The sequence below is a fragment of the Rhinoderma darwinii genome, chromosome 1, assembly GCF_050947455.1.
Source record: "Rhinoderma darwinii isolate aRhiDar2 chromosome 1, aRhiDar2.hap1, whole genome shotgun sequence".
Taxonomy (NCBI): domain Eukaryota; kingdom Metazoa; phylum Chordata; class Amphibia; order Anura; family Rhinodermatidae; genus Rhinoderma; species Rhinoderma darwinii.
In genome coordinates, this window is record NC_134687.1 from 31232519 (window position 1) to 31520876 (window position 288358).

The 288358-nt window shown below is 43.8% G+C and overlaps 2 protein-coding genes across 8 annotated transcripts; one reads left to right on the forward strand and one right to left on the reverse strand.

Moving 5' to 3' along the window:
• Window positions 1–3189: 3189 nt before the first annotated feature.
• On the reverse strand, window positions 3190–222791 carry POLN (DNA polymerase nu). 6 transcript variants are annotated; one of them, XM_075857041.1, is made up of 29 exons: window positions 222620–222791; window positions 215385–215499; window positions 214996–215110; window positions 195047–195153; window positions 193604–193646; window positions 192816–192967; window positions 191136–191188; window positions 157862–158293; window positions 151509–151672; window positions 147594–147697; window positions 146069–146211; window positions 142428–142496; window positions 137645–137705; window positions 133005–133069; window positions 132734–132817; window positions 118644–118736; window positions 96079–96135; window positions 92626–92679; window positions 91309–91374; window positions 87254–87311; window positions 82981–83058; window positions 70755–70869; window positions 54644–54726; window positions 50962–51090; window positions 28210–28320; window positions 26057–26135; window positions 22621–22688; window positions 5397–5452; window positions 3190–3482 (listed from the first exon to the last, which is right to left on the reverse strand). In XM_075857041.1, exons 4-29 carry the CDS (start codon window positions 195144–195146, stop codon window positions 3414–3416), a joined length of 2586 nt encoding a protein of 861 aa, XP_075713156.1. In that variant the 5' UTR covers window positions 195147–195153; window positions 214996–215110; window positions 215385–215499; window positions 222620–222791; the 3' UTR covers window positions 3190–3413. The 6 variants fall into 6 exon arrangements, with proteins under 6 accessions (XP_075713156.1, XP_075713147.1, XP_075713165.1 ...); XM_075857032.1 differs by lacking the exon at window positions 222620–222791 and adding an exon at window positions 222264–222444; XM_075857050.1 differs by lacking the exon at window positions 215385–215499.
• HAUS3 (HAUS augmin like complex subunit 3) lies at window positions 222671–231892 on the forward strand. 2 transcript variants are annotated; one of them, XM_075857090.1, is made up of 5 exons: window positions 222671–222781; window positions 225300–226233; window positions 227287–227726; window positions 229029–229254; window positions 230769–231892. In XM_075857090.1, exons 2-5 carry the CDS (start codon window positions 225319–225321, stop codon window positions 231000–231002), a joined length of 1815 nt encoding a protein of 604 aa, XP_075713205.1. In that variant the 5' UTR covers window positions 222671–222781; window positions 225300–225318; the 3' UTR covers window positions 231003–231892. The 2 variants fall into 2 exon arrangements, with proteins under 2 accessions (XP_075713205.1, XP_075713212.1); XM_075857097.1 differs by lacking the exon at window positions 222671–222781 and adding an exon at window positions 222790–222849.
• Window positions 231893–288358: the final 56466 nt, after the last annotated feature.

Consider the following 288358-nt stretch of genomic DNA (forward strand, 5'->3'; position numbering starts at 1 on the left):
ATTCACGTAGGGGTGTAGTGAGCATGTTAACCCCGCAGGTGTTTTGAAGAAATTTGTGTGCACTCGATGTTGCAGAGTGAAAATGGGATTTTTTCCATAGATATGCCAGTATGTGGTGCCCAGCTTGTGCCACCATAACAAGACAGCTCTCTAATTATTATGCAGTGTTTCCCGGGTTTAGAATCACCCTACATGGGGCACTAATCTTTTGCCTGGACATTCGAAAAAGTACCATGCGAAATTGAGGCCTAATTTTACGACATATAAAGTATTGGTTCACAATTGCAGAGTTCTGATGTGAAGTAATAAAAGAAACCCTCGGTGAAGTGACCCCATTTTGGAAACTGCACCCCTCAATCCATTTATTAAGGGGTGTAGTGAGCATTTTCACCCCAAAGGCCTTTTCCATAAATGAATGCGCTGTGTAAGGTGCATGCCCAGCTTATGCCACTGGAGAGACACACCCCAAAAATTGTTAAAAGGGTTTTTCCGGGTTTGGCGGTGCCCTATATGTGGAAGTAAACTGCTGGTTGGGCACGCTGTAGGGCTCAGATGGGTGGGAGCGCAATTTGGGGCATATGTAACCTGGGCAAAGTACATCAGGGGCATAGTCAGGGGGTATAATAATGGGGTAAACAATAAAATAATCCATAGATGTGTGTTACGCTATGGTCAATCCTTCCTGCACACGCCAGTGTCGCACTGATAAATGTCCTTCCTTATCTGCCTTGTGGTCCAAACTCTGCCCCTTTGCGGTTTGTGGAATTTTGCTGGGAAGTGTTGTCCTGGTATAATACTTGCGCCCTCACTTCCAGCAGATATGTTTGGGTCCAATCCTTCCTGGTTCCCTAATTTTAGGGCCCCGATAAGTCGCCTCTTGAAACAGACAAAATGTTCTCCTCTGATTAACAACTGCATATTTTTATTTCCTGACTTATTGGAGCCTTAACTAATTTTATTTTTTCATAGACGTTGTGGTATGAGGGCTGTTTTTTTGCAGGACGAGCTGTAGTTATTATTGGTACCGCTAATACATTGCACTACCTATGTAGTGCAATGTATTAGATCTGTCAGTCATTCACTGACAGCAAGCCGATTAGGCTTTGCCTCCGGGTGGGGCCTAATCGGCTTCCGTAATGGCAGACAGGAGGCCATTGTTAGGTGTCCTGTTGCCATAGTAGCAGTCGGCAGCCGTGCGATTGCAGGGCACAGCTGCCTTTCTGCTAACAACCACAAAGATGCAGCGATCGCATCCGATCGCTGCATCTGAGGGGTTAATGGCAGGGATCGGAGCTAGCTCCGGTTCCTGCCATTACAGGTGGATGTCCGTTGTAACATACAGCTGATATCCACCGCTGATGATGCTGGCTCAGCTCCTGAGCCGGCGCCATCTTGCCAGCGGCTACGGAAGCCTTTCAGGCTCCGCCGCCGGGTGGGTCCTGGAAGACTTCCGTGCTAGGCAGACCAGGAAGCCAGTGTTAGGCCTCCGGTTGCGATTGCAGCCACCGGAACCCCTGTAATTTCATTGCAGGTGTTCCGATTAGCTGCAAACACCTTAAATGCAGTGATCGCTTTTGACCGCTGCTTTTAAGGGGTTAATGGCGGGGATCTAAGCTAACTTCGGTCCCCGCCATTACAGCAGGATGTCAGCTGTAAGATACAGCTGACATCCGGGGATGATGGCACTGACTCAGCTTCTGAGCCGGTGCCATGAATTTGTCGTAAGTATACGATATTTTGCGGGAAGCACTGGCTTTCCATGACGTATACTTATGACAAATGTCGGGAAGGGGTTAATGTGGGAATGCCAACATAACTCTTGTGAGACTATCCCAGGGAGTCTCCCAGCACTGTCAGATGTGATGCAATCCTAAAAGGTATCTACATTTTCAAAAAACTTTTGACATGTCATTGTGACATGTCAGAAGTTTTGAGCGGTGGGGGTCCGTGCACCAAGACCCCCACCGATCGCTAAAACGAAGCAGCAGAAGTGCTCGGGTGAAGTGCTTCGATTCTGATTCTTGGAAACTGAGCAAGTGTACGGACTCATAGACTTTCTATTGAGCCCGTACACCACTTGCTCGGCTTTCCGAGAAAAGCCAATCAGAAATGAAACAGCACATCACTCACCTGAGCACTTCTGGTGCTTCATTTTAGCGATCGGTGGAGGGGTCTCGTAGCCCCACCGAACAAAACTTCTGACATGTCACTATGACATGTCAAAGGTTTTTTGAAAGTTTAGTTAACCCTCTATTGCATTTCAATAAGCTGTGAGATCGCACCATGTACTTTGCAGTCCATTGCTGGGTAAAAGTTGCTGCATAGCTCACAACCTTTTATACACCAGACCAAGGCCGGCCATTAGATATGTATAACCTGTGTGGTTCCACAGGGCGCATTGGTTGTGCGTGTTGAAGTGGGCATCACAGAAATCCTGTCACCTAAGGATGACGATCACTATAAATCTGATTATTAATTGTACAGCAGTATGATTTACATATTGTCTATCCCTGTTATTACATGACTATATATATGAAGCTGTTAGTTGGTCGCTGTATATTGGTATTATTAGAGCACGGTATGGTGGTATTTAATTATTTACTTTATGGCGCTTATAATGAGGCACTGTACACAATATGCAAACTGATATTTAATGCAAACATAAGAATTAACAACTTTATCACGGCTTATTATAGGCAGTAATGTATCTATAATCACACTGGTGAAGGATCTGAATAATATATTTCATGGGTGATAATAGACAGTGATGTAAATAGATGTTAAACAGGCCACATTTAAATTGAACTTTTGTTCAGTAACCATTACAATTTAGAAATAAAACTTGCAGCTCCCTTCTGGGTACCGTGTCTAAAAGAAGTACAATAAGGGTATGTGCACACACACTAATTACGTCCGTAATTGACGGACGTATTTCGGCCGCAAGTCCCGGACCGAACTCAGTGCAGGGAGCCGGGCTCCTAGCATCATAGTTATGTACGATGCTAGGAGTCCCTGCCTCTCCGTGGAACTACTGTCCCGTACTGAAAACACGATTACAGTACGGGACAGTTGTCCTGCAGCGAGGCAGGGACTCCTAGCATCGTACATAACTATGATGCTAGGAGCCCGGCTCCCTGCACTGAGTTCGGTCCGGAACTTGCGGCCGAAATACGTCCGTATATTACGGACGTAATTAGTGTGTGTGCACATACCCTAAACCAGTATGAAGAGGCTTTTGTCCCACTGCAGTTGACCAGGGCTACAGCCTGAATGATGTAAAAAACAAATTTACATGCCGGCTATTAGGTGCTGATGAAAGATCCAGCCGAGCAATTGCGAAGTGCTTCACAAAATAATCAGTGCTTGGCGGGTAAGAATACGGTTACCAAATAACAGTCGCGCAGGCCGTTGATCTACTTCACTCGCAGTTCAGTCATGCAGCCCCAGGATTTTCCGGAAGTTAATGATACTTTTAAAGGGACCTAGAGAGACATGGTTTTATGGAGATTCACCCTTACAAAGTGCAATTACAATAATTTAATCAATTAAAGGGGTTTCCCACAATCCACAGTTATCACCTATACACAGAATAGCTGATAATTGACTGATCGCTGGGACCCCCACTACTGGGACCCCACCGAATGCGAGAACGCAAGTTTCTCCTCAGTTATCAATAGGTGATAATTGTCGAATCTGGGAATACCCCTTTAGATCTCAGACATTTAAATTCAGACATTTTGTTATATAATCGAAGTAACTGATTTAATATGAAATTGTGAAAATGATAATAAATACATATACTGTATAATGTGCGCTATGTAAATAGTTCAAAAGAGTATTTTTCCCAAATATATTATTTTTTAAAGCCACTGTCCAGTCTCCCCCTTAGGCCTCATGCACACGACCGTAGTGTTTTTCTGGTCCGCAAATTCCAGGACCGTGTTCCGTGAAATGTCCTCTGCAGTTCATCCGTATGTAATCCGCAGTTCATCCGTATGTAATCCGCAAAATGCGGATAAAAAAAAAAACCCTAGGTAAAACAGGATGACGACAGAACTCATTCCCGGTCGTCGCCTAGCAACACTTCCGCAAACTGCGGTTGACACACGGAGGTGTACCCGCATTTTCCACGGGCCCATTGACTTCTATGGGCATGTCCGCATCGAATTTGCGGGCCGTAATAAGACATGTCCTGAGTTTCTGCGGCACGGATTTGCGGACATGCGGAGACCCGTGAAAACACAGATAGTGTGTATGGGCCCATAGAAATGAATGGATCCGCAATTCTCCCGTGGATTTGCGGGGGAATTGCGGACGCAAAAACACGTTCGTGTGCATGGGGCCTAACTGAGACTCATCTCTCTCAGTATTTAGCCAATGTTTACCTTTTTCTCACTGGTTGTTTAGTCATCTGTACTTTATGATTATGCTGCTCTTGCTATAATAGAAATCTACTCTCCATGCACTGACTTCCTGGGAAACTTGTGGTAGACTTACAACAGTCAATCGGAAGAGTGGGGAGGCAGCGGCAGCCTAAACCAATGATGAGACAGGAGGTGTGTCTCAGACTACCTGTAGGTGCAGTAGCCAAGCTGTAGTCACAGATTACTGATCTACTCTAATGAAGCTGAAACAAAGAACAAACCAAGCAGCAAAAGCATATAGTGAGTCACAGTAAAATCGCAGGATTACCGCAACACAACCTCAATGTTTCCCTATGAGAAACAAGGCTGCGGACTGTGTTGGATTTATTGCAGTGATAGCAATTCGAGAATCATTGTGATGTGATAATGCTGTGATTTTACTGTGACTCGTGCACATCCACATGTCGCCGTGTAACCCTAGCTTTATAGCTGCATTGCTTGGCAGGTTAGTCATTTAGGAATCTAGGAAGAATAGGGGTCACCTGTTGATATGATCTGGGAAACCTTACCTTCCAACATTTGAAAATGGAAAATAGGAACTTCCTTCCCCCTTCCAGAGTAGGACAATAGCAGAAGTTATAAGCCACATACAAACTACGGCAAATATCCAAAAAGTCTCAAAGGTGCCCCCTTTTGTGCATGTCCGTGGTGCCTGCAATACATGCCCCCTTTCGTGACTGCCCAAGGTTGCCAGCTTTATTTAGCACCCCAAGTACCCCTCTTAGTGTATGCCATAATAGTGCTCAGTCTTCCATTTGGTTTTTGGTTTTTCTTTTGAATTGAGCAAATCTTTGGAAATTCTGGACTTAACCCCCAAAATCAATACAATGGGAGGGTCTGGGTGACTCTGATTTTTGCTCTTTTCCTTCTTTTGCAGCACTGTTCTGTATAAACAGAGTCATTCTCCAGTGCAGGAAACTCCATATCATACAATGTCAACTTCAATGCTCAACCTTCTAGTAATTAATTTACCTGTAATTGAACACCATCGGCATGTTGTAAGGATTCCATGACGTATTTAACAAGTTCTAGAAACATATGGAAAAAGACATCTATTATACTGTGCAATAAATATTAACACAAAAAGGATTTCCTATGTGACTGACTGGGGGCCCAAACGTTGTGCTAGGAAAGCACCGTGCCACTTTGTCTCCTGTTGGCTCTACTCAGATTTTTCCAGGTTTATTATAGTCAATGACCAACCATACAGCCCTCCTGAAAAAGCAGAGAAGAGCTGACAAAAAACAAAGTGATACAGCACTTTCCTAGCATTGGCAGGAGACGATCTGGTTAAAGTTCCCCCTTGCTTGATTGGACTATAAGGCTATGTTCACACGCTTAACAAAAAACGTCTGAAAATAGGGAGCTGTTTTCAAGGAAAACAGCTCTTGATTTTCAGACGTTTTTTGAGCAACTCGCGTTTTTCGCTGCATTTTTTACGGAAGTTTTTGGAGCCGTTTTCAATAGAGTCTATGAGAAAACGGCTCCAAAAACGTCCCAAGAAGTGTCCTGCACTTCTTTCGACGAGCCGTCATTTTACACGCCGTATTTTGACAGCGACGCGTAAAATGACAGCTCGTCTGCACAGAACATCGTAAGACCCATTGCAAGCAATGGGCAGAGGCTTGCCGATGTATTGGAGCCGTCTTTTCAGGCGTAATTCGAGGCGTAAGACGCCTCCATTACGTCTGAAAAGAGGTCGTGTGCACATACCCTAAAAGGATCCACTTTGGACAATTGTCAGCAGGGTCCTTAAGTATAAGTGGATCACAAAGTGTCCCCCTGCTGTGACCTCCAGTCATGAACTGTAATGTGTGGCGAAATCTAGAAGTTACATAGTTACATAGTTCGTACGGTTGAAAAAAGACACATGTCCATCATGTTCAACCAAGGGATGGGAAAAGGGAAGGGAAAAATTTCTACATATAGGAGCTGATATTTTTCTGTTCTAGGAATTTATCTAAGCCTTTTTTAACCCCTTCAAGACACAGCCTGTTTTGGCCTTCAGGACACAGCCAATTTTTTCAAATCTGACATGTTTCACTTTATGTGGTAACTCCGGAATGCTTTTACCTATCCAAGCGATTCTGAGATTGTTTTCTCGTGACACATTGGACTTTATGTTACTGGTAAAATTTGCTCGATACATTAAGTATTTAATTGTGAAAAACACCAACATTTTGTGAAAAATTGCAAAAATTTGCATTTTTCTAAATTTATATGTATCAGCTTGTAAGACAGATGGTAATACCACACAAAATTGTTGCTAATTAACATCACCCATATGTCTACTTTAGATTGGCATCGTTTTTTGAACATCCTTTTATTTTTCTATGACATCACAAGGCTTAGAACTTTAGCAGCAATTTCTCACATTTTCAAGAAAATTTCAAAAGGCTATTTTTACAGGGGCCAGTTCAGTTGTGAAGTGGATTTTAAGGCCTTATATATTAGAAACCCTCGATAAGTCACCCCATTTTAAAAACTTCACCCCTCAAAGTATTCAAAACAGCATTTAGAAAGTTTCTTAACCCTTTAGATGTTTCACAGGAATTAAGGCAAAGTAGATGTGAAATGTTCAAATTTCTTTTTTTTTTTTTGCAGAAATTCATTTTTCATCTATTTTTTGTAACACAGAAAGTTTTACCAGAGAAACGCAACTCAATATCTATTGCCCAAATTCTGCACTTTTTATAAATACCCCACATGTGGCCCTAGTGCACTTATTGACTGAAGCACAGGCCTCAGAAACAAAGGAGCACCTAGAAGATTTTGGGGCCTCCTTTTTATTAGAAAATATTTTAGGCTCCATGTCGGGTTTGAAAGGCTCTTGCGGCACCAAAACAGTGGAAATCCCCCAAAAGTGACACCATTTTGGAAACTGTACCCCTTGAGGAAATGATCTAGGGGTATAGTGAGCATTTTGACCCTGCAGGTTTTTTGCAGAAATTATTGGAAGTAGGCCGTGAAAATGAAAATCTACATTCTTTCAAAGAAAATGTAGGTTTAGCTAATTTTTTCTAATTTCCACAAGGACTAAAAGGAGAAAATGCACCACTACATTTGTAAAGCAATTTCTCCCGAGTAAAACAATACCCCGCATGTGGTCATAAACGGCTTTTTGGACACACGGCGGAGCTTAGAAGGGAAAGAGCGCCGTTTGGCTTTTGGAGATCAAATTTAGCAGGAATGGTTTGCGGAGACCACGTCGCATTTGCAAAGCCCCTAAGGGACCAAAACAGTGAAAACACCAAAAAAGTTACTCCATTTAGGAAACTACACCCCTTGAAGAATCCATCTAGGGGTGTAGTGAGCATTTTGAACCCACAGGGGTTTCATAGATTTTATTAGAAAATCCTTTTTTTCCCAATAAGACATAGCTTTAGCTCAACATTTTTCATTTTCTCAACAAATAAAGGAATAAAAGAACCCCAACATTTGTAAAGCAACTTCTCTGGAGTACAGCAATACCCCATTTGTGGTCATAAACTGCTGTTTGGGCATACGGCAAGGATCAGAAGAGAAGGAGTGGCGTTTGGCTTTTGGAGCACAGATTTTGCTGGATTGGTTTCTTGACACCATATCACTTTTGCAAAGCTCCTAAGGTGTCAGTACAGTGGAAACTCCCCAAAAGTGACTCGATTCACAAAACTACACCCCTAGCGGTATTCATCTAGGGGTGTAGTGAGCATTTTGACCCCACAGGTGTTTCATAGATTTTATTAGAATTGGGCAGTGAAAATAAAAAAAATCCTTTTTCTTCAATAAGACGTAGTTTTAGCTGAAAATGTTTCATATTCTCAACAAATAAATGTAAAAGAGCACCCCAACACTTGTAAAGCAACTTCTCCTGTGTACGGCAATACGACATATGTGGTCATAAACTGCTGTTTAGGCACAGAGTAGGGCACAGAAGGGAAGGAGCGCCATTTGGCTTTTGGAGTACAGATTTTGCTGGATTGGTTTCTGGGCCCTATGTCGCATTTGCAAAGTCCCTGTGGGACCAAAACAGTGGATCCCCCCAGAAGTGACCCCATTTTGGAAACTACACCCCTCAAGGTATTCACCTAGGGGTGTAGTGAGCATATTAACCCCACAGGTGATTAGCAGAAATTGGTGTGCACGTGATGTTGCAGAGTGAAAATGGTTTTTCAATAGATATGCCAATATGTGGCGCCCAGCTTGTGCCACTGGAAACACACACCCCAAAAATTGTTAAAAGGGTTCTCCCGGGTATGGCGATGCCATATATGTGGAAGTAAACTGCTGTTTGGGCACACTGTAGGGTTCAGAAGGGAGGTAGCGCCATTTGGCTTTTGGAGCGTGGATTTTGCTTGTAGTAGTTTTGTTTGGAGTCTTACTGGTGTTTCCGTTTATAATGTGGGGGCACATGTAAGGCGGGCGGAGTATATAAGGGGCATAGTCAGGTGGTATAGTGGGGTAAAAAAAAACAATAAAATAATCCATAGATGTGTGTTACGCTGTGACACAATCCTTTCTGCACAGGCCAGTGTCGCACTGATATATGGCGTCCTTTATTATCCCCCTTTTGATCCACACTCCGCGCCTTTGAAGTTTGGGGAATTTTGCTGGGAAAGTGTTGTCCTGGTATAATACGGGCGCCCTCACTTCCAGCAGATATGTTTGGGCCCTCCCCTTCCTGGATCCCTAATTTTAGGGGCCTTGATAATTCGCCACTTGAAACAGAAGAAATGTTCCCCTCGGGCCGGCACAACTGCATATTTTTTTTTCATGGCTTATTGGTGCCTTGACTAATTTTATTTTTTCATAGACGTAGCGGTATGAGGGCTGTTTTTTTTTGTGTGACGAGCTGTAGTTTTTATTGGTACCATTTTGGGGTACATGCGACTTTTTGATCACTTGTTATCCTTTTTTTTTGGGAGGCAAGGTGACCAAAAAACAGCAATTCTGGCATATTTTTTTAGTTCTTTTTATACAGCATTCACCATGCGTTATAAATTACATGTTAGCTTTATTCTGCGGGTCAGTCCGATTCCGGTGATACCTAATTTATAGCACTTTTTATGTTTTACAACTTTTTGCACAATAAAATAACCTTTGTAAAGCGAATGTATTTTTTCTGTCGCCATGTTGTGAGAGCCATAACGGTTTTAATTTTTTCGTTGACGGAGCTGTATGAGGGCTTATTTTTAGCGAGACGAGTTATAGTTTTTATAGGTACAATTTTTGGATACATGCGACTTTTTGATCACTTTTTATTTCAATTTTTGGAAGACAAAGTGACCAAAAAATAGCAATTATGTCAGTATTTTTTAGTTATTTTTTTTACGCGTTCACTGCGCGGAATAAATAACATAATATTTTTATAGTTCAGGTCGTTACGGTCGCAGCGATACCAAATATGTATGGCTTTATTATTTTTTTCAATAATAAATGACTTGATAAGGGAAAAAGGGCGATTGTGTTTTGTGTTATTATTTGAAACTTTTATTGTATTTTTTACAACTTTTATTTTTACTTTTTTTACACTTTTTTTTTACACTTTTCTTTAGTCCCACTAGGGGACTTGAAGGTCCAACTGTTTGTTTGATGTTCTAATACATTGCACTACCTATGTAATGCAATGTAATAGAACTGTCAGTTGTTCACAGACAGCAAGCCGATCAGGCTCCGCCTCTGGGCGGGGCCTAATCAGCTTACGTAATGGCAGACAGGAGTCCATTGTTAGGGCTCCTGTTGCCATGGTAGCAGTCGCCAGCCTTGCCATCGCGTGGCAAGGCTGCCGATTTGCTACAAACCTCTAGGATGCAGCAATCACAATGGATCACTGCATCGAAGGGGTTAATGCCAGGAATCGGAGCTAGCTCCATTTCCTGGCAATAGATCGGGGTGTCCGCTGTAACATACAGCGGACACCCACTGCTGATGACGCCGGCTCAGCTTCTGAGCCGGAAGCTGAGCCGGCGCCATCTTGCCGATGGTACCGGAAGCCTCCTGGGCCCCGCCGACGACGGGGCATAGGAGGATTCCGTTGCTGGCGGACCGGGAGGTAAGCATTAGCCCTCCGATCGCCTTTGCAGCCACCGGCAACCCAGCGATCACGTTGCTGGGGTGCCGATGGCTATAAACTCCACACATGCTGTAATCTCTATTGAACGCAGCATGTGAGGGGTTAATCGGTCGGATCGGAGGCTAGCTCCGGTCCTGGCCGATACCTCAGGGTGCCAGCTGTAACATACAGCTGTCACCCGGCGGTGAGGTCGCTGGCTCAGCTTCTGCGGGAAGGGGTTAAAGCCATCGACTGTCCCTGCTGTGACCAGCTCCTGCGGTGACTATTCCATAGATTCACAGTTCTCACAATAAGGCTATGTTGACACTGAGTTTTTTGACAAGTCTTTGACGCGGAAACCGCACCGCAAAACTCGTCAAAAACGGCCCGAAAATGCCTCCCATTGATTTCAATGGGAGGCGGAGGCGTCTTTTTCCCGCGAGCGGTAAAACCGCTCGCGGGAGAAAGAAGGGACATGCCCTATCTTCGGGTGTTTACGCCTCTGACCTCCCATTGACATCAATGGGAAGCAGAGAAAGCATATTTCTCTGCGTTTTATGCCCGCCGCGCTCAATGGCCGCGGGCAAAAAATGCCGCGAAAATCGGCTTGCAGGGAGAGGAAAATCAGCCTCAAACTTGCAAACGGAATTTTGAGGCAGAATTTCTGCCTGCAAAAAACTCAGTGTGAACCCAGCCTAAAGAAGGATTGTCGCCTCTGCAGGTTGAACCTTTTTTTCTCCAGACGGAGGGAGTACCCCCTTGTTTTTTTAGGGGGTTTTACATGGAACAGGATTTCACCATATTTTTTTGTATGTGCCATTCATATATTTATATAAATTAATCATGTCCTCCCTTAGTCGTCTCTTTTCAAGGCTAAATAGGTTTAATTCTTTTAATCTTTCCTCATAACTTAGATTCTCCATGCCCCTAATTAGCTTCGTTGCTCTTCTTTGTATTTTTTCTAACTCCTATGAACTGGAGCCCAGAACTGAACTGCATATTCTAGATGAGGCCTCACTAATGCTTTGTAAAGTGGCAATATTACATCCCTGTCCCGCGAGTCCATGCCTCTTAATACACGACAATATCCTGCTGGCCTTTGAAGCAGCTGATTGACATTGCATGCTGTTATTTAGTTTATGATTTACAAGTACACCCAGATACTTCTCAACAAGTGACTCCCCCAGTGTAACTCCCCCTAGGACATATGATGCAGGCAAGTTGTTGGTACCCAGATGCATAACTTTACATTTATCTACATTAAACCTCATTTGCCAAGTGGACGCCCAAACACATAGTTTGTTTAAATCCGCTTGCAATTCACAAACATCTTTCATGGACTGAACTATATTACATAGCTTGGTGTCATCTGCAAAAATAGAAATAGTGCTATTAATCCCATCCTCTATATCATTAATAAATAAGTTGAATAATAGTGGTCCCAGCACTGAACCCTGGGGTCACCACTTATAACTGGGGACAATTCAGAGTAGGAATCATTGACCCCAACACTCTGGATACGGTCCTTGAGCCAATTCTCAATCCAATTACAAACTATATTTTCTAAACCTATAGTCCTTAATTTACCCATTAGACGTCTATGAGGGACAGTGTCAAATGCCTTTGCAAAGTCCAAAAACACTATATCCACAGCGGCCCCTCTGTCTGGGCTTCTGCTCAGCTTTTCATAAAAACAAATCAGGTTGGTTTGACAACTTCTGTCCTTAGTAAAACCGTGCTGGCTGTCACTTATAATACTATTTATTGTCACATAATTCTGTATATAGTCCCTTACTGGTCTATAATTACCCGGGGAAGACCTAGAGCCCTTTTTGAAAATAGGCACCACATTTGCCCTGCGCCAGTTCCCTGGCACTATACCAGTCACTAGAGAATCTCTAAATATTATGAAGAGGGGGACAGAAATAACTGAACTAAGCTCTTTAAGAACTCTAGGGTGTAACCCATCTGGTCCCGGGGCCTTGTGCACATTTATTTTATTTTATTTAGATTGGACCATATCTACATTCAGCCAATTCAGTATATCAACTGATGTATTAACAGCACGGGCACCGGCTACATCAGGTGCTCGTTCTTCAGTTGTATATACAGAGCTAAAGAACCCATTTAGTAAATCTGCCTTCTCTATTTCCCCTGTGACCAATTCCCCATTACCACTATCTAGGAGTCCTACATGTTCAGACCCTTTGCTTTTTTTATACTTATTTATTTGTTTTACTATACTTGGCCTCCCGCCTTTCATTTTGTAATTTTGATAATTTTATTACCTTTTTACAAATTTTATTAAGCTCTTTATAATTTACAAAGGCTACAGCTGTACCCTCAGATTTGTATTTTTCAAATGCCCTTTTTTTGTCATGTATTGCCCTTTTTACAGAAGGTGTAAGCCATGTGGGGTTTAATTTTAGTCGTTTATACTTGTTACCTATAGGAATAAATTTTGCACTATAATTACCCAAAGTAGATTTGAAAATCTCCCATTTATCATTTGTACCATTATTTAACATTAGTTCTTCCCAGTCTATATCTTGAATTGCAGCCCTCATCCTGGGGAAATTGGCTTTCTTAAAATGAAGTGTTTTTGCCCTCCCAGCCTCTGTTTGTTTTTTACAGTATAGGTAAAATGTAACTATATTGTGATCACTGTTAGGGCAGATTTACACGAACGTGACCTATATTAGTCTATGGGGCCGTGCAGACAGTCCGTGATTTTTGCGCAGCGTGAGTCCGCTGCATAAAACTCACGACATGTCCTATATTTCTGCGTTTTTCGCGCATCACGCACCCATTGAAGTCACGAGCACCACACGGAAGCACGCATGATTCGCTCAACAGCAGTAAAACTATGAATGTAAACAGAAAAGCACCACGTGCTTTTCTGTTTACAAACATACAAACAGAGTGTCATAATGATGGTGGCTGCGTGAAAAGCACGAAGCCACGCATCATACGCAGCTGACACACAGAGCTGTTAAGTGCCTTTTGTGCGCGCGCGCAAAACGCCACAATTTTTGCGCGTGCAAAACGCACACGCTCATGTGAATCCGGCCTTACCGAGGTTTTCACGAACATTGACGTTCCCAACAAGCTCTGCATTATTAGAAATGACCAGATCCAACAGAGCTTCACCTCTAGTCGGGTCTTCCACAAACTGACCCATAAAATTTTCCTGCAACAGGTTGAGGAAATGTCTCCCCTTTGCAGTTGAAGCCGAACCATGACACCAATTAATATCCCGGTAATTAAAATCTCCCATTATCACTGCTGTACCCGCCTGTGCAGCCCGCTCCATCTGTTTATATAGCTGAACTTCTATCTCCTCAGTTATATTGGGAATCTATAGATTACACCAAAAGTAATTTTTTCAGTGTTTACCTCCCTTTGTAATTCCACCCACAAAGTTTCAACCTCCTCACAATCTTCACCCACTATTCTGTCTTTCACACTCGCCTTCATATCACTTCTCACATACAGACATACACCACCGCCTTTATATCACCTCTCACATACAGACATACACCACAGCCTTCTTATCACTTCTCACATACAGACATACACCACCGCCTCCATATCACTTCTCACATACAGACATACACCACCACCTTTCCTATTTGTCCTGTCTTTCCGAAAAAGTGTAAAACCCTGTAGATTTACAGCCCAGTAATTTGAAGAGTCTAGCCATGTTTCAGCAACACCAACTATATGTAATGACAGGGATAGGGAAACAGACAAGTGAGCCCTAATCTACCCGCCACTCAGTCCCTGCCTACTTGCAACGACCCGCCCTAGGCGACGGGGTACAACTGGGCGACGGTCCCTACACTCAATAAGTGCACGACAGACAACAGACAAGGAAACACAGAACAAAGGGAAACGGGGCAGTTGCCCACGGCAACACCGTGAGCAACAAGAGAGTAAACGAGCCGAGTCAAACCAGGAGAGTACGAGGTGCCAAACGTAGAGCAGGAGAGTAGTGAACAAGCCGAGTCAAACTAGGAGTGTACGAGGTACCAAACGCAGAGCAGAAGAGTAGTCAGTAAGCCAGGGTCAATACGAAGCAGGGACAAGTAGTTCAAGGAGCTGCAGCAGGGCCAGGAAACCAACAGAGAAGAATCACAAGCAAGGAGGAACAGGAAAGGCAGGTATAAATAGACAGAGGGCGGGAGCTAGCTCCGTCTGGCCAGGCTGTGATAGGCTCTCCCACTCCTAAGCCTGCCATCCTGAGTGGTGGAAGATGGAGTCAGTCTCACAGACATAGAAGCAGGTGCAGACTGATTACCTATGGGCGTGGATACAGAAGCTGTGCCTGGCAGATCCTTAACACTATATCTATATTTTCTTCCAGTACCAAGGCCTCCAGCTCCCCCATTTTGCTTGCTAGACTTCTGGCATTTGTGAACATACACTTTAACTTGCCTTTAAATGTTTCACTTTCAGTATCAGAAATGTGATTATTTAACATTATTTGGGCATTTTTATTTTCATTGCTGTTTTGTAACGAAAGGATCTCCTTATCTTGTTGTCTAGCCCTCTCCCCACAGTCTGTTTCTCCCCCCACCAATATAGTCTGACCCCTCTCTAAAATAACTACCCCTTTATTTTCTACATTGGCCTCCCACCTCAGCCCTAGTTTAAATACTCAGCCACCCCAGCTGCAATTCTCTCCCCCAGCACAGTGGACCCCTTTCCAGTTAGGTGCAAATCATCTGCAGTATACAGTTTGTACCCCAATGAAAAGTCAGACCAGTGCTCTAGGAACCCAAAGCCTTCTCCTCTACACCAAGACTTCAGCCATGCATTTAATTCCCTGAGCTCCCACTGTCTTCCCTGTGATGCGCATGGCACAGGCAGTATTCCTGAGAGTACTACCTTGGAGGTCCTTCCCTTCAGCTTGTAGCCCAGTTCTTTAAAATTATTCTTAAGGCTCCTCCACCTACTATTTATTCTGTCGTTGGTACCTACATGGACCACGACTGCTGGATCATCACCAGCCCCTCCCAGTAATTTATCCACCCGTTCCACCACATGCAAGTAAATGTTGAATTTCCCTGCAGCGCCACTACAGGGGAGATTAAGCATTACACATTTCCCAATCAAATCAGAACAGGTCCTCCACAGCGAAAGATGCCATGTGCCGTATACCAGCGATATGCCACCAATGACTGATCATAAAGCACCTTTAATACCCATTGAATGTTAATTTTCAGCTATGCATATTAGTAATGGTAAGAAAAGTTATCCAATGTGTTAAGCTGATTGCACAGGTGAATTTCCCACGATTTGACATTTTGATATTTTTCGCCGTGACATTGGTCACTAGAGTACAACATATCTGCAATGATGGAAATATCTTGACCTGCCTAGGTAGAGTCGTGCGTTAACCTTAGATCATCCTATCCCCCCACCCCCATTTTAGTAAAGACACGTGACACCGAGGTTGGATGTGAAATGGCCACAGCAGCCGTTTATTAATTTCACAGTTTTATAAAAACAATTTAAATCCGAAACATTCGGATAACTAGTTAGGAATCCGCCATAGAATTCCTCCTAATAATTCACATGACCCAACATGGGTCAGAATCGTAAATAACAATTTAACGTTAACATTAACCCGAGCAGAGGAAGTCCTTGAAGCCCCTTCAGATGTTCCTTTTTAAGAACACACCGAATTAGCCATCTGCAAACCACCAATTACCTCCAGCCGTAAACCAGCTCGGAAGCACCGTTCACCTCTGCAGATGGCTCCAACCACTAGAAGTCCACTTCAAGGGGATAACACCCGATGAAGCCCTCAAGTGATATACCGACCACCAGAAGTCCACTTCAAGGGGATAACACCCGATGAAGCCCTCAAGTGATATACCGACCACTAGAAGTCCACTTCAAAGGGATAACACCCGATGAAGCCTTCAAGTGATATACCTTCTACCAGAAGACCACTTCAAAGGGATACCACCCGATGAAGTCTTCAACCATGTACCTTTTTTGGGGGACGCATACCCCCGATGCGACCCCCCCACCATTTTGTACTGACTGGCCTCAAGGACTCCCCCCGCCAGCTGCCATGACAACAGAACCTACTCCGGAAAAAAGAAAAACATGTTAAATAAGCACACAAATAAAACACAACGCTCATAGACGGACGTACATAAGACCTAAGGAGTAACAAAACCAAGGGCGGGAGGGTGGGAGCTTACTGTTCTTGTGTTACTCCTCCCGCTGCTTCCGGCTCAATGCCGAGAAACAGCGGGAAGCGCAGAACAGCCCCCCCCGTCCCCCTTAACTCCTCCCCGTCCCTCCTCCAGCTCCTACCAACTCTCCCTCACCTAAGTAACCCTTTCCCTACCAGGACGGTCATGTCGGCCTCCCTTAATCCCTGCGGGCTGCGTCCAGCCTCTTCTTGACCTGCCTAGGTAGAGTCGTGCGTTAACCTTAGATCATCCTATCCCCCCACCCCCATTTTAGTAAAGACACGTGACACCGAGGTTGGATGTGAAATGGCCACAGCAGCCGTTTATTAATTTCACAGTTTTATAAAAACAATTTAAATCCGAAACATTCGGATAACTAGTTAGGAATCCGCCATAGAATTCCTCCTAATAATTCACATGACCCAACATGGGTCAGAATCGTAAATAACAATTTAACGTTAACATTAACCCGAGCAGAGGAAGTCCTTGAAGCCCCTTCAGATGTTCCTTTTTAAGAACACACCGAATTAGCCATCTGCAAACCACCAATTACCTCCAGCCGTAAACCAGCTCGGAAGCACCGTTCACCTCTGCAGATGGCTCCAACCACTAGAAGTCCACTTCAAGGGGATAACACCCGATGAAGCCCTCAAGTGATATACCGACCACCAGAAGTCCACTTCAAGGGGATAACACCCGATGAAGCCCTCAAGTGATATACCGACCACTAGAAGTCCACTTCAAAGGGATAACACCCGATGAAGCCTTCAAGTGATATACCTTCTACCAGAAGACCACTTCAAAGGGATACCACCCGATGAAGTCTTCAACCATGTACCTTTTTTGGGGGACGCATACCCCCGATGCGACCCCCCCACCATTTTGTACTGACTGGCCTCAAGGACTCCCCCCGCCACAGCGAAACAGGCCTTGACCACCTTAAGCCTGTGAGTTCCTCCACACCACCACCGCCCTTTCTATTCCTTCTGCTATCGCCAAGCTCCAAAGATCAATGCCAACCTCGGTCAGATGAACCCCGTCACTCCTCCAGAAATTCCCCACTCCTGACTCCAAATCCCTATGCCTCACGCAAATGCCCCCGTTTTTTGCCACAAAACGGGACACCGCCCGATTAACTTTAATGCGAGCCTTATTGACTCTCTCCACAGATCTAGCTAACCGCCAATGCTTTCTTGGGACTATGTCCGACCACACTATCACCAACTTGGGATAAGATACCCACAAACACAACATATCATGTTTGATATCCCGCACCAACTCACGAAAGGGGCGGACTCCTAAGTCATTCCCACCCACGTGCAACACTAAGACCTCCGGAACCCTATCAAGCCGAGCATATGTCTGGAATTCCGCCAACACCCTGCTCCACGACATACCTCTAAAACCCAGCCAATGCACAACCGCATCCTGTCGCGGAATGCGCAACTGGCGACCATTCGGGCGGACGTCCGCCCTCAAAGCCCCCCAGTGCACGTAAGAATGACCCACCAACCACACCAAACACGGAGGCGAATCTGAAACGGAAAAAACAATTAGGCACCACCATATAACATTTGTATAGCGTTAACAGCAAAATTCATAACATATGGGGGCGGACATAGGACTTAAACCTGTTGGACTCCCAACGACCATTACGCCTCACCCCCTCATCATCCAACCCCCAGCGCCCCGCTTCTGTTGCTGCGCCAATCCTGAAGGAATGAGATGAATATGAGCCTGCCGCGACACCAACCACCATCAAACATTTTTTAAATACAGCTCCAAACTGAAACCTGGACAAAAACGACCCGTCCACCTGACGTAACAAAGGCAAATCTGGAGACCCCCTGTTTGGCGTAAAACCCCGCATGCACTCTACTGGGCACATAACCGACCCCGGGGCGCAACCCCTTCAAAGCCTGCGATACCAGAAATTCCTTCGATACATCCTGAAAGCCCCGCAACTTAAACCCAAACGCCACCGCAGATATGAACCGGTTCACCTTCGCCACTGACAACCCCGCCTCCCAGGCGTCCCCTAACCAGTACAAAAGTGCCACCAACCTGTCTCTATCCGTATTGACGTCACCCAACTCTCTTACCCACTCCTCCCACTGCCTCCAACAAGCAGCATAAGCACTCCACGTCGTGCGCGCCAAAGACCTTTGTACCAATTGTTCTACGGGACCGAGACCAGATCCCAAAGATGCTCCGGACAAGCCAAACCGAGACGTTCCGCTCCCGGTGCCAATTGCCGAAACCGGTCCCACTGCGAGCGAGAAAGAGCATCAGCGATACAATTCCGTACACCCGGGACATGCACCGCCACCACCCACGCGTTCAACGACAAACACACCAACACTAAATGTCGCAACAATTGAACTACCGGAGGAGAGGACGCCGTGATGTTATTAATGGCAAGCACCACCCCCATGTTGTCGCAGTAAAAACGGACCTTCTTATCCCTGAGCCTGTCCCCCCAAATGGTAGCCGCCACCACGATGGGAAACAGCTCGAGCAGGGCCAGATTCCGCGTGAGTCCACTGGACACCCAGCTAGCCGGCCATTGACCTGCGCACCACGGACCTCCCCCGTAAGCTCCAAAACCACCCGCCCCAGCCGCATCCGTGAAAATATTCAAATCACTCGTATCCTGCGCTGGGGCCATCCATAGCGAGCGACCATTGTACTGGCCCAAGAAGTCATCCCAAACCTGAAGATCAGCTCGGTGCTCCTCCTTGAGCCGCACAAAATGATGCGGCGCACGCACTCCCGCCGTTGCCGCCGCCAACCTCCTACCAAACCCCCTCCCCATCGGCATAATCCGGCAGGCGAAATTCAACTTCCCCAGCAGCGACTGAAGCTCCCTCAGCGCCATTTTCTTCATTCTACAAGCCCGTCGAACCTCCAGCCTCAACGCACCCAACTTATCCGCCGGGAGACGACACTCCATTGCCACCGAGTCTATTTCGATGCCCAAAAAACAAATCGTCGCTACCGGGCCCTCCGTTTTTTCCGGCGCCAAAGGAATCCCAAACTCCCTCGCCACCTTCTGTAGAGCATGAAGCAAATTACCGCAAACCGGCGAACCCCCCGGGCCAACGCACAAAAAATCATCCAAGTAATGGATCAACGAATCGACCCCGGATACTCCCCTCGTTACCCACTCCACGAAGCTACTAAACGCCTCGAAGTATGCACAAGAAAGGGAACACCCCATCGGAAGGCACCGATCCACGTAAAAAGCCCCATTCCAAAAACAACCCAACAGCCGTTGGCTTTCTGGATGGACCGGCAACAACCTGAACGCCGCCTCGATGTCAGTTTTTGCCAGCAGCGCCCCAGGACCCGCAGCCCGCACTAACCCCACCGCCTTATCGAATGAGGTATAAACTACGGAGCACAACTCGTGATCAATCCCGTCATTTACCGACGAACCCTTGGGATACGATAAATGTTGAATCAAACGAAATTTTCCGGGCTCGCGTTTAGGGACAATACCCAAAGGGGACACAACTAAATCTTTTACCGGCGACTCAACAAACGGCCCCGACATGCGGCCCAACGAAACTTCTTTTAACGACTTTTCCGACACGACTTTTGCATGCAAGTAAGCCGATTTTAAATTCCTCCGCGTAACCGGAACCTCATAAGGAGGCGGAGGAATAACAAAACCAACACAAAACCCTTCATAAAGCAACTTAACCGCCGCCCATACCCGGATACTCATTTAGATAAGGGGCCATCTCTTCCACCCTCACCGGCGACACCCCCTTGACCAGCCGCGTGCTGGTTACCTGACCTCTTTTTTCGCAGACATTTTTCCGCCCCGTGTGATGCACCATTACACTCGGAACACACGTGCTTGAACTTGCACGTGGCCCCGAACTTGCACTGACCTTCATTAAATTGCCAGCAAAACCCCGCCTTTCCCCCGCCGCTTTGTCCAACCTGACTAGACTGGCCTCCCTGGCCGGCGCTCCCGGGAAAGGACTGCCTAACCGGGGCCGTAACCCGTAACCAGAGAGCAATATCCTTCTGGTCCCACCGAATCGCCGGCCGAACCGCCTTCCGCTGACGGAATTGCTCATCGTATCGCAGCCACGCTTGCCCCCCATACGCCCTATGAGCCTCCCCAATAGCATCAAAATAACAAAACAACGCCGAACAATTTTCCGGCGCCTTTTCCCCTATCACACTAGCCAATATGGCGAACGCCTGCGACCAATTAACGAACGTCTGCGGGATAAGCCTATACCGCCGCCGTTCCTCCTCGTCCTTTTTACTCTCATCCCGCTTGCTCTTATCCAAATTAAATTTAGCGAGCGGCAAGAGAGAAAAAATTTCAACATACTCGTCCTTCCAGATCCGCTCGCGCACCTCCTGCTTTAAATGCGCCCCCAACGGACCTTCAAAACAAACGTACACCTCCCCCCGAGCACGATCATCAATACGCACTCGATCGCCGTCCTTCTGCGCCTCGGTCTGTACCGACACCGCGACCGCCTCTCTAACCGCCGCCACCGGACGCGCCTGTAACGATCCCACGTCCCTGGGGCCTTCCCAAACTACCGCAGGGGACACTTCCGCTACTACCGGCGCCGCGGCCCTGTCCAGGCGCCCCACCAGCTCCCGTAAGCAACCCACTAAGTCTGCCAAACCCACTCCGTCGCGTCCGCCCACGCCACTACCGGCCCCCGATGCAATGCTAGCAGCCCCCCCGCCGACACCTGACATAAAAATCGCTGGATAAGACAATGATGGAGTTATACACTCACCGGGCTGCACAGGCGCTGTGTTCCCGTCAGCCGGACCATCCTGACCTCGACGATACGCGTCCAGTTCACCTTCCTCCAATTCTTCTCTCGCCGACGACTGTCCATCCCAACGACATCTTCGGAACGGGGATGAGGACGCGCTGACCGATGGGCCGGCAACCTGCCGCCTGACCGCCGGGACCCAGACTTCCGACCGGACCTGTTGCCTCGACGTCGCCGCAGATCTAGGCGTCCGTCTAGACGATCCTGACGAAGCCTGCCCCCTGGCCGGAACATCACCATGCGGGGCGGCCGTACCTTGTACTCCACATCTTCCATCCGATGGGGGAGGGGTGACAGGGAGCCCAGCCTGCGACTCCCTGCTTACCGCCGGACCCCGTCGCGGCCTGGGATTCCTGCCAGGACGCAGGGCCTGGGAAGGGGCGGTCCTCCCAGCTGCCTGGCCTGCAGCGTCCGGGATCGGGCTCCCCCTGCGACGCCGTGTCCGCGGGACTGCCTCCGGGCTGAGGCGCTCTGGAGGTCGGGACCGCCGAGAGGGACGGGTCGACCCGGCCTGCGTCGCCGTCACCCCTGGCAACGCTCTCTGCCCGCCCAGCGCAGGAGCGGTTGTTGCCGACTCCCCCCCCGCCGCCATAGCCATGCTCGTGAGGGGGCCGGGGGAGGGGAGCCTGTCCTTTGCAACAGACCCCGAACGCCGTGCCCGACGTGGCGAAACGGCGTCCGGGATCCTCGTTATGGCAACCACGGTCTCCTCTAGCCATCCGGGACCGTGGTGCACAGCAGCGGCACGCAGCCGCTCCAACATTAAGGCCTCTGCCATCACTAAAAGCACGGGCAACGGGGGAGCTTACTGTTCTTGTGTTACTCCTCCCGCTGCTTCCGGCTCAATGCCGAGAAACAGCGGGAAGCGCAGAACAGCCCCCCCGTCCCCCTTAACTCCTCCCCGTCCCTCCTCCAGCTCCTACCAACTCTCCCTCACCTAAGTAACCCTTTCCCTACCAGGACGGTCATGTCGGCCTCCCTTAATCCCTGCGGGCTGCGTCCAGCCTCTTCTTTCTATGTGTAACACTGTTCCAATTATTGCAAAAATGTTTTATGTGCAGTGCTTAATCTGTACCTTACTTATATTTAGCATGTTTCCCTCATTGTACATGGTGGTATACGGTTGATTTTACCTGCAAATTCTTGTAGCTGGGAATCCTCAACTTCAAACAACAATTCATCATGAATCTGTGCAATAAGCCTGTAAGAAACTGATCATGTGTCAGTGGGATTATTCTTCAAAGTGTAACATCTTAAAGGGGTTTTCCCATAATCGATATTCATCACCTACCCACAGGATAAATGATAAATATATAAATCGGTGGGGGTCCACCTGCTGGGACCCACACCGATCTGGAGAGCGGGCTTACTTGGCCGTCCCTGTGCACCTCATATGAATGGAGCGGTACAGCGCATGCTCGGCCACCACTCCATTTATTTTCTATGGCGCTATATGTGTGGATATTTGTATGTAAATTTTCTAGTGAAGGTACTTAAGGCCCTTTCACACAGTTGACTGTGCTATTGTTTCCGCTAAAAAAAAAGGAAACCTTACAGAACGGGCACAAATGGAAACCAATTGCAATGGAAGCATTACCATTGAAATCAATGGTAATGCAAATGGAAGCTATGGTTTCCATTTGGCTATCAGTTCATCGGTTCCTCCAATGCAAGGTCGAACGGAACCCATGAACGGAAGCCCGACACTGATGTGAGCAGGCCCTAAATATAAATCCTTGAGTCATCCTCTTCTGTCAAGTTGTTACACAAAATCTGGCTGGAAAGGTGGGTCAGAACAAATATGGCCGCCATTACATTTCTACCAAGCAAATGTCACCCAACTGCCTAGTTATGTTGGGACACTTCCTGTCAACCCTCTCTCTACATAACATTTAGGACTCTAGGAAAGCTGGGTGACAATATCGTAAAGGCAATGTCCACCTTCACGATTAATTTTTCCTATTGTTCCAATGCATCTAAAATGAAAAGTTGAAGCAATTTTGCAAATACTCTTGACTACTGTTGTGTCTACAGCTTCTATGCTGACCTATGCATCTCCATAGCAACAGACTACAAACAAACCCTGTGCAGTCTGATTCATACTACTTTTTATTGATGTTGCTTTTATAGCTTCAATATATTCCACAGCGCTGTATAGAAGTTGTATGTTTTTTGGCACGTTGGAGAAGACCGGAGTACCCGGAGGAAACCCACACAAACACTGGGAGAACATACAAACTTAATGCAGATGTTGTACTTGGTCTAATTTGAATACAGGGCTACATTGCAAGGCAATATTGCTAACCACTGAGCCACTGTGCTGCCCATCCCTTCCTTCCACTCATCCGCTACTTCTTGTTAATATACTATTGGTTAGGTTACCAAAAAGTAGGTGACAGATGGAAGAGAGTATTGCTGCAAGATCAGACTATACTAGTCTGTTAGGTCTGCATAGGAGCTGTAGATACAAAAGGTTAGGACATTTTAATCAAGACTATTTGCAAAGTTGATTCATTTTTAATTTTAGATGCATTAGGACAATATACATAAAACTGGCTACTAAGGTGAACATGCCCTTTAAGGTTGGGTTCCCACAGTGCACATTTGCTGCAGATTTTGCATGCGGTTTTTTAAGCCAAAACCAGGAACAGAACCCAAACAGAAGAAATATATAAAGAAAGGTCTTATAGGTCTGCTCTGCTGGATCCAATTCTGATCTTGATGTACAAAATGCAGGCAAAATCAGCAGAAAATCTGCACTGTGGGAACCCAGCCTAAGGGTATGTGCACACACACTAATTACGTCCGTAATTGACGGACGTATTTCGGCCGCAAGTCCCGGACCGAACACAGTGCAGGGAGCCGGGCTCCTAGCATCATACTTATGTACGATGCTAGGAGTCCCTGCCTCGCTGCAGGACAACTGTCCCGTACTGTAATCATGTTTTCAGTACGGGACAGTTGTCCTGCAGCGAGGCAGGGACTCCTAGCATCGTACATAACTATGATGCTAGGAGCCCGGCTCCCTGCACTGTGTTCGGTCCGGGACTTGCGGCCGAAATACGTCCGTCAATTACGGACGTAATTAGTGTGTGTGCACTTACCCTAAGGGGGGATTCACACGAGCGTGTATTCGGTCCGTGCGGGCCGCGTGGTTTTCACGCGGCACGCATGGACCAATACAAGTCTATGGGGCAGTACAGACAGTCCGTGCTTTTTGCGCAGCGTTTGTCTGCTGCGCAAAAAGCGCGACAGGTTCAATAACTCTGCGTATTTCGCGCATCACGCACCCATTGGAAGTCAATGGGTGCGTGAAAATCACGCGCACCACACGGAAGCACTTCCGTGGGACGAGCGTGATTCGCGCAACAGCAGTGAAAAGGATGAATGAAAACCGAAAAGCACCACGTGCTTTTCTGTTTCCGAACATCCAAACGGAGTGTCTTTGCGATGAGCGAAGCCGGACAAGCGTACCGAACTTCACCGGGTTCGGCCAAACTCGTTTTGGCCGATCCCGGCAAAAAAATTATCGGTACGCGACGTCAGGAGATAGTCACTGTCCATGGTGCTGAAAGAGTTAAACTGTTTCAGCACCATGGACAGTGACTTGCGATCCCAAAATACATTAACCTGTAAAAAAAAACGAAGTTCTAACTTACCGATTACTCCTGTCTCCTTCCTGCAGTCCGACCTCCCGGGATGACACTTCAGTTCAAGTGACAGCTCCAGCCAATCACAGGCCAAGCACAGGCTGCAGCCAATCACAGGCTGCAGCGGTCACTTGGACTGCTGCGTCATCCAGGGAGGTGGGGCCCGATGTCAAGAGAGGCGCGTCACCAAGGACGCGTCACCAAGGACGCGTCACCAAGGCAACGGCCGGGAAGTTCTCGGTAAGTAGGAACTTTATCTTTTTTTTTTACAGGTTTTTCGCTGTTGTGTTCGGCATTCACTGTCGAGGGTGCTGAAAGATTTAGCTCTTTCAGCACCTTGGACAGTGACGGGCGTTGACAAGCCTCATCTCTATGATGCCGGCTGCGCGAAAATCACGCAGCCGCGCATCATACACGGATGACACACGCAGCTGTCAAATGGTTTTTGCGCTCGCAAAACGCTGCGTTGTTTGCGCGCGCAAAAACGCAACGTTCGTGTGAATCTGCCCTAAGAGTGCTATAATTTTGGTTGTTACCCAAATTTCCCAGTATCAGATATAACTACGAAACAATGGAGCGGATTTGGTACTAACTTCACAGAAGAGAAAGTATATTTGCTAGTACTTTTTATAATCGGAATTTATTATTTTGATATAAAACAGAGCATGGGATGTCGGTAATGTATTTCTGCCTCAATTAAAATAAATGACCAACCTTTTTTCACACAGGATGACGTGTTGTTATTTTATTAAACACTCATAAAAGTGCTCATGTACTCCTAAAACTCTTCTCCCTATTGTGTAAATGACTTGCAATAGTCAAGGGTACAGAATTCAATAGCTAACAAGAAATAATAAAATTGTAAAAAAAAAAGTCAAATATGGTAAACTAATTAGCATTTATATAAACGTCTACTAACCTTGCCGTTAAATAAAAAGACGATGCGACTGACGCAGAAATTTTAATCATTGCCAGTTTGCACAAGTCAGCAGCAGACCCTAGAAAATAAAGTCATATAAAACATGATTCAGAAGAATACATTAAAACCAAATGCAGAAATGATTAGACTCAGAAATACAATTGTGATTCCACCACATAATCCACTACCTTCAGGTTTCCATTTTCTACCTCGTAATATGTAAGTAAAGCAAACTCATTGTATCATAAAAAGTTATGTAACTTTCTAACATACTTTGGGGGTATTTTTTACTAAGAGTGGCATTTCATACGCCAGTCTTAGAATGAAGCCCACAGGAGTAAGATGCAGAAAAGCGCGTGCCTCTTACTAAATTTGTTGCATCTTCTACTGTCTGTGCGCCAGAGAAGAAAATCTACACCAACTACTAGCTGGTTCACGCCAAAAAAAACACATTTTAACCACAACTTGTGAACCCAGCCTAGAGCCCCCTCTTACACGGGCAGATGATCGGTCGAATGAGCCTTTGAACGAACGCTCATCCATGTAAACATCTTTTATGCGGCTCAATAAATAATTTGTTGGCAGCACATCCCCTCGTGTAGGCAGGGGATGTGCTACCAACAAGACGCAAACTGTAGGCGGATGAATGATCGGATTAACGACTGTTCGTTTGATGATGATCGGCATGCTATTATTGTGGATCGGCACTGGTTATCCTCAGAAAGTCTGCCCATGCAAAAGGACCATTAGGGCGCGTTAAGACGTGGCGCCCAATTTCTGCATGTGTTAGGGTGCTTCCAGACGTAGCAGATTTGCTGCAGGTTTTACCCTATGCATTGCAATGAGTGAAATCCGCTATGGAAATCTGTTGCTTCTTTAAAAATCCGCAGCATGCTTTGCTTTCGGTGTGCATTCTTGCTTTTTCCACGCTACATGTGGCCCATCCACTTTGACTGTACAGTAAATTGTTGTGGATTTGCGTTGCGTAATCGCACCACAAATCCACCATATCTGGATGCTCCCTAACTCTACTAAACATATTATCTCATGCCCAAGCGGCGGGAAAAAAAAAGCAGCGTAAACGTTAATAAATTGACCTGCGGTGTGGAATTTAATTCCAATTTATGATGCGTTTTTGTTGATTTTCCGTTGTGGGTTTTCCCCATTAAATTGAATGGGGATGCAAACCCTGCAACAGAAAGCGAAGTTTTGTGACATTTGCGGTGTATTCGCAGCGATTATGCCGCAAAAATCGCAACTACGGAAAATTAAAAAAAAAACATACTTACCTAGAACGCCCTCCTCCTTCCTGCAGTCCAACCTCCTGGGATGACGTTACATACCATGTGACCGCTGCTGCAGCCAATCACAGGCTGCAGCGGTCACATGGGCTGCAGCGTCATACAGGGAGGCCGGACCGGACTGCGATGGGGGGACACATCGCCATAACAACAAACTACGTAAGTGTCAGCGGTTTATAACGCTGCCTTCCGCAGCGGAAATTCAGTCAGAAAAAACGCACTATAATGTGGTGCGCTTTTCGGACAGAATATACTGCGGGTTCCAGGTCGGATACGCTGTGTGGTTTATACGCAGCATATCCGTCAGGTGGGAACATGGCCTTATGATGCCTGTAACATCTTAAAGTAGCATTGCAATCAACAGGCCTTAGGCAAGGACCACACACGCAGTTTTTGGCTCCGTTTTTTTGAGCCAAATATAGAAGGGGACACCAAAGAATGGAAATGCATCAGTCTTTTCTATACACCTTTTCTATCCTTAATATCCACTTCTGGCTTTGGTTAACAAAACTGTCTGTGTGATTTTACCCTTGTTCACATCCGTCTGTTCACATCCGCGTCCGGCTTTCCATTGTTCTGCTACGTCAGAGAAGCGGAACAACGAAAATACTGCAAGCGCCGGTTCTGTTGAGCGACGGAGACCATCGGCGGCTGACAGAACCCATTGACTTTAATGGGTTCTGTCAGGTTTCCGCCGCAGTGTCTGTGGTTTTATAAAAAACAATAGCGCACTATTGTGTCCGGTATTTTCGGCTGGATATGCGATGGATGCCCCTAATAGTGCCTCCAATACAGATGTGAACAGCACTTATGACATTGCTTCTGCTGTACTAAGTGATCACTTGTATTTACCTTGGATGACAAAATTGACAGCTTGCCTTTCTGCCTGGGCCCTCAGACCATAGTTCCTTGAATGGATATGGGGGAGAGGCCTCTTGCGTCCCATAAGTGAGATCACAAATCCTATAGAACAGAACAATAATAAAAACACTTTAACAGAAGAAACATAAAGTGAGCAACGTATATAAGTGAAACCTATATAAAGCTGATAATATCAGTCACATGTATGTGGGTTGTTTTGTTGTTGCAGGTTTTCCATTTTTGGTCCACATTTAGAAACACTGATAGGTGAATTTGATTTCCAATGAACTGGTCCTAGTTGGTGTTTAACATTAAAAATTAGATTGTGTGTCCAAAAAGTGACAGGGACTAATGACAGTCTATATACCGTGCTGCGGAATATGTTGGCGCAATATATGGCAAAAAATTTTTTCAATGTTTCTAGAGGTTCTCAGAACTGGAGAAATTTGAGATTTGTGATCAGGGCGGAAGGGATTGCCTGGATTTCCTGTCCTTAAAGGAACAGTGTCATCACAAATTTTTTTTTTATATGTTAAAGATGTTAGTGCTTTATTAAAAACGTTTATATTTATTTGTGTGTTTGTGTTTTACTTTTTCTTATTTTTACACTTTTTCTTCCCTATGGGGGCTGCCATTTTTTGTTCCATTTCTGTATGTGTCGATTAACGACACATACAGACATGGAATACGGCAGCCACAGTCCCATAGGGACTGCGAACGGCTCCCGTCCCATTCACTTGTGTGTACGGCGTCTGTGTGGGAACTGCGCATGCGCCGCTCCCACACAGTCCAATTTGAAATTGGCGCCATCTGGCGCCATTTTCCTGTGGACCGGAAGTCGCGGCCGGACAGTAATATTACTACTTCCGGTCGCGGCTTCCGGACTTGTGCACTTGGACCAGCGGCAGCAGACGGAGCGGACGGGCCGGAGGGAGCCGCGGCGGCAGGAGCAGGTAAGAGATTTCAATGTATGTTCCGTGTTTGTGTGTGTTTACTACTGTATGTAAACCTACTACACTGTGTGTTAGCTCAAAAAATGGCGACACACAGTGTAGGAGGTTACACCGTTCAAACCCCTCGTTTATCCCGGCACTAGCCAGGATAAAGGAGGGGGGGATGCTGAGAGCTCACTAGAGCGAGGGCTTTTCACCAAATTTTGCAATGCTGCAATTTTGGGAATAGCTCCATCTAGTGACCAGAAATGGGAAATATTATAAATTAGAATTTATTTATAATATTACCTGACTCGTGAAAAAAATAAAAAAAATTTTAACAATGTTTAATCACCCACACACTAAATGTTTAATTAAAAAAAAAACAACATGTTTTTCTGGCAACACATTCCCTTTAATATCATTGAGGAACACTTTCCCATGCCTGTTCTTAACGCTGGTTTTATACAGGCAGATTTTCTGGCCAGGTCTGAGCACCAATCAACAATAAAAGCATGTCAATCGGTGCTTGTTACCCCTATTTGCATGGTGCAAGGATCGAGAGTATGGGGACGAACAAGTCTGCTCAAAAGGGCCTTAAATCCCATAAGCAGTAAGCACCAACATCAGAAAAGAAAAGGATCTGCCGAAGTGTTATGGAGCACTTCTTATACCTGCAACCAATCATTTTCTGTCCCCCCACAATGCAAAATTGAAAGCATTCCTATTGTTATATTTGTAATTTGCTTACTTCAATGGTACATGTAAATTTAAACAATTTTGCAATATATCTTACATGGGGAAAGTGGCATCTTCATCACCTTTCTGCGGCCTGTAGTTCCCTTTTCTCTGCCTGCAGCCTATCTGTTAATGTTTAGAAACCTGCTAAGTCACCAAAAAATCCATCTGGTCTAAAAAAGTAAATACTAGACAGGGAGGAGGGGGATGCAGCTGCAGTTTATCTGTACATTTTTGGAAATCCTCTCAATGGTAACTACTATACAAGGAGGAGGAAGAGAGGGATGGAGCATTAGCTTCTCTCTCTCTGTGTCCGTGAGACTACATGTCATGAGAGGGAGAGCAGAAAACTGGATACATCTGATTGGCACAGCACAACCTCAAAGTCACAGAAGTTCAACCAACCATCGCAAAAAAATTCAATATGCTCATGCTTGTTGTCACGTTACGGTAAACCAAATGTCGTTGTGTAGCCCTAGCCTATGTTCTAGAAATGAATGAAGAGCTAGAACATCTTGCTAACAATCAGGCCATAATGGTACACACGTAGCCCATCTAGAGCGGTAAGCCGCCCAGTACTCACTATAGCAGCGCTACATACGCATTATATTTTGCACCGATCCAGTCCCCAGCACGGCTCAGTGCCCGACGAAGGTCTTATCGACCGAAACGTCGACGTCGCACATGTAGCCTCTGGCATCCATCCAATAAAGATATATATTTTTGTAACACAAGCAAGGTACACACGTAGCGGCCCCTGTCCCCAGTGCTGTTTTTACACAAATTGGTGCGGTTTTCAAATGCTTGTAATGTCCGCACGTTCACCTGCAAAAACTACGTGGACATTCAAATTATTTAAAAAATGCACCAATTAGTGGTAAAACCACATTGTTGCCGCAGTTAGCGGCCATGTATCGGCCCCTGTCCAGCTCAGGTGGCCGCTATATGTGTCTGTACCCTAAGGGTAAGTTCACTCGTAGCATATGTACGGATTTCGTTGCGGAAAATCCGCAGCATAAAACAGTAGCAGCAAAGATGAGATTTGAACACATCTCAACCTACGTGCGTTGTAAATAATGAGCTCAGAATTGACCTGCAGTGCGGTTTTTAAATCTGCAGCATGTCAATTGTATTTGCGTAATCGCTGCTTTGTTTGTTGCGGGTTTTCCCCATTGAGTTCAATGGGGAGGTAAAAACCGCATCAAATAGAAGATGTTGAGATTTTTTCCGCAAAAAAGCAGCGATTCCGCCGGAAAGATCGCAACTCAGAACAAAAAACAAAAATCTTATACTTACCCAGAATTCTGTGCTTCTTGCTCCTGGGATGATGTTTCATCCCATGTGACAGATGCAGCCAATCACAGGACGGCAGAGGGACACGTTGCCATGGCTATGTAAGTATGAAATTATATTTTTTAATGTGCAGTTTTCTGCAGCAGATATTATGGCCGAAAAACTGCACCACAATTTGGTGCAGTTTTTTGGCCGGAATTCCCTGCGGCGCCCAGGGCAGTTACTCTGTGTGTGTATCCGCCATGTGTGAACATAGCCTAACGGTATGAACACAGCGTTTTTGTCAAGCAGAAAAATGTTGCCTCAAAATTTCTTCAGGATTTTTGAGGCAGAATTTGAAATGCAAGCGTTTTTTGACGCGTTTTTTAAGGTGGTTACCGTATTTTTATTATTAAGCAAATGCAAAAATTGTGGGCGGTTTTTAATAAAAAAAACACGTCAGAAAACACTCAAAATGAATGGCACTTTTATTTCTGCCTCCTATTGATTTCAATGGAGGTTTAGCGGCGGAAACCACTGCAAGATTGGACATGACGCCTTTTTTTTTCTGCGAGCAGACAAAAAACGCCTGGGAAAAGCAACTTTACATCCCATTGAAATCAATAGAGGGAAATTTGGGGCATTTTTTTCATTGTTCCCAAATTGGTTTCTGTGTTAAAATCAGCGCCAAAAACTGCAGTGTGAACTGGGCCTTAGGCATCATTTACACAAGCGTAATATACGCGCGTGCGACGCGCGTGCTTTTTACGCGTGTTGTAAGCACCTATATTAGTTTATGGGGCCGTGCAGACAATGCGTGAATTTTGCGCAGCGCGAGTGCGTTGCGTAAAACTCACGACATGTCCTTTCTTTGTGCGCTGTTCGCGCATCACGCACCCATTGAAGTCAATGGGTGCGTGAAAACCACGCATGCCGCACGGAAGCACTTCCGTGCGAACTGCGTGATTCGCGCAACAGCTGTCAAACTCTGAATGTAAACAGAAAAGCACCACGTTGCATTTCTTTTTACAAACATCCAAACGGAGGGTCATAATGAAGGCGGCTGCGCGAAAAACTCTCAGCCGCGCATCATACACTGATGACACACGCAGCTGTTAAGTGCCTTTTGCGCACGCAAAACGCCGTGTTTTTTGCGTGCGCAAAACGCACACGCTCGTGTAAATCAGGCCTTAGACAGATTTTTCATTCTAATTGTTTTTATTATAATTATCACTTCATTTTCAATGGTTTTATACTTTGTGTGTGTTGATGAGTTTATGAGTTATTTGCTCCTTTATGTTTATAAAGGGAAAAGCCACAACAAATCATCGGCAACACTGTGAATATTTTCATACACCGGCCATCTGAGAACAACAAATATAAACTTTGAGTTATAAGTATAAACAAGCATTTTGAGGAGTTCCTGTTATTGCCTTCCACTTTTTATTTTAGTCCTGTTTTACACTCCTGTGGCTTCCACAGAAAGCTATTTTTTATGTCGCAGCCTACATTTTCTTGTAAATAGCTGCGCGTTTTCTAGAAGTTCAAGTTTGGTTATATTTTCCATTAAAATCATTCACCTTCTGATAATTTGTTTTTATAAAAAATTAAGTAAAAATATTATATTAAAATACTGTCATTATAAAGCGTGAAATTTATTTCAGACTATTTATTATAAATCTGATACCAATTTACAGTGGGTAAGCATGAATATGTGACAGGTAATTGTGACCTATTACATTTATTGTTACATGTAATCTAATGGACTGTAGAAAGCTAAAAGCTGATTTTAAGGTAGCAGCGGGCCAACTTACCGACTGGGCCTTCGTGCAGCTGCATAGGTTACACATATACATGATATCTCGACCATTGTCAGGCAGCACATCCCTAGCAACCAGTTTCAGACTTGTTATGTGTTTGTTGACCATTGACCACCAATTTGTTTTTCTTTTTATCTAAACAGGTCCAAAACACTGTGCTAATATCTTTATATTCTAAATTTTTCTGATATAGAGCTCCATATCCCCTACATAGACATAGATTATAACATTCTTTCTGCTTGCATTCACCCCTAGAGGGAGATTAGTAGCTTACTGTATACAGTTTATACATTGAACTAATTACAAACACAGTATGCAGTAAGCTCCTAAGCTCCCTCTAGTGGTGAATGCAGGCAGACAGAATTTTATCAATTAAAAGGGTTATCTAGTCTTAAGCAAGCTTAGTCACTGTATAAAAATTTTTTATGAAACTTTCTAAAATACTTTGTGTTTCAATTACAGATTTTCGAGATATTTGTTTGCAGTCAGTGAATTAGAACAGTCTTTATACTCAGAGGCAGCAATTTAATTTATACCTAGTCCTGCTCTTAGCTGAGAAATGGGTACAATTGTATACACTCTAGGCAATGCTATATGAGCTAAATATATCATCAGCAGCTGCACAAATCTCACTTTGCTACAATGTATCAGTCTGGAGTCCAGGCTGTTTAGCTCAGAGCATTGTCTAGACTGGATACAATTGTACCCACTTCTCTGCTGATATCGGGACTATCTATGTATGGTTTTCCTCTGGATGTACATAAGACTGTCCTCATTCACAAATATTTAGAAAATAAGGAGGAATTGTAGCACAAAGTATATTAGAAAGTTGTAGAACTTTTAACGTATATAGTTATTTCGCTTTATTTATATAAAATCGGAAAACCCCTTTTAACTCTATGCTTATGAAGGGGATTTTCTCCTGCTCCCTAAAGAACTTGGGACAACTTATTGTGTTACTGTAATGATAGGGGTAGGGAAACGGACAAGTGAGCCCTAATCTACCCGCCACTCTGTCCCTGCCTACTTGCAACGACCCGCCCTAGGCGACGGGGTACAACTGGGCGGCGGTCCCTACGCTCAGTAAGTGCACGAGACAAACATACAAGGGAATATAAAGCAAAGGGAAAGGGGCAGTTGCCCACAGCAACACCGTGAGCAACAGAGTGGTGAACAAGCCAAGTTAAACCAGGAGAGCACGAGGTACCAAACGCAGAGCAGAAGAGTAGTCCGAAAGCCAGGGTCAGTATGGAGCAGGATCAAATAGTTAGGAGCTGTAGCTGGGCCAGGAAACCACACGGAAAGAATCACAAGCAAGGAGGAACAGGAAAGGAGGGTATAAATAGACAGAGGGCGGGAGCTAGCTGAGTCTGGCCAGGCTGCGATAGGCTCTCCCACTCCTAAGCCTGCCAGCCTGAGTGGTGGAAGCTGGAGTCAGTCTCAGAGAGATAGACTCAGGTGAAGACTGATTACCTATGGAAGTTAACCCCGAAGCTGTGCCTGGCAGATCCTTTACAGTTACCTTCTCATCAGCCTTTGAGATCTTCAGGAAGGCAGAACTTGACTACGCATGACTAAGGCCTTATTCAGACAGCTATGTTTGGTCCATGATATACAGACTGTGTGTTGGCTGTATTTCCCGTACAGACCACAGTTCAGGGATTAGTTATTTATGATGCTAGGAGTCCCTGTCTCCCTGCGGGAATACTATCCCATATTGAAAACATGATTACAGTACAGGACAGTATTTCCGCGAGAGGCAGGTACTCCTAACATCATAGATAACTAAACCATGAACTGTGGTCGGTCCGGGAAATACAGACGACACACAGTCCATGTATCACGGACCGAACACCGCCATCTGAATAAGGCCTAAGAGGGAAGTATATATCATGTGGATGCTTGAGAATGTATATGTTTTATATGTAGATACTATTTTTTCTGAGTTTAAAGTGTTTCCATAGCAACCAGGTAGTTCATTGGAAAATGAAAGCTTGAATGTGGTTGCTATGGAAAACACTGACACAGGGACACTTGGCAGCATATAGTTCAGGACTAAGGGGCTTTTGGTCTGAGCAAAAAAAATCTTTTAATGTACATTCTAAGACATTAATCTCATTGCTAAAAACTCTGCAATTAAATGTACTGATTTTCACTAACTTATAGACTATTTGTACTATTAGGTAAAATTATTTGAAACAGACTAAAAGTCTTTAAAATTAGATTTTTTTATATGTGCATCAGTAATTTTTGAGGTTTCTCTCTCACATTTTGTTCTATACCATGTAATCTATGTCCAACTGTGCCATATTAAAGGGGTTTTCCAATGAAAAACATATATGGCATATTAGTGGCTATGCCATAAATATTTTATGTGTGGGGTCTGACCACTGGGATCCCCACAGATCACCAAAAGGGGGGGGTGCCCAGCACCCAATTCCCAGCAGAAAAGTTGTGACAAATGCACAATCATTTAGAGTCTTTGGGAGAAACAGAAATAGTCGAGCATGCTTAGGCCCTGTTCACACAGAGTTTTTTGAAGGCAGCAAAATCTGCCTCAAAATTCCATCAGGAATTTTAAGGCAGATTTTGACCTGCCTGCACTCTCTTTGCTGCGTTTTTCGCCCGCAGTTATTGAGCGCTGCGGGAAAAAAATGCTGCGAAAACCGCTTTCTCTGCCTTCCTTTGATGTCAATGGGAGGTCAGAGACGGAAACGCTGAAGAAAGGGCATGTCGCTTCTTTTTCCCGCGATCGGTTTATAGTGCTCGCGGGAAATAAATGCCTCCACCTCCCATTGAAATCAATGGGAGGCAATTTCGGGCGTTTTTTGGTGCTGTTTCCGCGTCAAAAACAGCACCAATGTACTCCATGTAAACAGGGCCTTACTCAGCTGTTTCCATATCTTCCATATACATTAATGGAAGTGACTACAGATGCACATCCACCACCCTGACAGGAGTGTAGGATCGGGTACCCCCCGTTCTGATTAGTCCGGGATATCAGTGGTCATGTGGTAACGCGGGCGCCGAGTCGCGGTGGGCGGGGCTCTCTGAGCTGAAGTTGGTATTCGCGCCCTTTGGTCACGGTGGCGCAATTACTCTCTCCCGCGCCTCGGGCCGCAGAACCAGTGAAATAAGTGGTGCTTGTAGGATACACTGTTCTCTGTCCCCTGGGATGTTATGTGGTGTACCCCGAAATAAGGATGTTCCAGGAGACAGGGTTCAATAAACTTTCACAGTAGTTTTACTGGGCACAATATGCTTGGTGGTTACTTTTGTTACAGAGGCAATGTCTTTAAGTAGTATAAACATATCACAGGGTATTGCAAATGGTGGTACCTTCTTCACCTCCCTGACTCTGTCTGTAATTCCTCCAAGTGTGCTGTGAGGTCTGCTCCTCTTTCTTCTCTATACTGTGCTGGAAGGTGCGCTGCTGACTGTCCCAATCCAGTTGCACTATCACAGAGGAATGGTGTCCCTTGGGGATTCTAGGCTGTGTGCAAGCTCCTTGCTTTGCTCTAGGCACTCTCAGTAGTGTCCAAGCTCCCTGTCTGGCTTCTGTGCCACATGCAATACACACTGACCTGCACTCCTTTCACTTCCACATGGCTGTTGCTGATCCTCTCACAGAATTCCTCTCAGTTCCACATGTCTGCTGCAGCATCTCACTGAATCCAACTACAGACACTGACTTGTCTGCTTTCCTCTGCCTGCACGATGCTGCACGCTGCTGCACACTTCTCCTCACTTCTGCACTGCTCTGCTTCACACACTGCACTGGGTGAGGTTTGTTCCTGTGTCCCCAGCTAGCTACACCCCTCCCCTCTCTCTGGAGAATACATCTTAAAGGTGAAGCAGCCCATTTATGTTTCTGCCGAGTCATATAGGGAAGTGAATTCAGTACCAACCATGATTACATAATAAAGCACATTAAAACCTGCATACTAAAGCAACAGTACAATGACCGTAAATAAACAGCAATTTTCCTGGGTATCACATTCGTCCCCGGTAAAATCAGGGTCGTCCCCGACACTGTCTCTCCTGCAACAAAAACGGGATAAAAATATGCAATATAACATATTCACATATTAAAGGTAAACTTTGCATCATAACGGCAAATGTCCATAGTGCATTCCTGAAAGGCAAAAATATTAAGGCAATACTGTAAAACTAGTGTCACTCTCAATATATCCAGCAACAACGTCCATATGGCAAGACATCTTCTGGCGCCATTTGCAAGGCGCATGGTACAGCCGACAATCCTTGCGATGCACTTCAATAGACTCAATAGAGATGTGGCGCAACGTGCGCAACATGGGTTTCAAAATAAAGTTCAGGACAGTCTCTGTGTCTCAAAAATCAAATCAAGGCTGCATGAGCCAACTGGGGGGTCAAATGTAACTATAGGGCTCCATAGAAATAGTCTGCAGTATAGACATGTCTATTCAGTCACAGTATCGTTCAGGCATTTTACCTTTGGTGGCTCTCTCCGACCTTCTAGGAGGATCACAAGTAGTAGGGGGCTGAGAGTCAATAAGTTCACAGTAGCTCGGAACAACTTGTGGGTGGGACTCAATCGGCACACTTTGGCTAGGGACAACTTGTGGGACACCTAGTTGCATCCAAGGACCGAAAGGCCAGTCAAACGGGAACATATTACCTGCAGTTTCCATGGGTAACTCTAGTCTTCCCTCAGAGGGTGTCTCATCTGGAATGGTTTCCTCTCTAGAGTCCTTCAACAGGCAAAGTTTCAGCTGATTACGGTGTACCACCTTGGTACTCTCTACGTTTTCTTTTCCAATCTCGTAGATTTCTATTTCTGGATGAGGAATGGCTTTCTCAGTGTACGGCCTTGGTTCCCAATAGTCATCTAGCTTGCTGGTTCTGTGGTTCTTCTTTAACCAGACTCGATCCCCAACTTTCAAAGGTTCAGCATTGGCATTGGAATTATAGTCCTCTTCTTGTCTCTGACGTACGACTTTCATCCGGTTCTCAACCATTTCATTGGCTTCATTCAGGCGACGCTGATGCTCTGCTACCCAGTCTGTTCGTGGTAGTGGATTGATGGTATCGCTGACTTGAACTTCCATAGCTATATCAGACGGTAGTTTGCCTTGACGACCAAACATCAGGAAGTATGGAGTGTATCCGGTGGAACAATGGACTGTATTGTTGTACAAATAAGTTAGCTCTGGAAGAAGAATGGGCCAATCTGCTCTTCGATGAGTAGGCACAGTTTTCAGCATTTCTATCAGTGTCTTGTTCATTCTTTCGCAGAGTCCATTGCATTGTGGATGGTACGCAGTTGTTCGTAACTTCTTACAGCCATAGAGGGTGCAGAACTCTTGAAACAATTGTGACTCAAACGCAGACCCTTGGTCCGTCAAAATCTGTTTGGGATATCCATACGGTAGAACAAAGGTTTTCCAGAAGACTTCAGCTGTGGTCTTGGCTGTCAAATCCTTCACGGGCATTGCTACAACAAACTTTGTGTAATGGTCAATGATGGTCAGAGCATGGGTAAACCCAGTTCTGCTTGGCTCCAGCTTCACATGGTCAAGTGCAACTAATTCCAGCGGCTTATGACTCACAATAGGATGTAGTGGCGCTTTCTGGCCAGGTTGCTCTCTTCGGCTCACTGCACATGAAGTACATTCTCGACACCATTTTTCAATGTCCTCTCTCATTCCAATCCAGAAGAACCGTCTTCTTATAGTGGCTTCAGTCTTTTGACACCCAAAATGACCAGACTTGTCATGGTAAGCTTCGAGGACTATGCTGGCGTCCTGCCGGGGCACCACAATCTGATTCACACGTTCATAAGTGATTGGATCTAGAGTGCGTCTGTATAGCTGACCCTTTCCCATGAATAGCCGTCTTCTCTGCCTTAACAGTTTGACCAACTCTGGATCGGCACTGATACGCTGACTCCTGCTGAGTTTTCTTCCAGATTCAAGAAGGGTTTTTAAACTTTCCAAGACTCTGCTTTCTTTCTGGACCTGAGCCCAATGTACTTTCTCTGTTTGTAGATTAAGAGGCACATGTGTAGATGGGGGCGGGGGTTCCTCTTCTTGTTGTCATGGCATTTTGGTTGGCAAATTGTGCATAGAAAGGAGGCATTTCCACCTCTTCCCAATTCTTCTCATCTCTGTCCACTTCTTCTACTGTAGGCAGCCGGGACAGTGCATGTGCATTCGCATTCGATTTTCCTGTTCTGTATTTGATAGTAAATTTGAAGTTGGCTAGTCGGGATGCCCATCTTTGCTCCAAAGCTCCCAGCCGAGCTGTGTTTAAATGAGCCAGGGGGTTGTTGTCGGTAAAGACTACAAATGAAGTTGCAGTAAGGTAGTCCCGGAACTTCTCAGTAATGGCCCACACGAGTGCAAGGAATTCCAACTTAAACGAGCTGTAGTTATCATAGTTTCTTTCTGTACTTCTAAGGGCTCGACTTCCATAAGCTATCACCCTTTCTTTCTCATCCTGTACTTGGGAAAGCACAGCACCCAATTCTTTCTTGCTGGCATCTGTGTACAAATGGAAAGGACGGCTGTAGTCTGGGTAAGCCAACACGGGGGTTTCAATTAGCATCTGTTTGAGTTTATTAAAGGAGGCCTCTTGAGCTTCAGAACAGAGTATCGGCACATTCTTCTGTAGCTTACGATTGGGTTGGCCTCGTAACAATTCCTGTAGGGGTGCTGCAATTTGGGCAAAGTTCTTTATAAATCGGCGGTACCCGCAAATCCAAGGAAACTTCTTACCTCCTGAATGGTGGTAGGGGTCGGCCAATCTTTCACTGCAGCCACTTTGTCTGGATCTGGGATGACTCCTTCAGCGCTGACAACATGTCCCAGGTAATGCACCTTCAGCAAATGGCACTTTGACAGCTTGACTTTTAAACCGTACTTGATGAGGACATCCAACACTTCTCCCAGGTGCTTCAAATGCTCTTCATATGTCTTAGAGTAAACAATGACGTCATCTAGATACAAGAGGACCGTTTCAAAATTCTTATGGCCTAAACAGTACTCCATCAGTCTTTGAAATGTTCCTGGGGCATTGCACAGCCCAAATGGCATACTGTTGAATTCGAACAAGCCCATTGATGTGGTAAAAGCTGTCTTTTCTCGATCTTCAGGGGCCATTGGTACTTGCCAGTATCCACTTGTCAGGTCCAATGTGGAAAAGAATGCGGCTGATCCTGGCGCTGTCAGTGACTCTTCGATTCTTGGTAAAGGATAGGCATCCTTGTGGGTGATATTATTTAGCTTCCTATAATCAACACAGAAGCGAATGTTGCCGTCTTTCTTTCTAACCAACACCAGGGGTGCAGCCCAGGGACTGTGACTATCCCGTATGACATTTGAATCTTTCATTTCTTGAATCAACTTCTTCACTGGTTGGTATAGAGACGGAGGTACTGGACGGTATCTTTCCCTTATTGGTGGGTGTGAACTAGTTGGGATGGTATGCTGGATGACATCTACTCTTCCAAAGTCTATAGGGTGCTTGCTGAATGCTTGGTGATGTTCTTTGGCAATTTTCAGGGCTCCATCTTTCCATTCATCTGGAGTGTCTTTGTCGCCAATATGTATTTCTTCCCACCATGGAGTATCAGGGATTTTATCAGGACAGACTTCTGTTTGGGTGGTATGTTGCGTGGCGGTGACCTCTAGGTTCAAGACGTCTTGAAAGGTAATTCTTGATAGCTTGGCAACTGACTGGCATCGCCATAATCTAACAACTTGATCGCTGACATTTATCAGACGTATGGGTACTCTACCCTGGGTGACAGTTACTAGGCTACGTGCCGCAATCACAGACTCATTCCCTTCCACCAATACTGGTTCCATGAAGGCTTCATAATTTTGACCACGCAGTCCCATTCGTTCCCTGCACCATATCATAGTCTCTGTACCTGGTTGCAGCAATATTGGTCGTCTGTCACTCACTCGGACCTTGCAAATTTCTCCATCTGGGTTGGCAAATTTCTGGTGTCCATGCAACAAGCGGAGAGTTTGCTGGATTACTCTTCTTTCTGACAATGGGGCTAAGCCCAGATCCTTCTTCAGGGCCACCATAAGTTCTTCAAAACAGTTCTGCAGCACATTCATGCCTAGGACCACTGGGGGAAATTCATCATCATGAACGTCAACCACTATCAGGCCTTGTTGTGGGAGTTCGGTCTGTCCAACTCTGACTGTTGGCTCCCAATATCCTTGATGGGGAATGATCTGTCCATTACTGGCTATAACATTAATCCATGTTTGTGGAGGTTTCAATAGCTGATCTAGCTTCCAATGCCGTTCATAATGTGACACTTGTATTGTTGTCATCTGCGAACCGGTATCTAGCAATGCTGCAAACGGGATTCCATCTATCTGGATAGTGACCACAGGACAGTGCCCAATGTATCGGGGAATCCACTCTGACTGATCTGGATCTATGCGCTCTCCTCCCGAGAGTTGGTCCTTGGCCTGGGGGAGATTCACATTTAAATGCTGGCATTCTCGCTCAATGTGACCACTTTTCCTACACCGCCTGCAAATGGGTCTTCCTTGGGAATCAAACTGGTCAGTGGGCCTTCTCCCAAAATTTCTATAACTTTCTCCACCAGGGCTGTAATGTTGCCTACCTCTCGGAGACCAGCGATCTTCATCTTGTCGGCGTTGCTATTTAAATTCTTTCAGCTCCTGGCACATTTCTGTCAGACCTTTAGCCAGTTCTGCAACCTGCACTTACAACTCCTTTGCCACATCCTGCACCTGTGTCTGAGCACACTGCGTGACAATTTTGTTGATGCCAGACATTGGCGCTGCACCGCTGGGGTTCTGTTCGGGGCGGGTTTGGACTGGGTTGGACTCTGATTCGGTCCCTAGGACTCTGATGGCCATCTCTTTAAAGTCTAGGAACGAGCTGTCAGGGTTCTGCAGTGCTAAGATTCTCAATTGCGTCTTTGTAGCTTCTTTCCTTGCTCCTTCAACGAATTGATCCCTCAGGGTTCTGTCTGTATTCAGCACTTCATGGGGATCCACTTGTTTAATAGCATGCAACGCTTCCTGCAAACTGAGGGCAAAATTACGTAACGACTCACCAGGCTGTTGCTTCGTGCCAAAGAACTGCATCTTTAGTTCAGAGATAGTCCGGGTATCAAAGGCAGTGCTCAGCCGCTCAAAAATCCGTTCCACTGTCCATTTTTCAGTGTGAGGCCAGGTCTTCACCTCCCTCAAGGCTGCTCCTCCTAACTGACCGATCAGCATTTCCACTTTTTGCTCTACGGTAACCGGGTACAGCCAAAACATTGCTTGCATCTTCTCCTTGAAGTCTCTCAGGCTGTTTGCATCTCCATTATAGCTGGGGAGCCAGGGCGCTCCAAAATAATACGGCATCGTTATTGGCATTGCGTGCGCTGTGCTTGGGGTCCCACTGCTGCCAGGCAGTTCATGATCTCCCTCCATCGACATCTTATCAGAGACCTTCCGGTCGTGCTGTCTTTACTTAACAACAGTCTGTCCCTGCAGACAATACGCAGCAAGAAAACAGTGCAGTCATCCACTTACTTTCACACACACAGAGCGATCTCACAGTCCTGCGCTCTCCAAGCGAATCGCGGCTTCCTTCACAAGATGGCTGCCGCAGGACCTCCTGTTTAAGGTCACACCTCGTGCAACATCCTGTTCGTGACGCCAATTTGTGGTAACGCGGGCGCCGAGTCGCGGTGGGCGGGGCTCTCTGAGCTGAAGTTGGTATTCGCGCCCTTTGGTCACGGTGGCACTTTCTCTCTCCCGCGCGTCGGGCCGCAGAACCAGTGAAATAAGTGGTGCTTGTAGGATACACTGTTCTCTGTCCCCTGGGATGTTATGTGGTGTACCCCGAAATAAGGATGTTCCAGGAGACAGGGTTCAATAAACTTTCACAGTAGTTTTACTGGGCACAATATGCTTGGTGGTTACTTTTGTTAGAGGCAATGTCTTTAAGTAGTATAAACATATCACAGGGTATTGCAAATGGTGGTTCCTGCTTCACCTCCCTGACTCTGTCTGTAAATCCTCCAAGTGTGCTGTGAGGTCTGCTCCTCTTTCTTCTCTATACTGTGCTGGAAGGTGTGCTGCTGACTGTCCCAATCCAGTTGCACTATCACAGAGGAATGGTGTCCCTTGGGGATTCTAGGCTGTGTGCAAGCTCCTTGCTTTGCTCTAGGCACTCTCAGTAGTGTCCAAGCTCCCTGTCTGACTTCTGTGCCACATGCAATACACACTGACCTGCACTCCTTTCACTTCCACATGGCTGTTGCTGATCCTCTCACAGAATTCCTCTCAGTTCCACATGTCTGCTGCAGCATCTCACTGAATCCAACTACAGACACTGACTTGTCTGCTTTCCTCTGCCTGCACACTGCTGCACACTTCTCCTCACTTCTGCACTGCTCTGCTTCACACACTGCACTGGGTGAGGTTTGTTCCTGTGTCCCCAGCTAGCTACACCCCTCCCCTCTCTCTGGAGAATACATCTTAATGGTGAAGCAGCCCATTTATGTTTCTGCTGAGTCATATAGGGAAGTGAATTCAGTACCAACCATGATTACATAATAAAGCACATTAAAACCTGCATACTAAAGCAACAGTACAATGACAGTAAATAAACAGCAATTTTCCTGGGTATCACAGTCAGACCCTCCTTGGTCACCCGCATTCATGACCTAATCAATCAATGTGACAAAAAAGTCTTTAATAAGTAAACCCTATCAAACGCAAAATGCTTTAATGGTATTAATTGTTGTACTATATGTAGTAACGAAGCTTAACTTTCCCTTTTTCTGGGGTTGTCTAGAACATTTGATATTTGTACATTGCATGCTGCATCATTTTTCTCAATGTGATAAGTTCTCTCTATGAAGAATGTATAGGAATGATGAGTAACACAATAGATCTGTAGAGGTACAGTATAATATTTATAGTGTTTCAGATAAAGATGAGGCCTACTGTGCATTTATATGGATTAAAACTCATTTAGTCTTTTACTGGGATTTACTGAAATCAATTATGCCCCTTAAAGGGAACCTTTCACCTCCCCATACATGTGCAGCTGAGTGCAGCATGCAATGGGGAGGGCTGCACAAACCCTGGGGCACTTTACATTTTTTTCTCCCTCCGTTATTTAGATATCGGAGGCGTTATATTTGGCGCCCGATATTTAAATAACCCGCTGAACAGTCAACGGGGCGTGTACTGGCAAGGGGGCGGGTTACTATGGCTGTGACACTGTCCAATCAGATATGGACAGTGCCACAGCAAGAGCAAGCATAGAAAGTGCACGCTCTCTCTCTTCAGCTTTGAAGATCAGTCTTTTCACCCGAACTGGCAAGGGGGTGTGTCACTGCTACGGACAGTGTAAGAGCTGTGGAGAGGGGATCGCGCGCTCTCATCTCTTCAGCTCTTGCGAGAGATCAGTCTTGTACTTTGTCTGGCGAACTGACAAGGGGGCGTGTCACTGCTACGGACAGTGTAAGCGCTCCCCAGCTCTAGCAGTGACACGCCCCCTTGCCAGTTCGGCAGACAATACAAGACTGATCTCTCGCAAGAGCTGAAGAGGTGAGAGCGCGCGCTCTCCTCTCCACAGCTCTTACACTGTCCGTAGCAGTGACACGCCCCCTTGCCAGTTTGGGTGAAAAGACTGATCTTCAAAGCTGAAGAGAGAGAGCGTGCACATTCTCTGCTCGCTCTTGCTGTGGCAATGTCCATATCTGATTGGACAGTGCCACAGCCATAGTGAGGCCCCATGCACACAAACGTAAAAACGCCTGTAATTACTGTAATAGACTTCTATTGGCCACGAGTACCTTCCCGTTTGCCCGGGCCGTTGAAAAATATGGAACATGTCCTATTTCAGGCCGTAATTACGGCACGGGCAGGCCCATAAAAGTCTATGGGGCTCCCGTAATTACGCATGGCTACGTGTGTGCACCCGTAATTACGGGAGCGTTGTTAGGCGACGTTAGGGGATAGTCACTGTCCAGGGTGCTGAAAGAGTAACTCTTTCAGCACCCGGGACAGTGACTACCACTGGAGTTAATAGTATTAAAAGTTAACTTACCCAGAACTCCCTGCTTCTTCCTCCAGTCCGGTCTCCCGGGATGACATTTCATCCCATGTGACTGCTGCAGCCAATCACAGGCCAATCACAGGCTGCAGCAATCACATGGACTGTCGCGTCATCCAGAGAGGTCGGACTGGATGTCAAAAGAGGGACGCGTCACCAAGACAATGGCCAGGGTACGTATGAGCTTCTCTTACATTCAATTGCTGCGGAAACTCTGCCCGAAAGGGCTGCTCCTTCTCTGTATCCAGCACTGATAGAGAGAAGGGGCTGCCGATTAGTGCAGAGAAAACGGAAATACTGGTAACAACGGACCCGTATTTACGGGCATGGGTCCGTAAATACTGGTGGAATACGGGTCGAATACGTGTGACAAAGGACCCGTATTTACGGGAGGAAAAAAATACGTTCGTGTGCATTTGGCCTAACACGCCCATTTGCCAGTACATGCCCCGTTGACTGTTCAGGGGGTTATTTAAATATCAGGCGCTAAATATAACGGCACCGATATCTAAATAACGGAGGGAGGTAGAAAAAAATGTAAAGTGCCCCAGGGTTTCTTCAGCCCTCCCCATTACATGCTGCACATGTATGGGGAGGTGAAAGGTTCTCTTTAACATAGCGGCCTTGTCATTCCTTTCTAATGCTGTAAATCTTTCTTTAAAAAAAAAGTGACATAATTGCAGCTGACCCGTGAAAGTCTTGTCACAAGCATGGTCATACTATCTGAGATGCTGAGTAGGTGGGTGGTTTCTTGTTACATTATAACCATTACATACATTTTATTAGTAGTGATGATATGTCCTATTAGGGTACTGATAGGTAATAAGGGGGAGGCTTACAATAAGGACCCCTACTAATATCCTAAACCAAGTGCATCATGGATCTCAAACACATAGGACAAAGGCTTTCCATTAGAACAGTATATATCCTGAATGGTTACCCTGTAGTGCTTCAGTAAATAAGAATATACCTACACCGTGTTCCAAATTATTATGCACATTGGATTTAAGTGTCATAAACATTTAATTATTCATTTTTCAATTAAACTCATGGATGGTATTGTGTCTTAGGGCTCTTTGGATCATTGTAATCAATCTCAGACACCTGTGATAATTAGTTTGCCAGGATCGCCCAATCAAAGGAAAACTACTTAAGAAGGACGTTCCACATTATTAAGAAGGCCACAGGTTTCAAGCAATATGGGAAAGAAAAAGGATCTCTCTGCTGCCGAAAAGCGTGAAATAGTGCAATACCTTTGACAAGGTATGAAAACATTGGATATTTCAAGAAAACTTAAGCGTGATCATCTTACTGTAAAAAGATTTGTGGCTGATTCAGAGCATAGACAGGTTCGTTCAGATAAAGACATAATGAGGAAGGTTTCTGCCAAATTAATAGGATTAGGAGAGCAGCTGCTAAAATGCCATTGCAAAGCAGAAAACAGGTATTTGAAGCCGCTGGTGCCTCTGGAGTCCCGCGAACCTCAAGGTGTAGGATCCTCCAGAGGTTTGCAAGTGTGAATAAAGCTATTATTCGGCCACCCCTAAACAATGCTCACAAGCAGAAACGGTTGCAGTGGGCTCAGAAATACATGAAGACTAATTTTCAAACCGCGTTGTTTACTGATGAGTGCCGTGCAACCCTGGATGGTCCAGATGAATGGAGTAGTGGAAGGTTGGTGAATGGCCACCATGTCCCAACGATGCTGCGACGTCAGCAAGGAGGTGGCGGAGTCAAGTTTTGGGCTGGTCTCATGGGGAGAGAGCCGGTAGGCCCCTTTAGGGTCCCTGACGGTGTGAAAATGACCTCTGCAAAGTACGTAGAGTTTATGACTGACCCCTTTCTTCCGTGGTACAAAAAGAAGAACCGTGCCTTCCGTAGCAAAATTATCTTCATGCATGACAATGCACCATCTCATGCTGCAAAGAATACCTCTGTGTCATTGGCTGCTATGGGCATAAAAGGAGAGAAACTCATGGTGTGGCCCCCATGTTCCCCTGACCTCAAACCTATTGAGAACCTTTGGAGCATCCTCAAGCAAAATATATATGAGGGTGGGAGGCAGTCCCATCAAAACAGAAGCTCTGGGAGGTTATTCTGACATCCTGCAAAGATATTCAAGCAGAAACTGTCCAAATACTCACAAATTCAATGGATGCAAGAATTGTGAAGGTGATATCAGAGAAGTGGTCCTAGGTTAACATGTAACTTGGCCTGCTAAGTTTTTTTTTGATTGAAAGAGCTTTTGATTTCTGTAAATATGACCTCCTGATGCTGCAAATTCAACAAATTACCATTTTAGTTCTCTTTACAACCTTTAAAATGTTTTGATCTCTGTTGTGCATAATAATGTGAAACCGTGCATTTTGAGTTTTTTACTTCTAAAAAAAAATCTGTTATCATTAGGAGATTTGTTCAATAAAATTTGCATTATACTCCAACGGTTGATGGCTTGAAGATTATACTGACTGTCATTTGCATCGACTATTTAGGAATATCAGAAAAAAAAAACATTTGCATAATAATTTGGAACGCGGTGTATGTACTGAGTATCCCTAAGGCTGGGTTCACACGACCTATTTTCAGGCGTAAACGAGGCGTATTATGCCTCGTTTTACGCCTGAAAATAGGGCTACAATACGTCGGCAAACATCTGCCCATTCATTTGAATGGGTTTGCCGATGTATTGTGCAGACGACCTGTAATTTACGCGTCGTCGTTTGACAGCTGTCAAACGACGACGCGTAAATGGACTGCCTCGGCAAAGAAGTGCAGGGCACTTCTTTGCCACGTAATTTGAGCTGTTCTTCATTGAACTCAATGAAGCACAGCTCAAGATTTACGAGCGTCTCAGACGGCTCGCAAAATGTGAGGAGGAGCATTTACGTGTGAAACGAGGCAGCTGCTAACAGTCTGTCTTTTCACACGTAAATGCCTCTCATCGTGTGAACATACCCTAAGGCTGAGTTTTTTGCAGGCAGAAAATTCTGCCTCAAAATTCCGTTTGGAATTTTGAGGCAGATTCTCATCTGCCTGCACGCCGTTTGCCGCGTTTTTCGCTGCGTTTTTCGCTCACACTCAGAGTGCCACGGGCAAAATCGCCGCGAAATACGCTTTCTCTGCCTCCCATTGATGTCAATGGGAGGTCAGAGGCGTAAACGCCTGAAGATAGGGCATGTCGCTTCTTTTTACCGCGAGTGTCCGCCTCCCATTAAAATAAATGGGAGGCATTTTCGGACGTTTTGTGGCGCGTTTTCCGATGCGGTTTCCGCATCAAAAAACATGTATAAAAACTCAGTGTGAACAGGGCCTTAGGGTATGTTCACACGCAAACTCAAAGACGTCTGAAAATACGGAGCTGTTTTCAAGGCAAAACAGCTCCTGATTTTCAGACTTTTTTTAAGCCACTCGCGATTTTCTCAGCGTTTTTCGCTGCATTTTTTACGTCCGTTTTTGGAGCTGTTTTCAATAGAGTTTATGAAAACAGCTCCAAAAACGTCCCAAGAAGTGACCTGCACGCGCAAAAAATGACCCTTTGGAACAGAAATAGGCCGTGTGAACATACCCTTAAAGTTTATTGCTTGAGTTACTCCAGCAAGCTCATCCCATGATCATATTATTTCCAGGGGTGTCCACAAAGTTAGCCCCACTTGTACAATCCCTTTAATCCCAGACAATCCCTGCTATTGTAAGTCCTTGTTCACACAGTGTAGGTTTGGTGTGTTTTTTTCATGTATATTTTTAAGCCAAATACAAGAGTGGATCCAAAGGAGTATACAGGTAAATACTTATTCATCTCCTCTTTTTAAATCCAACACTAATTTTTGCTTTAAAGGGGACCTTTACCATGAAATAATAATTCTGGAGCATCTTATCTTAGAACTCTACATTGTACCGTTCCTCTGTTATTCCTCCTAGAAATGTATGAATAAATTGTCAATCGAGTGTTACCTTTCCCCTTGTCAGAGGGTGTGTCCCTGCACAGTACAATTCGGTTAGCACCGATTGGACAGTGTCAGAGTGTGTATGAACACGCCCAACTGGCAACACCCATTTTCAATTATACAGAAAGGAAAAATACAATCAAACTGCTCTGGCTCACAGGCCAGGATAGAATACAAGTTCAAAACAGGATACCCATAAAAAGGAATCCAATAGTAGCATCCGCAGCTAACCCAATAAACTGTGCAATGAAGTATGATATCCGTAAAACTTGCCAATTCATTTTGTTTATATTTTTAATATATCTTTATAGGAGTCGGAGCTCCATTTTTCTCATACAGTGCTCCAAATCCCCTGCATAAAACATAAAATTTTGGCTATAAGCAGCCGCCACTAGAGGGAGCTGACTGCATACTGAGTTATTATTGAGTTTCATTTAACCCGTTAATGGGCGCCCACAGGTGATTTTACGGCGGCCACTAACGGGCTTAATTCTGATGCAGTAGCCTTTTTACGGCGCTGTATCAGCCGGGAGCAGTTAAATCTCCCCGCTCACAGCTACTAGAGGTAGCTGAGGGATGGGAGCATACCTGATCGAACAGGCGAGATCTTTATCAGTATTGATCTCACCCGTTTAACCCCTCAGATGCAACGCTCAATAAGCCCCTAGTTCTGCCTCTAGTTAATGCCTGCTAGGTCATGCAAGAGGCATGGCCTAGCAGATGCCTGTCTGTTTTACACGGACAGACCGTAATACACTGCAATACAGAAGTATTACACTGTATTATAAAAGTTTAATAAAGGTAATAATAAATAAATAAGTGGAAAAATAATGAAAAACCCACTTTTTCCCGTTACAAAATACTTTATTATTAAATAAATAAATAAATAAAAGGTAAAACAGTTACACATATTTGGTATCGCCACATCGGTAACGACCCCAACTATAAAGTTATTATGTTATTTAACCCGCTCGGTGAACGGCGTAAAAAAATAAAATAAAAAACAATGCAAGAATTGTTGTTTTCTGTGAATCCTACATGGTACCAATAAAAACTACAAGTCGTCCCGCAAAAAAAAGCCCTCATACAGCTGCATCGGCGGAAAAATAAAAAAGTTATGGCCCTTCAAATATGGAGAAACAAAAACAACAAATTTTGAAAAAAAAAAAAGTGTTTTTTACTGTGTAAAAGTTGTAAAACATACTAAATCTATTTAAATTTGGTATCGTTGCAATCGTAACAACCCGCTGAATAAAGTTATTGTGTTATTTATACCACAAGGTAAACGGTGTAAATTTAGGACGCAAAAAAGTGTGGCAAAATTGTTGGTTTTTTTTTTTCTATCCCCCCCCCTAAAAAAATAATAAAAGTTAATCAATAAATTATATGTACCCCAAAATGGTGCTAATTAAAAATACAACTTGTCCCGCAAAAAAACAAGACCTTATACAGCTATGTCGACGCAAAAATAAAAAGTTTCAGCTCTTTGAATGCGATGATGGAAAAAAGTAAAAAATAGCTTTGTCATTAAGGCCTAAAATAGGCTGGTCACTAAAGAGTTATAAACAGTATGCAGTAAGCTCCTAAGCTCCCTCTAGTGGTGGCTGCAGGCAGCCAGAATTTTATCTTTTAAATGTCTGTACGCATTCCCAATCTGAGCACATGTGCCATGTGACCAAACTCTGTCCTACATGTAGCTGGGGTCCCCATGTTCTCAGCTAGGGACCATATTACAAGTATATAACTGTATTAAATTATGCTGGCTATACACATAAGACGATGGATCCGACAGCTAACTTTCCCAACTCTCTTCAGAAATATTCACACTTGCATCAGCAAAATATGCATGTTTATTTCAAAAGAGAGAGAGGGGAAAATGCCACTGCCAGAGATGTCTTATCTCAGGTGAACAAAGAGTTGCCAAGACACAATGTACAGTACCTTTACTGAGACATTCTTGTATAACCTTCTGTGTAAACTCCGACACCCTGTACTTTTGCAGAAAGCATTCCATAAATGTATTAGCTTCAGCTGGTGTTGTACCTAGACACTCAGCCAGACGCTCCTTTCCTGTAGCATAAATACAATTAAACAAAAAAATTATATAGATAGATATATATATAGATAGGTATGAGAGAGATGGAGATGCATCTTAAGAGTTAAACAGCCGTTTGGAGTTAGCTCCGATCCCAGCCGTTGCAGCAGGGTGTCAGCTGTATGTTACCGTCGACACCTGCTGCTGATCGCACGGACTCAGCTCCATAGCCTGTGCAATCCCTGCTTCTTACTGTAGTTTGCATTGAGCACCACCTGCCAGCGGCGTAAATGTACGTCGCTTGGCGGGAAGGGGTAGAAGAGGAGCGGTTAGCTCTCCTGACATGTCTGTTTTAATAAATTCTTGCATTCCCATGAAAAAAAAACACCATTGGAGCACCCTTTCTTAGAACTCTGCATTGTGCTGTTCCTTTATTTTTCCTACTGGAAATGTATGTACAGTCAAAATCAATATTGATAGAAAAACTCTTGTATGCACCCTGAACCTGCAGCCATGCATAATAACCCGTAAGAGAACAGGAAGGAGCTAAAGAGAAACAAAGGATAAGAGGGGACAGAAAGGAAAAGGTGAAGGAGAGAGAACTGACCTGACGTAATGAGCCTAGGGATTATGCTCAAGAGGCCATGATGGTCCTGTACTCCACAGAGGATTGAAACCGAATCCAAACACGCCATGTTTTAAGAAAGTTGGCGTGGGATCCTCTCATTGATGCCGTGAGGTCCTTCATTCTCATAATAATAGGGTGTGTCCTTATATAGTCTAACAATATCAGCACTGAATTGAACAGTGTCAGAGTGCTTATGGACACGTCCCATTGAAAAGGGGATTGGTAACACCCAGTTGTCAATTTAGTTATACTTTTCCAGGTGGATTAACAGAGAAACAGCACAATAAAAAGTTCTAGGAAAAGGTGCTCCAGAATTGTTGTTTCATGTGGAATACAAGGATTTACTAAGGATATGTTCACACGGCCTATTTTCGGCCGTTTTTTAGGCCGTAAACGCCCGAAAAACGGCCGAAAAATCGGAAGCAGAACGCCTCCAAATATCTGCCGATTGATTTCAATGGGAAAACGGCGTTCTGTATCGGAGTGTTTTTCGCTGCGTTTTTTTACGCATAAAAAAACGGCCGTGAAAAAGAAGTGCAGGACACTTCTTGGGACGTTTTTGGAGCTCCAAAAACGGCCTTAAAAAACGCAGCGAAAATCGCGAGTGGCACAAAAAAACGTCTGAAGTTAAGGAGCGGTTTTCTCTTGAAAACAGCTCAGTATTTTGAGACGTTTTTGACTCTGCGTGTGAACATACCCTCAGGTAAGGAGCTCCATGATACAGCTGTCTAGAGACAGCTGCATCACCGAGCTTCAGAGCGGTCTCCGGTCAGGTGATCGCTGTGACAGCCTGTCACAGCGATCACCAGTTGCATCTTCTCCTCTCTGGCAGACTGCTGGAGAGGGAGAAGAATAATGTAATGAAAAAATAAAATAAAAAATACACACACTTTTTTTTTTTTCAATAAAAGTTTTCTCTATAAATACATTTGTCTATCTGCTACACGGCGACTTTGGCAAGGCACGACACAGGTCGACCAGCCAAAGATCGCTATGTCCCGTAGCCTACATTGCATGTAATAAAAGTCAATGCAGTTGTGTTGCAACGCGCAGGTTGCCACAACATGACAGTTGCAAGAAATCCAAACTGTCATGTCGCAGTTACTTGCAGGTCGCAACGCAACCACATGGACTTTCATTACTTGCGGTGTAGGCTATGGGACTTTTTCTGTCTCCCAGCCACCTGGGGAAAAACAACAATTTCAGCTGTATATTGGTGCTGATTCCGACGCGGGTGACGTGGTCACCTAGAAGTCTATGGGGCCGGGTAATACACGGCCATCATTTAAATAAGTTCCGAGTGACACCCGTGTCTTCCGTCGCTCACTCTCTTTCATCCTCCTCTCCACAGTGCGAAGTGCATGTGTGGAGGAGGAGAAGGGTATTTTTTTTGCTCCCTGTAGGAGCGGAATCCCCATTCCCCGGCCACAGCTTCGGCAACACTGTGGCTAGGGATTGGGGATTCCGCTCCAGGAGAAGTCCCTGACTTCACTGTCCATATATGGATACAGTGACGTCAGGGACTTCTGAAGCGGAATCCCCAGCGCTGTGGCCAGAGATTATGCTCCAGGAGAAGTCCCTGCCTTCACTGTCCATATATGGACACAGTGACGTCAGGGACTTCTGAAGCGGAATCCCCACTGCTGTGGCCGGGGATTCCGATCCAGGAGAGTCCCTCACTTCACTGTCCATATTTGGACAGTGAAGTGAGGGACTTTTCCTGGAGCTGGCCCCTACAGGAAGGTAGGGGGGGTGCCATCTATGAGGGGGTGACTATGTACAAGAAGGCTGTGTAGCACTACCTACCGGGGGGCTGTGTGGCATTACCTAGAGGGGGCCGTGTGGCATTACCTACAGGGGCTGTGTGGCATTACCTACAGGGGGCTGTGTGGCATTACCTACAGGGGCTGTGTGGCATTACCTACAGGGGGCTGTGTGGCATTACCTTCAGGGGACTATGTGGCACTACCTACGGGGGCTGTGGGGCATTACCTACAAGGGGGGCCGGGAGAGATGCAAAATGGCCGGGAAAAATGCCAGTTTTTATCGGCCGACACTCGGACTCTGTCGTGTGAGTAGGGCCTTAGCCATCAATATCTGATCGGTGGTGGCCCGTCTCCCCGCAGCCCCGCCGATCAGCTGTTTTGAAGAGGCCGCGATGCTCGTACCATCGTCGCTTCCCCTTCATTTCCTTTACTGCTCACACTGTGAATCGCGGACACACTTGTAGCGGCGGATCACAGTATTACAGTATACATTTGAATGGTAGAAGGCTGTAATACTGTGAACCGCCGCTACAAGTTTGTCCGCGATTCACAGTGTGAGCAGTAAAGGAAATGAAGGGGAAGCAGCGCTCGTATAAGCACTGTGGCCCCTTCAAAACAGCCGATCGACGGGGGTGCCGGGTGTCGGTCCCTGACTGATCAGATATTGATCCTGATATAGGCCATCAGTTTTTGTGGACTGGAAACGCCACAATATCTGTAATGGTCGTATGGTGTCAGTGAACCAGCTTTAGAAATTTTTTCTCTAAAAGCCAGTTTGCGCACCATTAATTGTAAGCGCCACCTTGTGCCCAGCGTGTAAGAAATGCACATATATTTGGTATCGTTGAAGTCGGTAGAAGTTGCCAAATATGTATTCAGGTGTGTTTACCCAGTGGCATGCACCAGATGTAAAAAGAAAATCACCTAAAATCACACATTCACATTTTTTTCAACTTTATTTTCCATTTTTCCTTCCATATTTAAAAAAAAAGTAAAATATATCTATTTTTTTTTTTTACACAATATGGAAGTCCAATATGTTCTGAGAAAAACAAGACCAAATACATGTAGGTTGGAAAAATAATACAACAAGAATTTGCTTTTAAATTGGCACATGGCTAAAACTTAAAAATGGGCCTGGTCAGGAAGGGGGGTAAAGCTCCTGGTCAGGAAGTGGTTAAGGACTGTTTATACCTATTCCATAGATGACAGAGTACACTACTCGTTTTGCTTGTTCTCGATCAGCTTGTGTTATATTTTCATACTCTATATCCTTCCTGTGTAAAGAAAAATAAATGATCACTTACAATATAGGCAAAAAGGTAAAAGTTTGGAGACACCAAATTATGTTACAGGCATAACATATAATAAAGAAATACATAAATAAATAAATAAATAAATAAATGCTCCAACCATTACAATAATAATTAAAAGATAATGCCTGTACTATATAGTGACAGATTAGTACAAGAGCATGGATGTCACCATGTACGTAACTGTACGTGATGAGGGTTAAGGGGAAGTATGGAGCGAGCTCACGGGCTGAGCTCGCTCCATACACAGCGGGTGCTGGCTGTTACACGCAGCCGACATCTCCCTACAATGAGCGGAATCAAAGTTCACTTTGATTCCGCCCGTTTAACACCTTAAATGTTGCGATCAATCACGACCGCGGCATTTAATGTGTTAGAATCAGGGGGCGCCCCCTCAAACACTCGATCGCGCCCCCAGCCTGGGGGCCAAACAAAAGCCCCCAGGTCTGCCATCTTTGTACACCTTTGAAGCTCTGCCTCAGGCAGGGCTTCAAAGCATACTTTCAGAATCACTATATACTGCAACACATTAGTATTGCAGTATATCATGCAAGCGATCCAACGATCGTTGCTTCAAGTCTCCTAGGGGGACTAATAAAAGAAGTAAAAAACAGTTAAATAAAGATTTTTGTTATGTTCCAAAAACTATAAAGTATTAAAAGTTCAAAAAAAAAACTTTCACATTTTTCCCCTAAATCAATGTTAAAAAAATAAAAGTTAACATAACTGCTATCGCAGCATCCGTAAAAGTCCGAACTATCACAATATAGCGTTGTTTAACCCGCTCGGTGAATGCTGTAAAAAATATATCTATAAAACACGCAAATTGCTGTTTTTTGGTCACCCTAGCGCTCCAAAAAAATGAAATAGAAAATTATCAAAAAGTCGCATATACCCCAAAATGGAATCAGTAAAAACTACAGCTCGCCCCGCAAGACTTAAGCCCTCACATCGCTAAATTGATGGAAAAATAAAAAAGTTATGGCTCTCAGAATACGCCGACATTTTTTTAAAAGTGGTAAAACATAAAACAAAACATATAAATTTGGTATCACCGTTATCATATCAACCTGTAGAATAAGGTGAATATGTCGTTTTTACCGCCTGATGGACGCCGTAAAAACAAAACCCCCCAAAATATGACGTAATCGCTGTTTTTTGCCCATTTCACCCCACAAATATTTTTTTTTCAGCTTCCCAGTACATTATGCAGTACAATAAATGGTGCCTTGTAAAACTACAACTTGTCCCGCAAAAAAACAGGCCTCATATGGCTATATAGACGGAAAAATAAAAAAATTATAGCTTTTGAAAGGTGGGGAGAAAAAAACAAAAGTGAAAATTTAAAAAAGGGCTGCGTCCTGAAGGGGTTAAGAAGAGAAGAGCTGTTCCTGTACTAATGGCTGCACAGATATACTAGGGATCAAATATAGCGAAACATAGCGGCCAAAACAGGATCAGATCATATTAGGGGAAGACAAGGAAACCTTTACAAAATGTTTTTACATAATTTTACTTAATATTAGCAGCAAACAATGAGTAAAGATCCATAAAGCTCCGTTTACATCTGCGTTTTGGCTTCCATTTATGGAACTGTGGCGTGATGTTTTCCATTGTTTTCATGGTAAGAATAGTGATGCATGCTGCGCTATTCTTGCTGTCAAATGTGAAGGAACTGCTGACCGAAGGTCCGAACTTAGCTAATGTTCAGGAGCCTCATTCACAGTAGCACATGCCATAGCAAATCATTCAGATTTCAGTTTCACCCTTACCCTATACCTCCAATACCAACCCTGCTTATAATCCCAAGACAATACTATGTTCGCATAGTCTACCGGCCTAGTAATACCAATAACGCTGCTGAACTGTTCCAACCTGTAGATATAATAGCCGTTTTGGGGTGGCACTTAAAATATGCTACCATTTGGGATTGATTTGTTGGGGGCCATTTCTGGCGTAATTCTCTCCAGAGCTCAGCAGGCAAGAGTTCTGTCAGATAAAATCAAGCTATGATTGATTTCTTCTATAAGGGAAGATGTATGACATTCTGTGACAATGCTGGGAATCAGGGAACTCAGGCAATTGGGGACCCAGAACCTGTGAAAAATGAGGCAACCCTGGGTACGTTGTCATTTGTTCATTCTTAAAAGGAATATATCACCTATGTTTTCTCTTCATAATTAAAACCAGATAGTGAAACATAATCTCTTTTTCTGCTCTGTTTTTTTTTACAATGGTAGATTTAAATTTTTTGTACATGATTATGGGGGAATCATTTTGCCTGAGCTGCTGTTAACAGCATTTACAAATATGCTTTACAGCAATCACATGGACCATAGAAGTCAGTGAACAGGAGGGGACTCATTGTCTTCTATGGGAAAGTTTTCTAGGCATGCTCTGTGACCTGTGCAGAGGTCATTGTGCGGGGAGGGGGAGGAGGGGAGCTGTGTCCATCACCTATTGTCACTGGTTGATCCTGTGTAATCTATATAGAGGTGTTACCTGTCAGTGTAATCCTGCCTGTGATGATAATGAGATAACTGCAAAATGTTAGGATTATTTCTGTCTCTGGTGATAATGAGATGACGTCTGAGAAGTGATCTTTACAGAACAGGAAGGATGAGTCTATTGTGAATGGTGGGTCCTGTGTTATCTATATAGAGGTGTTACCTGTCGGTGTAATCCTACCTGTGATGATAATGAGATGACTGCTGAGAAGTGATATCTACAGAACAGGAAAGGTCAGTCTACTATGAATGGTGGATCCTGTGTTATCTATATATAGGTGTTACCTGTCGGTGTAATCCTGCCTGTGATGATAATGAGATGTCTGCTGAGAAGTGATCTCTATAGAACAGGAAAGGTCAGTCTATTATAAATGGTGGATCCTGTGTTATCTATACATAGGTGTTACCTGTCACTGTTATCCTGCCTGTGATGATAATGAGATGACTGCTGAGAAGTGATCTCTACAGAACAGGAAGGATCAGTCTATTATGATTGGTGGATCCTGTGTTATCTATATAGAGATGTTACCTGTCGGTGTAATCCTGCCTGTGATGATAATGAGATGACTGCTGAGAAGTGATATCTACAGAACAGGAAAGGTCAGTCTACTATGAATGGTGGATCCTGTGTTATCTATATAGAGGTGTTACCTGTCGGTGTAATCCTGCCTGTGATGATAATGAGATGACTGCTGAGAAGTGATATCTACAGAACAGGAAAGGTCAGTCTACTATGAATGGTGGATCCTGTGTTATCTATATAGGTGTTACCTGTCAGTCTAATCCTGCCTGTGATAATGAGATGTCTGCTGAGAAGTGATCTCTATAGAACAGGAAAGGTCAGTCTATTATAAATGGTGGATCCTGTGTTATCTATACATAGGTGTTACCTGTCACTGTTATCCTGCCTGTGATGATAATGAGATGACTGCTGAGAAGTGATCTCTACAGAACAGGAAGGATCAGTCTATTATGATTGGTGGATCCTGTGTTATCTATATAGAGGTGTTACCTGTCGGCGTAATCCTGCCTGTGATGATAATGAGATGTCTGCTGAGAAGTGATCTCTATAGAACAGGAAAGGTCAGTCTATTATAAATGGTGGATCCTGTGTTATCTATACATAGGAGCCTGATCAGCTTGCTGTCAGTGAACAACTGACAGTTCTAATACATTGCACTACATAGGTAGTGCAATGTATTAGAACATCAAACAAACAGTTGGACCTTCAAGTCCCCTAGTGGGACTAAAGAAAAGTGTAAAAAAAAGTGTAAAAAAAGTAAAAATAAAAGTTGTAAAAAATACAATAAAAGTTTCAAATAATAACACAAAACACAATCGCCTTTTTTCCCTTATCAAGCCATTTATTATTGAAAAAAATAATAAAGCCATACATATTTGGTATCGCTGCGACCGTTACGACCTTAACTATAAAAATATTATGTTATTTATTCCACACAGTGAACGCCGTAAAAAAAAATAACTAAAAAAATACTGACATAATTGCTATTTTTTGGTCACTCTGTCTTCCAAAAATTGAAATAAAAAGTGATCAAAAAGTCGCATGTACCTAAAAATGGTACCTATAAAAACTATAACTCGTCTCGCTAAAAACAAGCCCTCATACAGCTCCGTCAACAAAAAATTTAAAACCTTTATGGCTCTCACAACTTGGCGACAGAAAAAATCCATTCTCTTTACAAAAGTTATTTTATTGTGCAAAAAGTTGTAAAACATAAAAAGTGCTATAAATTAGGTATCACCGGAATCGGACTGACCCGCAGAATAAAGCTAACATGTAATTTATAATTCGTGGTGAACGCTGTATAAAAGAACTAAAAAAATATGCCAGAATTGCTGTTTTTTGGTCACCTTGCCTCCCAAAAAAAAAAGGATAACAAGTGATCAAAAAGTCGCATGTACCCCAAAATGGTACAATAGGGAACCAGGAAGGGGAGGGCCCAAACATATCTGCTGGAAGCGAGGGTGCCCGTATTATACCAGGACAACACGTCCCATCAAAATTCCCCAAACTTCAAAGGTGCGAAGTGCGGACCAAAAGGGGAATAAGTAAAGACCATTTATTATTTCGACACCGGCCTGTGCAGAAAGGATTGTGTCACCGCATAACACACATCTATGGATTATTTTATTGTTTTTTTTTACCCCATTATTATACCACCTGACTATGCCCCTTATATACTCCGCCCGCCTTACATGTAACCCCACGTTATAAACTGAAACACCAGTAAGACTCAAAACAAAACTACTACAAGCAAAATCCACGCTCCAAAAGCCAAATGGCGCTACCTCCCTTCTGAACCCTACAGTGTGCCCAAACAGCAGTTTACTTCCACATATATGGCATCGGCATACCCGGGAGAACCCTTTTAACAATTTTTGGGGTGTGTCTCCAGTGGCACAAGCTGGGCGCCACATATTGGCATATCTATTGAAAAACCATTTTCACTCTGCAACATCGAGTGCACACCAATTTCTGCCAATCACCTGTGGGGTTAATATGCTCACTACACCCCTAGGTGAATACCTTGAGGGGTGTAGTTTCCAAAATGGGGTCACTTCTGGGGGGTTTCCACTGTTTTGGTCCCACAGGGACTTTGCAAATGCGACATAGCGACCAGAAACCAATCCAGCAAAATCTGTACTCCAAAAGCCAAATGGCGCTACTTCCCTTCTGAGCCCTACTCTGTGCCCAAACAGCAGTTTATGACCACATATGTGGCATTGCCGTACACAGGAGAAGTTGCTTTACAAGTGTTGGGGTGCTTTTTTTCATTTATGTGTTGAGAATATGAAACATTTTCAGCTAAAACTACATCTTATTGAAGAAAAAGGATTTTTTTATTTTCACTGCCCAATTCTAATAAAATCTATGAAACACCTGTGGGGTCAAAATGCTCACTACACCCCTAGATGAATTCCTCAAGGGGTGTAGTTTAGTGAATCGGTCACTTTTGGGGAGTTTCCACTGTACTGGTACCTTAGGAGCTTTGCAAAAGTGACATGGTGTCAAGAAACCAATCCAGCAAAATCTGTGCTCCAAAAGCCAAATGGCACTCCTTCTCTTCTGATCCTTGCCGTATGCCCAAAAAGCAGTTTATGACCACAAATGGGGTATTGCCGTACTCCAGAGAAGTTGCTTTACAAATTTTGGGGTTCTTTTATTCCTTTATTTGTTGAGAAAATGAAAAATTTTGAGCTAAAGCTACGTCTTATTGGAAAAAAGGATTTTTTTTATCTTCACTGCCCAATTCTAATAAAATCTATGAAACCCCTGTGGGTTCAAAATGCTCACTACACCCCTAGATGGATTCTTCAAGGGGTGTAGTTTCCTAAATGGAGTCACTTTTTTGGTGTTTTCACTGTTTTGGTCCCTTAGGGGCTTTGCAAATGCGACATGGTCTCCGCAAACCATTCCTGCTAAATTTGAGCTCCAAAAGCCAAATGGCGCTCTTTCCCTTCTAAGCTCCGCCGTGTGTCCAAACAGCCGTTTATGACCACATGTGGGGTATTGTTTTACTCGGGAGAAATTGCTTTAGAAAAGTAGTGGTGCATTTTCTCCTTTTAGTCCTTGTGGAAATTAGAAAAAATTAGCTAAACCTACATTTTCTTTGAAAGAATGTAGATTTTCATTTTCACGGCCTACTTCTAATAATTTCTGCAAAAAACCTGCGGGGTCATAATGCTCACTATACCCCTAGATAATTTCCTCAAGGGGTATATTCTCCAAAATGGGGTCACTTTTGGGGGGTTTCCACTGTTTTGGTGCCGCAAAAGCCTTTCAAACCCGACATGGAGCCTAAAATATTTTCTAATAAAAAGGAGGCCCCAAAATCATCTAGTGCTCCTATGCTTCTGAGGTCTGTGCTTCAGTCAATAAGTGCACTAGGGCCACATGTGGGGTATTTCTAAAAACTGCAGAATCTGGGCAATAGATATTGAGTTGCGTTTCTCTGGTAAAACTTTCTGTGTTATAGAAAAAATAGATGAAAAATTAATTTCTGCAAAAAAAAAAAGAAATTTGAACATTTCACATCTACTTTGCCTTAATTCCTGTGAAACATCTAAAGGATTAAGAAACTTTCTAAATGCTGTTTTGAATACTTTGAGGGGTGAAGTTTTTAAAATGGGGTGACTTATCGAGGGTTTCTAATATATAAGGCCCTAAAATCCACTTCACAACTGAACTGGCCCCTGTAAAAATAGCCTTTTGAATTTTTTTTTTAAATGTGAGAAATTGCTGCTAAAGTTCTAAGCCTTGTAATGTCCTAGAAAAATAAAAGGATGTTCAAAAAATGATGCCAATCTAAAGTAGACATATGGGTGATGTTAATTAGCAACAATTTTGTATGGTATTACTATCTGTCTTACAAGCAGATACATATAAATTTAGAAAAATGTTGGTGTTTTTCACAATTAAATACTTAATGTATTGATCAAATTTTGCCAGTAACATAAAGTCCAATGTGTCACGAGAAAACAATCTCAGAATCGCTTGGATAGGTAAAAGCATTACGAAGTTATTACCACATAAAGGGAAACATGTCAGATTTGAAAAAATTGGCTGTGTCCTGAAGGCCAAAACAGGCTGTGTCTTGAAGGGGTTAATATAGAAAATCACATACAAAAAAACAAAAAACACCAGAAATCCTAAAAAAATAAGTAAAGTAAAAACGTAATTTCAAGAATAGGTGATTTTTGTTGACACATTCCCTTTAAGACATTATTTCCACCAATACTGGGTGGTCCCAAAAGACACCCTGAAGGGATGCATACGTTCAATAAAAATGTTCCTTATACTCAGAGAATGTGAATGTAAGTTTCTCCTTGCTGATTTATAATCTCTTGATCAGAAAAGCTACAATTCACCACGCTCTAGGAATCAAACATGGCCATAGATGACTTAATTACACATCAGAGTTTGACATTTCTTTGTCTGTTTGCCCTGATTTCTTACTTGTGCAGTTATCCACAATTTCCTGCTTGACATATCATGCTGACTTGGTAGGGAGCTAAAAACATTACATCCAGCTAGATTCTTTGATCTCTGCAGAAGTGTTGAGGTGCAGGAGAGACACCCCCCCCCCCCCCCTTCCTCCCCAAAAATCTGTTGTAAAACTCTGATACATGTAATGCTATAGGCCAAATAAAGTGCAGGGGTCCAAGTAATATTTCCTTGTTTGTAAATTCACATCTTGAAAAATAGATGGACGCCGCATGAGAAAGCTCTTTACAGGAGAAAACACCATCTGTTTTTTGAGGGTTCTTTTTTTTATTTTGCTCCTGTGTTATTCTATCCCTACAGATAGTTGTTTTCATGATGATAGAATTAGGATAAAGGAAAATTAAAGGAAAAATATGAGATGATACTTGAGCCTTCCAATGATGGATACAAAATGACACTCTTACAGTCTAGTACATCTAGTATATCATTGTTGGCACCCTAAAAACAAAACAATTAAGGTGAAGGTTCGCTTTTGGGCAAATTCAGAAAAAAAATGAAAATTATTGAGTTGAATTTACAGAAGTTTTTAGTAAGCACCTGAGCTCCCCCTAGTGGTGGAATTTTATCTTTTAATTCTGTGTCTATGCAGCGGATTTGCAGAACTGTTTAAACAAATGGCTGCCATGAAGATATATAAAAAAAATGAATCAGCACAAAATTTTGAACCTTTTTGTTATTACAGGGTGGAATTCTTTTTTTGATAGAAGGGTCCCCCGATGATTAGTAGATCACAGGTTGTTCTGCTACTGGATCTCCCAGCTTTCAGCTGTAATCTGTGGGGGATTCTGGCAGCAAGTGTTACATTTCACTACAGGGCTACCATGGGGGAAATCAAGCATTACTCTGTTCCCATTTAAATCAATGGGCTGAACATTTAATGCACAGACGCCCCAGGTGCTCCAGACCAAGAGACACTCTTTGTAGCGGCTCTCTTCTCTGGCTAGATGAGGGTACTGAACAGAGGACCCCCTCTATTAAGTCAGAATGACCTAATTAGATATTTGAAAATGGGTTTTCTAAACCAGGCATTCCCTTTAAAGCAGTGGTTTGCTATGTTAAAACTACAACACCCAGAGTGTACTGACAGCCTACTACGCACCGTTCCACCAGTAGTACACATAAAGTAATACTACCGGTAAAAGGGATGGGTCTGAGGCACCTGGGAGGCAGCGGCTGCTACAAAACCATCCCCCATTGCTTTGGCTATAATAAAAACCAATGCTAGTCAGTACTATTTTGGAGAATTGGCTGCTGCAGGGATGTATCTTAAAGTATAGTGCAAATACTAAGATGGTAGCCTCTCTACACCCATATTAGCCCCCATTGCTCATTCCAGGAAACCCAGGAGACCCACAATGAATACAGAAATGTGTCCTAGGAGTGATATATATTCATCAGGACCATGGACAAGGCATATTCTACTGTAGTTGAATATAAACATAATAGTAAAACTGAGGCCATTTATGGAGGAAATAACTGTAGTACAGAGGTGACAAATGTCCTCCTGTACGTGCAAGGTATAAGGAGAACACATTTATATGCATGAATATTTTTTTTAATGTTAAAAATGCATGACCTAAGTCACGAGTGCCGCCCAGTGAATGTCCCATCAAGTCAATGGGGCCAGCTGCAGTTCCCTGCACGGCTGGGTGCGCCGCTGTGGAGGGAAAACATAAAAAGGGACGCAGCGCTAAATCAGTGCTTCAGCCCCAATATTCGCAGAATCGGTATGAATACCGGAGTTCAGAAGCCCACTGATGATAATAACCCTTAGGGTATGTTCACACGCTAAACTAAAAACGGCTACATACGGAGCTATTTTCAAGGGAAAATAGCCTTTGATTTTCAGCCGTTTTTTAAAGCATCAAGTGTTTTTTTATGCGTTTTTACGGACGTTTTTGGAGCTGTTTTTCTATTGAGACAATGAAAAACGGCTCCGAAAACGTCTCAAGAAGTGACATGCACTTCTTTTTACAAGGCTTTTTTTACGTGCAATTTTAAATTTTTACAGGCACGTAAAAAAAACGCCCCGTCGGAATTAAACGCCGTTTTTCCCATTGAAATCAATGGGCAGCCTCCGTATTTTCAGCCATTTTTCAGGGTGTTTATGGACCGAAAAACTGCTGAATATAAGCAGTGTGAACATACCCTGAAAAGTGGTCTGAGATCAACAAAAAAAAGGGGTCTTACATTTTTTGGCAGAAATTGTGCGGCTCTTATCCATGGTTTGTGTTTGCTATTGCAGCTCAGCCCCATTACAAAGAATGCTGCAATACCACACACAGTCCATGGACAAAGGTGCCACTGTTTCTGGAATAAAATTTATTTTTTTTCTACTCTAATATAACCCATTAACATGCTCAGCAATATCACAGTCTTGATATATTACATTCTAGATGACATATTCCTAAATAAAAAAAATTCCAGAGCTCTGCTAAGACTGTTTGTGCTTCCTAGACTTAGAAAATCTACGTTCAGACATGAACAATATGTTTGTTCTTTGGTGATAGTAATTAAAATTGGAATGCAGCTAACAGTCATCACTATGTGGCCAGCAAAAGGATTGTACAGATTGGTTGCATGAGAATTTTTTTTATTTTCTTTGTAGTTTAGTAATATGTGATATTTCTTGGGGAGACCGGCGAGAGAATCACAAGATAAACATTATATATATATAATAAAAATTTAAAAAAATGAAGAGGCAGCACTCCAAGGAAAGTGGTGAAAAAAAGTGGTGTGTTTATTCAGCCCAGGCAGGCAACGTTTCGATCCGTTGCCTGCCTGGGGTGAATAAACACACCACTTTTTTTCACCAATTTCCTTGGAGTGCTGCCTCTTCATTTTTTTTGCTGCTTTACCCTTTTTCTCATTATACATATATATATATATATTTATTATGTAATCAGCATTACACCTCACGTGCCTGACAAGCGCTCTCACATTTAGCTGTCCTGCTGATAGCGAGGTTTGGGTTATTAGTCCCTTAGCAACTAAAATGTTACAATTGCTCCACCGCCATACAAAATCATAATTGAGCCTTTATTGTAAGTGCTCTCTCCAAACCTTAGTCCATGTTTCAGCAGTTCTGCACCTACGGCTGCGAGGTTCATGCTCAGGGATAGGATATAAGGGTGACCTGTAAATATGCGTATATGGGAATCAATAGTAAAGTATGCATGCGGCTTTATCATCAGAGACATTTATGACATATCCAGAGGATATGTCATAAATGTCAGATAGATGTGGGTCCCACCTATGGGACCCGCACCTATCTCTAGAACGAGGCCCCCTAAACGCCGTTCTACCGCTCTGTGTTGTGGCTGAATCGCGTGATTTCCGACCATACATTACGGAAACCGTAGCTTGCTGAGCTACACGGTTTCCGTAACTTCCATAGGAATGAATGTCAGTTACGGGAGGAGCGTAGCATGCGAACTACACTGTTTCCGTTATTCATGGTCGGAAATCACACTCTTCAGCCACAACACACAGCGGTAGAATGGCGTTTAGGCGGACCCGTTCTGGAGATAGGTGCGGGTCCCAGAGGTGGGACCCACATCTATCTGACATTTATGGCATATCCTGTGGAAATTTCATAAATGTCTCTGATGGGAAAACCCTGTTAACTGTCTTTTGAAACAAATGGTATAAATGTGGGGTCCGTGAGTTGGGACATTGACTGATTGCTAGCTCGTATGCTCGTCTTGATCCCATTACTCCCTTCGTTAAAGGATTTTTCTCTCTACAGACACTTAAGGCATAATAATTGGATATGTATAATGGGTGGGACAGTGACTTCACCCATCCATATAGTGCCATAAATGTCTAGAGAGGGGAAAAATCTCTGTAAGTGGAAAGGGCAGGAAGTTTGTGGTGACTACTTCATGCTTATGCTAAAGGAAATATTGAAAATCTGTACCATACGGTGCTGTGATGTCCCCTGATTCAAAATTCACGTTGTGACTGGGCTATGGGAGGTATACAGTGAAGGAAATAAGTATTTGATCCCTTGCTGATTTTGTAAGTTTGCCCACTGTCAAAGACATGAACAGTCTAGAATTTTTAGGCTAGGTTAATTTTACCAGTGAGAGATAGATTATATAAAAAAAAAACAACAGAAAATAACATTGTCAAAATTATATATATTTATCTGCATTGTGCACAGAGAAATAAGTATTTGATCCCTTTGGCAAACAAGCCTTAATAATTGGTGGCAAAACCCTTGTTGGCAAGCACAGCAGTCAGACGTTTTTTTGTAGTTGATGATGAGGTTTGCACACGTTAGATGGAATTTTGGCCCACTCCTCTTTGCAGATCATCTGTAAATCATTACGATTTCGAGGCTGTCGCTTGGCAACTCGGATCTTCAGCTCCCTAGATAAGTTTTCGATGGAATTAAGGTCTGGAGACTGGCTAGGCCGCTACATGACCTTAATGTGCTTCTTTTTGAGCCACTCCTTTGTTGCTTTGGCTGTATGTTTCGGGTCATTGTCGTGCTAGAAGACCCAGCCACGAGCCATTTTTAATGTCCTGGTGGAGGGAAGGAGGTTGTCACTCAGGATTTGACGGTACATGGCTCCATCCATTCTCCCATTGATGCGGTGAAGTAGTCCTGTGCCCTTAGCAGAGAAACACCCCCAAAACATGATGTTTCCACCTCCATGCTTGACAGTAGGGACGGTGTTCTTTGGGTCATAGGCAGCATTTCTCTTCCTCCAAACACGGCGAGTTGAGTTAATGCCAAAGAGCTCAATTTTAGTCTCATCTGACCACAGCACCTTCTCCCAAAAACTCTCAGAATCATCCAGATGTTCATTTGCAAACTTCAGATGGGCCTGTACATGTGCCTTCTTGAGCAGGGGGACCTTGCGGGCACTGCAGGATTTTAATCCATTACGGCGTAATGTGTTACCAATGGTTTTCTTGGTGACTGTGGTCCCAGCTGCCTTGAGATCATTAACAAGTTCCCCCCGTGTAGTTTTCGGCTGAGCTCTCACCTTCCTCAGGATCATGGATACCCCACGAGGTTTGCATGGAGCCCCAGATCGATGTCGATTGACAGTCATTTTGTATGTCTTCATTTTTCTTACTATTGCACCAACAGTTGTCTCCTTCTCACCCAGCGTCTTACTTATGGTTTTGTAGCCCATTCCAGCCTTGTGCAGGTCTATGATCTTGTCCTTGACATCCTTAGAAAGCTCTTTGGTCTTGCCCATGTTGTAGAGGTTAGAGTCAGACTGATTAATTGAGTCTGTGGACAGGAGTCTTTTATACAGGTGACCATTTAAGAGCTGTCTTTAATGCAGGCACCAAGTTGATTTGGAGCATGTAACTGGTCTGGAGGAGGCTGAACTCTTAAGGGTATGTTCACACGCTAGCAGGCTTTTACGGCTGAAATGACAGACTGTTTTCAGGAGAAAACAGCTGCCTCGTTTCAGCCATAAAAGCTCCTCCTCGTATTATGCGAGGCGTCTGTGACGCTTGTAAATCTTGAGCTGCTCTTCATTGAGTTCAATGAAGAATGGCTCAAATGACGTTGCAAAAAAGTGCCCTGCACTTCTTTGCCGAGGCAGTCAATTTACGCGTCGTCGTTTGACAGCTGTCAAACGACGACGTGTAAATTACAGGTCGTCTGCACAATACGTCGGCAAACCCATTCAAATGAATGGGCAGATGTTTGCCGACGTATTGTATAATACGCCTCGTTTACGTCTGAAAATAGGTCGTGTGAACCCAGCCTCATGGTTGGTAGGGGATCAAATACTTATTTCTCTGTGCACAATGCAAATAAATATATATAATTTTGACAATGTGATTTTATTTATTTTTTTATTTTATATAATCTATCTCTCACTGGTAAAATTAACCTAGCCTAAAAATTCTAGACTGTTCATGTCTTTGACAGTGGGTAAACTTACAAAATCAGCAAGGGATCAAATACTTATTTCCTTCACTGTACATACTGTGCTACTATAGCAATTTGAATGGTGATATGTTTTTGTTTATTGCACTTATACTTTACTAGATTGATATATTTTATTAGACTCAATGTTATATTGGTGGTATAGGGTTTACTGATGAATTTGCACTTGCACTTAAAGAGGCTCTGTCACCAGATTGTGCAACCCCTATCTGCTATTGCAGCAGATCGGCGCTGCAATGTAGATTACAGTAACGTTTTTATTTTTAAAAAACGAGCATTTTTGGGCAAGTTATGACCATTTTCGTATTTATGCAAATGAGGCTTGTAAAAGTACAACTGGGCGTGTTGAAAAGTAAAAGTACAACTGGGCGTGTATTATGTGCGTACATCGGGGCGTGTTTACTACTTTTACTAGCTGGGCTTTCTGAAGAGAAGTATCATCCACTTCTCTTCAGAACGCCCAGCTTCTGGCAGTGCAGATCTGTGACGTCACTGACAGGTCCTGCATCGTGTCGGCACCAGAGGCTACAGTTGATTCTGCATCAGCGTTTGCAGGTAAGTAGCTACATCGACTTACCTGCAAACGCCGATGCTGCTGCAGAATCATCTGTAGCCTCTGGTGCCGATGTGTCCTCGCTCGTCTGACACGATGCAGGACCTGTGAGTGACGACACAGCGTGATCTCTCGAGAACACGCTGTGTCTGCACTGCCAGAAGCTGGGTGGTAACGAAGAGAAGTGGATGATGCTTCTCGTCAGAACACCCAGCTAGTAAAAGAAGTAAAAACGCCCCGATGTACGCACATAATACACGCCCAGTTGTAATTTTACTTTTCAACACGACCACTTGTACTTTTGCAAGCCTCATTTGCATAAATACAAAAATGGTCATAACTTGGCCAAAAATGCTCATTTAAAAAAATAAAAACGTTACTGTAATCTACATTGCAGCGCCGATCTGCTGCAATAGCAGATAGGGCTTGCAAAATCTGGTGACAGAGCCTCTTTAAGTAGAGAAATAACATAACGTGTTATATTTCCTCTGTGTTGTAAGAATATTTCATTATGAATTGGTTCATGTTTTATTGTAAGTAATTGGTTTATTTATGTTGCGGAATGAAGATTAATTTTTTTATTGATTATTGTAGGATTTATAGATTTAGGTAGAAAGGCCATAGAGGCTCTAATTTTCAATTGTGATTAAGTGTAGTCTTAAATTGCTGTATACGAATGTGCAAAGTGCACTTGTGAAGCTCCGTATTGTACCGTACAGTTACGTCAAATGTCCGGAAGGGGTTAATAAGTTTAAGGCGGCAATTTTCGGCTTTTTTCCCTGGATAGTATGGGCGTTAAAGGGGAGGTCCAACAAAAAGAAAAAGTATTTATTACTTTGCTTTTGTGAAATAAACGTTCTAATATACTTTATTTTTCAAACCTGCACGGATTGCGGGTTTTCAGTCCACGTTGCGTGGACCCGGAAGTTCGGAGCTGCCATTCTTGTGGTGACGCACACCACAGGCTCCGGGGAGAAGGAGCTTCCCCCTCCTCTCTGTGTGTCGACGACGCGGATTTAGGGGCTGGCTGCTCGACTCAATTCATCAGCTAAGCCGGCCCCCTTCTCGGTCTCTGGATCAGCCATGACGGTGGAGAGGCTGACTTCGCTGATGAATTTGCGCCAGTCAGCCCCTTCAGATACGTGATCTTTGCTTGCTGTCAGTGATTGGAAATGTTTTTGATTACATCCAGAGGCTGTAAATCCATACAGACCTAGTCCTGTTCACAGAGCTTAGGGTATGTGCACACGATAACTGCAATTACGTCTGAAATTACGAAGCGGTTTTCAGGAGAACGTAATTGCATGTACTTGTGTTTTGCGGGGCTTCTTTTACGTACGTAATTTGGAGCTGTTCTTCATTGGAGTCAATGAAAAACTGCTCCAATTAGGTCCCAAGAAGTGTCCTGCACTTCTTTTGACGAGGCTGTATTTTTACGCGCCGTCTTTTGACAGCGACGCGTAAAATGACAGGTCGTCGGCACAGTACATCGGCAAACCCATTGAAAGCAATGGGCAGATGTTTGCCGACGTATTGGAGCCGTTTTTTCAGATGTAATTCGAGGCATAAAACGCCTCTATTAGGTCTGAAAATAGGTCGTGTGAACCCAGCCTTAGAGTTTGTTATAATGTATCAGTCTAGGCAATCGCTGTGATCTGAATGCATCAGCAGCACAAATCTCTTTTTTTGTATCTGCCTGGAGAGCAGAGGATTATCTAGACTGGATATAATTGTAGCAAAAAATTGCTGTGACAAATATTATGTCTCTACAGGTTTTCAGTCTCCTCATGTATATAAGAATGTTTCTATTCAATAACGGCAAGCAGATGTCTTGAAAACGGCAGAGAAGTTAAAAAAAACTAAAAACTTTATATTTCTCATTATACAATGATAAAAGCTAGGTATTGGTTGTTTTAAGATGTTGCAATTTGCTTTTCGCAAATTTTAGCAAAAGGAGTGTGAGTTTGTGTATCTTATACTTACCACTGGGAAGCAAGGTTTGTAAATACATCAGTTCTTTCTGTTTCATGAAACAATTTTAAAAGTGCTGGATCTGCAGAAAAGTGAGCGAGTAAACGAAGTTCTATTTGTGAGAAATCTGAAAAGAAAAAAGCTTTACATAGAATAAAATAATCAAAGAAATGTGTCGAAAAAAGCACATAATTAGAACTGAGCCTCTGGTGCTAGCACTTTAAGGGTATGTTCACACACCCTATTTACGGACGTAATTCGGGCGTTTTAGCCCCGAATTACGTCCGAAAATGCGGCTCCAAGGCGTCGGCAAACATCTGCCCATTCATTTGAATGGGCTTTACAATGTTCTGTGCCGACGGTCATTTTTTTTATGCGCCGCTGTCAAATGACGGCGCGTAAAAATGACGCCCGCGTCAAAGAAGTGCATGTCACTTCTTCAGATGTAAATGGAGCCGTTTTCCATGGACTCCATGGAAAAACAGCTCCAATTACGTCCGTAATGGATGCAGCGAAAGACGCCTGCAAATGCCATTACGTCTGAAATGACAGAGCTGTTTTCGCCTGAAAACAGCACCGTAATTTCAGCCGTAACGGAGGCTGCCGTGTGAACATACCCTTATAGTACAGGCACCATTTGGCTCATGTTTTTAGATTCATCCACCTTTGGACACCATTTTACAGGATATATAAATATATAAACATATAATCCTTGTAGGGCTTCACATAATCCACATACTCGTCTATGCAATAGAGACAGTTCATCACGTCCACGCTCAATGTTGTCATCAGTCGTGGACGGCGTCCGGCTTTTTCTTCATGGCTGACACTTGTGCGAATTTCCTAGAACATCTCTATCCATTCATACACACTTCTTCATGACAAAACACTTTCTCCATACTGTGCACAAAGTCTTCAATAAATATCGGCACCAGACACACCCTCAGATCACAAAAAACGAATCACTGCATGCTGCTCTGCTTTAGGGCAAATCACAAGTGGGGCAGCCATTGTTTGTCGCACTGCAGTCACAAATAAACAGCCGTAACGCGTTCACACCTGCACAGCAGTGACTGGGGAGATAGCGACCTCGTTTGGAAAGAGCTGATAAGACAGTGCGGCCAACTGAAGTTTTAATATAACCTGAGTGTGAATAATTTTTGACTCACCCCCATATATATATATATATATATATATATATATATATAATGAAACTACATAAAATGTGAGTAACTTTGTAAATATTGTATTACTTATTTTGTACCGAACTAAACTTACTGTCTGTATTAGGGTAAGTTCACATGTTGAGTAAATAAATATATATATCAGTGTATTTCACAAAGGGATTGGATCTATGGAACAATGGAGAATGTATGAGAAACACGCCTATGGAAGACACCGCTCCTGGAATGCAAGAGGAGTGTACAGATGGACTTACAGCTGAGGAGCCAATGGGGCTTAAGCATGTCCCACCTTCCTACAGAGAAGATTTCTTTGTGTTTCTTTGTTCAATAAAAAAGTTCAGTTCACTTCCTACTTGACTGAGGGAGGATCTATACCAACTTGTCTTGTGGTATATTTTCTCCACGCATGCCCTCAGATTCCAACTTACGGAGGTGGTTATTCGGTGTGAGATAACAGGGAGAAGGAAGTTTGCCCTGACAATTGGCGCCCAGCGTGTGGCTGCACTCGAGGGGATCTCGGAATCCGGACAACCGACAATCACAGGATGCAACAGACGACCCAGGACTGCCCACTGAAGGAGCCTGATCACCTCCACAATAACACGGTAAGTCAGTTGATTTTATAAATCTTCGTCTTATCTGTTAGTGGACGGTCTTGTGGGAATCTGTAGAACCCTGGTCGATTGCCTGGAGTATCTCAGGCGACAGAGGCGACATCCCCGCTGTGTGGTCACGAACCCGTAAGAAATTAGTCGCGCCCGACTAACCATCCTCTGGGTAATTAGGGACTAGATAGAAAATATAACCTGTCTTATACAGGGACACGATAAGACGTGTGAAAAGTTCTGGGTAATATATCGGCCAGACCAAGAGAGTTGCAGTCCGAAAATTGTTACTAGATAAAGATTGTTATATTTCAGCGAGATGTAATACATTGCAGACTGGGAGATTGTAATATTTCGTCGAGACCTAGAGTTGCAGACTGCGAAATTGTAATATTTACGGCTAGACCTAGAGAGTTGTAGACCGAAAATTGTTATATAAATTACGTGAAGGATATAGAAGGTTAGAATGGATGGTTTACGGTCCATATTCAAATCATCAGGATCACCCATACCCGGACGGTCCTATTCGTATGATTTGGTGAAGCGAAGGGAAGGGAAGCAGTATGTAAGTAAAATGAAGAAATTGATGGAAGTGTGCGGAATCCATAGGGGAGGGTGGCTGCAAGCCGGAGATTGGGCAAAAGGTATTCGGGAGAACAATGGGAAGTTGGAAGATAGTAAGTTGATGGAAAGTGCTTTAGCACGGCAGCGAACAGCCATAGCTGTCAGCAAAGAGGGATTTGCAGAAGAGGAAGTTAGGAATAAGAAAGGTATTATATTATGTTATATGTATTATACACCACAGGACCAGCCGCCGCCTTATAATGGCAGCCGTCCCTCATGTTGGGTGTGTCCTTATTGTGGCCAGCAAAACCCCCTTACAATTGAACAATGTGTTTCCTGTGGGAGAGGCCGCCCCTCACCCCCTGATGAGGTCACGTCCGGCTCAACCAAATCAGCCTTCCCAAGCCCATCCCCAAGCCCAACCCCTTCCGCACCCACAGACACGCCCAGTACACCCGGAACTGACATCAGTACGTCACAGGAAGTTCCCACCCCCGGCGGCCATCTTACTACTCCACAGGAAGCTACCATAGAGCCACCATTACCACTATACCCAGTTCTTACACCGGAAGGTGCCTATTATGTCCCGAAAGATTTTTGTGCCCCTTTTCCCTATTGTCCCAGCCATGACTGGGCGCTTCCCGTCCATAGATGACTTTCTTAATAGCTCGGCCTTTCAACGCGAAATGGAAAAGAGAAGGAGTCAGCTTGAACCGGATGAAGACACTGAATCCCAGCATGAGTTACATGCTGTGAAAGAGGAACGTACGCTCCCCCTCCCGGTCAGTCAGATCCCGGGCCGTGTCACATTTAACATACCGGAGTCCCCACCAGTGGAGGAGAGGGATACTTTCTCTGATGCGGGACACCCGCAGTACTGGGAACCGTTAGCGAAACGACTGGTGTGGCCTACTGACACTTTGCTGATGGCAGGAATGGGCGATATTGTCACCCATCAAGTGGATGCAATTGTCAACCCAGCTAATAGTAAGCTCCGCCATATGCGAGGGGTGGCCAGAGCAATAGTACACGCCGGAGGTGTCGGAATCCAACGTGACAGCGATCTCATAGTTCAGGAACAGGGCCCACTTAGAGTGGCAGATCTGGTAACCACGGGCCCAGGAAATCTCCCCTGCACCCTGATAGTACATGCAGTAGTCCCTGTGTATGAGGCCAAGAATCATGAGCACTGTGTTCAGCAGCTTCAGACAACTGTCCACAGGATTCTGGATTCGCCAATCATAAACGCCTCACAACCATAGCACTCCCAGCTATTAGTGCAGGCATTTTCAGTTTCCCACCTCAAGCATGCGCACAGGCAATTGTTCAGGCCATACGGCATCACCCAGTAGTGCCGTCTCTGGAGGAAATCAGATTAATTAGCAATGATGATGTTACTGTCCAAGCACTGAAGCAGGCTGTGCAGAACATGTCCAAGCAAGTTATCCCCTCACCTTTACTTAAGGAGACCTTCCCTGAAGACCCGGATGAACGGCTACCTGGCCTACCCCGCCCACCGGTCTACCCACCCCCTCCTACAGCCTTACCTCTAGTTCCCATATCCACACCCACCGTGGTACTCCCCGATGCGGCACTGCCTCGGGAGATCGGGATTACCACAGCCGCTTCCTCTGCCATCCCCGGCTCTCCTCCAGTCCCTGACCCACCTACGACCACGTCCTAAGGTGACGCACCCAACAAATATGTGGCCTTCAATCCGACGCAAGTGAACCAGATTGTGAGCCAACTCCCGGACCCGGACAAGAATCCTATGCCGTTCTACAGGAGACTCAGACAAATTCAACAGACATACTCAGCAGCATGGAAGGATTTGCAACTCATCACTAGCATCAAGGCGGGGGACAGTTTCTGGCCCATAATCCAGTCTGCCTTAGATGATACACAAGTACCAAATCAGGTAACATGAATCAGGAGATGTGTTTTGCCGCCAAATGCAAGGGTGGGCCAGGGATAGGTTAACGGAATCTTCCACGAGTATTTCAGACTGCACCCAAAACACCACGGAATCAGTGGAGAAGTTCTATGCCCGGATACAATCCCTTTTTCCAAGACCAGGGGTTTTATGTTAAAGTCAAAATGCTACAGGTGTTGTTAGTAACCTCCTTTGTTAATGGTCTCAAGGACCATATCAAGAAGAAGTTGGTGGAGGGAAGGCCGGAATATTGAAAAAGAAAAAAGAAAAAATGATCCAGGAATATAGCTAGGCACTCTTGGGTTGGATAAAATTCAACATAATATTTTATTTTTGAATCCAGATAATACCGGCAATATTAATTTATACAACAACAATTTAAAACAAAGAAAAATAATATTTTTCTCCTGGCCAGGAAAAGAGACATATGATAGCACCTCTATGCATCTATAATATCACCTCATGAGTATGCAACATATCATATATGCATAGAACAAGTTTGAGAAGATAACAATTTTCAAAGCAAAATCGCTGGGTTGTGTTCACACTTGCGGTTTTCAACCATATATGTTGTTTTTATCACAGAGTGGCCAGAGTTCCTATATGGAGTAGTTGGTAATGGTGTTTTGAAGAAATTCTTTTTATAAAAAATGTAAATCTCAAAATAGGAAGATAGCCCCGTGTGTTAAGGGGATATAATTTGCAGCATATTTTTTTCCCCTCTCATAAGCGGATCCTTGATTTTTATATAAATCTTATGGTGATAGGTAGTCCCTTCACAGACCTTTAAGGTCAATATGTAAGATATAAATCTTGTGGTGATAGGTAGTCTTTTCACAAACCTTTGGGGTCAATATGTAGCCCTCGTAATCTTGAGCTTTAAAGAGGCTCTGTCACCAGATTTTGCAACCCCTATCTGCTATTGCAGCAGATAGGCGCTGCAATGGAGATTACAGTAACGTTTTTATTTTTAAAAAACGAGCATTTTTGGCCAAGTTATGACCATTTTTGTAGTTATGCAAATGAGGCTTGCAAAAGTCCAAGTGGGTGTGTTTAACAGTAAAAGTCCAAGTGGGCGTGTATTATGTGCGTACATCGGGGCATGTTTACTACTTGTACTAGCTGGGCGCTCAGACGAGAAGTATCATCCACTTCTCTTCAGAACGCCCAGCTTCTGCCAGATCACGCTGTGACGTCACTCACAGGTCCTGCATCGTGTTAGACGAGCGAGGACACATCGGCACCAGAGGCTTCAGTTGATTCTGCAGCAGCATCGGCGTTAGCAGGTAAGTCGATGTAGCTACTTACCTGCAAACGCTGATGCTTTCCTAAGCCTATACACCAATATAACATTAGACCACACAGTATGCGAGTCCTGGAAAAAGGAATACCCCATAGTCACCACGACACCCAAACAAGTCCATGGACTTACCATTTACAACTACACATGTTACACCAATACAGAAGGGAATGGCCGGTTCCTAGGGAACTTTCCGGAAGGGTACTGTTCAAAGTACAGCTCATTAAATGCATCTATCACTCAGAATCAGGTGCAGTTTTTGGGCGATATATACTGGATATGTGGGGATATGAAAATCAGAACCAGACTTGAGAGGCAATGGAAAGGAGAGTGTGGATTGGCTAAAGCAATTATGCCTTTCCACATTCTTGGCGAAGGTTCAGATGAAGAACCAATAAAAGGATCTTACCACCGCAGAAAGAGGGAAGCATCCCCAAGGGGAAGCTTCGATCCACATGTGTATATAGATATGATTGGTGTCCCGAGGGGGGTGCCGGACGAGTTCAAGGCCAGAGATCAGGTGAAGGCAGGATTTGAGTCTCTTATCCCAATTATTACCGTTAATAAAAATGTAGACTGGATTAATTATATATATATTACAACCAGCAGCGGTTTGTAAATTATACCCGAGATGCTTTACAAGGGTTAGCCGACCAACTAGGGCCCACCTCAAGTATGACATTCCAGAATAGAATGGCTCTTGATATGATATTGGCTGAAAAAGGTGGGGTATGCCGAATGATAGGGACAACCTGTTGTACGTACATCCCCGACAACACCGGGCCCAAAGGAAAAGTCACAATGGCCATACATAAGTTGGAGAGCTTATCTCAGGAGTTGAAAAGGAACTCAGGTATTACCAACCCATGGGACCAGTATTTTTCATGGATGACTGGATGACAGAAAATATTAGCACAAATAGGAGTAGTGATAGTGGTCTTTTTAATACAATTCTCTGTCCTTGTGTGCTGCGTTTTCCCTTGTATCAGGAAAATGATAACGAAAGCTGTAGAACAGACTATGCCCACTATGTTTACACAAATAGACGAGCTGACACCGACAGTCCCTTTAACCCCTTCCCGACATTTGACATGTATGTTACAGCCGACACTTCAGAGTAACTAGCGGCATCGCGCTCGAGCGCGATCCCGCTAGTTTAACTAGTTAAATGCCGTGGTCAATACCAACCGCAGCATTTAAATCCTCAGAAAGAGGGGGGCGACCCCCTCTAACAGCTCATCGCGCCCCCTGTAACGCAATCGCGGGGGGGCGATGGTTGCTATGGCTGCCTGAGGGCTTAATGAACGCCCCCAGGTCCGCCATCTTTGTACACCTATTAAGCCCTGGCAGGGCTTAATAGATGACTGTCAGAATCACGATCTACTGCAATACATTAGTATTGCAGTATATCGTGCAAGCTATCCAACGATTGCTGGTTGAAGTCCCCTAGGGGGACTAATAAAAAAAGTAAAAATTAGTTAAATAAAGGTTTTTTTTGTGTAAAAAAAATAAAAAAATGTAAAAGTTCAAAAAACCCCCCTTTTGCCATTTTCCCCCTAGAGCATATTTAAAAAATAAATAAATAAACATAATTGGTATCGCCGCATCCGTAAAAGTCTGAACTATTACAATATATCATTATTTAACCCGTACGGTGAACGCCGTAAAAAAAAAAAATTGTAAATGCCAGAATGTCTATTTTTTGGTCACCTAATCTCCCGCAAAAATTTTAATAAAAAGCGATCAAACCATCGCATTTACACAAAAATGGTATTATTAAAAACTACAGCTTATCCCGCAAAAAATAAGCCCTCATACCACTTAATCGACAGAAAAATAAAAAAGTTATGGCTCTCAGAATTTGGCGACACAAAATAAATTTTCTTTTTTACACTGAGGTTTTTACTTGTAAAAGAAGTAAAATATAGAAAAAACTATATATATTTGGTATCGCCGTAATCGTATTGACCCGCAAAATAAAGTTAACATGTTGTTTTAATTGAACAGTGAATTCCGTAAAAACCGCGGATGAAAAACCATGGAGGAATCGCAGTTTTTTTTCATTTTCTACCCCACAAATAATATTTTTCCTGTTGTACATTATACGGCAAAATAAATTGTGCTACGAAAAACTACAATTCGTCCCGCAAAAATCAAGCCCTCATAGTACTATATCGACGGAAAAATAAAGACGCTATGTCTTCTGGAATGTGGGGAGGCAAAAACGAAAATCTGAAAAAGGGCTGCGGCGGGAAGGGGTTAAAGACAACCATCCTGTATACTGAGGAGAATAGGGAAAGTTAGGACCACTCCGAAACCTTGGAAGTCCAGGTACAAAGTGGGGTTACTCATAAGGAGTAGCTCGTCTCAAGCTGGTGAAGAAATCCAAAATCCCTACCCGCCTGGTTCGAGTGGTCAGTGGTAGGTTGATAGGCAAGACTCAGGGATAGAGTAATAATAGGGGGGATTGTCAGGGATCATTACCATGTATATTGTTTGCAAAAATATTATCCTTACATATACAGTATATATATATATATATATATATATATATATATATATATATATATATATATATATATCAGTGTATTTCACAAAGAGATTGGATCTATGGAACAATGGAGAGTGTATGAGAAACACGCCTATGGAAGACGCCGCCCCTGAAATGCAAGTGGAGTGTACAGATGGACTTACAGCTGTGGAGCCAATGGGGCTTAAGCATGTCCCACCTTCCTACAGAGAAGATTTCTTTGTGTTTCTTTGTTCAATAAGTTCAGTTCACTTCCTACTTGACTGAGGGAGGATCTATACCAACTTGTCTCGTGGTATATTTTCTCTACGCATGCCCTCAGATTCCAACTTACGGAGGTGGTTATTCGGTGTGAGATAACAGGGAGAAGGAAGTTTGCCCTGACAGATGAGATAAAACAAATCTCATCCACACGCTGCGTACATACTGAGCGGAAAAAACGCTCAGAAATTGACCTGCGGTGCGGAATTTTACTCCGCAGCATGTCAATTGTATTTGCGTAAACACTGATTATTTGTTGCAGGTTTTCCCCATTGAATTCAATGGGGAGGTAAAACCCACAACAAATAGCAGTTGTTGCATTTTTTGCAGCGGGTTCGCAGCGATTCCACTGCATAAAAAGCAACTCAGAAAAAAAATCTTATACTTACCCAGGAGTCTGTGTCTTTTCATCTAGGCCGGACTCCAGAGATGATGTTTCATCCCATGTGACCGCTGCAGCCAATCACAGGCTGTAGTGGCGGTCACATGGGATGAAACATCATGCCAGGAGGCCAGCCTGGATGACGTCAGAGGGCTGGCCTCCTGGGATGATGCTTCATCCTATGTGACCGCCACTGCAGCCAATCACAGGCTGCAGTTGTCTCCTGGGATGAAACGTCATCCCAGGTGGCCGGCCTGCTAGCCATGTGCTGCAGTTTTCCGCAGCGGAAATTCCAGGCGAAAAAATGTACCACGGTATGGTGCGGTTTTTCGCCCGGAATTCCCGACGGCACACAGGGCGGATACGCTGCGTGCATTTACGCAGCGTATAGGCCCCGTATGAATTTAGCCTTATACTCCAGAGCTGCATTCACAATTCTGCAGGCCCCAGAGTGGGATCTCCCAGCTCACTCTGGTGATTCGCAATGACAATCAAGCTGTCAAAGCTGCTCTGGACTATAATATCGGCCACAACTGAGCATCAGTACAAGATAAAATGGATTTGCAAAGTAACACAACTGTGTATGTAAATAATATTCCATAAAAACTGTAAAATATTGTTAACCTATGAGCATACGCTTTACAGGGTATGTCCACCATTAAGGGCGGTTCACACTTCTCGCTGAGTTTGATGCGGAAACCGTGTCCGAATCAGCGCCAAAAAACCACCCAAATCGCCTCCCATTGATTTCAATGGGAGGCAGAGGCATTTTTTTCCCAGGCGGCTTTTGGCCGCTCGTGGAAAAAAAAAGCGGCATGTTCTTTCTTTATGCGGTTTCTGTCTCTGACCTCCCATTGAAATCAATGGAAAGCATGAAAAATCTGCGGGGCTTGTTTCTGAGCGTTTTTTGCAGCATTCTTTGCCCGCGGTGCTTGCATTTACCCTTTCACGCACCACGACGTGCCATTACGTCCTAGTGCGGGGGTGATGTATGGCGCGTGCTTACGCGCTGAGCGTGCTCCATATACTGTGGGTGTCAGCTGTGTATTACAGCTGATACCCGGGCCTAACAGGCAGGAACAGCGATAGCGCTGTTCCTGACTGGTTAACCCCTCAAATGCTTCGGTCAATCGCCACAGCAGCATCTGAGACATTAAAAAGAGGGGGTGGCCCCCTGTGACAGCTCATCGGCGCCCCCACAACGCAAATGTGGGGTGCCGATGGTTGTCATGGCAGCCCAGGGGCCTAATGAAGGCCCCCAGGACTGCCTTCACCCTGCCTCTGTAAAACCCTGCCTGTAGAATCAATAGCAGTTCAAAATCTGCCTCAAAATTAAAAGCTGAAAGCTAGATTCACACACAGTGTTTTGCTGCCTTTTTGTGTGGTTTTGTGGCATTTTTAATGGCATTTTTTTTTTAAAGTGTTTTTAGTGCAGCTAGATGTTACATTAAAGTCTATAGTAAAATATAAAATCCACTACGTACAACTGCATTTTGTTTTGTGGCGTTTTTGGGGCAATTTTGTGGTCAGTGGCTTTTTTCCCAAACGCAGCTTACTCTGGGTATAGCGCTTTTCAGTAGTTTTTTTCCCATAGGCTTCAGTATAGGAATTTAAAAAAAACGTTACCAAAAACACAACTAAAAATGCCTATATAATCTACGCAAAAAAGCTGAGTACCTTTGCAGATACATTGTATTACTTAACTTGTACTGATCCCAAGTTACAGCCTGTATTATACAGTCCCTACATCAGAATACAAAGGCCTTTGCACAGGGTGCATCATTCCAGGAGGTGGAAGGGGGTGCTGCGCTGACTCCCTTCCCCTGCTTTCCGCCCGGGCGCTTCTTCACTCAGTAGCATCGCTACCGTTGTAGCAGCGGCTGCTATCGACGACACCGGGCATGAGTACGCCTGCGCCAGGCCGCCCATGTGCGGCTGCAGATTCTACAGCGATAGCGACGGCACTATAGCAGAGCAGGGATGTATCTCCCTGCTCTGCTATCTACTAGCGCCACTGTAGCTCCCTGAAGGAGCGGAATCACCGGAATCACTCATGAGAGTGCGCTTTTAGTATAAAATAGCGAGTAGCCTACCAAGCTATGTTCAGTGTTGGGAGGAACTATACAGGAGAGGTGATGCTGCAAGGAGGGGAACATTGGAAAAGCTGAATGGAAGTGGAGAAAGAGAGAGAGAGACCGACTGCTTTTGAGCTGGAGCTGAGGAGCCTGTGTTGGACTGGTGAGGACAGTACTACTCAGTATTACATCATTGGGCCGGGGCCGGGGTGGCGACAGGTCCTGAAGAGTGGGCAGGGGTGGTGTGTGAGGGCCCAATGTACGGATAACTGGACAGGGCGGTAAAGGGTATGTAGAATAAACGTGGACCAAGACAGTCAGTGAGCGGTGCACCGGCAGTGGCCAGCAGTAGTGCAAGACTAGAGGGAAAGTCGGTCCATGTGGAGACTTATAGGGCCTATTTATAAAGCAGCCAGCAGCCACCAGCTCAAGGGGCACTAGGCCCGATGTACCCAGTAGCAGGTCACCACCTGCTCCTTCTTGTACACGCTATAAATTTGTATGAAAATCTCAAAATCAGTGCGACGGGGGACCGGAATGTATATTAGCAGTGTATACACATACTGCAGTGAGTACACTGCTAATAATTTTTGGTCCCCACATAACCCCTTTAAAAAGTGCACTGAAAAATATTTCAGAAGCCCATAATTTTGTTTCTCTTTTGCAGAAAAGGATTTATTAATGGATCCTATTTTTCTCTAGACTTAATAATGTGCCATGCCATATAAAATACTGGTGTCTTCTTATGGGGCAGATGGGCTTTTGGGTCAGGGTCCAGGTGTGACTGCTACCTCTACAGCTCCAATAAAGTAGCTACGTCGCTGCCATATTCTACATTAAAAAGCAGATACAGACGTCATATACAAGTACAGACTGTATCCTTGAGAAACTGTGTAAGGCACCTCACAACTATGGTGACTGCAATCTAACAAAGTGCGAGTAAATATTTACATACATGTCACCACTGCCATCCAGTATTACAGCAGGATCAGCAGGGTGGTTGTTATCACTGGAGGAGCATTGTGGGATGTACAGGCATAGGCCTCCCTCTAGTGGCCATTGATATGTAATGCAGAATAACACTACGACATTAACAAATAATCTGACCTATAGTTGTAGTTCTCTGTATCTTGTAAGTACGACAAATAATCATCCTATAAAACATTGAATCTCAAACGATTGTTATCTGCACTGAATTGATTTATTAAGATTCCCTCATATCCAATATATGGGAGAATTTCCCTATTGCAATCTCCAAGACTTCTCTCGTGCTGCACCAATAGGTACACAAACTTGATAAAAGTCTGTATTTCCCTCAAATATATTGTTTGGTAGAACAAATAAAATGTAATGAACAAAAATGTAATGTTTTGTCATTTCTATATAGTATACCGTGTAACTTACCTGCTGCAAGGAACGAACGGCCCTTACTGGACACAAACATGGACCTTGGGTTAATAGTTATGGTTTCTTTGCTTTTGCCTTTCATATAGAGATAACAAACATTTTTAGATTAAAAGTTATTGGTTTATTCATGGAAAGTTAACAGTTCTATTATTGACCAAAATATCAGTACGGTATTACAGCAAAGGATAATGGTCACTGCTACACAGAAAATAGGCTGCTATATAACGGACATTAGCAAATGAACAGTTTAGTCTTCGTTCACATCTGCGTCAGGGCTCCGTTCATGGGTTTCGTCTGAGCTTTCCGTCAGGGGATCCCATGAACGGAACCCTGACTGAAACAAACAGAAACCATAGGTTTATGTTTGCATCACCATTGATTTCAATGGTGACGGATCCGGTGCAAATGGTTTCCGTTTGTCACTGTTGTTTAAGGGTTCCATCGTTTTTACGGAATTAATAGCGCAGTCGACTATGGTATTAACGCTGTCAAAACGACGGAACTCTTACACAACAGTAACAAACGGGAAACATTTGCACCAGATCCGTCACCATTGAAATCAATGGTGATGCAAACCGAAATCTATGGTTTCCATTTGTTTCAGCCAGGGTTTTGTTCATGGGTTCCCCTGATGGAAAGCTCAGACAGAACCCCTGAACGGAGCCCCAACGCAGATGTGAACGAAGCCTTAGGCTGGGTTCACACGACAGGGTCCGAGTGTCGGCCGGGAAAATCGGACGTTTTTCCCGGCCTGTTTGCATCCGTTCCGATTCCGTTCCGGGCCGAGTTGCCATTTTTACCGGCCGATTTGGACCCGATTTGCATCCGTTTTTTTCCCTGTCCGTTTTAAAATCGGATTGAATTTCATTTAAATTTGTTGCCACACACAGCCCTTTGTAGATAATACCACCCTGTCCCCTGTAGTTAATGCCACCCAGCTCCCTGTAGGTAATGCCACCCAGCCCCCTGTAGGTGATGCCACCAAGCCCCCTGTAGGTGATGCCACCAAGCCCCCGTAGGTGATGCCACCCAGCACCCTGCAGGTAATTCCACCAAGTCCCCTGTAGGTAATGTCACACAGCCTCCTGTAGGTTATGCCACCCAGCCCCCTGTAGGTGATGCCACCCAACCTCCTGTAGGTAATGCCACCCTGCCCCTTGTAGGTAATGCCACCCAGCCCCCTGCAGGTAATGCCATCCAGCACCCTGCAGGTGATGCAACCCAGCACCCTGCAGGTGATGCCACCCAGCCCCCTGTAGGTGATGCCACCCAGCCCCCTGTAGGTGATGCCACCAGCCCCCTGTAGGTAATGCCACCCTGCCCCTTGTAGGTGATGCCACCCTGCCCCCTGTAGGTGATGCCACCCTTCCCCTGTAGGTGATGCCACCATGCCCCCTGTAGGTATGCCACCCAGCCCCCTGTAGGTGATGCCACCCAGCCCCCTGTAGGTTGCACCCATCCTCCCCCCTTCCAGGAGAAGTCACTGACTTCAATGTCCATATATGGACAGTGTAGTCACTGACTTCTCCTGGAGAGGAATTCCCTGCCACAGAAGTGAGTGACGTCACTGTGTCCATATATGGACAGTTTGGTCACTCACTTCTTCTGTAGCGGAATCCCGGGCCACAGGGTCGGTGAGTCCGCTTCAGAAGTGAGTGACGTCACTGTGTCCATATATGGACAGTGTAGTCACTCACTTCTCCTGTAGCGGCATCCCCGGCCATAGAGTCGGGGATTCCGCTGCAGAAGTGAGTGACTTCGCTGTGTCCATATATGGACAGTGTAGTCACTCACTTCTCCTGTAGCGGAATCCCCGGCCATAGAGTCGGGGATTCCGCTGCAGAAGTGAGTCACTTCGCTGTGTCCATATATGGACAGTGTAGTCACTCACTTCTCCTGTAGCGGAATCCCCGGCCATAGAGTCGGGGATTCCGCTGCAGAAGTGAGTGACGTCGCTGTGTCCATATATGGACAGTGTAGTCACTCACTTCTCCTGTAGCGGAATCCCCAATCCCCGGCCGGGGATTGGGGATTCCGACTCCTGCAGGGAGCAAAAAAAGACCCTCCTCCTCACATGCACTCTGCACTGTGAGGAGGAGGAGGAGGAGAGAGAGCGCGAGCGACGGTAGACCCGGCCATCACTCGGGACACATTCCGGTGATGGCCGTGTATTACCCGGCCCCATAGACTTCTATGGGAGCCGGGCGGCCGGGTACACGGCCGAAAATAGGGCATGTCCCATTTTTTGACGGCCAGTTTTCCCGGCCCATCAAAAAATCAGTCGTGTGAATAGCCCCATTAGGGTTCTATTGTTCCTAATGCAGCCGGGTGACGGACGATTTATGAACGGCCATCACCCGGCCGGGAAGCCCTGTCGTGTGAATTCTGCCTTAGTTTGTACCATGATATTGTCCTTTTCACCAGTCTATTCTTATTTCTCAAGATTAACCCCTTCCCTCTACAGACATTTTTCAGATTTTCATTTCTGCTTTTTCCTCCCCACCTTCCAAAAGCCATAACTTTTTTATTTTTCCGTCTGTAGTTTTTATTGAAACCATTTTGGGTACATGAGACTTTTTGATCACTTTTTATTCTATTTTTTTGTGGGAGATGAGGTCACCAAAAAACAGTGATACTGGAATTTCAATTTTGTTTTCTACTGTATTCACAGTTCAAAATAAATAGTGTTACATTGTAATAGTTTGGTATCGCCGCGTCTGTAAATGTCCAGTTATGTTATTTTTTTTTATATATTGCTTTATTTAACTATATTGAAGGTTTTTTTATAGTCCCCCTGTAACGTCTATGGCCACGGCCCATCATTCTAACTTACCCCTCGACAGCCGCGGCCATGGACATGTGAGTTCCCTGCAGCGTCGTCCCCCTGTGAAGCACCGGCACTCACTTCCTGGTATCGAGACTGTCTCCCGGAGGGCGCGCGTGCCCGCGCGTGCACGGTCTTAAAGGGCCAGTGCGCGCATAATTGCAGGAAGTCTGCAATCAAGCCCAGAATGCTACTGGATTATAAAAAGGGCTCTGCCCTCTTGTTCTTTGCCTGAGCGTTGTTTGTTATCCAAAGTTTGTCTTGAAAATGGTCTCCATGTGTCTTCCAGTTCCCAAGTGTTCCCTGTTCCTGTATCCTATATCCCGTGCTATCCTGGTCAAGTGCCGTGCTGAGCTGTTGTCGTGTTGTGCTGTATTCCACGCCTGTTCTGCTACTCCACGCCTGACGTCTACATGCCGCCTGGTCCCAGCCGAGCCTGCCTTGCTACTGTCCGAGTTGCCACATGTACCGATTTTGGACTATAGACTCTGTACTATACCTGTTTGGTCAGCTGCCATCCCGCTACGCGGTACGGCCCAGTGGGCCCACACCCCGCATCGTGACACTCCCTAGTGGACTTGAACCAGCTTTCACGCTTACTAATGCATTGCAGTACATAGTGATTTTGATGAGATCCTATTAAGCCATGCCTCATAAAGCCTCAAGGCTGCCATAACAACTATCGGCACCCTGCGATCGCGTCACGGGAATGGAGGGGGCAATGGAAGGTAAGAGGGGGCCGTCCCCCTGTTTCTAACGGCTTAGATGCCGCATTCGTTATTGACTGCGGTATCTAAGGGGTTAAACTAGCGGGATCATACTCGTTACACTGAAGTAACATATAGCTAATACACTCAACTTATGGAGCGGACTGAGCCTGTGAGCCCGCTCCATGCCCCCCCCCCCCCGTCACGATGTCGGGAAATGTTTAAAGGGGTTCTCCCATCTTGACAACCCCTTTTTCATATGTCCTTTAATGGAATATGGCCACTATAATCATTTATTACTCCCTTCTATGACGCAGTGTGGAGAGCCGCTACAAAGGACAGCATTCCGCTGTCATTATTTATCAGTAAATTATTTGACACCAAAATGACATGTGGATGTATGTGAAATTGGCACTGTCCATTAGTAAGTATGCCTGGCCTGACCTCCTGTATGCTGCTTTTTTTGTATAATAATTTGCACACACTTTATAACTTTGGCACAAATTAATTAACACCTCCAAACTGAAAAATTAAAAATGGCGGCCAGATGCTTTATAAATATAGTGCTCGCGACATGTCCCATTTTCGACTCCATACCGACCCCAAATAATGGCATGTCAGTTTTTATAATATATTATATTCGCAATTACTCTTTTAAGCTCTGTTATAAACGGAATTCAAGATTCAGATGTGAACAGAGCCTTTCACACATATAAAAATATTATGAATCTATTTTTACCGTGTACGAATTGTTGCTTCTCAAACTCAACAGAAAACTTGGAAACACCTTGGATGTTCTACAAAATAAAGAAATAAATACAAGCAAAATATCCTTAAGGGGGGATTCACACGAGCGTGATTTGGCAGCGTGTAGACCACGTGGTTTTCGCGCGGCACGCAATGCCCTATAGAAGTCTATGGGGCAGTACACACAGTCCGTGTATTTTGCGCAGCGTTTGTTCGCTGCGCAAAATACGCGACAGGTTCAATAACTTTGCGTATTTCACGCATCACGCACCCATTGAAGTCAATGGGTGCGTGAAAACCACGCATGTCGCACGGAAGCACTTCCGTGCGAACTGCGTGTTTGCGCAACAGCTGTCAAAAGGATGAATGGAAACAGAAAAGCACCACGTGCTTTTCTGTTTCCAAGCATCCAAACGGAGTGTCTTTGCGAGGAGCGAACCCCGACAACCGAGGCAAACTTCACCGGGTTCGGCCAAACTCGTTTTGGCCGAACCCGGCAAAAAAATTTCCGGTCCGCGACGTCGGGAGAGATTCACTGTGCATGGTGCTGAAAGAGTTAAACTGTTTCAGCACCATGGACAGTGACTTGCGATCCCAAAATACATGAACCTGTAAAAAAAACCGAAGTTCTAACTTACCGATTACTCCTGTCTCCTTCCTGCAGTCCGACCTCCCGGGATGACACTTCAGTTCAAGTGACAGCTCCAGCCAATCACAGGCCAAGCACAGGCTGCAGCCAATCACAGGCTGCAGCGGTCACTTGGACTGCCGCGTCATCCAGGGAGGTGGGGCCCGATGTCAAGAGAGGTGCGTCACCAAGGACGCGTCACCAAGGACGCGTCACCAAGGCAACGGCCGGGAAGTTCTCGGTAAGTAGGAACTTTATCTTTTTTTTTTACATGTTTTTCGCTGTTGTGTTCGGCATTCACTGTCGAGGGTGCTGAAAGAGTTAGCTCTTTCAGCACCTTGGACAGTGACGGGCGTCGACAAGCCTCATCTCTATGATGCCTGCTGCGCGAAAATCACGCAGCCGCGCATCAGACACGCATGACACACGCAGCTGTCAAATGGTTTTTGCGCTCGCAAAACGCTGCGTTGTTTGCGCGCGCAAAAACGCAACGCTCGTGTGAATCTGCCCTAATGCAAATGGGATTTAGTGGATATGGTCTATGATAATCATAAGATATGATATAATGACAGAAAGGAGAAGGCTGACATATAACTCATTGAAGGTCTTATTTAAAGGGGTTTTCTGGTTTTAACAGGTTATTTATCACCTATAAATCCCCCGCTCTGCAGTTTTCATCACTGCCATAGACTTTGAATAAAGAGAGGCAGGGCACAAGTATAAACGCTGCTCCCTTGAACTCCTGGCAAGCGGTCTTGCTGCTGGAAGACACGGGACCCCGTTCTGGCAATTGGTGGGGATCGGAATATTCCTTTAAAGGTTATGTACATCTTTGACATAGTTTTTTGTTTTTTTATAAAATTGTGTATCAGTGTGATTCCTAAATACATTTTATTACAAATTATTTTTACTTTTTGAGCTAGAGCATGTCTGTTTTTTTCGTGTTTTCGTGCTCCAATACTTTGTAAAATTATTTTTGCTTTTTGAGATACAGTTGCTTTGTATCCTGTATAGAGAGCAGCTGTATCATGCGCTGAAACCTGAATGTCAGGTCTGTGGGACTGACGGGCTCATAACTTAGATGTGACAGATTACAGGTGGATCCTGCATGATTAGCTGTCACTGACTTGATGGACTCAGGTCTCAGCGCAAGATACAGCTGCTCTCTATGCAGAATAAAAAGCAGCAGTATCTCAAAAAGTATGGGAGCACGAAAACACGAAAAAACGGACATGCTCCATAATTCCCGGCACAGTCCTACTGCACGGACACCCATCCGTAGCGATACAGAAAGATGTCCATGGCCAATAGAACTGAATGGGTCCGTAAAAATGCTTTTACTGTCATGTGCTTGGGGCCTTACTCCTCCAAAAGTAGACTCAAAAATCACCAATACTTGACCCCACCTGAATAGCAAATCAAATATTCCTATCACAAAACACAGGCAGGATAACTAGTATAAGGCTTTATTCAGACGAACGGGATATGCGTCCGTGCAACGCGCGTGATTTTCACGCACGTCGCACGGACCTATATTAGTCTATGGGGCCGTGCAGACATGTGCGTGATTTTTACTCAGCGTGAGTCCGCTGAAAAAAAGTCACGACATGTCCGTTCTTTGGGCGTTTTTCGCGCATCACGCACCCATTGTAGTCAATGGGTGCGTGAAAACCACGCATGCCGCACGGAAGCACTTCCGTGCGAACTGCATGATTCGCGCAACAGCTGTGAAAAGGATGAATGAAAACAGAAAAGCAACACGTGCTTTTTTGTTTACAAACATCCAAATGGAGTGTCATAATGATGGCGGCTGCGCGAAAAGCATGCAGCCGCGCATCATACGGGGCTGACACACGGAGCTGTCAAGTGTGAATCCAGCCTTAGGCTTTATTCAGACGAACGGGAAATACGCGCGTGCAACGCGCGTGATTTTCACGCGCGTTGCACGGACTTATATTCGTCTATGGGGCCGTGCAGACATGTGCGTGAGTTTTGCGCTGCGTTGGTCCGTTGCAAAAAACTCACGACATGTCCGTTGATTCAGCGTTTTCAACGCATCACGCACCCATTGAAGTCAATGGGTGCATGAAAACCACGCATGCCGCACGGAAGCACTTCCGTGCGAACTGCGTGATTCGCGCAACAGCTGTCAAAAGGATGAATGTAAACAGAAAAGCACCACGTGCTTTTCTGTTTACAAACATCCAAACGGAGTGTCTTTGAGAAGAGCGAACCCGGACAACCGAACCGAACTTCACCGGGTTCGGCCGAACTCGTTTTGGCCGAACCCGGCAAAAAAATATCCGGTACGCGACGTCAGGAGATAGTCACTGTCCAGGGTGCTGAAAGAGTTAAACTGTTTCAGCACCCTGGACAGTGACTTCCGATCACAATATACATGAACATGTTAAAAAAAAAAAAGTTCTAACTTACCGATAACTCCCGGCTTCTTCCTCCAGTCTGACCTCCCGGGATGACAATTCAGTCCAAGTGACAGCTGCAGCCAATCACAGGCCAAGCACAGGCTGCAGCGGTCACATGGACTGCCACGTCATCCAGGGAGGTGGGGCCAGATGTCAAGAGAGGCGTGTCACCAAGGACGCGTCACCAAGGCAACGGCCGGGAAGTTCTCGGTAAGTACGAACCTCTTTTTTTTTTTAACAGGTTGCTAGATATGGTGATCGGAATTCACTGTCGAGGGTGCTGAAAGAGTTACTGCCGATCAGTTAGCTCTTTCAGCACCTTGGACAGTGACGGGCGTCGGCTAGCCTCATCTCTATGATGGCGGCTGCGCGAAAATCACGCAGCCACGCATCATACACGGATGACACACGGAGCTGGCAAGTGATTTTTGCGCGCGCAAAACGCCGCGTTTTTGCGTCCGCAAAAACGCCACGTTCGTGTGAATCCAGCCTAAGGTTAGGAATACACTAGGTGTAAACACTGCAGATTTTGATGCGAGGATCCCCACACATAAATACTAAAAACCTCCTATAGAAAGAAATGCAAAGGTAAATACAGCAAAGTGCAAGTGCCTGAACAATAAATGCAGCAGCCCTATAGTGACAAGTGTCGAGTTAGGCTATGTTCACACGGCAAACCAAAAACAGCCATAAAATACGGAGCTGTTTTCAAGCGAAAACAGCCCCTAATTTGTAGCCGTTTTTTTTTTTAAGCAACTTAAGACTCTATTGAGTCAATGAAAAATGGCTACAAAATAGGGCGTGTGAACATACCCTCAGGGAAAACAATTAGACTACACAAGATATGTAAAGCAACTCCAGTTTATTTTTACTCATCATTATTAGAAATCCCATTACACAATAATGTCATTTTATTCTCATTCATAGTAAAGGCCTACAAATAACCAAATCATTGCTGGATTAATTGGATCTTAGTTATGTGAAATACAAACTTACTGGATGTTTTGCAGAAAGCCTGCCACTTACAGTGCCTGTCTGATTCCAGGTGGGAGACACAGAACTCTAACAGACAAGAGAGTATCAGTATAGTAGATAAATTCACCTTAGAGAGGATCTGTCAGCTCCCTAGCAAGTCTGTTTTAGTAAGTACTTGCATTCCTCATAATATATTAATTATTTATTGTATTTTCTTAGAACTCTGCATTGAGCTGTTCCTCTGTTATTCCTCCTGGAAATGTTTGAATAAATTGCCAACTAGGAGTTACCATTCCCCTTGTTGGTGGGGTATGTCCCTACGCATTCTGACACTATCCGTCAGACTGTGTAGGGACACACCCTATTGAAAAGGGGAATGATCACACCCTGTTGTCAATTTATTCATGTATTTCCTGGAGGAATAACAGAGGAATGGCACAATGCACAGTTCTAACATTGCATTTTAGAAAATCTCATGCAGCAATGTTATTTTATGGGAATACAAGTAGAGCTGACAAGTCGTTTTCAAATATATCTTTTAAATTAGAATTACCTTCTCTACAATCTAATAACCTTTTTTTATTACAAGATCCGGCAGCAATGTAAATTAATATATAATAATATTCATTGACATTACATAAATAGAATTCTAGAAAAATCGACAAATATACTCTAGAATATACTCAGCCTGATAGGTGAGGGTCTGACTCTGCAGCGCCAGGAGTAGGTGATCGTGGGTAACCGGACCACCTTTCTGCCGACAGGTGAGCCGCACCACTCAGGATTTATGACCTATGCCACTTATTTCAATGGATAGGAACCATTCGACATGAGCGACTGGAGCCCCATTAATGTGACTGTCATATAAGAATTTATAGATAATCCCCCTTGATAATTGTAAACTATGCGTCATTCGTAACTAAACTCTAAAAAAACTTTTGATATGTCATAGTGCTAGGTCAGAAGTTTTGATCGGTGGGGGTTCGAGCACCTCATTGATCGTTAAAATAAAGTGGCAGAAAGGCTCGGGTGGGCGCTGTGCCACTTTGTTTCTTATCGGCTTTCCTTGGAGCGGTGTACGAGCTCAACAGAAAGTCCATGAGTCCATACACCGCCCGTTCGTCTTTCTGAGGAAAGCCGATCAGAAACTAAGCAGCACAGCGCTCACCCGAGCGCTTCTGCCACTTTGTATTAGCGATCGGTGGGGGTCTCAGTGCTCGGACCCCCACCGATCAAAACTTCTGACATGTCACTATGATATGTCAAAAGTTTTTTATAAGTTTAATTACCCTTTAATGAAATTAAAAAAATTGCACATTAAAGACCATCCTTATTTACCTTGTTAACGTAGGTTAAGAGCCCATCAACAAATGTTGATTTTATTTTTTGTATCTGTAAAAATATGAACATTGTAGAAGTGTGACAACAATAATCATGTTAACTAAAGTATTTATATACAAAAAAAAAATATTTCATAGTAGACACATGTAAAATCAGCTCATAGCTAAATAACCACCATTTCATGTGGAGAAAAAAAATCTTTGGAAATAGAAAATGTTTTTTTCAGTTTTTTTGTTAATATCTAGGCCTCCTGTTTATGAAGAATAAGAGGGCCTTCCCATTGTGCAGTGTGTTTTAAAAAATATGCCCTCCTTACGGACCCATTGACCTGTAAACATTCTAGCGGCGCTCAGATCTGTACATTGCACAGAGTGTATCTCTGATGCCGCCGTGTCACATACTGTTAATATGGGACACAGACACAGTGGGGACGCCCTCCAGGTGCAATCCACAAGCTTGGAAAACCCCTTTTGTTGTGGATTTGCGGCAAACTCTGCAGTGCAAAATATAGGTTATGTCTGAACACAGCCTAAAAATGATATTTTAGATGCTGTATTTTGCTGACAGAGTAATATCCTTCAAATTTTTGGTAGCCATTAAGGTCATTATGTGATGCTCTGGCTTATAAGGGTAGCCTAAGGCTAAGTTCACACATAGCGTATATACTGCGGTTTTCTCACAGCGGATTTCATTGCAGAAATCCACAGCATAATACAGTAGCAGCAGAGTGGATGAGAACAAATCTCATCCACACGCTGCGTAAATGATGAGCGGAAAAAACGCTCAGAAATTGATCTGCGGTGCGGTGTTTTAATCCGTAGCATGTCAATTGTATTTGCGTAATCGCTGCTTTTGTGTAGCGAGTTTTCCCCATTGAATTCAACGGGGAGGTAAAACCCGCAACAAATAGCAGATGTTGCGGTTTTTGCGGTGGAAAATATCATACTTACCCAGAAGTCTGTGTACCTCCCTTCATGGCGGACTCCTGGGGTGACGTTCTCAACCCATGTGACCGCTGCAGCCAATCACAGGCTGTAGCGGCGGTCACATGGGATGAACCCAGGAGGCCGTTTTTTTTCAATTCAATGAGGAGGTAAAACCCGCAACAAATAGCAGTTGTTACATTTTTTGCAGCGGGTTCGCGGCGATTCTGCCGCATAAAACGCAACTCAGAAAAAAAAATCTCATATTTACCCAGGAGTCTGTGTTTCTTCGTCCAGGCCGGCCTCCAGGGATGACGTTTTATCCCATGTGACCACTGCAGCCAATCACAGGCTGTAGCGGAGGTCACATGGGATGAAACATCATCCTAGGAGGCCGGCCTGGATGACGTCAGAGGGCCGGCCTCCTGGGAATAGGCTTCATCCCATGTGACCACCCCCACAGCGAATCACAGGATGTAGCGGTCTGCTTGGATGAAACGTAAATATAACATTATTTATTTTTTTCTTAGTTGCGATTTTTGTGGCTGAATTGCTGTGATTCCACCGCAAATGTTGCAACACACACCACTTTGTTGCGGGTTTAAGCACCCCATTGAATTCAATAAACACGCAACGGAAGAGTTGCCATTTCGAAGCATTAATTGACATGCTGCGGTTGAAGAAACCGCACCGCAGGTCAATTTATGTGTGATGTTTTCGGCAGGATTTTCCCCACACTGCTACTACAGTATTAGGCCTCATTTACACGAGCGTATTATACGCGCGTGCGACGCGCGTGCTTTTCACGCGTGTCGTACGCACCTATAATAGTCTATGGGGCTGTTTAGACGATGCGTGAATTTTGCGCTGCGTGAGTGCGTTGCGTAAAACTCACGACATGTTCTATATTCTTGCGTTTTTCACGCAACACGCACCCATTGACTTCAATGGGTGCGTGAAAACAACGCATGCCACACTGACGGTCCTGCGTTGTATGCGCGAAAATCACGCAAGAGCTGTCAAACTCCTGAATGTAAACAGAAAAGCACCACGTGCTTTTCTGGTTACAAACATCCAAACGGAGTGTCAAATTCGAGATGAGCGCACCGAACTTCACCGGGTTCGGCCAAACTCGTTTTGACCGAAACCGGTAAAAAATGTTCGGGTACGCGACGTCAGGAGACAGTCACTGTCCACGGTGCTGAAAGCGTTAAACTGGTTCAGCACCATGGACAGTGACTTCCGCTCCGAAAATCCATGAACCTGTAAAAAAAAAAAAAAGTTCTGACTTACCGATAACTCCGGTCCGACCTCCCGGGATGACAGTTAAGTCCAAGTGACAGCTGCAGCCAATCACAGGCCAAGCACAGGCTGCAGCCAATCACAGGCTGCAGCGGTCTCATGGACTGCGGCGTCATCCTGGGAGGTGGGGCCGGATGACAAGAGTGGGACGCGTCACCAAGGCAACGGCCGGGAGCCCGGACTGGGGGAAGCAGGAAGTTCTTGGTAAGTATGAAAGTCTTTTTTTATTCACAGGTTGGTGTATATTGTGTTCGGCATTCACTGTCGAGGGTGCTGAAAGAGTTACTGCCGATCAGTTAGCTCTTTCAGCACCTTGGACAGTGACGGGCGTCGACTAGCCTCATCTCTATGATGGCGGCTGCGCGAAAATCACGCAGCCGCGCAACATACACGGATGACACACGGAGCTGCCAAGTGCCTTTTGCGCGCGCAAAACGCAGCGTTTTTTGCGCGCGCAAAACGCACACGCTCGTGTAAATGAGGCCTTACGCTGTGGATTTTCCGCAATGAATTGAGGCCTTACGTTGTGGAAAATCTGCAGTGTTTACGCTGTGTGTGTTTATAGCTACGGGTACGAACACACACAGCGTAAACAATGCAGATTTTTCCATTGAATTCAATGAGGTGCTTAAACCCGCAAAAAAGTGGTGTGTGTTGCGATATTTGCGGCCGAATCACAGCGATTCCGCCGCAAAAATCGCAAGCAAGAAAAGAAAAAATAAAGTTATACTTACCCAGAGTTCCCTGCTTCTTCTCCTGTCCAGCCTCCTGGGATGGCGTTTCATCCCATGTGACCGCTACAGCCAATCACATTTTCCTGCAACATCATCCCAGGAGGCCGGACTGCGCGCAGAGGGAGGGGGTAAGTATGAACTTTTTTTTTTATTTTGACTTTCCACATGTGAGGTCTCGTTCAGGCGAAAATATTTCATGTCTGTATCAGTTCCATCCGTTAAGATCCTGAATATGGATATAACATTGTCATTTAGGCTATTCATGTCGCTATTATTTTTATTTTCCTGTTTCAAATATACAGCATTTATAATCCTTGTCAGTATTGACACTAATGACACCAATAATTGTTCAAAAAGAGCTACGTTGTTGAAGTATAAGAATTTTCGCCAATTCCGGCTGTTGCCACGGCAGAGTGATATCGCAGTAAGGCAATAGTAAAAAAGAAACAAATGAGCAAATAAATAAATACAGAAAAATATATCAATCTTACTTGTCTAAATTGTAAAACAATTCCAGGCAATGGATGCAGGTCTTTCAGTTGATTTAACTAAAATATGAACGGAAAAGTTTAATTTTAATCTGTTTTTACAGGAATTGTAAAAAATAAAAATATACAACATGTTTAGTCCTACACTGACTACATCTACCTTTCCATGAAGCAATAATCAATACCGTTCATTTATGAGAGATTGAAACGATTACTGTCTAGTCTAAGGGCATGATCAGACGTGGCAGAATTTTTCCACTGCAAATGTTGCTGCAGATTCGCGGCAATTACGCAACAAATCTGCAGCAACATTTGACCAGTAATTCAGACGTTGCGGATACCACAGCGGACTTGCCACAGATTTCAGTTTTTGCATTGCAAAGGCCGAAATCTGCAGTGAAATTCCGCTGCTTCCCGGCTACAAAATGTGCATGCTGCGGAGGGAAAATTCTGCACCGCAGCCTAAATTCCGCACAGTTATTTTCTGCAACGTCTGCACTAAGTTACCTAAAAAGCTATAGAAACCAATGTAAAAAACGGGAATTCAACAGGAATTCCGCCACGTCTAAATGTGCCCTTAATGCATATAAAGATAAACTATTAGTTATTATTTATTAGTGAGCTACACTGAGCATACATAAAAATCATCAACATTTACCACTACCGCTAATAATAGCGATTAAGGCTTCGTTCACACCTGCGTTGTGGCATTCCGTTGTTCTGCTATGTCAGAGGAGCAGAACAAGGGAATAACGGAAGCAATGGTTCCGTTGTACAACAGACCCTGCCGGCGGTCGACGGAAGCCATGGACTTCAAAAGGTTCCCTCAGGGTGTCCGTGATTTTACCGGACACAACAGTGCAGCATGCTGCGCTATTGTCTCCGGTAATCCCTGCCGGATCTGCGACGGAGGCCCCTAACGGAGCCTCCAATGCAGATGTGAACGAAACCTTATCTGTATCTTCCAATGATCCAATACTCTACGATTTAACTTGCATTTGAAAATGGCGGCATGTGTATGATGATTGTACTGATGGAAATGTTCAGCAAATGTTCGTAACAACTTCTCAAACCACTGATCGTTCATCAGGGGATGGAAATCTTGCTACGTATAAATGGGCCGTAAATTGGATCTCCCGTTTTATCATATTGCCATTTTTAGGTCTAAAGTCATGTGCTGATTAATTTCTTATGTGAGTTGTATGGGATTATAAAAACATGGTTGTTTTCTTCCAGAAACAGTGCCCCACCTGTACACAGGTTGTGTGTAGTATTGCAGCTCAGTACCATTAAAGTAAATGGGGCTGAGCTGCAATAACAGATAACCTGGGGACAGGTGGGGCACTATTTTTGTTAAGAAAGCAGAAATGTTTTTCTAACCCTGTACAACCACTTTAACCCCTTCCATTAAATGAGTGTCAGCTGTATGATCCAGCTGACACTTAAGTTTTAACAAGCGGGATGCTGCTCGTTTAACCCCTTAGATGACGAGGTAAATAGCGAACCCAGCATCTAAGCCATTAGAAATAGGGGAGCCCCCTCTGACAGCCACTCCCCTGCGACGCGATCGTGGGGTGCCGATGGTTGGATCGCTGGTCCAAATCCCCTAGGAGGACTAATAAAAAAGTTAAACACAGTTAAATAAAGTTTTTTTTAATATATAAAATATTAAAAAAATCATAAAAATAAAAGAAAAAACATTTTCCCATCTCCCCTAAAAGCAATGTAAGAAAAAAACAAAACGTGGTATAACTAATATCGTCCATAAAAGTCCGAACTATTACAATATGATGTTGTTTAACCCACAAGGTGAAAGCTGTAAAAAAAAAATAAAAAAAATTAAGACGCCAGAATCGCTGTTTTGATCACCTCATCTCCCACAAAAAATGAAATAAAAAGTGATCAAAAAGTCTCATGTACCCCAAAATTATACCAATAAAAAATACAGCTCGTCCTGAAGAAAACACGCCAGCATACCGCTCAAATCGACAGAATTTTTTTTACGGATTTCAGAATTTGGCGATACAAAATTTTATTTTTAACAATTAGTTTTTTCCTTGTAAAAGTAGTAAAACATAAAATAAACCATACAAATGTGGTATCGCTGTAATCGTATTGACTGGTAGAAATAAAGTTAATATGTCGTTTTTACCGCACGGTGAATATACTAAAACAAAGCCCCAAAACAATGGAGTGTTTGCTGTTTTTTTTCCCATTTCACCTCACAAAGAAATGTTTTCAAGTTTCTCAGTAAATTATATGGTACAATAAATGGTGCTGTGAAAAATTACAACTTGTCCTGCAAAAAACAAGCCCTCATACAGCTATATCGACAGAAAAAAAAACAAAAAAAAACTTTATGGCTTTTTGAAGGTGGGGAGGAATAAGCAAAGATAAAAATGAGAAAATATGCTGCGGAGGGAAGGGGTTTATATATCTTTATAATGATCAGAGCTTTGTTTTCTGATACAGAGCTCCAGAGTTAAAAATATAACATACTGGCCACCTGCAGCAGCCACTAAAGGGAGAATAGAAAATTATTGGATATTATCTTATTAAGGAGTTCAATATATAACAATAACTCCAATACTGCCTCTAGTGGCGGTTACAGGTAGCCAGCATGTTATGTTGTAAATCTATGTCTATGCAGTGGATTTGGAGATCGGTATCAGGAAAACAGAGCTCCGCTCGTCTATAAAAATCCATTAAAAAAATTAACCAGCGCAGAATTTTGAACCTATTTAGATTAAAAATGAATGGTGTTAATAGGTGGATATTCACTTTATGAAAGGGACAATGGAGGCACATTCTGATACAGTATAGTAGAGAAGCAGAGACTGCGTGATGGAGCACAAAAGGCTCAAAAACAACGGAAAAGTTTAATATCTGATATAAATTATAGATGCAATTTAAAAGGGTTGTATGGGTTGCATTACCAGACATGTACCAGCTATAATCTATAGTATATGAAAGTTTAACCTACAAACTGTGAGCTTGTTCAGGGAAGAATTCTGATATTTTAAAAGATGAATTTTATTAAAGGGTAACTAAACGTTCAACAAACTTCTGACATGTCACAGTGACAAGTCAGAAGCTTTGATTGGTGGGGGTCCGAGCACTGAAGACTCCCACCGATCGCTAAAACAAAGCGGCAGAAGTGCTCGGGTGAGCGCTCAGACTCTTCGTTTCTGTTCGACTTTTTCCAGAAATCAATGTATCGGAGTACGGGATCATAGACTTTCTACTGAGCCCGAACTCCGAACAGAAACAAAGCAGCTGAGCGCTCACACGAGCATTTCTGCAGCTTCGTTTAAGCGATTGGTGGGGTCTCAGTGCTCGGACCCCCACCATTTAAAACTTCTAACATGTCAGAAGTTTGTTAAACGTTTAGTTACACTTTAACATTAAGCTGTAACGTCGTAAACTGTTGAATACCTCAGAACTTTCATGTCTATAAAGAGGGATAACGCAAAGCACATTGCGACAAATATTTTTCTGCAAAAAGCCATGTCTCTAACCCCGCTAAATCTCCGCCCACACACACCTAGTTCAGCCCATACAGTATCATACTCCCACAGTGCCTCCCTACAGTATAATGCCCCACAGTGCCTTCCACAAACAGTATAATGCCCCCCATTGTGGCCCCCGCACAGTATAATGTGTCATAGTGCCAACACACAGTATAATGCCCCATTTTGGCCCCCACACAGTATAATGCACCATGGAGGCCCCCACACGATATAAGGCCCCCATAGTCCCCCCCACAGTATAAAGCCCCCATAGCTGCCCCTACACAGTATAATGCCCCCATACCTGCCACCACACAGTACAATGTTCCACAGCTGTCCCCATAACCCCATAGTATCTCCCAAATAGTATAATGTCCCCATATTGACCGCCACACAGTATAATGCCCAATAGTGGCCCCCACACAGTATAATGCCCCCATAGTGCCCCCCACACATACAGTATAAGGCCCTCATAGTGCCCCAACACACAGTATAATGTCCCCATAGCTGCTCCCACACAGCATAATTCCCCATAGCTGCCCCCACACAGTATAATGCCTTCAGAATGCCTATTAAAATTTGTTTAATAAATACTCAGTCTTAGTCCAATACTGAGTCCACACGTGGCATAAATACTGCAGATTTTCCGCAACGTATTTTGTTGCTGAAAATCCGCAGCATAATACAATAGCAGAGGAGTGGATGAGATTTCAAGAAATCTCATCCACATGCTGTGTACGTGATATGCGTTTTTTTTTAGCCGCAGCATGTCCATTGTGGTTGCGAAATCGCAGGTAATTTGTTGCGGGTATTCCCTAATTAATTCAATGGGGATCTAAAACAAACAGCCAAGTGTTGCGACTTTTGCGGTCGAAACGCAGCGATTACGCCGCAAAAATCGCATCTTAGAAAAAAAAAAACCTTATACTTACCTCTGACGTTCTCCAGGCCGGCCTTTTAGGATGATGTTTTATCCCATGTGACCGTTGAAGCCAATCACAAGCGTCATCCCAGGAGGCCGGCCTGAATGACATCAGAGGGCCGGCAACCTGGGATGACGTTTCATCCCATGTGACTACCGCTGCAGCCAATCACAGGCTGTTGTGGTCTCCTGGGATTAAATGTCATCCCAGGAGGCCAGCCTGCCATCAGGCCGGCAAATTTTGGAGTTTTCCACACCGGACATTCGGTGCGGTTCTTCGCCCGGAATTCAAAGCAGAACTACACTTTACGAAGCATATTCTCCCCGTGTGGACTTAGCCTTAGGCCTCATTTACACGAGCGTATTATACGCGCGTGCGACGCGCGTGCTTTTCACGCGTGTCGTACGCACCTATAATAGTCTATGGGGCTGTTTAGACGATGCGTGAATTTTGCGCTGCGTGAGTGCGTTGCGTAAAACTCACGACATGTTCTATATTCTTGCGTTTTTCACGCAACACGCACCCATTGACTTCAATGGGTGCGTGAAAACAACGCATGCCACACTGACGGTCCTGCGTTGCATGCGCGAAAATCACGCAAGAGCTGTCAAACTCCTGAATGTAAACAGAAAAGCACCACGTGCTTTTCTGGTTACAAACATCCAAACGGAGTGTCAAATTCGAGATGAGCGCACCGAACTTCACCGGGTTCGGCCAAACTCGTTTTGACCGAAACCGGTAAAAAATGTTCGGGTACGCGACGTCAGGAGACAGTCACTGTCCACGGTGCTGAAAGCGTTAAACTGGTTCAGCACCATGGACAGTGACTTCCGCTCCGAAAATCCATGAACCTGTAAAAAAAAAAAGACGTCCTGACTTACCGATAACTCCGGTCCGACCTCCCGGGATGACAGTTCAGTCCAAATGACAGCTGCAGCCAATCACAGGCCAAGCACAGGCTGCAGCCAATCACAGGCTGCAGCGGTCTCATGGACTGCGGCGTCATCCTGGGAGGTGGGGCCGGATGGCAAGAGAGGGACGCGTCACCAAGGCAACGGCCGGGAGCCCGGACTGGGGGAAGCAGGAAGTTCTTGGTAAGTATGAAAGTCTTTTTATTTTCACAGGTTGGTGTATATTGTGATCGGCATTCACTGTCGAGGGTGCTGAAAGAGTTACTGCCGATCAGTTAGCTCTTTCAGCACCTTGGACAGTGACGGGCCTCGACTACCTCATCTCTATGATGGCGGCTGCGTGAAAATCACGCAGCCGCGCATCATGACACACGGAGCTGTCAAATGCCTTTTGCGCGTTTAAAACGCAACAAGGCTGCGTATACGCAGTGCATACGCCATGCATACGCGCGCAAAACGCAGCGTTTTTTGCGCGCGCAAAACGCATACGCTTGTGTAAATGAGGCCTTATAGTGCCTTGAAACATGACTCTAAGGGCTTATTCAGACGAACGTGATATACGTCCGTGTTACGCGCGTGATTTTCACGTGCGTCACATGGACCTATGTTAATGAATGGGGCCGTTCACACTGTCAGTGAATTTCACGCAACATATGTCCGCTGCGTGAAACTCATAACATGTCCTATATTTGCCCGTGCTTCGTGATGCACGCACCGCATTGAAGTCAATGGGTGCGTGCAAATCGCGCTCGGCACACGGAAGCACTTCCGGGTGTCGCGCGTGATTCGTGCTACAGTAGTCAAATGAATAAATTAATGAAAACAGAAAAGCGCCACGTGCTTTTCTGTTTACAAACATAAAAACAGAGTGTCATAATGATGCCGGCTGCGAGAAAATCACTCAGCCACACACCATATGATGATGACACACGGAACTTTTGAGGACCTTTTGTGCGCGCAAAACGCCACGTTTTTTGCGCGCGCAAAACGCACCCGTTCGTGTGAATCCGGCCTAAGTGTATATTATATATAGACCTTGACATGGCTTGTTCCGTTGTCAGGGATCATTAGCATGTATATTGCTTGCAAAAACATTATTACCTTACATAAGCTAAGTATCAGTATATTTCACGTATATTTCAAGTATAAGAACTTGAATCTATGCAACAAGATGGAGCCTGCATCAGGGACGACGCCCATGGAAGACACCGCCCTGGGATGCAAGCGGAGTGTGCAGACGAACGTCACAGCTGAATAGAGCCAATAGGGCTTAAGCATGTCCCACATTTCTACAGAGAAGATTTGTAACTTTTTGAGTAATAAAGCTCAGTTGTACTTCCTACTTCACTGAGGGAGGATCTTTACCAACACTGCTCTGTCTTGTATATTTCTTCTACGCATGCACTCAGTTTCCAATTTACAGAGCTGGTTATTCGGTGTGGAATAACAGGGAAAGGAACCCTGACAGTTTGCACCCAATGTGGGGCTACACTCGAGGGGATCTCGGAATCCAGACAACCGACGACCACAGGGTGAAGCAGACAACCCGGGACTGCCCACTGAAGGAGACTGATCACCTCCGCAATAACACGGTAAGTTAGTTGATTTTATAAATCTTCGTCTTATCTGTGTTTGTGGACGGTCTTGTGGGAGTCTGTAGAACCATGGTCGATTGGCTGGATTAAAGAGGCTCTGTCACCAGATTATCAAATCCCTATCTCCTATTAAATGTGATGGGCGCTGCAATGTAGATAATAGCAAAGTTGTTTGTTTTTTTTAAAACGATCATTTTTGCCCAAGTTATGAGCAATTTTATATTTATGCAAATGAGCTTTTCAATGGACAACTGGGCGTCTTTTCTTGTATTACCAACTGGGCGTGTATTGTGTTTTTACCAACTGGGCGTTGTGAATAGAAGTGTATGACGCTGACAAATCGGCATCATACACTTCTCATCGTTCCCATCCAGCTTCTTTCACTAAAGACACACAGCGTGACGTCACCCACAGGTCCTTCAACCTTGTCGTCGGACAAAGAAGATACATCAGCTGAAAGGCGTCCAAAAGGTTAATATGCTTGTCTCTAGGGAGTTTACTATGCTTACCTGCACATGGTGATGCTGCTGCAAATTCAACTGTACGCCTGGAGCTGTGGTGTTTTCTCTCTTCCGACGCCAAGGTTGAAGGACCGGTGGGTGACGTCACGCTGTGTCTGCAGTGAAAGAAGCTGACTGGGAATGATGACGTCACCCACAGATCCTTCAACCTTGGCGTCGGAAGAGAAAAGACACCACAGCTCCAGGCGTACAGTTGAATTTGCAGCAGCATCACCATGTGCAGGTAAGCATAGTAAACATGATCATTTTAAAAAAAAAACAACTTTGCTGTTATCTACATTGCAGCGCCCATCACATTCAATAGGAGATAGGGATTTGATAATCTGGTGACAAAGCCTCTTTAACTCAGGCGACAGGAGAGACATCCCCGCTGTGTGGTCACGAACCCGTAAGAAATTAGTCGCGCCCAATTAACCATCCTCTGGGTAATTATGGACTAGATAGAAAATATAACCTGTCTTATACAGGGGCACGCGGGGTGTGTAGAACACTAATAAGACATGTGATAAGTCGTGGGACAGGGACACATGGGCACGCGGGGTGTGTAGAACACTGATAAGACGTGTGATAAGTCGTGGGTAATATTTTGCCCAGACCACGGTGAACCGGTCACTAGAGGGTTGCAGACCAAAAGTTGTTATATAAATTAAGTGAAGGATATAGAAGGTTAGAATGGATGGTTTACGCTCCATATTCAAATCATCAGGACTCACCCCATATGAAGTCCTGTTTGGGGGTCCTCCCAGAATGGGATGTTACTACCCACAACAGCTTAGTCTAGGAAATGATAGCCTTGTTAATTTTGTCATTTCCCTCAATAAAGAGTTGACAGTAACACATACTGCAGTGTTTTCTTCTATTCCAGACTCAGATTCCGTCCCAGGGGTGCACAAGCTACAACTAGGAGACTGTGTACTGGTGAAAAGACACATCAGAGGGGTCTTAAAGGCATGGTGTTGCCAGAAAAACATGTTTGTTTTTTTTTAATTAAACATTTAGTGTGTGGGTGATTAAACATTGTTCAAATTTTTTTTATTTTTTTCACGAGTCAGGAAATATTATAAATTATTTCTAATTTATAATACTACCCATTTTTGGTCACTAGATGGAGCTATTTCCCAAAATTGCAGCATTGCAACATTGGGTTAAAAGCCCTCGCTCTAGTGAGCTCTCAGCATCCCCCCCTCCTTTATCCTGGCTAGTGCCGGGATAAACGAGGGGTTTGAACGGTGTAACCTCCTACACTGTGTGTCGCCATTTTTTGAGCTAACACACAGCGTAGTAGGTTTACATACAGTAGTAAACACACACAAACACGAACATACATTGAAATCTCTTACCTGCTCCTGCCGCCGCGGCTCCCTCCGGCCTGTCCGCTCCGTTTGCTGCCGCTGGTCCAAGTGCACAAATCCGGAAGCCGCGACCGGAAGTAGTAATATTACTGTCCGGCCGCGACTTCCGGTCCACAGGAAAATGGCGCCGGACGGCGCCAATTTCGAATTGGACTGTGTGGGAGCGGCGCATGCGCAGTTCCCACACAGACGCCGTACACTGAAGTCAATGGGACGGGAGCCGTTCGCAGTCCCTATGGGACTGTGGCTGCCGTATTCCATGTCTGTATGTGTCGTTAATCGACACAGACAGAAATGGAACAAAAAATGGCAGCCCCCATAGGGAAGAAAAAGTGTAAAAATAAGAAAAAGTAAAACACAAACACACAAATGAATATAAACGTTTTTAATAAAGCACTAACATCTTTAACATATAAAAAAATAATTTGTGATGACACTGTTCCTTTAAGTGATTAGAATATGTTTAAAAGATAACATTTTGCATGGACTCCATCTTGTACGGTAGGCGTCCATTTTGGATCATTGGAATCCATCTTTTGGCCTGAAGGAGCCATCTTGAGATTAATAAGTAAAAAGTAATATGACAGCAGATGTCCTGAAGCAATTCTATGTTGTGTTCTTGAATTGAATGTTTTATTACTCTTGTAAGGAGCAGATCAAATAGCCGTGGTCGAATGGACAATGACATTGTTTACTATGGGGGAGGGGATTCAGCCCTGGAGAAGCCCTCTGTTTAAATGATTTAATCTTATCTACAGTCCATTCTCTAGCGAGATAAGAAGTAGAGACTAATTAACTTGTAGGAACCTTGGAGGGTGAAGAATCATTATAATGCATTGACATATTATCATTGGCTAAATCAGAGTCATTATCATATTGTAGATGATTGGCTGAAATCAAAGCCTACACATTTCCTGTCATTATACTTATATACTTGTTTGGATCAATAAACCGCAGAGAAGGATTTTGAGCATACAAGCATGGTCCCTTGTGTCATCTTTTCTCATATATATATATATATATATATATATATATATATATATATATATAACCTATGATTTGGAAACTGGATAAATCGCTGGAGGGCGGGTATCGGTTGACATACCCATTACAAATTTCAGTCTAATATATTTTGGCCCATGATTGCATTAACATTTTTTGGTACCGAAAACGCGGGAGATTGCTCGTCTGATACGCTGTCGCTGGAGGCCTGAAGGCATTTGCATCAGTGAATATCAAAAACCGGCCGGTACGTAAGAAGCTTATTCTTACAAACATGGTTCACTCATTCATTGCCGAGGCCGGAATTAGCGGTCATGACGTCACATCTCCTGACACGGAGTCTTCATCCAGCAGGTATGTTGAAAGCTTTTAGTCTGATGAATGATTGCAGATACATACGTTATCTTGTGTTGTTGTTGTACAGATGTGTGAATCTTGGAAGTTCATGGTATGGGGGAATTTTTGTCGGCATTGAACATTCAAATTGTTAAGATTGTGAGAACCGAGTGTGTAAAACATTATGTCAGAATTTGTCTGCATAAAAGATAAAAGTTACACTGCATATTTATGTGTTATGATGTGATAAGATTTAATGTTGTAATGTTTTGAACTTAATTCAAATAAATTAAAATACAGATATTGTGAGACACGGGGTCTTGAAGAGGTATGTACCCCTACTGTTCCCTACTCCCACATATAGTTTATTGGTTTGCAGTAATTAATATTAGCAGATATATTATTTTCTGTTTTATTAGATAAAGAATTGTAGTTGTTATTTTTGTTTTTACATATGCATAGGAAGTGCATAGGAAGTGCTATAGTGCTGACTAAATGTAATATTTTGAAAATGTATGAGGTTTTAAAAGTAAATGGTTGCAAGGTATCTAAAAGAACATGCTGTTTTGCCAGGAGAAAGTCACTTTTGTTTTAGGCTATTGTGTCTTATAGGGGGCCAAACGAGTGACGCACAGATAGAGTGCCCAACCTTATTATGTTGAGAGATGTAGTTTTGAACCCTGCTACATTACTTTCGCAGAGTCCAAAAAGGAGGGAGTAGTGAAGAGACTGATCAGGTACAATTTTGTTTTGTTTTGAATTAATGAATTGGGTTCCAGGAGATCTACAAAATGTGTATGAGACCCCAATGAGTAATCCACATTAAATGTGTATGACAGTAACCTAAATGTTGAGGTTTTTCTGTGTAGATTTTTCCAGAATGGTAAATATGGCACTGGGTATGCTGTGCTGTAGTCTCCACGCAATATGAGGTATTGTGTAAGAGACCATTAGTCTTTATAGATTTAGTAGGGAAGGAGGTGAAAATTATCTGAATATTGTTAATTTTATGCAAGATTTTAGTAATTTTTATTTGTTTTTGTATTAATCAAGTATTTACAGAACCTGATAAAAGTGAGATTCTCAAAGTGTTCTGGATTGTCGGATGAGTGTGGAGAAGTGTATAACATTTGTTTTTATTTTTGAGAATGAAGATGCCACCCCTTTGAAATGTTCTATCTATATGTGACATGGGTTTTTAATGTAAATTTGTAATGTGGAGATACTTCATCATATACAGTATGTACAAGACTGGATACGAGGCACAAGGTAAATTTATCCAGAAACCACTCTCACCTTCATGTTCATCTCAAGAAGCGGAGCTGGAGGTGCTCGCTGAGACTTGTAACCTGGCAGAAGGTAAGACGGCCGACATTTACACTGACTCTAGGTACGCTTTTGGTATCGCCCACAATTATGGGCCCATTGGTAGTAGGACATTTGTTGGATCATCGGGTAAGCCAATTGAGAGTGTAAGAGATGAAAGACCTGGCAAATAGAGTATGTGCAGCCAGGTGTCAGTAAATTGGCTTGTCCCTGGATTCAATAATGCCACCACTAGGTTTGTAGCAGCCTGCATGACATAGGCAAAACCGCAAAGGTACCTGTGAAATGTGCAGCCCGGCCAGATTACCCGTCCCAGCGACTGCAGAACATACAACTACCCAAGGTAGAAGTGTATGAAAAGGTGCTCGTGTGTGTGTAGACCTGTTCTCAGGGAGGCCTGAAGCCCGGCCTGTATATTCCCCACTGCAGACGTTGTGTGTAGTGACAGGGGAACAGTGCTTATCCCAAGTATTGAACTGGTGTTTGTACAATGACAAGATGTCAGCAGTTCTCCAGATGTTATTCCAAAGTTAGTTTGTTTAATAAGGGTATTCAAAAAGTGTTGTGGGAATATTAAATACTGAGGTTAAGTTTGATGTAAAGTTCTGGACCAGCCTTCGCATTGGACTATTGGAGGCATGCGTCAGTATGAACGTTTAACATAAATATGTAATTGTTAATGTTTTTCTTCAATTGAATACTGATTATGCGATGAAAAGCTTGTTCTCCACAGGAAGTGTTCAACTGGGAGAGAAAGGCGTGAAAACCAGATTCTGACAGAATGTGGACGGATAAAGGAAGGTAAACCGGTAGCACCCAAGGAACTCTTGATGGCACTTGCATTGATGGTGTATGACCTCACATATGCCCCAAGACTGCAAGGATCGATGTGGCAAGATCTAATTGGTGTGTCCCAGACTTTACAGCTGATGCTGCTAAATTCTGTTAGAGCTTTTTGATTTGCCTACAGAACAGTCCTGGCAGACCGGTGCCAACCTTATCATACCCACCTCCCACAAAGAGAAGAGACCTTGAGAGGCCTTCCCAGGTAGAACAAACCAGAGTAGGAAAAATTGGTTTGAGACACTTGTCAGATAAAACGTATGGTATCTGTGAATATTTCTGTGAGTAGGAGCTGTTCCAGGTAATCAGCTGAGAATAAGATATAAATCCTGCTGAAAAGTGTAATACCAAGTGCAAATACAATGTACCCAGTAACTACTCACTGTCTAGGTGCCCTGTCCAGTGGAACAGATTAGTTTTTCTTATATAAAGGTGTTTGTTTGATGTAGTTTAAGGGCCTGTCATTATTATTGTATGAACTCAGAACAACTTTTATAGTGTATGCGGATGATGTTATCACCAGATTAGCATTTATTTTAACAATTGACAAGGGTTAGGTCCCCAGCAAGTTCCAGTAAACATGAACTAGAAGACTTTTAATATGATGAACTCCATCACTGAGATGCGGCAGGCGCAGCCTGAGCCAATACAACGCGTTTGTCATGAACTGACGGCAGTGTCACAATTCTAAGCAGCAATGCAGACAAGTAACTTGCCAGAGGAAGAGGACAGATGTGGAGGGTTTGTGGTAGTCACAATAAAACTCCACTACTCCGTCTACGTGGGATCTCACCCCAGGCTCACAGCATGAGGTGCTATGTACAGCCTGGTGACGTATACTAAAAGAGACAGTGTCTGACAGATGAGAAGGACCAAACCAACTCCTGATGACATCAGCAAAGTCAAGTAAAGACCAAAGACCTGAGTGAATCCGTCAGCACTATCAAGTGTTTTAATAAATGACCAGGAGGAGGGTAATAATAAATCCCCCACTGGACACCACCGTACAGTCTGACTCCACAATTGTGTGGGTGACCCTGAGGGTGACAGTCAGTGAAGAGCAGAAGGCAGAAGAAGAAGATGACGATGATGTACAGGACTTGCAATGAACTGATGGGACCCAAAACCTGAGGGTGATAACGTGAGATTGGTGATAGCATTATATTATTAATTGAGGCCCTATTGTTTATATTGTCTGAGGTTTATAATTATAATGTGTGTAAATATGCCACGGTACTGCAAATTACAATCTGAGGAGTTTTATGTGGAGGTGTGAGGTGAAGGTCACTGGTTGTTGTCTCTCATATGTAAGAAGTACATGGCAGCAATGAGAGCCCGTTGGTTATGTTACCTGGGTGTCTTTAGGTTTGAGGAATATAATGCCCATGACCTGTTATATCTGCAGGGGTAAAAGTCCCATTAGGACAGTAAGTGACAGTGCGACAATTATGACCAATACAAGTGCCGTGGTGAAGTTTGGATTATTGCCAATATTAGTAGGTTTAACAGTAAAGAATGCGAGGGGCTTAGAAGCCAGATTCGAGGGTCCATACCAGGTCCTACTGATCTCGCCCACTGCAGTTAAGCTGGAAGGAAGGCCGACATGGATCCACGCCTCGCACTGCAAGGGGGTCTCTTCCAAAGAATGACTATCACCATATACATCCTTATCCTTTTCCGTGTTATTGCACAGAGTGCTGAGGGGGGACATGTAGCAATCAACAAGGCTGATGGGGTGACCACCTTTTGGTATAATTCTTCTAATACACATGTAGCTACATACCAGTTTGAATTTGAGTCTCTTATCCCAATTATTACCGTTAATAAAAATGTAGACTGGATTAACTATATATATTACAACCAGCAGCGGTTTGTAAATTATACCCGAGATGCTTTATAAGGGTTAGCCGACCAACTAGGACCCACCTCAACCATGACATTCCAGAATAGAATGGCTCTTGATATGGTATTGGCTGAAAAAGGTGGGGTATGCAGAATGATAGGGACAACCTGTTGTACGTATATCCCCGACAACACCGGGCCCAAAGGAAAAGTCACAATGGCCATACATAATTTGGAGAGCTTATCTCAAGAATTAAAAAGGAACTCAGGTATTACCGACCCATGGGACCAGTATTTTTCATGGATGACTGGATGGCAGAAAATATTAGCACAAATAGGAGTATTGATAGTGGTCTTTTTAATACTATTCTCTGTCCTTGTGTGCTGTGTTTTACCTTGTATCAGGAAAATGATGACGAAAGCTGTAGAACAGACTGTGCCCACTATGTTTACACAAATAGACGAGGTGACACCGACAGTCCCTTTAAAGACAACCGTCCTGTATCCTGAGGAGAATAGGGAAAGTTAGGACCATTCCGAAACCTTGAAAGTCCAGGTACAAAGGGGGGTTACTCATAAGGAGTAGCTCGTCTCAAGTTGGTGAAGAAATCCAAAAACCCTACCCGCCTGGTTCGAGTGGTCAGTAGTAGGTTGCTAGGCAAGACTCAGGGATAGAGTAATAGAGTAATAATATTTTTAGGGGGGACTGTCAGGGATCATTAGCATGTATATTGCTTGCAAAAATATTATTACCTTACATAAGCTACGTATCAGTATATTTCACAAAGAACCTGAATCTATGCAACAAGATGGAGCCTGCATCAGGGACGACGCCCATGTAAGACCCTGCCCTGGGATGCAAGAGGAGTGTGGAGACGAACATCACAGCTGCATAGAGCCAATAGGGCTTAAGCACGTCCCACATTTCTACAGAGAAGGTTTGTAACTTTTTGTGTAATAAAGCTCAGTTGCACTTCCTACTTCACTGAGGGAGGATCTTTACCAACGCTACTCTGTCTGGTATATTTCTTCTACGCATGCACTCATTTTCCAATTTACAGAGGTGGTTATTCGGTGTGGAATTACAGGAAAAGGAACCCTGACACCGTTATATGGCACAGATATTGTAGGCACTATTACATGGCAGTATTATTTGTGGAATGTATGAAAGTGATGGACAAAATAATAAAGAGTGTAGGAGTCAGATTTTGTTTAGTGGGGCAACAATAAGACCCAACTGGGTCAAACACTCCTCCATGGGGTAGATTATTGTCCTCTGTGGGAAACAGATGTCTTTCCTTACAACTTGTGATATGTGATAGTCCCAGACTCCCAAACAAAAGGAATCAACCCAAAAAGTGCTAAATAAAGACACAAACCACTTTATTTGGGTGTTGAACGGTCAAAGTTTTATTTAAGATATTATATGACCACAACTAATATGGCAAACCTCCGACTCACGAAGAGTCACTGTAATGATGGGGTAGGGAGACAGACAGGTGAGCCCTAATCTACCCGCCACTCAGTGCCTGCCTACTTGCAACGACCCGCCCTAGGCAACGGGGTACAACTGGGCGACGGTCCCTACACTCAATAGGTGCACGACAGACAAACAGACAAGGGTACATAGAAGCCGGGGTAATGGGGAAGTTGCCCACGGGAACACAGTGAGCAACAAGCGAGGTGAACGAGCCGAGTCAAACCAGGAGATGAGCGAGGTACAAAACGCAGAGCAGAAGAGTGGTCAGTAAAGCCAAGGTCAATAACAAGCAGAGGGTCAGTAGTTCAAGAAGCTGCAGCAGGGCCAGGAAACCAGCAGAGAAGAATCACAAGCAAAGGAGGAACAGGAAAGGCAGGTATAAATAGACAGAGGGCGGGAGCTAGCTCAGTCTGGCCAGGCTGTGATAGACTCTCCCACTCCTAAGCCTGCCATCCTGAGTGGTGGAAGATGGAGTCAGTCTCACAGACATAGAAGCAGGTGCAGACTGATTACCTATGGGCGTTGACACAGAAGCTGTGTCTGGCAGATCCTTTACAGTCACCCTCTAGCACGCAGGAAAGGAAAAACTCCCTGTGGGGGAAACCTATAGGGAAACCATGGCTGGAGGATTGCCCTTCCTCTGCGCCTTAGAAGGTGCCAAAATATAACTTAGTATAGTATGAATGGAATTTGTACATTTTATCAAATTTACAATAAATGACATTACAATGAACGACATTACAAAACAAGATATTAAACACTTAATTCGGTTGATCTGGTTGGCTAGGCAGATGTCTTCTTCCTTCCTTGACAGCCATTGAAATGAATGAGCCATCCATATAATGCACGAATGAGACGGGTCCTCCAGACTGCTCTTTGTAGCAGCTGTCTCCGCTCTGGCTAATATAGGGGGATCTCGTGCTGGAAACCCCCCTCTATTACATTGATATTCACTCACAGCAGGGGCGTAACTAGGAAGGACTGGGCCCCATAGCAAACTTTTGACTGGGCCCCCCCCTCCCCTGAGTGCCACACAACCCCCCTTGTAGATAGTGCCTTTTTTACAGCCCCCCCTGTAGATAGCCATACAGCCCCCCCTGTAGGTAACGCTATACAGCCCCTCCCTGTAGATAGCGCCATTACAACCTCAACCCCCAAAAAAAATCCGACCTATAGTGTGTCCTACAAAAGGCATGTATCCCCTATCCACAGGATAGGGGATACATGTGTGATCGCTGGCAGCGATAGGGAGAACAGGGGACCAAAAGTCCCCCGAAGTTCTCCATGACTAACCTCTGACTTCCGGAGCGCTGGTCACCCATGCACACAAGCGCGACCAGCGCTCCATTCATTTCTACGGAGCTGCCGACACAGACCCCGGAAGTCCGAGGTTTGTGATGGAGAACTTCAGGGGACTTTCGGTCCCCCGTTCTCCCTATCAATGCCAGCAATCACATATGTATCCCCTATCCTGTGGATAGGGGATACGTGTCTTTTGTAGGAACAACCCCTTTAATGGCAGAGCGGGGAGATACCTCCCTGCTCTGCCGTTTTGTTCAGTGGCGTCTCGCTGTAGTAGCCATAGCGGCAGCTAGCGGAGCCTCCGGCCATGGTGGGGGCCCGTGCCGGCGGGCGACACGGGCCCCTTCATGCCGTGGGCCCCGAAGCAGCCGCTACGGCTGCTACAGCGGTAGTTACGCCACTGATTAGATACATAGCTCAGCAATCATAGTCGTATTACACATAATAGGATTAGATATAGGACTCAGCTCACTGACATTGTGTCTCCAGTGCTGGACCAGGAAATTTAAGATAATAATTGCTTTGCTTTTTTATGTGTTACAAATTTTTTTTTTATTTTTTTTTTTTACAGGTTCGATTGTCGGACTACGTCAATGAGTTCTTTTTATTCTCAATAAAATGGTTAACAAAGGTTGTGTGGTGTTTTTTTTTTTATTTCAATAAAATATTTTTTTAAACTTTATTACTACCACCTTATTGATGCCCGCTGATTGACAATGTCCATTACTAAGGCGGGGCTTAATGTTAGCCGTGTAGAGGCTAACACTAACCACCATTATTACTCAGGTACCGTCTGCCACCAGGTGTGCCGGGAAGAGCCGGGTATGATCCAGTACCCAACCATCTGTAGCGGCGGTCGGGCACTGGGCCGGCAGCAGTTTGATATTATTAGGCTGGGAAAGGCCAACAACATTGGCCCTTCCCACCCTGGTAATGCTAGGCTGCTGCTGTGTTCTATCTGGCTGGTTATGAAAAATGTGTGGGGGGAATGTAGCGGGGAATTTTTGACCATTTAAAAAAAAAAATGACGTGGGGTCCCCCTCATTTTCATAACCAGCCAGATACAACATAGCAGCAGCAGCCTAGCATCACCAGGGTGTGAAGGGCCACTGTATTTGGCCTCTTCCAGCCTAATAATACCAGCCTGCGGCCGCCCCATTGCCCGACCATCGCTACAGATGGTCAGGTACTGGATCATACCTGGCTCTTCCCAGCACCCCTGGTGGTGGTGGGTACCGGGGTAATAATGGGGGTTAGTGTTAGCCTCTGCACAGGCTAACACTAAGTCCCTCCTTAGTAATGAACACTATCATTCAGCCAGTGGCCATTACTAAAGAGGTAGAAATAAAGTGTTAAAAAAATGAAAAGACATTGAAAAAATATTTTATTGAAATAAAACAAAAACACACAACCCTCGTTAACCATTTTATTTAGAATAAAAAAAAGTCGTTATCGAAGTAGTCCTCGAATCCGACGTAGTCCAACACCCGAATCTGTAAAAAATCACAAACACAAAAAAAAAAACATTAGTAAAACATGTGGTAGGCTTAGATACAGGGCCCCAGCAGACAGTAATGTTTCACTTACCCTTCTCTTCAGCTCTAGGCGCACCAAAGGTCCTGACGCCATCCAGCGCCGTGATGTCAAGATGTGAAAAAGACATCAGGACCAAAGCTACGCTCGGGAACGAGGAGGGTAAGTATATTGTTACTATACTAACAGGGGTCCTTGTAGTTTATTACATAGGTCCCGGTTACTATAATAATTTATAATAGTCATGGCGCGTTGGGCAACGGGCCCCCTGCCTTCGGGGCCAGGTCGCAATTGTTATACAGCCGACACCTGCTGAGTATGGGGGGCGCTTAGCCCGTTCCATACTTCCCCATGATGTCTGCTACGTACATGTACGTGGCATGTCGTTAGGGTGTTAAAGGGATCCTCTGGACATTTCTTATTGATGGTCTATCTTTATGATAGGTTATCAATATTAGATCGGCGGGGGTCCAACTCCCGGAACACCCGCCGATCAGCTTTTTTGAAGGGGCCGTAGTACTCGTCGCCTTGGCCGCTTCAGTGTTTACCAGGCACAACGTCGTACACATCGGTAGCAGCTGTGGCTGGGATTGCAGCTCAGTCCCCTTCACTTGAATGTGATCGCAGGCACAGTTGCCCGTGTGTGTATGGTGTTGTGCTTGTTAACTGGGAAAAGTCAGACGAACGCTATGGTCTCATCAATCACGGACCCCCACTGATCTGATATTGATGGTCTATCCTAAGGATGGGCCATCAATATAAAATGCCCAGAGGACCCCTTTCTTTAATGTAATGTGTGTGAAGTTTGAAGTTATATAACGTGGCAGAGGGCAGGGCCAGGCAGGCATCAGTATTTGTGTTAGGCCGGATTCAGACGAACGTGATTTGCGTCCGTGCAGCCCGCGTGGTATTCACGCGGGTCGCACGGACCTAAACAAGTCTATAAGGCCGTGCAGACAGTCCGTGCGTTTTGCGCAGCGTGAGTCTGCTGCGTAAAACTCACGACATGTTCTATATTTAGGCGTTTTTCGCGCATCACGCACCCATTGAAGTCAATGGGTACATGAAAATCACGCGCACCACACGGAAGCCCTTCCGTGGGACGCGCGTTCGCGCAATAACAGTAAAAGAATGAATGTAAACAGAAAAGCACCACATGCTTTTCTGTTTACAAACATCCAAACGGAGCACGCAGCCGCGCATCCATATGAACATGACACATGGAGCTGTCACGCTGCTGCCACGCGCGCAAAACGCATGCGTTTTGTGCGCACGCAGAAAGCTAACGTTCGTCTGAATCCGGCCTTAGGGGGAATTCACACTGAGTTTTTCAGCATGCTTATTGACGCGAAACCATGTCGGAAAACGTGTCAAAAAACAGACGAAAACGGATGCGTTTTTTTCCAGCGAGCGCTAAAAACCGCTCACGCGAACACGTGACTTGCCCCTATCTTCGTGCGTTTACATCTCTGACCTCCCATTGACAATAAGAGGCAGAGAAATTTGCCCGCGGCGCTCAATGTCCGCAGCCAAAAAACGCAGCAAAAAACACAGCAAACGGCATGCAGGCATGTTAAAATTTGCCTCAAAATTCCATATGGAATTTTGAGGCAGATTTTTCTGCCTGCATAAAACTCTGTGTGAACAGGACCTTAAGGCTTCAGTATAGGTGTTAGGGGGAGTTCACACTGAGTTTTTTTACACGAAAACCGTGGCAAAAAACGTCAGAAAGTGCCTCCCATTGAAATCCATGAAATTTTTCCTGCGAGCAGTAAAAACCGCCTGCGGGAAAAAGAAGCGCAATGCCCTTTCTTCGGGCGTTTCTGTCTCTGACTTCCCATTGACAACAATGGCAGGCAGAAAATGCGTTTTTTGCTGCGTTTTTCTGCCCACGGCCCGATGGCCGAAAAACGCCACAAAAAAACGCAACGAAAAACGCGGGAAGTGTTCTGCCGGCAGGTCAAAATATGCCTCAAAGTTCCGGAGGGCATTATGAGGCAGATTTTTCTACCTAAAAACTTCTCCCTTCTGACATGAACTTTTTAACTTCATCTACCTGTCCTCTGCAGTCTGCACGTCCTCCACCCGTCCTGTGTCTGTCCTCCGCTCGTTCTATGAGTACTCCGGCAGTCCTGACTGTACTGTCCAGCCACCCGAAGTCTCGCGTCGCTCCGCCCCCTGTCCTCTCCCCTGCCTGAGCGCTCCTCCTACCACCAGCATCGCCGTCCTATTCAACTGTGCCAGACTGGCAGTGCAGTGTAGCGGCTATCACCGGGCCCCCGCCCCCCCCCCTCCCCTCATGCCTAGTGTTGTGATGCTACTAGGCATGAGGGGGCCCGTGCCGCCAGGCCTAGCACATAAAATTTAATGTGCCTGTCAGGGCGACACGGGCCCCCCCATGCCGCGGGCCCCGTAGCAGCTGCTACGGCTGCTACTGTGGTAGTTAAGACACTGACTCACAGCATATGTAAAGAGGATGTCTAAAGCAGACAGCCCGTATGAAGAGGATGACATCACTGTGATGAAGAAGTGGTCATGGGTGAACGGTCTTCCCTGCTAGATCCTCCAAACTGCATCAAGGTCGGCATTGGTGGGGAAGTCAAGCTCAAGGTCCTCCGTTGCATCAAATATGGCACTGAACATGGCAGTAAGACCTTCTAATATGGAATCTTCTTTATGTAATGAACATGTATATTTATGACATCAGCACATTCATCATCATTACTACAGGCGTCACCCACAGTGGTCTGAACTATTAAAGGGGTATTTCCATCTTATCGTGTATGTAATATTCACAGGAAATGCCATCAATTCCTGAAACTAAGTAGATATCCCCTATAATTTACTCCAGTTTCTGAGATAAATTATAGTAAATATATTGGGTCACTGGTGGCCGCGTCCCCTTCTGTTAAGCTCCCACCCACTTTTTGCAAAAGTGGTGTGAGTGACGTAAATGCATCAAAAGTTAAATTTTTTTCCTTTTTGCGCAAATTTTAACTTTGACACATTTGCAAAATTTCTACACCTGAAAACTGCCACAGAAAACTTAATAAATTGCTCCTAATATCTTTTTATAATAAAATAATTTGATTTTACTTACATAAAACCCTTCAAATAAAAAAACTTTTACCATGAATAAATTATCAGTAAAACCTTCTATTCTACAATGTACATGGAGGAAATAAATAAATCTACATGAACAAGGCCGACATATCTTATCATCTATAATAGAAATATTACTCTAGTCCTAATGGATGATGGGGCTCACTGATCTATAACCCAGCTTTCCCCATCTCAGAACGTATCATCTCTGATCTATAACTCAGCTTTCCCAGTCTCAGAATGTATCATCGCTGATCTATAACCCAGCTTTCCCAGTCTCAGAACGTATCATCACTTAACTATAACCCGGATTTATAGCTGATGGTCACTTTACAGGGGGGGGGGGGGACTGATGGTCACTTTACTGGGGGGCTTATGGTCACTTTCCTGGGGGGCTGATGGTCAATTTACTAGGGGGCTGATGGTCATTATACTGTGAGTGGCAGGCTGATGGTCATTATACTGTGAGTGGGGGCTGATGGTCATTTTACTGTGATGGTTTTTCAGCGGTTTCCGCCTCTGACCTACCATTAAAATCAATAAGAGGCAGAAAAAACCTGCGGCGCTCGTTTGAAATGCATTTTTGCCTGCTGTTTTTGCATTGGCTTCAACGGCTTTGAAAAATGCAGGCAAAAAAACGCGAAAAAAAACCTGTCAATTCAAAATCTGCTTCAAAATTCCTGAAGGAATTTTGAGGTAGATTTTTTATGCCTTACAAAAAACGCAATGTGAACTTACCCTTAGAGTGTAGTGCTTGTTTTAGAAGTTTTTTGACTTTTTGTAAATAGTTTTTGGTAGGGGTGCCCTGAATTTTTTTTTTTCCAGGGGTGCCTCGAGCCTAAAAAGTTTGGTAAACTCTGCTGTAGGATATGCTGGTCCAGTCTAAACACAGCCTATGATTATACAAACATACTATTACAGAATATATGTTGCATACATGTATACATGTAAACAAAAAACTGTGCACGACATAAATCATTGGTGACATTACCGCGGGCTCAGCTGTAGACAGGAGATGTCCTAAGTTTGTCTGAGGAAGCTTACTTTTACACTTCAGGTGCAGATGGAACTTTTCAAAGAGTATCTAAGATAACAGAAAGAACTATAATGACACCAGCGCATATAAGTTATCATCAAAGGCAGAAACAGCTCCAGGTATTTCATGTATGGTGTTCATATCCTCATCATAACCTTCTTTATACTTTATTTAGCCAGTTCTATAATATTATAATATTTATATTAGTTTTTATTAATAAAGTAAAGTTATCATAACATATACAGTTTTACCTGGTAAAGAAATAATCCAAATAGTAACATATTTAGCACTGTTTAAAAAAAAGTTCAATCCAGAGCAAAAAATAAATAAATAATAATAATGTATGAGCCAATCTGCCCCAAAAGAAAAATCCAAAAATCCTACCTGACCCCAAGTAGTGATCAGACTAGATCAACATTCATCGAAGGATTCTATACACCAAAGGCCCTTTTACACGGGCAAATGATTGGGCAAAGGCACGTTCATATGAACGCTTGTTCCTGATTATTGCCCTGTGCAAACAGGGCAACGATCAGTTGATGAACAGGGAAATGCTCATTCATCGGCTGATCGTATCTTTAATGTATTATTAAACCCTTCCCGACATCCGCCATATATATGCGGCGCTGTCAGGATGGGGTTCCCGCAAACCACAGTGCTATTACGTCACGGTGATAGTGCGAGCTCAAAAGCTGAGCCCGCACCATCACCGCCATGTGTCAGCTGTATGTTACAGCTGACACCCCGCTGTAACAGCCAGGACTGGAGCTAGTCTCCGATCCGGCCTATTAACCCCTCAGTTGCTGCGCTCAATAGAAATCACAGCATCTGAGGGGTTTTTAGCGACTGGCACCCCAGGGATTCGATCGCTGGGATGCCGGTGGTTGGTATGGCAACCGGAGGCCTAACAATGGCCTCCGTGTCTGCTTTGTATGGAAGCCTAAGAGGACCTGCCTCCGCCGGGTCCTCATAGGCTTGCTGTCAGTGTATAACTGTATGTAATTTATCCCAAACGATGAATGCCATAAAAAAATATGAAAAACAATGCCAGAATCACTGTTTTTAGGTCACATCTCCTCCCACAAAATGGAATAAAAAGTGATCAGTCACATTTACCCCAAAGTAGTAACCATAAAAATGACAGCCCATCCCCCCGCAAAAAAAATAACAATTCCTGCCACAGTTTTGTCCACGCAAAAATAAAAAAGTTATGGGTCTTAGAATATGACGACACAGAAAATAAATGTTTTTTTTTTAAAAAGTGATTTTATTGTGCAAAAGCTGCTATACATGAAAAAAACTATGTAAATTTGGTATTGCCGTAAACGTATTGACATGCAGAATAAAGTTAACATGTAATTTATGGCGTACGGTGAATGCTGGAAAAAAAACCAATAAAAAAACAATTCCAGAATTGCTTGTTTTTGGTCATATCCTCTTGCAAAAAATGAAATTAAAAGTGATCAAAAAGTCATAGGTGTCCCAAAATGGTATCAATAAAATCAACAGCTCCATTATACGAAAAACAAAAGTTATGGCACTAGTAATGCAGTGATTAAAAAACATCCCAACGTGTAGGCCGGAAGGGAACATTCCTTCAATTTCAGGGCCCTAGAATTTCAGAACTAGGAAGGGAATGGACATAGCACATTGGGTGCCCGTATTATACCAGGGCAACACTGTCCCAGCAAAATTTCCCAAACTGCACATTTTGGGGACTTTTCCTCCTTTATAGAGTGCTACAAAAGGGGGATAAGAATGGACATAGTTTATCAGTGCAGCACTGGCCTGTGCATAATGGATCGCTTCACAGTGTACCACACATCCATGGATAATTGTATTATTTACCCCATTATTATACCCTCTTATTATACCCTCTTATTGAGAGGGTATAATAATACACCCTCTGCACAGGTTACATATGCCCCCACATTATAAACTGAAATACTCAAACAAAACTACTACCAAGCAAAATCCACACTCCAAATGGCGCTCCTTCCCTTCTAAGCCCTACAGTGTGCCCAAACAGCAGTTTACGTCCACATGTAAGGCATTGCAATACCCTGGAGAACCTGCTTAACAATTTATGGGGTACGATTCTCCAGTGGCACTCTCACGGTTCCTGGGACATGTGGACCCACTAGGCCGTGCCGCCGTAATGGAGTAGCAGCTGGCCAGACAAGAGTCAATGATAGTCTTTAGGACTAGAGTACCTGGATAGAAGACTTCGCAGACACTTGATTTGGCAGACACTTGGCACAGACGACAATTGGCACAGACGACAATTGGCACAGATGACACTTGTCTTGACACAGACACTTGACTTGACTCGAACACAGATACTGATACGGGATATAGGATACAGGATACAGCTAAGGAACCATTTACTGGGCAAACATGAGTAGACACAACATTGCTCAGGCACTGAATGAATGGGCAGGTTTCCTTAAATAGTTCCTGGTATGCTGGGATAGGTTGGAGGAGAATTTCCTGGTGAACGCGCTGGCCCTTTAAAAGCACGAGCCCACCCTATGGACAGCAGCAGGAAAGGACGGCCATGTGCCCTGGCATCTTAGAGGGAGGAGACGCCGGGAGGAGTTCAGAGGTCTGCGGTCGCTAGTGAGTATGAAATGCCGGTAGTCCGCGACCGCGGCCATTACAGGAGCCCCCCCCTTACACCCCCTTTTCTTAGGTCCAGAGCGTACAAAGAATTTCCTGATGAGAGCTGGGTCATCCAAATTATCTTCAGGCTCCCAAGACCTCTCCTCATGACCAAACCCCTTCCAGTCCACCAGGTAGAAGATCTTCCCTCCTACCCTCTGGTAGTCCAGAGTCTCCTTTACCTCAGAGACAACAGAGGAACCGCAGGGAGCAAGTGCCAAGCCAGATAATTTGCTATATCGGTTCAGGACCACCGGTTTCATGAGGGACACATGGAATGAGTTGGGGATTTTAAGGGTAGGTGGTAGCCGTAGCTTATTAGACACAGGGTTGATCTGTTTCAAGATTTCGAAAGGACCGAGGAATCTGGGAGCGAACTTGTAGGAAGGGATCTTCACACTAATCATTCTTGAGGATAACCAGAGCCTGACTCTGGGAGAAACTGAGGAGGAGTTCTTCTTTTCCTGTCGGCATATCTTTTCATGCGATCAACTGCTTGAAAGATCGTGGACGGACTTAGTTTGTTTCCAGATATGAAGGACATCAGCAGGAGAGGACAGCCATGCGCCCCGGCGTCTCAGAGGATGGAGACGCCGTGAGGAGTTCAGAGGTCTGTGGTCGCTGGTGCGTATGAAATACCGGCGGTCCGTGACCATAACAGGCACATGCTTGGCACAACATATTGTGCGGTGAAATTACATATCAGTGGAAAAGTTGCAATTTTCACTTTGCATCATCCACTGCGTATTATTTTCTGAAAAACACCTGTGGGGTCAAAATGTTCACTACACCCCTTGGTAAATGCCTTTAGGGGTGTAGTTTCTAAAATGGGGTCACTTTCTTTTGGTACATCAGGGGTTTTGCGAATGCGACATGGCGTCCGCAAGCCATTCCAGCAAAATCTACGCTCCAAGTCAAATACCACTCCTTCCCTTCTGAACCCTCCCATATGTCCAAACAGCAGTTTATAACCACATATGGGGTATTACCAAATTCGGGAGACATTGCTTTACAAATATTGGTGTGCTTTTTCTTCTTTATTCCTTGTGAAAATGAAAATGCTAATTTAAAACTTATCACTAATGTATTGCAGTATATCGTGATTTTTACCAAGCACAAATATAGCAAACCTTGGGGCCTTCATTAGGCAACCAGACTGCCATGACAACCATCGGCTATCGCGGAGTGCGGATGGGCCGTCAGAGGGGGCCGTCCCCCTCTTTCTAGCGAACCTAAGATGCCACAGTGGCTATTGACGACAGCATCTAGGGGGTTACGTCACGAAGCGGGTTAGTGGACCCACTAGGCCGTACCGCCGTAGCGGGGAGGCAGCTGGCCAAACAACAGGAAACCCCAGCAATACAATGTCCCGCACAAGGGTACCTGGATAGTCCAGATGGTGGCCGCAGCTCTGGCACAGATGGAGATGGGTGCAGCAGATAACGCCAAACGTGGCGAATGACACAGGAGCCGCAGGTTGCGCCAGACGTGGCGGATTCTTCCGGACGTGGCAGATGACACAGGACGTGGCGGATTCCTCCGGACGTGGCACGACTAGATACTAAAGGCACAGCACAGGAAACAGAAACAGGGAACAAGGCACGGGTAACAACTGGAACGGGAAACACTAAGGGACCATTTGCAAGACAGACTGGGAAAACTAACAACGCTCAGGCAAGGATTAGAAGGCCTGGGGCCTTCTTATAGACCAGGAAATCGTGGCAGTTGATGATGATGACGACGACTTCCTATTTGCACGCGCTGGCCCTTTAAGGCCGGGCACGAGCGTGCGCACGCACCCTAAGGGACACAGCAGAACAGAGCGGAAGTGAGCGCTGGCGTCTCCTAGGAAGGAGATGGGCACCAGCGCTCACGGATCCATGTGTTATGGCAGGAAGGAGGTGAAGGGAACAAGTGAGCACTAATCTACCCACCGCCCTGTCCCTGCCTACTTGCAACGACCCGTCCTAGGCGACGGGGTACAACTTGGCGGCGGTCCCTACGCTGACTAAGTGCAAGGTGATACAAACAGGGAACAAGCAAGGGAAGGGGCAGTAGCCCACGGAACACCGTGAGGAAACGGAGTGGTGAACGAGCCAGTCAGGATCAGGATGTAGTGGAGTATACAAATGCAGAGCACGGAGCAGGAAGCAAGCCAGGGGCAGAGCGAAGCAGGATAAGCGGGAACTGAAGCAAGGCAGAAGCACGGCAGAAGCAGGCTGGAGCAAGGCAGCAGTGGGGCCAGGAATCCAAGAAGAATAACAAGCAATGAGGAAGAGAAAACGGCAGGTATAAATGGGCAGGGGGCGGAGCTAACTCCGACTGACCAGGCCGCGATAGGCTCTCCCACTCCTGAGCCTGCCACCCTGATTGGTGGGAGCCGGTGTCAGTCTAAGAGGTCTGGCCTCAGGTGTCGACTGATTAATCCTGGGAGTATCCACAGACGTAGTGCCTGGCAGATCCTTTACAGTACTCCCCCTTTTATGAGGGGCCACTGGACCCTTACTAAGAGGACCCGGTTTAGTGGGGAAGAGAAGGTGGAACCTCCTGACCAATACCCCAGCGTGAACATCTCGAGCAGGTACCCAAGTCCTCTCCTCCGGCCCGTATCCTCTCCAATGGACCAGGTACTGGATGGAGCCCTGGATCATCCTACTGTCCACAATCTTGGCCACCTCGAATTCCACCCCCTCAGGGGTGAGAACGGGAACAGGAGGTTTCCTCGAGGGGGACCAGGACGGGGAGCAGCGTTTAAGGAGGGAGGCATGAAAGACGTCGTGTATGCGAAAGGATGGGGGCAGCTCCAGACGGAAGGATACAGGGTTGAGGACTTCAATGACCTTATACGGCCCAATAAATCGGGGAGCAAACTTCCTGGACGGGACCTTAAGGCGCAAGTTCCTAGACGACAACCACACCAGATCCCCGACGACAAACCGGGGGTTAGCAGAACGTCTTCTATCAGCCTGAATCTTTTGTACGCTCTGGGACGCCTCTAGGTTCATCTGAACCTGGGCCCAGACTGTGCACAGTTCCCGATGAACGTCCTCTACCTCGGGATTATTGGAACAACCAGGAGAAACGGAGGAGAACCTTGGATTAAACCCGAAATTACAGAAAAACGGGGAGACCCCTGACGAGTTACTGACCCGGTTATTCAGGGAAAATTCGGCGGGGTGAAGGAATGAGACCCAATCAAATTGACAGTCAGAGATGAAACACCTTAAATATTGTTCCAGGGATTGATTAGTCCTTTCCGTTTGGCCATTAGTTTCGGGATGGAAGGCGGAGGAGAAGGACAGATCAATCTCCAACTTTTTACAAAAAGCTCTCCAAAATAAGGAAACAAATTGTACCCCTCTGTCAGAAACGATATTGACTGGGGCCCCATGGAGACGCAAAATGTGTTTAACAAACAAAGAAGCTAACGTCTTGGCGTTAGGTAGTTTCTTAAGGGGCACAAAGTGGCACATCTTGCTGAAGCGGTCTACTACCACCCACACCACCGACTTGCCCTGAGATGGAGGCAAATCGGTGATAAAATCCATGGAGATATGGGTCCAAGGTCTCTGGGGAATGGGCAAAGAACGTAGTAAGCCCGCAGGTCGGGACCTAGGGGTCTTAGACCTAGCACAAACCTCACAAGCGGCGACGTAAGACCTAACGTCTTTAGGCAACCCAGGCCACCAATAGTTTCTGGTAATGAGGTGTTTGGTACCCAAGATGCCAGGATGACCAGATAGTGCGGAGTCATGGTTTTCCCTGAGTACCCTTAGCCGGTATTGCAGGGGGACAAACAGCTTGTCCCCAGGGAGGTTCCCGGGAGCTGAACCTTGATCAGCCGAAATGTCAGAGGCTAAATCAGAATCAGTGGCAGAAACGATTATACCAGGGGGTAAAATACAAGCAGGATCCTCCTCAGAAGGAGGATTGGCCATGAAACTACGTGACAGTGCATCAGCCTTAATATTTTTGGACCCAGCCCTATAGGTAACCAAGAAGTTAAATCTGGTAAAGAATAGCGCCCATCGAGCTTGTCTAGGATTAAGCCTCCGGGCAGATTCTAGGAAAACCAGATTCTTGTGGTCAGTAAGGACCGTTACCTGGTGTCTGGCCCCCTCCAGGAAGTGACGCCACTCTTCAAAAGCCCATTTATTGGCTAAAAGTTCGCGGTTGCCAATATCATAGTTACTCTCCGTGGGCGAAAACTTCCTAGAGAAGTAAGCACAGGGGCGGAGATGGGTGAGGGAGCTGGTACCCTGGGACAAGACGGCCCCCACTCCTACCTCGGACGCGTCAACCTCCACAATAAATGGCTCCCTTTGGTTGGGCTGAACCAGCACGGGGGCCGAGATAAAGAACTTCTTGAGGGTCTCAAAAGCCTGGACGGCCTCAGGAGGCCAGTGGAGGACATCAGCACCCTTGCGAGTGAGGTCCGTAAGAGGCTTAGCGACGACCGAGAAGTTGGCAATAAATCTCCTGTAATAGTTAGCGAACCCCAAAAAACACTGTAGCGCCATCAGGGAGGCAGGTTGGACCCATTCCGCCACAGCCTGAACCTTGGCAGGGTCCATGCGGAATTCATGAGGAGTGAGGATTTGACCCAAAAATGGTATCTCCTGTACCCCAAACACACATTTTTCGGTTTTCGCAAACAGATTATTTTCCCGGAGGACCTGGAGGACCTGCCTGACATGCTCCACGTGGGAGGACCAGTCCTTGGAAAACACCAGTATGTCATCAAGGTACACTACAAGAAAATCTCCCAGGTAATCACTCAGAATTTCATTAATAAAATTCTGGAAGACGGCAGGGGCATTACACAACCCAAAGGGCATGACCAGGTATTCGAAATGACCTTCGGGCGTGTTGAACGGTAGTCTTCCACTCATCCCCCTCTTTGATGCGGATAAGGTTATATGCCCCCCGTAGATCGAACTTAGAGAACCATTGGGCCCCCTGAACCTGATTAAAAAGATCCGGAATCAAAGGAAGGGGATACTGGTTCCTAACTGTGACCTTATTCAAGTTCCGATAGTCAATGCATGGCCTAAGACCACCATCCTTCTTCCCCACGAAGAAGAAGCCAGCACCTACAGGAGAAGTCGAGGGGCGAATGAAACCCTTGGCCAGGCATTCTTGGATATACTCCCTCATAGCTTCACGTTCAGGACATGAAAGATTAAATATCCTACACTTAGGAAGCTTAGCACCAGGTACCAAATCGATGGCGCAATCGTAATCTCTATGAGGGGGCAACACCTCGGAGGCCTCCTTAGAAAACACATCAGCGAAGTCCTGAACAAACTCAGGTAGCGTGTTTACCTCCTCACGGGGAGAAATAGAGTTAACCGAAAGACATTACGTCAGGCATTCATTACCCCATTTGGTGAGATCCCCAGTATTCCAATCAAACGTGGGATTATGCAGCTGCAACCAGGGAAGACCTAATACCAGATCGGACGATAATCCCTGCATCATCAGTACAGAGCACTGCTCCAAATGCATGGAGCCAACACGGAGTTCAAAAACAGGAGTATGCTGAGTAAAATAACCATTAGCAAGAGGAGTGGAGTCGATACCCACTACCGGGACAGGATAAGGCAAATCAATAAAAGGCATTTTTAGAGACATAGCAAATTCCACAGACATGATATTAGCAGATGAGCCAGAATCCACGAAGGCACTGCCAGTGGCAGACCGGCCAGCAAACGAGACCTGAAAGGGAAGCAAAATTTTATTGCGTTTCATATTAACGGGAAATACCTGTGCGCCCAAGTGACCTCCCCGATGATCACTTAGGCGCGGAAGTTTTCCGGCTGCTTATTCTTGCGCCTGGGACAGGTGTTCAGTAGATGCTTGTCATCCCCACAATAGAAGCAGAGACCATTCTTCCTGCGGAGCTCTCTACGTTGTCGAGGGGACATGGAGGCCCCGAGTTGCATAGGTACCTCCGAGTCTTCCGTGGAAGAGCGAGGAGACGGGACCTCGGGGGGAATCGCAGGGAAGTCAGAGGGGAAAACATTGAAACGTTCAAGCTGACGTTCCCTGAGACGTCGGTCAAGTCGTACTGCTAGGGCCATAACCTGGTCTAGGGAGTCAGAAGAGGGGTAGCTAACAAGCAGATCCTTCAGGGCGTCAGATAATCCTAACCTAAACTGGCACCTTAGGGCCGGGTCGTTCCACCGAGAAGCTACGCACCACTTTCTAAAATCAGAACAGTATTCCTCAACAGGTCTACTACCCCGACGTAAGGTCACCAGCTGACTCTCGGCTAAGGCAGTCCTGTCAGTCTCGTCGTAAATGAGTCCGAGGGCAGAGAAAAAACGATCGACGGAGGAAAGTTCAGGGGCATGAGGAGCCAAGGAGAAGGCCCACTCTTGGGGCCCTTCCTGGAGTCGGGATATAATGATACCCACCCGCTGGTTCTCGGAACCTGAGGAGTGAGGTTTTAGACGGAAGTAAAGTCTGCAACTCTCCCGGAAGGAGAGAAAAGTCTTACGGTCCCCTGAGAACCGGTCAGGTAACTTGAGGTCGGGTTCTAGAGGTGAGGTGAGGGGTACTACTATGGCAGTGTCAGACTGGTTGACCCTCTGAGCCAGGGCCTGGACCTGTAGGGAGAGGCCCTGCATCTGCTGGGTCAGGGTCTCAAGGGGGTCCTTGATAGCGTCAGCGTAGGAGAAAAGGTAGACTAGGTATGGGCTTGTTATTATGTTATGGCAGGAAGGATGTGAAGGGAACAAGTGAGCCCTAATCTACCCACCGCCCTGTCCCTGCCTACTTGCAACGACCCGTCCTAGTCGACGGGGTACAACTTGGCGGCGGTCCCTACGCTGACTAAGTGCAAGGGGATACAAACAGGGAACAAGCAAGGGAAGGGGCAGTAGCCCACGGAACACCGTGAGGAAACGGAGTGGTGAACGAGCCAGTCAGGATCAGGATGTAGTGGAGTATACAAATGCAGAGCACGGAGCAGGAAGCAAGCCAGGGGCAGAGCGAAGCAGGATAAGCGAGAACTGAAGCAAGCCAGAAGCACGGCAGAAGCAGGCTGGAGCAAGGCAGCAGTGGGGCCAGGAATCCAAGAAGAATAACAAGCAATGAGGAAGAGAAAACGGCAGGTATAAATGGGCAGGGGGCGGAGCTAACTCCGACTGACCAGGCCGCGATAGGCTCTCCCACTCCTGAGCCTGCCACCCTGATTGGTGGGAGCCGGTGTCAGTCTAAGAGGTCTGGCCTCAGGTGTCGACTGATTAATCCTGGGAGTATCCACAGACGTAGTGCCTGGCAGATCCTTTACACCATGGCTGCGGGCGTCGGGAGGTGAGTAAACCCGACGGCCCGCGGCCATGGACTCTACAGTATCCCTTTTCTTGGGGCCAGAGCGAGAGAGGAATTTTTTAATAAGAGCAGGAGCGCTGAGGTTCTCTTCTGGCTCCCAGGACCTCTCCTCAGGACCAAACCCTCTCCAGTTCACCAAAAAGAAAGTCCTTCCTCCTACCCTTTTGCAGTCCAGGATCTCTTTTACCTCGAATACATCAGAAGGACCGCTGGGAGCAACTGTGGAACTAGAAGTATTGCTGTAGAGGTTCAGGACCACTGGTTTCAGGAGGGACACATGAAAGGAGTTGGGGATTCTGAGGGTAGGAGGCAGCCGCAGCTTATAGGAGACAGGGTTGATTTGTTGCAGGATCTCGAAAGGACCAAGGAACCTGGGAGCCAACTTGTATGAATGCACCCTCAAGCGAATGTTCTGAGAGGACAGCCAGACTTTAGTCCCCGGAAGATACTGAGGCGGCTCTCTTCTCCTAGTATCTGCCTTTCGCTTCATGCAATCTACCGCCAGCAAAATAGAGGACCGGGTCTGTTGCCAGATTTGCAGGAAGTCCCCATATGCAGAGTCAGCAGCGGGTACCTGAGATGAAGTCGACACAGGAAGAGGGACTCTAGGATGTTGACTGTATACAATGTGAAACGGAGTGGAAGTGGTGGACTCACTTGTGTGGTTGTTGTATGAAAACTCGGCCCATGGAAGAAGCTGTACCCAGTTATCGTGCTGTGAAGAGATGAAGTGGCGGAGATAATTCTCCATGATCTGGTTGATCCTTTCAACTTGCCCATTGGACTGGGGGTGATAGGCTGAGGAAAGTCCAATCTCACATCCAGGAGTTTACAGAGGGCTCTCCAGAACTTTGAGGTAAACTGAACACCCCGATCTGACACGATGTGAAGAGGCAAGCCATGCAAGCGAAAGATGTGTAGAATGAAGAGACTCGCCAGACGAGGAGCAGAAGGTAGGCCGGTCAGCGGGATAAAATGTGCCATCTTAGAGAACCGGTCCACCACCACCCAGACAGTGTTGCATCCTGCTGAGGGGGGAAGGTCTGTGACAAAGTCCATCGCAATGTGCTGCCAGGGGGCATTGGGTACAGGCAGAGGTTGAAGCAGGCCGGCAGGCTTGGAGTCAGTCACTTTGTTAGAGGCACACACCGTGCAAGAAGAGACAAAGTCCAGAACATCTTTAGGTAGCGTGGGCCACCAGAAGTGACGAGCAATCAGGTCTCGGGTTTTACGGACACCAGCGTGTCCAGCCAGTTTAGAACTGTGTCCCCAGCGGAGAATTCTTCTCCTGTCCGCCAACCGAACAAAAGTCCTCCCAGGAGGGATGTCTCTAACCTGCAGAGGATTAGCAGTGGCAATGCAGGACGGGTCTATAATAGCTGAAGGGACTCCACCGTGTCTTCCGTCTCAAACGATCTGGACAGGGCATCGGCCCTCACATTCTTGTCCGCGGGACGGTAGTGGAGAACAAACTGGAAACAGGTGAAGAACAGCGACCACCTGGCTTGACGGGGATTCAGTCGTTGTGCAGACTGAAGGTAGGTAAGGTTTTTGTGGTTGGTGAAGATCAGGATGGGGTGAGCAGCACCCTCTAGAAGATGTCTCCATTCCTCCAGGGCCAATTTGATGGCCAGTAGCTCCCGATCTCCAATGGAGTAATTGCGCTCAGCAGAAGAAAAAAGTCTTGAGTAGTAGCCACATACTACTGCCTTTCCTTTGAAGCTCCTCTGGGACAGAAGTGCACCTTCACCAACAGAGGAAGCGTCCACTTCCAGTGGGAACTGCTGAGATACGTCAGGATGATGGAGGATCGAGGCTGAAGTGAAGGCTTTCTTGAGGCTAATAAATGCGGACTCTGCCTCTGGAGTCCACACTTTGGCATTCACAACCCTCTTGGTAAGGGTCGAGATGGGAGCTGTCAGAGAAGAGAAGTTAGGAATAAACTGCCGGTAGAAATTGGCTAATCCCAGGAACCACTGTATGGCCCTTAAGCCTTGAGGATGTGGCCACTGCAGGACAGCTTTCACTTTCTCAGGATCCATCTTGAGGCCTTGATCCGAGATGATTTAGCCCAGGAAGGGCAGAGAATTCCTCTCAAAGACGCACTTCTCCAGCTTGGCGTATAAATGATTCTCCCTTAATCGTAGTAGAACCTGACGAACATGCCTCCGATGATTCGTCGGATCTGGGGAGAAAATCGAAATATCATCGAGATAGACAACAACACATACATAGAGTAGATCTCGGAAGATATCGTTAACGAACTCCTGAAACACTGCAGGCGCGTTACACAGTCCGAAGGGCATCACTAGGTATTCGTAGTGCCCGTCCCGGGTGTTAAATGTCGTCTTCCATTCATCACCCCGGCGAATCCGGACTAGATTGTAAGCCACCCGCAGGTCTAGCTTAGAAAAAATGTTGGCTCCTCCTATGCGATCAAACAGCTCAGAAATAAGTCGCAACGGGTATTTGTTCTTGACTGTGATCTGGTTGAGACCACGGTAGTCAATGCAGGGTCGAAGGGATCTGTCCTTTTTAACGAAGAAGAATCCAGCCCCGGCCGGGGAGGAAGACTTTCGTATGAAACCCCTCTCCAGATTCTCCTTGATATAGGCCAACATGGATCGAGACTCTGGCAAGGAGAGAGGATATACCCGTCCACGGGGGAGAGAGGCATTAGGAACCAGTTCAATGGGGCAGTCATAAGTCCGATGGGGAGGCAGCATCTCAGCCTCCCTTTTGCTGAAAACATCTGCATACTGAGTAAACTGGGGAGGCAGACCCGCCAATGACTGAGGCAGAGGAGGCTTGAGAGGATGGATCTGCAACAGACAACGACCATGGCACTTGGAGACCCATTGGAGGACCTCTCCAGAATTCCAGTCCAGGACTGGGGCATGTAGTCGAAGCCAAGGCAGGCCCAGCAGAACCGGCTTGGGCAAAACAAGGAAAGAAATTAATTCAGAATGAAGCACTCCAACCTGGAGCTTCAACGGTTTGGTTTTAGAAACGATGGGATCCGGCAGAGGCAGTTCATTAACTGAGGCAACAGCCAAAGACGTCTCTAGGGGAACTATGGGCAACTGGAGATGATCCACCAGCTCTTTCTGGATGAAGTTTGCAGCAGAACCAGAGTCAAGGTAGGCAGAAACTTGATGCGTCCTCTCGCCGGATACTAGGGTCACAGGAATAGTCAACTTGGAACAGAAGGCTTTATTAGGTACCGTTCCATCTAGGGTTGTCTCTCCAACCAATCCTAGGCAATAGGGTCTCTCTGGCCTCTGGGGACACAAACGCAAAATATGGTCTCTGAGGCCACTATACAGACAAAGTCCAGAAGTGCGTCTGCGTTGTTTCTCCTGGGTAGACAATTTGACAAAGTTACTCTGCATCGGATCCTCTGGTGGGACGCCTGAGGAAGATTGCTGAAAAGTATAATCCAGCCTGGGAAGTTCTCTCTCCCGGAAAACCTCTTGGGAACGTTCCCGGATCCTCATGTCAACCCGGGAGGATAGGATAAGATCGTCCAGGGTAGATAGCAGATCGCGAGCAGCCAACTCGTACTTGATCCCTGAAGACAGTCCCTGCCAGAATGTGGCCACCAAAGCCTCGTTGTTCCAGGTCAATTCAGCAGCCAGGATACGGAACTGAATGGCATACTCGCCCACGGAGAGGTCTCCCTGGTGTAGGGTCAGCAAGGATGCAGCAGCCGAAGAAACTCTCCCAGGTTCCTCAAAGATCGAGAGGAAGGTCTGTAAGAAGCACTGCAAGTCACGGGTCTCTGGTCCCTGATGTTCCCACAGAGGATTAGCCCATGCCAGGGCTTTGCCAGTAAGGAGATAGATGATGAAGGCATATTTAAAAAAGGGGCTAAAGGAACACTCCAGGCAAAACTGATTCATTGTGTTTAGCCCAGTACAGGGTCTGAGGGGCGGGGCATGACAGGGTTTCTCTCTTTGGTGTTCTTTAAATTCCTGTGTCGTGCACCGCCCCTTCATGCCATGCACTAGGCAGAATTATTTATAAATAAAGTCAAATACACTTACCGCCCTAAGTTCATTGTTGCTAGTTAACCTGAACTTTTGTCCTGCCGCATGATGTGCCTCTCTTTCCAGACCTTTGAGATGTGTCTGTAATGCAGAGGACCTTACACACTTAAAGATATATATACACAAATTACTCTTCCTAGAAATATTGCATCTTGACATTAGACACATGCTATACCCCTCATTCATCCCAAAAGTATGATACTATTAGCTATTGAATATTATTATTTTAAAGTAGTCAAGACTACAAAAGAGATAACATTTTATTTACCCCTAAAAGTACTGATGTCCTCTTTAGCTCTTCCTGGTTTATTTGAATAGAGCAGTTTTCCATTACTAGAAAATAAAAACACAAAAGAAATACAATGTTATGTATTATATAATACAATAGCAACTGCCGAAAATCCTAACATAAAGTGAACAACGTTGTAAAGTACCAGCATTAAAACTCTTCAACTATTTCTGAGACTTCAAGTGGTTTTCCCATCAGAGACATTTATGACATATCCACAGGATATGCCATAAATGTCAGATAGATGCTTTGAACGGGGCACCCTAAACCCCATTCTACCTCTCTGTGTTGTGGCTGAATCGTGTGATTTCTGACCATGAATTACGGAAACACTGTAGCTCGCTGAGCTATGCAGTTTCTGTAAGTCCCATAGAACTGAATGGTAGTTACAGAAACGTGGCTCGCATGCTACGCTGCTTCCGTAACTGCCATTCTCTACTATGGGAGTTACGGAAACAGCATAGCTCAGCGAGCTATGGTGTTTCCGTAATTCATGGTCGGAAATCACATGCTTCAGCCAGAACACAGAGCGATAGAACGGGGTTTAGGGGCCCCATTCTATAGATACGGTACCCGCATCTATTTGACATATATGACATATCCTGTGGATACGCTTTAAATGTCCCTAATGGGAAAACCCCTTTAACTTAGTTTGGTCCGCCATCTAGGTATTTTGTTATTTAGTGTTGCCAGCAGAGAAAACCACTTTATGTGGTTGAATCCACTGAAAGTGCAAGTGCATTTGCAGTGTATTCAATGTAATACTACTTACCCACTAATGAGATCATGTGGGCACTTGATGTTAGGCGTCCTGCAGGGAGTAGATGACAGGCCTCTACAGTGGCATCCACCAGGGACAAAGGATCAACATTTAGCATGGTGCCTAAGGTATTTTTTGAATGAGTGGATTTTTGCTTTGTTGCCAGTAAATATTTTCACCCCCAGGAGTCTGCTTCAGGCTATCATTTTAAAGAGGGTCCACCACTTGGAAATCTCTAATGCTCATTATATCACAACCAGGCTAGGTCTTGGCTCTAGAGGAGGCGTAACATTAATATCCACTGTAATTTCAGAACATATCTTTATAGGGGTTCAAGCTCCAGTTTTCACACCTACAGCTCTAAATCACCAACTTCCCTTTAAACAGTAAATAATAAAACTCTTACTACCTAAAGCCACAACTAGGGGGAGCTCAGTGCAAATGCATCTTTTCAGCTACTATTAAACTCATTGGGGGCTGTGAACATCACTATGCATTGAGCTCGCCCTAGTAGTGCTAGGCAAATGCTAATACTCTGTGTTGGGAAGCAGCCTATGCCACCATGGGCCGCATGGCAGTCAAATGATATGCCTCTCGGGAAGGTACAAAGCTCCCCTCCATTTTACCTTTATGCTGCATATATTTACCCTTAAACACCGAAAAAGGCCATACTTACAAATGGACACAGCCAGGCCAGAAATGCTGATGAAAGGGCGAGCAGGTGCTTTAAATAATAATAGCCACTCCCACTAGTCTTGAGGGGAGTGGTGTGTGGTGCATGGGATGTGTAGTAAGAAATAATAAATGAATAGTGTGTGTGCAAGTGTAATACTATAAGTGAAATATAGGGGGCAGTAATAAATGAAGTACCTCAATAGAAATAAATGGATAATGGGGTGCAAGTGAGTGAAACATGGAGGGATAGTGTGTACGTCATGAGGCACAACGTGCATAGCCAGGTAGAAGCCTATTTGTGACGCCTTGATAATTCATAGAGCGGGCTACCCTGCTTGCTATGCCAAACAACAACACACCATGCTCTCCCAGCATCAAAGACCCGGCTGTGTCCAAGAGAAGCGAATATACATAATAATGAAAAATACCTGGGGTATTGGTAATCATTTTGGCCAAAAGGACGCAAGCTCGCAATCCACGACAAGGATCCCCAGACTTGCGAGTCCCTAACTCCTAAACTGGAACAGAACGTTGTGCCTCATGACGTACACACTATCCCTCCATGTTTCACTCACTTGCACCCCATTATCCATTTATTTCTATTGAGGCACTTCATTTATTACTGCCCCCTATATTTCACTTATAGTATTACACTTGCACACACACTATTCATTTATTATTTCTTACTACACATCCCATGCACCACACACCACTCCCCTCAAGACTAGTGGGAGTGGCTATTATTATTTAAAGCACCTGCTCGCCCTTTCATCAGCATTTCTGGCCTGGCTGTGTCCATTTGCAAGTATGGCCTTTGTCAGTGTTTTTGTATATGTCCCTGTGTTTTTATCGGTTCTGTTTGTGCATCAGGAACGTTCTGTTCCAGTTTAGGAGTTAGGGACTCGCAAGTCTGGGGATCCTTGTCGTGGATTGCGAGCTTGCGTCCTTTTGGCCAAAATGATTACCAATACCCCAGGTATTTTTCATTATTATGTATATTCGCTTCTCGTGGACACAGCCGGGTCTTTGATGCTGGGAGAGCATGGTGTGTTGTTGTTTGGCATAGCAAGCAGGGTAGCCCGCTCTATGAATTATCAAGGCGTCACAAATAGGCTTCTACCTGGCTATACACGTTGTGCCTCATGACGTACACACTATCCCTCCATGTTTCACTCACTTGCACCCCATTATCCATTTATTTCTATTGAGGCACTTCATTTATTACTGCCCCCTATATTTCACTTATAGTATTACACTTGCACACACACTATTCATTTATTATTTCTTACTACACATCCCATGCACCACACACCACTCCCCTCAAGACTAGTGGGAGTGGCTATTATTATTTAAAGCACCTGCTCGCCCTTTCATCAGCATTTCTGGCCTGGCTGTGTCCATTTGCAAGTATGGCCTTTATCAGTGTTTTTGTATATGTCCCTGTGTTTTTATCGGTTCTGTTTGTGCATCAGGAACGTTCTGTTCCAGTTTAGGAGTTAGGGACTCGCAAGTCTGGGGATCCTTGTCGTGGATTGCGAGCTTGCGTCCTTTTGGCCAAAATGATTACCAATACCCCAGGTATTTTTCATTATTATGTATATTCGCTTCTCGTGGACACAGCCGGGTCTTTGATGCTGGGAGAGCATGGTGTGTTGTTGTTTGGCATAGCAAGCAGGGTAGCCCGCTCTATGAATTATCAAGGCGTCACAAATAGGCTTCTACCTGGCTATACACGTTGTGCCTCATGACGTACACACTATCCCTCCATGTTTCACTCACTTGCACCCCATTATCCATTTATTTCTATTGAGGCACTTCATTTATTACTGCCCCCTATATTTCACTTATAGTATTACACTTGCACACACACTATTCATTTATTATTTCTTACTACACATCCCATGCACCACACACCACTCCCCTCAAGACTAGTGGGAGTGGCTATTATTATTTAAAGCACCTGCTCGCCCTTTCATCAGCATTTCTGGCCTGGCTGTGTCCATTTGCAAGTATGGCCTTTGTCAGTGTTTTTGTATATGTCCCTGTGTTTTTGTTGTTTGGCATAGCAAGCAGGGTAGCCCGCTCTATGAATTATCAAGGCTTCTACCTGGCTATACACGTTGTGCCTCATGACGTACACACTATCCCTCCATGTTTCACTCACTTGCACCCCATTATCCATTTATTTCTATTGAGGCACTTCATTTATTACTGCCCCCTATATTTCACTTATAGTATTACACTTGCACACACACTATTCATTTATTATTTCTTACTACACATCCCATGCACCACACACCACTCCCCTCAAGACTAGTGGGAGTGGCTATTATTATTTAGAGCACCTGCTCGCCCTTTCATCAGCATTTCTGGCCTGGCTGTGTCCATTTGTAAGTATGGCCTTTTTCGGTGTTTTTGTATATGTCCCTGTGTTTTTATCGGTTCTGTTTGTGCATCAGGAACGTTCTGTTCCAGTTTAGGAGTTAGGGACTCGCAAGTCTGGGGATCCTTGTCGTGGATTGCGAGCTTGCGTCCTTTTGGCCAAAATGATTACCAATACCCCAGGTATTTTTCATTATTATGTATATTCGCTTCTCTTGGACACAGCCGGGTCTTTGATGCTGGGAGAGCATGGTGTGTTGTTGTTTGGCATAGCAAGCAGGGTAGCCCGCTCTATGAATTATCAAGGCGTCACAAATAGGCTTCTACCTGGCTATGCACGTTGTGCCTCATGACGTACACACTATCCCTCCATGTTTCACTCACTTGCACCCCATTATCCATTTATTTCTATTGAGGTACTTCATTTATTACTGCCCCCTATATTTCACTTATAGCATTACACTTGCACACACACTATTCATTTATTATTTCTTACTACACATCCCATGCACCACACACCACTCCCCTCAAGACTAGTGGGAGTGGCTATTATTATTTAAAGCACCTGCTCGCCCTTTCATCAGCATTTCTGGCCTGGCTGTGTCCATTTGTAAGTATGGCCTTTTTCGGTGTTTTTGTATATGTCCCTGTGTTTTTATCGGTTCTATATATTTACCCTTGAGCTAAGGTCTAAATGCTAAGTTTTTTATACCTTATACAACTGCTCACAATATGGAATACGTATGGAATCTAACATATATCTCGCATTCTGACATTCATAAAAAATCATATCCATTCCTACCAGCCAGAATAGTAATTAGTGGAAGTTCAATGTTGTAAAACAAATCCCACAATCCTTCTGCCTGCAAGATAATAATAATAATAATAATAATAATAATAAGAAGAAGAAAATAATAACAAATAATTTGATTGATTGATTCAAATTTGACTCCTCTTTCCTGCTATAAAAATGAATAAGATATTGTACACAAAAACAAAAAATTACCTTAATCAAGTTCTTCTTCAAGGATATAATCATCTAATCTTATAAAGTTTTGATTAGACCAGGTTCACACAGTTTTTGCCAAAACAGGGAGTGGTTATAGAAAAGAGCAGTTTTCCTCCCTTTAGGATCCTGTCTGACTACAAAAATGCATCAAAAAGATACCTCTTTGGGGAAACCCTATGTTTCCACATCTCTCTCTTGTTGCAGATTATGTGTTTTGGACTTCATATGGTATTGAGACTCTGGGAGATTTGTACAGCGATGGGACTCTTCGATCCTTTACACAAATACAGAAATTATATCACATACCACGTATATCATTTTACAGATATTTGCAACTAAGGCATGCTCTTCGGAGCCAGTTTGCGGGTATATCATACCACGTGTCTGATTTCCCCTTTATTGGAGTTCTTGCGTCACAGGGTCCCAGAGGAATTATATAAGCCTTGTACACATCTCTTGAGAAACAAATTGAAATCTACTCAGTTGGCTTCCGAGACTAGGTGGAAAACACTTATCCTAGGTTTATCTGTAGAGGATTGGGGGGGGGGCAATGGCATCCCCATTTTATGTCTCTCCTGCAAATAACCGCATGACTCAACTTTACTTTCTGCATTTATGCTACTTAACCCCAAAACTTCTCCATAAAATGGGAAGAATCCCACACACCAGATGTCATAGATGTTCTAAAACACAAGCTGACTTCAGGCATATGGCGTGGGAGTGCTCATATATTAACTCATTCTGGGTGGATATAATATCGCAGTTGACATCTATTCTGGGGATCCAGATGCCATTCACCCCTGAGGTATGCCTTCTTGGTTTGCTAGATGAGTCGTTGTGGCCACATCCTATTAATCTTTCTTAGGGAATCCTTATTTTTTGCCCAAAAAGCCATTGCAATCAGATGGATGGGCGATAGGCCTCCAACCTGTGGTCAATGGACAAAACTGATCAATACGACAATTGCATATGAGAAAATGGTATATTCTCACAGAGGCTGTCCCCAAAAATTCCCCAAAATTTGGGAGATATGGAATACATCCCCTCTGGCTGTCTCGTCCCTGAGATCATCGAGAGCGGGCCTCTCTTCTGATCTTTGAGGTCCCTGGAGTATCCAGCATTGTGATGTGTAGATGGTCCCAGCGCTGTGCATAGTTGTTCCTGATATGACTTAAATAAGAGATATAAAAAAACGGGATATTTGAGGCGCTGCTTAAATGAATGGAAGATAATTTTATTCCAATGGTATAGAACAATTGCTACGCGTTTCAACGCCGGACCGGCGTCTTCCTCAGGCAAGATCTTGCCTGAGGAAGACGCCGGTCCGGCGTTGAAACGCGTAGCAATTGTTCTATACCATTGGAATAAAATTATCTTCCATTCATTTAAGCAGCACCTCAAATATCCCGTTTTTTTATATCTCTTATTTATACGATTGGCATCTCCTTGGAGTGTTGCGTTGGGATCGGCAGCAGCTTTATTCACTACTTCTTGCTGGCAATTTATATCCTTATAGGTGAGCATTTATTGTCATTTTGCTCATTTATATTTCATTTGATACGCACATTTGGCGCCGTGTTTTTTCTCAATTTTTAGTATTACTGATATGACTTAGGGATATTGTACCGCACATCTATTACTCTACTCGATACTATATTATGTGCAAAACTCACATGTGCAAACGTTCAATTTAACTATGTTCAGTTACATTTATTAATATACTATGTACTTTATACTAACTGTATCATCCTGATTTATGTAGTGCATTTCACATTTGTGCGGGAGTGAGTGTTGCTTCCGGTGTGACCAGACGCTCAGTCTCTTATTTTTGTCTATTAGATTGAGCCATACAGCCTCCCTGTAGATACTGCCATAATTCCCCCACCTCCCCCTTGTAGGCAGTGCCATAATCCTCCACCTCCTCCTTGTAGACAGTGCAATACAGCTCCCCACCTCCGCCTTGTAGATAGTACCATACAGCACTTCACCTCTCCCTTGTAGACAGTGCCATACAGCCCGACACTTCCCCCTTGTACACAGTGCCCTGCCACCTCCCCATTGTACACAGTGCCCCCCACCTCCCCTTGTAGGCAGTGCCATAATCCTCCACCAGCTCCTTGTAGACAGTGCAATACAGCTCCCCACCTCCACCTTGTAGATAGTACCATACAGCACTTCACCTCTCCCTTGTAGACAGTGCCATACAGCCCGACACTTCCCCCTTGTACACAGTGCCCTGCCACCTCCCCATTGTACACAGTGCCCCCCACCTCCCCCTTGTACGCAGTGCCATAATCCTCCACCTCCTCCTTGTAGACAGTGCAATACAGCTCCCCACCTCTGCCTTGTAGATAGTACCATACATCACTTCACCTCTCCCTTGTAGACAGTGCCATACAGCCCAACACTTCCCCCTTGTAGACAGTGCCCTGCCACATCCCCATTGTACTCAGTGCCCCCCATCTCCCCCTTGTACACAGTGCCATACAGCCACCCACCTCCCCCTTGTTGACAGTGCTTTACAGCCCTCCACCTCCCCCTAGACAGTTCCATACAGCCCCTCACTTCCCCCTTGTAGACAGTGCCATACAGCCACCCACCTCCCCCTTGTTGACAGTGCTTTACAGCCCTCCACCTCCCCCTAGACAGTTCCATACAGCCCCTTACTTCCCCCTTGTAGACAGTGCCCTCAAACAAAAAAAATTGTACTCACCTAGGCCCCATTCCTAGGATAAATGGAGCTGCTCTACAGTGCCAACGATGGGATCCTTGCGTAGGCCGGCGTGATCAAGTGACGTCATCACGCCATCAACGGCCTGTAGCCTAGTAGATAGCAGAGCAGAGAGATACCTCCCTGCTCTGCCAGGCATCGCTACCGCTGTAGCAGCCACAGCGGCTGCTAGCTGCGCCACCGGGTATGGGGGGACCCGTCCTAGCGGGAGGCACTGGCGCCCTCATGCCCGGTGTCGTCACTATGGCTGCTACAGCGGTAGCAACACCACAGAGAGAAGAAGCGCCCGTACGTAAAGGCAGCTGCAGAGGCGCCGGGCCCGGGAGCTTCTGAAACAAAAGCACCCTCTTCTACCTGCTGGAGTGATGCGCCCTGTGCGAAGGCACAAGTCGAACACCTCAAAGGCCGGCCCTGGTCCCAGGCAGTAGCTCTTCTCATTGAGCTACTGGTGCTGCTGGACAGCTCCAATGCTGAATTTATTGTCTAGGTTTTCTTGATTCTTGCATCTTGAGATTCCTTGCCTTGATTACCAGATTAGTCTCACCCTTACACTTCCACCTTGCCAGAGTATTGAGCTTCCTGCCTCTAGTGTAATTTAATTCTAACTTTGCAAACTACTGCTGCTTTTTTGTGTACCGAACTTAGACTGACCTAGTCTCTGCTACAAGCGGTTTGTCAGGATTTAAACCCATAGACTTCTGTGTCCAAATGTAGAGGCTCTTCTCATTGAGCCATCTGAAATATTGGACAGCTTCACTGCTGTATCTGTTGTCCAGGTTCTCTTGGGACCTGCCTCTCTGGATTCCTTGCCTTGATTGGTTTCACTCTTTTGGTTTGCTATAAAAGTCTGGCCCTTGCACTTTCTGATTGCCAGACTTTTGAGCTTCCTGCCTGTGGTCTAGTTCCTTTCTGCTTCTCTACAAACTGTTGCTGCTCATTACTGTACAGAACTTGGACTGTTTCCTGACCACGTCTCTGCATCAAGCTACCACCTGTTGCCGCTTATCTGTATACTGAATTTTTACTGTTTCCTGATCACATTTCTGCCTCAAGCTGCAACCTGTTGTCGCCTATATGTGTACCGAACCTGGACTATTACTTGATTATTTTTGCTATTACCACCCTCCTGTATGATTGTTTCAGCCACTGAACTACAAATCTGCTACAGACCTTGACACTATTGTTGCTTATTTGTGTACCAAACTTGGATTGTTTCCTGACCACGTCTCTGCCTTACTCTACAAACTGTTGTTGATTATTTGAGTACCGAACTTGGATTTTTTCCTGACCACATTTTTGCTTTATGCTACAAACTGATGTTGTTTATTAGTGTACCGAAACATGGACAGTTACTTTACAAATCATGCTAACATCACCCTCCTTCCAGATGTTTCAGCCAGTGGACTCCGAATCTGCTTCCAGACCTTGACACTAAGTGTCCTGCACTGGACCTAAAACCTCTTAAATAGTAATTTATTACTTCTTGTAAGACTGGGTTTACGTAGGTTATTTTGTTAGTAGTTTTGTAAAATACAACTGCAACCAGATCTGCAATGTATGTGATATGTTTATAAAGTTCCCATTCCCACCATGCCAGTTTCCCCATTGCAGCATGTTCTAGGTGTTGTATTTACTTCACTGTAGTCAATAGAATATTTACAACATAAATAAAACCTTCAAATGAGGTTTTCTAGAGATAAAGTTCTCTATGTGATAAAGGCCTAACTAACACAAGTAATTAATAGGTTATATATTATTAGAATAGGTAAAACTATATTTATATATTTTACCTGCTGAAACTATTATGAATGGTGTAGCCTTCAATTAATACAGTACTTTTCTCACCTCAAGTTTGTGTTCTAGGCTCATCATCAGATGGAACAATGCAGTCAATTTATTGCAAGTGATTTGGAGCTGTAAAACACAGAAATCATTTGGCAAATAACCTGGTTGTTTTCATTTGAAAAAAATATTTTTATATTTTTTTATAACTCAACCACAAAATAATTAAACCAACATAAATGTAGTAAACAGACATACTGTATGTGAAAATAGTTTATATGACTAATATTGTAATAATGATGAGTTTTTCTTTAATGGGATGACAAATAGATTAGATCGCAATTCCTTGAAGGTGTGGTCCAGTTTAGAAAACACATTTTCATATACCCTATCAGGGAATTCTGAGTTAAAAGAGGGGGTCCCCTGTTCAGGATCCTCATTTCTTAGCCAGAGTGGAAAGCAGTTACAGAGAGCTTCTCTCGCTCCGGAGGACCTATCCAGTCCTGTATTACACAGAAACCATTTGTTTCATTGGTCACTGTATAATGCCTTATTTCTCCTGTCGTTGCGCTGTGGGAAATTGAACACTTACTGACAGGTTTTCCCACAGATAACAGCTGATCGCTTAGGGTCCCGATTATCGGGCAGACGAGCGTTGATAGAAGCGTTATCGGCAAACGCTCAATCATCTGCTGGTCGTATCGTATTAAAAAAGCAAAAGATTATCGTTGTCGGCAGCACATCTCCCTGTGTAAACAAGGAGACGCACTACTGACATGATAATAATGTATGGGGACGAGCGATCGGAATAAGGATCGCTCGTCTCCATCAATAGCTCCGTGTGACCGGAGCAAACGAGTGCCGATCAACGATGTAACGGCCGCTGTAAAAGGGCCTTTAGTGATCAGCTTATTGTTAAGGGACCCTACTTACAAGAAAAGATTGTCTAAAGCGGACAACCCCTTTAATATTATGTTGTGACATTGTCTATTCAGTAGCAGAAGCGATCTAAAACATCTGCAGCACTACCTGGGAAAATTACACATGGCTTTTCTGTAGATCAGTCAGCTGACTACATGCTGCTATTTATGCGACTTTGTGACAAATGGATTGCAGACTACAGACTGCTGTAGAACAACCAATAGCCCGATGAAGAAGTAGAATCAGACATTTTTCATTTCCTCCAAAGCTCAAGGAAGCTTTTTTGACATTAACATTATGTTAGGGAATTACATTTAAACAACTCATAATATAAGGAGCTATTATTATTCCATACATGCAGTAGCCTCAGGGTGGATTCACACGCGGAAGATTTTGTTGCAGAAATTTCTACGATTTAAGATTCGTTCTATTCATTTGAATGGAACTTGCAGAAATCTATGTGATTGCTGCAGAAAAACCCCAATTCACATCAATAGAACTGATTTTCAGTCACAGAAATTTCTGCAACAAAATCTGCCGCGTGTGAATCCACCCTAAAAGTGTATGTTCACCTTTGAACACCATCCTAGAGCTCACATAAATAATTAAATATTTTTTAGCCTTGCATTGTGGCCACAGTACCAAGCGAAACATTTTTCCGGTATACCTTCTTCAGTAGCTATACCCTCCCTTAGCCGACACAGTCCCTTCCTTGTCCCACTGCTGGTCTAATGTTTACTTTACATGTATAGTCCAGAGTTGCACTGATAATTCTGCAGGTTGCTGAGCTCTAAGCTCACAGTATTTACAGCTGGATTAAAGAGTTCATGAGTACATGACATGGCTGCTTAGAAGTGACATCACAAGAACGGCACGTCACGCCACTGCTTGTGCTTACTCCCAACATAGAAAATATTGCACAGCTGATGCATCAGTGGAGGTCAAATGACCACACTGATGAGCCACCGTGGCTCGTTTAGAGAGAGCGACCTGTTTGGTCTGCCTCTCCTCAAGAGTCCCTGGCTCAGGATTCGAGTGTCGGTTATAGAGTTTGCTAGGAGTCTTCGGATCGCGTGTGTTACCAGTCTGGTCTTGTGTTTTTCCAGCTCTGTCTTGTATTTCCTCAGTCCTTGTTTTTGCTTCAGTGTTTGGTCTCGTTTAGTTGTTCAGTTTTATCCTGTCTCAATAGTTTACCTGTTCTGCTTGACTTATTTCACAGATTTTTGGACTTGTTAGTTTTGTTTTCATTGCCTCTGGTTTCTAGCTCAGTAGGTTCCTAGGTCAGTACTTAGAAACAGATATAGGGATAGCTATAGGGAGGGCTAGTTAGGGTTAGCTTTTTATCATCTGTTTGGTTTCTATGATCTGACTGTTATCATCCCCCATCATCCATATGTTTTCATCTCCTGTCTGACATCATCATTTTGTTACCATCCCTGTCTTCAATCTGTGAGACCTGGTTTCTTGTATTCCTGTTGTCTGCTAGTATTGTGATACGTTCACCATAATTCCCTACGATTGTCCGGTTGTTTTACAATTCGTCCCTACTGTAAGTCCTGGTGATAACCGAGTACAGGGAGACACTGTAAGGGCATGGCCAGATGTAGCGGAATTGCTCTGGAATTCCGCTGCGGCCAGTCCGCTGCGGATTTATTTTCTCCATTGCTTTCCACAGCTTTTTAGTTAGGTTCGTGCACACGTTGCGGAAAACTCTTCTGCGGACCATAGGCTGCGGTGCGGAATTTGGTGCCCGCAGCATACATTGGCTGTTGCGGACGTGTAGTGGACTTGATGCCGACTTATTGCGGAATTTCTCCATTGACTTCAATGGAGATTCAAAATTCCGCAATGAAATCCGCAGATGTTATGTGTGCTGCCTTGCGGATTGGTTTTACGAACAGGATATTTCATCATTCTGGCTGGACCTATGTGTTTCTAGGTCTATAGCCAGACTGAGATGAAATGTTTTAAATGACAGCAGGATGTACTCTTCACCTGAAAACGCAACGGCTAATCCGCATCAATTTACTGCACATTTTAGGCAAAGCCGTAACAGAATCTGCAACGCAGATTATGTGCGGCATTGATGCGGACAGTGTCTGCAGAAACACGCAACGTCTGGCCATGCCCTTAGTCTGCAGAAAAGAGGATTGCTATAGGTAAAGCATGTTTATGTCATCTTGTGGCAAGCCAGCGTCGTTACACCTACTACATTATAGGAGCTCAGCTAAGATGTTAGAGGCACGCTTGTCAACAGGCTTTTTGACTATTTCCAATTTACCAGTGGAATTGTGAAAAATAGGCTATAACTCAGAATCACTACGCAATATGCATCTACAAAGTAACTCCAGTTTGTACAGAAATTAATTCGATATGTAAACTGTAAAAGGGCATTTAAAGGTGAACGTTTACTTTTTACCCTACATCATCAATGCTGTAATCTTCACACACTCATCTTCACGATATTCTTTGAACCTTTTCAGACTGAAAGGAAACCATTGTTGATGATAACTACAAGGTTTTGGATCTGCAGTTACGAGCAGATGAATATGTTTCATGCCTCACTGATCCCAACCCATGATCCATAGAATTTAGTGGTCATTGTCTGTACAGTAGTAACAAGGTGGCTCTGTCCAAAAGGTTGCTACAGAGATAACTACAAAGGAAATATCCGAAAAGTGGATTCTTTGAACACCTCTGCATGCTGCACTTTTGTGCCTATATAGTAGATCTGCTTTAATAACTAGTGTATATAAATGCATCTATAACTATAGCAGATTTACTTGAGTATCTGAAGCATTGCCTGCAGCAGCCAAGTCCAAAGTTGCACAATATTTTCTCACTAAATCTTCAAATGAACAATTGTTGTCAGCTGGATTTAAAAGCCATGCTGCGATTCTTGGATCTAGAATAACACTTTGTGCCACTGAAAAAAAAATTAAAAAAAAAATTTGCAAAGTTGAAAATAAATATAAAATGGACCCCGTTTTAAAAAAAATTCTATTCTGATAATCAAAATACACCTGCTAAATGAACATCATACAATGATGAAAATAAAAGCATGATCTGGATAATAGGATTATCCTAAAAAAAAAAAAAGTGCTTGTGAGCATTATATTGTACTCACAAAACATCTACACTAAATCCATTGCATTCAATACCAACAATTTCTGTAGGGCTGTGCAATTTCTCATACCCTGAAATGGGCAGGAGGGATACATTATGATGGGCGATGCAATGCAAGCTTTGATTGTTCTAAGTTATATAGTTTACTAAGGTGGGAGGTATAGTTTTATGCTAAGGACACCTTTTACATGGGAAAAAATTATTAGTGGTTACATGGACTTAATAAAAAAAGTCTAAGGCTGCAATCCCCATTCATTTTCGGACCCCCTGATATTCAGTCAGTTTCAGACTGGCCTTCCAATAATACCTTCTGGATGTGAGGATGCTGCTGCCTACACTACGTAGCTCTCGTATCAGCACAGCTTCATTGCTGCACTGCTTTCTCCTTATAATACTGCCCCTGTGTAGTCTCCTCTGCACTGATGCTTCCTGAATGTATGATTCTCCCCACAGAAGATTTTTCCGTAGGCTCTCTCCTCCCTATCTACAGCCTCTGTGATTCCCTCCCCCTGCAGACTTTGCCCTGGGAGTTTTCCCCCCTCTCTAAAGCTGCCCATACACTTACAATAGCTGTCGGCCAACATACTCCCCCATACATGTTTTCAATGGGGAAAGGGAATAAGCCACTTTCAGATGCTTCTGGCAGCGGCTTATCTCCCACAGAAACAAAGAATCGGGCATCTTGAAATCCAGCATGCCTGATCCTTATTTCCCCTGACATCAGCTGTCTGGGGAGAGTTGGGGCACCCCCATAGAAAATTACATAGTCGGCTGGTCCCACCGAAATCAAAATCAACGGAGCCCTGACTGACACAAACGCAAGTCATAGGTTTCCGTTTCCATCACCATTGATTTAAATGGTGACGGATCCGGTGCAAATGGTTTCCGTTTGTCTCCGTTAAGCAGGGGTTCCGTCTTTTTGACGGAATAAATAGCGTAGTCGACTACGGTATTAATTCCGTCAAAACAACTAACCCCTGCACAACGGAGACAAACCATTTGCACCGGATCCATCACCATTGAAATCAATGGTGATGGAAACGTAAACCTCTGGTTTCCGTTTGTGTCAGTCAGGGCTCCGTTCCGACGGAAAATTTCAACAGAAAGTCGGAACAGAGCCCTGACTCAGATGTGAACGCAGCCTAACTCTACGTCTCCTACTTTTACACCCCTGCATCTTACCCTTTCTGCAGTTCATAAACTTCCCATAAATAGTTCGAAGAAAATCCTTTGCATTGAAGCAAATAACCAGAGCATTGCTTTGTAAAATGTGGAGTAGCACACACCTGTAAATAATATATCACAATATATAAAAATTATATAAACTTTTAAAATTAACATATGGGTAGATTATTGGTCTCAATACATATGGTGTAACTATTTGACGCCTTAAGGAAGCAACCTTTTTTGGCCTTAAAGGGAACCTGTCACCAGCATTTCACCTATTGAAATCTACTCACCACTCGCTGGCCGCTGCTGTCAGAAGTTCATTGCCGTTATACCCTCTCCTTAGCTCCTCCTCCAACTGTAAATAACGGTCTGCAAACATTTTGCGCCTTTTATGGTAATAAACCGTCAAGTCTTGTTCATTACTCTTCTTAGGCCCACCCACCGCCGAAAACTGTACCACCCTGAATACCGACCCCGTCATGTATGGTCTGACACCATTCCCTGCTTCATCCGGGCCTCAAATCCAGTTACCCCGCATTCGCCACTATGGTGTCCCGTTGTGAGCACGCACCAGAACAGGACATCGATGTACAAGCACGGGATTTCATGTGTGGTGGGGCAGGCAAGGAGCTGTCAATCAAAATTAAGGAGGCAGGGTTAACTCGGAAAGGCTTGAGGAATGAAGATATGATGCTTTTCAAACCAAGATATGACTCTTTGATGCTCATTAGCATACGGCACAGGAACACTAAAGGTACAGAGCCTACTTAGAAGATAATTATAGGTTACATAAAAATTATTTTTCACCCAGTTCCTCCAGGTATTGCTGGTTTAATAGGTGAAATGCTGGTGACAGTTTCCCTTTAAGGACGCAACAATTTTTTTAGTCTTTTTTTACCGCATTTCAAGAGTAATAACTTTTTTATTTTTCCATCAACGTAGCTGTATGAAGGCTTGTTTTTGAGGCTGGGTTCACACGACCATGTTACGTCCGGAAAGTACGGAACGTATTTTGGCCGGAAGACCCGGACCGAACACAGTGCAGGGAGCCGGGCTCCTAGCATCATAGTTATGTACGATGCTAGGAGTCCCTGCCTCGCTGCAGGACAACTGTCCCGTACTGTAATCATGTTTTCAGTACGGGACAGTAGTTCCACGCAGAGGCAGGGACTCCTAGCATCGTACATAACTATGATGCTAGGAGCCCGGCCCCCTGCAGTGTGTTCGGTCCAGGTCTTCCGGCCGAAATACGTTCCGTACATTACGGACGTAACATGGTCGTGTGAACCCAGCCTTATGGTTACCATATGAGTGCCTTTAACTCATTTGATTAACTTTTAGGAATTTTATTTGGGGGAGAAAAAACAGAAATAGGCTTTTTTTATACCGTTCATCATATGGTATAAATAATGTTTTACCTTTATTCTACTGGTTGTTTCATTTACCCCAATACCTGATGTGTACAGTATTTTTATTTTTTTATCAATTACTACTTTTGCACATTAAAAGCATTTTTCATTAAAAAAAAATAGTTTTTGCAATAGTTTTATTTTTTTGCATTCTGTGTTTCTAATGAGAAAATAAGAGAATACTGGGAGAGAGGTGGGGGGGAAGCAAAAATATAGTAAAAACCCTAGGGTTCCAGATACAGGGATAACAGTTAAAGAGGCTCTGTCACCACATTATAAGTGGCCTATATTGTACATGATGTGATCGGCGCTGTAATGTAGATTACAGCAGTGTTTTTTATTTAGAAATACGATCATTTTTGACAGAGTTATGACCTATTTTAGCTTTATGCTAATGAGTTTCTTAATAGACAACTGGGCGTGTTTTTACTTTTTACCAACTGGGTGTTGTGGAGAGAAGTGTATGACGCTGACCAATCAGTGACCAATCAGCGTCATACACTTCTCTCCATTCATTTACAAAGCACATAGTGATCTGAGAGAGAGAAAGAGAAAAAAGGAGAGAGAGGGAAAAAAGGGTGTATTTGCCAGTTGCAGGGCTGGTCCGGTTTGTTTAGTCAAGTTCGCAATTCAAAGCCGAAATCTGACTATATCGAGAGGAGCAGGTGAACTCCACCCAGTAAAAGCATGTTTTGTTGAACTGAGCAGACCAACCCATGTGTGCATGAGGTCTTTTATACGGATAATTTAGTTAACTCTCTCAAACCAGTAAGATATGAATGGTGGCTCGAAGGACCTCCAACAGGCCGGGATGCAGGCCTTCGAAGCATTCAGTAGATGTCTAAGTAGGGATCTTCTGTGTTTGCCAAGGGCAATCTGAGTGTGGTGTAGGGGGAAAAGGGCTAGCTCTTCTAGTAGATGCCAACCAGTTATTGAGGAAAAATATCACTTCTTTCTGACCTGTAGGGTTTAGACTTGGAGCAACTGTAGTAGACAGTACCCTCCTCAAGACCACGGTGCCAACAGAAAGAGGATGACTCTGGGAATATTTTCCTTAACACATGGGGCACAGGGTACCATCGTGACAAGATTTTTTCAATTTGTTTCCTGGTAATTGTTGTTAATGGATTCCTTATGAGCCAGTAAGATAATTGTAACTCTCTTTTGTGAAGAGAGGGAAGGGTTAAGGTCCCTCTCCCACTTAGGGAGAAAAGGTGGTACCTCCTCTGTGGTGCGGGATATGTGGGTATTATAAAGTATGTAGATGGTATGTCTATTAGTGGCAGAGTCTACACAAAGCGTGTCGGAAGCTGTGCAGGGATGGCTATGTTCCCTAGGTTGAGGTACATAAGGTATGAAATGGGTTAATTGATGTTTGCCAACATGTCATGGATGGTAGGTCAACAAGGTATGAGGGGGTTGGTCCAATGGTCCAGTCCGCGCCCTCTAAGAAGTGATGTTACCTCGGAGCCAAGACCTAAAAGTTGGGTCCCATATCTCTGGACTAAAATCTAGGTTGCCCAGAACCAGAAAGAGTAGGGAGGGGTGAAGGGAGATCAAGGACTTTGAAAACAGCTTTTGTGCCATGTGAATGGTAGAGTCCAGGGTGGGATGTGTCTTAATGGTTCTATAATGTTGAGGGTCAATCCATGAAAGGCAAGTGAGGGTAACATGTAAATTGCCTGTTTAACTGAGACCCATGCTTTCAGGTGAGTGTGTCGGCACAAGTCCACTAAAGTTGACAGCAGCGTGACAACGCTCCACGTCTGGTAGAGCCACAAGCCCCTTAATTGTGTCAGTGTTTCTTTAGCTAATCTGGGGGATTTACCTGCCCAAATGAAAGTGGTTTAGAGCTTACAAACCTCCTAGAAGGTTTATGGAACATTTCACTGATTAGCTGTTTGGAATGTGTCTGCTAAGGGTATGTGCACACACACTAATTACGTCCGTAATTGACGGACGTATTTCGGCCGCAAGTCCCGGACCGAACACAGTGCAGGGAGCCGGGCTCCTAGCATCATACTTATGTACGACTCTAGGAGTCCCTGCCTCCCCGTGGAACTACTGTCCCGTACTGAAAACATGATTACAGTACGGGACAGTTGTCCTGCAGCGAGGCAGGGACTCCTAGCATCGTACATAAGTATGATGCTAGGAGCCCGGCTCCCTGCACTGTGTTCGGTCCGGTACTTGCGGCCGAAATACGTCCGTCAATTACGGACATAATTAGTGTGTGTGCACATACCCTAACAAGCATGCTGACTGTTTCCAATAACTACAACTGTAAATACAGCTCTGGGGTATAATACATTCTGAAGCTCAAGATCCGTACCAGATAAGTAATGTAAAGTATTTCCAAAGTTATTCAACTTTTTATGTTGATTATTTCTATATGCAAACTGTAAAAATGGTGTCCAAAGATGCATTAGATATCTAAGTTGTTGAGTTTATGTAGCACAAAAACAATGTTGTCTTTCAGTTATTTTGTATTACAGTTAATAATAACATCCAAGCTCACCTTAAAAATTTATGTTGCGTCTGACCTTTTTTGCACAAGGCATTATCTGTTATAGTAATATGAATGTACGTATTGTCCTCACGGTATATTTCAGCATTAGTAGACACAAGGTCACTTTTCTTTTTAATTAATACTAGAATTCCATTCATTAATAGATTTCCATCCTGTGAGAAATTATTTAGATATAAACTGTTTAGAGAAAATGATTTATTAAATTTAGCAATGAAATAGTCAAATAAAATTCATTGATGAATAAAGAATGAAATAAATAATTTCAAGATCTGAGAACACAGTAAATGTCTGTTAACGAATCCTACTGCAGGCTGAAACACTTTCATAACTTTTATGACAATAAAAAAGGTGAACATCACGATTAGGCTCAGGATGCACATGACAGTTTCTGTTTTGTGGACCGCAAAACATGGATCCTAGTGGCTTCTGTAAGCTGTTCGTTTTTGGTTTTTTTGCAGACCCATACATTAGAATGGCTGAGACAGACTGTAAATACAGACAAGAATAGGACTTGTTCTATAATTTACGTAACGGACATAATGATCTTCAAACGAAAACGTATGTGTGCACGGCCCCATAGAAATCAATGGTACAGTATGCTATGCGTAAAAAAACTGATAGGGCACTGAAGAAAACAATGGTCGTGTGCATGAGTCCTTAGACATATTAGGCCCTGTTCACATGGAGGAAATTTTGAGGCGGATTCCACCGCAAAATTCCGACTCCCATTTATTTCAATAGGAGTCAGACGCTTCTTTTACCAGCTAGCTGAAAAAAATCAGCTAGCGGGAAAAAGAGGCATCCGACTACCATTGAAATGAATGGAAGGCAGAATTTTGCAGGTGCTGCCACAAAAATCCCTCCATGTGAACAGGGCCTAAGGGTAAGACTAATCACGTAATCAAGGCAGGGAATCTCAAGATGCATGAATCAAGGAAACCTAGATAATAGATTCAGCAGAGGAACTATTCAGCAGCACCAGTAGCTTAATGAGAAGAGCTACTGCCTGGAACACAGGAGTTTCTGGGTTAGAATCCTGTCACAAATGCAGTTTAGGTGCAGTTTTTGATGAACAGCCAAAGCGAGAAGTATATCCAAAAGGAAGGAAAAGTATAAAGGAAAGACTCCATGTCCTCTCCATGTTTGGCTCAAATAACTGCATGAAAAACAGCATGTGTGAATTTTGGAGGCCCTCAGGCTTATTAGCCGCTGGGCCCATGACTGTGTGGCACGGAAAGGGGTTAAAGAGGGCTATTTTGGGATAGGGCCAGATTCCGTCCCGTCCCCCCCGTCTGACATAAGTAGGGAGGGGTTAGGCCTCACATGGATAACGCACCCGCCCCAGTGGGCGTTTGACGGGCGGTATGGTGGGCGGTAGAATGGGCGGTCTTGCTTACCCTCCCCTAAACGGGGGCTTTATAAGCCAGGGCCGGCGGACATCTTCCTCTTCCGGCCATTAGTTGTCCCACCCGCCCTTAAGTGTTGGGGAACCTACTGTAAAAAAAAAAAAGGAAATGAAAGGAAGATGAGTTTGACAGTTATGTGAAACTTTAAAAAAAAAAATTAAAAAAAATGAATAATAATAATAAAAAAACAAAAAAAAACAAAAACAGATAAACAGATGTAGTGGCGGAAGGGGGTGAAGGGAACAAGTGAGCCCTAATCTACCCACCGCCCTGTCCCTGCCTACTTGCAACGACCCGCCTTAGGCGACGGGGTACAACTTGGCGGCGGTCCCTACGCTGACTAAGTGCAAGGGGATACAAACAGGGAACAAGCAAGGGAAGGGGCAGTAGCCCAGGGAACACCGTGAGGGAACGGAGTGGTGAACGAGCAGTCAGGATCAGGATGTAATGAAGTATACAAACGCAGAGCACGGAGCAAGCCGGGGGCAGAGCGAAGCAGGATAAGCGGGAACTGAAGCAAGGCTGAAGCACGGCAGAAGCAGGCTGGAGCAAGGCAGCAGTGGGGCCAGGAAACCAGGAAGAATCACAAGCAATGAGGAAGAGAAAACGGCAGGTATAAATGGACAGGGTGCGGAGCTAACTCCGACTGACCAGGCCGCGATAGGCTCTCCCACTCCTGAGCCTGCCACCCTGATTGGTGGGAGCCGGTGTCAGTCTAAGAGGTCTGGCCTCAGGTGTCGATTGATTAATCCTGGGAGTATCCACAGACGTAGTGCCTGGCAGATCCTTTACAACAGAGTATACGTTGGAGGATACTGTTTACGAGTTGAGCTTCGGTGTATATATTTTGTACGGAATGTACCTCATTTACTCGTCACGTTGTGTCCGTATCCAAGTTTGGTAATAAGAATTTTTGTCAAGTGGTTGTTGTTGATGCAATTTATTTGTCTGGAAGCTCATGTCACAGCAGGCGGTATTTTGTTATATAAGAAGGGACCTACATGCCCTGCCTTAGGCGGGCTGGCATACGGGTATAAGCGGTAATCTGTTTATTTTGAAAATATTGGATAACAAAATAATAAATAAAGCTGTGGCCGACCCCTAGGTCAACCCACGTTGAGGCTTCATGAACACGACCGTTCTCGTAATTACGACTCGTAATTACGAGCACGGGCGGGCACGGCCGGCCGCGGGCAGCCGGCCGCTTTTGCGAGCCGTGCTGTCATTATAAAGTATAGCAGCACGGCCCGTAAAATAGAAAAATAGAACATGTTCTATTTTTTTAACGGCACGGGCACCTTCTCGTGAGAAAACGAGAAGGTACCCGTGGCTAACAAAAGTCTATGAGCCCGTTATTGCGGGTCGTAATTACGACCCGCAATAACGGGTGTTTTTACGGTCGTGTGCATGAGGCCTAAGGGTATGTTCACACTGCCTATTTACGGACGTAATTCAGGCGTTTTTGCCCCGAATTACGTCCGAAAATAGCGCTTAAATAGCGCTGACAAACATCTGCCCATTGAAAGCAATGGGCAGACGTTTGTCTGTTCACACGAAGCGTAATTTACGCGCCGCTGTCAAAAGGCGGCGCGTAAATAGACGCCCGCGTCAAAGAAGTGACCTGTCACTTCTTTGGCCGTAATTGGAGCCGTTATTCATTGACTCCAATGAATAGCAGCGCCAATTACGCCCGTAATTGACGCGGCGTTCAAGCGCCTGCACATGCCGTTACGGCTGAAATTACGGGGATGTTTTCAGGCTGAAACATCCCCGTAATTTCAGCCGTAACGGACGCCCTCGTGTGAACATACCCTAAGGGCACGGCCAGACGTGGCGGATTTCCTCCGCAGCTGTCCGCATCAATGCCGCACCTAATCCGGGTTGCGGATTACGGCTGCGGATCTGCCCAAAATGTGCAGTAAATTGATGCGGACTAGCTGCTGCGGACTGCGGAATGAGTGCTTCCCTTCTCTCTATCAGTGCAGGATAGAGAGAAGGGACAGCACTTTTCCTAGTGAAAGTAAACGCATTTCATACTTACCGGCCGTTGTCTTGGTGACGCGTCCCTCTTTCGGCATCCAGCCCTACCTCCCTGGATGACGCGGCAGTCCATGTGACCGCTGCAGCCTGTGATTGGCTGCAGCCGTCACTTAGACTGAAACTTCATCCTTGGAAGCCGGACTGGAGACAGAAGCAGGGAGTTCTCGGTAAGTATGAACTTCTATTTTTTTACAGGTTGATGTATATTGGGATCGGTAGTCACTGTCCAGGGTGCAGAAACAGTTACTGCCGATCGTTTAACTCTTTCAGCACCCTGTACAGTGACTATTTACTGACGTCTCCTAGCAACGCTCCCGTAATTCCGGGAGCCCCATTGACTTCCTCAGTCTGGCTGTAGACCTAGAAATACATAGATCCAGCCAGAATGAAGAAATGTCATGTTAAAAAAGCAAGACGCATCCGCAGCACACATAACATGTGCATGACAGCTGCGGACTTCATTGCGGAATTTAGAATCTCCATTGAAGTCAATGGAGAAATTCCGCCATGAGTCCGCAACCAGTCCGCCACTGCTCCGCAACAGACAGAGCATGCTGCGGACGCCAAATTCCGCTCCGCAGTCTATGCTCCGCAGCGGAATTTTACTCAACGTCTAAACTAACACTTCTAAATTAAAGTGGAAGTCAATGGAGAAACGGCTCCGCTGCGGATTAACGCTGCGGAGTGTCCACAGCGGAATTCAAGTGAAATTCCGCCACGTGTGAACCCAGCCTAAGGGTTCAGTCAGTGTTGGTTGAATTATTTATAGGAGCAAGGTAAATCCACCCTAGCCCATACACGATAGTTGTGTGCGCACAGTCAAGCCTAAGTGGGGAGAGGCCTAGGTCTCATGCACATGGCAGAGTTGTTTGCAGGAGGCTTTACAGTGACTCATTGAGTTCTGTGCGGCTCCGTACTACGGAGCTACTGGGACTTCGTTTGAGGCCGATCCATGTTCCTTCAGGTGCCGTATGAGGGTGCGGATGTAAAATGCCACCATTTTATTTTCTTTGCGTGAATTCCAACAGAAAACAAGCTCTGTGTGCCTCAATGTGAGATCAGAGGCATACTACAAAATGAAGCTGTAATTCAGCCATGCATATAAGGCCTAAAGGCCACGTACACACAGAACTGTCTGGTTCAGTTTTCTATGTCGTTTTTGATGCATTTTTGTAGTCAGACAGAATCCTAATGGGAGGAAAAGACTACTCTTTTCTATATCCACTCCATGTTTTACCAGAAAAAAAAATGCATAAGGCTTTATTCAGACGAACGGAAATTACGTACGTGCAACGCGTGTGATTTTAACGCGCGTCGCACGGACCTATATTAGTCTATGGGGCCGTGCGGACATGTGCGTGATTTTTACTCAGTGTGAGTCCGCTGAAAAAAAACTCACGACATGTCCGTTCTTTGGGAGTTTTGCGCGAATCACGCACCCATTGAAGTCAATGGGTGCGTGAAAACCACGCATGCCGCACGGAAGCACTTCCGTGCGAACTGCGTGATTCGCGTAACAGCTGTCAAAAGGATGAATGTAAACAGAAAAGCACCACGTGCTTTTCTGTTTACAAACATCCAAATGGAGTGTCATAATGATGGCGGCTGCGGGAAAATCACGCAGCCACGCATCATACGCGGCTGACACACGGAGCTGGTAAGTGCCTTTTGCGTGCGCAAAACGCTGCGTTTTTTGCGCGCGAAAACGAACATGCTCGTGTGAATCCGGCCTAACTGTGTGAACCTGGTCTAATGAAAACTTTATAAGATTAGATGATTATATCTTTGAAGAAGAATTTGATTAAGGTAATTTTTTTTTCTTATTAATATATCTTATTCATTTTTGATGGCAGGAAAAAGAAATAAAATTTGATACAATCAATCAAATTATTTGTTGTTGTTGTTATTATTATGATTATTTCTATTATTATCTTGCAGGCAGAACGACTGTGAGATTGGTTTTACAAACATTGAACTTCCACTAATTACTATTCTGGCTGGTAGGAATGGATATGATTTTTTTATGAATGCGAGATGTATGTTAGATTTCATACGTACAGTATGCCAGGATATTGTGAGCAGTTGAAGTGAAAAGAAGTGTCCTGCTCGATCTTCGAGCGGATTCCCTCCATGGGAGGGAGGAATCTTCCTGTCGACGGCAGGAACAGTTCCCGCCATGCAAAATCTGCTGTGTGAACAGGGCCTTAGAGTCACATGAAAGCTACAGACAAACTGCAACTGTGAAAGAATTGCAAAATTTCCAAGCATGTTAAAATTTCTGTGATAATTACAAGGTCACGGGCAACTTTTCCCCAGGTAATAAAGGAAACTGCATAGCGCCTGTGACTGTCATGCATCTCACATGAGATTTTAGGTCTAGCACTGGTGCACAGAAATATCAATAAACAGTCTGTGCAATATATGCATGCGTTGCGGCTCCCAGAGTGAGACCCAATCTATGTGGTGGTTCTGAACTTTGGAAGATAGAGGGGTAAACAGAGGAGACCCCGCTAATAAAGGGGTTTTCTCATATGAGAGGCGTGGCGCCAATCAGATGTTCACTGCGGGTCCAGGTCCTGAGAGAGATACACATTTACAAGTTCATCTCTTGCAATTCAGGACATTAGATGCAGGGAACGGCAGTGCATGGGGTTTGGGGGGTATACGTAACGCCAGGGAAAATGAATTTCTTAGCTTTGCCCAAAATAAGCCTATTATATGATCTCCACTGATTTACAGTACAATGCAGGATACCGTATCGATCAGAATATTACTCATGTAGTGGAGCAATAGAGGCCGGTATAGTATAGAGGCAACCATTCATTTAATTTTTCTTTAAACTTCCTTTGCTTTACATCCAATGTTTGTTTTTTTACAGTGATCCGGAATACTGACCTTGGATGGACAGAGCTGTGATGATCCATTCTGAAACAGCATGGTCAGTACAATGGCCTTAGCCTGTCTGGTCTCAGCCAGTAATCTACACTGTTGTTCCTGATTCATAGACCAAATGTTCCACAACTTTATCCCATCACTCATATATATACATTTCCTCTTAACTTCAAGTTCCGGAAAACTCATCTCGATCTTTTCAGATGAATATCTTTTTAATTCATGTGAAAAAGGTGACAGATGTTCCGCATTTCTATCCAATGCTAAGAGATTCTCCTTCTGTCTTTCTCTGTCTCCATCGTCTTGCTCTATATTTGAAGGGATATTCATGAGAGGTTGGATGTGATCTGGATCAATATTACTCCTGCTGAAAGTTCTAGGTGACAGAGATCCTGAAATGACTTGAATCTTCACAGGTAATTCAGTTTCAGTAGACTATTAATAAAACACACACAGTATCAGTAATGTAAACAATGCCGCCGCCGCCGCTGCCTCTATTCTATGCGCAGCGCTCATCATGTAGAATCAATCCGAGAAGACAGAAAGCAGTAAAAGCTGCTTCCGTCTTCTTTTCATGGTCCCTGGCAGTTCGTCCCTGGCAGCTGCCTGAATGTTCGGGCAACCAGCTAAAACCCATTCCGTAAATACCCTATGGCGTAGGTTTTAAGGATCTCGACCGCCGGCCGTTTATATACAGCCGGCGGTCGGGAGCCAGTTAAAATGTGTTAGGCTATGTTCACACGCTGAGTCAAAAATGGCTGAAAATTACGGAGCTGTTTTAAGAGAAAACAGTCTCTGATTTTCAGCCGTTTTTGGAGCTGTTTTTCGATTGATACAATGAAAAACAGTTTAAAAAATGGCTCAACAAGTGACATGTTCCTTCTTTGATGGGGCGCTTTTTATGTGCCGTTTGTTAAAAAACGCCCTGTCAGAACAAAACGCCATTTTTGCCATTGAATTGAATGGGCAGATATTTGTAGGCGATTAGCTACTGTTCTTTCAGGCGTATTTTGGGGCGTTTACTTGAACTTAGAGAGGAAGCCTATACGATACATATCAAAACTGGAAATGGTGCAACACGTAAATAGGAATAGTCTGCATTTAAAATGCTATATTTTGTCATATTTTCTCCATGTTGATGTTGATATTCAGTGTTGTCAAAAACAGGGATTTTGCTGATACCCCCACTTATTTATTATATACAAAGTGAGTTAGAGAGAACCACAAAGGTGTATACCACCAATAATTACTTATTAAATTATTTGGGAAAAGGGAAGAGAGGAAAAGAACTGTGGTTCTAGTAGGAAATAAAAATAATAAACTTTATTAATATATTTATGTTAAAATAATTCTATCTTTTTCAATGTAGGTCAAAAATAATTAGCAGTGCAGAAGACCCCTTGTCCTGCACTTAAAGAACAAAATTTGTCTTGTATATGTTTAATTGTAAGTTGCTACTATCATACAATATCAAATTGGACTTTATTGCTTACTAGAGTGAGTAAAGATCTGACTACACTGGTATGTTATGTGCACTACGTATTTCAGCACTGGCTGTCAGTCTCTGAACATTGTATCTGCTGTTCTGTGTACACTGATAGTTGCAATGTTTCTGTTAGTAAATAGACATTGTATCAATTCCTTGGTTCTATGCTATGCAGTTTGTGTCAATGTTGGCTAGCTAGTTCATAGAAATGTAAGGTTATTTAAATGCTCGTATTTACTGAAAAAATCAGCACTTGCTGCTAGTTGATATTCTCAAGATTGAATTACTGTTGGAGTATCGTGCTAGATTTTATAAAGTGTCTATTTTACAATTGTTATGTTAATATAACAGTCCACATTTGTTTGTTATGCCACGCTGGTCATTTCTACCAGAAATAGCAGTGATGCGGTAACCTGTGTGAATGAGCACTACAGGGAGTGCTCTGATTCTAAATTGCTCAATGTCAGTTCCCACCCTGCGTTTGTGAGAAGCTGTGAATAGCAAGACTCTAAATGACGGCACTTTAAAATGTTAGAATGAATGAAAGGTTTTGTGTTCCACTTTTGCAAGTGACATGCACCTACGATCCTCGTATTAGGGAACAGCAGCTAGATTTTATAAAGTGTCTGTTTTACAATTGTTATGTTAATATAACAGTCCACATTTATTTGTTATGCCACGCTGGTCACTTTTACCAGATATAGCAGTGATGCGGTAACCTGTGTGAATGAGCACTACAGGGAGTGCTCTAATTCTTAGTTGCTCAATGTCAGTTCCCACCATGCGTTTGTGAGAAGCTGTGAGTAGCAAAACTCTAAATGACGGCACTTTATAGTGTTAGAATGAATAAAAGGCTTTGTGTTCCACTTTTGCAAATGACATGCACCTACGATCCTCGTATTAGAGAATAGCAGCAATGCAGTGATCTAGCTAGGTAGCCTTTACGTAGGTGAACTTAGTGAGTGCTATAAAATTAATTAGAAATGCACTTGCTGATGTGCTCTATTAGTTATCTGCTCTCTGTTTATTATCACCGTGTTCACGGAGAGGCAGTGAATAGCAGCACAATGTTAAATTAGCTGGCCTCTATACGTCAGCTGGCTTAGTTAGTGCTGTCAGGGATTTTACCCTGCAGCGTCTTTCAGGATACTCGCACCACTCTCCTATAAGGAGCAGCGCTTTTGCTTTTAAGTCGTTGCCGACTATTGATTGATATTTGTAGGTAGCATTCGATTAAGCTAGGACCTTCAACATTGAATTAGTTAATATGTCTGGACACCCGACGCGCGTTTCGCCGGCATTCCGGCTTCCTCTTGGGGTGTAACCCGCCGGTTCTGGCGCCCTTATATATCAGAAATGCTGAGTGACAGCTAAGGGGGCCAATAGGATTGTTTTGATTGTAACAATGTGTAAGTGACAGGTAGATCAATTCAGAAGTCTGTCACAAGGCTCAATATTATATCTTGACAGAAAAATCAATTTTGAATGATATTTTATTTAGATATTGATTATTATTCTTAGTTTCCTATATTTATTAAAGTTATGAGTTGCTAGTATATATATGGATGGTAGTTATATTTCAAATTACTTTATATCAAGTTTTTATATATATATATATATATAGCACACAAGAAGACAGCAGCACTCACATAGGAATAATCGACCAGGTGCCAGGCAAAAACGTCCCGATCCTCGGACGTATAATAATGTATAGCAAAAGAAAATTTGCAGCACTCCAACATGAAAAAAATGGTGGTTTATTCAATCCAAAATAACAGCAACGTTTCAATCCTACAATAGGATCTTTATCAAGCCTAGTGACACATCTACTCAGCAAGTATTTATATGTTTGAGACTCTTTTACATAATTAGTCTCATTATAAAACAATCAAATGTAAAGTGTATGAAAACAAACATCATAAATTGTGTACGGTATCATCATAAACATAGACATGATACAGAAAATACAGAAGTGTGTATGTGACATCGTGATTAACAATACATAATAACAAAAACATTAAAAACAACTGATTACATTATAATCATTTATGCAGCAGTGGTGTAAAATCTATTGGTATATCGTCACTCACCAATCAGAACTTCAGACTCAACTACTCCATTCAAGTGTGTTGCAGCACTCTGCTTCATCCCTCGTGGTAATTGAAATTTGACACATCAGTGTAATCCCCCGAGGCGGAAATAGTTCATCACTCCGCAGCAGAGAGCATAGATCGCATCCATATGATGTAATGCGTGTCAATGCGTTCCACTGAGCCGCCCCGTGTATCATGGCATCATGAGTTGCTAAGCAACTGCTGTAACATTATTATAGATATCATTTGACCCAGCTATGTCAGTCAAAAAGTCATGAATGTAAAAAATACAGATATATTAGTAAATGCTCCCTATAGTAAGTGATGGAGATATTAGGAATATCTAAAAGTAGCTTAATGTCGGCTTTTAAAGACGATCCACACGTGGGTTCAAAGACCTCTGTATACAACCAAGTACTCAGAACGATCTTGTTCCCAGAGTTATGGGACCACATAGACACGTCTTCACGTGTCCAGGATGTCACATTATCCTCATACGTGTAACGGACCCATATTATCACACTAGTGATATGATATATCATAAGACAAAAAAAAGTGCATGAGAATCCCTCTCAATTTTAATATCTCTCTATCACTTTGAAACCTAATAGGAGACTAGAAACAATTCAAATAATAAATATATTTTATTGATGCAATAAGACTTGATGCATTGAACATAGCCCCGTCAAATATCACAGTACAACAACATTGAAAAATAATTAAAGAAGTTCCGAAGTTCTGTTGGGAGTGGTATTCCAATCTAAAAAAAAACAAAACATAATTGTTTTTAGTATTTATAAGACATTGACAGTAAATATGAGATATAGATATTGATATTGATGTGTCAACAATCATCTTACTGAAGAGAACATCAAGAGAACACAAAGGGGCGGAACTCATAAGGCAATTCTATCTACAACAAATTCTACATTAAGACCACAAGGTTTTAAGGAGTTCAGTAAAAATATCCATCTTAATTCTTTTTTGTGTAAAACCAGATGGCGATCACCGCCAAATTGTAATGGAGGAACATGGTCCAGAATCATAAATGTTAGATCCCTTTCATTGTGACCATGTTCCGAAAAATGTTTAGCCACAGGTAAATCAAGTTTCTTTTTACGTATAGAGAAACGGTGATTGTTTAGACGAGTTTTAAAGGAACAGGTGGTTTCACCCACATATAGGAGGCCACAAGGACACCATAGCACATATATGACCCACTCTGAATCACAGGTGAAATTGTGTTTAATTTTAAACTGTTGTCCAGTCAACGGATGTCTAAAAAATTCCCCTTTGCACATCAAAGCACAATTGACACATCTGTAACATGGAATGTTGCCAGGTTTTAGTGGTTTAAAAATAGGTTGTGTCGTTTTCTTATGATCTGGCATTCTGGTTTTCACCAGTCTATCTCGAAGATTTTGTGGGCGTCTATAAGACATGAGTGGATTATTATTCAATACATCAATGTGTCCAAAACTATTGCTGATAATTGGCCAATGTCTATTCATAATTTTGGAAATGTCTCCACTCCTATCATTATAAGTAGAGATAAATGGAATACGTTTCCGTTTTCCATGCGCTGACGGTTTTTTAGACTGCAATAAACTGTCCCTCGCTACATTATCAATCTTTATTCTATGTGTCCACAGTAATGTTTTGGGGTAACCCCTTTGTAAAAAGTTGCTAACCATAGTGTCTAAAGATATGTCAAGATCCTCCTGTCTGTCGGTATTACGTTTGGCCCTAATCATTTGGCTATACGGCAAAGACCTTACCATATTTCTCGGATGGCAACTATCAAATCGTAGCAGAGTGTTCCTATCGGTCTCTTTCGTGTACATTTTAGTTCTGATTATATTATCCACAATAGATACAGTAACATCCAAGAATTGGATATTATCCATAGAATGTTTCATCGTAAATTGAATCTCATCATCTATTGAATTAAGAAACCTGTGAAAATCCATTAATGTAGTAACAGTGTCAGTCCAAATGAGGAAGATGTCATCTATGTAACGCCACCACTTCAAAACATGTGAGAAGTGGTGGGATACATAGACCGACACCTCCTCAATGTTGTCCATGAAAATGTTGGCGTACGTAGGAGCCATGTTAGACCCCATGGCCGTTCCTTTCAACTGTATATAATAACTCTCTTTAAATATGAAATAGTTAGATGTCAAAATAAGTTCCACTAATGAAATAATAAACTCACAAGTAGCATTGTCATAGTCAGAAGTCAATAATTTACGTCGTACAGCATCAAGACCCTTGTTGTGATCAATCGAGGTATAAAGAGATGTGACATCAAAGGAGACCAAAATGGACCCCTCTGGTAGTTTTATAGATTTTAATTTTTGTAGAAAATCAGTGGTGTCTCTAATATAAGATTTGGAGTTAATAGCAAAATTTCTCAGCACTTTGTCCACAAAGATAGAGATGTTACTTGTTAGTGAACCCCTGCCAGATACAATAGGGCGACCTGGTGGGTTCATTAAATCTTTGTGGATTTTTGGTAATATATATAAGCAAGGAGTGACAGGAAATTCAACAGTGAGAAATTTATGTAGCATTTGATCAATTACATCTTCATCTAGAGCTATTTTAATAAGTGAAAAATCAATTTTGAATGATATTTTATTTAGATATTGATTATTATTCTTAGTTTCCTATATTTATTAAAGTTATGAGTTGCTAGTATATATATGGATGGTAGTTATATTTCAAATTACTTTATATCAAGTTTTTATATATATATATATATATATACACACATACACACATATATATATATATATATATATATATATATATATATATATATATATATATATATATACACATACATATATAGACATCTAGTTTAATCAGATATGCCAAGGGTGAATTCTTTAGTGTTATAGAGGTTGCTATGCTCAAATATTAGATGTTTGTTTTAATGTCCATATTTTTATCATCTGATTCTTGTTCTTTCATATATATAGGGAAAGAGAAAGGGGGATACAGAACGCCCATCGTGACGAACTCCCACAGCATCTTTCTCATGGTAAGTTTATGGTAATCGTTTATTAATTATTTTAAGTTTTGTATCAAAATATTTATTTGTTTTTATAGATTTAAAAGGGATTTTTAGGGGATTTTTATATACACATTTATATATATATATACATACACATATATAGATATACACATATATACATACATATACATGTCTCACAGAAAGCAACCAAAATTAAAGCTCTCATTTAGGCCATTTGGATTAACAGAATTCATTTGAAAAATCCACTGACTTTCTCTTTTTAGAAGGGCTTCATCCAAATTACCTCCTCTTATGCCCATTTTTAGCTGGCATATTGCCCATCCTTTGAGGTTTGTCCAATCTAAATTATGATGTTGTTTATAATGTCTAGCAATTGGGGTCGGGGTAAAGGGTTTATTTTGTGCCTGACTATCCAGTTTATTTTTCTCATAATTTAGGATTGAACCAATGTGTTCTCTGATTCTAACCCTCAATTCTCTTTTAGTCTTGCCTACATATCTGAGGCCACAAGGGCACTCGAGGCAGTAAATGACACCTGTTGATGAGCATCTTATGTGTTCCCTTATTGTGTAAATATTACCTGATCCATCCAGGAAGGTTTTTGTACTTCTTAAAATTTTGCATGCCCTACATAACTTGCAAGGATGGAATCCTGGTGCTAGGATTTTTGGTTGATTATTTGTTCGGGAGAAATGACTTGAAACCAAAATGTCTGAGATGCTTTTACTTTTACGATAGCCTGTGGGAATTCTTTCTCCCAAAATTTTTTTCAGATCTATATCAGTTTTTAGGACATGCCAGTGTTTGTTTAAAATATCAAGCATTTTATTCCAGTCTTCATGATAGTCAGTGATAAATCTCGGTTGGCGTGGAAATTCAGAATCTTTTTTCTTTGGAGTTAAGAGATCAGTTCTATTAGTTCGTAATGCTATATTATAGCCTTCTTTTATGCTTCTATTGGAATAATTCCTAATCTGTAGTCTTGACTTTAATTCTGCAGCTCTTTCCTTGAAAATCCCAAATGTTGAACAGTTGCGTCTCAGACGCAGAAATTCTCCTTTGGGAATTCCCCTGATAGTGCTAGGAGAGTGTGCACTCTCAGCATCTAACAGACTGTTGGTGGCAGTTTCTTTCCTATATAAATCAGTATGTAACTCTCCATTGTCATCTTTGTATATTTTAATGTCCAAAAATGGTATTGAGCTATAACTGAAATCCAGGGTTAATTTAAGATTTAGGTCATTATCATTGAGTTGGTGTATAAATTCATGAAGGTTGGAGACAGTATCACTCCAAACCACCAAAATATCGTCTATAAAACGCCGCCATAGACTGACATGGTTTGTGAAATACCTCATTTTGTCATCAAAGACGATCATTTCTTCCCACCAACCTAAATAAATATTAGCAAAGGTAGGAGCAACTGTCGCTCCCATTGCAGTTCCGCGAGTTTGTAAGTAGAAACGACCATCAAATAAAAAGTAGTTCCGAGTGAGAATGAATTTGAGGGCCCGCAGGACAAAGTTTTTCCGTATGGGGTTATAATCGGTGTCTTTTGATAGAAAGAATTCTACAGCTCTACATCCTCTGGAGTGGTCAATACTTGTGTAGAGACTCTCCACATCACAAGTCACTAGTATCTCATCTGGGTTTAGATTTATCCCTTCTATCTCTTTCAGAATCTGCATTGTGTCTCTGGTGTAGGAAGGAAGCTGGTAGACTATATCTCTAAGTTCGTGATCCAACCAGATACTACATTTTTCGGTTAAATTTCCCACACCAGAGACTATGGGTCTTCCTGGGGGATTCTCCTTGTTTTTGTGTATTTTCGGAAGCAGATATAGAGTAGATACTCTAGGATCTTTGACAGATAAATATTTTTTCTCATTGAGGGATATGGCTCCCAGGCCATAGCCCTCTTCTATCATGATTTTATATTCTTCTACGAATTGTATTGTGGGATCACCCCATAATGGTTTGTAACAATTTCTATCTAGTAGTTGACGTTTTGCCTCATGTATATATTTATCCTTAGGCCAGATGACAATATTACCACCCTTATCGGATCGTTTATAGACTACATCATCCCATAATTTAAGTTCATTTATCGCTTTTTGTTCTTCCCGCGAGATGTTATAATTTTTTATATGGGCCGGGAGTGACAAAATGTCCCTACTTACTAAATCCACAAAAACTTTTATAGCTGGGCATGTATCCATTGGTGGCATCGTGGTAGATTTTGGTTTGAGATGTTTTTTGGTTCCAAAAATTGGATTATTAGTTTCTTCTTGATTAAGGTTTTCCAAGAGAAGTTCTTCCAAATCCCTAATAGTTTCCATTTCTTGCTCAAGCAGTATGTCATCTGGGAATATCAAGGTTTGGTTTTCCAGCAAGGTATTTTGCTCATGTTTGGAGAAAATCTTATATATATGTGTGTATGTGTGTATATATATATATATATATATATATATATATATATAAAAACTTGATATAAAGTAATTTGAAATATAACTACCATCCATATATATACTAGCAACTCATAACTTTAATAAATATAGGAAACTAAGAATAATAATCAATATCTAAATAAAATATCATTCAAAATTGATTTTTCTGTCAAGATATAATATTGAGCCTTGTGACAGACTTCTGAATTGATCTACCTGTCACTTACACATTGTTACAATCAAAACAATCCTATTGGCCCCCTTAGCTGTCACTCAGCATTTCTGATATATAAGGGCGCCAGAACCGGCGGGTTACACCCCAAGAGGAAGCCGGAATGCCGGCGAAACGCGCGTCGGGTGTCCAGACATATTAACTAATTCAATGTTGAAGGTCCTAGCTTAATCGAATGCTACCTACAAATATCAATCAATAGTCGGCAACGACTTAAAAGCAAAAGCGCTGCTCCTTATAGGAGAGTGGTGCGAGTATCCTGAAAGACGCTGCAGGGTAAAATCCCTGACAGCACTAACTAAGCCAGCTGACGTATAGAGGCCAGCTAATTTAACATTGTGCTGCTATTCACTGCCTCTCCGTGAACACGGTGATAATAAACAGAGAGCAGATAACTAATAGAGCACATCAGCAAGTGCATTTCTAATTAATTTTATAGCACTCACTAAGTTCACCTACGTAAAGGCTACCTAGCTAGATCACTGCATTGCTGCTATTCTCTAATACGAGGATCGTAGGTGCATGTCATTTGCAAAAGTGGAACACAAAGCCTTTTATTCATTCTAACACTATAAAGTGCCGTCATTTAGAGTTTTGCTACTCACAGCTTCTCACAAACGCATGGTGGGAACTGACATTGAGCAACTAAGAATTAGAGCACTCCCTGTAGTGCTCATTCACACAGGTTACCGCATCACTGCTATATCTGGTAAAAGTGACCAGCGTGGCATAACAAATAAATGTGGACTGTTATATTAACATAACAATTGTAAAACAGACACTTTATAAAATCTAGCTGCTGTTCCCTAATACGAGGATCGTAGGTGCATGTCACTTGCAAAAGTGGAACACAAAACCTTTCATTCATTCTAACATTTTAAAGTGCCGTCATTTAGAGTCTTGCTATTCACAGCTTCTCACAAACGCAGGGTGGGAACTGACATTGAGCAATTTAGAATCAGAGCACTCCCTGTAGTGCTCATTCACACAGGTTACCGCATCACTGCTATTTCTGGTAGAAATGACCAGCGTGGCATAACAAACAAATGTGGACTGTTATATTAACATAACAATTGTAAAATAGACACTTTATAAAATCTAGCACGATACTCCAACAGTAATTCAATCTTGAGAATATCAACTAGCAGCAAGTGCTGATTTTTTCAGTAAATACGAGCATTTAAATAACCTTACATTTCTATGAACTAGCTAGCCAACATTGACACAAACAGTGCATAGCATAGAACCAAGGAATTGATACAATGTCTATTTACTAACAGAAACATTGCAACTATCAGTGTACACAGAACAGCAGATACAATGTTCAGAGACTGACAGCCAGTGCTGAAATACGTAGTGCACATAACATACCAGTGTAGTCAGATCTTTACTCACTCTAGTAAGCAATAAAGTCCAATTTGATATTGTATGATAGTAGCAACTTACAATTAAACATATACAAGACAAATTTTGTTCTTTAAGTGCAGGACAAGGGGTCTTCTGCACTGCTAATTATTTTTGACCTACATTGAAAAAGATAGAATTATTTTAACATAAATATATTAATAAAGTTTATTATTTTTATTTCCTACTAGAACCACAGTTCTTTTCCTCTCTTCCCTTTTCCCAAATAATTTAATATGATATTCAGTGTTGAAATTATGTTTTTTTTTGTTTTTGTTTTTTGTTTTTTGTTTTTTTTCAACATTAATTTTTATTGGTTTTAAACACAGAAAAACATTGTTGTACATATGCATACAAAATGTACCATCAAGAAGATGATCAAAGAACAAAATAATACCATCCAGTACAACTGAGGTAGGCAAACTGAAAACACCATCTTGGAAGGGAAGATGGGAAGGGAAGGGGAGGGACAGGGAAAAAAGGAAAATTTTCATAGAACATTCTTATATCCTTTATTGTGTTCCACCAATATTAACCACCTCACCAACTATAGTCACTGTAGTCATTGTGGAAGCCCCAAGTTATCTTCATCTGCCTCAACCTGGGAACATGTCAGTCCACCTTTGCCACTGGGCTTTAAACCTACTCATTCTGTTCTGACGGAGTGCAAATAATCTTTCATATACACAATGGGATGAGACCTTTTCTATAATCTCTCTCAAGGACGGGACCGAGACTGACTTCCAGTTTTTTGCCACCAATAATTTAACTGATAGAGCCCTGGTTTGCCATATATGTCTATCTTCCGGTGAGATTATGCCCATATTTAGGGACAGAAGGGCTAAATCTGCGCTTGGTGTCAGCTGAACCCCCAACAATCTAGAAGCAAGATTGAACACTGAGACCCACACTGGAGCGATAATGGAGCATTCCCCAAAAATGTGATGTAGGGTTCCCAACCCTCCACACCCCCTCCAGCAACCAGAGCCAGCCCCGGGAAATATCTTGGATATTTGAAGGGGAGTATAATACCATCGCAACACAAGTTTGTGATAGACTTCCAGGAGGTTTGAGTTCATGGTAGACCTAAGCGTCCACTTAATGGCCCTGGACCATTCCTCTATGGTGTAAGTGGATCCTAAGTCCCTCTCCCACTGTACCATTTGTGGATTTTTGGGCATCATCGTATCCTCCAAAAGCACTTCATAGAAGGACTTTGTTAAGTTAGACTCTATTACGGAGGCTTCGAATAGCAGATGGTATATCCTGGAGGGAATGCAGACCTGGGCGTGTGCCCGTGTCGGGAGGAGATGTCGAATCTGCAAGTACTTGAAAAACTCGGAGTGAGCAATGGCAAATTCCGCTCTTAATTCTGAGAAGGATTTAATACTGTCCTCCCTGTAAAGATCTTCCAGCGTCGCCACTCCCAACATAGCCCAATTACGCAGATTCAGATCAGGTATTAAAAGCTCAAGAGCATCCAATGGTAAGAAGAGCTTGCACCCCAAAGTAGAGGAGGGTATCAATGTCAGAATATGTCTCCATGCTTGTAGCGAAACTCGTACTGTGGGAAATTTAGGAAGTACCTTTTTAGGAAATTTTGCATGGATTAAAAGTAGCGAGGTAAGAGGAACATCCCCCATTAGGTGTTGTTCAATCGTCGGCCAACTAGAGCCAGAGAATGTAGTGCACCAGTATCGCAATTGTCGTATCACTATAGCCTTATGATAAGCCTCTAAGCTCGGTACCCCCAGCCCTCCTCTCTGCCTATGTATGTAGAGGCGGTGCCTAGCTATCCGAGGTTTCTTATCTTTCCATATAAACCGCATCAGCTGATCCTGTAACTTTCGAAGGATAAAGGCCGGCAGAGGCGCCACCACTGTCCTAAAAACATAGTGTATCTTGGGGAGGATAAGCATTTTATACAGAATTACTCGGCCCATCCAGGATGGTTCTGTATCCGACAAGCGTTTTAATTCGTCTTGCAATTTATCGTGAAGAGGGAGAATATTAATATGGGCTAGTTTAGAGGTTGGCGAGCACAAATTTATGCCTAAATATGGAATCGACATCTCCTCCCAACCAAACGGAAACTCCCTCTGAATAGCTTGTCGCAGTGTCAATGGTATGGCCACTCCCAATATCTGAGACATGGAGGCGTTTACTTTATAATAGGATACTTTGCCAAATTGTGTCAAAATCTCTGCAACTCTGCGGAGAGAGGACAACGGTTCTGTAAGGGTCAGTATGACATCGTCCGCAAACAGTCCAATTTTATGCTGTCTATGTCCTACAGATATCCCTCGTACCCCCATATCTATCCGTATCAATTCTGCCATTGGCTCCATCACCATGGTAAAAAGCAAAGGAGACAATGGGCAACCCTGTCTTGTTCCATTGGGGATATTAAATGGCTCAGACAGCATCCCGTTACCCAGCACCCGGGCGGAAGGTGTAGAGTACAGGGCCCCCGATCGCCCCCAGTATGGCTCCCGAAAACCCAAATTGCTTCATAGTTTCAAAGGCAAATCCCCAGTGTATCCTATCAAATGCCTTTTCTGCGTCCAGAGTAAGGAGAACAGAGGGCGTCCGACCAGCCTCCACCCTAGAAATTAAATTTATAATGCGCCTTGTCCCATCTGGCGCCTGTCTCCCTTTAGTGAAACCTACTTGATCGTTATGAATTACTGTGGGAAGTATCGTCAAGAGACGCTGGGCCAATAATTTTGCATAAAGCTTCGTATCGCAATTTAGCAATGAGATGGGTCGGAAATTAGCCGGGAGAGTCGGAGGCTTCCCTTGTTTTGGGATCGTTACAATAGTAGCCTGCAACATCTCGGCCGGGAGGCTTCCCCTAGCTATGGCTACATAAAAAATACGAGCTAAGTAAGGGGCCAAGTCTTAGTTTAGCCAGGGCGTCATGAACCGTGAGAGACGGGGAGGATTGCTGTTGCATCTCTAGGGTTTTGATCTGTGCTAGTATGCGATCTGTGTTCATCTGTTTTTGTTTTTTATAATGGGAACTCTGTTGGATCAAGAGACCGCGCATCACCGCCTTATGGGCATTCCACAACACAAATGGGTCTATGTCCGGGGAATCATTTAGGTCAAAGTAATCCTTTATCTGGGAGGAAATACGCCCTCTATATTGGGTCAAGGCCATCAGAAAAGTATTGTTCCTCCATGACCTATGCGGGCGAGTCCAGGGTGACAACGCCACCTGCATGGAGACCGGGGCATGGTCCGACCAAGTAATTTCTCCCACGCCAGCTTTTATCACTGAATTCAGCAACCACTTATCTACCAGAAATAGGTCTATCCTAGAGAAGGTGTGGTGACAAGGCGAGTAAAAGGAAAATTCTCTTGTCGAAGCATTGTGACATCTAAATACGTCGTATATTTCCTGTTGCTGAACCCACGTCGACAAAGTAGGGAGAGATCTCTTGCTCCTACTGGTGGTGTAAAGGATCTGCCAGGCACAGCTTCGGGGTTAACTCCCAGAACTAATCAGTCAGCACCTGAGAATACATCCCTGAGACTGACTCCTGCTTCCACCATTCAGGCTGGCAGGCTTAGGAGTGGGAGAACCTATCGTAACCTGGCCAGACTCAGCTAGCTCCCGCCCTCGGTCTATTTAAGCCTGCACTTCCTGTCCCTCGGTGCTTGTGATTTCTTTCCTTGTGATTTCCTGGCCCAGCTACAGCTCCTGCTATTTTTGATCCTGCTCCATACAGACCCTGGCTTACCGACTACTCTTCTGCTTTTCGTTTTGTACCTCGCACACTCCTGGCTTGACTCGGCTCGTTCACCACTCTGGTTGCTCACGGTGTTGCCGTGGGCAACGGCCCCTTTTTCTTGCTTGTGTTCCTTTGTATGTTTGTCGTGTTTGTCGTGCACTTACTGAGCGCAGGGACCGCCGCCCAGTTGTACCCCGTCGCCTAGGGCGGGTCGTTGCAAGTAGGCAGGGACAGAGTGGCGGGTAGATTAGGGCTCACTTGTCCGTCTCCCTACCCCCTGCCATTACATAATCACAAGCCCATACCTAGTCTACCCCTGGTCCCTGACACCACTATGGATCCCCGTGAGACCCTGGCTCAGCAAATGCAGGGTCTCTCCCTACAGGTCCAGGCCCTGCCTCAGAGGGTCAACCAGCCTGATGCTACCCTGGTAGTTCCCCTCACCGCACCTCTTGAACCCCACCTCAAGTTGCCCGACCGGTTCTCAGGGGACCGGAGGGCTTTTCTCTCCTTTCGGGAGAGTTGTAGGCTTTACTTTCGTTTAAAGCCTCATTCCTCAGGTTCTGAGAGCCAGCGGGTGGGTATAATTATGTCCCGGCTCCAGGAAGGGCCCCAAGAGTGGGCCTTCTCCTTGGCTCCTGACGCCCCTGAACTTTCCTCCGTTGATTGTTTCTTTTCTGCTCTCGGACTTATTTATGACGAGACTGACAGGACTGCCTTTGCCGAGAGTCAGCTGGTGACCTTACGTGAGGGTAAGAGACCTGTTGAGGAGTATTGCTCTGACTTTCGGAAGTGGTGCGTAGCTTCTCGGTGGAATGACCCTGCCTTAAGGTGCCAGTTTAGGTTGGGTGTGTCGAATGCCCTGAAAGATCTGCTAGTTAGCTATCCCTCTTCTGACTCCCTAGACCAGGTTATGGCTTTAGCGGTACGACTTGACCGACGTCTCAGGGAACGACAACGTGAAAGTTTATGTGTTTTCTCCTCCGACTCCCCCATGATGCCTCCCGAAGCTCCGTTGCTTCGTTCCTCCCCGAAAGATTCAGAGATACCTATGCAACTCGGGGCCTCCGTGTCCCCCCAACAACGTAGAGAATTCCGCAGGAAGAATGGTCTCTGCTTCTACTGTGGGGACGACAAGCATCAAGTGAACACCTGTCCTAGGCGTAAGATTGCAGCCAGAGAACTTCCGCGTCTAAGTGATCATCGGGGAGGTCACTTGGGCGCACAGGTATTTCCCGTAAATATGAAACGTACTAAGATCTTGCTTCCCTTTCAGGTCTCTTTTGGTGGTAGGTCTGCTACCGGCAGTGCCTTCATGGATTCAGGGTCCTCTACTAATATCATGTCTGTGGAATTTGCTATGTCCCTTGCTATGCCTCTGATTGATTTGCCTAAACCTGTCCCGGTAGTGGGTATCGACTCCACTCCTCTTGCTAATGGTTATTTTACACAGCATACCCCTGTTTTTGAACTCCTTGTTGGCTCCATGCATTTGGAGCAATGCTCTGTACTGTTGATGCAGGGATTATCGTACGATTTGGTTCTAGGTATTCCCTGGTTGCAGTTGCATAATCCCACGTTTGACTGGAATACTGGGGAGCTAACCAAATGGGGTAATGAATGTCGTACGTCATGTTTTTCTGTTAATTGTATTTCTCCCCCTAAGGAGGCGAATACGCTACCCGAGTTTGTTCAGGACTTCGCTGATGTTTTCTCTAGGGAGGCCTCCGAAGTGTTTCCTCCTCATAGAGAATACGATTGCGCTATCGAATTGGTACCAGGAGCTAAGCTTCCTAAGGGTAGGATATTTAATCTTTCTTGTCCCGAACGTGAAGCTATGAGAGTGTATATCCAGGAATCCCTGGCCAAGGGTTACATTCGTCCCTCTTCTTCTCCGGTAGGTGCTGGCTTCTTCTTCGTGGGGAAGAAGGATGGTGGTCTTAGGCCATGCATTGACTACCGTAGCCTGAATAAGGTCACGGTAAGGAACCAGTATCCCCTTCCTTTGATTCCTGATCTCTTTAATCAGGTTCAGGGGGCCCAATGGTTTTCTAAATTGGATCTACGGGGGGCGTATAACCTTATTCGCATCAAAGAGGGGGATGAGTGGAAGACTGCGTTTAACACGCCCGAAGGCCATTTCGAATACCTCGTCATGCCCTTTGGGTTGTGTAATGACCCTGCGGTCTTCCAGAATTTCATAAATGAGATTTTGAGAAATTACCTGGGGGTATTTCTGGTAGTGTACCTTGATGACATACTGGTGTTTTCAAAGGACTGGTCCTCCCACATAGAGCATGTCAGGAAGGTGCTCCAGGTCCTTCGGGAAAACAAACTGTTTGCCAAAACCGAAAAATGTGTGTTTGGGGTACAGGAGATTCCATTTTTGGGTCAAATCCTCACTCCTCATGAATTCCGCATGGACCCGCCAAGGTTCAGGCTATGGCGGAATGGGTCCAACCTGCCTCCCTGAAGGCGTTACAGTGTTTTTTGGGGTTCGCTAATTATTACAGGAGATTTATTGCTAACTTCTCGGTCATCGCTAAGCCCCTTACGGACCTCACTCGCAAAGGAGCTGATCTCCTCCACTGGCCTCCTGAGGCTGTCCAGGCTTTTGAGGTCCTTAAGAAGTGCTTTGTCTCGGCCCCGGTGCTGGTTCAGCCCAACCAAATGGAGCCATTTATCGTGGAAGTTGACGCATCTGAGGTGGGAGTGGGGGCTGTCTTGTCCCAGGGTACCAGGTCCCTCACCCATCTCCGCCCCTGTGCCTACTTCTCCAGGAAGTTTTCGCCAACTGAAAGTAACTATGATATTGGCAACAGCGAACTCTTAGCCATTAAATGGGCATTTGAAGAGTGGCGCCACTTCCTGGAGGGGGCTAGGCACCAGGTAACGGTCCTTACCGACCACAAGAATCTGGTTTTCCTAGAATCTGCCCGGAGGCTAAACCCGAGACAAGCTCGATGGGCATTATTTTTTACCAGATTAAATTTTTTGGTTACCTATAGGGCTGGGTCTAAAAATATTAAGGCTGATGCACTGTCGCGTAGCTTTATGGCCAGCCCTCCTTCGGAGGAAGATCCTGCTTGTATTTTGCCTCCAGGTATAATCATTTCCTCGATCGATTCTGATTTAGTCTCTGATATTGCTGCTGATCAAGGTGCAGCTCCCGGGAACCTTCCTGAGAACAAGCTGTTTGTTCCCCTGCAATTCCGGCTAAGGGTACTTAGAGAAAATCATGACTCCGCACTATCTGGCCATCCAGGCATCCTGGGTACCAAACACCTCATTACCAGAAATTATTGGTGGCCTGGGTTGCCTAAAGACGTTAAGGCCTACGTCGCCGCTTGTGAGGTTTGTGCTAGGTCCAAGACTCCCAGGTCCCGACCAGCGGGCTTACTGCGTTCGTTGCCCATTCCCCAGAGACCTTGGACACATATCTCCATGGATTTTATCACCGATTTGCCTCCATCCCAAGGCAAGTCGGTGGTGTGGGTGGTGGTGGACCGCTTCAGTAAGATGTGCCACTTTGTGCCCCTCAAGAAACTACCCAACGCCAAAACGTTGGCTACCTTGTTTGTCAAACACATCCTGCGTCTCCATGGGGTCCCTGTCAATATTGTTTCGGACAGAGGTGTATAATTTGTTTCATTGTTTTGGAGAGCCTTCTGTATGAAGTTGGGGATTGATCTGTCCTTCTCCTCTGCCTTCCATCCTGAAACCAATGGCCAAACGGAGAGGACTAATCAATCTCTAGAACAATACTTAAGGTGTTTTGTCTCTGACTGTCAATTTGATTGGGTCTCTTTCATTCCCCTCGCCGAATTTTCCCTTAATAACTGGGACAGTAACTCGTCAGGGGTCTCTCCTTTTTTTTGTAATTTTGGGTTTAATCCACGGTTCTATAATTCACTGAGTATATAAATGTCATGTAGTTCTCCCTAGTACAATTCTGAAATTCACTGGTTTATATCTTTAGGGATATATATATTTATTTTTTTTTATTTTTTTTTGTGCCAGTATCATTGCAATATTTCCAAATTGCAATCTGCCTGTGTCAGATGCACAGCACAGATTGCAAAAAATATATCAACTATCAGTGTAATGGCAGGAAGGAGGTGAAGGGAAAGTGAGCCCTAATCTACCCACCGCCCTGTCCCTGCCTACTTGCAACGACCCGCCCTAGGCGACGAGGTACAACTGGGCGGCGGTCCCTACGCTGGCTAAGTGCACAGGAAGACAAACAGGGAACACGCAAGGGAAGGGGCAGTAGCCACGGAACGCCACGAGGAAACGGGGCGGCGAACGAACAGTCAGGACCAGGATGAAGTGAGTACACCCGAGCAGGCACGGAGACAGAAGCAAGCCAGGGCAAGCAAGCAGGTCAAGCAGAACTGCAGCAAGGCAGAAGCACAGCAGAAGCAGGCTGGAGCAAGCAGCAGTGGGGCCAGGAATCCAAAAGAATTACAAGCACTGAGGGAGAGCACAGGGCAGGTAATAAAGGGCAGGGGGCGGAGCTAACTCCGAGAGACCAGGCCGCGATAGGCTCTCCCACTCCTGAGCCTGCCACCCTGGTTGGTGGGAGATGGTGTCAGTCGAGCAGGTCTGGCCTCAGGTGTGGATTGATTAATCCCAGGAGTATAGCTAGATGAAGTACCTGGCAGATCCCTAACAATCAGGTTCAACTGTTGATGCGCTTTCTTTGCCACTATGGATTCAGTGATTTATTGGAAAAATTCGGGTGGATACCCATAAGCTCACAGTTTGTGTCAGCCGAACATAACGTTGCTTTATTATACTTGGTTTTATTTTTATTTTTGTTTGTTATATTTTGTATATATATTATGTTTTTGTTATTTTATGTTTTTTATTCCAAGTTGTGCAAAGTTTGTCCGAATATGAGCTTAAATACCCCCAGGGATATCTCCCCGTTGGTATAAATATTCAGCCTGATAGATGCTGTTGGAGTGTGTCCTCCGTCTGTTGCATCTATATTATTATATTGAGACTGGATAGCTGCACTTTGTATGGATATCAGCCTGTGTTGGCTGATGCAGCTATCAGCTGCTAAGTCCTTACAGGGGCTGCTGCTGTTGTGCTGAGTCTGGATAGCTGCACTATCTCGGGATGTGTCAGTGTTTATCAGCTACAGAGCCCTTATAAGGGCTGCTTTCTCGTTCCTGTCACTGAACTCACTCTCGTGCTGAGACTTGGTAGCTGCACTGTCTGAGGCTGTAAGCCAGTGTATATCAGCTGGTGCAGCTGCTAGCTTCTAAGTCCCCTTAGGGGCTGCTTCTTCGTTCCAGTCTGTCACTGGACTCACTCTCGTGCTGAGACTCGGTGGCTGCACTGTCTAAAGCTGTTAGTCAATGTTTTTCAGCTAGTGCAGCTGTCAGCTTCTAAGCCCTTATAAGGGCTACTTCCTCCTTCCAATCTGTCACTGAGTTTGCCCTACGCGTTTCCTTGCTATTACTGATGTCTGCCGCAATTCTTCAGGGGCCTGCAGTAGGTAAGTATTATTTGTTTGTTTGATAATTAGCATACAATGGCATAAGAAGACATTCAGTGATGTCTGACGTCGCTTGTGTTTGCTAGCCGCCAATCCACGGTTCTCCTCCGTTTCACCTGGTAGTTCCAACAATCCCGAGGTAGAGGTCGTTCATCGGGAACTGTGCACAGTCTGGGCCCAGGTTCAGAAAAACCTAGAGGTGTCCCAGAGCGTACAAAAAACTCAGGCTGATAAAAAACGTTCTGCTAACCCCCTGTTTATGGTCGGGGATCTGGTGTGGTTGTCGTCTAGGAACTTGCGTCTCAAGGTTCCGTCCAAGAAGTTTGCTCCCCGGTTTATTGGGCCGTATAAGGTCATTGAGGTCCTCAATCCTGTCTCCTTCCGGCTGGAGTTACCCCCGTCTTTTCGGATACACGACGTGTTTCATGCCTCCCTCCTCAAACGCTGCTCCCCGTCCTTGGCTCCCTCGAGGAGACCTCCTGTTCCCATCCTCACCCCTGAGGGGGTGGAATTGGAGGTGGCCAGGATTGTGGACAGCAAGATGGTCCAAGGCTCCCTCCAGTACCTGGTCCATTGGAGAGGATACGGGCCCGCGGAGAGGACTTGGGTACCCGCCCGGGATGTTCACGCTGGGGTATTGGTCAGGAGGTTCCACCTGCGTTTCCCCAGTAAGCCAGGTCCACTTAGAAAGGGTCCGGTGGCCCCTCATAAAAGGGGGGGTACTGTAAAGGATCTGCCAGGCACAGCTTCGGGGTTAACTCCCAGAACTAATCAGTCAGCACCTGAGAATACATCCCTGAGACTGACTCCTGCTTCCACCATTCAGGCTGGCAGGCTTAGGAGTGGGAGTACCTATCGTAACCTGGCCAGACTCAGCTAGCTCCCGCCCTCGGTCTATTTAAGCCTGCACTTCCTGTCCCTCGGTGCTTGTGATTTCTTTCCTTGTGGTTTCCTGGCCCAGCTACAGCTCCTGCTATTTTTGATCCTGCTCCATACAGACCCTGGCTTACCGACTACTCTTCTGCTTTTCGTTTTGTACCTCGCACACTCCTGGCTTGACTCGGCTCGTTCACCACTCTGGTTGCTCACGGTGTTGCCGTGGGCAACGGCCCCTTTTTCTTGCTTGTGTTCCTTTGTATGTTTGTCGTGTTTGTCGTGCACTTACTGAGCGCAGGGACCGCCGCCCAGTTGTACCCCGTCGCCTAGGGCGGGTCGTTGCAAGTAGGCAGGGACAGAGTGGCGGGTAGATTAGGGCTCACTTGTCCGTCTCCCTACCCCCTGCCATTACAGGTGGAGTCTAAAATTCTGTCTGGAATGATATTGAAATCTCCGCATAAAATAAGCTGCCCCTGCTGGATTTTGCGAACTTTCCGTATAGTTTTGTTTAGAAATCTGATCTGAGAAACATTAGGAGCATATATATTGACTAGTGTGATTAGGGTATCGTTAATGGAGCATATCAGAGCAAGAAATCTCCCCCCCACATCTACCCGGGAGTCCACTAATTTAAAATCTATCGTATCCCTGATGGCTATCAAGACCCCCGCCTTTTTCCGTTCAGCATTAGACATAAAAACATGGGGAAATCTAGCATTTGCGAAGGTCGGACATTTCAATTGCTGAAAATGTGTTTCTTGCAGACACATAATATCCGCCCCAGACTTCAGAGCCTCCTTCCAGGCCGACGACCTCTTAAAAGGACTATTTAGACCAGGGGTCTCAAACTCGGCCGGGTAGGTGGGCCGCATAAAGAAAAAATGGGAAGTTGACGGGCCGCTAATTGATACAATACAAAATTATTGTTAATCAATTAGTTATTTGAACTACTATAACACTATATTACTATAATAATAATAATACTACATTACTATAATAATAGCGCTAGGTTTAAAATTTGAGATATTTCTCCACGTGCTTATTTCAACAATCCAGCTTTCCAGTTTAAGTGTCGCTAAATGCAGTCCGGCGGCTCAGTTAGCACACATGTCAAGATTGGGCAGCCCCTTTTTAGATAGTGCCCTCTGTGGATGCTGCCGCAGTGCCCTCTGTGGATAATGCAACACACCCCTAGATAAGGCCACAGTGCCCTCTGTAGATAAGGCCACAGTGCCCTCTGTAGATAAGGCCACAGTGCCCTCTGTAGATAAGGCCACAGTGCCCTCTGTAGATAAGGCCACAGTGCCCTCTGTAGATAAGGCCACAGTGCCCTCTGTAGATAAGGCCACAGTGCCCTCTGTAGATAAGGCCACAGTGCCCTCTGTAGATAAGGCCACAGTGCCCTCTGTAGATAAGGCCACAGTGCCCTCTGTAGAGGCTGCCAAAGTGCCCTCTGTAGAGGCTGCCAAAGTGCCCTCTATAGAGGCTGCCCCAGTGCCCTCTGTAGAGGCTGCCCCATTGCCCTCTGTAGAGGCTGCCCCAGTGCCCTCTGTAGAGGCTGCCCCAGTGATGTCAGGGGCTTGCCCAGAGCTGGAGTCCCAGGCAGAGAGCTAGTAGGCTCTTCCTGGGACTCCAGCTGTGCTCCTGACATCACTGGGACTCCTGTTCTGGGGAAGCCCCTGACATCATTGTCGATGTATGGACAGCGATGTCAGAGGCTTCCCCAGAGTCCCGGAGCAGAGCCGATAATAGCGCTCTGCCCGGGACTCCGCTCTGGGAAAGACCCTGACACACTGTCCATATATGCAGGCTTGATCGGGACATGGGTACGATCGTCTTTCCTTATCAACAGCTTAGTAGGGAAGCCCCACTTATAGGGTATTTTATGATTCCGTAGCAACAGGGTTACCGGAGAGAAGGCCCTCCTTGCTTGTAACGTAGCCTGCGAGAGATCCGCATATAGATGGACGCGTTTTCCGCGCAGCGAACATCAAGGCCTCTTTCACATGATAAAAATGAATGCGGGAGATCACGTCACGTGGTATGTCAGCCGGCAGAGCTTTGGGTTTAGGCAAACGGTGAGCACGATCAATAATCCAATCCGGAGGGTGGGTGTCGGGCAATAGGGTTTTAATCAGCTTCTGGAGATACCCCTGAAGATCCGCTTGTGCCACCGATTCAGGAATGCCCCGAAACTTAACATTGTTCCGCCTGTTTCGATCCTCCATATCCGCCATTTTATTTTTCATAGCTTCCACCTCCTCCTCTAACGCATAATGCGCATCAACCAGATCATTATGGGCCTGTGTGAAATCTCCCATCTTGTTCTCTACATGATCCACTCTAGTACCCAGATCTTCTATGGAAGTATTTAGCTTGGCAGTGATTTTGGCCATATCCTGTTGCAAAGATCCTCTAAGCGCCATTACAATGCCTTTAATAAACGTTTCTGACGCCACCTGGTCTGTGGTGGGCAGATTAGATATGGGGTCTCCTTCCCTTGCAGCATCTTCCTCCGAGGACCCTGGGCTCTGTCTATCAGGGTTTGCTATAGTCCCTTCTTCCTCCCTCTCCAGCCTCTGTTCCTCTGCCCTGTCAGTTTGGGGTGTTTGCAGAGGGCTAGCTGCATATAGCGCTTCTCCCTCTCTCTCCTTAGATCCCTATAATGCGATTAGGTTGAGAAAAACGGGACCAACGGCGCTGCTTGGTTTAAAGATAATCCACAACCATTCCAGTGGGTAAAGAAATAAAAGGATTTATTGGTAATAGGCTACGCGTTTCGACGCCGCACCGGCGTCTTCCTCAGGCCAATGCAGACTGTGCGGTTTCAGCCTTATTTATACACTAAGGCAAGGAAGAAAGACCGCCAGAATGCAAAAGGGTCAAAGGTCATAAAAACAGAAACAAGAAAACAAAAGAAAACATCAACATGACACATTTAAAAAACACTTTTGCACAACGATTGGGTATATATCAGTCAAAAGAATTGCAAATTTAAAAAGGATTTTTAAAAATTTTTGAGTTTTAGATTTTTACAACCATATATTGTTTATGCCAGCACACAAACTGACACGTCATTAGCAGGGTTCCACATAAGAGGGACTTTTCGGGCCAAAATGCTGACTTTTATTTGTACAACTAGTTGTGGTTAAACAACAGTCATCGGGTTAGAAATAAATTGAAGTTTTGGTCATTTGATAGTGTAGCGGTGTAACACTACAGGGCTTGCTGAATCGGAAGCGTCCCTGGTTACCACGGACCGTAACAGGTACGGAAGCCGGGATGGATCAAAAGCTTGTAATGAACCGCACAGTTGGAACGCATGAAGCTACGGTCCTCGATACAAAAGAATCGGAAGGGGAGCGAGGTGCCAGGACTGGTGAGTGACAATGACCCGTACTAGGAATGATATGAAGGGATATTTAAATAATTAAAACTAAATGAGGGCCCTTGTTAAAGATAGATATTATAAAAAAGCATGATAATACTGGTTTAACTGTAAGTCTAGTTTGTGTATAAATAAATAGTTAGCTAAAATGATGCAATTGTATGCCGTGAACAGAAGAACGTTTGCTTTTATGATTGGAGGACACAATATGATTAGGTTGGGGTATGATCGAATAATACTATACAATAATATAATAGATCCCTGGATTTTTACCAGTATGATAGAACAATGTAATATAATAGAATATATCCAGACAGTAGATTATATGTTTAGATAGAATGGGTTGGTATTAATATTTGTGAATGAATTCTATTTTGTAACAATCTTGTCCTATACAAGGACAGGGTGGTTCATATATACAAAGAGGACAACGATATTCCGTAAGAACGGGTAACTTGGTTTCTGATTATTCCGGAGTATTTTGGAGTATTTTGTATATATTTGTTTTTTGACACATGGTTTTTTGTTTGTTCAATTTGAAATTGGTTTCAATTTTTATATATATATATATTTTATATTTTTTATATATATACATATATATATATATATATATATTAGATCTTATTTTAAATTATTCTAATGCGGACTCCGTGAGGTCATTCAAACCTTTTGGATGTAGGGTTTCTAATTTGTAAATCCAAAAATTCTCTCTTTGCTTTAGTCTGGTGAATCTGTCTGGTAGGTCTAATGGTATCTGTTCAATAGGTGTGACCTTGATATTTGAAAAATTACATTTATGCTTGTACATGCAATGGCGGGACACGCTTTGTTTTAAAAAACCTTTAGTGACATTGAACCTGTGTTTGTTTATACAATTTCTCAGAGTTTGTGTGGTCCGACCTACATACTGGAGATTACAAGTGCATTCAAGCAGGTAAACGATATAAGTGCTCCCGCAATTTAGAAAGTCTTTTATTATGAATTTTTCCCCGGTCGTTGTTGAGAAGTATTCTCTGCATTTATTTGTAATGTTATGGCAGCAAAGACATCTATTTTGGCCACATCGGTAAGAGCCTTTTAAATCTCTCGTTAGGCTCGGGTTAGATGTGTTTATTTTCCGTAGTTTACTAGGGGCTATTATATTTTGGATAGTTTTCGCCCGTCTATATGTGATATTGGGTTTGGCTGGTATTAGTGGTTTTAAAAAGGGGTCATTGGTCAATATATGCCAATGTTTTTGGAGAATGGTAGCGATGGTATTGCTCCCTTTTGTGAATGCAGTAATGAAGTTTGTTTTAACCATTTTTTGACTTGATTCATTCTTGGTGTTTGTGTGTTTTACTTGAATGCATTCTTTTTGTGTAAGACTCCTGGCTTTGGACTCTGCACCTTTAATGAGACTCTTGGGGAAGCCTTTCTCCAAAAATCTCTGGTGTAGAATCCTACATTCTTGGTCAAAGGTTACATCATCTGAACAGTTTTTTCTAATTCGTCGGTATTGGCCGAACGGTATGTTTCTAAGCCACGGGGGATAGTGTGCACTTTTAAAATCGAGATAGCTATTTACATCGACCATTTTAAAATGGGTCCTAGTTGTAAAATGGCCATTATTTTTTCCTATTGTTAAATCTAAAAAATCTATGTTTGTGTCCGAGAAGTTGTGGGTAAAAGTGAGGCCAAAGTTGTTATTATTTAGAACCCCTATAAAATCACTGGCAGTCTTGGAGTCGCCCTTCCATATAAAAAACAAATCATCGATAAAACGTTTGTAAAGCAGAATTTTATCTCTAAAAACATGTTGGCTGAGGATGAGGGCTTCTTCAAAAGCCCCCATATAAAGGTTTGCATACGAGGGGGCAAACCGTGTTCCCATTGCGCATCCCTTTATTTGTTTGTAGAATTTACCATCGGAGTTAAAAACATTGTGGGTTAGAATAAAATCTACACAATCTATGATAAAATTGAGTTGTAAGTTTGAGTACCGCGAGTCTGTTGTGAGGTAGTCTAAGATGGCTTGTATACCCTGCGTATGGGGGATGTTAGTGTAAAGTGAGGATACGTCCGCTGTGATAAAACTAATATTAGATATATCACAGGTTGATTGTAATTGAAAAAGATCATTTATGAGTTGAGTGGAATCCTTGAGGAAGGCAGGTAATTTCGTAACTAAGGGTTGAAGGTGAATGTCTACAAAGTGAGATAGGTGAATTACCTGCCTTCCTCAAGGATTCCACTCAACTCATAAATGATCTTTTTCAATTACAATCAACCTGTGATATATCTAATATTAGTTTTATCACAGCGGACGTATCCTCACTTTACACTAACATCCCCCATACGCAGGGTATACAAGCCATCTTAGACTACCTCACAACAGACTCGCGGTACTCAAACTTACAACTCAATTTTATCATAGATTGTGTAGATTTTATTCTAACCCACAATGTTTTTAACTCCGATGGTAAATTCTACAAACAAATAAAGGGATGCGCAATGGGAACACGGTTTGCCCCCTCGTATGCAAACCTTTATATGGGGGCTTTTGAAGAAGCCCTCATCCTCAGCCAACATGTTTTTAGAGATAAAATTCTGCTTTACAAACGTTTTATCGATGATTTGTTTTTTATATGGAAGGGCGACTCCAAGACTGCCAGTGATTTTATAGGGGTTCTAAATAATAACAACTTTGGCCTCACTTTTACCCACAACTTCTCGGACACAAACATAGATTTTTTAGATTTAACAATAGGAAAAAATAATGGCCATTTTACAACTAGGACCCATTTTAAAATGGTCGATGTAAATAGCTATCTCGATTTTAAAAGTGCACACTATCCCCCGTGGCTTAGAAACATACCGTTCGGCCAATACCGACGAATTAGAAAAAACTGTTCAGATGATGTAACCTTTGACCAAGAATGTAGGATTCTACACCAGAGATTTTTGGAGAAAGGCTTCCCCAAGAGTCTCATTAAAGGTGCAGAGTCCAAAGCCAGGAGTCTTACACAAAAAGAATGCATTCAAGTAAAACACACAAACACCAAGAATGAATCAAGTCAAAAAATGGTTAAAACAAACTTCATTACTGCATTCACAAAAGGGAGCAATACCATCGCTACCATTCTCCAAAAACATTGGCATATATTGACCAATGACCCCTTTTTAAAACCACTAATACCAGCCAAACCCACATATCACATATAGACGGGCGAAAACTATCCAAAATATAATAGCCCCTAGTAAACTACGGAAAATAAACACATCTAACCCGAGCCTAACGAGAGATTTAAAAGGCTCTTACCGATGTGGCCAAAATAGATGTCTTTGCTGCCATAACATTACAAATAAATGCAGAGAATACTTCTCAACAACGACCGGGGAAAAATTCATAATAAAAGACTTTCTAAATTGCGGGAGCACTTATATCGTTTACCTGCTTGAATGCACTTGTAATCTCCAGTATGTAGGTCGGACCACACAAACTCTGAGAAACCGTATAAACAAACACAGGTTCAATGTCACTAAAGGTTTTTTAAAACAAAGCGTGTCCCGCCATTGCATGTACAAGCATAAATGTAATTTTTCAAATATCAAGGTCACACCTATTGAACAGATACCATTAGACCTACCAGACAGATTCACCAGACTAAAGCAAAGAGAGAATTTTTGGATTTACAAATTAGAAACCCTACATCCGAAAGGTTTGAATGACCTCACGGAGTCCGCATTAGAATAATTTAAAATAAGATCTAACATATATATATATATGTATATATATAAAAAATATAAAATATATATATATATATATATAAAAATTGAAACCAATTTCAAATTGAACAAACAAAAAACCATGTGTCAAAAAACAAATATATACAAAATACTCCAAAATACTCCGGAATAATCAGAAACCAAGTTACCCGTTCTTACGGAATATCGTTGTCCTCTTTGTATATATGAACCACCCTGTCCTTGTATAGGACAAGATTGTTACAAAATAGAATTCATTCACAAATATTAATACCAACCCATTCTATCTAAACATATAATCTACTGTCTGGATATATTCTATTATATTACATTGTTCTATCATACTGGTAAAAATCCAGGGATCTATTATATTATTGTATAGTATTATTCGATCATACCCCAACCTAATCATATTGTGTCCTCCAATCATAAAAGCAAACGTTCTTCTGTTCACGGCATACAATTGCATCATTTTAGCTAACTATTTATTTATACACAAACTAGACTTACAGTTAAACCAGTATTATCATGCTTTTTTATAATATCTATCTTTAACAAGGGCCCTCATTTAGTTTTAATTATTTAAATATCCCTTCATATCATTCCTAGTACGGGTCATTGTCACTCACCAGTCCTGGCACCTCGCTCCCCTTCCGATTCTTTTGTATCGAGGACCGTAGCTTCATGCGTTCCAACTGTGCGGTTCATTACAAGCTTTTGATCCATCCCGGCTTCCGTACCTGTTACGGTCCGTGGTAACCAGGGACGCTTCCGATTCAGCAAGCCCTGTAGTGTTACACCGCTACACTATCAAATGACCAAAACTTCAATTTATTTCTAACCCGATGACTGTTGTTTAACCACAACTAGTTGTACAAATAAAAGTCAGCATTTTGGCCCGAAAAGTCCCTCTTATGTGGAACCCTGCTAATGACGTGTCAGTTTGTGTGCTGGCATAAACAATATATGTTTGTAAAAATCTAAAACTCAAAAATTTTTAAAAATCCTTTTAAAATTTGCAATTCTTTTGACTGATATATACCCAATCGTTGTGCAAAAGTGTTTTTTAAATGTGTCATGTTGATGTTTTCTTTTGTTTTCTTGTTTCTGTTTTTATGACCTTTGACCCTTTTGCATTCTGGCGGTCTTTCTTCCTTGCCTTAGTGTATAAATAAGGCTGAAACCGCACAGTCTGCATTGGCCTGAGGAAGACGCCGGTGCGGCGTCGAAACGCGTAGCCTATTACCAATAAATCCTTTTATTTCTTTACCCACTGGAATGGTTGTGGATTATCTTTAAACCAAGCAGCGCCGTTGGTCCCGTTTTTCTCAACCTAATCGCATTATTAACATTGACAGCAAACCTGCTTTGACTGTGACGTGGACCTGGCTGCAGCTTTTCAAGCCGTATTGACACCTTAAGGTGTCCACCACCCGAGGTAAGCGGAATCACCGCACTCACCATTCCTCTGATAAGTATCAGATTCTCATTTGCGGCGCCGTGTCTCTTTTCTAATCTCCTTAGATCCCTGTCTGGGGCACACCGGAGTGTGTGAAGACTCACCCAGAGAGGCTGCAGGAGACGCTGGTCCGGAGCTCCTGCAACGAGCGCCGGAATCTCCTGGGGAGTTCAAGCCGGCGCCATCTTGGATGCCGTCCCACCTCATGCTGCGGGTAGAGAAGAAGTCAGTCAGGCGCTTCGGGCCGGTTTTGTTGCCTCTCTTCCTGGTCATCATCTCGCCTGCACTCCGGGAATCCGGAAAATGGCAGGCAAGTCGGCTTTTGGTCGCTTATTTACCGTCGCTTCGAGGTCTGAGGACGGAGCTCCGAGTTAAGCGTCCGCCACAGTCAGCATCCAGGCCACGCCCCCCCCCCTTTTTTTTAAAAAAAAAAAGACTTTATTTTTCCCAAACTGTTACAATTTGTTACAGTACAGTAAATAAAACAATAGAAACAAGACAAATGGCACGGCATCTGGTAGGCACTATAATTTTTCAGAAGAGATGTAGCACATATAGAACATACCTCCTCAATGAATTAGGAATAGTGAAGTGTGCCCTTGCAATGCCTCACAAGAAAACAACATTCACACCACATTCATCCCATGCCCCATTCTTCCCAACCCCCCACAGTCCAATCAGAATTTTTTTCCCCCACCTTTAAACCACAGATTCAGATGACTCCAACCATCTGGACCAGATCTTATAAAATTTCTGTTTAAATATAATTTACGATACATGGGTACATATTTATTCACCATTTGCTTCCAGTGAGCCAAACTAGGGCCCTCCGTGGCCTTCCATGCCATAATCACAATTTTTCTAGCGCAGAATAGAACAAAACGAAAAAACATTTTTTCATAGTAATTCTGTACGACATCATTTATGATACCCAAAAGACACACCTGAAGGGCAAGGAGCCTCGGAAATTCAAAGTGGGTATGAAGATTCTACTACATCCTACCAAAAGGGGGCAATCCCGGGACACAGCCATACACAGTGTATATATGTACAGTACCTACTTCCGACTGGCATCTAAAACCGCTATCCAAAGACAGCATCTCAGTCCTCTGGAGTCTAACTGGTGTATAGTAAATCCGATGCAGAAACCGAGATTGTATCAGAAAATCTCTCGCACTAGTAACCGAAGCAAAAAATGACAGTTCTACCTCCCTCCACTCCTCCTCTTCTAGATCAGGGATATCCCCCTTCCACGAGTAAAGGCTTTATTAAAAGGTCGTTGGCCAAAGGACAGCAATAATGCATATATTTGAGTAAGGAGCTTTGAAAGGGCCGGGGCCCCCAGAAGATCCTCCAGTCTAGAGAACCCCAACTGAGGCGACACAGAACCAAATTGGGCAAACCAAGCATGTCGTAACTGGAGATAGTGGAAAAAGACCTTCTGCGACAGCTCAAATCTATCTCTAAGTTCAAAAAAGGATAGAAAGCCAGAGTCTTCTGCAGACAATCGACCCAGGAACTTTACCCCAGACCTTGCCCACATTCCCGCCTCCGGCAAAAATTCAAAATGGGGCAACCAAGGATTATTCCATATCAGAGTTCCAGTTGAGTATAATGGGACCGTTGTGACCTCTATCATAGCATGAGCTGCCTTCCATGCTACAGCCACCGTCTGAGGCGGGAGAGGTACACTATCCCGGGATTTGAATCTATAAAGTAAATTTGTAAGACTTTGATAAGATGTCATAAGCGCTGCTGCAAGTGCAGTGGCTGCATTACTCAAATCAATATCTATCCACCACCGTGCAATCACCATTTGAGATGCCAGGTAATACAGATAAAGGTTAGGTGCTGCCATTCCCCCCATGTGTTTAGGAGCCTGTAGTAGACCAAGACCAAACCTGGGGATATTACCCTGCCAGTAAAAAGACCCTAAAACTAAAAATAAGTCTATGGAGGGATGCGTGACACGTAGTAAAATAGGTTATGTCCTATTTTTTCATGGACCCTTCACACGCTCCACTGAAACGATCATGTGAACGGTCTCATTGCAAATAAATGAGCCCGTGTGACGGCCATTGATTTAACGGCCGTCACACGGACGTGATACACGCTCCGCACTCGTCAGAATGAGCCCTAACAGCTTGTATTATAGCTCAGAGCTGTATTTACAATTCTGCTGGTTGTTGTTGTTGTTAGAATCAGTCGACAAGCTTGTTGTCAGACACGCCCCTAAAAGCTTAGCTGAGCTCTTATAATGCAAAAGAACAGATAGTTCATACTACTTTAGATTACTTGCACATTACCTGGTGTACAGAGTACATTGCTCAGGACACAATGACTAAGGGAAGCACTGTGCAAACATTCAGCCAGCAGGGAATGCGGGGAGATTAAAATGGGTTGTTTTACCAAGACAACCCATTTTTAAAACGAAGACCTGTTTGTCTAACCTTTGCTACATCGAGGAAAACCACATCTGGCCGCTGATTTCAAATGTAACTTTATATGGTGGTCATTCAAATTAATGGCTGTCCATGTAATGCATGAGTCAGGCCCGGACTGACAATCCGTTATTTCTGTCAGCTTCCGGAAGAGATGCTCTAAGTAACTGTTATTGGGCCAAAGTAGAGATAAAGACATAAATCTGCCAAGGATAAAAGGGATCGTGGTGAGATCCTGGCAATGACTTCAGAGCTGTCTGCTCAAACTATCTGCACTATCTCTGAAGCTGCTACAGCCACTGATGCCTTTAGTTAGGCTTTATTCAGACAACCGACCAGGTGTGCAAATTGGCCGTGAAAACAAATGTTTTTCACGGCTGATTTGCTCTTGTGCGGGGCCCCTTTTCACGGATCCCTCATAGACTTGAGTCTATTGAGGGACCCGGAAACCGGGCAAAAATAGAACATGTCCTATTTTTTCCAGGCCCTTCACATGGTCTGTTAAAAAAAAACAGCTGTGTGAATAGCCCTATAGAGATTGCATTGATTTTAATGTAGCCATGTGACAGCCGTTAAAAAAAACGTCCGTCACCCGGCCGATTATCTCTGTCATGTGAATAAGGCCTAAGAAAGGCAAATTTTCACAGCCATAAACAAATGATAAGGTTAAAAACTTCCCCATTTCAATATTTTCTGTCTCCTGACTTAAAGAGATAGGTAAGAAATGGCAGTAGTGAGAGATCATGTAGTCATCCATCAAAACAATATATATGTGTAAAGGTGCCCATACACATTAAATGAAAGTCGGCCAAACCTGTCAGACTGGACAATTATCTAACGTGTGTAGTGACCTCCCAACTCTCACCCAGCATCCGATGTTGGGGTAAAGAACGAATTCAACATGCCCGATCCTTTGTTCCTGTGGGAGATATGCATGAGGGGTCTGTCAGCGGATTACTCCCCTCTCCCCATTCATATGACATGCACGCCTGACCGAGCCAAGTCTGCATCTTAATGGTCAGGAGGAACTACTGTCTAAGCATGCTTGATAAAAGGTCCTATAGCAGGACGGAAACGTTGCAGCTTGTGCTTGCTTAATAAACCACCATTTTTTTCACCATTACGGAGTGCTGTGGGATTTTCTTCTATATTTACCTACATCCCCTGGATCGGGATTACCTGCTTGCACCCGAGACCATCTTGGAACTGTATTTTGAGTGCTGCTGCTTTTATATATATATGGGAAGTGGGGCTCCGGACAGTACAGTATGATTGAAAAAGGACACATTTCCATCAAGTTTAACCAGGGAAGTAGAGAGTATGTGGATAAAGGAAAAGGGGAGGGTTAAATCTTAAAAACTTCCCCCTATAGATCCAGATATTAAGAAGCTGTACATTATTTTCTTAGAACTTGCCTCGTCATAACATCCTGTGGAAAATGTATCGCTGCTGTGAACTTCTGAGCTATCTGTCAAAACAGAAAATTCTTAACAAATGTGGTTGTAGTAATGAACAATATCCTTCATAAAAGTCATTAACCCCTTACTGCCACAGCCATTTTTCATTTTTCCTCCTCACATTCCAAGAGCCATAACTTTTTTTATTTTCCATCGACATAGGAGCATAAGGCGTTTTTTTGCACGACGAGTTGTCGTTTTTAATGGCACCATTTGGTGTATCGTATAATGTACATTTAAAAATTATTTTGTGGAGTCAAATAAAAAAAAGAGCAATTCCTAAAAAATTTTAGGGTTCGGTTTTTATGTTATGACCCTGAGACTCCTAACTTATTTAGTTTTCTGCTGAAGGAGCAGTGTGAGGGCTTGTTTTTTGCGGGGAAAGCTGTATTTTAAGTTACTGACATTTTGGGGTACATGTAACTTTTGATCACTTTTTATTCTATTTTTTTTATCGGCACCTCTTGAATTTACTGGGTTCCGTTGTGTTTCCATCATGGTGTCCATAGTTTTTTACCGGAAAAAACAGCGCAGCATGTGGCGCCATTGTTTCCAGCATTTAGGACCAGATCTGTGACAGAGACACCAAACGGAGCCTCCAACGCAGACGTTAACAGGCCCTCACATTTATGGCGGATATCGGGAAGAAGTTAAAAAAGAGGGTCAAAATAATATATTGTTTCTTTGTAAACCTAGCACTCTTGTAAGCAGCTGGAATGACTGTATAGTGTAGTAGGTTCATTAGAATAAGGCTAGATTTATGTCATCCTTTAAAAACGTCCTGTTTGTTTTTTGTTTTTTTATCATGTAAAAAAATGAATGTCAAACAGGACGCCTATCCTGTAATATCCTGTTGCCATAGACTTACTGTATAGAAAAACTGATCCGTCAGTATCCAGTTGTTCAACAGGACAGAAAATAAGACCGTCCCGTTTGACTGTACTGTTGAAAAAAAGAATCCTGACGGAAACTTGTAATACAGAGATAAACAGGCACTTTTTACCATGATGGAATCCCCATTGAAAAATGTTCACCGATCCATTTTAAAAGGGGATCTGTTGGCAGGCTTCCATAAATGACGGCCTGTAATCACTTGTTTATAATTTGGAAATTATTAAAAAACAAATATGGCATTTAACTTTATACTTACTTATAGCTTGCTGTATTAATAAAATCACATAGGCCCCACTATGCCTTTAAAGGGGTTGTCTCATGAGGACATACCCTGTCCATTAGCCCAACTAGGGTATATAGACATCATAGAGGGACCGGTTCCCCCTAAGGACCTCCTCTGTATGAGCCAGAACGGAGAGCCTTTCTGTAAGAACGACTCATATTCTAGCGGACTCAAATATTACATAGACTACCATATATCTGAATGTGCACTATGTCATACTACATTTCCAAGCAGTGCCCACATGGCTAGAGGAGGCTTCACCCGGCAAAATCAGTTGTATGCCGTGGATGTTGGGAGCAGGACGTGCTAAGATCAACTGATCACCGTGGGGGAGGTAATATGAAAGGGGTTGTCTCCGATGAGACAACCATTTTAATATCCTCCAAAGCTAATGTGAAAAGTCTCCACTTATTTGTGACGTGATAGATATATATATTGTATACATAGCATGCTTGTCTTACTGAGGAGTTGATAGTTCTTCATTGGAGTTGAGGTTCCTTCTAACTCAATGTGATTACACCGGGTCTCCGCTTGTTTTAACACGTTCTCCTTCCAGTAATCCATACGTGACTTTCCCTCATTTGCTTTCAAAGTCACGCGATGTAAAATCTCACTTTAAAAAAACATACACATCATTATACATATATCACTTATTCTTTGCATGCCTAATCACTCAGGAAATACATTGTAATGTGTAATTTGTGTTGTGTGGAAGAGCAGAAACCAGTAATACAAATAAGGGGAAATAAAACAAAGCACCTGAATGTGGATTGCCAGTCAGAGATTCTCAGATTTGCTCAATCAACATTCTTGTTCATAGGGGGCAGTATTATAATCAATAGTACTGGCAGGGAAAACATAATAGGGGGAATTTATCAACGGCTATATACCAGTGTTATGGCGTAAAAAGTCACAAACTATGGCGCACACCGTATTTGCGCAATACTTTGTGACCTTTTTCAATTTTACATCGCCTCCTCCACTTAAAAAAAAAACTGGCGTAAATTATAGTGGAAATCTACGCCTGCTCATAGCTGCCCGTAGATTTCCCCTTTCAGGCGCACGGACAGCCAGAGATGCGCCTAATGTGATGTATGCATCTTATTAAATTAGCCGAATTTTAATCCAATGCTCTTAATGGTAATACTGGCGTATGAAACGCCAATCTTAATAAATCCCCCCATTGGCTTTCATTTTTTAATATTTAGATTGACTATTGTCTCCACTCGTGGTCATGTTTCTCACTTACAGATGTTGTTTTTCCTGGAGTGTGTCAGACATACAGGGCTCATCTGGAAAAAAACAAAAACTAATTTATACTCGTGACTTCTAAAACAAATTAGCACTGTTCTTATTGATATATCATGAAAATTAAGAAAATCTTATCAACCTACAATCCTGCGTAAATGTAACATCTGGTAAATTACTGCAGGGGACAAAACCTCACGTGTCAAAAAAGCCTAAAGTTTGTTTTTTTTCAATAATGATCATCTACGTGATAGGTGATAAAAGTCTGATGAGACCCCTCCAATCCTGAGAACAGGGGTCCCGGACTCCGGAAACCCCTGTTTTTGGGATCAGTTAGGGGCCCAGCTCAATGATCAGACGGTTATGACGTATCCTGTGGATCAGTGATAAATGATCATTATGAGAAAATCCCTTTAACGACCACCCACCGTCTTTTGATGGTGATTGGTGCTGGTCCTTAATATACAGCGAGGTCTTTTGGAGTCGCTGTAGAAGAGGCTGATGAGCGCTCATCCTCTAAGCAGGAGCTGTAACTTATAGCTCCTAAACTTAGAGAAGCCTGTTGAATACAGCTGGGATCAGAAAACATTCCGACCCCAGCTGTTTAACCCTTTGATCGCCGCGGTCAGTGACCGCAGCATGATCAAAGGGAACTCCCCTCTTTGATTGTGTCACTGGAAAACCGGTGACGCGATCAAACACCGGGGAATCTCTCTGCAGTCAGTACTGGGGACCTAGAGAGGACCCCAGGGCTGTCTGTTCAGTTTGACAGCTGTTAAGGAATAGTGACACAGTGTAATGGATTAGCATACAAAACTATGCTAATAAATTATAAGTTAAAAATAAAGTTGTAAATAAAGATATCCCTTAATGGGATTTAAAAAAAAAAAGTAACAAAAAAAATAAAAAAACAAAAAGTCATTATATTGCATAAAATATATTTTATTTCCCATACATTACATAAAAAAAAAATCCTACACATATTAAGTATTTACATTACTGTAATAACCTGAATAATTACTGCGAAAAAAATATACAATTTCTCCCGTCAATAAAAAAAACCAGTTATGGCCGAGAGGCAAAAACGGAAAAATGTAGACTTTTCAGGCCCGATCATTAAGGGGTTAATTAAATTCACTATGATTAAATGTTATTAAACAATAAAACATGAAACACTCCGGGGGGTGTTAATAGGGGCATCACATACATTTTTATCGAATTCATAAAATCACATGAGCACACGATGTTTGATGCACATGTCATTTTGTGCGGTGTATACACGCGATTGCGTGCGATCTACCACAATCTCGAAGTGCGATGATCACGACACGTTAAATTGCTGCAGGTCCTAATCACATAGGTGACATAGTTATTTTAGTGACATAGTTTAGAAAGAAGATTGACTGCTGACTGCAGGTAGGTTACACTGGATACAAGCCACTACCTGAATGACGGGGCTGTAGCGCTGACAGTATTTTTCCAGCCATGAGGGACATTGGCTCTTTACTGCAGTAAAATCCAAAGTCTTGTCTATAGTTTTCCATGATTAACCTTAAAAATACAAGGGAATAACAGCCTTAAAAATAAGTCTACATGCAAATGTCAAACTAAAACTAGACAATCCCAGGTCATATGATTAATTAGTACATCTGGACTTCATAGAGGGGGGAGGCGGGGCAAACACTCCGGCTCCCCTTCTATTAGGCCCCCCAGGGCACAAGGTCGGCACCAAGGTCAGGCAAATGCGGGCTGCTGTAGGGTCCACTGCTTCTCTCTGCTTTGCATTACATCCTGTGTTGTTCCTCTTACTCAGAACAGTAGGAGAAACTACACAGGATGCAGTTATGGAGGGGGCCCTTCATACAATCTCTGAGAGTGCTCCAGGGAAGCCCGTCAGTTATTACGGGCACTGACTGCCGCGGAGAGCCACTCGCATTTGCGAGCTGTGCTCCCATATAAAGTATGGGACCACGGTCCGTAAAAAGCAAAAAATAGAACATGTCCTATTTTTTGCGGAGTCTTTAACGCCACGGACACCTTCCCGTAAATATACCCCTTTCACAAATATACCTCCCCAGCAAAATAAGCTATTAACCGAAGAATGCCCGGAACCGGACTGTGAGAGAGCCCCTTTGACAAAACACCAAATAAACTACCAGTATGTTTTTTTTTTTTTTGAAGTGTGGGAAAGAATAAGGCCCCATTCACATCACGTTTAGGACTTCCGTCAGAGGTATACGTCAGTGGACGTGTACCTTAGACGAAAGCCCCAAACTTATACTACTGTATGGCATGCAGTGGGATGTCGCCCGGGGACTGGCCCTGGGAAAACTCCTGAAGTCACTGTCCATATATGCTCTGCCCAGGGACTCTGGTGCTAAGGAAGCTCTTGATGTCACTGTCCATATATGGGTTATCCAACTCAAATCCTCATAGCACCGAAACGTCATCTTAGAAGTGTATCCCATCACATTACTCTACTATCCATATATGAACAGTGATTCCAGAAGCTTCCCGTCCCCGGGCAGAGCTTCAGCTACGCTCTGCCCGGGGACTCCAGTATTGCTCCTGACCATATATAGACAGCGACATCAGGAGCTTTGCAAAGCCAGAGTCCCCAGCCAGATCGTTGGCAACCCTCTGGTCGGATTCTGGCCCTGGAGAAGCCCCTGATGTCACTGTCCATATATGGACAGTGATGTCAGGAGCTTTCTGACATACGTTTAGCGTATACCTGTAACGGATGTCATACACTGGCATCCGTTACCCATAGGCTCCCATGTTAAAAAACGTATACCATGTATTATACACTTTTTTGCGGAATCCCTCAGGGTGGAATAGCATAATCTACTGCGCTATTCAATCCATGAAAAAAAAAAAAGGTATGCCGACGTACACTATAAATGTAGGGCAATAACGTGATGTGAATGGGGCCTAGGGGGTACACAGAGGAAAAAAATACAAACTTCACCAGAAGTCCCATTAATTAGATGTGAACCCGAACCTCAGTGCTCCAAGGCAACAACACTAACCGCAGAGCCACAGGGAAGTTCATCTAATAACAGAGCACAGTCAAATTCGGGTCAAAATACTGAGGCCACAAACTATGAAATTTTCAACTACGTGGCTGTCCACATCTGTGGTGGAGGCTCTGTTAGGGGCCACCGTCACAGGTTTCGGCAGAAATTGCCGGAAACAATAGCTATTAAAACGGACGCTCTGACAGAACCCATTAAAGTCATTGGGTTCCGTCGGCTGTATGGTGGTGTACATGTTGCAACGAAACCGTTGCGTCTGGCATTTCCTTGTTCTGCTCCTCTGACGGAGCAGAACAACGGAAAGCCCTGATGCAGATGTGATCAGGGCCTATTAGTAGTTCACATACTGTAGGCACAGATGCGGTGCTAATGCAGTTCAATAATTCCCATGACAGCAAGACATCACCAGTGATAATTGAGTCCGGTTCCAGACTATCAGGTGAATTTCTGCTGAAGACCAGGACTATATTTTCCTATATCAGATTACCAGGTCTCACAAATTTCCTGTCTTTTTATCTTACAGTATTTTGGCACGTCGTTAGATATGCCAAAGTGTTATGATCGGTGGAGGACTTTCCTCTAGTACCCCTTCCGATCCCGGAAACGAGTGGACCGAACTTCCTTTTGCTTTTTCCCTGCACGGCATTGCTTCCAGCTACCTGCCGTGCAGGGAACTGTAGCAACACCGCTCCATTCAGTTCCCTGACCAGTGGATGAATGGGAGTGCAACTAAACTAACAATGTGGCTCCGTCATTCTGAGGATCGGTGGGGTACCAGATGTCGGACCCCCACAGATCAGAAGGTGATGGCATAACTTTGCCATTACTTCTCATAGCCAAACTCCTTCCCGCCTCCATGATACTTTTACGCCATCATGCCTATCATCTCCCTGTAATCACTTCCATAATTTTAACAACACAAATATTTTGCAAGCAATGTATGGTCGTTTGTGTATAATGTTTTTTTCCACAGCAAAAATCTACATGAGTTACATGTAGATTTTGCTTCAGATTCACAGTGGATTTCCCACATTTAGGCCTTGTTCACACAGTGCAGATTTGCTGTAGATTTTGCATGCACTTTGTAAGCTCAGACCAGAATTGGATCAAGGTGAGCAGACCTATAAGGCCTTCCTTTATATATATATCTACTGTGAAGATGCAGATTTGAAAATTCCCAGCATGCTCTAATTTCCGAGCGAAAAATGTTCTGCAGAATGTGGACGAGATTTGTTAAAATCTCATCCACGTCAGGCACTGTAATCCCAAACAGATTTTCCATGTGCAAATCCACAGCATTTCCATCCCATGTGCAGGGGGTGTCTGTGGATTCTGAGTTCAACATCAGCAGCAAAGACAATGAGAGGCCGGGAGCAGGAGCCTCAGTCACTGCTGGTGAGGTATAATGCAGCTGTGTCAGGGTATGTTCACACGCAGTGACCAAAAACGTCTGAAAATACGGAGCTGTTTTCGCCTGATTTTCAGACGTTTTTGTACCAACTCGCGTTTTTCGCTGCGTATTTTACGACCGTTTTTGGAGCTGTTTTTCAATGGAGTCAATGAAAAACACCTCCAAAAACGTCCCAAGAAGTGACATGCACTTCTTTTTCACGGGCGGTTTTTTACGCGCCGTATTTTGATAGCGACGTGTAAAATGAAGCCTCGTGGGAACAGAACACCGTAAAACCCATCGAAAGCAATGGGCAGATGTTTGTAGGCTTATTAAGGGCGTTTTTTCAGGCGTAAATTGATGCGTAAAACGCCCGAATTACGTCTGAAAACACTGCGTGTGAACATACCCTCAGGGTCCGACATGGGCCGTGTAAACGAGCGCTGATCAACAAGACAGTTGATTGGCGCTCGTTTGCTCCTTTTACAGTGAGCTATGTATGGGGACAAGCACTCCTTACTCCGATCACTTGTCCCCATACATTTCTATCATGTCGGCAGCATGTCTCACTGTTTACATGGGGGGATGTGCTGCTGACAATATTTCATGGTGCATAAACTATACGATTAACTGATGAACGAACGTTTGCTTGTTCATCGGCTGTTCGGTGCCCTGTTTAGGCCCCATGCACACGAACGTAAAAACGCCCGTAATCACGGGCCGTAATTACGGCATGTAATTACGGGCCCATAGATTCTATTGGCCACGGGTACCTCCCCGTATGTTTACGGGAAGGTGCCCGTGCCGTTGAAAAATATAGAACATGTCCTATTTTAGGCCGTAATTACGGCACGGGCAGCCCCATAGAAGTTTATGGGGCTCCCGTAATTACGGGTGTATACATGTGTGCACCCGTAATTACGGGAGCGTTGCTAGGCGACTTCAGGGGACAGTCACTGTCCAGGGTGCTGAAAGAGTTAACTGATAAGCAGTTACTCTTTCAGCACCCTGGACAGTGACTTCCGATCACAATATAAATCAACTTGTAAAAAAAATAGAAGTTCCTACTTACTCAGAACTCCCTGCTTCTTCCTCCAGTCCGGCCTCCCGGAATGATGTTTCAGCCCATGTGACCGCTGCAGCCAATCACAGGCCAATCACAGGCTGCAGCGGTCACATGGACTGCCGCGTCATCCAGGGAGGTCGGACTGGATGTCAAGAGAGGCGCGTCACCAAGACAATGGCCGGGTAAGTATGAATTTCATTTACTTTTACCTCGGAAAGGGCTGCCCCTTCTCTCTATCCTGCACTGATAGAGAGAAGGGGCTGCCGATTAGTGCAGTGCAATTTTGCAGCGAAAACGTGCCCGTAAATATGGGTGGAATACTGTTGACACCGGACCCGTATTTACGGGCACAGGTCCGTAAATACTGGTGCAATATGGGTCGAATATGTGTGACCAATGACCCGTATTTTCGGGAGGGAAAAAAATAAGTTTGTGTGCATGAGGCCTTACACTGGGCAATGATCGGGAACCCGATAATTAACCCATTTAACAGAGCCTTAAGGGTATGCTCCCACAGTCAGGATACACATATTGGAAGACTACAATGAATGGCATCTGACTGCAGTATCCTGTGTGGTCTTTCAATATGGGTTGGTAATAAATATGTTGTTGAATATGCCCCTTGTTTGATGTATCGGTAATGATAAATATCTTCTTGGCACTAGTACACTTTATTACTTGTTTACTGTATGTATGCGGGATTAACTTGTCCGTATACCTAAGGGCTTATTCAGATAAACGGGATATTCGTCTGTGCAACGCGCGTGATTTTCACGCGCGTCGCACGGACCTATATTAGTCTATGGGGCCTGCAGACGTGCATGATTTTTACGCAGCGTTTGTCCGCTGCGTAAAAGTCACGACATGTCCGTTCTTTGGGCGTTTTTCACGCATCACGCACCCATTGAAGTCAATGGGTGCGTGAAAACCACGCATGCCACACGGAATTACTTCCGTGCGAACTGTGTGATTCGCGAAACAGCTGTGAAAAGGATGAATGAAAACAGAAAAGCACCACATGCTTTTTTGTTTACAAACATCCAAACGGAGTGTCATAATGATGGCGGCTGCGCGAAAAGCACGCAGCCGCGCATCATATGCTGAGGCCACACGGAGCTGTCAAGTGCCTTTTGTACAAGCAAAAGGCACACGCTCCTGTGAATCCAGCCTAAGGCCTAATGCACACGACCGTGTTTTTGCGGCCGCAATTCCCCCGAAAATCCACGGGAGAATTGCGGCCCCATTCTTTTCTATGGGGCCGTGCACACGACCATAGTTTTTGCGGTCCGTGCACGGCCCGGGAGCCCGGACCGCAGAAAGAACGGGCATGTCTTATTACGGCCCGGTTCTGCGGTCCGGGCTCATTGAAAACAATGGCCGCGGCCATGTGCATGTGCGGGCGGCCTGCGGCTGACAGTCCGCTGACAGTCCGCAGCCGGCCGACCCGAAAATCACGGCCGTGCACACGGCTACGGTCGTGTGCATGAGGCCTAAGGGATATTATAATGATTTGTGGCGATGCTATATGACCCACGGATGTTGTCCTGCATTTCACTTCCATTTTGCTATAGGTTAATGCAGTGATATGGTAAGTGTTGACTATACCCTTATGTACGTCGTCATGTACGGTGCAGAGATAGATGCCTGCAACCATTTTATTGGGGTGTCATTTGATGTGTATGTCTTCCGCTATTATTGGGTTAATTAAAAACTTTTTTGGCTCCTAACATTTTCAATTTAGGAACCAAAGGCGCCCAGGTAAAATCTGTACATGTTAAGAAAATACTTATTTGTATTGTTTCTTAGTATTTTTTTAACCCCTTGGAGACAGCTAATTTTTTTATTTTATTTTTGTTTTTCCATCATCGCATTCCAAGAGCCAAAAATTTTCCGTCGACATGGACGTATGAGGGCTTGTTTTTAGCAAGACGAGTTGTCGTTTTTCATGGCACCATTTAATGTGCTGTATAATGTACTGGGAAATACGAAAAAAAATCTAGTAAACTTGAAATCATTTCTTTGTAGGGTGGAATGTAGAAAAAACAGTAATTTCTCAGTTATTATTTGGGCTTCTCTCTTACGGCGTTCACCGTGCAGTAGAAACAACACGTTAACTTCATTCTGCCGGTAAATATGCTTATGGCGATATTACATTTTTATAGTTTTATTTTCATTTTTTTTACAAAGAAAAACACCATTAGTAAAAAAAAAATTGTTTTATTTTTCCATCGATGGAGCGATGTGAGAGATTTTAGTTTTTATTGGTACCATTTTGGGGTACATCTGACTTTTTGATCACTTCTTTGGGGGGAAGGGAGGTGACCAAAAAAAAGCAATTCTTGCAGGGTAATTTTCTTTTTCCTACGACGTTCACCCGGCGGATTAAATATTGTGATATTTTACTAATTCACACTTTTACAGATGCGGCGATAACAACTATGTTAACTTATTAGATTGCTTACATAATTTTTTGTAGAAATTTTGTTTCCTTTTTTTTTTTTCGTCTCCCTTGGAGCCTTTACTATACCTCCCAACTTTTGAATTGGGAAAAGAGGGACATTTTAAGCCACGCCCCCTAACCACATCCAATATCCCGCATCAACACATCAAATCACGGCCAGATCCATATATGGACACAGTGACGTCACTCACTACTGAAGCGGAATCCCCGACCCTGTGGTTGGGGATTCCTCTCCAGTAGAAGTCAGTGACTACACTGTCCATATATGGACATTGAAGTCAGTGACTTCTCCTGGAAGGGGAGGGATGGGTGCAACCTACAAGGGGCTGTGTGGCATTACCTGCAGGGGGCTGGGTGGCATTACCTGCAGGGGGCTGGGTGGCATTACCTACAGGGGGCTGCGTGGCATTACCTACCAGGGGGGCTGTGGCATTATCCACAGAGGGCTGTGTGTGGCAACAAATTTAAATGAAATTCATCCGATTTTAAAACGGACAGGGAAAAAAACGGCTGCAAAACGGGTCAAAATCGGCCGTTAAAAACGGCAGCACGGCCCGGAACAGATGCAAAACGGCCGGGAAAAACGGCCCGTTTTTATCAGCCGACACTCTGACCCTGTCGTGTGAATAAAGCCTACATCTACCGCTCTCCGCTCTGGCGGCAATGTGGCACCTACAGGGGGCTGTGTGTGGAGGGATCTACAAGGGGGCTCTGGTGGATGATTGTTCCATTGACCGGTAGCAGAGTTACACAACTGGAAAAAATAATTCCCCTTCATGTAAATCTGCTACCTGTCAATTGAAAAGTCATCAACCACAGGGTCTCCCTCTTGACTTTTATTGTTCTCAGCCTTTAGCTTTGTCCTGCAGCTGCTGCTGCCGTGATGAGCAAATGTTATACCCGAGATAGGAAAAGTAACATAAAGACGATATAACCGGATCCATAATATCTGTGATATCCAGACAGTCCAGAGATCCGCAGTGAGAATGTGCGCGTGTTATTTGCAGAAGGATCTGGCCGTGATTTGATGTGTTTATGCGGAATATTGTAGGGTATAATATGGTTAGGGGCGTGGCTTAAAATGTCCCTCTTTTCCGAATTCAAAAGTTGGGAGGTATGCAGTCATGAGGTCATGTCGTCACCTCTCCATACTTCACCTTCACTGCTTCATCCAGGAGACCGGTAACTATTTCAGAGCTGCTGACAGGCTGAAATAAATCATGTGACTCCACAGAAACAGGAAGCATTGTGTTTGGAACGTCTACGTTTTTTTATCGATGAGGGGCTTGTGCAAATACAATGTGCTGCTGCCGATAGCAGCCAATCAGATGACAGATCTCATTTATCAATCACATGCTGGGAAATTAAAGCAGTGACACCATTTAGTTGCTATGGGCAACCACTATATTTTTATTTTGCTTTTTTAACATCCTTCGGTAACTTCAGATGGTGCTGAATAAAGTCTCCAGTGTAAACGTATAAAGTGCAAACCTCCTAACAGTCTGGCTTATCACAGGACACCCCATGAACAGGGCCACTAAGAGGCGGGGCTTATGAAGATTGGGAGTTTCTAGACAATTTTGGGTGCATTCCTGGGGATGGGGCGCCATTCTCTACCCCAGAGCAGCATGCGCCAGATTCATATATGCGGAGCATGCCTCGTTGATGAATTTGTCGTAGGGGGGAAATCGCCTGGTCCACAGGATAGACCATAAATGTCTGATAGATGCGGGTACAACCTATGAGAACTAAAGGAGGCATTATTACTGTATGGGGCACTAAGGGGGCACTATTACTGAGAGGGGGCACAAAAGGAGCAGTGTTACTGAGGGGGCACTTTTATTGTGTGGGATACTATTACCATCTGGAGCACTGTGGGTGCTGGGTTTATTTAGAGGATGGCGTATAGGCAGAGAGGATGCTGGTAAAGCGAGGAACTAACATGTCTGTGTGAAATTGTGCAGACTCGTGGCTGAAAGAAGTCGTCTTGGCAGTTTGGGCCGGATGGAGAAGAAAAGTAAAGAGAACTTCTACAATCAGAGAAGATCTCCCCTTATTAGTCACTGAACGTAACTGTAGTATAATCACTTATATGGTCTGCAGAGCGCCTGTGTGGAAGCGGTATCTACCACTATACGGTCACTGTGTGGTGGTAATATTGGTCTATGTACAGTGGAGAAGACCTATGAAGACTGCGGGTAATATTCAGTCACTTTGTGCTTATGGTGTGGAGGTATTATTCAGTAACAGTATGGGGTATTATTCAGTAACAGTATGGGGGTATTATTCAGTAACAGTAAGTGGGTATTATTCAGTAACAGTATGGAGGTATTATTCAGTAACTGTATGGAGGTATTATTCAGTAACAGTATGGAGGTATTATTCAGTAACTGTATGGAGGTATTATTCAGTAACTGTATGGAGGTATTATTCAGTAACAGTATGGAGATATTATTCAGTAACAGTATGGGGTATTATTCAGTAACAGTATGGGGGTATTATTCAGTAACAGTATGGAGATATTATTCAGTAACAGTATGGGGTATTATTCAGTAACAGCACGGTGGTATTATTCAGTCACTTTGTGCTTATGGTGTGGAGGTATTATTCAGTAACAGTATGGGGTATTATTCAGTAACAGTATGGGGGTATTATTCAGTAACAGTAAGTGGGTATTATTCAGTAACAGTATGGAGGTATTATTCAGTAACTGTATGGAGGTATTATTCAGTAACAGTATGGAGGTATTATTCAGTAACTGTATGGAGGTATTATTCAGTAACTGTATGGAGGTATTATTCAGTAACAGTATGGAGATATTATTCAGTAACAGTATGGGGTATTATTCAGTAACAGTATGGGGGTATTATTCAGTAACACTATGGGGGTATTATTCAGTATCAGTATGGAGGTATTATTCAGTAACTGTATGGGGGTATTATTCAGTAACAGTATGGGGTATTATTCAGTAACAGTATGGGGGTATTATTCAGTAACAGTATGGAGGTATTATTCAGTAACAGTACGGGGGTATTATTCAGTAACAGTATGGAGGTATTATTCAGTAACAGTATGGGGTATTATTCAGTAACAGCATGGGGGTATTATTCAGTAACAGTATGGGGGTATTATTCAGTAACAGTATGGGGGTATTATTCAGTAACTGTATGGGGGTATTATTCAGTAACAGTATGGGTTTATTATTCAGTAACAGTATAGGGATATTATTCAGTAACAGTATGGGGGTATTATTCAGTAACAATATGGGGTATTATTCAGTAACAGTATGGAGGTATTATTCAGTAACAGTATGGGGGTATTATTCAGTAACAGTATGGGAGTATTATTCAGTAACAGTATGGAGGTATTATTCAGTAACAGTATGGAGGTATTATTCAGTAACAGTATGGAGGTATTATTCAGTAACAGTATGGTGGTATTATTCAGTAACAGTATGGGGTTATTATTCAGTAACAGTATGGAGGTATTATTCAGTAACAGTATGGGGGTATTATTCAGTAACAGTATGGGGGTATTATTCAGTAACATTATGGGGTATTATTCAGTAACAGTATGGAGGTATTATTCAGTAACAGTATGGGGGTATTATTCAGTAACAGTATGGGGTATTATTCAGTAACAGTATGGGGGTATTATTCAGTAACAGTATAGGGATATTATTCAGTAACAGTATGGAGGTATTATTCAGTAACAGTATGGGGGTATTATTCAGTAACAGTATGGGGGTATTATTCAGTAACAGTATGGGGGTATTATTCAGTAACAGTATGGGGTATTATTCAGTAACAGTATGGAGGTATTATTCAGTAACAGTATGGGGGTATTATTCAGTAACAGTATGGTGGTATTATTCAGTAACAGTATGGAGGTATTATTCAGTAACAGTATGGGGGTATTATTCAGTAACAGTATAAAGGTATTATTCAGTAACAGTATGGAGGTATTATTCAGTAACAGTATGGAGGTATTATTCAGTAACAGTATAGGGATATTATTCAGTAACAGTATGGGGGTATTATTCAGTAACAGTATGGGGTATTATTCAGTAACAGTATGGAGGTATTATTCAGTAACAGTATGGGGGTATTATTCAGTAACAGTATGGGGGTATTATTCAGTAACAGTATGGAGGTATTATTCAGTAACAGTATGGGGTTATTATTCAGTAACAGTATGGGGGTATTATTCAGTAACAGTATGGGGGTATTATTCAGTAACAGTATGGGGGTATTATTCAGTAACAGTATGGGGTATTATTCAGTAACAGTATGGAGGTATTATTCAGTAACAGTATGGGGGTATTATTCAGTAACAGTATGGGGTATTATTCAGTAACAGTATGGGGGTATTATTCAGTAACAGTATGGGGGTATTATTCAGTAACAGTATAGGGATATTATTCAGTAACAGTATGGAGGTATTATTCAGTAACAGTATGGGGGTATTATTCAGTAACATTATGGGGGTATTATTCAGTAACAGTAAGGGGGTATTATTCAGTAACAGTATGGGGGTATTATTCAGTAACTGTATGGTGATATTATTCAGTAACAGTATGGAGGTATTATTCAGTAACAGTATGGGGGTATTATTCAGTAACAGTATGGAGGTATTATTCAGTAACAGTATGGGGGTATTATTCAGTAACAGTATGGGGGTATTATTCAGTAACAGTATGGGGGTATTATTCAGTAACAGCATGGGGGTATTATTCAGTAACAGTATGGGGGTATTATTCAGTAACAGTATGGGGGTATTATTCAGTAACAGTATGGGGTATTATTCAGTAACAGCATGGGGGTATTATTCAGTAACAGTATGGGGGTATTATTCAGTAACAGTATGGGGGTATTATTCAGTAACAGTATGGGGGTATTATTCAGTAACAGTATAAAGGTATTATTCAGTAACAGTATGGAGGTATTATTCAGTAACAGTATGGGAGTATTATTCAGTAACAGTATAGGGATATTATTCAGTAACAGTATGGGGGTATTATTCAGTAACAGTATGGGGTATTATTCAGTAACAGTATGGAGGTATTATTCAGTAACAGTATGGGGGTATTATTCAGTAACAGTATGGGGGTATTATTCAGTAACAGTATGGAGGTATTATTCAGTAACAGTATGGGGGTATTATTCAGTAACAGTATGGGGGTATTATTCAGTAACAGTATGGCGGTATTCAGTAACAGTTTGGAGGTATTATTCAGTAACAGTATGGAGGTATTATTCAGTGACAGTATGGGGGTATTATTCAGTGACAGTATGGGGGTATTATTCAGTAACAGTATGGGGGTATTATTCAGTAACAGTATGGGGGTATTATTCAGTAACAGTATAAAGGTATTATTCAGTAACAGTATGGGGGTATTATTCAGTAACAGTATGGGGTTATTATTCAGCAACAGCATGGTGGTATTATTCAGCAACAGTATGGTGGTATTATTCAGTAACAGTATGGAGGTATTATTCAGTAACAGTATGGGGGTATTATTCAGTAACAGTATAAAGGTATTATTCAGTAACAGTATGGGGGTATTATTCAGTAACAGTATGGGGTTATTATTCAGCAACAGCATGGTGGTATTATCAGTAACAGTATGGAGGGATTATTCAGCAACAGTATGGGGGTATTATTCAGCAACAGCATGGTGGTATTATTCAGTAACAGTATGGAGGTATTATTCAGTAACACTATGGGGTATTATTCATTAACAGTATGGGGGTATTATTCAGTAACAGTATGGGGGTATTATTCAGTAATAGTATGGGGGTATTATTCAGTAACAGTATGGAGGTATTATTCAGTAACAGTATGGGGGTATTATTCAGTAACAGTATGGAGGTATTATTCAGTAACAGTATGGAGGTATTATTCAGTAACAGTATGGAGGTATTATTCAGTAACAGTATGGAGGTATTATTCAGTAACACTATGGGGGTATTATTCAGCAACAGTATGGAGGTATTATTCAGTAACAGTATGGAGGTATTATTCAGTAACAGTATGGGGGTATTATTCAGTAACAGTATGGAGGTATTATTCAGTAACAGTATGGAGGTATTATTCAGTAACAGTATGGGGGTATTATTCAGTAACAGTATGGGGTTATTATTCAGTAACAGTATGGGGGTATTATTCAGTAACAGTATGGGGGTATTATTCAGTAACAGTATGGAGGTATTATTCAATAACAGTATGGGGGTATTATTCAGTAATAGTATAAAGGTATTATTCAGTAACAGTATGGGGGTATTATTCAGTAACAGTATGGGGGTATTATTCAGTAACAGTATGGAGGTATTATTCAATAACAGTATGGGGGTATTATTCAGTAATAGTATAAAGGTATTATTCAGTAACAGTATGGGGGTATTATTCAGTAACAGTATGGGGGTATTATTCAGTAATAGTATGGGGGTATTATTCAGTAACAGTATAGGGATATTATTCAGTAACAGTATGGAGGTATTATTCAGTAACAGTATGGGGGTATTATTCAGTAACAGTATGGGGGTATTATTCAGTAACAGTATGGGGGTATTATTCAGTAACAGTATGGGGTATTATTCAGTAACAGTATGGAGGTATTATTCAGTAACAGTATGGGGGTATTATTCAGTAACAGTATGGTGGTATTATTCAGTAACAGTATGGAGGTATTATTCAGTAACAGTATGGGGGTATTATTCAGTAACAGTATAAAGGTATTATTCAGTAACAGTATGGAGGTATTATTCAGTAACAGTATGGAGGTATTATTCAGTAACAGTATAGGGATATTATTCAGTAACAGTATGGGGGTATTATTCAGTAACAGTATGGGGTATTATTCAGTAACAGTATGGAGGTATTATTCAGTAACAGTATGGGGGTATTATTCAGTAACAGTATGGGGGTATTATTCAGTAACAGTATGGAGGTATTATTCAGTAACAGTATGGGGTTATTATTCAGTAACAGTATGGGGGTATTATTCAGTAACAGTATGGGGGTATTATTCAGTAACAGTATGGGGGTATTATTCAGTAACAGTATGGGGTATTATTCAGTAACAGTATGGAGGTATTATTCAGTAACAGTATGGGGGTATTATTCAGTAACAGTATGGGGTATTATTCAGTAACAGTATGGGGGTATTATTCAGTAACAGTATGGGGGTATTATTCAGTAACAGTATAGGGATATTATTCAGTAACAGTATGGAGGTATTATTCAGTAACAGTATGGGGGTATTATTCAGTAACATTATGGGGGTATTATTCATTAACAGTAAGGGGGTATTATTCAGTAACAGTATGGGGGTATTATTCAGTAACTGTATGGTGATATTATTCAGTAACAGTATGGAGGTATTATTCAGTAACAGTATGGGGGTATTATTCAGTAACAGTATGGAGGTATTATTCAGTAACAGTATGGGGGTATTATTCAGTAACAGTATGGGGGTATTATTCAGTAACAGTATGGGGGTATTATTCAGTAACAGCATGGGGGTATTATTCAGTAACAGTATGGGGGTATTATTCAGTAACAGTATGGGGGTATTATTCAGTAACAGTATGGGGTATTATTCAGTAACAGCATGGGGGTATTATTCAGTAACAGTATGGGGGTATTATTCAGTAACAGTATGGGGGTATTATTCAGTAACAGTATGGGGGTATTATTCAGTAACAGTATAAAGGTATTATTCAGTAACAGTATGGAGGTATTATTCAGTAACAGTATGGGAGTATTATTCAGTAACAGTATAGGGATATTATTCAGTAACAGTATGGGGGTATTATTCAGTAACAGTATGGGGTATTATTCAGTAACAGTATGGAGGTATTATTCAGTAACAGTATGGGGGTATTATTCAGTAACAGTATGGGGGTATTATTCAGTAACAGTATGGAGGTATTATTCAGTAACAGTATGGGGGTATTATTCAGTAACAGTATGGGGGTATTATTCAGTAACAGTATGGCGGTATTCAGTAACAGTTTGGAGGTATTATTCAGTAACAGTATGGAGGTATTATTCAGTGACAGTATGGGGGTATTATTCAGTGACAGTATGGGGGTATTATTCAGTAACAGTATGGGGGTATTATTCAGTAACAGTATGGGGGTATTATTCAGTAACAGTATAAAGGTATTATTCAGTAACAGTATGGGGGTATTATTCAGTAACAGTATGGGGTTATTATTCAGCAACAGCATGGTGGTATTATTCAGCAACAGTATGGTGGTATTATTCAGTAACAGTATGGAGGTATTATTCAGTAACAGTATGGGGGTATTATTCAGTAACAGTATAAAGGTATTATTCAGTAACAGTATGGGGGTATTATTCAGTAACAGTATGGGGTTATTATTCAGCAACAGCATGGTGGTATTATCAGTAACAGTATGGAGGGATTATTCAGCAACAGTATGGGGGTATTATTCAGCAACAGCATGGTGGTATTATTCAGTAACAGTATGGAGGTATTATTCAGTAACACTATGGGGTATTATTCATTAACAGTATGGGGGTATTATTCAGTAACAGTATGGGGGTATTATTCAGTAATAGTATGGGGGTATTATTCAGTAACAGTATGGAGGTATTATTCAGTAACAGTATGGGGGTATTATTCAGTAACAGTATGGAGGTATTATTCAGTAACAGTATGGAGGTATTATTCAGTAACAGTATGGAGGTATTATTCAGTAACAGTATGGAGGTATTATTCAGTAACACTATGGGGGTATTATTCAGCAACAGTATGGAGGTATTATTCAGTAACAGTATGGAGGTATTATTCAGTAACAGTATGGGGGTATTATTCAGTAACAGTATGGAGGTATTATTCAGTAACAGTATGGAGGTATTATTCAGTAACAGTATGGGGGTATTATTCAGTAACAGTATGGGGTTATTATTCAGTAACAGTATGGGGGTATTATTCAGTAACAGTATGGGGGTATTATTCAGTAACAGTATGGAGGTATTATTCAATAACAGTATGGGGGTATTATTCAGTAATAGTATAAAGGTATTATTCAGTAACAGTATGGGGGTATTATTCAGTAACAGTATGGGGGTATTATTCAGTAACAGTATGGAGGTATTATTCAATAACAGTATGGGGGTATTATTCAGTAATAGTATAAAGGTATTATTCAGTAACAGTATGGGGGTATTATTCAGTAACAGTATGGGGGTATTATTCAGTAACAGTATGGAGGTATTATTCAATAACAGTATGGGGGTATTATTCAGTAATAGTATAAAGGTATTATTCAGTAACAGTATGGGGGTATTATTCAGTAATAGTATGGAGGTATTACTCAGCAACAGTATGGTGGTATTATTCAGTAACAGTATGGAGGTATTATTCATTAACAGTATGGGGGTATTATTCAGTAACAGTATGGGGGTATTATTCAGTAACAGTATGGGGGTATTATTCAGTAACAGTATGGGGGTATTATTCAGTAACAGTATGGGGGTATTATTCAGTAACAGTATGGCGGTATTATTCAGTGACTGTATGGCGGTATTATTTAGTAACAGTATGGGGGTATTATTCAGTCACTGGTTATGGTGTGGCGATATTATTCAGTAACAGTATGGGGGTATTATTCAGTAACAGTATGGAGGTATTATTCAGTAACACTATGGGGTATTATTCATTAACAGTATGGGGGTATTATTCAGTAACAGTATGGGGGTATTATTCAGTAACAGTATGGAGGTATTATTCAGTAACAGTATGGAGGTATTATTCAGTAACAGTATGGAGGTATTATTCAGTAACAGTATGGGGGTATTATTCAGTAACAGTATGGGGGTATTATTCAGTAACAGTATGGGGGTATAATTCAGTAACAGTATGGAGGTATTATTCAGTAACAGTATAGGGGTATTATTCATTAACAGTATGGAGTATTATTCAGTAGCAGCATGGGGGTATTATTCAGTAACAGTATGGAGGTATTATTCAGTAACAGTATGGAGGTATTATTCAGTAACAGTATGGGGGTATTATTCAGTAACAGTATGGAGGTATTATTCAGTAACAGTATGAAGGTATTATTCAGTAACTGTATGGGGGTATTATTCAGTAACAGTATGGGGGTATTATTCAGTAACAGTATGGGGGTATTATTCAGTAACAGTATGGAGGTATTATTCAGTAACAGTATGGGGGTATTATTCAGTAACAGTATGGGGGTATTATTCAGTAACAGTATGGGGGTATTATTCAGTAACAGTATGGGGGTATTATTCAGTAACAGTATGGAGGTATTATTCAGTAACAGTATGGGGGTATTATTCAGTAACAGTATGGAGGTATTATTCAGTAACAGTATGGGGGTATTATTCAGTAACAGTATGGAGGTATTATTCAGTAACTGTATGGGGGTATTATTCAGTAACAGTATGGGGGTATTATTCAGTAACAGTATGGGGGTATTATTCAGTAACAGTATGGAGGTATTATTCAGTAACAGTATGGGGTTATTATTCAGTAACAGTATGGAGGTATTATTCAGTAACTGTATGGGGGTATTATTCAGTAACAGTATGGGGGTATTATTCAGTAACAGTATGGGGGTATTATTCAGTAACAGTATGGAGGTATTATTCAGTAACAGTATGGAGGTATTATTCAGTAACAGTATGGAGGTATTATTCAGTAACAGTATGGGGGTATTATTCAGTAACAGTATGGGGGTATTATTCAGTAACAGTATGGAGGTATTATTCAGTAACAGTATGGGGGTATTATTCAGTAACAGTATGGGGGTATTATTCAGTAACAGTATGGAGTTATTATTCAGTAACAGTATGGAGTTATTATTCAGTAACAGTATGGAGGTATTATTCAGTAACAGTATGGAGGTATTATTCAGTAACAGTATGGAGGTATTATTCAGTAACAGTAAGGGTGTATTATTCAGTAACAGTATGGGGGTATTATTCAGTAACAGTATGGGGGTATTATTCAGTTACAGTAAGGGTGTATTATTCAGTAACAGTATGGGGGTATTATTCAGTAACAGTATGGGGGTATTATTCAGTAACAGTATGGAGGTATTATTCAGTAACAGTATGGAGGTATTATTCAGTAACAGTATGGAGGTATTATTCAGTAACAGTATGGAGGTATTATTCAGTAACAGTATGGAGGTATTATTCAGTAACAGTAAGGGTGTATTATTCAGTAACAGTATGGGGGTATTATTCAGTAACAGTATGGGGGTATTATTCAGTTACAGTAAGGGTGTATTATTCAGTAACAGTATGGGGGTATTATTCAGTAACAGTATGGGGGTATTATTCAGTAACAGTATGGAGGTATTATTCAGTAACAGTATGGGGTATTATTCAGTAACAGTATGGAGGTATTATTCAGTAACAGTATGGGGGTATTATTCAGTAACAGTATGGGGGTATTATTCAGTAACAGTATGGGGTATTATTCAGTAACAGTATGGGGGTATTATTCAGTAACAGTATGGAGGTATTATTTAGTAACAGTATGGAGGTATTATTCAGTAACAGTATGGAGGTATTATTTAGTAACAGTATGGAGGTATTATTCAGTAACAGTATGGAGGTATTATTCAGTAACAGTATGGAGGTATTATTCAGTAACAGTAAGGGTGTATTATTCAGTAACAGTATGGGGTATTATTCAGTAACAGTATGGGGGTATTATTCAGTAACAGTATGGGGGTATTATTCAGTAACAGTATGGGGGTATTATTCAGTAACAGTATGGGGGTATTATTCAGTAACAGTATGGGGTATTATTCAGTAACAGTATGGGGGTATTATTCAGTAACAGTATGGGGGTATTATTCAGTAACTTAAAGCGTTTCTTAAAAAGGCGTCGCGTATAAAAAGAAGCTTCAGAGCAATTCTTTGGTGCCTAAAACGCCTAATTCCCATAGTCAATGGGAGCCCTAATTACATGCCAAAAAAACGCCCTGAAAGCGCGCGCACAACACGTAAAAAAACACTCGTTTTTTACACGTTTACAGTTTTTTTAGCGCTGCGTGAACAAGGCCTAACAATGCCTCCTTTAGTTCTCAATATAGGTCTCAGAGTTGGTACCCGCATCAGTTAGACATTATAGCCTATCCTGTGGCTGTGCCATAAATGTCAGAGATGGGAAGAACTCTTTAATTTGCTTTCTGCGCTTTTCTGTTTTTCCCCTGTGAAGAAGCAGCAGTAAATACAGGAGGTTTTATTCTCCTCCAATCACAGCGCAGCTTATACAATCTGGCTGCATGATACTGATGGAACCTAGAACCCTGCCGCGTCATAGACATTGTGCTCATCTCCAGGGTGATGACGTCGTGTTGCGGCATTTCTTGTTGATCGGTGAGAGAAGTCAGACACGTCTTCTAGGAGCTGTCGAGCGTTTCTACCTTAACAGGATATTCTTTACTTTGCAATTTTCTGACAACCTGTTCCCGGCTGGAGATACAGGTTGTCACCACCATGGAGCAGGACATCATGGAGTTTTTCGCATGGAGGAGGAGGACTGTTCCGCATCTGATGTGTAGCCCCCTGGTGATGGTCGTCTGGTCCACCTGCCTCTTTCTCGGGGTAACAACCCTTGGACTCTGCATCCCAGCTCTTCCTGTCTCCTGGCAGCCTGCAGGCTACACCCTTCTTTTCTATATATACTTTGATCACGCGATCTTGCATCTACTCAAGGTCTCCATGAACTTTTCAGACATGGACGACGTTGTTAGCAGATTTTTCCCTGTGTGTGGGACAACATTCATCCACGTCTCCATGTCTCACATGTACACACGCAGGAGAAGACGAAACCTTTGGTTTTACTCTATGTGTGTCCCCGTTACTGTTATGGGGGCCACAATCCTGTCCCTGGCATCTCGTTGTGTTATTTTAGAGATTGGCCATTGGTCCGGTGTCTCCGTAGGAACACTGGTGGGATACGCCATGTGCCTCCACCTTTATCTCCTGTACCGAGTCGTGACCACATGGGAAGGTGACGAGGACTGGATCGTACAGGACTGAGAATAGAGGCAGAATACCGGCCCATATGTCATCGCCTACACATATACAGATCCGCAATGAGGAGGCGGAGCTAACAAATCATTAATAAATATTATAATGTCTCATAATTAGCGCTGGTTTCATTTTTCACAATAATACGGTTTATAGGAAACACATGGACAAAAAGTGACATGAGAGGAGATGATCCTGGAGAAGCGGAGGATGGTAAGAGCTGGATGTGACTGTCAGTGAATGGAGACATGGATGGTGAGTGACTATTCACTGACAAGGATACTGGCCTGTGTGTATGGGAGCAGCACCAGTATGAGTGATGGGTAAGACTATGCTATTAGGGCCAAAGGTAAGTAAGAAGAAGAGAATAGCCAGTAATAATACTTACACTTTTTTCTATGACCGTCTGATAATCCAGAACAGGAGATAATCCGGCACATATCAGATCCCGTTAATAGAAGATTTATAGATTGTTCCTGTATTTGCATTTCACCAGGCTGTATCTAGAGAAAAAAATATGATGTGACAGCCCCATGTAAATCTCTGTTTCTAGCAATCTGTCATTCTGCTGCCCCATCACCTCACTAAAATATCTCAACTGTCGTCAAATTATCAGAACTTTTGCAAATTTGTTTTGAATTATTTTTTCCCTAGATGGCGCCATTTATTGTAAACCCACAACGTATCCCCAACAGTGTCAGTTCTTACTGAAGATATTTCACACAAAAGACAATTAGAAGTATAATAATACAAGAATGAGGTCACTATGCTACGCACTTAATAAAAAGAAAGACCGTATCCTTGTCAGTCTTTGTGCTGCGTCACATATAAGGCCCCTGGCGTTGCTTGGCGTCAGATCCTTGTATGAGCCGTGCTGGAAAGCTGAGGAAGCCTGAGGGGAGAAGAGGAGCTGCAAGGTGAGTTTTTCTTTTTCATTTATTGCCGATGTGGGGGAAGGATGGAGCATGGACGGCTGAAATAAGTGACACATTTATTGAGGGGCTTTACTGCAACTTTTCATTGTATTAGGACTGCCCTATGAGACGCCAATAACTTTTCTGTTCTCCACACTATGTAATGGTCCTCAAGTTCTCCAGCTGACTGTCCTGACCTGCAGCAAGAGCAGATTCTAGACCAGAACCCTAAACAAACAGACTCCAGACCCCCTAGATACAGACATACAGACCCCCAGACCAGAACCATTAAATATATACAGACCCAAGCCAATCCCATTAACCCCTTCCCTATGGAGCGGTGAGAGGGCTTGTTTTTTTTGTCATTTTTATTGGTACTATTTTTATGTAAATACAACTTTTTGGTCACTTTTATTTCATTTTTTGTAGGAGGTAAGGGGACAAAAAAAAATTCAATTCTTGTGTGTTATTTTCTTTTTTTTTTTACTGCGTTTACATAGAATAGTTTGGACCTTTACGGATGCGGCGAAACCAATTACGATTATTACTTTACATTACTTTAACCCGTTAGTGACCGCCAATACGCCTTTTAACGGCGGCCACTAACGGGCTTTATTCTGATGCATATGCCTTTTTACGGCGCTGCATCAGGATGAGTAAACAGAGCAGGGAGCCGTCAAATCTCCCTGCTCTCAGCTGCCAGAGGCAGCTCGTCCCTGTTCTGCCTGTGAGATCGATATAAGTATCGATCTCACATGTTTAACCCCTCAGATGCGGTGCGCAATAGCGAGCACCGCATCTGAGTGGTTTTGGAGAGAGGGACGGAGCTCCCTCTCTCTCCCACCGACACCCAGCGATAAGATCGCCGAGTGTCTGTGTCTTCTATGGCAGCCGGGGGCCTAATAAAGGCCCCCAGGTCTGCCTGTCATGAATGCCTGCTAGATCATGCCTCTGGAATGACCTAGCAGATGCCTGTCCGTTTTAAACGGACAGGCAGTAATACACTGCAATACAGAAGTATTGCAGTGTATTATAATAGCGATCGGAGAATCGCATAGTGAAGTCCCCTAGTGGGACTAGTAAAAAAGTTTAAAAAAAAGTTTAATAAAGTTAACTAAAAAAAAAATGTGAAAAAATATGAAAAACCCAGCTTTTCCCCTTACAAAATGCTTTACTATTAAAAAAGTTAGGCATATTTGGTATCGCCGCGTTTGTAACGACCCCGACTATAAATCTATTACAATATTTAACCCGCACGGTGAACGCCGTAAAAAATTGCTGTTTTCTGTGAATCCTGACTTAAAAAAAATGTTCTGAAAAGCGATCAAAAAGTCGCATCTACTCCAAAATGGTACCAATAAAAACGACAAGTCTTCCCGCAAAAAAAAGCCCTCATACAACTGCATCGGCGGAACAATAAAAACGTTACTGCTCTTCAAACATGGAGAAAAAAAGTGTTTTTACTGTGTAAAAGTAGTAAAACATACAAAAACTATACAAATTTGGTATCGTTGCAATCGTAACAACCCGCTGAATAAAGTTATTGTGTTATTTATATCACACGGTAAACGGCGTCGATTTAAGACGCAAAAAAGCGTGGCGAAATTTCAGGTTTTTTTCTATTCCCCCCCCAAAAAAAAAGTTAATAAAAGTTAATCAATAAATAATATGTACCTCAAAATGGTGCTATTAAAAAATACAACTTGTCCCGCAAAAAACAAGACCTTATACAGCTATGTCGACGCAAAAATAAGAGTTATAGCTCTTGGAATGCGACGATGGAAAAACGTAAAAAATGGCTTGGTCATTAAGGTTTAAAATAGGTTGGTCATTAAGGGGTTAAAAGACAATGGAGTTTTCTGTTTTTTTATACTGTTAGGTCTAGTTCACACTGAGGTTTTTTTCAGGCAGAAGAATTCTGGCTCAGAATTCCTTCAGAAATTTTGACGCAGATTTTGAACGCCCAGCGTAGTTTTAATGCTTTTTTTCTGCATTTTTCGCTGCGTTTTTTTGCCCACAGCCGTTGATCTGATGCAAATGACTGTGGGGAAAAAATGCGGCAACGTGGTTTCCGCATCGGTTTCAATGCCAAAAAACTTTGTCTGAACTGACCCTTATTGTAATGTTTCCCCCCCCCTATAATCCTAAAAATTTGATTAAACTATTTTTATATTAGTCCCACTAATGGAGCGGGCCCAGCCTGAGAGCCTACTACATACAGCCCCTCCCGACTATGACATAAATGTACACCAAATGTCAGAAGGGGATAAATATATACAGATGTATAGACCCAATACACAAAATACCCCAAACCCCAATAGATACAGACTAAAGATACATTGATAAATAAAGATGATAGATAGATAGATAGATAGATAGATAGATAGATAGATAGATAGATAGATAGATAGATAGATAGATAGATCATACCTCCCAACCGTCCCGGATCCGGCGGGACAGTCCCGGTTTCTCACCGCTGTCCCGCCGTCCCGGGCGGTCTGCAAAATGTCCCACTGGGCGCTGCATCAAAACAGCTGATCGCTGCTGACTGCAGCAGTGATCAGAAGAAGGCGGGCGTCTTGCAGCGGTGTTCTCACTGGGATCGATGCCGGCACGGGAGTGGACCAGTACAGTCACCTGACCTGTCATCTGACCTCACCGGTCAGGTGACTGGACTGGTCCACTCCCGGGCCGGCATTGACACCAGTGAGAACGCCGCCGCAAGACTCCTGCCTTCTTCTGATAGTGAGTGACGTCAAAGCAGAGCGGAGAGTGGCAGCAGTAGGGCCGGCTACCTCTACCGCTCTCCGCTCTGGCGGCATTGTGGCACAAAGTATAAGGGGGTTGTGTTGCGCTACCTACTGGGGGCTGTGTGTGGAGCTATGTACAGGGGGGCTGTGTGTGGAGCTATGTACAGGGGGGCTGTGTGTGGCGCTATCTACAGGGGGCTGTGTGTGGAGCTATGTACAAGGGGGCTGTGTGTGGAGCTATCTACAGGGGGCTGTGTGTGGAGCTATGTACAGGGGGGCTGTGTCTGGCGGTATGTACAGGGGGGCTGTGTGTGGCGCTATCTACATGGGGCTGTGTGTGGAGCTATGTACAGGGGAGCTGTGTGTGGAGCGATGTACAGGGGGGCTGTGTGTGGAGCTATGTACAGGGGGGCTGTGTGTGGAGCTATGTACAAGGGGGCTGTGTTTGGAGCGATGTACAGGGGGGCTGTGTGTGGAGGGATGTACAGGGGGCTGTGTGTGGAGCTATGTACAGGGGGGCTGTGTGTGGAGCTATGTACAAGGGGGCTGTGTGTGGAGCGATGTACAGGGGGGCTGTGTGTGGAGCTATGTACAGGGGGGCTGTGTGTGGAGCTATGTACAGGGGGTCTGTGTGTGGAGCTATCTACAGGGGGTCTGTGTGTGGAGCTATCTACAGGGGGGCTGTGTGTGGAGCTATCTACAGGGGGGCTGTGTGTGGCGCTATCTACAGGGGTGGCTGTGTGCGGAGCTATCTACAGGGGGGCTGTGTGTGGCGCTATCTACAGGGGGGCTGTGTGCGGCGCTATCTACAGGGGGGCTGTGTGGGGAGCTATCTACAGGGGGGCTGTGTGTAGCGCTATCTACAGGGGCGGCTGTGTGTGGCTCTATCTACAGGGGCGGCTGTGTGTGGCTCTATCTACAGGGGCGGCTGTGTGTGGAGCTATCTACAGGGGCGGCTGTGTGTGGAGCTATCTACAGGGGCGGCTGTGTGTGGAGCTATCTACAGGGGGGCTGTTTGTGGAGCTATCTACAGGGGGGGCTGTGTGTGGAGCTATCTATAGGGGGACTGTGTGTTGCGCTACCTACTGGGGGCTGTATCTGGCACTATGTACAGGGGGGCTGTGTGTTGCGCTATGTACAGGGGGGCTGTGTGTTGCGCTATGTACAGGGGGGCTGTATCTGCCGCTATGTACAGGGGGGCTGTGTGTGGCGCTATGTACAGGGGGGCTGTGTGTGGAGCTATCTACAGGGGGCTGTGTGTGGAACTTTCTACCCGGGGGCTGTGTGTGGAGCTATCTACAGGGGGCTGTGTGTGGAGCTATCTACAGGGGGGCTATGTGTGCAGCTATCTACAGGGGGGCTGTGTGTGGAGCTATCTACAGGGGGGCTGTGTGTTGCGCTATGTACAGGGGGGCTGTGTGTTGTGATATGTACAGGGGGGCTGTGTGTTGCGCTATGTACAGGGGGGCTGTGTGTTGCGCTATGTACAGGGGGGCTGTGTGTTGCGCTATGTACAGGGGGGCTGTATCTGGCGCTATGTACAGGGGGGCTGTGTGTGGCACTATGTACAGGGGGGCTGTATCTGGCGCTATGTACAGGGGGCTGTATCTGGCGCTACGTACAGGGGGGCTGTGTGTGGCGCTATGTACAGGGTGGCTGTGTGTGGCGCTATGTACAGGGGGGCTGTGTGTGGAGCTATCTACCCGGGGGCTGTGTGTGGAGCTATCTAAAGGGGGCTGTGTGTGGAGCTATCTACAGGGGGGCTGTATCTGGAGCTATCTACAGGGGGGCTGTGTGTGGAGCTATCTACAGGGGGGCTGTGTGTTGCGCTATGTACAGGAGGGCTGTGTGTTGTGCTATGTACAGGGGGGCTGTGTGTTACGCTATGTACAGGGGGGCTGTGTGTGGTGCTATGTACAGGGGGACTGTATCTGAAGCTATCTACAGGGGGGCTGTGTGTGGAGCTATCTACAGGGGGGCTGTGTGTGGAGCTATCTACAGGGGGCTGTGGGTGGAGCTATCTACAGGGGTCTGTGGGTGGAGCTATCTACAGGTGGGCTGTGGGTGGAGCTATCTACAGGGGGCTGTGTGTGGAGCTATCTACAGGGGGGGCTGTGTCTGGCGCTATCTACAGGGGGCTGTGTGTGGAGCTATCTACAGGGGGGCTGTGTGTGGAGCTATCTACAGGGGGGCTGTGTGTGGAGCTATCTACCCGGGGGCTGTGTGTGGAGCTATCTACAGGGGGGCTGTGTGTGGTGTTATCTACAGGGGGATTGTGTGTTGCACTACCTACTGGGGGCTGTATCTGGCGCTATGTACAGGGGGGCTGTATCTGGCGCTATGTACAGGGGGGCTGTGTGTTGCACTATGTACAGGGGGGCTGTGTGTTGCGCTATGTACAGGGGGGCAGTATCTGGCGCTATGTACAGGGGGGCTGTGTGTGGCGCTATGTACAGGGGGCTGTATCTGGCGCTATGTACAGGGGGGCTGTATCTGAAGCTATCTACAGGGGGGCTGTGTGTGGAGCTATCTACAGGGCGGCTGTGTGAGGAGCTATCTACAGGGGGGCTGTGTGTGGCTCTATCTACAGGGGGGCTGTGTGTGGAGCTATCTACAGAGGGGCTGTGTGTTGCGCTATGTACAGGGGGCTGTATCTGGCGCTATGTATAGGGGGGCTGTGTGTGGCGCTATGTACAGGGGGGCTGTGTGTGGTGCTATGTACAGGGGGGCTGTATATGGCGCTATGTACAGGGGGGCTGTGTGTGGCGCTATGTACAGGGGGGGCTGTGTGTGGCGCTATGTACAGGGGGGCTGTGTGTGGTGCTATGTACAGGGGGGCTGTGTGTGGCGCTATCTACAGGGGGGCTGTGTCTGGCGCTATGTACAGGGGGGCTGTGTGTGGAGTTATCTACAGGGGGCTGTGTCTGGAGCTATCTACAGGGGGGCTGTGTGTGGAGCTATCTACAGGGGGGCTCTGGTGGATGATTTTTCCATTGACCGGTAGCAGAGTTACACAACTGGGGGAAAAAAATCCCCATCATGTAACTCTGCTACCTGTCAATTGAAAAGTCATCCACCACAGGGTCTCCCTCTTGACTTTCATTGTTCTCAGCCTTTAGGTTTGTCCAGCAGCTGCTGCCGCCGTGATGAGCAAATGTTATACCCAAGATAGGAAAAGTAACATAAAGACGATATAACCTGATCCATAATATCTGTGATATCCAGACAGTCTAGAGATCCGCAGTGAGAATGTGCGCGTGTTATTTGCAGAAGGATCTGGCCGTGATTTGATGTGTTGATGCGGGATATTGGGCGTGGTTAGGGGGCGTGGCTTAAAATTTCCCTCTTTTCCGAATTAAAAAGTTGGGAGGTATGGCAAAATAAGGGGCATTACATGAATAGATATTCTAGCTAATATTATTCAGTTAATACCAATTATTTGTAATACCAAAGACATCAATTTGATGCTATTCTCTATATTGATATGTTGCACAGTGAGGGTATGTTCACACAACCAAGTTTCAGACGTAATTCGGGCGTTTTACACCCCCGAATTACGTCTGAAAAAACGGCTCAATTACGCCAACAAACATCTGCCATTACTTTCAATGGGTCTTACGATGTTCTGTGCCGACAACCTGTCATTTTACACGTCGCTGTCAAAATCACGGCGCGTAAAAAAAGACGGCTCGTCCAAAGAAGTGCATGTCACTTCTTGGGACGTAATTGGAGCCGTTTTTCATTGACTCCATTGAAAAACAGCTCCAATTACGTCTGTAACGGACGTCGCGAAAAACGCGAGTACGAGCAATTACGTCTGAAATTCAGGAGCTGGTTTTGCCTGGAAACAACTCCGTAATGTGAGACGTATTTTGCGCTGTCGTGTGAACATACCCTGAAATCGAAATGCAATTTTGATTGTTCCCTTCTGGATTTTTTTTCCATAAAGAAACAATAAAATCATTCACATCCTGCAATTTTATTAGGATTACCAGGCAATGCTGTATTTGGTGGAGCCCTCGTCTTTTTGTCAGTCATCAAAATGGCTGATGACAGAGAGCAGTAGAATACATGACTGCAAAGCAATGGACATAAGACGGTTACTGAGTTATACTACAAATATTCAGCCCTCTCCTACATGCACGACCCCTCAGTATCACCATTCCCCCCTCATAAAACGCCACACGACTGATTACAACTAAGGGCGGGAAACCAGCGACCGTGCGTCATCAGCGCCCCCTCCCGACCACCGTTTTGTATAAATGTATTTATTTGTTTTAATTTTATTTGTTTTGTTATATATATTATAAACGGTTCCCGTATATAACGATTTGTCTCTGTCCCGTACCGGTTGTGAGGCGCGGCAGCTGTGGGTGTAACTACTTGACAACTGGCGCGTTTTCCCCTCTTTCACATGATTTGGTCTCTGCAGCGCGCCGTACTTCTTGTTGTGACGTCACGTGGATGAAGCCGTAAGGAACCAGTAGCGGGAAAAATAAAGCAGCTGAAAGTACGTATGTCATGTTCTTGTGTACGGAGAGCAGCGCGCCAGAGACTGCAATGGGCACAGATTTAAACGTATGCTGTGTAATGACGCGCAAGCTGAACTACAAGCCCCAGAATTCCCAGTGCAGCACATTCGAAATACTAACACCGACAGGAAAAATAGTTGCCCATAACAGCCAATGAGATTGGAGCTTTCATTATGTAGTCTGCGCTAATGTAATAATCGGCTGCTATGGGCAACAGCTTTGGTTAGCTATAACTGGTTGCTATGGGAGACACCACTGTGTATGATATATATATATATATATGTGTATATATACTGAACTAACAGCATCTTCTGGTGCACAACTTGTTAGAGAGAGCTCTGATATACTGTAACAAGCCCTTCACCTGTGTCAGTTGGACATAAATAGGGCATATTTTCAGTCTCTGTATTCACTGACCGCAAACAGAGATCTTGAAATTGTTTGGGATTTTTATATATATATATATATACAAATGGAAAGCCATAACGCAACTTTTATCGCTCTTACCTGCTCTGCATATCTCCACCAATGAAGAGGCAGCGTTCTGTCTCCAGATGTAACAATTCACAGTTTGTGGCTTGTTTAATGTTTATTCATTCGTTGTGTTTTATAAATATTAGTTTTCTATTTTTCTTGCTGTGTTTTTTGTTTATAAACTTGCATTTACAGTAAGGGTTATCGGGGTCATGGCCATCCCCAGAGTAGGCCTTCAATATTAGATCGTTGGGGGTCCGACTGTCGGCTGTTTGAAGGGGTTCCAGCGCTCCTCGTTGTTTATATGGTTCATCTCCTTTTGTACTTGCACGCACCGTTACGTTTGTTACGCTAAAACATCTGATTGGCGGGGTTGCTGACGTTTGGACCCCCACCGATCTAATATTGATGGCCTATCCTAAAGATAGGCCATCAATTTTAATAACCCCTTAAAGCCCTGTTCGGTATGGAAAATACGGTCTGAATCCGGCCTTAGTTGTAGTTCTGTGGCTTATTTTTGTGGTTTTTGTAAACCATTTTTCAGGGGTTGTCCAGCACATTTCTCCCACTTGATCTGACATAAGGGGTGGAGGTGATGCTTCAGCATGTCCAGAGGGACAGTGGCCTAGGCAGCCGCCTGACACCCAGCGAGTATTGTGCACGGGTCCTAATCTAATTCATCGGTCCTGTGCGCGATACTGGTTGAGCGCCCGGCGTTTGCCTCAACAACTCTCCAGTCTGGCGTGCAGCAGCATTTCTCCTCGCCCGATGGTCCTGTGGATAAATGTAGATAACCCCTAACAACTGACACATTTTTTATATCCATCGGATATGCCATAAGTGTCTAATAGGAGGGGTCCCACTTCTGGGTCCCGCCATTGTCCAGTAGAAGATGGGCGATGGCCGCAAAGAGGAGAAGCAGGGCAGAGGCAGCTACGAAGGTCTCTTCATTATAGTATATGGAACTTGTGTGAACAGTCCTGACTGTTTCCCTAACTCCCATAGACTATAATGTTTTTTTGAACATTGCGAGAGGTTCCATGGGAGATCTTTTCCTATATTAAGAAAGGTCTCCCGACATCAAGCCCAAAAGGTAACCTGTTGGGTACTTAGAAGAGAAGGATCTCAATAAAATTTGGTGAACACTATCCATTCATTATAAACACGCATGAACTGCTGAGTATATCGAACTATTTCATTATATGGGATATATGCCATGAACAAATGTTGAAAATCCATTATACTTTATATCCATATGCACTGTCTGTACTTTATATGAGAATACAGTAAAAGTTATATTTTTATATATAAACTCCGGATCTACGTTTTCGTTATAATGCTTGTTAATCTGAAAAATCAAAGAAGAAAAGCGCCTCATGGTGCAGAAATCCCAACGATAAGGAAGAAACGATAGAGGTGTAGGGGTGACCCTGACCGGAGATGGTTGTGCGATGTCCAGGCACAACTCTGATTACTTACAAGGAATGATGAAGTTGCAGCTACTTCATCCAGAGGAAAGAGGTCATCAATCTCGTTAAACATCGTTGTACTTTTTAATAGGGTGACGCGTTAAGACTCCGAACGGGTGCCTTCATCACACCATATGCATTGTAAATGGTCTGATGAAGACACCGGTTCGGCGTCGAAACGCGTCACTCTATTAAAAAGTACAACTACGTTTAACGAGATTGATGACCTCTTTCCTCTGGATGAAGTAGCTGCAACTTCATCATTTCTTGCAAGTAATCAGAGTTGTGCCTTGGAAAGCGAGAAAACTTTTCCTATGGGTAGGCTCCCATGTATCGGCGGTCGAAACCACGCCCACATGCGGTGGTAACTGGTTGCGAGATTTTGCCAGTAATACCCGTCAGAATTGTGCGGCTGTTTGCGACTGCATGGCGCCGTTGCTTCGGCCGCCAGTACGTGGGTATATACTCTTATCGGACCAAAAATATGGCCACATAAACAAGCCCTTGGAATTTCCTCTGGATTTAACAGTTTTTTTAATGTTTTCACTTGTAGCGTTCATACAGAGACCATCATGAATTGTGGAGATCGGTTTGTCCAGACACTGAAGAAACTAAGCTATCCCAAAGCCTCGACGCTTGATGGAGAAGCTTTTGACTGGCTGTTTGAAACCACAGATGCCAAACCTTTTTTAGACTGGTTCTGTTCCAGCCTCACGGAGCAAAATGTGGTATCGGACGAGACACTGCAGGCTTTTAATGTATTAAAGGAGTCTGGAAAATCTCTCCTGGATGAAAAGGCTTTAGAGGAGGTGATGAAGATGTGTAAACCGTCCAGCTCAAAGACCTCTGCTATGGAGGAGGTGGCGATGGAGAAGCTGGAGGAAGAGCGTCGCACCCTGCAGAAATTACGAGGGCTGCACTTGCAGAGACGTAATAAGCTTCAAATGATGGCGTCCGCCAATATCCACTCCTGCCTGAAATTCAAAGACGAAGAAGACGAAGAGGCCAAAGCCTTGAATGAAACCTTAAGTGTCCTGCAGGTGACCAGTAACAAGCTGAATCACGAGCTCCAAACTGTTATCGAAGGAATTCACAAGCTCATTTCATTCTACTGCCCCTATGAAAAGGGTCAAACATCATCATCATCCTCATCATCATCACCCATCTTCCTATTCCAAGTCCTCCTAGATAAATACTTCTCCTGTGAAGAACAAAGCACTGCTACACTCACACAGTTTACTAAAGAACATTTCTTTGAGGGTTTGTCGAAATGCATAGAGGGGACAGATAAAGATTTTCAGCTCGTCCAACTAGACGCAGATGCCCGTGATGATCCGGCCCTTGAGGAAAAGTGCCAAGAGATGATGAGACTCCAGCTAGCTTACATCAGTGCGAAACACAAGCTGATCCAGACCAAGGCCAAGCAGTCAAGTTTCAAAGCCGGTCTACAATGGGTGGAGGCCAATGCCAGTGTAGCTAAGAGCAAGGTGAGAATATTCTACTAAATTGCTGTATTATCTAAGGATTATGTCTGGAGGCATCCTTAGCCAAACAGATTGCAAGTCGACTGCGCTATCGATTCCGTCGGAAAACCGGAAACCAGACGGAATGGTGACGAACGGAAAGCATTAGCGATGTTTCCGTCACCATCAATGGTGACTGAAATGGAAGCTGTGCTGTCAGTTTCACTTTCCGTTGCGGGGTTCACCCGACGGAACCCTCCGACAGAACCCCGGAACGGAAATGAACGGTGATGTGAACAGGCCCTAACATGTAATATACATCTACAGCTGCCTAAGACTGGGGCTTCGTAGCGATATATATTGCGGCTGATAATCACACAAGTGCGTTCATGCTAGAATGCAGGGCGATATAGCACATACAGTATGTTCATGCTTTTTTATGCGTTCACAAAAAATACAACAGTATTGGGTTTTTTGTGATGATCACATGCTATTTCTTTCCCCGTAGGGTTATTTTGAACTTGCGTACGATTGTGACTTCATGAGATGGCACTTTGCACATTTTGTGGTGGGAAATCGCATGTTAAATTTATTGTGACTTTATCAATGCGATCTTCTACGCTGCAGAGTATTGCATTAAACGCACAATGCACAGATTGCACAGCAAAATTGCCAGTAATCTCACCTCTAATCGCTTTCAATACATCACATGCACTGTATGGACGTGAAGTTAGGACCTAAAACAAATTAGTTAGATGCAGGCGAAATCGTGAGCGCGGCTTCCGCTGACTATTTACTTGAATGGGGCCGTGCTGTAGTTCCTGCACAACTAGTGGCTTGGAGCGACCCTGTGCAGGGAGAAACAGGGAAGGGGCTGCTGCTAACCATCGCTGTGGCCCCTTTATTCCCAGGATCTTTAGGGTCTAAAGCAGTCGGATTAGAAAGTGATGGCATATCCTAACGATAAGCCGTCACTTGATAAGGTGAAAATAACCATTTAGAGGGTCTTCGGCACTCGACTACTTCAGTCTTACATATTTTACTTGCTTATACACCCTATTTCTTTGCATTACAAAGGACTCTCAGAAAGACAAGCTGTTGGTGAGAATATCAAGTTTGAAGGATGAGACCTCACAGATTGAAAATCACATAGAATCCATTAAAAGTGAGACTCTTCCAGCCCTGGTCCGTCAGAGCGCTCAGCTATTAAATATGCCCGTTGTCAAAGGGGACTATGATCTGCAGATCGCCCGTCACAATTTATGCACATCCAGACAGGAGCTCTTGTGCGACCATCTGATAAAGCAGAGGGCCTCTTTCGAGCTCTTACAGCTAGGCTTTGAGCTGGAGTTAAGGAAACAGAGAAATGTTAATCGCCAACTGGAAGCCTTAATTCAAGAGTTAAGACAAAGCGCCGAAAGACTGGACGCAAGATTAATGATGATGTCTGATGCTTCTTTGTTGGCTTTAAACAAGCCGCGGGTCAACATAGATTCTAGAGATCCAGCCACCCATGGGTAAGTGGTCAGTCATGCCGAAGCTATAGATATTTAGACTTTCTATGAACGCGTCTATGGGGTGGAGCTTGTAGACTTAGTAAGGGTTTTAACCAATCACATTTATCTTTATTCAGCAATGTATGTCTGGTCACAGGGCAGACCAATCAGCTGTCTGCATGTAGGGGAAGCTGATCATTTTTGTATTGTGGACAGGGGCAGACATTTAAATTAAGGAATGCCAATAAAGTGAGGCTCTATGACGCTAGGAGTCCCGTACTTTAATCGTGTTTTCAGCACGGGACAGTTTTCCGCAGCGGGGCAGGGACTCCTAGTGTCATAAATGACTGACGCTAGGAGCCCGGCTCCCTGCAGTGTTAGGTCCGGGAAATACTGCCGGCGTACCATCCGTATATCACGGACCGAACACGCTCGTGTGAACCCGGCCTAAGGACTCATTCAGACGAACGTAAAACTCATCTGTGTGCTGTGCTGTGCGTAAAAATCACCCACAGCACACTGACCCATTCATTTCAATGGGGCCGTTCACACATGCAGGAGTTTTCACGCAGCATGTGTCCGTTGCATGAAACTCACTGCATGTCCTATTTTGGTATGTTTTTCACGCGCCTACACGCTGTTTGTGCGTGAAAATCACGCACAGCACACGGCTGCACATCCATGTGTCGTGTGTGATTTGCGCATCAATTCCATTGAGAAAAAAAAAACGATGTGCTTTGCAACTGCGTGAAAAACACATGCCAATCGCCAAGCACAGATTCAATAACGCAATGCACACCTGCCAGATTTACGCGCGTGACTCTGATACGCTCGTGTGAATGTAGCCTAAGGCAGAGCTATATGGGGGGGCACAGGTTGCGGAGAGCGCTGTAGGTCATCGTCAGTATTTTGGAACGAGAGGAGAGGTGGATTAACCGGGCAGTGTGGTTGAGGATTGATTGGAGGATTGCTAGAGTATTAGAGGGGGATGGTGCAGTAATCCAGGTGGGAAATAATGAGGGCAGGTACCAGAAACATGGAAAGGTTCTAGCAGCTGTCTAGTGAATGTGCAGGTTCCTCGGTTCAGTGGAGAGGTGGCTTCCGCTTTTGTTGAAATTAATTAGAATTAAGTTTATTTTTGTAAAGTTTGAAGTGTCCAGGACACCTACATAGATCTATTCTCTGCCTAGTTTTGTAGGCGGAGGTGTTACTGTTAACAACCAATCAGATCACTTCATTTGTTTTGTGTCCTGTCCTAGAAAGGTAACAGCGAGCATCTGTTCATGTATTTTACAGTCTGTTAATATATCTTGTATGTTGCAGATTATTCCAGCTCCTGGATGGAGATAACACTCAGAAACTCTTCAGAACATACAGCGGTCTAGAATCTGCGGCTCTGACGTTATCCCTGGATGTCCAGTCCCTGAAGGACCGGCTAGCCGTTTCTGAGCAAGAACAATCCCTTTTTATGTCAAAACTTGAATCCAATCTGAAGACGTTACAAGATTGTATGTATCCGGATGGAACGGAACTCATGTTAAATACCCCGGTAAGGACTGTATATAATGTAACGTTGTTTCATCTCAGATTATGGCTACTCCGTGACGAGCAGTTACACAGCCGAGAACCTACAGCCGTGTCCATGTGATTAGCTGTATGAATGAAGCGGCTTCTATAGAAACCACTGTTGCCGCCAATAGCATTAATGAAGCTCCAGACCCTCCGCGTGTTACCTCCTCACGTCCACTCTGATTGGCCAGGGTGTATTTATTACAATACTAGTTTAGTATGTAGGCAACACATCTGACTGGAGTTGGTAGCCAGAGCTTTGTGTTGCACCATCTGCAAATGCGTCCAATGTAATGCGACCACTGCAGCTGACTGAATAATCCTGCAGTATCTGGAAGAGGCGGTTTGTTAGTGCAATCACTGCGCCTTGTGGTAATTGGAAGTTTCATTTCAATTATGGGCCTCATTCTAAGGTTCAGTTCACACGGCGGATTTTGAGTTGCGGGTCCCACCGCAAAATCCGCAGTGGAATTATTCCTGGTCGGCCGGAGTCCACCTGAAGATCGGGCAGGACGCTTGTTTTTCCCGCTAGCTGAAAAAGAATCAGCTAGTGGGAAAAAGAAGTGTCCAGCTCCCCTTTGAAATGAATGGGAGGCAGAATTTTGCAGCAGGTTCCGGTAGACAAGACCTAGACCCACTATTGTCAGAAGTCCGACCCCAGTGAGGGTCCTTGGGCTATTATAGCTATTAAACCACTGTATAGTATTTTAACCCATGGACTCTATGTAGTGCTACTTGGTACATGTTGTGTTTCAATATTGAAAAATTTTAATAAAAACGGTTAAAAAAAAAATAATAAAAAAAATAAATAAATATATATATATATATATATATATATAGGCCTATACTTGGTTATAAATGGTTTCCCATGTATCCATGCCATTCATTATATAAGAACTATAGAAACAGATTCAATTCAGATATCTTCGAGTTGTTTTCTACTGTCAATTTGTTGGCCAGTGGTCATTCCTGCCTGTGCACACCGACCCCCTGTGTTAGTCCATGCAGTAACCCAAACCGGTCTGTTGTACAAATGTGGAGATCTTTAAAGGGTCTTTTTTTTTTTTTTTTTTTTTTTTTAAACGGCACCACTTTTGTCCATGGCCTGTGTCTGGAATTGCAGCTTAGCCCTATTCACGTCAACACTGCTATACCACACACATCTCATGGACAGACGTGGTAATATTTCTGGAAAAAAAAAGAGGGTGTCCGAAGGAAACGTACAAATTTTCCTTAGCAATTAGGTTGCTGCCTTCATGACAGATCGAATCTGAACAAACTCCACCATTCACTCCAATGAGCTGTGTCAGGGCAGGGCAGTAGCTGTGGCCGTTATTATCGCAGGTGATAGCGGCTCTATGATGCTTCTAGTGCACTAAAAGCAAGTCTAGGAGCACGTTTATACCTCAAGAAGGGTTAAGAGAGCCCCCCCCAGATGTGTCAAGTGTACGACTGATGTATAATAAATACTGTTATGTGCCTTTGTTTTTTTAGGAGCTGTCCTCCAATTTTCAGCAATTAAATTCACATCTAGCCAAATTAAATACGATTTTATTGGAAGTTCTGCAGGATCTGAAGGTGAAGCAGAACATTTTACAGTCAAGCAAGTATGACAAAATGGAAAAAGAACTTTATGTTTACTTCTTCCAGAATGAGGAGCTTCTAAAGCGCATTGTACAGAATCTGGAGTCGCAGGCCGATCTCCCCACCTCGTCATTCTTATTCTAGATTCAATAATCCTCTATACTAAGAATTGAATGAAAAAAATTCTGGCAGATTTAAGCTCGACATTAACTTTTTGAAGGGGTCATTGAAGTCCTATTTATTTTGATATTTGCGTTAATTTCTGATGGGACCTGCAATGAAACATGGAGCAAAGGTGCGGTGGCCAGGCCCCTGTGGACCAGACATTGATGGACTACTTTATCAATATTCTATAAATGTCTGGTGGTCATTTTCTGACATTTCATGCGGTCTGTAAGCTGCGAACCCACAAACCAATTCTATGGAGTGTTGAATGGGTTCAGTTACCCTACAGAGCACCGTGGCACCTTCATTTTGGCACCGATGGTGTTGCCTCCGCTGACGTATCCCCACAAATGTAAGAAGATGAATTCCACATTAATTATTTTAACCGATCCACGTATAGATTTTTATTCACAAGATCGATGTACACTATGTATTAGTAGCTGCACGGGTGGTAAGGCTCCTTTCACACTATAGTTCTAGTACGTTCGAGATGAACGACAGTCCAAACAGAAAGCATCGCTTCCGTTGGAATTACCATTGATTTCAACGGTAATTATTTTGTTTCGGATGCTTTGTTTGCCTCCGTTTTTTCTCATGGAAGCAAAAGTTCTGCAGGCTGCACTTTTGCTTCCGTCAAAAAAACGGAAATCTAGCGAACGGATGCAAACGGAAAGCGTCTGAAACAAAATAATTACCGTTGAAATCAATGGTCACTCCAACGGAAGCGATGCTTTCCGATTGGACTCTCTTTCTCTCTCCCTCCGACAAGAATGTCCTAAACATACTATAACTAGTGTGAACTTAGCCCAACATATTATTCTCTTATGGCTGCATTTTTTTATCCTTTTTTAAATTTGTTTTAACATATAAAAGAATCATTTAATTTATTATTGTTTTCTGTACACTTTTTTTTCTAAAAAAGGTTTGTCCAGTTTCAGATCGCTTCATTTCAGAATGAGATTTCTAGGTATTGATGATTCCCTCCTCTTTGGGGTCTCCATATTGTCTAATGATGAGAGATCGGGCACAGTAGGACAATGGTTATATAAGGGTGGATTCACACGCGGCAGATTTTGTTGCAGAGATTTCTACGACTGAAAATCAGATGAATGGTTCCGATTTTCAGTCGCAGAAATTTCTGTAACAACATCTGCCGCGTGTGAATCCACCCTTAAAGAGGTTTTCCTATCAGGGACATTTATGACACATCCACAGGATATGTTATAAATGTCATATGTGGGTCTACCTATCTCTAGAACGGGGCCCCTTAAACCCCCTTCTCTGTGTTCCGGCTGACGCGGTTGATTCCCAACCATGAAGAAGAAAGCTCGCTGAGTTTAAGTCCCATAGAACTGAATGGTAATTATTGAGGGACTATATACAGGATTATGTGACAATAAATAGCATTATAAGTGACAGCCAGCACGGTTTTACTAAGGACAGAAGTTGTCAAACTAACCTAATCTGTTTTTATGAAGAGGTGAGCAGAAGTCTAGACAGAGGGGCCGCTGTGGATTTAGTGTTTTTGGACTTTGCAAAGGCATTTGACACTGTCCCCCATAGACGCCTAATGGGTAAATTAAGGACTATAGGTTTAGAAAATATAGTTTGTAATTGGATTGAGAATTGGCTCAAGGACCGTATCCAGAGGGTTGTGGTCAATGATTCCTTCTCTGAATGGTCCCCGGTTATAAGTGGTGTACCCCAGGGTTCAGTGCTGGGACCACTATTATTCAACTTATTTATTAATGATATAGAGGAAGGGATTAATAGCACTATTTCTATTTTTGCAGATGACACCAAGCTATGTAATATAGTTCAGACTATGGAAGATGTTCATGAATTACAGGCAGATTTAAACAAACTAAGTGTTTGGGCGTCCACTTGGCAGATGAAGTTTAATGTAGATAAATGTAAAGTTATGCATCTTGGTACCAACAACCTGCATGCATCATATGTCCTAGGGGGCGCTACACTGGCGGATTCACTTGTTGAGAAGGATCTGGGTGTACTTGTAAATCATAAACTCAATAACAGCATGCAGTGTCAATCAGCTGCTTCAAAGGCCAGCAGGATATTGTCGTGTATTAAAAGAGGCATGGACTCGCGGGACAGGGATGTAATAATGCCACTTTACAAAGCATTAGTGAGGCCTCATCTAGAATATGCAGTTCAGTTCTGGGCTCCAGTTCATAGAAAGGATGCCCTGGAGTTGGAAAAAATACAAAGAAGAGCAACGAAGCTAATAAGGGGCATGGAGAATTTAAGTTATGAGGAAAGATTGAAAGAATTAAACCTATTTAGCCTTGAAAAAAGACGACTAAGGGGGGACATGATTAACTTATATAAATATATTAATGGCACATACAAAAAATATGGTGAAATCCTGTTCCTTGTAAAACCCCCTCAAAAAACAAGGGGGCACTCCCTCCGTCTGGAGAAAAAAAGGTTCAAGCTGCAGAGGCGACAAGGCTTCTTTACAGTGAGAACTGTGAATTTATGGAATAGCCTACCGCAGGAGCTGGTCACAGCAGGGACAGTAGATGGCTTTAAAAAAGGGTTAGATAATTTCCTAGAACAAAAAAATATTAGCTCCTATGTGTAGAAATTTTTCCTTCCCTTTTCCCGTCCCTTGGTTGAACTTGATGGACATGTGTCTTTTTTCAGCCGTACTAACTATGTAACTATGTAACTATGAAACAGCATAGCTGTTTTCTTCATCATGGTCGGCAATCAAACGCGTCAGCTGGAACACAGAGAGGTAGAATGGGGTTTAGTGGGCCCTATTCTAGAGATAGATGCGTTTCCCACCACTGGGACCCCCATCTATTTGACATTTATGGCATATCCTGTGGCTATGTCATAAATGTCCCTGATGGGGAAAACATCTTTAATGGGGCTATCCAGGATTAGAAAAACATGGCTGCTTTTTTACAAAAAAGGCGCCACACCTGTGCATGGGTAGTGTCTGGTATTGCCACTCCATTATATTGAAGTGAATGGGCCTGAGCTGTAATACCATACACAATCTGTCGACAAGTGTGGCGCTGTTTTGTTTGTTTTTTTTAGAAGCAGCCATGTTTTTCTAATCCTGGAAAACCCCTTTAAGTAGAGATACACAGGAGGATTTGTATGCTTGGTGCTACTAGCAAACAAACATAAGCATTCATGAAAGCTTGTATTATAGGAATACTGTAGACCAGTCGCCTCCAACCTGTGACTCTCCATCAGTTCCAAAATTATAACTCCCAGCATGCATTCTGAGAGTTGTATTAACCCCTTCCCGCTCCTTGACGTACTATTACGTCATGGCAGCTGTATCGTTCGCGCTCCATGCCGTAATAGTACGTCTCGGGAGTAACGGCCGTTTCGGCCGTCCTCCCGACACATACAGGAGCTGTGACGCTGCTGTCTTGTTCAGCAGCTGTCACAGCTCCTACAGCGGGGACCGATCGCTGTGTCCCCGCTGATTAACCCCTTAAAAGCTGCGTTCTATAGAGATCGCGGCTTTTTAGGGGTTAAGCTGCCATCGCCGGCCTGCTACGCGATAGCGGCCGGCGATGGTGACTATGGCAACCGGACACCAAACAATGGCGTCCGGCTATGCCATAGACGGAAGCCTAGTGGGTCCTGACAACGTCAGGACCCACTATGCTTGCTGTCAGTGAGTAGCTGACAGTTCTAATACACTGCACTACGCATGTAGTGCAGTGTATTAGAATAGCGATCAGAGCCTCCTGCCCTCATGTCCCCTAGTGGGACAAAGTAATAAAGTGAAAAAAAAGTTAAAAAAAGATGTGTAAAAATAAGAAAATAAAAGATTTAAAAGTAAAAATCCCACCTTTTCCCTTATCAGTCCTTTATTATTAATAAAAACATATAAACAAACAAACAAACTATACATAATTGGTATCGCCGCGTCCGTAACGGCCTGAACTACAAAATTATTTCATTATTTATCCCGCACGGTGAACGCCGTAAAATAAAATAATAATAAACCGTACCACAATCACAATTCTTTGGTCACTTCACCTCCCAAAAAATGGAATAAAAAGAGATCAAAAAGTCGCATGTACCTAAAAATGGTACTGATCAAAACTACAGTTCGTTACGCAAAAAATAAGTCCTCGCACGGCTTTATTGATTGAAAAATAAAAACGTTCTGGCTCTTAGAATAAGGTAACACAAAAAGTGAATGATTGTTTACAAAACGTATTTTATTGTGCAAACGCCATAAGACATAAAAAAAAACTATAAACATCTGGTATCGCCGTAATCGTATCGCCCCGCAGAATAAAGTGAATGTGTCATTTATAGCGCACGGTGAACGCTGTAAAAAAAAACGAAAAAAAAACAATAGTAGAATTGCTGTTTTTTAGTCACCACGCCACCTAAAAATAGAATAAAAACTGATCAAAAAGCCGCATGCACCCCAAGAAAACTACAATGCATTCCTCAAGGGGTCTAGTTTCCAAATTGGGGTCACTTTTGGGGGGTTCCCAATGTTTTGGCACCACAAGACCTCTTCAAACCGGACATGGTGCCTAATAAAAAAGAGGCCTCAAAATCCACTGGGTGCTCCTTTGCTTCGGAGGCCGGTGCTTCAGTCCATTACCGCCCGAGGGCCACATGTGGGATATTTCTCTAAACTGCAGAATCTGGGCAATACGTATTAAGTTGCGTTTCTCTGATAAATCCTTTTGTGTTATAAAAAAAATGGTATAAAGAGGATTTTCTGACAAAAAAAAAAATGTAAATTTCACCTCTACTTTGCTCTAAATTTTTGTGAAACACCTAAAGGGTTCATAAACTTTCTACATGCTGTTGTGAATACTTTGAGGGGTCTAGTTTCTAAAATGGGGTATTTGATAGGGGTTTCTAATATATGGGCCCCTCAAAGCAACTTCAGAACTGAACTGGAACCTAAAAAAAATAAATAAATGAGGCAATACTTCGCTTCTTACATTATACTGATAATGAGCTGTGCCCACCCCGAGATTACCCCAGTTTTGACCGTTTGTCTAAACGGAGACCCCTATTAGACCGTTCCAGTGCCCAGTTTTCCCAAGCATACACCCCCGAGAAGTGTATTTCTATTGATGAGTCCCTGGTACATTTTAAAGGGAGGGTTCAATTCCGCCAGTACCTGCCGGGTAAGAGGGCAAGGTATGGCGTGAAGATGTATAAGCTGCGAGAGTGCATCAGGGTATACCTACAGGTTTAGGATATATGAAGGAAAGGCCACCCCCAAACCAGACTGCATCCTGGACTACAATAGGTACATGGGAGTGATGGACTTGTAAGATCAAGCCCTGAAGCCCTACAGCGCCATGCAGTGTGGTATAAGAAGCTGGCCGGGCACATCATACAGATGGCATTGTACAATGCGTACGTGCTACGTCGATGTGCAGGCCAGACGGGAACTTTCCTGGAATTTCAAGAGGTGATTATCAAGAACCTAATCTTTAGGGACCAAGAAGGGGGGGCACCCAGTACTTCTGGAAGCGAGCCCACACGCATCGTACCAGGGCAACACTTTCCAGGGGAAGTTCCCCAAACTGGCAAAAAGGGAAAAAGTCAAAAGAGGTGCAAAGTCTGCTATAAGAGGGGGATAAGGGAGGACACAATATATCAATGTGACACGTGTCCCGAATAACCAGAGCTCTGTATGGAAGAGTGTTTTAAAATGTATCATACATCCCTTGGTTTATAATTTACCCCAATTTTACTTACCCTGATGCACTCCGCACAGCTTATCCCCCCTCGTCTTTCCCCTCTGGGCCCTGCTGTGTGTCCAGGCAGCTGATAACAGCCACATGTAGGGTATTGCCATACCTGGGAGAACCCACATTACAGTTTATGGGGTGTAGGTCTCCGGTCAAAATGGTCACTACACCTCTAGATGAATGCCTTAAGGGTGTAGTTTTTAAAACGGGGTCACTTCTTGCGGGTTTCAACTGTACTGGTACCTCAGGGGCTTCTGCATACATGACTTCGCACTAGAAAATCCCGAGTAGGCCAAATGGTGGTCCTTTCCTTCTGAGCCCTCCCATGGGCCCAAACGGCAGTTTATCACAACAAATGGGGTATTGCGGCACTCAGAACAAATTGCGCAACAGAATGGGGTATTTTGTTTCTTGTGAAAATAAGAAATTTTCAGCCAAAACGACATATTATTTGACAAAAATAATTTTGTTTTCATTCCCAGCCCAATTCAAATAAGTTCTGTGAAGAAACTATGGGGTCTAAATGGTCACATTACCCATAAATGAATTCCTTGAGGGGTGTAGTTTCCAAAATGGGGTCACTTCTGGTGGGTTTCCATTGCTTTGATACCTCTGGGGCTCTGCAAATGCGACATGGCACCCGAAAACCAATCCAACAAAATCTGGACTCCAACAAACATATAGCGCTCCTTTCCTTCTGAGCCCTCCCATGGGCCCAAACGGCAGTTTATCACCACAAATGGGGTACTGCCACACTAAGGACAAATTGGGCAACAAAATGGGGTATTTTGTTCCCTGTGAAAATAAGAAATTTTGATCACAAATGACATTTTATTGGAAAAAATGACATTTTTTTCATTTCAGAGCCCAATTCAAATACGTGCTGTGAAAAAAATGTGCGGTCAAAATGGTAACAACAACCCTAAATGAATTCCTTGAGGGGTGTAGTTTACAAAATGGGGTCACTATTGGGGGATTCCTACTGTTTTGACACCTCAACACCTCTTCAAACCTGGCATGCTGCCTAAAATATATTCTAATAAAAAAGAGGACTCAAAATGCACTAGGTGCTTCTTTGCTTCTAGGGCTTGTCTTTTAGTCCACGAGCGCAGTAGGGCCACATGTGGGACATTTCTAAAAACGGCAGAATCTGGACAATACATATTTAGTAGTGTTTCTCTGGTAAAACCTTCTCTGTTACAGAAAAAAAATGAATAAAATTGAATTTCAGCAAGAAAAATGAAATTTGCAAATTTCACCTCCACTTTGCTTTAATTCCTGTGAAATGCCTGAAGGGTTAAAAAACTTTATAACTGCTGTTTTGAATACTTTGAGGGGTCTAGTTTTTAAAATGGGGTGTTTTATCAGGGTTTCTAATACATAGGCCCCACAAAGCCACTTCAGAACTCAAGAGGTACCTTAAAAAAAAGGCTTTTGAAATTTTCTTAAAAATATGAGAAATTGCTGTTAATGTTCTAAGCCTTGTAACGTCCAAGAAAAATAAAAGAATGTTCAAAAAACGATGCCAATCTAAAGTAGACATATGGGAAATGTGAACTAGTAACTATTTTGGGTGGTATAACCGTCTGTTTTACAAGCAGATGCATTTAAATTCTGAAAAATGCAATTTTTTCAAAATTTTCTCTAAATTTTGCAATTTTTCACCAATAAACACTGAATATATCGACCAAATTTTACCAGGAACATGAAGCCCAATGTGTCACGAGAAAACAATCTCAGAATCGCTTGGGTAGGTTTAAGCATTCCGACGTTATTACCACATAAAGTGAAATATGTCAGATTTGAAAAATGGGCTCTGAGCCTTAAGGCCAAAACTAGGCTGCGTCCTTAAGGGGTTAAGCCAGCGGTAGTGCCATAGGTTGAAGATCACGACTATAGACTGTGGGCACAACATGGTGATTCCTGCATCCTAATAATATATAGTTGCAGCGCGGTTCCGTTATTAACCATCTGAGCAGGACAGCCTTCGCGCTAGTGTGCGCATTTTATTTCCAGTTACTTATCTAACCTCAACATATTCCGCAGCGCTGTACAGAGATTCTCATCACTCAAAGCAGTCCCTGTCCCTAATGGGGCTCACAATATACTTTTTTTATTTTTTTTAAATCAAGTAAATTTTTTATTGCAACGTTTTTACCCCAGTACAAAAGAAAAGTACATATTCCAGTGATCATACACTGTTGTCATTGTTTACGTTGGGATACTGTTTTTTGAAAGTACTGAAAAGTGTAGTCTGCTACGCTATTCTGTACTTTAAAAAAGAAAAAAAACTATATGCAACGTAAAGGTTTTTTATCATTGATCTTTTGTGCAGTCGACTACGCTATTGCTTCCGGAAAAACGGTGATGGAGACGGAAACCTCTGGTTTCCATCGGTGTCAGTTGTGTCTGCTCAGGGTCCCATTCTGACGGAACGTCAGAACGGGACGCCAACGCAGATGTGAACAGAGCCTAAGCTGCGTGACCGGAATATAACCGCGCACATGTAACATTGTATTCCAGCCAATCCTTCCATGATCGAATATAAGAAACACCAGAGACTTGAATATAAAACAAATACGGACAATTACTGATAATAGAAAAGCATTGTGACCTTTCTAGCGACAGTGTAAACATAGAAGAACATCAGGTCCTCTCCTGGCAGCTGCCCGTCCGGCACAGCTATTTTCCGGATAAAACAGAACTATGCAAGGACGGGGAGCTTCTGGAGGCTCCAGGCGTCTGCTGTAAAAACTAGCACAACGGCAAAAGGAGAGGCGGCTGCCTATGGCAAGATGAATGGATTAGTGCTTTTTACATTGACATGAGGATACTTCAGAAAAAAAGTATTCTGGTTGCAATCCAAAAGCTGATAAATGTACAAAATGAGTCCCTATATGTCCCAGGAGGCAACTGTTATGTATCCCTCTTTTCCTCCTCCAGTGATAGAGCATATGGAATAGCATGGCTTCAGGCGGCCGTAGACATGTGATAACGTGCCTATGGTGACGTTGGCGGACAGTTATTTCTATGGTCAGAGCCAAATAAGCAGCGATCAGACAAGAAAAAAAATAAGAAGTTTTGATATTTTGGCAGTATTTTACTTTTTACAAGTCTGAGACACGCCCCCTCCGATGGACCAGCACTGATGACGTCATTCCCTGTGTCAGTGCTGTGCCGACATCATCATTTCCAATGTATAGTCTATTTTTTATGTTTTGGACTGGAGGGTTGCTTTTAACCTAGTGATTTAGGAAAGTAGGTAACCTATATGCAAGCCTTATAGTTCGCTACTTTCACTCCACACATAGGGCAATAGTTCTTAGACCAGCAATCCGGCTACTGTCAACATTTATTTTTATTTTTTTTGCTATCTGATATTTTCACATCGATGCGAGCATTTATTTGGAACTAGATAATCCCCTAATAAAGAGAACATATTCGTACTAATAAATATCCTGGGGCCTTCTGCAAACTTCATCGAAGTGCAAGTCACATCGAGAGTCGACCGAGTACAGCAACTCACTTCTAAAGGGAATAATGGATATAAAGTTCATGCAACATTACAATAGTCTGTACTCCGTAAATAGTGTTGTCCTAAACTCCCCCTGTATTCTCCTGATGCAAAGAATATATTTTTTTCTCCATTATCAGTACTGTTCCTTTTTGTAGGAGCCAAGAATAAGGAAAAGGGGACCAACGGCGCTGCTAAAGTCAATGTCGAGGCAAAAGTTGATGATAAATGTTTAATGAAAGAGGCTACGCGTTTCGACACCGTACCGGCGTCTTCATCAGGCCAATACAAATTGTGCGATATGCACACGTTTATATACAAAAAGAAATGAGACATAATTGCAAAAAAAAGAAAAAAAGAACCGCCAATCAGGGCGGGTCAAAGGTCAAATATATAAATTGCATAAGTACTGATGTGCAAAACAGCGCGTTACAAGGTTTGTTCAGAAAAAACAATGTGAACATGAAAAACAATGTAAACATAAATAAAATATAATGAATACAATAAAACTGCAAAGAATCACTAACAGCGTATTAAGAATGAACAGATTAAGTCAAAACACAAACGTTAAAAATCTTTGTATTAATTAAATTACGTATTCGTCATAATATTAATATGGGATTGCAAACATCATTCTATAAAATGTTTAAAAAAGAGGAATTACCGTAATGTGAAAGAAAATCTTCAAAGCGTCCCTGAGCTCCTAGGTAACGCTAAAAATACGGTGGCCGAAAAGGGACAATATACTAGATGGACCGCATATGGAACGCAACAACATACTCAACGGTCACATGAACCGCAGGGTAATAGATGGACCGCTTTTGGAACGCAACAAGGTCCTCACAAGCGCAAAGAGCCAAAAATGTAATGAAAACGCAGGAACTATAAGAATAACAGCAAATCAAAGCAAAGGAGAAAATTACAAAGGTAAGTAAAAGGACCAATTAAAAATGCGATAATATATGAGTTATAAAAATATGCAATAAACATGATACAATGTAATACAATGATAATTAGTTCCTTAAGTTGAATAAAAAATACTCTATAAAAGATATTCTATAAAGGATACTCTATAAAGGATATTATAATGAGAGAAACAATTAAACGGAAACGTATATTCAAATAGCACATATGTTATCTTATAACCATTAATAGAAAATTAGGGCAAATAAAACATTAATCAAAAATGTAATAAAGCAAGATACAGTAGGACTTGGTATACCCAATTATATATACGTATATATCAGATTAAAATTATTCTAGGGACGTTTCGGTGAGATCATTTAGACCACTAGGGTGTAAAGTCTCAAGCTTGAAAATCCAGAAATTTTCTCTCTGTTTAAGCCTGTTAAACCTATTTGGCACATCTAATGGGATTTGTTCTATTGGTGTTATGACAATATTTTCAAAAATGCAATTATGTTTAAATGCACAGTGACGGGAGACACTGTGCTTGAGAAAACCTTGTCTAACATTAAAACGATGTTTATTAACCCGATTCCTAAGCGTTTGGGTAGTCCGACCTACATATTGTAAACCACAAGTACAGTGCAACAAATAGATCACATATGTGCTCCCACAGTCCAAATGATTTTTAATGGGAAAAAAAGCCCTAGTTTTAAATGAGGAGAATTCAACTATTTTATCAGAAATATTAGCACAACAAAGGCATCTCTTATGCCCACAAGAATATGACCCCTTAATGTTTGATAGAGGGTCTACAAATTCCTTTTTTATGACAGGTAATTTACTAGGTGCTAAAATATTTTTCAGGGTTTTGGATCTTCGGAAAGTAATTAGAGGTTTAGCTGGGAGCAAAGGTTTAAGGAAAGGATCACTAGTTAAAATGTGCCAATGTTTCAAAAGGATAGACCTAATGTGTTTGCTACCTTTATTAAAGGACGTAATAAAATTCAAGTTGTATTCAGTTGGTTTGACTTTCTTACTTTCGGTAACGCTTGGTACTGCTGCTTGGATACATTCTAGTTGTGTCATGCCTCTAGCTCTTGATTCTGCCCCCTTAATCAAAGACACCGGAAAACCTTTATCTAAAAACCTTTTATTTAAAATACCGCACTCTTTATTAAAACTACTATCGTCAGAGCAATTCTTTCTTATTCTGCGATATTGGCCGAAAGGGACATTTTTGAGCCAGGGAATGTAATGTGCACTACTGAAATCCAGATAACTGTTTACGTCCACACTTTTAAAATGGGTCTTGGTAGAAAAATGACTGCCATTATTAGTGATAGTGAGATCTAAAAAGTCTATAGTGGTACCCGAAAAAGTATACGTAAAATTTAGACCGAAATTATTAATATTTAAAAGATCCATAAAAGCAATAGCAGAAGCCATGTCGCCTTTCCAAATGAAAAATAAATCGTCAATATAACGTTTATAAAAGACAATATTGTTGGAAAAATTATGTGCATTCAATATATAGGATTCCTCAAAACAGCCCATGTACAGGTTTGCGTAGGAGGGTGCGAACCGCGACCCCATTGCGCACCCCTTTAACTGTCTATAAAAATAATTTTCAAATGTAAAAACGTTGTGTGTTAGAATAAAATCTATGCATTCAATAATAAAATTAAGCTGTTTATTAGAAAAACGAAGGTCCGATACAAGATATGAGGAGATGGCTTCCATACCAAGAAAATGTGGAATGTTGGTATATAGAGAAGACACATCAGCAGTTAGAAAACTCAGATTAGATATGTCACAGTTAGATTGCAATTCAAATAACTCCCTAATCAATTGGGTGGAGTCCTTAAGGAAAGAAGGTAATTTTAAAACAAACGGTTGTAAGTGGAGATCAATAAAATGGGACAAGTTATTAGTGAGGGATCCTATTCCAGAGATGATAGGTCTACCTGGAGGGTTAGACAAGGACTTATGTATCTTTGGGAGATGATACATGAAGGGAGTAGCAGGAAAAGGCACAGTGAGAAAACTCCTCTCTTTTTTGCTTAATAAATCGTCTTTAAAAGCTGACTCAATGAGTATTTTATATTCATGTTCATATTTAGGAATGGGATTGGAAGTAAGTTTTTCATAAAATAATGTATCCGATAACAATCTCAAGGCTTCATCGACATAGTCTCCTCTGTCTTGTACCACGATACCACCCCCTTTATCTGCTGAGCGTATAACTATGTCAGACATTTTTTGTAAATTTTTCAAGGAATTACGCTGAAATTTAGACAAATTATCCGGAGCTTTAGAAATTTGTACTATACTCTTGAAGTCATTGCTAATTAGATTTGAGAATATTTCGATTGCAGGACCCCGATGGTGGAGGGGATAGAATCCAGATTTAGGTTGTACATTGGTTCTTACAGGCATGGTGATATCTAATGGAAAAATAACCGGATTTGGCACAGAGGGAGATATTGCAAAGTGACGTTGGAGGGTCAGTTTGCGCAAAAATTTATTGAGGTCCATAAAGAGGTCGAATTCGTCCGGGGAAGACGTGGGGCAAAAGGATAGTCCTTTGGAAAGTAAACTCAGTTCAATGTCATTGAAGATGTGTTTGGATAAATTAAAAATTTTTACTGAGTCAGTCTGTATTTTTTCTTTGGTGAGAGGGGAAGGGTCCTTGTGTAGACTTCTGCCCCCCCTACAGCCTCTGAATCTCCTTCTAATTTTCTTTTTGATGAGGATTTTGGAATTTTTTGAAAATAGGTGCTGATGTTCTGAGTCTTTGAGTGATGTAATAACGGATGGACATCTTGGGATGGAAGAGTGGAACTGATAGGGGGCATGGTGAGGTGGGCAGACAGACCTAAAAAAGAAGGAGTGTGAATGATGGGATCATCGGAAGAAACTTGTGAGACCAAGGGAATGGGATGAATGATGGGTAAATTGGGCGAGGAGGAACCGGTGGAACATATGGTGATATCTATTGAATCATTAAATATTGAAGTGTCAGATAGAAAACCAGGAGGAGTGTCTGGAATAAGGTTTAGTAGTTTCAAATGTGCGTCTAAATCATGAGCCCTAAAAGCATGCTGCGGAATTAAACCCAAGGGCAAAAAACTGGACGTAGGTTGAATGTGTGGGCAAATTGAACTGGCACTAGATGAGGAGTGAGAAACAGCGTTGACTGAACAAGACAGAGAGGGAATAGTACAGGGGAGGGCAACACTCGTTGTGGCTGATTGATCAAAAATGGGTCGTCTAGGGGATGATAAATCCCTGACGCCTTGTTTGTGATCTACTCTAGATGATGAAGTGGCACCCGTGCCACGGTAACCACTTTTGAGCCATGGTCCTTTAATGAGTAGAGGTACACCTAATGTTTTGTTAAGTGTTTTAGGAGTATTAATAGGAGGGAAGAGTTTAGTAGTCATAGGACGCGTGCTGGTCCAATCACCAAGTTTATTATTTAGATAATCTTTCATATCCCTTTCAAATTTGCGCATTTTTTTGGCAATTAAATTTTTTTCAAAAATTTGCAGTCGATCCAAGATGGAATGTTCTAATTTTTTAAAATCAGGATGTAAACAAAAAGGATCAAACTGGCTAATAAGATCCTCTATGGTAGAAGCAAAAGTAAGGCATAATTCAGACCTTTTATATATCAGGCGGTCAATAAATCCCATACTACAATGTTCAATGTATTTGAACCAATTGTCGCTAAAATCCTGATCAGCAGGATAAGGTGAATTGAAAAACAGTCTCAGGCCCCTAGGGGCAATCTTCTCTGTTACATATCGATTCAAAAAATAACAGTCTATACTATGAAACGCTTCTTCTTTAAGCAAATCCTCCAAACGTAAAAAAAGTCCAGTCATAACTTTGGTTTGTTCAAGGTCTATAGGTACATCAGATGGTGTTGTGTCAACAAAACCCGAGTTCACACTTGTCATTTGTGTTATTAAAGACTCCAGGGTTTTAACCCTCGTCGTAATAGATTCCAACATGACCGAGCGGAAAAGATACAATCAACAGCAATAGTCTGAGTCGCAAAAAATTGAATAAATCTTTACGACAGGTCTTTAGTAAGGAGGGTTATAGAATGAGATGATGAAAGTAGGCAGCCTGTGTCCAAGGCTCTATACAACAAAAGCTGTGTCCAAAGTAGAAATCCTTGCAAGACCCGAGACGAATACACCCACGGACCGGGTGTGTCAAACGCTCAGCACGATGTACTAAGGGAGAAGAAAAAAAGAAGAGACACGGCGCCACATAGTGCAATAAAGCAAGGGAGTACAAGGAGCAATTGGATGTAAGAAATTTGCTCACCTTTGCAAGTGGATACCGTTACGTATCTCACAAGCCAAAAAGCTGCTGCCAGGTCCGTGCACAAGCAAAAGGAGTTTTGCTGTCAGAAGGGATCAAAGAATAAGGAAAAGGGGACCAACGGCGCTGCTAAAGTCAATGTCGAGGCAAAAGTTGATGATAAATGTTTAATGAAAGAGGCTACGCGTTTCGACACCGTACCGGCGTCTTCATCAGGCCAATACAAATTGTGCGATATGCACACGTTTATATACAAAAAGAAATGAGACATAATTGCAAAAAAAAGAAAAAAAGAACCGCCAATCAGGGCGGGTCAAAGGTCAAATATATAAATTGCATAAGTACTGATGTGCAAAACAGCGCGTTACAAGGTTTGTTCAGAAAAAACAATGTGAACATGAAAAACAATGTAAACATAAATAAAATATAATGAATACAATAAAACTGCAAAGAATCACTAACAGCGTATTAAGAATGAACAGATTAAGTCAAAACACAAACGTTAAAAATCTTTGTATTAATTAAATTACGTATTCGTCATAATATTAATATGGGATTGCAAACATCATTCTATAAAATGTTTAAAAAAGAGGAATTACCGTAATGTGAAAGAAAATCTTCAAAGCGTCCCTGAGCTCCTAGGTAACGCTAAAAATACGGTGGCCGAAAAGGGACAATATACTAGATGGACCGCATATGGAACGCAACAACATACTCAACGGTCACATGAACCGCAGGGTAATAGATGGACCGCTTTTGGAACGCAACAAGGTCCTCACAAGCGCAAAGAGCCAAAAATGTAATGAAAACGCAGGAACTATAAGAATAACAGCAAATCAAAGCAAAGGAGAAAATTACAAAGGTAAGTAAAAGGACCAATTAAAAATGCGATAATATATGAGTTATAAAAATATGCAATAAACATGATACAATGTAATACAATGATAATTAGTTCCTTAAGTTGAATAAAAAATACTCTATAAAAGATATTCTATAAAGGATACTCTATAAAGGATATTATAATGAGAGAAACAATTAAACGGAAACGTATATTCAAATAGCACATATGTTATCTTATAACCATTAATAGAAAATTAGGGCAAATAAAACATTAATCAAAAATGTAATAAAGCAAGATACAGTAGGACTTGGTATACCCAATTATATATACGTATATATCAGATTAAAATTATTCTAGGGACGTTTCGGTGAGATCATTTAGACCACTAGGGTGTAAAGTCTCAAGCTTGAAAATCCAGAAATTTTCTCTCTGTTTAAGCCTGTTAAACCTATTTGGCACATCTAATGGGATTTGTTCTATTGGTGTTATGACAATATTTTCAAAAATGCAATTATGTTTAAATGCACAGTGACGGGAGACACTGTGCTTGAGAAAACCTTGTCTAACATTAAAACGATGTTTATTAACCCGATTCCTAAGCGTTTGGGTAGTCCGACCTACATATTGTAAACCACAAGTACAGTGCAACAAATAGATCACATATGTGCTCCCACAGTCCAAATGATTTTTAATGGGAAAAAAAGCCCTAGTTTTAAATGAGGAGAATTCAACTATTTTATCAGAAATATTAGCACAACAAAGGCATCTCTTATGCCCACAAGAATATGACCCCTCCAACGTCACTTTGCAATATCTCCCTCTGTGCCAAATCCGGTTATTTTTCCATTAGATATCACCATGCCTGTAAGAACCAATGTACAACCTAAATCTGGATTCTATCCCCTCCACCATCGGGGTCCTGCAATCGAAATATTCTCAAATCTAATTAGCAATGACTTCAAGAGTATAGTACAAATTTCTAAAGCTCCGGATAATTTGTCTAAATTTCAGCGTAATTCCTTGAAAAATTTACAAAAAATGTCTGACATAGTTATACGCTCAGCAGATAAAGGGGGTGGTATCGTGGTACAAGACAGAGGAGACTATGTCGATGAAGCCTTGAGATTGTTATCGGATACATTATTTTATGAAAAACTTACTTCCAATCCCATTCCTAAATATGAACATGAATATAAAATACTCATTGAGTCAGCTTTTAAAGACGATTTATTAAGCAAAAAAGAGAGGAGTTTTCTCACTGTGCCTTTTCCTGCTACTCCCTTCATGTATCATCTCCCAAAGATACATAAGTCCTTGTCTAACCCTCCAGGTAGACCTATCATCTCTGGAATAGGATCCCTCACTAATAACTTGTCCCATTTTATTGATCTCCACTTACAACCGTTTGTTTTAAAATTACCTTCTTTCCTTAAGGACTCCACCCAATTGATTAGGGAGTTATTTGAATTGCAATCTAACTGTGACATATCTAATCTGAGTTTTCTAACTGCTGATGTGTCTTCTCTATATACCAACATTCCACATTTTCTTGGTATGGAAGCCATCTCCTCATATCTTGTATCGGACCTTCGTTTTTCTAATAAACAGCTTAATTTTATTATTGAATGCATAGATTTTATTCTAACACACAACGTTTTTACATTTGAAAATTATTTTTATAGACAGTTAAAGGGGTGCGCAATGGGGTCGCGGTTCGCACCCTCCTACGCAAACCTGTACATGGGCTGTTTTGAGGAATCCTATATATTGAATGCACATAATTTTTCCAACAATATTGTCTTTTATAAACGTTATATTGACGATTTATTTTTCATTTGGAAAGGCGACATGGCTTCTGCTATTGCTTTTATGGATCTTTTAAATATTAATAATTTCGGTCTAAATTTTACGTATACTTTTTCGGGTACCACTATAGACTTTTTAGATCTCACTATCACTAATAATGGCAGTCATTTTTCTACCAAGACCCATTTTAAAAGTGTGGACGTAAACAGTTATCTGGATTTCAGTAGTGCACATTACATTCCCTGGCTCAAAAATGTCCCTTTCGGCCAATATCGCAGAATAAGAAAGAATTGCTCTGACGATAGTAGTTTTAATAAAGAGTGCGGTATTTTAAATAAAAGGTTTTTAGATAAAGGTTTTCCGGTGTCTTTGATTAAGGGGGCAGAATCAAGAGCTAGAGGCATGACACAACTAGAATGTATCCAAGCAGCAGTACCAAGCGTTACCGAAAGTAAGAAAGTCAAACCAACTGAATACAACTTGAATTTTATTACGTCCTTTAATAAAGGTAGCAAACACATTAGGTCTATCCTTTTGAAACATTGGCACATTTTAACTAGTGATCCTTTCCTTAAACCTTTGCTCCCAGCTAAACCTCTAATTACTTTCCGAAGATCCAAAACCCTGAAAAATATTTTAGCACCTAGTAAATTACCTGTCATAAAAAAGGAATTTGTAGACCCTCTATCAAACATTAAGGGGTCATATTCTTGTGGGCATAAGAGATGCCTTTGTTGTGCTAATATTTCTGATAAAATAGTTGAATTCTCCTCATTTAAAACTAGGGCTTTTTTTCCCATTAAAAATCATTTGGACTGTGGGAGCACATATGTGATCTATTTGTTGCACTGTACTTGTGGTTTACAATATGTAGGTCGGACTACCCAAACGCTTAGGAATCGGGTTAATAAACATCGTTTTAATGTTAGACAAGGTTTTCTCAAGCACAGTGTCTCCCGTCACTGTGCATTTAAACATAATTGCATTTTTGAAAATATTGTCATAACACCAATAGAACAAATCCCATTAGATGTGCCAAATAGGTTTAACAGGCTTAAACAGAGAGAAAATTTCTGGATTTTCAAGCTTGAGACTTTACACCCTAGTGGTCTAAATGATCTCACCGAAACGTCCCTAGAATAATTTTAATCTGATATATACGTATATATAATTGGGTATACCAAGTCCTACTGTATCTTGCTTTATTACATTTTTGATTAATGTTTTATTTGCCCTAATTTTCTATTAATGGTTATAAGATAACATATGTGCTATTTGAATATACGTTTCCGTTTAATTGTTTCTCTCATTATAATATCCTTTATAGAGTATCCTTTATAGAATATCTTTTATAGAGTATTTTTTATTCAACTTAAGGAACTAATTATCATTGTATTACATTGTATCATGTTTATTGCATATTTTTATAACTCATATATTATCGCATTTTTAATTGGTCCTTTTACTTACCTTTGTAATTTTCTCCTTTGCTTTGATTTGCTGTTATTCTTATAGTTCCTGCGTTTTCATTACATTTTTGGCTCTTTGCGCTTGTGAGGACCTTGTTGCGTTCCAAAAGCGGTCCATCTATTACCCTGCGGTTCATGTGACCGTTGAGTATGTTGTTGCGTTCCATATGCGGTCCATCTAGTATATTGTCCCTTTTCGGCCACCGTATTTTTAGCGTTACCTAGGAGCTCAGGGACGCTTTGAAGATTTTCTTTCACATTACGGTAATTCCTCTTTTTTAAACATTTTATAGAATGATGTTTGCAATCCCATATTAATATTATGACGAATACGTAATTTAATTAATACAAAGATTTTTAACGTTTGTGTTTTGACTTAATCTGTTCATTCTTAATACGCTGTTAGTGATTCTTTGCAGTTTTATTGTATTCATTATATTTTATTTATGTTTACATTGTTTTTCATGTTCACATTGTTTTTTCTGAACAAACCTTGTAACGCGCTGTTTTGCACATCAGTACTTATGCAATTTATATATTTGACCTTTGACCCGCCCTGATTGGCGGTTCTTTTTTTCTTTTTTTTGCAATTATGTCTCATTTCTTTTTGTATATAAACGTGTGCATATCGCACAATTTGTATTGGCCTGATGAAGACGCCGGTACGGTGTCGAAACGCGTAGCCTCTTTCATTAAACATTTATCATCAACTTTTGCCTCGACATTGACTTTAGCAGCGCCGTTGGTCCCCTTTTCCTTATTCTTTGATCCCTTCTGACAGCAAAACTCCTTTTGCTTGTGCACGGACCTGGCAGCAGCTTTTTGGCTTGTGAGATACGTAACGGTATCCACTTGCAAAGGTGAGCAAATTTCTTACATCCAATTGCTCCTTGTACTCCCTTGCTTTATTGCACTATGTGGCGCCGTGTCTCTTCTTTTTTTCTTCTCCCTTTTTGTAGGAGCGGATAGTAACCAGTATACAGTAATTTCTCATATTGCAATACCCTACTATAATACGAGGGATACGATATGAAGCTTCGTTGTAAGGTTTTGCCTTCTGGAATACGCACATGTCTGTTGGAATGTCACATCAGAAGTGTCAGGCATTCCTAAAATATCTGGATGAGGTGTGTTTGTAATAAGTGATCGTGTTGTCCGCTGGACATCCGCTGCCATCTCCCTCTCTGATGAAGGAGCATTTACGTTTCTGCAGGCTGTCATATGTTAAGCATTGTATGTTTTACAAATCCTAAATATTTTGTCGTGATTTCCAAGTAAAGTTTATAAAAGTATTATTTTATAATGTGACCTACATCTTAAGGATTTCTGTAAAAGGTTCTATTAGGTTTTGCTATGGCTTGTAAACATAAAAGGGCCTATAAAACCTAGAAGCTGAAAGACGTGAGGCTAAGTGCTTTGTGACAGCCGAATCCGAACTGAAACACATGTTAAAAACTGACTGTAAAGAATGCTGAGCTTGATGGTATACAGCTCTAGACCAGTGATGCTCCTCATGGGCCTGCTGTGTGGTCCGGGCCCAGAGGAGGGCATTTCCATCGGGTGCATTCCTTTGAAAGATCTATTTTGGAAAGGTTTATTCTCTTGCACACGACCGAAATCAGGCCGTGATAAGCAGTCCGCGTGTCGGCTGGATTTCCCAGCCCAACCACGGTACAGGTGAACCGGACTCCTAGCATCATAGACCATTTATGATGCTAGGAGTCCCTGCATTCCCGCGGAACTGCTGTGCCGTACTGTATCGTCTTGTTCAGTACGGAACAGTAGTTCTGCGGGAAGGCAGGGACTAGCATTAGAAATGTCTATGATGTTCCATTTACCTGTACCGTGGTCGGTCCAGGAAATGCAACCAATACTCGGACCGTTTTTCACGGTCCGATCTCGGTCAAGAGCACTTAGGCCTCCTGCACACATCCGTTGTACGGCCGCTAATGACCGATACGTGAAACACGGACCGCACACTGATGGCTTACGTGTGCAGTCCGTTGTTTTAACGGACCAAATGAATGGAGTTTGTCAAAAAAGAACTGGAGCAGGAGTTCTATTTTTGGCGGAACGGCCACACAGTTCCGTTAAAACAACGGATGTGTGCATGGCCCCATAAAAATGAATGTGCCAGTGTTCTATCCGATGGATAGCACCCGGAAGAAAATAACTAAAGTGGGCATGAGGCGCCTAGTCTTTTCTGGGTCTGAACCTGTTTATGGTAAAGTACATGGAGCAAATACTGACTGCATAAACGGCTGTGTAAGCAATGTGTATGTGTGTGGAAGCCCCGCCATTCTCACAGCCCTGGCAGGATGTGATTTGTAGCCCTTTTTTTTTTTTTTTTATGGAGTCCAAGGCCATACGCTAGAAATTTTGGATGGACGGAAAGGACGATTTTTTTTTTTTATATTGCCGAATGTTGGCGCTTTTCGTAAAAAGAGCGTGACAAATAGGCATATAACTATTTATAACGCTTACCTGCTGTGTTGGATTATTTTGGTTGCTGTCGGGTGCAGTGCTTGGAAAGTTATTGATGGCAAACGACAGATCCTGATCCCATCAAGAGAAGCCCAGACCAGTGATCGAGGCAGAGAGCAATCGACGATTTGTAGATTGAATTTATGGAGTCGCCGTCTCTAAAACGGCCACCTTCACAGACCAACAGTGATTTAGACCATGACCGTTTTAAATCCCTAATGTAAGGCCAGCTTAAGGCTACGTTCACACATAGCGTAATTGCTGCAGATTTTACGTCCAGATTTGAGGCCGGGAAATTTTCAGCGTATTACAGTAGCGGGAAAGTGGATGAGGTTTAACAAATCTCATCAAGATTAAGTGGAAAACTTCCGTGCAGAAATTGATTAGCGTTGCAGATTTTGAAGCTGCGGAATGGTTGCGTATTTGTTGCAGATTTTCCCCATGGAGTTCTGTGGGAAGGTAAAAATCGTGCTTTTTTTTTTTTTTTGCTGCGGAACAGCTACAGTCCCACAGCAAAAATCACAACTAGCAAAACTCTCCTCCAATGACTGGTCTCTGGAGATCTGGCCTCCTGCCATGACGTTTTGTCCCATAAAGACATCATCCCAGGAGGCTGTACCAACATAGACATCTGTCAGAGTGCTTAAAGGACGGGTGTCGCGAAAAAAATGTTTTTTATATCCATTTGCTTTTAGGCGGGATTCACACGACCGGGTCGTTCCCGAGCCCGAGTGTCGGCCGGTAAAATCGGCCATTTTGCCCGGCCGGTTTGCATTAAGTTTTGTATCCGTGCCGGGCCGGGCAGATCCGGACAGTGACATCAGCGGCAACTCCTGAAGGGGAATCCCCATGTGTTCGGGGATTCCGCTTCAGGAGTTTACCCTGATGTCACGCCCAGATATGGACAGAGACATCATGCGCTCTGTCCAGGAGCGGAATCCCCGAAAACACAGGGATTCCGCTCCTTCAAGGAGCTAAAGTGCGGCTAGCACATAGCACTATAGTGGCGTCGCTACAGTAGTAGCAGCAGCAGCTGCTAGCGGCGCCATCGAAGGTGTCGCCGGGTCAGGGTGCTTTTAAAACAAGCAGGGGAAGGGAGCCAGCGCAGCGCTCCCTTCCACCTGCTGTACACCCCGGCCCTGCCACACAGTGTACAGCGATGCCATTCGTCAGAATGGCATCAACTCCTCCTCCTCACATGCACGCTGCGCTGTGAGGAGGAGGAGATAGAGCGCAAGCGCCGGAAAACCCGGCCATCACTCGGGACACATCCCGGTGATGGCCGTGTAATACCCGGCCCCATAGACTTCTATGGGAGCCGGGCGGCCGGGTACCCGGGCGAAGATAGAGCATGTCCTATTTTTTGACGGCCGGTTTTCCCGGCCGTCAAAAAATCGGTCGTGTGAATAGCCCCATTAGGGGTCTACTATTCCTAATGCAGCCGGGTGCCGGACGATTTATGAACGGCCGGCACCCGGCCGGGAAACCCTGCCGTGTGAATGAGGCCTAAGTGTTTTAATAAAATAAATGTTATTTATTTGTGTGTTTGTGTTTTTTTTTTTTTTTCTAACCTTTATTTCACTATAGGGGCTGCCATTTTTTTTTTCATCTCTGTATGTGTCGATTAACGACACATACAGAGATGGAATACGGCACATACATCCCCATAGAGAATGCGAACGGGAGCCGTTCCATTCACTATAGCGTACGCTGACTGTGTGGGAACGGCGCATGCGCCGCTCCCACACAGTCCAAATGGAAGGTCTTTGGCCGAGCGACATCCGGCGCCATTTTCTTGGGGAACCGGAAGCCGTGGCCGGACAGTAAGATTACTACTTCCGGTCGCGGCTTCCAGACGTGTTCAGAAGAGAGCGGCAGGAGCAGGTAAGTTATGTTTGTGTATGTTCGTGTTTTAGTGTGTGATTACTACTGTATGTAAGCCTACTACACTGTGTATTCGCTCGAAAAATGGCGGCACACAGTGTAGGAGGTTTGAACATTCAACCCCCTCCTTTCTCCTGGCACTAGCCAGGATAAGGGAGGGGGGATTGTTTGCGGACGCTAGAGCGAGTGTGTTTTCTCAAATTTTGCAGCATAAAGCAATGAGGTTGCTTTACCACATGCCAATGCTGCAATTTTGGGAATTGCTCCCTCTAGTGACCAGCACTGGGAAATGTTATAAATTAGAATCTAATTTATAATATTTCCTGACTTGTGAAAAAATTATAACAATGTCTAATCATGTATGTAACTGTTTAACAAAAAAAAATAAAAAATTCTAGCCACACATTCCCTTTAATAAATTCCCCCCCCCCCCCCCCCAGTCTTATGAGGCTGCTGTGGAGTTTCCATTGTTCCGGCCGATCAACATGATGGACAAAGGGCTTATCTGATTATCTTGTCAAGGACGAGGAACACGGTTTGAATAATGGTCAACCATGTTACGTGTACTTTTTTTTTTTTTTTTGTTTACCAGCTGTATTTGTACACCACATTGAAGCCAAAAGATTGCACATCTCACAATTTGGCACATATTGTAGGTGTGATGGTATCTGCTGCTCCCAGTAGCTGGCAGCCACATGTGACTCTTGAACTACTGGTTGGGAAACACTAAAAGGTGCCCTGAAGTGCAATCTTCAAAACCTCTACAAATGTATGTATTATACTAAGCTTTTTGGCCAAAAGGCAATAATGGGCCAGGTTCCTTTGATGCCCAATACATGGTTTGAGGAGAGAAGTGACTTCCTCCAGGGCTGACGTTAAGGAGGTGCCTTGGGCAACTGTTGGCTTCGTTTTCAAAATGTTTTGAACAAAAACATTAAAGGGTTATTCCCATCTCCGAAATGTATGGTATTTCCACAGGATATGCCATAATTGTCTGTTAGATGCGTGTCCTAGCCCTTGGACCCACACATATCTAGGTTGGGGATCCGCTGCCCCCACCTGGTAAATCTGTTGTTGGCCACTGCATCCAGAAAGTTGGGCTGGGCAATTAATTGGAAAAGAAAAACTAAACCGAAATTCCTCGCAATTAATGAACGTTCTCTTGTGCATTTAGGTTTTTTTTAAATTATTTTTTCCCGATTTCAATGGTATCTCTGTCCTCAGGACGCAGATGCACTTGAATCCAATGGTAGAGCCGTAAGGTCCCTGCTCTACTGTTCTCTATGTATTGTGGATGCTCACGGCTCAGCACAGACAGGTGCGAGGCAGTGATGTCATCGCGCCTGTCTGCACCGACCCACACAGACCGGAGTAGCAGGGGGATCTCCTTCACTTTTCGTTGGAATGGGGTTAGGTGAGTATGTGATTTATTAGGCACTATTTGGGCAGCTGTGGGGGACTTTATACTGTGTGTAGGGCAGTTATGGTGGTATTATACTGTGTGGGGGCAGCTATGGGGGCATTTTAATGTGTGGAGGGCAGTTATGGGGGCAATATACATTGTGACGTGTGGAGGGCAGTTATAGCGGCATTGTACTGTGGGGGCAGCTATGGGGGCATATTAATGTGTGTGGCAGCTATGGGGGGCATTATACTGTGTAGGGAGTATATACTGGGTGGGGGGGCAGTATCAGGGGTATGTTATACAGCAGGCTCCGGGGATAAATATGAATTCAATGGAACAGCATGAAAGTACAGGGTGTGGCATGCAAAATGGGTGTGGGATAAATAATCGTTCATTAATCGTAATCGAGGTTACATGTTCAATTAATCGTGATTTTAATTTACTTCATAATCGCCCAGTCCTACTGGAGAGGTGGCCGGGCTTTCAGATACAGCATAGCTGTATAGAATGGGAGTTACGTAAACAGCGCAGCAAAGCGTGCTACGCTGTATCTGTAAGCCCGGCCACCTCTCCGCACAGTCTTCGCCGGGATGCGGCAGACTGCGGGTGCCTCTCCAGATGGAATCAAGGAACCCCCGATCTCGAGATAGGTACGGGTCCCAGAGCTGGGACCTGCATTTATCAGACATTTATGGCATAACCTGTATAAAGGACATACATGTCTGAGATGGGAATACTCCTTTAACTGCACTGTGATTGGTTGCTATGTCCAAAAGCCATTTTTTCCTGTTAGACAGTATTGATAAATGGGTAATGTCTATAATGGGCTTGTGAGCATCAGAACTGGACTATGGAGCAAAGGACAATGGCGGCCTGGTCTGATCAATCACATTTTCTTTTACATCATGTGGACGGTTGGGTGCGTCACTTACCTGGGGAAGAGATGGCAGCAGGATGCACTATGGGAAGAAGACAAGCCGGCGGAGGCAGTGTGATGTTCTGGGCAATGTTCTGCTGGAAAACCTTGAGTCCTGTCATTCATGTGGATGTTACTTTGACACGTGCCACCTACCTAAACATTGCTGCAGACCAAGTACACCCCTCCATGGTAACGCTATTCCCTATTGGCAGTGGCCTCTTTCAGCAGGATAATGCCCCTGCCACACTGCTGCGAAAGATGTTCAGGAATGGTTTGAGGAACATGACAAAGAGTTCAAGGTGTTGACTTGTCTCCAAATTCCTCAGATCTCAATCCGATCGATCATCTGTGGGATGTGCTGGAAAAACAAGTCCAATCCATCCAGGCCGCACCTCACAATTATAGGACCTAACCCCTTCCCGCCGCAGCCCTTTTTCAGATTTTCATTTTAGTTTTTTCCTCCCCACATTCCAAAAGCCATAACTTTTTTATTTTTCCGTCGATATTGTCCTATGAGGGCTTGATTTTTGCGGGACGAGTTTTTCGTAGCACCATTTATTGTGCCATATAATGTACTAGGAAACGGGGAAAAAATTATTTGTGGGGTAAAAAATAAAACAGCGATTCCTCCATTGTTTTTTGCGCGTCGTTTTTACTGCGCAATTAAAACATGTTACCTTTTTCTTCTGCGGGTCAATATGATTCCGGCGATACCAAATATATATATATATGTTTTTTCTATATTTTACTACTTTTACAAGTAAAAACCTAAGTGTAAAAAAGAAAATGTATTTTGTGTCGCCAAATTCCGAGAGCCATAACTTTTTTATTGTTCCGTCGATTAAGTGGTATGAGGGCTTATTTTTTGCGGGATAAGCTGTAGTTTTTAATGACATGATTTTAGGGTACATGCGACATTTTGATCACTTTTTATTTCATTTTTTGTGGGAGATGAGGTGACCAAAAAATAGAGATTCTGGCGTTTACAATTTTTTTTTTTACGGCGTTCATTGTGTGGGTCAAATAATGATATATTGCAATAGTTCAGACTTTTACGGACGTGGCGATACCAATTATGTTTATTTTTTTTACTATGCTCTAGGGGGAAAATGGGAAAAGGTTTTTTTTTTAACTTTTTTATTTTATTTTTTTACATTAAAAAAAACAACTTTATTTTACTAATTTTTACTTTTTTTTTATTAGTATTGCAGTATATTGTGATTCTGACAGGCCGGAGGCAGGGCTTAATAGGTGCACAAAGATGGCGGACCTGGGGGCCTTCATTAGGCCCCCAGGCAGCCATAGCAACAATCGCGCAAAACCCCCCTCCCCTCCGCGTGATTGCGTTGCGGGGGGCGCGATGATCTGTTAGAGGAGGTCGCCCCCCTCTTTCTAACTAATCAAATGCTGCGGTCGCTATTGACCGCGGCATTTAACGAGTTAAACGAGCGGGATCCCGCTCAAGCGTGATGCCGCTCGTTACTCTGAAGTGTCGGCTGTAACAAACACCCGACGCCGGCATCATATGGCCCGTTCCATACTTTCCCTACCAGACTTTGGCGTATGGATATGTCAAATGTCGGGAAGGGGTTAAAGGATCTGCTGCTCACGTCTCGGTGCCAGATAACACAGGACAGGATCAGAGGTCTTGTGAAGTCCATGGACAGGCCAGAGCTGTTTTTGCAGCACGAGGGGGACCTACAGAATATTAGGCATGGGGTTTTAATGTTCTGTCTGAACGGTGTATACGTGATATACTGTATACGTGCAGCGGGGCTTATAGTCACTCTTCTGCTGTTGTGTTCTTTGCAGAGATTAAGTTGTGATTTTCCAAGATCTCATTACACTGCCCAATGAGCATCTGAATTCCTGGCCTCATGTAGTCTTTCTGCCATCTGCTCTTATATCTGACTTATGACTTGGCCCTTACATTACCCTCCTGTAGAAACCTGAAAGGGGATTGAATGGCTGAAATAACAGATTTTATGCTAATGCCTATCGTGCTTTTCTGGACTTAAATCAAAGAAGAGAGAAAATCACACAAAGTTCCTTATAGAAATTCATTCCTGACCTGTAAGGCCCCATGCACATGACCGTATTTTCATCTATCCGTAAATACTGATCTGTAGTCATCAATAACTTATCCGTATATACAGAAGGGTGTCCGTATTGCATCCGTATTTGATCCATAAATACGGATCCGTAAAAAAAGAGGGAGGCTGCAAATGATGTCACCAACATGTTGCATAGCAACACTTCCCTAAATACAGACGTTTTACGCATGCACATCTGTAGCCGTCCGTATTTAGGGAAGCAACAATAAGCTCCTATGAGAGACACCCATCCGTAAATAGACTGAACGGTGTCCGTGGCCAATAGAAATGAATGTGTCCGCAATTACAGATGAAATATATGGTCGTGTGCATGGGGCCTAAGTGCTTAAAATAAAATATATATCTTATCAATACCCTTTTGGTCTTTATATTATTGGGTTATTCGTTATAAACAGCTGAAACTACAAAGGGTAATAAATACAGAGACGTATCTGAGGGCTCACGGGCCGTGGTGCAAAAGTTCTGCTCTGGCCCCTCCACCGCTTACGACCAATTTCTTTTTATATGGATTTATTTATTGTCTGTCATGCTGAGATGGAAACACAAAGTATTTAATTGTGCAATGGAGAATTTTATTTACCAGAATACCCCATTAGTGAACATGTCACCCCAGCACAGCGTGTCAGGACGTCAAGGTGGGAGAGGTGCAGGCTTGGAGTCCCTCTTGCTGCAGCCTTAACCCCCCTCCCTCTCCACAGGACAGTGTCGCCCAGAAGTCGTCGTCGTCCAATTGTCCTTTTTTGAATGTCTATTGCCTGCCAGCTATCAGGGTCATTTCGTAGTCCTTGCACTACCTACAAGGGGGCAGTGTGGTACTACCTACCAGTGGGCTGTGAGGCACTACCAACCAGGGGGCTGTGGGCTGTGTTTCACTACCAACCAGGGGGCTGTGAGCTATGTGGCACTACCAACCTGTGGGCTGTGTGGCACTACCAACCAGGGGGCTGTGGGCTGTGTGGCACTACCAACCAGGGGGCTGTGGGCTGTGTGGCACTACCAACAAGGGGGCTGTGGGGCACTCCCTACAGGGGGCTGTGCGGCCCAGTCTACAGGGGGCTGTGCGGCCCAGTCTACAGGGGGCTGTGCGGCGCTATCTACAAGGGGGCTGTGTGGCGCTATCTACAAGGGGGCTGTGTGGCGCTACCTACAAGGGGGCTGCTTGGCGCTATCTACAAGGGGGCTGTGCGGCGCTATCTACAAGGGGGCTGTGTGGCGCTACCTACAAGGGGGCTGTGTGGCGCTACCTACAAGGGGGCTGTGTGGCGCTACCTACAAGGGGGCTGTGTGGCGCTACCTACAAGGGGGCTGTCTGGCGCTACCTACAAGGGGGCTGCTTGGCGCTACCTACAAGGGGGCTGTCTGGTGCTACCCACAAGGAGCTATGTGGTGCTACCCACAAGGGGGCTGTGTGGCGCTACCTACTAGGGGGCTGTGTGGCGCTACCTACAAGGGGGCTGTGTGGCGCTACCTACAAGGGGCTGTGTGGCGCTACCCACAAGGGGCTGTGTGGCGCTATCTACAGGGGGAATCTGTGAGTGGGGGCTGATGGTCATTTTACTGTGAGTGGGGGGCTGATGGTCATTTTACTGTAAGTGGGGAGTTGATGGTCATTTTACTGTGAGTGGGGGGCTGATGGTCATTTTACTGTGAGTGGGGGGCTGATGGTCTTCAAGTGGATTCCACCTCTGACCTCCAATTGAAATTAATAGGAGGCAGAAAATACCTGCAGCGTCCGTTTGGAGCTTTTTTTTCCAGCGTCTTTTGCATTCGCTTCAACAGCTTAAGAAAAAACAAAAAAAAGGTCACACAACGCTGTCAGTTGCTGAAGGAATTTTGAGGCAGATTTTTTTTTGCCTTACAAAAAAACGTGTGTGAACATGCCCTACGAGTGGAGTGCTTGTTCTTAGCCGTTTTCTGTCTTTCTCAAAACTATTTTTGGTAGGGGGGCCCTGAGGAAATTTTCTTTTTCCAGTGCTGCCTCGAGTCCGAAAAGGTTGGGAAATTCTGTACTAGGCTACAGGGTCCCATCATGGAGCAGCTCAGTTCGTCATAGGTGAGTACAATTTTTGTTTTTGTTTGGGGGCACTGTCTACAAGGGGGAGGTGCGGGGACTGTATGGCACGATCTACAAGGGGGAGGTGGGGGGCTGTATGGCACGATCTACAAAAAGGAGGTGGGGAATTATGGCACTGTCTACAGGGAGGCTGTATGGCAAAATCTACAGGGGGGCACTAAGCGGACATTATACAGTGTAGGGGTACTACAGGTGGCATAATACTGTGGGCACAATTAGAGGACAAAATACTGTGTCCTTGAAGGGGTTGTAATATATTATATTATTAAATATTATTATTATACTATATGGGGGCACTAAAGGGGCATTCTAATTTTTTATGGGGCATTTTTTTTTAATGATGGGGTGGGCCGCCGAAAGATCATTTCGCACAGGGCGCTATCTATCCTAGGGCCGGCCCTGCTGGTGACATATAAGAAGAAGACAAGCCGGCAGTGCCAGACTGATTCTCTGGACAATGTTCTGCTGGGAAATATTGGGTTCTGGCATTGATGTTGTTGTTACTTTGACAGGTACCACCAACCTACACAAGTACACCCCTTCATGGCATTGGTATTCCTTTATGTCAGTTGCCTCTTTCAGCAGGATAATGCCTCTGCCGCGTTGCAAAAATATTTCGGGAATGGTTTGTAGAACATGACAAAGAGTTCAAGGTGATGACTTGGCCTAAAAAAATCCCCAGATCTTAAACCAATCATTTATCTGTGGGATATGCTGGAAAAATAAGTCCGATCCATGGAGGCCACGTCACACGTTACAGGACTTCAAGAATCTGCTGCTGACGTCCCGGTGTCTGAAGGTGTCCTGGGGTATCTGAGGTTTTGTGGAGTTCATGCCATGATGGGTCAGAGCTGTTTTGGCGGCATGAGGGGGATCTACACAATATCAGGCAGGTGGTTTTAATGATAGGACTGATTGGTACATGTGCTCTTTGAGAATATGAGAAGTTGCATATCTAATCCCCTCTGCGCCTAATCAGGACGTTTGTTGACTCCATGACCTGAATGTTTACCAGCATCTGGATGGCGGAAATTTTGGCTTGTATGAACCCTGCACATTTTGATCTTGTATTATTGGGAGTTGTTGTGCGTCTCGGGCTTTACTTGGGTCAAAATTTTAACCACAAACTTACATTTTAAAGCAAAATTGCATGAAGGCGTCAAGGATTGTAAAGCGCTTAGTGGTATTTTCACAATGTTCCAGGTGCTACTTTCAGAAAATATAAGTGTGGTTTCATAAAAGTTTTTTTTTAAATTTTATAATTCAGGTTGTATTTGTGTACGTCAAAAATATTAATGGGAACCTGTCACCAGCATTTCACCTACTCAACTCTACTCACCCCTCGCTGGCCGCTGCTGTCAAAAGTGCATTAGCGTTATCCCTTCTCCTAAACTCCTCCAACCGTAATTAACGGTCTGCAAACCTTTTGAGCCTTTTATGGTAATAATCCGTCAGTCTCATTCGTTCCTCTTATTCTCGCCCAACACCGAAAACTGGCCCACCCTGAATGCCGAAATCTCATATGAGATGTATGGTCCGATACCCTTCCCTGCTTCGTCCGGGCCTCAAATCTAGTTGCTGCACATGCGCCGCTATGGTGTCCCGTTGTGCGCACGCACCAGAACAGGACATCGATCTGCAAACGTGGGACATCGTGTGTGCTGGGGGAAGTGAGGAGCTGTCAATCAAAAGTAAGGAGGCGGGGTTAAATCGGAAAGGCTTGAAGAATGAAGATATGCTCCTTATCATACAGTGTAGGAACACTAAAAAACTGAATACTAAAGGTACAGAGCCGACTTAGAACATAATTATAGGTTACATAAATTATTTTTCACCCAGTACCACCAGGTATTGCTGGTTTAATAGGTGAAATCCTGGTGACCGTTTCCCTTTAAAGGGCCTTTCTTTTTATTTTATACTGATCGAAGTTGGACCCTCACGTGAATATTTTTCTCTCCCTTATAATGTTGGAAAACATATGGCCAAGCGCTGTTCTAGTGTCCTGTGCTACAGATTGATATAATATTCCATCTAAGTCACTCATGTGCACATAATGCAAAAAAGCAGGTCACCTCCTTCCCAAAATGCTGCACGAATCCAAGTTCTGACAAGCTCAGCCAAAAAATAGCAATTTCTACATTTTAGTATTCACTAGAGTGCAGCTGAGGAGAAAGCAAAACAGCCAAGGGCAACAAGAGCAGAGAACAGGAGACATTCATATTCATTAGAATACAATATTCATGGCTTATTTACCCTGACTAGAATACGTGGCGCTCTGTTTGGTAATATTTCTTTCATCTGTGACTCTCGGTTACACACTGATGTCTGCTCTGTGGTTTGGGACACTTAACAAATCATCTCTGGAAGGAATGCTGGAGCTGCAGCAAGTGCGGAGCCGTCTCATAATTGCTTGTGTGTGAGGCCAGGGCGCGCTGATCTGTAGGCATTGCCTGTTTAATCAGAGATACTGGGCTGAATAATCACATTAAGGCCTTATTCACACGAGCGTGTGCGTTTTGCGTGCGCAAAAAAACGCATCATTTTTTGTGCGTTGCAGTGCCGTGTGTCATCAGTAGTGGGTGCGTGGCTGTGTGATTTTCGCGCATATGACATTGTTATGACACTCTGTTTTTATGTTGATAAACAGAAATGAAGGAGGTGGTTTCATTTGTCCCTTCATTTCTTTAACAACTGTTGCGTGAATCACGCGCAGCACACGTAAGTGCGCCCATGTGCCGCGCGTGATTTTCATGCACCCATTGACTTCAATGGGTGTGTGATGCGCGAAAAACGCCCAAGTATAGCACGTCATGAGTTTTACGCAGCGGACACACGCTGCGTGAAAATCACGGACTGTCTGAACGGCCACATAGGTCCGTGCGACGCGTGTGATTTTCACATCTGTGAGCTACGTTCGTGTGAATAAGGCCTAAGGATTAGGGTATGTTCACACGCAAACTCAAAAACGTCCGAAAATACGGAGCTGTTTTCAAGGGAAAACCGCTCCTGATTTTCAGACCTTTTTGAAGCCACTTGCGATTTTCGCTGCGTTTTTATGGCCGGTTTTGGAGCGGTTTTCTATAGAATCAATGAAAAACGGCTCCAAAAACGGCCCAAGAAGTGACCTGCACTTCTTTTTCGCACTCGTTTTTTTAACGCACCTGTTTTTCAAAATAGCCACGTAAAAATATGGCCCGTCGGAACAGAACGCCGTTTTTCCCATTGCAATCAATGTGCAGATCTTTGGAGGTGTTCTGCTTCCGATTTTTAGGCCGTTTACGGCCCAAAAAACTGCCGAAAATAGGCCGTGTGAACATACCCATAGGGGGTTTTTTTTATTACTGCATTGCCTGACAAGTATAAAATGAAGCAATTTTGGAAATAGTCTTTATTAAAAAAAAATATTGTAACGTTTTGTGTACACAGTTCCTATGCATTTCTAGGTGTCTCCATGGTTACAGACTACAAACAAACCTTGCGGGTAGTCAGATCCACGAGTCATGTGTTACTCCTTCCACCCTGTCTCTACTTCCACAGTTTGTAGTTTACCACAGGGACGGGAAGAGAAATAACACTTACAAGCGGATCTGTCAGCTGAATATGCTGTCCTAGGTAAGGGCAGCATATTATAGGGAATTGATGTCCTTCTATTAGCACAAAAATATATTTTGCCATTTGACTAATAGGAGCTTTTGAAGAATGTGATTATCGGGCTGCTGTGTCTGTAGATTAGAACTGTGAGAGGGGTAGAGTGGAGCGCTCTTCTCATGAATACACCGGACTAATAACTATAATACCACTGTATTATTTGATTGCTGATATTTGCCAAATGGCACAATATGTTTGGTGCTGCCTTTGCTAATAGGAGAACGGACCTGTCCCTGTAATATGCTGCCCTTTAACTGCAGCATCAGACTACACAGGGTTTGTTTGTAGTCTGTTAACATGAAGACACTGCATAGGAGCTGTATACACATAACCGTAGTATATTTAAAAATTATTTTTACTTTTTGAGATACAGCTGCTTTGTATCCTGTATACAGAGCAGCTATATCGTGCGCCAAGACCATCAGCGGAGCTGACAAGTTCAGTGTCAGCGGGTCCTGCGTGTCTCTGACACACAGGATCCAGCTGTTATCAATCACATCTAAGTTAAAGTCTGGTGTTGATGTAAAAAGGAAGATCTTTGGGATGAATATTCATAGGTTTCCTAAGCAGTCGGATGGCATTGTGTGTACATACACGTGTGGAGTAGAAATGCTCTTTGAACGTCACTTCCATTTTTTTTTTAATGTCATTTCAACTGCTGTTGTCCCTGACCTGGGACCGCACCATAGCCAGGAGTGAAGGGGATGCAGTTCTTAACGTTGTACTCAAAACCGGCAAATTTGTGATTTCAGTAGCTCAGAATCTATGACCACACGATCACAAAAGCCATGATTAGCACAGAGCCCGTGGAATTTTCTGTCACGGGGCCAGCAGAGGGCAGTATGAACTCACCAAGGGATTTGATTTAGGGCTAAATTGGGGAGTGGAGTCTAAGGGAACTCTGGTCTTCACCCTTTAACTCCTGTACAGGAATCTGGACTTCGCTGCAGGGGAACCCCTTGTCGCTACCCCCCAGAGTAGTCTCCCTTGGTGACGGCCAAAGTAACAGGTGTAGGGACAGATAGCGTGGTCAGGTATAGCGAATGGTCAAGGCGGGCGGCAATAGTTAATCACGGGTAACATGTAAAAGGTCAGGGCAAGCAGCAGGCACGGATGGTCAAGGTACAGGCTGAGGTCTAAACATGAGAAATCCAATAAATGGAGAAGGCAGATAATCTTGGAACAAAGGCAACACTAGAGGACCAAATTGCTCTGGCCAGGAGTCCTTTTAGGCCTAGGGAAAGCTGGGAACAAAATTTTGGCACGCGCTGGCCCTTTAAAAAAAAAAAAAGCAAGGCTGAGTAGGCACGCTAGGACCCAGGGCAGAACGCCAGCCGCGAGAGAGGCCGCCAAATGCAAGCCTCCGATTCGAAAGAGCGGCACTGAGCAGAGGTAAGTGAACGGCGGAGAGCGGGAGCCATTACAGTTGCGTTTGTATAGTAAGGTGCTATTGTTATTAAAGGTACAATTTGGATAACATTGATACACTGTGTTATGCATAGTGCAGGCCCACAGGGGAAGGAGCATGGCACAAAGAATCAAAAAATAGAACACAGAATCCCTGTGTCATGCACCACCCCCTTAGACCATGCACTAGGCGCAGCACAGGTTTATCCCAGGGTGTTACCCATCACAGAAGCCCTTCAGAGATAAAACCATCACCATCTTTGATTATGTTCATTTTATTTTTATGTGAAAGGGGAAATCCAGTCAAATAATGTTCTAATAGTCCATAGATACATGTGAGAAGATCACATTAGTGGTAACTGGTGGTTGGACCACCACTAATTTCTAGTTTATATACAGACCTCAAACCCGATTGGCATTGCGACTTCTGTGTCGCTGGATATCTGACACATTAAAGCTGGCCATACACATTACATAAATGTCAGACCAACCCACCGATTTCAGCAGGTCCTCCCAACTCTCCTCCGACAGCAGATATGGGGAGGGAATAAGGAATCTGGTATGTTGGATTACAACATGGCCGATACTTTATTTACACGGTAAATTAGCCGCTGCCAAAGATATCGGTCAACAGCGCCTTCCCCGTTGGAAAAAAACATGCAAGATCAGCCGGGCGTAGATGATTATGGCGGATAGTCCGGCCGACAGCTGTGTATGGCCAGCTGAAGCAAAGGTCCATTCCAACCAATGGCAGTATGCTTCGAATGTAGTGTCCGTTTCCCAGTGTCCCTTTACATGACAGGTACTTTGTTCAATACTTATATCCCATTTCATACTTCCCTTTTTCTTGGGCTCCACTGGAATATGAGCATCTCACAATGAGGTGACCACCACTATTGCAGCCATTTAACGTCTGCCTTACTATCGTTGGCATCATCTATGGACCTTGGAAGAGAAAAGGACACCATGGGAGCACAGTATGATGGTGTGCTTTGCGAGTGGTGTCTTAAAGAGCTTCCCGGGTCCACTTAATGCCAGAGATTTCTTAAAATGCTTAAATCTTAGAAGCAATAATCATAGAATCATATGAATAATATATTCTGCACTATGTGACTGTGAGCTTGACTTCCAGCGTACCATGCTAAATCTAATTGGTCAGAGCCCTAACTGCAGCTCCAGCCTTTAGACTCATTCAGACACAAGCTGACCATTTAGACTCATTCGCTTGAAAGTGCATGTAACTGAGAAATGACATAAAGAGACAATAAAAAAAAAAGTGAAATATATAACATTTACCTAAATGTCCACAAGGTAATATTACATAAACTAATACGAATTACATTCCCACTAAAGTGTAACCGATACACTTAAAGACATAAACAAATATAGTCATTCATACACTCATTCACTCCTATACATAAAAAAAAATACAAAAGTATACAAAAAAAAAACACAAGAAACAAGTGAGATATAAAAATCTGCATGTATATTACAATGAAAGTTGGACGGAGCACAAAACTATCCGCAAGCTATGCGTTGTATCAAGCACCATGTACGTGTGATTATAAAAAAACTTTACAATATTATACATCTTATAAACTAGAAAGCATGTATAGATCCATTTATATTTTCAGTTATTTCTGGCACAGAACCCACCCAGTGCAGCTTTACATTTTTGTAAGCCACATAGGCCTTGATTTGAGGTCACAATGTGTCCCTGGTCACCTCCGGGGACACCAACCACACAGTCTACTACAGATTAATTCATAGCCATGATGACTATGTTTGTGATTGAAACCAGTGGTGTTTCAAAAAGATTGTGATTTATATTTTCACATATATATATATATAGGTGTAATTTCAGAATATATTTTGGGACCATATGTATACAACAGGTTGTCTATGTATAGTGCAAATAGATCTGACCCATGTGTTGTATATTATTTGCCCCAATAACAGGAGTGTGCTCTCACACTGTACATATGGGCAAGGTTTCAATTGGCATTCGATTCTCGGTTTTAATTAAAGATTTGCTTAAGTAAGAAAACCGCTTCCTTTCATCATGTCTCTAGGTGCCTCGTAAGATGGAAGCATTGATTTTGTTCGCTCTGATTCTCAATACACTAAGAATTGGGACATGGTCCATGTTTCTGGCCAAAAATGAGAGTAGATCTAAGCAGAGGGCGGTAAACCTTTCCTTTTGGTTATTCTAGCTACTGTCTGCTAGGATCCGTTCCTATTTATGGCCAAAAATATACAAGGACTGGGGCGCTAGGCACTGATGTACATGGTCAACCCATAAATGATCTCCTTTATTCCATCTTCAGTAGTGGTCTTTTAAAGAGTAATTCCCTTAAAAATTATTTATACATGGTTTTTCTCATGTCCCATAATGCTTTGCAGCAAACACTGAGTTGAGGGAAGGGATATGATGATCCCTGCTCTAAGCATAAAATGGAGAATTTTGGTTTTTTTCTCTTTCTTTTACACGTTTGTGCGGTAATCCAGGGGAAACTACAGTATGAATGAAGCTGAAGATAAGGTAACATTCATACTGCACCATGTGAAGTACCTTCTGTATTCGGGTGGCATTACCCCTTGTCATAAACAAAGGGAGAACAAATTCCAAAATACCCTAAAGTTTTCACAAATGAATAAAGGAAATTTCTTTAATCTGGCATTTCATAATCCAGCACAGAAATGTAATATTATGTGGACATTCGCAGAAGAAGATTAAGAAGAAATAACCAGTTAAAAAATTCCTACAAAAAGTTATGTTTTTGCCTGCTCCTGTCCTTACCCTGTAGTATGGATTAGGGCGGATTTACACGAACGTGTGCGTTTTGCGCGCACAAAAAACGCCGCATTTTGTGCGCGTGGCAGGTGCGTGACAGCTCTGTGTGTGATTTTCGCGCAGCCGCCATCATTATGACACTCCGTTTGGATGTTTGTAAACAGAAAAGCACGTGGTGCTTTTCTGTTTACATTCATTCTTTTACTGCTGTGGCGCGAATAACGCGCGTCCCATGGAAGTGCTTCCGTGTGGTGCGCGTGATTTTCACGCACCCATTGACTTCAATGGGTGAGTGATACGCGAAAAACGCAGAAATATAGAACATGTCGCAAGTTTTACGCAGCGCACTCACGCTGCGCAAAACTCACGGACTGTCTGCACTGCCCCATAGACTTCCATAGGTCCGTGCGACCCGCGTGAAAACCACGCTTGTTGCACGGACGTATAGCACGTTCGTGTAAATCCGCCCTTAGAGAGAGTTGGAATGCTTGATGACGTCATCTTTATCCTATGTATTCAAATGATGGGGAATGTCATGTTTTAAGAGAATCTTAAAAAATTTATCATATCTCATGGAATATAATGCAGTTATTTTTATAACATTTGTACAATTTATTTAATTACTCTAACAATTTCTATGAACTGTGATAATCCAGAATATCTGTCCCTTATCAGATTTTATGGATGCCGGATTAAAGGGGTTGTCCGAGATTTAATGACTTTGTGTTAATGCTTGCAATTTATAAATGTAAATACATTTATAATATACTTCCGTTTTCCAAAGTGGCCCCGTTTCCTGATCCTGCCGTGGGGAACTTGACTGGTGACCTCACTCTCTGCACTGGCTCTGCCGCTTTGTTGATCTTGAATTCTTTTCCGGGTATACGACACGCCACTTGTGACGTGGTGTATATCGGCTTGTTCTGTTGTAACGCGCATGCGTGGCCCCTGCTGTTATCTCGAGAACAGCAGTGATAGCGCATGCGCGTTACGGACTGTGAAGCAGAACAAGCCGTAAAATTACACAATGAACTGAAATCCCAAACTGTGGACTGTGGTTACATATAACAATCTGATTGTCAGACGATATAGTCCTGGACTGTCACAGTTGAGATCTTTTTCCTTTAGTAGATCAAGGCTGGGTTTATAAAACGGCTGTTTCACCCTTTCGTAACCTTTTACTGGTTCAACTTCTGGGCTTCTAGTGGACCGCAATGGAAAAAGCGGATAAATAAATGGGCATATACTCTGTACAAGGAAGACAAATCTCATAAGTGACCCTAAATATACAAGCACTCATTGTACCTTACTGTCCGTAATGGAGATGCATGGACCTTAAACTCAAAAACTCAATAGATGCAATTTTGGAAATCATCACAGTAAAATCAAGTGGTATTTTGGTCGAAAATGGTGGTCCAACCTGTGGCTCTCAACTTTTTTGTCAGCTTTGAGACCACCAACTGGCCTAAAGCAAACCTAGAACCTATACAACGATCGAAAAATGTACAATATACTGCACGTAAACTAAACAGGTTTGCATATGTCCAACTCACTGAGGTCATGGAGGTATCAGGGCATCAGTAAACTGTATATTCCAGGTAAAATACTCTGGATCTAAAGCGAGATACTTCTGCTGTCAAATGCCCCAAGTGGTTGACGTTTTTTGGCTCAGAGGGGTCAGTAGAAATAATAAGCACCAATTCTGAGTGCAGAATCGGGGGAAAACGTGATTTTTTTTTTTATTTGAGTACAAGGCCTCAACATAACAAAATGGGAAAAAATTAAAAGGGTCTGAGGACTTTACAAATGAGTTTTATTTTAATAGAGCTGAGCTGCAATACCAGGCACAACCCCTGTACAGGTGTGGCACTGTTTTTGGAAGACTACAGCCATGATTTTGCAATCCTGGACAACTCGTTTATTTTTCTTGTATACAAAATAGTCTAAAACGGTTTTATCATACATTGTGGTTTTTTTTGTGTTTTTTTTAAAACATCATTTTTATTAACATTTTTCACATTTTCTTACAAACATTTCACAGAAAAATTGCATCATAAATGAACAGCACGCAACTGCGAATAGAACAAAAACAAAATAACAACATACAATCATGGCATATCTTTTTGAATCTGTTTAGCAACTAAAAAACATGACTTCCCCTATCCCTGAACACGACTTAGGTCATCAAAGAGAAGCACCGCCCCATCTGTCCCCTATCTATTATCTAGACTCAAGTTGGAAGCCTCCTAAAGTGCCAGCCAGAAGCTGCGTATGATACCATGCTGTGTGTCTAAAAGGCGTAACTATTTCCACCACCTCAGTCGCTGTGCATTGCGTTTCTATAAATATTTGCCATTTAGCAAATAACTTCTTGGCTCCCGTTTCTTTCCTTCTTTCTACCTCCACCCGCTCAAGAGCTAATAATTGTTTTAAGCGAGACATGATCATGTCAAGACCCGGTGTATCAGTTTCCAGCCATTTACATAAAAGGCATCTCAAGGCCACCAGCAAAATTGTGTGCACCAAGGGGGGAGGAGATCTCGTCCCTCGAGCATCCTCTTCCTCTGGCGGTCGCGCCTAATGAAACAGCAGCGCTTGAGGCGTCATTGGAAGTTTTGCATTCCAATGATCCAAAATAAAGTTGTGTACCATCACCCAGTATCGTTCAGTATGAGCACAGCCCCATACTACGTGCCACAAATTCGTCAGGGGGGTGTTGCATTTGGGACAGCTCGTAATGCGATCGGGGAAGGACTGCGAAGGTAAAATATTGAAGCCATATATAGCCGAATGTATTAGTTTGAAATAGGTTTCCCTCCAGCTCTCGTTAACGATCATCTTCCGTACCGTCTCGCAACCCTCCAATATGATCTCTCCTATAGCCGGATCTTGAGTCCATCGTTGCCAGACTTTGAACATAGCCCGTGGTTGCGGGGGAACAAAGTAATCCCCGAGTGCTCTATACAACCTCGAGATAGTCGCCTGAAGAACCGTTGGGCCTATGACCTCATCCAGAGTATGAGTGGTGGCTTCCTTATTTAAATCTCTGAGCCAAGAGGTACAGAATGACCGCACCTGGAGAACTTGTAGAAAATTAACATTAACATTGCCCTCTAAGGGACTGAGTTTAGCTCTGATTTACGACCCTGTTAACCATCTCCTTTCCTCTTTATGCATAAGGTCCCCTGCGCTTCTAATACCTGTCTCCCCCCAAGAGGCAAATCAATCCCCACTGTCTACTCCCGGTAGGAATTCCGGGTGTCCACACAATGGCATGTGCTTGGAGAGCAGGTGAGGCAAGTCAAAAAATGTACGAACCGCTTTCCAGGCTAGGACTGTATCTCTCAGAACAATGGAGACGGCACGGAAGAGAGGCAACTCTACAGTGTAATAAGGCTTTTAAGTTCCAGGGTGAGGCGTACTCCCCTTCCAGCTCTAAATTGGAATATTGGCTCATTTCATGAAGCCAATCCACTACATGACGAAAGAGACATATCACATTGTATCCCCTAATATTAGGAAACTTCAGCCCCCCCTCATGCTTGCCCATCATGAGCTTAGTGAGTGCAATGCGAGGCCTCTTTCCTGCCCATATAAATTTTGTAAATGCGGAATTCAGTTTGGAGAAATCCACATGTTTCAGCAAGAGCGGGAGTGTTTGAAAGGGATATAGCAGTCTGGGGAAACTAACCATCTTAATTAAGTGGCACCTCCCCAGAAGGGATAGTGGCAACTGACACCATCTGGTGAGTTCCGCCTGTATTTTTTTAAACAGCGGTGGATAATTCAGGCCATACAGGGTTTCAGGCACCTTCCCTATCTTAATGCCTAGATAAATAATGCAGTGTTTAACCGGAGATACCCCACATCCCAAAGATTGCCAAAAGGTCCCAGGTAACGGTTTCCCAACTCCAGCAGTTTGCTTTTAGCTATATTGACTTTGTATCCCGAGCATTGCCCAAAGTCCTGCAAAAAATGAAAGACCGGCAGTAAGTGCTCTTGAGGATTTGACATAAACAGTATAACATAGTCAGCAAACAAGGCTAACTTAACTGCCAAAGACCCCACCAGAATACCTCTGAATACTGCGGACTCTTCCAGAAATCTAGCCATAGGTTCCAGTGCTAGATTAAATAAAAGTGGCGACAGGGGACATCCCTACCGGGTCCCTTTATGCAATTGGAAGGGAGCCGACAGAAATCCTGAGGAGTAGACACGCGCTTGGGGATTAGTATAGACCCCTTTCAAAAAGATCTGAAAGGCTCCCTGGACATTCATCTTATCCAGCACCATCCCCAGCCATTCCCACTGTATGTTATCAAAAGGTTTCTCTGCGTCTAGCGCCAAGAGTGCCGGTCGGGTACCTGGCTGGGGATCATGCCTGACTGCTTCTAGTACCGTCAACACCTTACGCAGATTAGTCACTGCTGCCCTACCCTTTACAAACCCCACTTGAGATTTACCCACCAATGTAGGTAGATACATGGCCAAACGATTAGCTAAGATTTTTGTGAGTAATTTCTGGTCTTGGTCTATCAATGAGATCGGGCGATATGACCCCGGGTCAAGAGGATCCTTCCCCTTCTTGGGCAGCACCTTTATTTGCGCTATTTTGGCCTCCGCTGGGAACGCACCGGTCTTTAGTAAAATATAATAATCCACCAAAATGGGGCTGATTTCCTCTCTTAGGGACTTATAATATTCTCCCGTGAACCCATCCGGCCCCGGAGCCTTTCCGTTAGATAAGGTCCTAATGGTGCTCGTGAGTTCCTCCACCGTGATCTCTGCGCTCAGCAGATCGTTCTGGTCCTGCGTGAGTACCTTTTTGGGGGTCAATGGGCGTGTCTGAATAAAGGGCTTGATAATATGTACGCAAAATAGTGTTAATTTTTTTGGGATCCGCTGTAGGGATTCCATTGGTGTCTTTAAGGGTTAAAATGTGTGACGTGTATACCTCCCCTTCGCCAAGCGTGCTAATAATTTGCCCGCTTTATTGCCAAAGCGCATAAGGTCAGCATCAAATTGAGACCGATAGATGCTTTCTCTTTTATCTAGCCACTGATCAAACTGTCGCTTGGCATCCCTCCAGGCCTCCCCCAGAGACGCTGACGGAGATTGTAAAAATGCCGTGTATGCGCACCTTAATCGTTCGCTCGCCGTCTTGTACCCTTCGGTGGTCTTACGTTTAAGATTGGCCATAAATTGTATAATTTTCCCGCAAATTACTGCTTTAGCTGTACGCCAGTACAACGACGGGTCCGTACGATGTGACGCATTATCCCCGTCAAATTCCGTCCACCATCCCCTTAGCTTCTGTAAAAAGCCCTCATCCGTCGCCAGAAAGGAGGGGAACCTCCATATAAAATCCAGTCCCTTAGCTACTGTGTCGGCCAGAGTAATGGTAATCGGGGAGTGGTCAGAGATGACAAGATCTTCTATCGTCACGTCACATAGTCTGCGGGAAAAAGCTTAGTTCACCAGTAAGTAATCAATACGCGACCACGATTGATGTACATGCGAAAAGTGTGTGTACTCCCTAGCATCAGGATGTAAACTTCTCCAAGCATCTGCAAGGGCAGTGTGTCTCAAAAATTCTGGCAAGATCCTATCCCTCTATTTATGCAAAACGGCCCCTACACTTCTATCTTCCCTAGAGGACCTTACAGTATTAAGGTCTCCCCCTAGTACCAATAATTTAGTGCGATCCTGCTGAAGTTGGGCTTCCAATTGATCAAAAAACCCTGTGTTGGCCGCATTTGGCCCATAGACATTATGGATACTAATAGTTTCCCCTGCATGTTCCACCACTAGATGGACCCAACGACCCTCATCATCACGTTCCTGGGACACCAATGTAAACGCAAAATTTTTGTGCACCAATATTATAACTCCCGCCTTGCCATCTCTTGCCGGCGAGCCAAAAACGTGGCCCACCCAGAATTTTTGTAGATATTTAAATTCTGACTCTGTAAGGTGAGTTTTCTGTAACAGGGCTACATCTGGATGCAATCTCTTCATATGTCGCAAGAGTTTGGTCCTTTTCTGTGGGGATCTAAGCCCCTTGATGTTCCATGAAACAATTTTCATGTTATTGGGTTATGCCTAAGATGAGCTAAGGTGTCAAAAAGCCGTGATCGGTTCGGGGAGTCGGATCCATCTTTCCCTAATCGCCATGTATAAACATTGAAAACATGGCCATAACCCGGCCTAGCAAACAAAGCTAAACTCCAACTCAAAGCCATCAGACCTTGTTCAAAAGAAATAGAAAAAACGCATGTGACAAGGGCAGTCAACCCCCTAGTACACATTGGCGTAAGAGACTTCACTTTTTTCTGTTGTGCACTAACACGTCCCTCCCTCCCCCTCCCTCACAGACCTGCGTAGCCGATATTACAAACCACATATCGTGACAGAGCTACACCAGCCCATCACCGACCATCAATCCCTTGCAGCAAATACCCGGTTTTATATCAAAGGGTCAAACCCCTCAGCTACCGCTCAGATTACCATGTATCATATAGACCTGAACACTGCTTCACTTCAAGGCTGCCCCGAACAGCGACCCAAAAACCCCTGCAGAGACTCCCCCACGTATTTGACCTGCAACGGCCCTATCTAATCCCATAGGAGAGACAGGCCTTGTAAAATTCTCGATCGGAGAGGCCCACCAATGAGCGAGCTTAGAACTTAGAACAGGCCCTAACTCAGACTCAAACCCCCTGCAGTGTAAATACAGCATTATATCAGAATGCATACATTTTGACCTGAGAACAGTTGACGACAGACAAAAATGCTGTAGTAAAAGACCGACGTGCAATCATCAAGCATTATCTGCAATAACTGGAAACTTATCTGCGAAAGATCGGAACCTGCGATTGATCTATAGCGTCCACAGAACCCTCTCCTAAGATATAAGGGTCCTGAAAAACTTCACTCTTCAATCAGGAGACGTGGACCTGGTGCGGTCCCGCGGCCGTCCCTGCGGCTTCAGAGAATCCCCTCTGTTCCTGGATCTTCCTCCGCGTTCTCTTCCGGGTGTGGGTAGTAAAGCTTCTGCCCAAGTTCGCTCCATATCCAAGCGACTCCTTCCGACTTTTCTTGGCTTGCGACGTGGGCTGTGTTTTGGATTGCGTCGCTCTTCGTGCGGGGGGCGGCTTCCACATAGCTCTGCCAGCGCGTCCTCCGCATCCTTCGCTGTGGTGAATGTCTTGGTCCGACCACTCGCTTGAAACACCCGTAAAATGGCTGGATATTGCAGGTTAAAATGTACTTTCGCTTGGACCAGCTTGGTACAAATCTTGCTGAAGGAACGCCTGCGCTTCGCGACCTCCGTAGAATAGTCCTCGAAAAGTAGCACTTTCATGCCCATTATCTCCAAGGGTCGAGATCTGCTGCGATATGCCTTCATCAGTGCCACCTTGTCATTGTAATCCAACAGCTTAAAGATGACTTGTCTGGGGCGAAGCGAGCTGCTGCCGTCCGCTGATGGAAGATTTCTTGGGTCCGGTCCCACCCTGTGCGCCCTTTCCACCCGGCATGGACGCTGGAGGCCCAATGCTGCTGGCAATGACCTCTCACATAGACGCTGCAAATCAGAAGGGACCACCGCTTCTTTCAGACCCACAATTCGCAGGTTGCTCCTCCTGGAGCGGTTTTCTAGGTCTTCCACCTTGTCTCCCAACTGCGTAGTATTAGACAACACCGCTTTAAGTTTGGATTCCAGGCGCTCATTTTCATCCTCCAACAGCGTTAGACGTTGCTCTAATTCATTAGTCCTGGAAGTTACTTGTGCCAGATCCGCATGCATGCGGTTAAGAGACGCTTGCACCGTTTTTTCCAGCGCTTTTTGCAGGTCAGGAGCTATCCGCTTAGCCACTTCATGGGCCAGTGCTATATAGTCCACAGGTGCTGGGTAAGAAGAGGCTATGGGCTCTGCCGGGCTTGAAATAGGGGACAGGGACTGCAGCAGCTCCTCATCCTGTGAATACAGCGGGGGAGCAGTGGCGGGAAGCGCCGCCATCTTACCTCCCCTGTCCACGCCCGCGGTTAGATCCTCCACAGCTGGCTTGTGTGCGCTCCGGAGGAGGTATCGTTCCATGCAGGCACCCCCGGGTACGTTCCTGTGTGCAGGGCCGGTGTCTATCAGACGTTTTTCACCACCGAAGTGACTTTTGCAGGTAAGCTGGCTAGTCAGGAGCGGGAGCTCAGTCACACGCGTCCTGCATCGCCAGCGCCGGAACCGGAAGTCCCCATACATTGTGTTTTGTGACTATTTCCCTGGGGGATTTATATCACATAATGGAAAAAAATCAGGCTAATGAGAAAGGACCTGACCTATATTGTGGTTTATAAGACCATTAGCTGACAATATGGCCAATGTTATAGTGTTTTAAAAGATTAATATTATTGTTTGATTGGTGGGGGTCCGACTCCCGTAACCCCTGCGGATCAGCAGTATGAAGGGTCCATGTGTTCCAGCGAGCACTGCGTCCCCCTTCATTGTATATACAGGCACAGTGCCGTACATATGGCTGGTACTGCAGCTCAGTCCCACTTAAAGGGGTTGTGTCACCACAGACATATCCACAGGATTTGCAATAAATATCTCAGAGATGCTGTTCCCACCTATGTGTCGAACAGGGTATCCTGCCTGGTGAGGTGGCCGCTGACCTCCGCATCCAGGCGGTAAATAGGTGCACAGCAGGATAGGACGTGAGCTACGCTGTTTCTGGAACCCAAAGAAGTGAATGGAAGTTACGGAAACAGCGTAGCTCATGATAGGGGCCCCCAGAGCAGTATGGCTTGGGGGACACATGATGGCATAGGGGCATTCATGTTATCAATTTTATTGCTGGTTCATTTAATTATTATATTTTTGTATTAGGTGGTTTGCCCCCCCCCCCCCTTCTTTTCCCTTATATCTTGCAGTTGGTACTTACCTACCTTTTCCAGAAGATTCTGATATTCTGCCCAGCACCAGGTTACTGTCGCTGATTGGTTGTCTAATTACCGGGGAGATTCTTGGAAGCTTCTATTCTTCTGCCCAGCACCTGGACTTCGTCGCCGATTGGCCGTTCAGTCTGAAGGCGGGAAGATTTTGCTTTAAAAAACCCAGCTTTCCCACTGTTTCTGTCAGTTCCAGATTTCCTAGGACCAGCGTCCCCACCCTCGCTCCCAATTTTATTTAATTTCTGCTTGTCGCAATGTGTTATTAGTGGGGGTTTTGTCTCCCAGCTATTGCTGGGTGGACTGAGTTTTAAACTGGTTTATTATTATTATTGTGATTTTTAATTTATAATGGTTTTAATTATTTATTTGGTTCAAATATTTATATTATTGATTCAAGTATCAATATCTTTTGGTAACCCTTAATAAAAACATTGCAGCCTTTTTTTATCCACATATTTTGTCTGGTGTCTTTAATACTGTTATATTGATGTATGAATTTGGGCCTTGTGCCATCATGTCCCGTCCTGTTGTGCACCTAGACCTGCCTTACCAGGTGGGAAGGGTGTCGAGGGAACCCAATTCAGGAGATAGGTGCAGGCCTGAGGGGTAGGACCCGTATTTATCAGGCCTTTTGTAATGGAAGGAAGGAGGTGAAGGGAACAAGTGAGCCCTAATCTACCCACCGCCCTGTCCCTGCCTACTTGCAACGACCCGCCCTAGGCGACGGGGTACAACTTGGCGGCGGTCCCTACGCTGTCTAAGTGCAAGGGAGTACAAACAGGGAACACGCAAGGGAATACAGTAGCCCACGGAACGCCGCGAGGAAACGGAGCGGTGAATGAGCCAGTCAGGATCAGGAAGTAGTGGAGTATACAAACGGGAGCACGGAGCAGAAGCAAGCCAGGGGCAGAGCAACGCAGGATAAACGGAACTGAAGCAAGGCAGAAGCACGGCAGAAGCAGGCTGGAGCAAGGCAGCAGTGGGGCCAGGAATCCAAGAAGAATAACAAGCAAGGAGGAAGAGAAAACGGCAGGTATAAATGGACAGGGGGCGGAGCTAACTCTGACTGACCAGGCCGCGATAGGCTCTCCCACTCCTGAGCCTGCCACCCTGATTGGTGGGAGCAGGTGTCAGTCTCAGAGGTCTGGCCTCAGGTGTCGACTGATTAATCCTGGGAGTATACCCAGACGTAGTGCCTGGCAGATCCTTTACACCTTTCATGGTTTATCCTGTGGATATGCCATAATTGTCTGTGGTGACACAACCCCTTTAATGTAGGGTGGCATGGTGACATTTGACCTTAATAGAACGGTAGACTCATTATAAATGTGTGAAATCCAGAACATCCAATCGGAAATCTGCTGGACTTGTCTAAAACATGCGTTCACACAGGACAGATTTCAGATCACACCGTTTTGTTTTTTTATTACTACGAGACCGTTCTCAGCACCAATTAAAATGGACACTGCGGAAGGTTTTCTTATTCATTATTATTGGATTGTTTACAGCACCGCAACCCAAAATGCTGCGTTTTTCTTGTAAGCCCCAATATGCTCCAGCTCTGGAGTTTTTCTGGTATTATCTCACAAAATAAAACATGCATGTCATTTTAAGGCCCGATTCACACAAGCGTTGAATACGTCCGTGTGATGGCCGTTAAAACAACGGCCGTCACACGAACACATGTTTTTCAATGGGGCCGTTCACATGGCCCTTGTTTCAACGACCAAGGGAAGGGTCCGTTGAAAAATAGAACTTGTCCTATTATCTTCCGTTTTCACGTATCCATCCATAGGCTCAATTCTATGGGGATCCGTGAAAACGTTACCCGCACGGGGGCACCTCGGACTGTTTTTCATGTCCGAGTTTCCCCACGCTCGTGTGAATCTAGCCTAATACAGCTATTTTTTTTATTCTAATACAATGGTCAGATTTACAACCATACGCTTTCCTGAATTTTTATTTTGGGTGCAGTATCAGTGGGTTAAATTTTCGCCACCTTGTGTATCATCAGCGATAGTTCAGTAATACCATGCAGATCGCCCATATGATGGTAAAGTGACGCCAATATCTGACTATGGTCTCCCTCCAACCATATCTTCATCTGCTTAGTGGGCTAGTAGCATCATATAAAATGTCTGCCAATGGTCCAGTGTATTAAAGGACAACCATGTCATAGAGGTGGGTCTCCTTCTCGGGACTCTGTTAGCCAAAACGGAGATCAGACTGCTGCACTCTAATCCTTGAGGGTCCTCACTTAGAGAAGAGGTTGTCCACATGGGACACCCCCTATAAATGTTCATCTGATTACTGAACTGCCTTAGAAGAATCCAAATACTGTATATACATGTGGAGGCCATAATACTGTGTATACATGTGGAGGCTATAATCCTGTGTATACATGTGGAGGCCATAATACTGTGTATACATGTGGATGCCATAATACCGTGTATACATGTGGATGCCATAATACTGTGTATACATGTGGAGGCCATAATACTGTGTATACATGTGGAGGCCATAATACTGTGTATACATGTGGATGACATAATACTGTATATACATGTGGATGACATAATACTGTGTATACATGTGGATGACATAATACTGTGTATACATGTGGATGACATAATACCGTGTATACATGTGGATGACATAATACTGTGTATACATGTGGATGACATAATACCGTGTATACATGTGGATGACATAATACCGTACATACATGTGGATGCCATAATACCGTGTATACATGTGGATGCCATAATACCGTGTATACATGTGGATGCCATAATACCGTGTATACATGTGGATGCCATAATACCGTGTATACATGTGGATGCCATAATACCGTGTATACATGTGGATGCCATAATACCGTGTATACATGTGGATGCCATAATACCGTGTATACATGTGGATGCCATAATACCGTGTATACATGTGGATGACATAATACCGTGTATACATGTGGATGCCATAATACCGTGTATACATGTGGATGCCATAATACCGTGTATACATGTGGATGCCATAATACCGTGTATACATGTGGATGCCATAATACCGTGTATACATGTGGATGCCATAATACCGTGTATACATGTGGATGCCATAATACCGTGTATACATGTGGCTGCCATAATACCGTGTATACATGTGGCTGCCATAATACTGTGTATACATGTGGCTGCCATAATACCGTGTATACATGTGGATGCCATAATACCGTATATACATGTGGATGCCATAAGACCGTATATACATGTGGATGCCATTATACTGTGTATACACATACCTCCCAACCATCCCGAGTCCCGGCCGGTCTTCAAAATGTCCCGCTGGGCGCTGCATCAAAACAGCTGATCGCTGCTGACTTCAGCAGCGATCAGAAGAAGGCAAGAGTCTTGCGGCGGTGTTCTCATTGGCATCGATGCTGGCCCGGGAGTGGACCAGTCCAGTCACCTGACCTCACCGTTCAGGTGACTGGACTGGTCCACTCCCGGGCCGGCATCGACACCAGTGAGAACGCCGCTGCAAGACTCCTGCCTTCTTCTGACAGTGAGTGACGTCAAAGCAGAGCAGGGAGTGGCAGCAGTAGGGCCGGCTACCTCTACCGCTCTCCGCACAAAGTATAAGGGGCTGTGTGTTGTGCTACCTACAGGGGGGCTGTATCTGGCACTATCTACAAGGGGGCTGTGTGTGGAGCTATCTACAGGGGGGCTGTATCTGGAGCTATCTACAGGGGGGGCTGTATTTGGAACTATCTACAGGGGGGCTGTATCTGGAGCTATCTACAGGGGGGGCTGTATCTGGAACTATCTACAGGGGGGCTGTGTGTGGAGCTATATACAGGGGGGCTGTATCTGGAACTATCTACAGGGGGGCTGTGTCGAGCTACCTACAGGGGGGTTGTGTGTGGAGATATCTACAGGGGGGCTGTATCTGGAGCTACCTACAGGGGGGCTGTATCTGGAGCTACCTACAGGGGGGCTGTGTCTGGAGCTACCTACAGGGGGGCTGTGTGTGGAGCTATGTACAGGGGGCTGTGTCTGGCGCTATGTACAGGGGGGCTGTATCTGGAGCTATCTACAGGGGGCTTTATCTGGAACTATCTACAGGGGGGCTGTGTGTGTAGCTGTCACGGGCACTGGGTTTGTGGACCCACTAGGCCGCTCCGCCGTAGCAGGGAGGCAGCTGACCAGGTCACAGTCTATGTGAAAGTAGATAGCAGACAGTAATGTTTAGGTACCTGTAATAGTCCGGGCGGTGACTGTGGCCTCAGCACGGATGGAGACAGGTGCGGAAAGTGGCGCCAGACGTGGCGGGCAGTATCCGATGAGCCGATGGTACTTGACGTGGCAGATGGCACTTGACGTGGCGGATGGCACTTGACGTGGCGGATGGCACTTGACGTGGCAGATGGCACTTGACGTGGCGGATGACACTTGACGTGGCGGATGGCACTTGACGTGGCAGATGACACTTGAACACGGGTAGGCACAGGAACAATGCGGAATACAGGAACGGTAACAGGGCACGGGTAACAGCAGGAACGGGAGACACTAAGGGACCATTTGCGAGACAGACAGGGAAAGACTAACAACGCTCAGGCAAGGATCAGAAGGGCTGGGGCATTCTTATAGAGCAGGGAATCACGTGGGTTAATGATAATTGATTCCATGTGCGCGCGCTGGCCCTTTAAGAGCGGGCGCGAGCGTGCGCACCCTACGGGACCCGGCCGGACGGAGCGGAAGCGAGCGCTGGCATCTCCTAGGAGGGAGACGTAGGCCAGCGCTCACAGATCCATGGCTGCGGGCGTCGGGAGGTGGGCGCTACAGTAGCTATCTACAGGGGGGCTGTGTGTGGAGCTATCTACACGGGGGCTGTATCTGGAGCTATCTACAGGGGGGCTGTATCTGGAACTATCTACAGGGGGGCTGTGTCTGGCGCTATGTACACGGGGGGCTGTGTGTGGAGCAATCTATAGGGGGGCTGTGTGTGGTGCTATGTATAGGGGGCTGTATCTGGCGCTATGTACACGGGGCTGTATCTGGAGCTATCAACAGGGGGCTGTGTGTGGAGCTATCTACAGGGGGCTGTGTGGGGTGCTATGTACAGGGGGGCTGTGTGTGGCGCTATGTACAGGGGGCTGTATTTGGAGCTATCAACAGGGGGCTGTGTGTGGAGCTATCTACAGGGGGCTGTGTGTGGAGCTATCTACAGGGGGGCTGTATCTGGAGCTATCTACAGGGGGCTGTATCGAGCTATCTACAGGGGGGCTGTGTGTGATGCTATCTACAGGGGGGCTGTATCTGGAGCTATCTACAGAGGGCTGTGTGTGGCGCTATCTACAGGGGGGCTGTGTGTGGAGCTATCTACAGGGGGGCTGTATCTGGCGCTATGTACAGTGGGGCTGTATCTGGAGCTATCTACAGGGGGGCTGTATCTGGAACTATCTACAGGGGGGCTGTGTCTGGCGCTATGTACAGGGGGCTGTGTGTGGAGCAATCTACAGGTGGGCTGTATCTGGAGCTATCTACAGGGGGGCTGTGTGTGGCGCTATCTACAGGGGGGCTGTGTGTGGCGCTATCTACAGGGGGGCTGTGTGTGGAGCTATCTACAGGGGGGCTGTGTGTGGAGCTATCTACAGGGGGGCTGTATCTGGCGCTATGTACAGGGGGGCTGTGTGTGGAGCTATGTACAGGGGGGCTGTGTGTGGCGCTATCTACAGGGGGGCTGTGTGTGGCGCTATCTACAGGGGGGCTGTGTGTGGAGCTATCTACAGGGGGGCTGTGTGTGGAGCTATCTACAGGGGGGCTGTATCTGATGCTATCTACAGGGGGCTGTGTCTGGCGCTATCTACAGGGGGGCTGTGTCTGGCGCTATCTACAGGGGGGCTGTATCTGATGCTATCTACAGGGGGCTGTGTCTGGCGCTATCTACAGGGGGGCTGTGTCTGGCGCTATCTACAGGGGGGGCTGTATCTGATGCTATCTACAGGGGGCTGTGTCTGGCGCTATCTACAGGGGGGGCTGTATCTGATGCTATCTACAGGGGGCTGTGTCTGGCGCTATCTACAGGGGGGCTGTGTCTGGCGCTATCTACAGGGGGGGCTGTATCTGATGCTATCTACAGGAGGTCTGTGTCTGGCGCTATGTACAGGGGGGCTGTGTGTGGAGCTATCTACAGGGGGGGACTGTGTGTGGAGCTATCTACAGGGGGCTGTGTGTGGAGCATTCTACAGGGGGGCTGTGTCTGGCGCTATGTACAGGGGGGCTCTGGTGGATGATTTTTCCATTGACCGGTAGCAGAGTTACACAACTGGAATAAAAAAATCCCCATCATGTAACTCTGCTTCCTGTCATTTGAAAAGTCATCCACCACAGGGTCTCCCTCTTGACTTTCATTGTTCTCAGCCTTTTGGTTTGTCCTGCTGCAGCCGCCGCCGTGAGGAGCAAATGTTATACCCAAGATAGGAAAAGTAACATAAAGACGACATAACCGGATCCATAATATCTGTGATATCCAGACAGTCTAGAGATCCGCAGTGACAATGTGCGCGCGTTATTTGCAGAAGGATCTGGCCGTGATTTGATGTGTTTATGCCGGATATTGGGCGTGGTTAGGGGGCGTGGCTTAAAATGTCCCTCTTTTCCGAATTCAAAAGTTGGGAGGTATGCATACATGTGGATGCCATAATAATTATATACAGTGAAGGAAATAAGTATTTGATCCCTTGCTGATTTTGTAAGTTTGCCCACTGTCAAAGACATGAACAGTCTAGAATTTTTAGGCTAGGTTAATTTTACCAGTGAGAGATAGATTATATTAAAAAAAACACAGAAAATCACATAGTCAAAATGATATATATTTATTTGCATTGTGCATAGAGAAATAAGTATTTGATCCCCTACCAACCATTAAGAGTTCAGCCTCTTCCAGACCGGTTACACGCTCCAAATCAACTTGGCGCCTGCATTAAAGACAGCTGTCTTACATGGTCACCTGTATAAAAGACTCCTGTCCACAGACTCAATTAATCAGTCTGACTCTAACCTCTACAACATCGGCAAGACCAAAGAGCTTTCTAAGGATGTCAGGGACAAGATCATAGACCTGCACAAGGCTGGAAAGGGCTACAAAACCATAAGTAAGACGCTGGGTGAGAAGGAGACAACTGTTGGTGCAATAGTAAGAAAATGGAAGACATACAAAATGACTGTTAATCGACATCGATCTGGGGCTCCATGCAAAATCTCACCTCGTGGGGTATCCTTGATCCTGAGGAAGGTGAGAGCTCAGCCGAAAACTACACGGGGGGAACTTGTTAATGATCTCAAGGCAGCTGGGACCACAGTCACCAAGAAAACCATTGGTAACACATTACGCCGTAATGGATTAAAATCCCGCAGTGCCCGCAAGGTCCCCCTGCTCAAGAAGCCACATGTACAGGCCCATCTGAAGTTTGCAAATGAACATCTGGATGATTCTGAGAGTGATTGGGAGAAGGTGCTGTGGTCAGATGAGACTAAAATTGAGCTCTTTGGCATTAACTCAACTCGCTGTGTTTGGAGGAAGAGAAATGCTGCCTATGACCCAAAGAACACCGTCCCCACTGTCAAGCATGGAGGTGGAAACATTATGTTTTGGGGGTGTTTCTCTGCTAAGGGCACAGGACTACTTCACCGCATCAATGGGAGAATGGATGGAGCCATGTACCGTCAAATCTTGAGTGAAAACCTCCTCCCCTCCACCAGGACATTAAAAATGGCTCGTGGCTGGGTCTTCCAGCACGACAATGACCCGAAACATACAGCCAAGGCAACAAAGGAGTGGCTCAAAAAGAAGCACATTAAGGTCATGGAGTGGCCTAGCCAGTCTCCAGACCTTAATCCCATCGAAAACTTCTGGAGGGAGCTGAAGATCCGAGTTGCCAAGCGACAGCCTCGAAATCTTAATGATTTACAGATGATCTGCAAAGAGGAGTGGGCCAAAATTCCATCTAACATGTGTGCAAACCTCATCATCAACTACAAAAAACGTCTGACTGCTGTGCTTGCCAACAAGGGTTCTGCCACCAAGTATTAAGTCTTGTTTGCCAAAGGGATCAAATACTTATTTCTCTGTGCACAATGCAAATAAATATATATAATTTTGACTATGTGATTTTCTGTTTTTTTTTTATATAATCTATCTCTCACTGGTAAAATTAACCTAGCCTAAAAATTCTAGACTGTTCATGTCTTTGACAGTGGGCAAACTTACAAAATCAGCAAGGGATCAAATACTTATTTCCTCCACTGTATATATACACAGGTGGAGGCCATAATACCGTGTATACATGTGGATGCCATAATACTGTATATACATGTGGATGTCATATAGTACAAAGCAGCCATGAAACCTGCAACAAGTCGGTAAATTCTCTTTATAGACATTTTATTTTTATACATCACGTGTATTGTAGCATCGTGTTAAACATACGTACAAGATATTCTCAACTCAAAATAAAAAGTCCTGTGGTACAAGTCTCAAGGCTCCAGGACATGATAGGACAGTGTCATCAACTGGACATCTGGACATTCACGTGACCGCTACAGTCAGCGAGAAGCTGCGCCAGCATCCGATTTTACAGTATTGCGTGAGGCCGGGTTCACACATCCTACACGGTGGTACGCCACTTTTACCTCCTGTTTATCGACTTTCTTCTTTTTTACACCAGATATGGATAAAGGAAAAAAACTCTTCAAAAACAAAAAGTTATACAAGTTTTTAATGTATATATTTTTTTAAAACTCTCATAATTTTCAAGATTTCTGCTTGCTGTCAACGAGTGGTAACAGTTTTGTTTAGATCCCGATGCTGAAAACCTGTGCCGACCTAATAATCCACAGAGTTGAGTGTTTTGTATTTGTTTAGCATTAGCTCTGGGTGTGAACAAGAATGTTCCCAGTAACTGACAGCAAACAGAGATCTTGAAAATGGTATGGAATTGAAACACAAACGGGTAAATTAATACATTCATGTATTTATCAACAGGTAAGAAATTGACGCTGCATTAGAAAAAATAATGCAGCGGATAAAAGATGCCCTGTGTGAACCCGTCTCATATGAATTATTAAATGACATAAAAGTGTTGAAAAAATAAAGTTGCATAGCAATGGTAATTAATTTATTAATGCTAAAATACTATCAACAATAATTGGAATGTGTTTTTAAGGATGGCTAAACTATGGTAATGCAAGAGACTAAATCATATAAGTCCGTCTGTTTCGCACAGGACCTGCAGCCATTTTGCAATGTGAAATACTTTGTGGACATGAATTTATAGTTCATCCTACAAAATGGCTGCTTGCATTTGGGCCTCAACTAGTCCAGACACAATATGGGGGGGGGGGGTGTTGCCCATAGCAACCAATCAGTTTTAGCTTTCTTTTTTTCCAATGCACATTAGTAAATGAAAGCTGGAATCTGATTGGTTGTTATGGGCGAGTGCTTTGTCCTCTGTTTTTATACAGGAAGCCCATTGGGAGTTGTCTCAGAGTTAAAGTGGCCTTGTAGGCAGCATCAACCAATCAGAGATCAGCTTTTATTTTCTAAACTGAATTGGAAAAATGTACTCTGTAAACTGGTTGCTATGGGAAACTGCTTTACTCTACATTTATAAAAGAGGCATATTGGCCAGTGGTTCAGAGATAAAGTGACCTTGTTGCCCACGCCAACCAATTCAAGAACAGCTTTCATTTTCTAACCTGCACTGGAAAAATTTAAACTGTAATCTGATTGGTTGCTATAGGCAACTGCTTTATTGTCTGCACCTACACAAACAGTCCATTGCCTCAAAGATAAAGTGACCGTGTTGCCTACAACAACCAATCAGAGGTAATCTTTTATTTTCTAACTTGCATTGGTAAAATGTAAGGTGTAATCTGGTTGGTTGCTATGGACACTTTTTCTCTGTGACCATGTTGAGGCATGAGGCCCATTGTGCGTTGGCTGTTAGTGCATATTAATATGTAAGATGGACAGCGAACATTATGGAAGAACTCAAGACATAGCTATTAACCCTCATACATGAACATTTTATGAATACCATTTGTCATCACATTTGTCGGCCCTTAGCAATCAATCAGATACCTCCTTTCATTGTCAACTGGTGGTCCGCAACCTGTGGCTCGTCAGCGGTTTTGAAACTACAACTCCCAGAATGCCCTGACAGCCTGTTGGGAGTTATAATTTCACAACCGTTGTTGCAGACCACCAATCTCGATGTCCAATGAGAGAAAGATTCTGATTGGTCGACAGTTCTCAGACAGATTTCCGTTCAATTAATTTGTGATATAGTGCAATATTTCACTGTATTTGATCGTCTAAATGAAGCTACCAACAAACTAGTGACAGAACCTGCTTATCCATTGTTTGGGTTCTGTCTATTTTACGAATTCTTATTAAGGACCAGTACGTTTTTCATTTGACTAATGCTATAAACAGTCTACTGTTACTTAAAGGTACATAAGATGCGTTACTGAAGTGGAAAATGAAGAGAAGACGTGTCCTACATTCACAGAGGGCGGCCATGTTTGCGGTATTTTAGAGTATTTTTTCATCAAACAGGAAGGAAAATTTCACTTTTGCAAAACATATTTAAAACATTTCATTTTAAATCTACATAAAATGTTAAAAATCTTTCTAAATACTTTGCTTTACTTATCTGGCACTGGTTTTTAAGTACTGTATATGATGTCTGATTCCCCGTTCAGGCAAAAATCTGCATTCACAATTCTAGTGGATTCCTGATATCAGAGAGCAGTGCATTGTGGGACCTCAGATATTAGGTCACATGACTGTCCACAGAGCACGTATAAATTCCAAGAAGGGAACAGCAGGATTTTTACTTTCACTTTGGGTGTGAATGGAGAAGAAAACGAAATCTAACTCAAAATCAGTACAAGAAAAGTAATTACAAAGTCAGGCTTTGTTCACATCTGCGTCAGACGTTCCGTCGGAGCTTTCCATAAGAACGGAACCCTGACTGAAACAAACGGATACTATAG

Coding starts and splice junctions, on each gene's coding strand:
- POLN (XM_075857050.1), bottom strand. CDS start 195,146: ATGGAAAACTATAGACAAGACTTTGGATTTTACTGCAGTAAAGAGCCA. Junction 142,497..146,068: donor GCAATGCTTCAGATACTCAA/GTAAATCTGCTA, acceptor TGTGTTTTACAG/CTCCAAATCACTTGCAATAA. Junction 54,727..70,754: donor ACAAACCTTGCTTCCCAGTG/GTAAGTATAAGA, acceptor TTCTTTACACAG/GAAGGATATAGAGTATGAAA.
- HAUS3 (XM_075857090.1), top strand. CDS start 225,319: ATGAATTGTGGAGATCGGTTTGTCCAGACACTGAAGAAACTAAGCTAT. Junction 226,234..227,286: donor CCAGTGTAGCTAAGAGCAAG/GTGAGAATATTC, acceptor TGCATTACAAAG/GACTCTCAGAAAGACAAGCT. Junction 227,727..229,028: donor AGAGATCCAGCCACCCATGG/GTAAGTGGTCAG, acceptor TGTATGTTGCAG/ATTATTCCAGCTCCTGGATG.